General features: G+C 43.6%; 3 protein-coding genes and 2 long non-coding RNA genes across 13 annotated transcripts; 3 read left to right on the plus strand and 2 right to left on the minus strand.

Annotated features, from left to right (window-relative positions):
• The first annotated feature begins 20,381 nt into the window (after positions 1-20,381).
• On the plus strand, positions 20,382-121,404 carry UPF2 (UPF2 regulator of nonsense mediated mRNA decay). 2 transcript variants are annotated; one of them, XM_026016590.2, is made up of 22 exons: positions 20,382-20,527; positions 25,728-26,107; positions 27,905-28,684; positions 37,232-37,392; positions 41,555-41,752; positions 49,380-49,529; positions 51,033-51,136; positions 55,749-55,834; positions 72,060-72,168; positions 79,820-79,933; positions 82,844-82,960; positions 84,538-84,723; positions 86,715-86,918; positions 87,536-87,811; positions 90,592-90,775; positions 96,119-96,258; positions 98,764-98,868; positions 99,169-99,267; positions 102,168-102,335; positions 111,853-111,994; positions 113,147-113,267; positions 120,105-121,404. In XM_026016590.2, exons 2-22 carry the CDS (start codon positions 25,746-25,748, stop codon positions 120,112-120,114), a joined length of 3,816 nt encoding a protein of 1,271 aa, XP_025872375.1. In that variant the 5' UTR covers positions 20,382-20,527; positions 25,728-25,745; the 3' UTR covers positions 120,115-121,404. The 2 variants fall into 2 exon arrangements, with proteins under 2 accessions (XP_025872375.1, XP_072605626.1); XM_072749525.1 differs by lacking the exon at positions 120,105-121,404 and having other exon boundaries at positions 20,400-20,527; positions 113,147-113,271.
• Positions 121,405-125,721: 4,317 nt separating this feature from the next.
• Positions 125,722-159,719, plus strand: LOC112933440 (uncharacterized). Of its 3 annotated transcripts, XR_011999961.1 has the most exons (5): positions 125,722-125,922; positions 133,006-133,186; positions 150,676-150,815; positions 156,481-156,635; positions 159,621-159,719. It is a non-coding gene; the product is annotated as an uncharacterized lncRNA (long non-coding RNA). The 3 variants fall into 3 exon arrangements; XR_011999960.1 differs by lacking the exon at positions 133,006-133,186; XR_011999962.1 differs by lacking the exons at positions 133,006-133,186; positions 150,676-150,815.
• Positions 158,134-199,065, minus strand: PROSER2 (proline and serine rich 2). 6 transcript variants are annotated; one of them, XM_072749528.1, is made up of 5 exons: positions 186,079-186,762; positions 181,761-181,842; positions 176,500-176,718; positions 163,112-163,367; positions 158,134-161,022 (listed from the first exon to the last, which is right to left on the minus strand). In XM_072749528.1, exons 2-5 carry the CDS (start codon positions 181,761-181,763, stop codon positions 160,004-160,006), a joined length of 1,497 nt encoding a protein of 498 aa, XP_072605629.1. In that variant the 5' UTR covers positions 181,764-181,842; positions 186,079-186,762; the 3' UTR covers positions 158,134-160,003. The 6 variants fall into 6 exon arrangements, with proteins under 6 accessions (XP_072605629.1, XP_072605632.1, XP_072605630.1 ...); XM_072749531.1 differs by lacking the exons at positions 181,761-181,842; positions 186,079-186,762 and adding an exon at positions 198,940-199,065; XM_072749529.1 differs by lacking the exons at positions 181,761-181,842; positions 186,079-186,762 and adding an exon at positions 197,963-198,113.
• LOC140597923 (uncharacterized) lies at positions 168,085-189,777 on the plus strand. Its single transcript, XR_011999963.1, has 2 exons — positions 168,085-169,435; positions 189,560-189,777. It is a non-coding gene; the product is annotated as an uncharacterized lncRNA (long non-coding RNA).
• Positions 199,066-243,439: 44,374 nt separating the features above from the next.
• On the minus strand, positions 243,440-266,090 carry ECHDC3 (enoyl-CoA hydratase domain containing 3). The gene is made up of 5 exons (XM_072749532.1): positions 265,761-266,090; positions 261,802-261,923; positions 259,477-259,574; positions 253,840-254,040; positions 243,440-247,615 (listed from the first exon to the last, which is right to left on the minus strand). The coding sequence occupies exons 1-5, from the start codon at positions 265,904-265,906 to the stop codon at positions 247,304-247,306; spliced, it is 879 nt and encodes a 292-aa protein (XP_072605633.1). The 5' UTR covers positions 265,907-266,090; the 3' UTR covers positions 243,440-247,303.
• Positions 266,091-288,358: the final 22,268 nt, after the last annotated feature.

The following is a 288,358-nucleotide window of genomic DNA, read 5'->3' on the forward strand; positions in this document are numbered from 1 at the left end:
GAGGGCCTGGGTAACTCAGCGGTTGAGCATCTGCCTTTGGCTCAGGTCGTGACCCCGGGGTCCTGGAATCGAGTGCCGCGTTCTCCCTCTGCCTGTGTCTCTGCCTCTCTCTGTGTGTCCCTCATGAATTAATAAATAAAATCAAGAAGAAGAAGAAGAAGAAGAAGAAGGAGGAGGAGGAGGAGGAAGAGAAGGAGGAGGAGGAGGGGAGGAGGAAAAAGAAACATTGGGACGGGGGAAACATTGAGGAAGAAAGTAGAAAATAGGAGAGGAGGAGCTCATAAGAAAGGGATAAAATAAAAGTGAAAAGAATTGAGCATGGAAGATATCACGCAGTGTGTAGATAATGAGAGTCTCCGTTGGCCAATCTCCGACAGAACTTTCCAGACTATTTTATTCCACGACTCACCCTTTAACTTTGCCAATGTGGTGGGGAATGGAAGGGGTCTGAATCCTTCCCTATCAGTCATCCATCATGCCAGTCTGCCCCATACTCCTAAGAACATTACACATATGAGCCCAAGAGATCTCTCCACCTCACTTACAGAACCGTTGTGCCCACTGTGCACTTTCCTACGTCCCAAGGATCAGTAAGGTATACAGTGTCTGCCCTTAATCAGTTCCCAGTCCAGTTGCAGACTGAACTCAACACACAGTATAAGAGATACTTGGACAGAGGCAAGTGCAGGTGCCTTGCAATCAGAGAAAATCAGTATCTAGGGGCACCTGGGTGGCTCAGTGGTTGAGCATCCAGCTTTGGCTCAGGTCGTGATCCAGGGTCCTGGGATGGAGTCCTGCATCGGGCTCCCCAAAGGAAGCCTGCTTCTCCCTATGCTTATGTCTTTGCCTCTCTGTCTCTCATGCATAAATAAATAAAATCTTTTTAAAACGAAAAGAAAATCAGCATCTAGTACAAACAGGTATACCCGGGGAGCTTCTACAAGTGGAAAGGACACTAGAACAGAATCTTTAGGGATGAAGCTGGTTATGGTGATTACGATTTTTTTTCTTTATAATTTTAACACAGAAGAGTCCAGAGCATGTTTGAAAGATGGACTACAAAAGTTACAATTTTAGTTACAAAGTACTAAATCAAAAATACAGAAGGGAGAGATAATCCAATAGAAGGAGATCCATGCAGAGGTGGGAGGGGACAGGATCCAAGCACAGAGGTTGCTAGAAAGGAGAAGAGACATGTCTTGCATTGATTCAGGTGGAAAGTAGAGAAGATTGGTCCAAAAGCAATCATAATTATAGATTTAGTGGTGGAATTCTGAGGGAATTTCGCTATGTAATGTATGAGGCTATAATTTCCCCCAAAGAATTATCTGAGAAGATGCTGGGGAGTGGGGAGGTGAGTCAGAGCTTAGAAGGGTGGGGACAGGGCAGCCCGGGTGGCTCAGCAGTTTAGCACTGCCTTCGGTCCAGGGCGTGAAACTGGAGACTGGGGATCGAGTCCCATGTCTGGCTCCCTGCATGGAGCCTGCTTCTCCCTCTGCCTGTGTCTCTGCCTCTCTTGTGCTCTGTGTCTCTCATGAATAAATAAATAAAATTTTCAAAAAAAAAAAAGAAAAAGAAAGTTCTAAGAAGTAATTAAACAAAAGAAAGAAAGAAAGGAAGGAAGAAAGAAAGAAAGGTGGGGACAGTAGGAAACTGTCATTGAGGGAAGTCGTAAATGTGAAAGATTGTCCTAAAGTTTTGGGGACCACCCAGTTGAGGTTGGTGACTGTGAATAAAAAGAGATATCAGTTTCTACTTTTTTGTGATTTTCTTCATTGGTGCTCAGCTGCTTGGTACAGAGAAGATGAGAAGGATGATGATTGGATCCATTTAAGGCTATAATTTACCAGGCAGACATGATAGAAAGGCTGAGAGACAAAGACATTTAAGATACTAGTTAGAGAATGATTGAAATTAAAAACGAACAATAACAACAACAACAACAAAAAAACATGGACTCTTATGCTGGAAAAAAGGCTGGAAATATAAGAATGGACTGATAAAAGAAGGAAAGTGCCAATGAGTTGGCAGTTCCAATGAGATTAGAGAATAGGTAAACTAGGGGTGCCTGAGAATCTGAGCTAGAACAGGTGGTCATAGTAAGAAAATGCAGTGTTTGGAGCAGCTCTTTCCACCACAGGTCCTGTCCCTGTGCCTTAATAAAAAACACCTTTTTGCACTAAAAGAAAGAAAGAAAGAAAGAAAGAAAGAAAGAAAGAAAGAAAGAAAAAGAAAGAAAGAGAAAGAAAGAAAGAAAGAAAGAAAGAAAGAGAAAGAAAGAAAGAGAAAGAAGAAAGAAAGAAAGAAAGAAAGAAAGAAAGAAAGAAAGAAAGAAAGAAAGAAAGAAAGAAAATGGTGTGTTTCATGTGATGATTGTGGAAGTAATGCAAAATTTTTTTTTTTTTAGTTGATAATGATAAGGAAGGTTGCTTGACTAAAGTAGAACAACAGAGAATGTCATCAGAGGTGAGAAGGTCAAATTTTTAGATGAGATGCCATAGGAACATTTATATTACCTTGGAAACGGCAGGAGTTGAAGTAGAGGAAGACTCTTAGTCACGTGTTGAAGGCTCTCGTGAATAAAGAGGAACAACTAGGAAGTTGGCAGATGATGCTGAGGAAGGGAAGGAAGTGTGACATATCCCTAATGCATGGATTCAAATCAGCAGGGAGATGTGCAAAAATATAGGCAGCAGCTGGGAATAAAGATGACACAGATACCATTTCTGGACTGTGGGTACAGTATATCAGAAATAGTTCTCAAATCTGTCCACTCTCCATCATTACCGCCTAGTCCGAACCATCAGCACTTCTCTCCAGGAGGACCACAGTAGCTTGCTAAATGGTCGTCTGGCCTCGGGTCTTTCCTTGCCTTGCCATACTTCTTCCACATTGAGTAAGACTTATTTCCAAAAATTAGCATCTGATTCACAGTGCTAGTATCTGAATGAAAATAAGAGCATTCAATTAAAAAAATACATAGCAGACTGGAAAAAGAACTCTTGTAATCATTACTGTATTACTGATGCTATTTTAAAACTGCAGTTTATAGGGACACCTGGGTGGCTCAGTGGTTGAGCATCTGCCTTCAGTTCAGGGCGTGATCCCGGGGTTCCAATTCCATTTTTTCTATTGATTGGCTATGTGACCTTGGGAGGACACAGCCCCTCTATTTCCTCATGGTCTACATTGTCCTTTAAAGTCAATTCAAGTTCAAAATGTTTTTGATTCTAAAGCCTAATATAAAAAGTGAAAGAATATGTATTGGGCCACTACAGCAGAAGGGGGAAATGCAGGCCTTACTTATTTATACAATGGAATGCTATACAGAAATCAAAAAAGAATGAACTAGATGTGCACATAGAACATAAATTGTTCCAAGAATATAAAATTGAGAGGAAAAAAATGATAGGAATAGTATTCACGCAGACTTTTAAAATATACCAAATTAGGGGCACCTGGATGGCTCTGTGGTTGAGCATCTGCCTTCACCTCAGGTCCTGGGGTCCTGGGATCCAGTCCCGCATCAGGCTCCCCGCAGAGAGCCTGCTTCTCCCTCTGCCTATGTCTCTCTGTCTCTTCAGGTCTCTCTTGAATAAATAAATAAAATCTTTAAAAATAAAATATACCAAATTAATCTATGTGTTTTTAATGAATCTGTATGTATATGGTAAAAGTATAAATATATAGTTAGGTAGGATGCATATCAATTTCAGTAAAGTGTTTGAGAGGGCATGGAAAGGGATAGGACAAGTGGGGAAGGAACTTTTATGATTTACAGTGCTATAACTCTTCTGAAAAGTCTCATACAAATATTGCAAAATGTTACTCTCTGTTAGTATTTCAAAATGTTAGTATTTGCCAAAATGTTAGTATTAGTATAAATCATGGGTGATGCGAACATGGGTATTTGGTTTATGATTCTTTGTATTTTTCACCATTTAAAAATGTTTTTTAAGATTTTATTTATGTATTTGACAGACACAGAGAGAGAGAGCACACAAGCAAGGGGAGCATCAGGCAGAGAGAGGGAGAAGCAGCAGGGAGCCCAATGCCAGGCTTGATCCCAGGACCCAGGGTCATAACCTGAGTCAAAGGGAGACGCTTAACCACTGAGCCACTCAGGTGCCCCTCATTTAAAAATATTTAAAACTTTAAAGACACCTGACTGGTTTAGTTGGTAGAGCATGCAACTCTTGATCTCAGGGTTGTGAGTTTGAGCCCCACCTTGGGTGTAGAGATTTTAAAAATAAAATCTTTAAAATAAAAAAAAATATATTTTTATGTAACTATTGCCCACATTGGGAAAAAAGAAATAAAATATTTTAAATTTTAAACATTTATAAAATATTTTTTAAATTACAACTAAAAATTAGAAAGGTCTGCCCTGATGTCCTTCTTAAAATTGCAACTAACCTCATCACCCCTCATACCTCTGCTCCCCTTTACTCTACCATTCTTATTTTTTCATTATATATATCATTTCCTAACATACCTGTTTATCATTTTTTTGTCTATCTCCCTTAACTAATATGTAAGCTCTGTAAGGACAAAGATCATTATAGATCACTGATGTGTCTTAAGTGCTTAGGAGAGTGCCTGGCATAAAACAGATATCCCAGAAACATTTGTTCAGTGAATGTGTGGATATTCAGAACCTGACTGCCTATGTTGAATTCTGATGCTACCACTTTCCATCTGTGGCCAAGATACTTAAATATTCTAAGTCTTAGTTTTCCTATCCATAAAATGGAAACTGTAATAGTACCTACCTAAAAAGGTTGGTGTAACTACCTGTAAAATGCTTTAGAACAATGCCTGACATAATGTAAATACTCAATATATATTAGCTATTCTTCTTAATATTATTATTAATATTATTATATTGTTATTAGAAGGTCTTAATCATGGTTGTGGCCCTCAGCATGATTCCTGGGATGTGATGATCTTGAGCCTGCATGAGTCCTGATAAGTCTGTGTGTCAGGGTGCAAGACAGTTATCAATGACTGATTATAATAATAGGAATATTCTAGGTATCAACTGTAGGGGTTCAGGGAAAGCTACCCCAAAATATGCCACTCTGGCAGAAGGATCATTTTAAGTTGAGGACAATTGAACAGAAACAAATACAAGAAAGGAAGGATGATTATTAATCACTGGAGACAATTATAGACTCTAATCAGCCCAGAGAAGGCACCAGAGGAATCTATATAACAAACTCACTGAAACCAACCTTATCTTCCATTAGTCCCTCTGTATATTTACCTTCCCACAGTTTGCCCTCCCTGCAAACCTAAGCCCTGTTTCTTCTGTCTCATTTTTTCCCTACAAATTCATTGTTCTTTTGTTTAGATGCTATGTAAGCCCAAGTTCCAACCATTCCTTTAACCACTCATCACTGAATTTCTCCCATGCGTGCATGCAGGCAGTACATGTGCTTATAAATTTTGTTTTTCTCTTGTTAACGTGTCTTTTGTCAGTCTGATTTGCAGGACCCCAGGCTAAAAGTCTAGGAGGACAGAGGGATAAGGTTTTCATTCCTTTACACAGTTTATTTTGTCTTATCAATAGAATGTTAATCAAATATGGGAATGGTGAATTCACCAGGCTAGAAACAGGCCCATTTTATTTTATTTTATTTTACGAGAGAGAGAGAGAGAAAGAGAGAGAGAGAGAGAGAGAGAGAGAGAGAGAGAGAGAATGCATGGGGGAGGAGAAGAAGGCAAGAAAGAGAGAGAATATCAAGCAGGTTCCACGACCAGTGCTGAACCCAATGAAGGGCTCCATGTCACAACCCTGAGATCATGATCTGTGCCAAAATTAAGAGTCAGACACTTAACCAACTAAGCCACCCAGGTGCCCCGGGCCTATTTTATTTTTGAAGAAAGGTCTTTTCTTGGGTTCTTTGTCCTATTATTTGAAGTATTGAGCAATCTAGAACTTATACTTTTGAAGGTAGACTGATTTCTTGCCGTAGCAACTTTTTATTAAAAGGAATTTGCAAATTATCATAATAATGGGACACATACATGCATTATTCTTTTTCTTTTTTTTAAGTTTTATTTATTTATTTTTTATTTATTTATGATAGTCACACACACACAGAGAGAGAGAGAGAGAGGCAGAGAAACAGGCAGAGGGAAAGCAGGCTCCATGCACGGGGAGCCCGACGTGGGATTCGATCCCGGGTCTCCAGGATTGCGCCCTGGGCCAAAGGCAGGCGCCAAACCGCTGCACCACCCAGGGATCCCTACTTTTTTTCATATATAACTCAAAATTCATATTGCCAAAGGTAACTAATTTCATTTTCTTTCCTTACCCCTGCTCACTTTTATTAGAGATGTTAAGAGTAAGGTATACATGACTAACTATTCTGACCCAAGAAAGTGAGGAGCAAAAAGTGAAAAAAAATTTTTAAAGTGAAATTTATTCAAATGAATCCTTTACGCTAAAAAATAACACCTTTTCTCTATTGCTGTTACTTAATCTCATTTCTTCCCTGATTAATAGAAATTCCTTAAAAAGCAACTACTTCTTAATATCTTTTCTTTCCTCTAGCTAATACCAAAGATCATCTTTTTGTTCTCAAGACTTTCCCCTCTACGTTGTGAAATATATCTAACTTATAAAACATACCTATAGGGCAGGCCGGGTGGCTCAGCAGTTTAGCGTGGTCTTCAGCCCAGGGCGTGATCCTGGAGACCCTGGATCGAGTCCCATGTCAGACTCCCTGCATGGAGCCTGCTTCTCCCTCTGCCTGTGTCTCTGCCTCTCTCTCTCTCATGGATAAATAAATAAAATCTTTAAAAAAATAAAACATACTTATATAAGAATGTATATGTAACATATAAAATTAAAAATAATCTTGATTAGGGCACCCAGCTGGCTCAGTTGGTGGAGTATGTGACTCTTGGTCTTAGGTTTGTGAGACTGAGCCCTGTGTTGAGTGTAGAGATCCCTTAAAAATAAAATCTTTAAAAATAATAACGATAATTTTGATTATCACCATTTTAGTTGCCTATTGCTGTATGACAAATTACCCCACAATGTATTAGTTTGAGACAACAAGCATATTATCTCACAGTTTTTATAGGTCAATAATCCAGACAAAGCTTAGCTCAGTACCTGGGGCTCAAGGCCTCTCAGAAAGTTGCAGTTGGACTGCTGGTTGAGATCGTGATCTCATCTGAAGGCTCACCTGTGGGAGAATCAACTTTCATTTCAGCCACGTTGCTGTTGGCAGGATTGAGTTCCTCACTGGCTGTTGGCCAGAAGCCTCCTTCAATTATTTGCTGTGTGGGCCTTTCCAAGGCGTAGTTCACAACATGGCAGCTGGCTGTCCTCAGGGAGAGAGGGAGAGAGAGAAAGCTCCAAGATTTTTGTAAACTAACACTGGTACCAACACACCATCACTTGTGCTTTATTATACTCACTAGAAGTTAGTCACTAAACCTAGCCTATTGTCAAGAGGAGGGGATTACACAAGGGTATGAAGACCAAGATGCTGGCATCCTTGAAGCCATCTTCCACAGCTATCTTAGAGGCCATCTTCCACAGCCTTGTGACCACATAATCATTTTTAGAGATGTATAATTGAAGGGTGCACTCTGCTCATCATTTTGGCCTGTCACCCATGTATTCTCTCATGTAACTCTTCCACTGGATGCCATGACCCTCTGTCTTATTAGTCCTCTATCTCTTCTGTTTCTATCATGAATGTTTTTTTTTCAGTTATTTTCCTTTTCCAATTTCTTCTTTGTTTTGTTTTTAAAGATTTATTTATTTGAGAGAGCAAGCATGCATTAGTGGGGGTAGGGGCAGAAGGAAGAGGAGAGACATTCTCAAGCAGACTCCACACCGAGCATGGAGCCAGATGTGAGGCTCAATCTCACAACCCTGAGATTACAACCTAAGCTGAAGCCAAGAGTTGGTTGCATAACTGACTGTACAATCCAGGCACCCCCTTTTTTCAACTTCTGATTTTCATTTCTATACTCAGTCTTGCAGAAAGTCCATATGTCACCATTGAGACTTCCAGCTCAGCTCTCCAAACTGTGTTCTGTGAAACTGCTGATAGACCCAAGCTGACCTGTTACTCTCCTGAATTCCTGTAACACCTAGAGGTGGTGTCTTCAGTTGAACATTTTTTTTCTTTGCTTATCTCATCGCCCAAAAGATAAAATGTTTGAGTGGGGATATGACTTTTTTAACTGTTTGCTTATATATTCAGTGCTCTGTAAAAGCTGATGGCCTCTAAGAATGAGAAGTCCAATTCTAACATCCTATAACTCGATGACTCCCATCTCCTACCTAACACAGTAGAAGCATGAAATTGTTTTACTTTATTGAAGATCAATCTGGCATATAATCATCTGATGGAAAGTAATAGACATTTACTTACTGAAGTAATGCTTGTTGAGTACCTACTATATGTCAGCATTATGCTGGGTGCTTTGGAATATAGAAGTGAAGAAGTCAGACATAAAGCCTACACTCAGGAGTTTACAATCTCAAATAAGAGTTAAATAATCATAAAAATAATTAATTGTAATTATAAACGAATCATGAAGGATGGGTATAGGATGCTATAAAACCACATAACTGAGAGGAATGTTATCTAGGCTGGAGAGTTATGTAAAGTGAAATCTTGAAAATGAAATAGGAGTTAGGCAAGCAAAAGAGGTATCAAGGATGGATAACTCAAGGGCAATGTCAAGTTCTAACAAGCTCCTTATTCTCTTCTACTGCTTAGTTAAGATTTATATATAATATATAGATTTTTATGTATTTATTGGAGAGAGATAGAGCATGAGTGGGGGGAAGAGCAAAGGGAGAGGGAGAAGCAGAATCCTCACTGAGCAGGGAGCCAGATGCAGGCTTGATCCCAGGACCCTGAGATCATGACCTGAGCTGAAGGCAGCTGCTTAACCAACTGAGCCACCCAGAAGCCCTGGAGGGAATGTATTTTTAAAGCACCCTTCTTAAAAACCATATTCTCTACTTGTACTATGATCCTACTTTAACTTTCCTTCCTCTTACATCATTTCATCAGAGCCATAACAACTATCATGTCAACATGCTGTTTTTAAAAGCTATTTATAAATGTGGCTCCTTCAGAAAATGTCTGCAAGGTAAGTGACTCATCCCTTGTCCCCTTCTTTGCTTTGCTTCAGGAGCAACTGAGTTGATGTTGATGCCATTGACTGAGATGAAGAGTGGAAGGGGAACAAACTTGGCAAAGGGCAAAGTTCACTTGGAACATTTGAGTTTTATCTGTGATACTAAGTAGAACTGTTAGCTAGGCAGTTTGGATGCACCTGTCAGAGTTCAGAAGAAAAGTAGGGACTGGAAAAACGCATTTGATAGTTTTCAATGCACAAATGTTATTGAAAACCTGGGTATGAATGAGAAGGCCTAGCTTTAGAATTTTGAGGACCTCAAAAGCTTAAAGGTTGGTTGAGAAGTTGCCAGCAAAGGAAACAAGATACAGCTAGAGAATTTTGAGGAAACTGGGCTTTTGAAGGGGCATGTCTAGGTTCAAATTCTAGCTTTGCCCATTGTTAACTGTGTGACTGCATAGCTAATATTGGTCACATCTTATGGTGGAACACATCTTACTTTCTATCTGCGAAATGGAGACAATTATGCCTATTTTAGAGAAAGCTAGCATAGGCTCATGGCTAAGTAACTTCATCCTAACTGCCTGACTCCTAATCTTGGCTGTCACTGACCAGCTGGGAATGTGGGCAAGTTCCCTAACGTCTCTATCCCTCATTTTTCCCATTAATAAAATGATTTTTTTTATTCATTCATAACAGACAGAGAGAGAGAGAGAGGCAGAGACACAGGCAGAGAGAGAAGCAGGCTCCATGCAGGAAGCCCGATGTGGGACTTGATCCCGGGACTCCAGGATCATGCCCTGGGCCAAAGGCAGGCGCTAAACCACTGAGCCACCCAGGGATCCCTGCTGAGCCACCCAGGGATCCCCAGAAAATGATCTTAGTAGTACCTATCACACTGGATTATTGTGAGGATTAAATAATTAGTGCATGTAGAATGTTTAGAACAATGCCTGACACACAGTTAAGTAATGTTAGCTGTATCATGGTTGCACTGTTTTAAAATGAAAAAAAAAAAGAATAGTGGTATAGAACTTGAAAAACAGTAAGTACCACAAGATGATAACTGTTACTATTAGCTTACTATCATCATCATCATCACTATTATTTTGAGAGAGAGAGAGTGAACATATGCACTTATTCATGAGAGACACACAGAGAGAGGCAAAGAGAGAAGCAGTCTCCCTGTGGGGAGCCTGATGCAGGACTCAATCCTAGGACCCCGGGACCATGACCTGAGCCAAAGGCAGATGCTCAACCACCGAGCCACCCAGGTGCCCTGGGAGAGAGATTCTTAAGCAGGCTCCATGCCCAGTATGGAGCTGGATGTGAGCTCCATCCCAGAACCCTGGGATCATGATCTGAGCCAAGATCAAGTGGACCCTAACTGACTGAGCCACCTAGGTGCCCCTAGCTTATTGTCATTATTATTAAAATGATATTGAATGTTGGGTATGAAAAATTTATTCCAAATTGTTTAGATGAATCTTTCACAAAGATGGAAGAAAGGGGGCAAAACACAGTAGAATGGCTACTTCTGTAGCGTTTATGGTGAAAACTTAAGAAAGTATAATGCAGACATAATATGTCTTCAGTACAGAATCTTCCCAAAGAAAAATAAATTGGAAATTAAACCCATTCTTTTACCGTACCCTTAGCAGCTGACACAAGAAGTGATGTGATGTCAGACTCTTTGGGTGATAACTTTTTTCCCCAGCTATATTTTTCATTATAACAATATCATCCTGGGTTATGAAGGCAACCACTTTTCACTTGGATTCTTAAACACTTGGAAGCAATGACAAGAGGTGTTGCCAAAATTAAATTAAAATAATGAAGTTAGGGATCAAAATGTATGATCTACTGATTTTTAAAATAAAGCATCTGAGTCACAGGTTACAAGTGACATGCCCTAGTTTCACTGTGTCACATGAACAGTAGCCAGGCTCCAAGACCAGACACCGGGTGATTGATTTCCAGCCTTTCCCCTTCCCTTTGTACTATCATGGGCATAGATTTAGCAACACACAGGTCTGATCTAGGCAGACATTCTTGTTATATTATAACTATTGGCTGGTCTTGTTAGAACTAGATTATAAAATCATATCATTTCTTACCCTATATTCTCTGTAATTGTGTAAAAGAGGATATCTGTTCCATGCATGGAACTCATATATATATAGTGAGGAAAACATCCTAGAACAGTATGAAATATTCCATGAGAGCTTGAACTTTGGAATCAGAAAATCCAGACAAGAAAGGAGATTCTATTTAGTAGCTCTGCCATCCTGGCCACGTTATTTAACTACACTAAACCCTGGCTTCCTCATCTCTAAAAACAAGGAAAATAACCAAATAGGATCATTGGGTGGAGGCACACTAAAAGGCATCTGTTAATTTCTTTCCATTTACCTGCTGAATCACTCAGTGTTAAAAATTTGAGTTAGCTTTAATGCAAATCATGAAAAGGGGTATGGAGGCCTATATTTGGGCTGCTGTTTGTATATTGCTTGTTATCAAAAAATGAAACTCCAGTCTATGATTGTTTCCTCTAAAATATTGTGGGTTTTTTTTCACTCTATTTTAATCCTACCTTCCTGCGTCAGTACCCAGATTTTTCTCCCTCTTCCATGACAGCATTTGTAGAAGAGGAAAAACATTTCCCCTACCCTCTTCTGTCTTGTATCTTAGGTCTGTGAATTAAACTGACAAAAGATAGATTAAAGAGAGAAATGGTATACAACTTTAATGCATGTTTTTAACTTTACATTCAAGGAGGCTATGCAGAAAAGAAACGAAATCACAAAGAAGTATATTCAGAAGCTTACATACCATTTTAACAAAGGGTGATGAATTAAGGAAAAGTGGCTGGCAAGGGGAGTTTGGACTTCTAAGGACAATAAGTTGTGGAAAGTAAATGTATGTGGAAACTAATGGAACATAAGGCTTGCTTTAGTAAGGTTTGTTTGTCCAGACTCATCTTGGTATCAACTTTCCATCTTTATGGTCACAAATCTCTCAGAGAGAGGATCAATGGAAGTCTTCATTGCTTAGAAGTTCATACTTTCAGTCAGATAATGGAATATCTAAGTTTTCTTTGTGCATATGTTAATTCTCAATGGCCTTCAACCCAAAATAATCCATATTACCAATGTGGCATATTTTGCAGTAGAATGTTGTAATCCCCTTCATATTCATTCACTTAATGATCCTTCTATCAAAATATTTTTAAAAAGATTTTATTTATTTATTCATGAGAGACACACAGAGAGAGAGAGAGAGAGAGAGAGAGGGGGGGGGGGGCAGAGACTCAGGCAGAGGGAGAAGCAGGCTCCATGTAGGGAGCCCAATGTGGGACTCAATGCCGGGTCTCCAGGATCACGCCCTGGACCGAAGGTGGTGCTAAACCACTGAACCACCAGGGCTGCCCCTTCTATCATAATATTAATAAGTGTCTTCTATGGCCCCAGGGCACAAAGACTAATAAGGTATAAATTATAGCTTCAAGGAGCTCATAGTTTTAATGAGAAAAGAAATATGAACATATTATTTCAATATAATTCAAGGAATGTTTTGATAGAGATGTTCAGAGGCTGCTATGGGGACCCAGGAAGGGGTAGAGACCTAATTTGATATATGTGGGGTGGTGATGATAAAGAATGGCTTCCCTAGGGAAATAATTCTTGAGCTCCTAGATAGGAAACATTCATGACAGAAAGGGCATTCTAGACAGAAGCAGGAAAGATGGAGTCCAGTCTATGGAGGTTATCTATTTTAACTAGAACTTAAACCTGTGAGGGAAATAGCAGGAAGTGAGACTAGACATATAGGCAAAAGTATGCATTATTAAGGGTTCCCGCTAAAGATCTGAATTTTACCCTGTAAGTCAGTGGTTTGCAAAGTGGGTTGGCACAAAGATGTACGTAAAATGATTTACTTAGGCAAAAATATTGAAACTTCTGTTTTTTTTTTTAAAGATTTTATTTATTTCCTCATGAGAGACACAGAGAGAAGCAGAGACGCAGGCAGAAGGAGAAGCAGGCTCTCCCCCAAGGAGCCTGACGTGGGACTCGAATCCAGATCCCAGGATCACGCCCCGAGCCAAAGGCAGACGCTCAACCACTGAGCCACTCAGGCGTCCCAAAACTTCTGGGTTTTTTAAAAAATTATTTTCTGTCTCGGTGAGTGTACTATATATATGTATACACACACACACACACACACATATATATATATATATATATATATATATATATATATATATAATTTGTATATAAGCAAATATACATGGACTGGGAGGATGACCTCCTCCTCCGCTGATATGATTATATGATCAAGGAACTTTGGGGATGATTGCCATTAAGGGAAGTTAAATGATCTAATACTCTCCAAGGTTGGTAGAGGGCAAGAGTAGAAGCAATTAGGAAGGAGAACTAAGAGGTGGTTGCCAGTAGCATGGGTTTGAGTTCGGTGGGTGTGACCTAAGGCTGTGCAGGTAGGGATATGGATGAAGACCCAGGCCAGATGTTTCCGGAACATATCAATTGCATTTGGATAAGGGATGAGGAGTGAGAACTACCTAACTACTGCAGAGGAAAAACTTTTCCTCTACCCTCTTACGTTCTTCATTTGGAAGTGTGTACACTAAACTAACCAAGGCAGATTAACAGGAGAGAAGGCACAGAAGAGACTTGGGTTTTCAGGGATAAGTGAATGTGGGGGAGTGACTTGGAAATATGTGGGAAACTGATGAGAGATAAGTCCAATCTGTTTATGCAAACCTTCTGGCTGTTGACTCTCTATCACCAGCGATACGTCCCTCTCTTCTTCCTGACATGGGGGTTAGTGGGGGGCAGATGCCCTCACAAAGGGAAATTCATGCACTGCTTTTAGGCAGATAAGGGGAGATCTAGAGAATTCTTCCTACATTTGTTGATTCTCAATTGCCTTCAGCTCAAAATAATCATTATGCTGAAGTGTCACATTTTGGGGTGGCATATCCTGACCTCCTTTAGCACCATTAACTGAAAGAATAAAAATAAACAAAAAAAGTAGACAGAGTTGGAGACCAACATGAAGTTCAATTTTGGACATTTTAAGTTTGAAGTATACATGGAATATTTCATGAAAACCATCCCACAGCAAAGACTTAGAAATATGGAATTAAGATAATTAGATGATATAGGGTTAGCTTTCTCACCACTTATCATTAGTTCCCCCCACCTACCCAAATTTTAAGATTGATTATTCTGTTGGACAAACTGAAGTGAAACCAGAATTAGAAATAATGCTTACAGAGATGCCTGGGTGGCTCAGCGGTTAAGTGGCTGCCTTTGGCTCAGGGTGTGATCCCGGGGTCCTGGGGTTGAATCCCATATTGCACTCCCTGTAGGAAGCCTGCTTCTCCCTCTGCCTGTGTCTCCTCCTCTCTCTGTGTGTCTCTCATGAATAAATAAATAAAATCTGCAAAAAAAAAAAAAATGATGCTTACAGACCTCTGCCTTTTTTGGTTATAATAGCTGAGAAATCTTATCCTTTTTCCCCTTTCCTGCCCCCTGCTCAGTTTTATTGGGGTATAACTTAAAAATAAAATTGTAAAATATTTAACATGTACGTCGTGGTGATTTGATTTTTTTCCTTTTTAATTTTCATTCTAAGTTCATTTCCTTAGCACAGATTTCCAGTGCCTGGAGGGAAAAGTTTCAGGTGCACTGGTGTCACACCAGAGTTAAGGCAATGTTACACCAGAGTTAAGGGCTGTGGAAGCACTATTTACTCAACCTGCAAAGCCTTTTAGAGGATTGTGTTTCCCATTTCTAAAATGATTTAGTAATAGCTAACACTTATAGAACATACACTGTGAACACTGTGCTAAGTTGCTTTTATTTTGATTACCTCGTTTTCTATTCATAAAACCCTAGGGGAAGGTGCTGTTATTAATAAGATTTTTTTAAAGATCTTATTTATTTGTTTTGGGGGAGGGCACTCGAGTTGGGGGAGGGGCAGAGGGACAGAGAGAATCCCAAACTGACTCTATGCCATGTATGGAGCCAACGTGGGGCTCCATCTTGGGACCCAGAGATCACAACCTGAGCCAAAATCAAGAGGTGGTCATTTTAATCGACTGAGCCACCCAGGTGCGCCTATTATCAAGATTTTTACAAATTAAAAGCTGTGATCCAAACTGTTTACAAAATTAGCCCAGAGTGCCCAGGTGGCTCAGTGGGTGAAGCACCTGCCTTCTGCCCAGGTCATGATCTCAGGATGCTGGGATGGAGCCTGTTGGGCTTCCTGCTCAGCAGGATGCCTGTTTCTCCCTCTGCCCTTCCCCCTACTTATGCTCCCTCTTCCTCTCTCTCTCAAATAAATTAAAAAAAAAAAAAAAAAAAAAAAAAAAAAAAGAATTAGCCCAAGCTCCAATTGCTTGGAACTAGAATTTGAATTCACGTAGTCTGACTTCAGAGATGCATGCACCTTGCTTTCCATTGTGGCTTCTAAGCCAGTTCTCTTTTGTCCTCTTTGAAAAGCTCAGCTCCTCTGGACTCACTCCTTCCGTCCATAGTCCTGGTTATTGCAGCTCTCCAGAACCACATTCTGATGTCCTGATCTGTTCCCTTTAATTCACTAAAATTTTTGGCTTTGTTAAGGAGAAAAGCACAGGCTCCAAATGGAGTTACATACGTTACAGGCCCCTTGTCAGCAAACTGAGGCTTAATACCTAACGTAATTGCAGTTTCCATCCCCACAGGAAGGTAACCTTTAACCAGTCAACATGGAATTTCCTGGTCAGCCCTAGAAAATACACTGATGGACCCCTTCCGTTTCCCTCGGGAGGGTGACCTTACCTAAACCAGTGCATTCTTTGCTAATAATTTCCTTTATTCCCCTCTTTGCCTTTAAAAATTGTCCCTTTTCTACAGCTGGATGGAGCTTTTTTCTATTGGCTAGATGAGATGCTGCCCAATTCATGAATCATTTAATAAAGCCAATTAGATCCTCAAATTTACTCAATTGAATTTTTGTTATTAAATGGCTCTTTCGTCACCATTTTCTTGGCAACCTCTGCTCCTGTCAGTCTGTTAACCCCATCCACATTCACACACACACCTTGTTCCCCTTCATTTCCCTCATACCCACCGAGATTCGACAATCCTTTAGGATGATCATCCTCTTGCAAACACACAATCCCTTTACTGTTCACTTTCTCTGCCATCACTCTTATGGGGGAAAAGAAAAGCCACAACCCTGGCTAAAACTGTTCATCTCTTCTGGAGAAATTGGCATATGTGGGCTGCATGGCTTTAAATTCATCATCAGAAACATCAACCAGTCCTTAGTATGCATTTCCTCAGCAGCAGTCCTTAGTATGCATTTCCTTTGCTTTCAGGCTCTTCAAAGCGTCTCTTTCCTATTTTCCCTTTCTCTTCTCAAACCTCCCCCCAATTTTTCCCTCATCCCACTCTTAGCTAATGAACTTGTCGACAATTTCATTGAGAAAATAGGAATGATCAAGGAGGATCTCCAAGTCTACAAGCCTATCTGTCAGTGTACTCATCTTTTTTGTGTTCCCTCTTAATATCTTGCGGAAGTGCCACTGCTTCTATCAAAGGCACTCTTTATCCACCCGCCCCCCAGATTTATTTGTTTACTAGAGAGAGAGGAAGAGAGGGGGTAGGAGGAGAGGGAGATAATCTCAAGCAGACTCAGCGCAAAACCCAACACACCGGCTTGATCTCACAACCCTGAGATCAGGACCTGAGCCGAAACCAAGAGTTGGATGCTTAACTGACTGAGAAACCAGGTTGTCCTTCAAAAGCACTCTTCCTGCTTGTACTTTGGATTCCATTTCCTCACAAGGATTTTGTTCCTTTGTTACCTTTTTCCCCCTCTTTCCTCCATCATTAATATTTCCCTCCCTATTGGATCATTCCTATGAGTATACTTCCTCTAGATCTCTCATTACAAATACAAAAAAATACAAATCTAAAAGAGACAAAACTAGCTTAAATTAGTTAAACTAGACGTCAGCTTCTAAAAGACAGAGGTGGACTTGTTCAAGGTGCAGTACATATTCAGCAGGGCACCAGGGAGTTCATGCCACATAAGCCCTGTTTTTTTTTAAATTAGGGTTTATCTTGCCCTGCGATTGTAATCTCTTTCTCTTGCCTTTGCTTCCTAATGCAAAGCAGCATTGTAACTGGGTTTTAAACAGAAAACAGTATTTTTTTTTTAAATTTTTATTTATTTATGATAGTCACAGAGAGAGAGAGAGGCAGAGACACAGGCAGAGGGAGAAGCAGGCTCCATGCACCGAGAGCCCGATGTGGGACTCGATCCTGGGTCTCCAGGATTGCGCCCTGGGCCAAAGGCAGGCGCGAAACCGCTGCGCCACCCAGGGATCCCCCTTTTTTTTTTTTTAAATTTTTATTTAAGAAAACAGTATTATCTAAATATACATGTCTGTGAGTTTTTTCCTCTTTTCATATGGTATAATTCTGTCAACTGAAACAGGCAAAAAGGAAAAGGCATTTTCTTTAGAATTTTGTCAAATAATGAAGTATCTAGATAAATACTTAAATGCTTAGATATAATGTAGTTACAGAAAATAGTGAAGTTTGATCAGAATGTAAAAACCAATGGCTTCTTCAGAGAAATGTGCTTCTTCCAGTTAGAGATTGCAATATAGTCCCACATTAGCAGGCTTTGGTGGCTTTTGATATCTTACTTTAGAAAGAAAACAATGGGGTGCATTTTCAGTCTGTGAAAAAATCTGGGCATAAAGGCAGTGGGATACATCAGAAAAAGCTTGGGTTTTTGGAGTTAGACTTGTGTGAAAGGAATACTATGCTTACTAGTTTTCTGATATTGAATTAAATTATCTTTCTGTAACTCCGTTTCTATAAGATGGGAATCAGGATACCTACATGACGATTGTGATTATTAATTAAAATAACAAATGTAAAATAAGCAAAAGCTCAATAAGAAGGTTTTTTTTGACCCCTGTATTCACATGATTTCCTTTTAATGCCTCATGAAGGGGGCTCCCGGGTGGCTCAGTGGTTGAGCATCTACCTTCAGCTCAGGTCGTGATCCCAGGGTGCTGGGATCGAGTCCTGCCACCAGCTCCCTGCAGGAAGCCTACTTCTCCCTCTGTTTGTGTCTCTGCCTCTGTGTGTCTCACGAATAAGATCTTTTAAAAAAACAAAACAAAACCTCATGAAAGGCAAAGATCGACTTGAATACGTACATATATTTATTAACAGCATAGAGATCAATTTTCTTAAGGTAGCCAGACAAAATGAGAAAAATAACTTTTTTATTTTTTTTTTTTGTGAGTAAAATAACTTTTGAAAAGAACGGGGTGGCCTTCTCCAGTATGGTGGTTTGGTACAGTTCTCTCGTGATGATTTTGTGTCTGTTTTTATGTAGGCCTCACACCTAGCATGGAGCCCAGCACAGGGCGTGGACTCACAACCCTGAGATCCAGCTCTGAGCGTCAACGAAGAACAGAATGCTTAACAGAGGGCAGCCAGGGTGGCTCAGCGGTTGAGCCCCTGCCTTCAGCCCAGGGCCTGACCCTGGAGGCCTGGGACCGAGTCCCACGTTGGGCTCCATGCATGGAGCTTGCTTCTCCCTCTGCCTGTGTCTCTGCCTCTGTCTCTATGAATAAACAAATAAAATCTTAAAAAAAGAAAAAAAAAGAATGCTTAACCGACTGAGCCACCCAGGTGTTCCTCTGCTAATTGCTTATCAGTGGTACATATTAGCGGTGTTTGCCTTTCTCTCTTGCTAGTCTTTTCACGATTGACCTACCAGTAGTGTTTGGGGGGTGGGGGGGTGGGTAGAAAGCAAAGTACAGGAAACAACACTGAATTTGTGAAGGCGATGTTCAAGCTAATAATAAATGGAAATCAGAACTGCAAATAGAGGCAAATGGGCAAAAGCTGAATACAAGTGAACCTAGACCGGCCTCAAGTATTTGCGGTTGATAGCAGCTCATTTTGTGGGCTCACACGTGGGGCGGGGGGCGCGACACGCGTCACTCCAGCATCAAGTCCAGTTTTGCACCTTTGCCCCTTTGAGTCCTGAACAAAGCCGACCAGCGAGATCACGTTAGCAGCAGATCCAAGCAGTTTTGGTAAGAAAAAAAAAAAAAAAAATTGCAGGCCAGATACACAAACCTCAGCAATTTAAGGAGTGAAGTTGTGTGGAGAAGCTGATGCCCCTTTTGGAAGGTTGACTTTGTTTCGCAAAGCGAAGAAATGACGACTGGGCCAACTTTTTGATTTTGTTTGTTTGTTGTTGTTTTTGTTTTTGTTTTTTAAACGAGTGATCACATTTAATAACTCGGGGAAGTCATTCCATTTCAGTCTCTGAAACTGGCTTGCTAGGACAGAGCGCTTTCCAGGATCCGTCGAGGAAAACCTTTCTCCTTCTGCACCCTGGGTCGTTTTTGACGTCCGACACCTGAAAAAAAAAAAAAAAATGCTTCTGGAAATCCCCCCCCCCCCCCCCGCCCCCCATTCCTCCCCAAACGGGACTTTCGGAAACTCGACGGCACTCTTAAATCTAGACTCATTCCTAACCAACTTCTACTTTCCCCACCAGCCATATTCTTCAACTTCTCGGGTTTCCAACTCCCCAAATCTCCAACCTCACCCCTCGAATTAGTCCAATCAAACTTTCCCTTCTTAGACCTTTCCCTGACGTTCGCTCCAGGAAACTCCCCCGAGAATCACGTGGCCAAACGTGTCCCCAACGGCGCTCCGTAATTCTCCTACCGTTCCACCGCCCTTCCTCACCTCCTGTTAGCTCCGCCCCGCCCCATTCTAGCGTCTCCCCCCCCCCCGCTCCCCTCCCCCCCTCGCCCGAAGTGCCTGCGCCTGCGCATCTCCAATTCAGGCGCTTTCCCTTTCCTGGCGACCAATCCACTTCCTGCCTTCGGGCCTTGGAACGCTCCGCCCCTCCGCCGGGGACCTGGCTGGAGGCGCTGGTTGTGGCTGCCCTGTTCACTGCCTGTCTGGAAATCTCGCTCCTGTCGCCCGGCGGACGATCCGCAGCAAGCCGCTGTGCGTGCGTGGCACTGTCTGGGCGTGTGGTCGCGGTCCGCGCCGCAGAGTGAAGCCTCAGCGCACCGAAACGCCGGAGGAAGGGAGACGCGGCCGGCTTTGGATCCGGCACGTGGCCGGACAGCTTTCCCTTTTCCTCCTCCCTCCGCCCCGCCCCCACTCGCAGCCCGGCCGCGCTGGTGAGTGGCGGGCGGGAGGGCCGGCGGGCGGAGGGAGGAGGGGGAGCTGAGGGAAGGCGGGCCCTCGGCTGCGAGCTAGGTGGGGGGAGGGGAGGGGAGAGCCCGAGCGCTGGAGTTGGTGCTGGGAAACCCGGGGCTAATGTTGACAACAGGCTCGAGGTGAGTCCCGGGGAGCCTCCTTCGCCTCGGCTCCGACCGTCGGGAGGGAGCGGGGCTGGGGGGCACCGGCCTGGACTCCTGCTCCCCGAGGGACCCGAGAGGCGACTCGGCACCTCAGCGCTCCGGGGGCGGCGAGCAGCAGACGGACCGCAGCTCCGGCGGCGTCCTCCTCAGACCCCTCTCCCGGAGGCTCCCGTCACGGCGGGCGCCCCCGGCCCGGGGCAGACGTGAGGGGCGGCCGCGGCGGGCGGGGGGGTGCGGGGTGCGGGGGTGTCCTCCCCGCCCCTCCACGCCCGGGCTGGGCCTCGGGGCTGAAGCCGCTGTGGCGGGGCGGAGGTGTGCAGTCGAGCGAGGGAGCTGCGGGAAGGCTCCCGGGAGCCGGAGGGACGCGACGGCGAGGAGGTGGGGAGGGCGCGCGCGCGTGGGAGGATGTGGAGCCGGGAGCCCAGCCGGGGCGTCTGGGCGTCGGGCGGGTGCGGAGCGTGAGGGGGAGAAGTTGGCGTCGGGGCGACGATGGTCGGCGAAGGTGACCGCGGGGGCCCCCGGGGACGGGGGCGCGAGTGCGGGCCGGGGGGTGCCGCCGGAGCAGGGGGTTGTGGGAGATGCGTGTGCGGGGGAAGGGGCTTGGGGCGGGGGGCGCTGCGCTGGGTCCGCTTGCCCCGAAGTCTCCCACGGGCTGAGGCTCCCTCGCGGTGCCTCGGTCCCCGGCGCTGCCCCTGCTGAGCGCTTGGGCGCGGAGGCCAGGGTCGTCGGGCTGGCGAGCTGGGGCTCCCCGCCGACCCGGACCAGCCGCCCTCCTGCCCCGCCAGGACCCGCGACCGGAGCAGCCCCGGCGCCGCTCACCCTTCTCGTTGACCGTAGTTTTCAGGCGTCTCTGAAAGATACCACAGCTCGTCGAGAGAGAGCCAGTTCTGAACTGTGGTGAAATGTGTAAGGAAACTTTCCGTGGGTCTTTGGTTTTCAACACTTTTTTTTTTCCTTTGGGTAAAGCCAGCGTTGGGGGGTGGGCGGGGGGGGTGTGGAGAGATAATGCCCCGGTGCGGTTCTGCCCTCAGGACGTTTTGAGTGACACAGAACTACAAGGTGAACCGGCATTGTCTTCCTCTGGGGCGTTTTCAGAGCATTTCTGATTGTGATTTCATACAGTCCATATGGTACTTCGGTAAAGGAGTATCTTTGATGAGGGAGACACCCCCCTTTTTCTCTGCATTCTGCCCCCCTCGGTGCGCTCCGCTGGTACCTCCTCGTTTTACCAAGAAAGTAGTTTTACTTTCTTTTGGGCTTTTCACAGTCTCTTCCGAAAACCAGATTATCCAGTCCACCGGCCAGGGCACTATAGGAAGGAAGGTGGTTTTAAAGACGTGGCTTCCTTTTAAGGGACTCAGTAAAGTCATTTGTAAGGGCTTAATGATATTCCGATAAAAAAAAAAAAAAAGATCACTAATGATTTATCTTGGGTTATTGTGAGGCAAGAATCTGTTTGAAACTGTGGTTTTCACTTGAAAAACTTCTTGAAGCCGTTCAGGTGAAATATTTGGTTGTGTATTCAAGCAGGGACTGTCAGAGGGATTCAAAGAAATGTTAGCATTTCACTACTAAATAGTTTCATTGACGGCACATATACATGCATATGGGTCTAAATTAGGTTGTTTGTATATTTTGTTTGGCTTTTAAAATCTTGAGTCAGGGTAGATAGTGGATAAGAGCACTGGACAGTGAGCCTTGACCCAACCAACGATTAAACTGGCGTAATGGGGTGAGTCACCGTTCTGCTGCCATGTCAATGTAAAAATTGAGAATTGGAGTAAAGTCTAGTAGGCCTAATTCTTAAAAAAAAAAAATCTCACCTTCCAAAGAACTTTCCAGTGCTCTGTGTGAAACAATAGACATTAATTGAATCCCCCCCCCCTTTTTTTTTAAAGGATTTTATTTATTCATTCATTAGAGACAGAGAGGCAGAGACACAGGCAGAGGGAGAAGTAGGCTCTTCACAGGGAGCCAGCCCCATGTGGGACTAGATGCCAGGACTCCAGGATCACGCCCTGAGCCAAAGGCAAATGCTCAACCCCTGAGCCACCCAGGCGTCCCTTGAATGCCTTAAAAAAAATTATTTATTCATGAGAGGCAGAGACCCGCAGAGGGAGAAGCAGGCTCCCTGTGGGGAGCCCAACCCCTGGGATCACATCCTGAGCTGAAGGCCCTAGCTCAACCACTGAGCCACCCAGGTGTCCCTGTTGAGTGCTGCCTTGATGCTTCCTTCAATGTTAGTAGTTTAAGAATTCTGTAAGAGTAGCAATTTCTCCATTTTATTGATGAATAGACTCAGAGAAGTTAAGTTGTCCAAGTTCCCACGGCTAGCAGGATGAAGACTTGGGATGCAAACTTAAAAGTCTGAGTTCAAAACCTATGTTGTTTTCACATGTTGCATTGCTAGTCTTTACATGAACCTTTACATTTCTGTCATATTTTTTGTTCACTGAAACTTAGTTCGAAGTGTACTTTGGATATGTTTTTAATACAAGGATGAAGTGATTGAAAGAATATATCCAAAGATTTTAAGGGTTTTATTGGGAATCTGTTTCTTTGTGTTCTAGAGCAGGATCAATTCATGAGTGCCTACTACAGTTTGACACAGTAGGTATTGAAGAAATGAACACTGTACAGAGTCACAAAAGTCTAGGAGGCTCTGTTAAGCTAATACATGATACTTTATGAAATTTGTCAGATTCCAAGTGAATTTATAAATGTTTTCATAGAACTTCTAATACTACCTTCACAAATGAGACATTAACTGTCAAATTTTTTTGCCATTCTTTTTATTTTCTGTAGTTCTTGTATCACTGAAGTGTTGCTTATTGATAAACTTCAGAAAATACCAACTCTCTATATAGAGTATTATGTTTTGCACATAATGACAAATATCCCTAAGAAAGATTGTATTATTATGTTAGAAATAATCTTATCCCCATATGTTTTAACTAGTATATGCCGAAATTTAGAAAAGTAATATAAAAACTGCTTAGCCATTATCAGGGATTCTTTCTATTCAGATACGTAATTCTGTGATTTGTTGTGGTATCTAAGATCAGGTCTTTCACTTCACAGTTTGGTACTCTCAAAGTTCTTATTAACTTTAGGTGAGAGTATGGGTTCCAATTCCAGCTCTGTCACCAGCTGTGGAAGCCTTAGTCAAGTTACTTGGTCAAGTCTCAGTTTACTCATTTATAAAATAGGGAAGATAATACTCATCTCATAAAGATTTTAGTATTAAATGAGATAATGTACGTGAGATGTTTACTGTGAGGCCAGTGAGTGGTGGCTATGAGTATTTTCTTTTAAAAATTTACTTGCTTTAGGGCATGTCTTTTTTCACATTAAGGTGGGTCTTTGAAGCTGACAGATAACATAAATGTTAACACTGCTTTGCCAGCAAATAAGTAGTAGTTATGCTCTTTCATGTTATAATGGTTGCTTAAACAGGATTAACAGCTTTTTTTTCTTGAGTTTTGCCATTGAGGTTAACTGAAGCCTTTGGGTGTTATTGTTAAAATAAATGCATAGAATGTGGACGTGATATAGAATCAGAGTGAAAGAGTAAAAGGGAAAGGAAGAAGTGGTTGGGAGAAGATACGGAATGTTGCTTGTGCCTCCAAAAGTTACTTAAAGTGCTTCTACTGGCCTAGGTTTTCTTTCTTTGATAATTTATTGGAGTGCTGAAATAAATGCATTGTGTGTTTATAGAATAGTTATTTTTGCAAATATTTTGTTTGCTAACCTAGTTTTTACTGCTATAACTTAAAATCTATATTTGAAAATAATTGAGAATAGTGTGTATATCTTTAGCTTTTAATAAAGAAGGAAGTTTAAGTTAATTCTGTATTTCTTACATAGAAGGTATTTTGATTTTCTCATATACGGCTTTCAAATGATTTAGGGCCTAAAACATGAAGTACTGTCCATAAAAGAAATTATATTAGAACACTAGTTCTGAGTAGAGAAATTTATTTCTAGGAAAGAAAAATGCTGAATTTTGCTGGGAAATACAGTTTTTTTGGTTCCACAGTTGATTTCCAGTTAACTGTATAGAGCCTGTACTATAGACCTAATGTTATCCAATAGAACGTCCTGTGATAATTAAAATGTTCTGTATCTGCACTGTCTGATGCGGTTGACACTAGTCATGTGAAATTGAGCACTTGAAATAGGGATAGTGACTGAAGAACGAAATTTCAAACTTTTTAATTAATTTTCCTGTAGCTAAGTAGCTACATGTGGCTAGTGCCGTGGTTTTCAGCTGGTGGTGGTTTTGTCCCCAGGCAACGTTTGGCAATATCTTGAGTGATTTTTGGTTGTCAAAACTGGGGAGATCCTGCTGGCACGTCCTTAGTAGAGAAGGCAGGGATGCTGCTAAACACATAGTGCACAAAATCGTGTCAACATCACTCCCCCAGCAACCCCCCCCCCCCCAAAAAAATTATCTTGCCTGAAATGGTAATAGTGCTGAGGCTGAGAAACCCTGAGCTGGTGGCTACTGTATTGGCAGACATAGACAGAATATACAGATTTTAGAATCATCATTATGTTATAGACTAATTTTGACTAAAACTAATGAAAAGACTAAAGTTTAATTTAATTTGAGATAGCTGAAGCTTTCTGTATTTGAAAGTTTGATAAGGTTAGAACGATGATGTGAAGTTTGTATCTTCTGTGTCTATTTGTAGGAGGCAAGAGCTCATTTTTGTACCAACTTAAATAATTTCTGTTCCAGATTGTAGGAAATAATGTCACCAGCCTCTCCTAATGGATGTGAACTGTTGGGATTAAAACCAATTGAAAATATTCTCAGATACATACTGAAGTGTTTATGATTAAGTGTTGTTTTGTAGTTGATAATGGTTGAATTTGGGCAATGAGTATAGGGAGGTTGGTTATAGTGTGCTCTCTACTTTCATTTGTGTGTTTGAGTATTTCCTTAATAAAAAGTAAAAAAGTACTTAAGGCAAAGCATAACTAACTATGATAGAATGTGGAATGTGACCAAGAAATTATTTTATTGCAGAAATAGTGTTCATTTTACATGCGTTTATTTAATCTTTCACAACATTACATTAATATGTTCTGTTTAAAAAAGTGTCACATTACTAAAAAGTCACTGGATTTACAATACTACAAAGAATACTGACATTCTTTTACTTTACAGATTGTTCTGGGTAACATAATGCCAGCTGAGCGTAAAAAGCCAGCAAGTATGGAAGAAAAAGAAACTTTACTAAACAACAAGGAAAAAGACTGCAGTGAAAGGCGGCCAGTAAGTAGCAGGGAGAAACCAAAAGACGAGATCAAGCTTACTGCCAAGAAGGAGATTATTAAGGTCCCTGAAGATAAAAAGAAGAAACTGGAAGAAGATAAGAGAAAAAAAGAAGACAAGGAACGAAAGAAAAAAGAAGAAGAAAAGGTGAAGGCGGAGGAAGAATTAAAGAAAAAAGAGGAAGAAGAAAAAAAGAAACATGAAGAGGAAGAGAAAAAGAAGCAAGAAGAGCAGGCAAAACGTCAGCAAGAAGAAGAAGCTGCCCAGTTGAAGTAAGAACATTTATTTTATTTGTTGATATGAAGGAATGGGGAGATTGAAATGTTAGGGAAGCAATGGTGATTTGAAATCAGACTGCTGAGGTCCAATTCCAAGAGAGTTGGGAGTATCTTCAGTTACTTGTTCTATTACTTTCAGTGACTAGAGCACCATGCTTTTTAAAAGAATTTATTTATTTATTCATGAGAGATGCAAAGAGAGAGGCAGAGACACAGGCAGAGGGAGAAGCAGGCTCCATGCAGGGAGCCCGACTGGGACTTGATCCCGGGTCTCCAGGATCCGGCCCTAGGCTGAAGGCGGCGTTAAACCACTGAGCCACCCAGGCATCCCTGGTTCCAAATTTTCTTAATTACACTCAACTTTTTTTTTTTTTTTTTTTTTAAGGATTATATTTATCTGACCGAGAGCAGGTGAGCAAGCGAGTGCCCAAGTAGGCAGAGAGGGAGACAGAGGGAGAGGGATAAGCAGGCTTGCTGCTGAGCCAGAGAGCCCAATGTGGGGCTCCATCCCAGGATCCTGGGATTGTGACCTGAGATGAAGGTAGAGTCTTAACTGACTGAGCCACCCAGCCGCCCCAATTACACTTGAATTTTAAGACAAAACTGAGAAAGGTACTTTATTAGAGGTTTGGCTAATGCTGAAGTATGGAAGAGTGGTACTTAACATACCAAAACATTTTTAATGCATTCTTTTATAAACATTACTCTTTATTTTATTATTATTATTTTAAAAGATTTTATTTATTAATGAGAGACACAGAGAGAGAGAGGGAGAGGCAGGCTCCATGCAGGGAGCCTGATGTGGGACTTGATCCCAGGGCTCCAGGATCACACCCTGGGCCAAAGGCAGGTGCTAAACTGCTGAGCCACCCAGGGATCCCCTTATTATTTTTTAATAAACATTATTCTTTAAATAGTGTATTATTTAGTATTTAAAGAATACTTTAAGAGATTAATTTTTAATTTAAATTTTAAAGTATTTAAAGAATACTTTAAAGTATTTTTTGTGGACAGTTCTTTTTCTATATTCCCAGTGCTTTTACCTGTTCTAGGTTTTACACCTTCCTGGGCATATTAATTTATATTTTTCGTATTATACATCATGTGTTTAATTTGTTTATTTTTGCAGCTTTATTGAGGTAGAGTTGACAAAGTATTTTATCTATTTAGTTTACCAGTTGGCAGAATGATTTTTACTCTAGTTATTAAGAATCATCCATTCTGCCACATTTGGTATTTTCAGTGTTCTAGGTTCTCATTATCTTAAGTCAATAAAATGTTTTTAAAAGTTGGAAAAGGTGCCTGACCTGCTCAGTCAGTACAGTGTGCAACTTCTGATCTCAGGATTGTGAGTTCTTTTTTTTTCTTTTTTAAGATTTTATTTATTTATTCATGAGAGACACAGACTTAGGCAGAGGGAGAAGCAGGCTCCTCCAGGGGAGCCCAGTGTGGGATTAGATCCCGGGACTTCAGGACCACGTCCTGAGCCAAAGGCAGATGCTCAACCACTGAACCACCCAGGTATCCCTTAAAAACAAAATCTTAAAGGGATGCCTGGGTGGCTCAGTCTGTTAGGTGTCTGTCTCTTGTTTAGGTCTTAATCTCAGGGCCATGAGTTGAAAAAAAAAAAACTTAAAAGTTAAAAGTAGGTAAAGGGCCTTTTGCATGTTTTGCTTGGTTTGAGATGCTGATGTTTATGATTACGCTTTCATTGTCTTTCACTCTTGAAATTGGTCAGTGATTCTACAAAATATGCAAAGTATTTTATTTACTTATTTGTTTTTTATATAGAGAGAAAGAGGAATCCCTTCAGCTTCATCAGGAAGCCTGGGAACGACATCAGTTAAGGAAGGAACTTCGTAGCAAAAACCAAAATGCTCCAGACAACCGACCAGAGGAAAATTTCTTTAGCCGACTAGACTCAAGTTTGAAGAAAAATACTGCTTTTGTCAAGAAACTAAAAACTATTACCGAACAACAGAGAGACTCCTTGTCCCATGATTTTAATGGCCTGAATTTAAGCAAATACATTGCGGAAGCCGTAGCTTCTATTGTGGAAGCAAAGCTAAAAATATCTGATGTGAACTGTGCTGTGCACTTGTGCTCTCTCTTTCACCAGCGTTATGCCGACTTTGCTCCATCACTTCTTCAGGTTTGGAAAAAACATTTTGAAGCAAGGAAAGAAGAGAAAACCCCTAACATTACCAAGTTAAGAACTGATTTGCGTTTCATTGCAGAGTTGACAATAGTTGGGATTTTCACTGACAAGGAAGGTCTTTCCTTAATCTATGAACAGCTAAAAAATATTATTAATGCTGACCGGGAATCCCATACTCATGTTTCTGTGGTGATTAGTTTTTGTCGACACTGTGGAGATGATATTGCTGGGCTTGTGCCACGGAAAGTGAAGAGTGCTGCAGAGAAGTTTAATTTGAGTTTTCCTCCTAGTGAGATAATTAGTCCAGAGAAACAACAACCTTTCCAGAATCTTTTAAAAGAATACTTTACATCTTTGACCAAACACCTGAAAAGGGACCACAGGGAGCTTCAGAATACTGAGAGACAAAACAGGTGATTTTCAAATATTTCTCAGAATTGAGAATTTATTTTGGAGCTCATACTTAAAAGTTTTTAAAGTCTTCAGGCCACTGAAAGAACATGTGGAAAAGGGCTCATTGCAGGTGATTTCTTAACATTTCCAGGAGAATTTCAAAGTGTACCAGTCTAAGTACTCATATTTAAATGGGAGTCTATGATAGATTTTGTTTCTGAATTTAGAAGAAACCTGGCAAGTATATGGTGATTTTTACTTTGTGGATGTGTTTTGTTCCTATAATTTAAAAACTCCTTAATGTTGAGGGATAAATTTTCTTTTTCTGTCACTTTAACTTACTGCCATTATTTTGGTGTGGTTTGTTGTGTCCTCTCTATAGCAGGTTTGCTTTCATTGTTTTGTATCTTAATTTATTGATGTCACTGTTGATATTCTTAGAAAATGAGTCATTATTAGTGGTATTTAAGATCAGAAATTAAGAAAACTGCAACAAATCAGAGGTGAAAAAAAATTTCTTAAATGCTACCATGTAAAGTGCATTTCCAGGAGTCTCTCTCCTGGGAACAACTGTTTAAAGTTTTAAGGAATAATGTATGCACCTTTACCAGTGGTAATTAGTAAAGGGTACCTGATTGAGGAATAATGTATGCACCTTTACCAGTGGTAATTAGTAAAGGGTACCTGATTGAGGGCCACCTTGTTACAAGATACTACTGTGTAGCCTCTGTTTCTAGGAGGCATCAACAAGCTAGAAGTTGATGTAGTTGGTAAGCATTAGGTCTGCTTTTATGGAGGGTGGATTTGGAGGAGGGCTGAGGGAGTACAGAAAGGATATAGCAATAAAGCAATAGCCTTTGGCCAAGTACCTAGTACCTATTTAAAGTACATGGTTAGGAGTCTGAAATTGCTATTTTCAAGAATTAGTATGGGAGAGTACATTTGTCTATTTTCATAAACCTGCAGGACCTACTGATTTTAAGTAGTTACCACCGGAAGGTGATGAACTTAACTAGAAGTGAAGACTGTAGTAGTGCGGTTAGGTCTGCATCAAGATAGGTGCACCAACTGTTTGACTAAGCCATGGTGGTTGAGGGTCACTCAAAAGGTGAGAGTTTAAGGTGGCAATGGTGTTCCTCAAGGTTTCTTTAAAAATAATTAAAAAAAAAAATCTTTGTTTTGTGCTTTTAAATAGTGAGCACTGTTTAAACTTTGACTAGGCCACTTCAGGGTGTATTTATATATAGTCAGGATGTATTATATATAATAGTCAATAGTGAGTTTAAAAAGAAAAAAAAGAAAGAAAAAAAAAGAAAATAGTGGCCCTCTATTAATTCTTACATCTTTAAGGTTTCTTAATTATGACATACATAGTATTTTGTCATTTTCCTACTCCTTTTCTTTTTCCCTTATGTTCTTCCTGATGCCTCACATTGATTTTGTAAGTATGCTTTGATTACTTTTTAAGGGTTTTGTATGTGTGTTTACTTCTGATTGGCCTCAGGGAAGCTTAGAGGTTAGAGTCTACAGTGATTTAATCCAATCACCTTTCCAGTGTAGGAGTCCTTTTTCTAGATTATCTGACAGATAAAGTATTCTTCCTTTGAAAGCACCATTCCAGTGTTGGGCACACCTACTTACAAGGAATTCAAGCTGAAATTTGATTCCTTTTGATTTACTTTCTTTCTTGTACCAGTGGAATAAAGCTGCTTAAAGTGAGGGTCCATGAACTGTTTACCTACCCACAATGAATTAAGTATAGGAATAGACAAAGCATTTAAGACACCTTTATAGCAGTTTTCCATAGTCTTGGATATTGTTACTTTATTTTATAAAACTGTCTGCAATGATTAGGAAAAAGGAATTCCCTTATTAGTTTGAGAAATACCTTTATTAGTTTGAGAAATAGTTTGAGAAACACTGACATGGGACATGTCTCCTCTTTCATACCCATGATAATATCTCAAATATTTGCGGACTGCCAGGATTTTTCCCTTTCATCTTCTCATGGCTAAATACCTCCTGTTCCTTCAGTTCCATGATTTCCACACGACTATCCTTAGGGCATTCGTTTTGGATGCATTTTTTCCTGCTTGTAACCCCAAATTCCATTACTTTTTCTAGCTGCCTTGTCATTCTTTTGACTGTGGGACTTACATACACTTAATTTCTCAAATGAACTGCTGCCAAACCAGTTCTTCACCTTGAACTAGTGGAAATAATCTTTTAAACCTGAATGCAGACTTACCTCTTCTAACTTTATTTAGATGTTTTTGGCATATTACTATATCCTAATGACAATTTTAAACATTGTTTATGTTATTATCTGCTGTATGTATTGGTATGTACTTACCTGCTGGTCACATTCAGCTTTGATAAGCAGACCTGTTTTTTTAGTCACATTATTCAAGTCACCATGAAAATTTTGAACAGGGTATAGTGTTAAGAGCATGGTTTTGTGGCTTTCCCTAGTAACTCTATTCATTTAAATATGGAACTGTTAACCTGTGGTATTAGAGGAGGTTATTTACCTAGTATAAATTGACCTTAGCATTTAGCAGTCATTTTATCATGGAATACTATCTACTTAGATATAGTAATTTGGAAGGTGGAAAAATCTTAATCACAATATAGAAAATAATTGGGATATAGCTTAATAAATAACTCATGTTTTAGGATAGCTTCAAATTGAGCAGGTTCTATAATGTAGATTTGAATACCTACTGACCAAGAAGACAAGAGGAATGGATTAGTGCAGACTCCCTTGGCCTAGTATTAGTATAGTACAGTGTACTGTTAAAATGACCAATTTCCTAAAGTTTCCCCTTCTAGTCAGAGTTTTGAGGTTATTCTACATCATGGGAACATTCATGGACAATAGTTTTTCCCAGTAAGGTTTCTTCCAGGCATGGTGATGGCTGGAAATCTAAGTGCCGAACTAGGGGCTTTTTAAGACTCATGTAGTTAAATTACTTTAAGACTTTATTTGGTATCTTTAATAATTTTTTAAAAAATACATTCTATTTTCAGTCTATGAATTCCAAATGCTTTTGGTCATTTTAATTAACTTGGGAGATGGCACTATTCATAGAAGTTGTGAAGTCTGTCTATACTCATTAATGTCTATAGTTAAGAATTCTTGCAACCAATTTAAAAAATAGAATAAAATCTCTGGTATTTTCTTAGACACTAATGAATGAGTGAATGAAGACCGTGACTGCGTAAGACCTGTTGAGTCTTAGCTGTTCTTTTCTCATGTTATCTGGGCTGATACTATAGGTATTAGATAGCTAGTTCTGTTTCAAAGCCCCTGGGGAATTTAAAATTATAAGCAAGTAAATAATTATAAGCAAGTGATACAATTGACCCTAGGGTTTGATGAATTCTAATAAATTTGCACTTAAAAGCTTTTTGTACTTCAGAGAATTTTAAAAGTGCATTTTGGTTTAAGTGATTGATCCTGGGGAGTTACAATTAACATTTACACATTTAAAAATATCTAGTAACATCTGCTAGTTTAGAGTTAATAGCTTTACTTGGTAGGTTTTGCTTTTATAACGTTCAGCTCTCTTTATACTTAAAATGCTTTGTACTATGAGATATTACTCATAGAGGTAATATTACCTACTCTATTTTGGCATTTAATAAAGATTGAAGAAGTGATTTAATTTTTATTATGTATAACTTAATTATGTAATAGAATTTGTTTCTTGTAGTAGGGAAATCATGAATTCATATATTAAGTCAGTTATTGTTTGGATAATTTTGAAGCGTCAGTTCCTTCCTAACTGGTAAGAGTGGTGGCAAAAGTTTCTCTTTTTCAGTAGTGGTGAATTACGAAAAGTAAACCTAGTGTTTTTCCTAAGTTTGCTTCATGATTATTGTTTCGAGATTTTGGCTATGTGTTCTAAATCTAAAATGGATTTTCTGTGCTCTTGCCAAGATTTTTTTTTCTTTTTTAATTTGGCTAATACAAGACCAAATAATATTTGGCATTGAAGTTTTTGCCTTTTTTCCAGTGGGCTATGGCATTTTTTTTTTCCCTCATGAAAATACTGTTGTACATTGATGAAGTATATCACTTGTTTGATCTTAATTGATCCTCATAGTACCTCTATCTTGAAAGTGATAGATTTAGGGATTAAAGAGCTTGCCCATTGTGATTTATATAGCAGGTGACAGATCCAGTTCTTATCTCTTCATACTGTATTTTTCACAACATTCATATTAGTCATCTTCTTCTGCATTTAGTACTTGTACTTGATTTTAAAGTGTCTAGTAAACAACTTAGCCACTTAGTGCTTACCGAGTCAGATCCAAACACAAGGACCCAAAAGAATATAAAATAAACACCCCAGTTTGAGAAGGCTTGCCTTTGATACATCGTTTGAGAGACATTATAATTTCAGTATAAGGTACCAAGTGGATAATTTTGAGAGGCAGTATAGTGCAGTAGCTGTGAGCATGGGCTCTGGAGCCAGCTATTTAGGTTCAAATCTCTGATCCATTATTTACTCAGATCTGTAACTCGTGGGAAGTTATCTCACATCTTTGTACTTCAGCTTTCTTTTCTGTAAAATGGAATAACAGTAGTACTCTACCTCTGAGATAAAGGTAAACGATATAGTGAATTCATGTGTAAAAGCATTTAAAGTATCTGGCTCGGGATCCCTGGGAGGCGCAGTGGTTTAGCGCTTGCCTTTGGCTCAGGGCGCGATCCTGGAGACCCGGGATCAAATCCCACGTCCGGCTCCCAGTGCATGGAGCCTGCTTCTGCCTCTGCCTGTGTCTCTGCCTCTCTCTCTCTCTCTCTGTGTGACTATCATAAATAAATAAAAATAAAAATAAAAAGTATCTGACTCATTTTAAGTATTTAGTAAATGTTGGTTATTACTTGTAATATGTTGCCTGCTTAATCCCTCAGAAAGATTTGATAAGAATTTCTCTTGTGTTTTTTTTATGATTTTGAAAATGAGTATGTTAAATTTCTTAAATTTTGATAGCTTATTTAAAAATTTCATCTTTAAAATAATGCAAAACAACAATAAACAATATACAAAATAACAAGCAATAATAACAATTAGAAAAGAAAACAAAAAATATGTCTCTTAATACTAGAATTTTTTGAGGCATTTATGACTTTTCTTATGAGATAGAATACTCAATTCCAGAATGGATTATTTGATATTTTCTGTCAGTTTTAGAATATTGAATTAGTAATATAAAAAACACTAGAAATCAAAGATTGATGTACCTTAGGATTGCTTCTAGATAGTGGTAGCTCAACATTGGATAAAGGAGGTCTGCTACCTTGTATTTTTATTATAATGAGTAAGATTTGGAATTAATTTTGTTTTCATTGCTTACTTTTCATAATTTTTTTTTTTTTTTTTTTTTTTTTTTTTTTTACTTTTCATAATTTTAAAATGATGCCAGTAACTCACTATTTTACAGTGATGTCATGAGAGGGAATGTACTTATTCATAATCATTTAACAATGATACTGATTCAGTGAACTCTAATTATGACAAGGATTGGCAAACTATGGCCTGCAGGTCAGATAGACCCACCACTACTTTTTATAAAGCTTGTGAGCTAAGAATAAGAATGGTCTTAACTTTTTTAGATGATTGGAAAAAAATCAAAAGAGGAATATTTTGTGAAATACTAAAATTATATGAGTTCAAATTTCAGTGTCCATAAATAAAGCTTTATTGGAACATGGTCATGCTCATTTGTTTATGTATTGTCTTGGCTGCTTTTGTATCATAGCAGCATTGAGTAGTTGCAACAAAGAACGTATGGTCTTTAGAGCCTAAAATATTTATATCTGGCCCCTTTGCAGAAATAGTTTGCTAACCTCTAATTTATGACAGTCTCAAAAAGAATGTCTTCTGTTCAACTTTCTGAATGTATGTGTTTCTGAAGAGATTGTAATTTAAAATTATATGTGATAAATCATATTCAGCTTGATTTTGCATAGTGATATATTCCTATGGAATTCTCATAAGATATATATATATTTTTTTCTCATAAGAAATTTGATGAGATATATACCAAATAGGATAGGTACTTTGGTCAAATGTGCTGCTTAATGTTTAGTTCCCTCATACAGGTCTTCTAAAAAAGTTAATCAAACTGAAAATCTTTTTCCAGTGGGCTTCATAAACATAAAAAACTGCCATATATAATATGTTCATTAAAAAATGTTTCATTTTAATTTGATGAATACCTCTGAATGATTCTAGGGATTTTGAATGTTTAGGTACTTAAGATGCATTTATTTCTCTGCTTAAAATCTATAGTCTTACTAGATGCTATGTGTTTAGTCTGATGTTTAGTAAATATATTAAATAAATGGTCAAGGAAAATATGTAGGACTGCATAAGTTTTGTGTATGATAGAACTCTTCCAATGCTATTTCATTGGTATCTAGTCCTGCTTGCTAAGTATTTAGTGTAAGATATGATTAGAAAATAAGTCTACCAAAAATCTAACCTTTTTTCCTGAGGACTGTTCTCACTAGGTCGTAACCTAAGAACGTGTAAGTTAAGCAGTTAGAAAACTTGATCATGGGTTTGAGATTTGGGGGAGAATAAGGAGTTACCTCTGGAGCTTCAGAATTTTAAATTGGTTCCAGGATGACTAGAAAGAAACTGGAATACATACAAAGGGAACTATGATAGAATTAAATCACTTTTAATTGATCACAGGCAAATGTTTGAAAATGGGGTTGATATTGGAAAAAGTGTTCCCTTTTTTTGTTCTGATAAAATGGTAATCACTTTGTTACTACTTATATGTCATAAATCTTTAGTGAATGTTGTATAACCTAAAACTGCATGTATGTTCTTCAGGTGACTAGAATGTCAGAACTTGTTGGAGAAAAAAAGTTCCAGGCTCTGTTATTTTGAGATATTTTCCAATTTATTTTTCAAGTACTGAAATGATTTTGTATCTTAACAGTCAGTAGGTGTTTTCAAATCTCTTAGAACTATTATCACTCTTAACATAATTTGCTATAGAATTCTTAACATAATTTGCTATAGAATAAGTTTTTATTGATTAACAATTTTTCTAAATACATTGCAGAACATTTTAGAATAGCCTACTTATGAGCATAAAGCAATTTATTTAATTTTAGTGTCTTTATCTTCAAAAATGATGTAACTTCTAATTACAAGCTCACTCCTTTAAAGTTATAGTCATTTCTTGAATGAGTTGAGTATTTTTGAATGTTTTGGGTTTAGAATTCATTCATAAAACTTACTGAAAGACTTATTTCCTATAAGATTATTTTGGAATAAATGAAGACAGAAAAAAAACTGTTCTTGTTCACAGAACGATACTATTGTACTTTTAAGTCGTAAGAAAATGAATGGAAATTTCTCATTTTAGATCCCTAATAGGCTGGATTTGAAAAAAAGATTGGATGTAATGAATAGTAACCTACTCATTGATCTACCTTGTGCTTGTAATTGGAGCTGATAATCCTAACATAGAAGATGTTAGCTGGAATGTTACGGCATTTAAACAAAAGCTTATGTGGGTAGGAATGGGGTAAGATAGGAAAGTTTGGAAGTTATTCCAGCTAAGCAGGGATGAATAAGTTTAGGCATGATTTTCACTTTATTTTCTGACTTTTAAGAAGATAACATCATCAAAAAAAAAAAAAAAAAACAACCCCACTTCATTTTCTTCCTTGTTCATAAGAAAACTCAAATGACAAGTAATACAAAACTTTTAAATATTTTGAAAATGACTTAATTTACAACTTACAATTGACTTTTGGTTAGCTATGTTATATTTGCATTAAAGTTTATAGATTTCACATGTTATACTCTGTATATTTAGTTATAAGTAGATGCAAATATAGGCATCTTGACTGTATAGAGAGTAAGGTTTTTACTTCACTAATCATTTTGAAAATTTTCAGAAGTTCTACATTTCTAACTATGGTCACTATTAGTGACCTGTTTGTAGAGTGGAAGACTAGTTGTGTTCTCTGCTCCTGAGATGGCCTGGCCTTGCTTAAGTGTGTTACTCATTGATATTTTTTAAATGGATAAATAACCAGTAATTGTGCAGTAAACTGAGAATTGGCTGTTTGGAAGATGTGGGCTTTTTAAAAAAATACTGATTCAAATCACTGTGAAAGTGTAAGGATACTGATTTCATAACCTGTTGTTTTTGAACAGTAACTTTTTTAGGTATGTTAAACCTTTTTGATGAACTGTGTATCTGAAGGGAGTATGACTTTAAAAAAATACATTAAAATAATTTTTATTTAGTGGCATCGTTATATTTTATATTTCTGCAGGCATAGTTAATCACATTTAATGTTCTTTTAAGAACTGATGTTGAAATTTAATTGCTTAGGTGAATTTGATCATACCAGTTTTAATTTTCAGATACATCTTGAAAATGTGAATAAAAATAAGTTGAAGAAAATTGTGCAAAAAGCTTAGGTGATAAAATAAAAATTTTGTGGAACATTCCCAGTGTAACAATACATGATCACATGTATTTTGATGAGATTATCAGATTATTTCATCATTTATTTATAGGCGTATTCTCCATTCTAAAGGGGAGCTAAGTGAAGATAGACATAAACAGTATGAGGAATTTGCTATGTCCTATCAGAAGCTGCTGGCAAATTCTCAATCCCTAGCAGACCTCTTGGATGAAAATATGCCAGATCTTCCTCAAGACAAACCAACACCAGAAGGTAAGATAACCCTAAAAACATTGTGATTTTTCAATAAACACCATCACTTATCTTTATTTTTATCAGATGTATATTATTGTAAATTTAAGTTTTTAAACATGCCTTTAAAGTTTTTAAAATGAAGTAGTATTAAAACCTAGTAACTTTATAAAGCAACTACTTAAAACGCTCTGATGATTGGAAAAGGCTTTGCACCTAGAGAACAGTAATTAACTCATAGGATCTTATGATGCATTCCCTCGAGTTCTTTTATATTAGATATCTTTGAATTATATCCAATAAGGGCCTCTTTTTTTTTTTTTTTTTTTTTAAAGATTTTATTTGAGAGAGTGAGCAAAAGCATGATTGAGGGAGGAGGAGAGAAATAAGGGAATGGAGAGGGTGGGGGAAAGAATCTAAGAATCTCAAGCGGACTCTGTGCTGAGCAGTGAGCCTTTTGTGGGGATAGATCCCACAACCATGAGATCATGACCTGAGCCGAAACCAAGAGTCAGACACTTAACCAACCGAGCCACCCAGGCACCCCCAACAGGGGCCTGTCTTAAACCGTACTTGAGGTTATGAAAAGGTTCACTTTATTTCTCATAAAATAGATTGGGTCTTTGGGATTCTAATATTTTATTTTATTTATTTATTTTTAAAGATATTATTTATTTATTCATGAGAGGCACACAGAGGCAGAGACACAGGCAGAGGGAGAAGCAGGCTCCATGCAGGGAGCCTGACGTGGGATTCAATCCTGGGTCTCCAGGATCACGCCCTGAGCTAAACCACTCAGCCACCTGGGCTACCCAAGGGATTCTAATATTTTAATATTTATCTTTACTTTGAATCTGTTTTGAATGATACATTATCTTAAATTGTTATTTAGGACTAGAGCTTAACTTGCAGCTTTGTGAGTAAATTTATCATTTTGCGAGATAAATTGTTTTCCGTACTATTTCAAAGACGTTTTAAAGTTCCATTTTGATTGTCCATAAGTTGGTAGGACTCTTAATACATTAATCTGTCACACCAACTATTTTATAAAATAATTATATTTTGTTAGTAGATGTGTTAATGTTATTCAAGCTATCTGACAATCGGTTTACTTAAAAATTTTAAGAGTGAGGTATTTGTAAGGTATTCTTTTATAAGACAAAATATTTTTTATTTTATATCTCAATAAGAAACACCTATTGTGTATAGTGAATGCATTTATTTTATTTATATATAATCATGTATATAACTCCTACCAATTTTATATCTCTTGATCAATGAGCCTCAAACTTTTTGATTTTTTAAAAAGAAGTTCCGCGGGCAGCCCGGATGGCTCAGTGGTTTAGCACCGCCTTCAGCTTTAGGGCATGATCCTGGGGTCTCGGGCTGAAGGTGGCGCTAAACCACTGAGCCACCGGGGCTGTCCTATACTATTCATCTTATGCGGAAATGTAGTTTTTATCTCTAGAAGCTGGTTATATTTTCCATGGTCTCAAACATGCTTAGGTTGTTGAGTATATGAAATGTAGTTAGAATATCTGTTTTAATGTCCTTGTCTACTAATTTTATCATATGTAATTTTTTGCATTGGTTTTAATTGATTGAATGATTGATTTCTACAGCCTCTAGTATTTTTTGTACTTCTTTGGTCATTTCATCATGTTTAATTGAATGACTGCTGGATATTTGTGTGTTCTTAGAAATATCATTGACCTTCATCCTGGGACACAAACTACTTGGAATGTTTCCTTATACTACTGTATTGTAGTTCTTGATTTTTTACCTTCTGAGTGAGGTTGAACATCTTTTAAGTTTATCGGTTGTGTTTTATATATATGTGTGTGTGTCTGTGTTTGTTTCCCGTGACTTTTTTTTTTTGAGATTTTATTTATTTACTCGTGAGAGACACAGAGAGAGAGGGGCAGAGACATAGGCAGAGAAAGAAGCAGGCTGCAGGTTGCCCAATGCAGCACTCGATTCTAAGACCCCAGGGCCATGCCCTGAGCCAAAGGCAGACACTCAACCGCTGAGTCACCCAGGCATCCCTCCCCGTGACATATTGATTTGAATCCTTTACCCCTACCTTTTCTTTAAACCAAACATTTATCTATTTTTAATTGAATTATAAAAGTACTTTGCATGTTAAAGAAATTATTCTTTGTCATATGCATTGCAAAAAGTTTCCTGTGATTACTGCTTTATGACTTTGTAGCATTTTTTTGTTTCTCAGAAGGTGATTTTTTCCCACAACTTATAATGAATATGCAAATACATTTTTGATATATATAAAATATTCATGCATATTATAGAATAGAAAGTAAAAGTTTCCTATCTTATATAATCTGTTTTTTGGGATGTCCATGATTAAGAGTCTGATATAAATCTGTCCAGACTTTTTAATACAAAATATATATGTAAAATACATAATCAGGTATTGATACATAGCTTTATTGTTAATTTATGTAGTATGTTATTTTGTATGACTTTCTCTTTCAGTAACATACATTTGAGAAATTACAGTCAATTCAGGTGGATATGCCTCATTTTTTAGTATTTGATTAATATTACAGAGTGTATGAATGCAGTTTGTCAACCCTTACTGGTAGATACTGAGGTTCTGTCTGATTTGGCTCTGTTAGAAACAGTGCTACAGTGAATATCCCTGTAAATCTTACTTCACATTTTATTTCTTTAGTATAGATTCCTAGAAGGAATCTTGCAGGATCGAAGATTATACTCATTTTAAATATTGATAGATACTGACAGATGACGTCTCCTTAGTGCTGTATGAGAGTGCTTACTTCCCTGTGGTCTTGTAAACATTTGCTGATATTAATCTTTTAAACATAACCTAACGTGTTAAGGTGATAAATGTTAGTTTTATTTAATATTATCCTGATTAGTACTGAAGATTCTTTTCATTTGCTCTTTACCTGTTCAGAGGCTTTATCTAGTTTTCTACTGGGATTTTGGTCTTTGGTTGTAGGGCTTTTTGTATTATGAGTATTAATTTCTTTATACGAGGATTGCCATTATTGCCTTCTAGTTTGCCCTTTGCTTTTGTTTATATTTTTCACTAAACAAAAGTTATAAATTTATCAGTCTTTTCCCTTATAGCATATGGATTTACTGTCCTGTGTTTAAATGTATTTGTTGTAAGGCATTTAAAGGAGTGTATTAGGGAGCCAGTGTTTTGTTGTTTTTGTTCTTGTTTTTTTTTTTTTTTATGAAATGAATCATTTTCTTATGGTTATTTTTAATCTACATGATCATTCTCCTACTTTACAATTCTTGTTAGTAGAGAAGCACAGTAAGAATAAATTCATAAATGATCTCGTGATCGTGAAGTTAGATAATAATTTTGCTGTTCTGAGTTTAAGAATTTATAGTTGTATGTAAAAGGTAGACTGTGTGTATGTGCATATATGTGTGCAAATATATGCATGGTTTTCTGCCTTCTACTGAAATATCTGTATATTTCTTCATCTTTCCTTCCATTCTTTTCTAGTTATTTATCAGTTGACCATTTATAGTAATCTGCCTTGTACCACAGATTATATCAGAAGGAGAGATGCTTCTTAATTAAAAGTTTATGATTTACTTTTGGGGCACATGGCTGGCACAGTTGACAGAACATGTGACTCTTGATCTCAAGGTTTTGAATTCCAGCCCCACATTGGGTGCAGAGATTACCTAAAAAAAAAAAAACTTACTTTTTTTTTTTTTTTTTTGGTTTACTTGTGAAGATAATTATAAGTAGTACGGAGGGTTGGGAGTCATGGAAAAAAATTCTTCATGGGAAATGTGGATGTTTTAGGGATGGCCAGGCTTATGTATTTTTCATATTTTGGTTTTAAGTTTCTTGGGTAGACCTATTATATCAAGTGGGTACTTCATCTCATATTAACTGCTTAAAACATTTAAGAGAAAAAACATCTTTTTCATATGCTGTACTCTAGTCTGTCCTGGTTTAGAGCTTTACTTAAAGCATAAATTATAATTTGATGTTAAAGATGGTTACATGAACAATCCAGAGTGTTTGTTGATTGAAGAAGCTTCTGTTCATTGAAACACTCAAGATTCATCAGTTGTAAAATTGAAAATATAAAATATCTTGTTGATAAGTGATTTTGCATGCTACACCTGAAATGGTTTTAATTCCCTGTGGCTTATTTTATCATAGAGCATGGGCCTGGAATTGATATCTTTACACCTGGTAAACCTGGAGAATATGACTTGGAAGGCGGTATATGGGAAGACGAAGATGCTCGGAATTTTTATGAGAACCTCATTGATCTGAAAGCTTTTGTTCCAGCCATCTTGTTTAAAGATAATGAGAAAAGTTGTCAGAATAAAGATTCCAACAAAGATGATTCCAAAGGTAAATTCTAGACAATAAATTTTTACATTGAGTGCTATAAAAATTAGGTTCAAAATAGTATTTGTAAAATTATTTTTTTAGTTACTAGTTAGTATGAACATCGAGTCTTTAAATGAATGACAGAATGTGGAATGGAGCATGAAAGGCTGATAAACGACATACTTTTAGCAGTGCTAAAATTTTAATGTTAATATGAAATAATTTGAAAATGTCTGTTTATAATGTAATGAATTCATGTGAGATCTTGGTAAGATTTGAATTTCCCCCAGTTGGATCGATAGGGAAAGTGTTAGTTCTGTAGTGTTCTTTATCTTTAAGGCTCTTTCTAGGCCAGATATCCCTAGCTCTTGGTGAGAGAGGGTTGCATTAGAGAAATCAGAAGCTTTGAGATCATTGACAGAGTGGGAAGTCCTGAATGCCAGTCAGCCCATGCTTTCTAAAGGGAATTCTAATTCGGCCAAACTGTAGAGGTGGAGGGGAGATGGGAGAGAATGGTGGCAGGGCTTTGAAGAGATAGCAGATAATTTTTTTTAAATGTACTTTTGTATTCTGATATACTTACTAGGGAACTCCTTTAAAAAAATAATAGCTAGTAATTTGTATTTAGTTATCACTTCATGCCAAACATCATTTTAGCACTTTATAAGTAAAAAAATTAATTCTCATAGTCCCTGTGAGGCAGCTGCTGTGGTCCCTGTTTTCAGATGAGGAAACTGGTACAAAGAGGTTGAGTAACTGTCAGGGTTAAGTAACTTACACAGCTAGCACGAGGTGGACCTGAAATTTCATCCTTGTTAATGAATGACTTGGGCCCTTAATTACCATGTTATATTGCTTTTTGAGTTATGTTAAGATTAGTAATTTATGTACCTGACAGTAAAACTAGAAAGTAATACTCTTAGCTTTTGATGTACAAGTAGTTTTTTTATATAGTTTTTAAACTTTTTTAATAGTTTTTAAAAAAACTATTATCTTATTAAATAATTCATGAGAGACACAAACTGAGAGAGGCAGAGACATAGGCAGAGGGAGAAGAAGGCTCCCCCGCAGGGAGCCTGATGCAGGACTCGATCCCGGATCCCATGATCATGACCTGAGCCAAAGGCAGGCGCCCAACTGCTGAGCCACCGAGGCGTCCCAATGTACAAGTATTTTAACACTTCTAGAATATTCCATCACTCCTGTACCCATTAAGCGATTTCTCTCCATTCCTCCCTTACTTTAGCCCCTGGTAAATACCAGTTTGCATTCTGTCTATGGATTTACCTATTTCTAGTGTTTCATGTAACTGGAATCACACAATGTATGCTCTTTTGTGTCTGCTTTTACATAGCATCATGTTTTGGAGGTACATCGCATTGTGAATTTGTCAGTACTCCATTCCTGTTAATGGTTGAATTAAGTTTCGTTTTGTGTGTATATCACAAATTGTTTTTCCATTTATCCATCAGTGGACTTTTGAGCTATTTCCACATTTTGGCTGCTGTGAATACTGTGAATAGTGCTGCTGTATGTTCTTATCTGAGTCCCTATTTTCAGTTTGTTGAGTATACACCTAGGAATTGCAGGGCTGTGTGGTAATTCCATTTTTTTTTCATTTTTTTTTTTAAATTGAAGTATAGTTGACATACAATATTGTTTTAGTTTCAGGTGTACAACATTATGATTAGATAATTCTGTATGTTGTATGGTGTTCACCACTATAAATGTAGTTACCATCTGTCACCACACAAAGTTATTACAATAACCACTGAATGGGAGAGGATATTTGTAAATGATACATCTGATAAGGAATTAATATCCAAAATATATTTAAAGAACTCCTACAAATTAACACCAAGAAACCAAATAATTGGATTTAAAAATAGAGAGAGAATCTGAATATAGGTTTTTCTGAAAAAGACATATACAGATAACTGGCCAATAGACCATGAAAAGACGCTCCATACCACTACTCACCAAAGAACTGCAAATCAAACCCACAGTGCAATATCACCTCCCACCAGTCAGAAAAGACAAGAAATCACAGGTGTTTGTGAGAATGTGGAGAAAAGAAAACCTTCATCCACTGTTGGTGGAAATGTAAATTGATAGTACAACTATAGGAAACAGTATGGAATTTCCTCAAAAAATTAAAAATGGAAATACCATACAATCCACTAATTCCACTGTTGGGTATTTCCCCAAGGAAAACAAAAACAGTAATTTGAAAGGATATATGCATCTCTATTTTTATTGCAGCACTTTTTACAGTAGCCAAAATGTGGAAGCAAACTAAGTGCCTGTTAATAAATGAATGGATGAAGAGGGTATGGGGTGTGTGTGTGTGTGTGTGTGTGTGTGTGTGTGTATATATATATATATATATATATATATATATATATATATAAATGAAATGTTAGTCATAAGAAAATAAAATCTTGGGTGCCTGGTGGCTCAGTTGGTTAAGCATCTGCCTTTGGCTCAGGTCGAGCCCTGTGTGGGGCTCCTTGCTCAGTAAGGAGTCTGCTTCTCCCTCTGCTGTTGCCTGCCCCCTTCCCCCACTCATGTTTCTCGCTCACTCCCTCTCAAATAAATAAATAAAAGAATAAGACCTTGTAATTTGCTAGAACTTGGATGTTGTTGGATGGACATAGAGAATATTATGCTAATAAGTAAAGTAAGTCTGACAAAGACAAATAGCATATGATTTCACTTATATGTGGAATCTGAAAAACAAAAAAAATCAAAAGAAAAACAAAAAAAAAACAGGAACAGGTTTATTAATACACTCAGCAAACTGGTGGTTTCCCAAGGGAAGGGCTGCAGAGGGATGGAAGAATAAGGTGAAGGAGATTAAGTGATACAGACTTCTATGTTTAACTTTTAGAAGAACTCCCAAACTGTGTTCTACAATGGCTGAGTTATTTTAATATTCCTACCGGCCATGTACTGGGTCCCAGTTTCTCTGCATCCCCACCAGCACATGTTATTATTACATGATTTCCCTTTTCCTTATACCCATTGTAAAGATGGTATTGTGGTTTTCGTGATTTTCCTCATGACTAGTGATGTTGCATAGCTTTTCATGTGGTTGTTGGCCATTTATATATCTTCCCTGGATAAATGTCTTAAGTCCTGTGCCTTTTTTTAACTTAGTTGTCTTATGAGAATTTTTTTTTTTAATGATTTTATTTACTCATGAGAGACACACAGAGAAGCAGAGACATAGGCAGAGAGAGAAGCAGGTTCCATGCAGTGAGCCTGATGCAGGACTCGATCCCAGGACCCTGGGATCACGACTTGAGCCAAAGGCAGACACTCAATCACTGAGCCACCCTGGTGCCCTGTAATGAGAATTTTTAAAATATTCTGGTACTAGACTTATAAGACTTGCAAATATTTTTCCCATTCTAAGGATTATCTTTTCACTTTCTTGATAATGTCCTTTGACTTTTTAATATTAGACTTCATTTTTTGACCTGATTCAGGTTCACAGCAAAATTAAGCCGAGAACACACAGTTACCATGTCCCCTGTCCCCCTACATATGTGCAGCATTCCTCACTGTCAATGTCCCCACCACAGTATGTAGTAACATATCATTATCGCCCAAACACAAAAGTTTTTAACTGAAAAATTTTTTAGAGGATTAGCTTTGTGGGTTTTTTTTGGCATATATAATATATATATTAAATGAAATATGGGGTGGTGCTAGTTAGAATACTAATTAGAAGAATAATAATACAATTTATTTTTATAACATTCTTCAGAATCTAAAGTTAAAATACACTGAATGTGAAAATTAGGCTCTTTTTATGAAAATGGTAGTTGAGGTCATCCTATGGTGGGAACACTTTACAAGTGGCCCTTGTGGTGCCATAAAAATATATAAATTTCTTGGTTAATCTCAAAGATGTTCTTTTTTTAATATATGTATATATGATTTTATTTATTTTGAGAGTGAGCGAGTGGGCACAAACGGGATGGGGGAGGGGCAGGCAGAGGGAAAAGCAGATCCCTCCACTGAGCAAGGAGCCTGAGGGGCTTGATCCCAGGACCCTGGGATCATGATCCAAGCTGAAGGCAGACGCTTAACCCACTGAGCCACCCTAGCACCCCTCAGAGGTGTTCTTATGTTAAGATAAATTTTATTCTGTTTTTATGAAGAGCACTGTTGAAATATTTCAAAAAGTATAAAGAAAACATACATAAAATGCTCATTTTAGTTACCTACTGTTCAGTTTTGTAAGTTAAAAGTTTTCAGAAGGCATCTCCTCATATATACAATTGAAGCCCCAAGTGAGGAGTAGTTTCTAAAGCATTAGTTACCTAAGTATTTCTTCCAATTTTAAGGATTTGAAAAATGTGTATGATTTCTGCCATCGTCTAAGTTTTTCATAGCATACTTTCTGTTAAAGGTTACTCTGTACGTGCTATACATAGAGTAGAAATATGGTGTGGATCAGCTGGGTCTCTGTTTTAGTAATATAAGTGGTCAGTCATAGGAACAGTAATAAGAAAGAAGGGGGATATATATGGTCTTAACCTATAGAAATAAACCCAAGCATGACCAGATCAGATTTGGTGACTGGCTAAACAATTGAACTTATTAAAAGAAAATACCCTTTTGTTTGGTAGAGGTATTCTGTGGATAAAAACTATAGGACAGTTTATATCCGCAGCTGGTTTGAACTTGACATCTTTCTTTGCCTTTCATTCTTACCAGCTTGATAGAAAATTAATCTTCCCAAACTGTATCCCTGACCCCTGAAATCACTAACTTAAATATCGCCTTATACCTCACTTAAATATGTCCTTATACCTCACTTTCTCAGGTCCCCCTTCTGCCTTTTTGAGACTTATTGCTTGGCTCCCTCAATTTTTTTTTCCTTTCCAGTAGACTCCACCTGCCTTCACTTACCTTCTTTTCTTTTTCTTTTTCTTTTCTCTTCTCTTCTCTTCTCTTCTCTTCTCTTCTCTTCTCTTCTCTTCTTTTCTTTTCTAAGATTTTATTTATTTATTCATGAGAGACACAGAGAGAAAGAGAGAGGCAGAGACACAGGCAGAGAGAGAAACAGGCTCCATGCAGGAAGCCTGATGTGGGACTCGATCCCGGGTCTCCAGGATCACGCCCTGGGCTGAAGGCAGGCACTAAACCACTGAGCCACCCGGGCTGCCCACCTTCTTTTCTAGATTGCATGTATATATCTTTAATATTTCTCCTGTGCATTCTTTCTCCTGTCTATCATTCCTAAATCCCTGTCAAGTTCGGCCCTGGACAAATTCAGTCATCCACCATATTGGTTTCTGTATCCACACTGTTTGAGCTCTCCTAGATAGCTTGATAACTTGATAAACTCGTGGTCACCAACCTCAATCAGGTCCTCCACACTGCATGGAAACTTGACAGCATCTCTATCCTCAGCTCACTGTCCCACATTCTATAACACATTTTCATTCTTTCTCCTGTTTTCGTTCTGCTTCCCTCCTTAGCAGAGGGTGATGTGCATTGTAGTATTTCATAGAGAAGATGGAAACCATCAGAACTCCCTCAACGGTGTGCCGCTTCTGATTTATAAATCTGCCTGTCTTAGGGCTTATAGAATGTTTATCCCCTGGGTGATCAGGTGAACTTTTACACCTTCTATTTCAGACCACTCTGTCTTCTGTTCTGAGTCTTGTCTCTCTCTTTCTCTTGTTGCAATCCATTACCATACTTTTTGATCTCTTTGGTATTGAACTCTCTGTCTCTCTCTCCGTCTACTGGATCCTTAATCTCAGTATTCACACATATTCTCATCTTTAAAAAACAAGACAGGTTGGCTGAGTTGTTTGAGTGTCGGCCTTTGGATCCTGGAGTCCCAGGATCGAGTCCCACATCGGGTTTCCTCCATGGAGCCTGCTTCTTCCTCTGCCTATGTCTCTGCTTCTCTCTCTCCCTCTGTCAAACAAAATAAATAAATTAAATAAATAAACAAACAAACATACATTGTGAGTACTCTGAAACCACCCCTTGTCCGCTACTGTCCTGTCTCTCTTTTATTCAGTCCTCTTGAGGGACTGTTCACTTTCTTACTTCCTCATTAGTCTACTTCAGTCTGGCTCCAGCCTCACTTCTACCCTGAAACTGTTTTTGCCAAAATTCCCAATCACCTTCATGTTGCTGAATCTCATGGGCAGTTTCCACTCTCTGTGTCATTTGCTCTCTCAACCCATTCAACAGAGTTTACTATGTCCTTTGTGGAGCATTTCCATTTCATGGCTTCTGTGGCACTAAACCTTCCTGACTGGTCTACAAATGTCCGTGTCTTTCAGGGTCAGATAGAAGAGGAAGGAGCAGTCTGTAGTAATCAAGTCTGATTAATTCAGCCTTTTACATATATCTCAGATTGGTTTTGTCCTTACTGCTACTATTCTGATCTAAGGTACTATCGTTTCTTAGCCTGGATTGCTATGTGATACTTCCTCCCTGGCTCCCCTGGATTTGCTCTTGCTCTTGCTGCCTTCTGTTCATTCTAAAAAGTTAATTTTACTCTCCTATCTTTTAATGGTGTTAAGAGGTTTTCGTCTGGTACAAAGTTGTATCCTTGTTCTTTAGAACAGTAGTTTGGATGTAGTAAGAATTTAAGTGTTAGTTGAATGACAGGGTGAATGAATGAGAAAATTGTCTCCAGTAGAGGCAGCAAAACCAATTCATATTAATTAGAGCTTTGATTCTTCGAAATATGGGATGGCGTCATGTATCAGTAAAACATTCCTGCTTTTGATGCAGAAATTATGAGATTAGAGACTATAAGAGAAGATGAGGCTGAGAAATATAATAGTTTCAGTTGACACCTGAAGTCTGTCACTCTTTTAAGCATAAAGTCTTGAACTCAGGTGTTTTGTTTGTTTTTGTTTTTTTCAATAAAAATTTTCAAGCACAAGAGTAAGGCTAGTACAGTGAACTGGCAGTTACCAATCAGCCAGCAACAATTATCAACATTATGGCAAACTTGTTGAAATTGAATTTAGTTCCTCTTTTCTTTTTTACCTTTTATCTTGAGCCTTATAAGCAACTCCTGGCCATTTTCCTTTGTTTTGATGCATTTTTTTAATTTCCCCTGACATCTAAATTATAAGGATGTTTCCTTAATTAGTCTTTTTACATCTTGTTTTTCCTATCTTTCTAATTTATCTTGTGTATTGTTGGTAAGTCAATTTTTACATCACTTCACATTTAAACGTTATCTCCTGCTCATGACCCAGCAAAGCTCATCCTGTGTAAAAGAGAAAGTCTGAACTTGTCACCATGGAGTTTGAGACCCACCTTAATCTGAGTTCGCGTTATCTAATCAACTTATTTCCCTCTCATCTTTACTACAGACCCTCGTGCTTTGTATGTCTCCATCCGTCCATCCATCCAATCTATCCATTCCTTCAGTTAATAGATGGCATATAAAATCCAAGAAATTATGGTATTTGTTCTCAATATACTACATTTTATAAAATCTGAGCATATTAAATATATCCTCAAGTTTATTGCCAAGTATATGGGTAGATTCTAAGACAAACGATGCAAATTTTCTAAATCCTTATTTATTTTTTGTGGCAGGAGATCAATACAACTTTTAATTCAGAGATACTGTTTCTTTGTTTTCAAATAGAGGCAAAAGAACCTAAGGATAATAAGGAGGTATCAAATCCTGATGATTTGGAACTGGAGTTGGAGAATCTAGAAATTAATGATGATGCCTTGGAATTAGAAGGTGGAGATGAAGCTGAGGATCTCACAAAGAAACTCCTTGATGAGCAAGGTAAGTGCTGTTTGCCAACGATTTAATTTTTGATTAATTTTTTTACACAGAGCTTTTGCTTTATTCTTTAATATTCTGTTTTCCTGTTGTTTCCAGGCCATCACTTTTTTGGAATTTGATTTAGAACTGAAACACATGTCCGTATAATGTGAATACACACTTAAATGATCATCTAAATTCTGAATATCTTAATAGATATTTCTTCTACTTTTTTACTTACTAGTTTGCCCTGAATTTACTTTAATTCTATGGTATAATCTTTACAATCTTAGCATAAAAGTATTTGAAAGTTACTCTAATGGTTGAGAGGTAAAAAGACAACTAGTAGATGGGTTTATCTGTTGTAATTTTATTTGTCTTTATAACTGAGTAATGTTTTGTATTTAATAATTAAAAATGTTAATTATTTCATAAATACTATTGGGTTTTTTATTAGGACTTTTAAAAATTGAAGTACAATTAACATATAGCCTGTTCTGTTAGTGTCAAGTGTACAATATAATATTCAGTGATTCTGTATATTACTCAGTGGTCATGATAAGTTTACTGTTAATCCCTTTTGTCTATATCATCTGCCTCCCGACCTCCCTCCCCTCTGGCAACCACCAATTTATTCTCTGTATTTGAGAGTCTTTTTTGTCTTTTTCCTTTGTTCATTTGTTTCTTAAGTTCCACATATAAATGAAATCCCATGGTATTTGTTTTTCTCTGACTTACTTCACTTAGCATTATACTCTTTAGGTCCATCCGTGTTGTTGCAAATGGCAAGATCTCATTCTTTTTTATGGATGAGTAATATTTTATTTTATATGTATACCACATCTTCCTTATCCATTTATTAGCTAGGAATTTTTTATTAGAAGGATACCTTTTGTCATTATTGCTTATTTCTCTATTGGGTGCATTGTTTCCTACTGCAGATTTTCTTTTCTCCATGTCATGAAGGGCGGGTGGGCATGATTGGAGGCTGCCCTAGGCCCAAATTCTATCAGTTAGTAACATCAAAAGAAAAGAGAGTCTCTCACACTGTCTGTACATAAGTATCATGGAAGGATTTGACTAGTCCTGTGTCATGGTTGCCTATGGCTAAGCAGAAGGTGATGTGCTGTGCTTTGGATGTGTCCTTCCCTATCAGAATTCCATGGGTTGCTTTCAAAGACAAGCGTGATGGGAGTGCTGTTATTTGAAGACATGGGGGAGGGATGCTTTAGCAGATAAAAATAACAAATCCACTATAAAACTACATGCAATTTATGTTTAAGTTTTTGAGACTAACGCGAAAGTTTGCCTTTTTATATTCGATATCTGGAAGACTGTAGTGTCTTTGGAGAGATACCCAGACTTTAGGGTAATAGCTCAAAACAGCCTTCCATTTTTTTCATCAGTAAGAAAAACTCTAGATTATCTATTTCCTATATAACTTAATGTTTCTATTCATGTTTCTCTGTATTGTCTGTATACATTTTCTTAACCTATTTAAAAATTAATTTGTTATTATGTTAGAACAAGAGGATGAAGAAGCCAGCACTGGATCTCATCTCAAGCTCATAGTAGATGCTTTCCTCCAGCAGTTGCCCAACTGTGTCAACCGAGATCTGATAGACAAGGTATAATTGTTATGGTTTAACTTTATACAAGCACATAGACCTTATGGGATAGTTCTAATTAGGAATGTCTGTGGGTTTTGCACTGTTTTAGCCATAGAATGAACATTTCTTCAAGTAAAATCTTACTGGGAATCCAGATAAACAGAAAATTGGAGCCAATTTGTAGATGTTCTCTTTGAATGTGGAAGTGTGTCTAGAATCCTGTTGGCTTGACACTTCTTCCCTTCATGTAGGGACCCCACAGTGTGGAAAATATGGTTTTAGACCAGAAATCCTTGAAGTATGCTTTGTCAATTCCTGGAGTCTTCAGAGGCGCTTTCATGAGGTCTATAAAGTTAAAACTCTTCATACCAATACTAGGGTCCCCGTAGCCCCGCCTTTTCATTGTTTTTGACATTTGCAAAAGCAACTTGTAATTTAGTATGAGTGGGTGCAGTGGTAGCAAACTGTACTCTTAGCCTTTGTATTCTTCACTGCTACGCATTTGCAATTAAAGAGTGCTACTTTCACTTAAGAATCTCCTTGATGATTCTATAAAAGTTTGTGATTTTATTTCATTTCAACCTTTGAATGCACATCCTTTTAATCTGAAAAAATGGGGATTGCATGTAAGGCACTTCTGCTTTCTCAAGGTTGTCTTGAGAAAAACCATTTGTGTGATTGAGTTGCAAGCTGAACTAGTTCCTTTCTTTCATAGAATACCATTTTTACTTGAAAGAAGTGATGGACAAACTTATTTATTCAAACTGGGGTTATTTAGCAGACAGTTTTCCAACATGAACAAGGCGAGCATCTCACTTTAAGGACAGCAACAAAGTATTACCAATGAATGAGTTGAAGTTTTCACCAAAAGTTATAATTTTGGGAAACTTAGGTCTACCACCATAAGCGTGATACCTTCACAATTCTTTTCTGAAGAGATTTTATTGGTGAGACTTTCCTGGTGAAATTGGCAGTGATATTAAATAATATAATTTTAAATATATAATATGTATGTGTTGAAGATCTGCATAGCTCAGTGAACCATTGTTCTAAGTGCATGACAGTGTTTACAGAATTCTTGCTTGGATGTTAAAGATTCACTCAAAAGTGCAAGATAGACCAATGGATTTTAATGTAACATAGCATGAAAAATTGATTTATATGGTTTTGATTCCACATTGCAATTAACCATTAGGAAACTACCACTTGTCAAGTGTATTTCGGTGTATTATCAAAGAATATCTACAATTAGTGGAAAGTATATTAAAATACACCCTCCTTTACCAGCTGGATTTGCTTCATTTACTTCATCCAAAAAACAAAAACATCATAACAGATTGAATGCATAAGTAGATACAAAAATCTAGCTATCTTCTAAAAAAAGTATAACTTTGTCACTAATTTTTTTTTCATTTTGTAAAGTATATAGTTATTTCTTTAAAAAAAAGTAACAATAGGTTTATTGGTATTTTTAAGTGAAGTAATATTTTAAAAGTCTCAGTTTTAATTTCTAACACAGTAAATGATGTTAAATACAACCTATATAAAGTTCTTTCAGGTCCTTAATTTTTGAGAGTATAAAGTAAAGACACCCAAAGTTTGAAAACTGTTGCTTTAAGCCATTTTTTTTTGTCATAATGGTTTGACAGCCTCCTATAGAGAACTATAGAAGTTATGTTGTTCTTTAACTTTGAAAGCTCATTTAGTCCTCCTCCAAATCATTTAGAAGTATTTTAGTAACTTTTCATGTAATCAAGTAGACTTGAAACTCGGTTTCCAAATTGGCTTACTTCTTAAAGTGATTAGGTCAATGAACAGTTTTCAAGAACTTAAGTTTGAAATATGATTGAAGCTTTCCCCTACCAAATTTTCATATTTTCATTTATGTGGCATAAACAGGATGACAGATACCTTGACACTCCTGCTCCACCTCCATACCCCAGTTTGAGTACTCTCATGAAAATTGAAGGTGGGAAGGATCTCATTGGTTTTGTATATAGTCATATTGTTGTGAGTTTGCACTATAAAGTATACTGTAGCGCTCAGCTCAGTATTAAGAGCTATCAGGTTTAGCGCTGCCTTCAGCCCAGGGTGTGATCCTGGAGACCCAGGATTGAGTCCCACTTCAGGCTCCCTGCTTCTCTCTCTGCCTGTGTCTCTGCCTCTCTCTCTGTGTGTCTCTCATGAATGAATAAAATCTTAAAAAAAAAAAAAAAAAAAAAGAGCTATTGCCAGTAATGACTGCACAGTAAATTCTGAGTTAACCGTCTGAGAGTCAGAAGAAAAATAGGAACCACTCTTCTCTGTTGGACTCCAGTGGGTTCCTCTGGGGAGTCAGCGTACTCATGAAAGGAATTTCTTCCATATACATTCACAAAGGTCCAAACAGCTTAAGAAGGAAAAGTACTTGGGAAACAGAAAAATCTAAGAATTCTTTGAATTCAGTAATTATGTAACAATGTAGAGACCAGAGTGAAGATTTCTTTTAGGTAACTTCTGTGAATAATGTCATTTATGGTGGTGTTTATTTTTTTTAATGTGTATTTCTACATACATTTAATGATCATAAACATTTATTTTTATTTAATAAAATAAATGATTGTTGAACTTTCATTGATCTCAAATGTTTTGAAACAAGTTTTCAGAATACCGCTTATTGAGTTGTCAATCAGCAGTTGTTCCTCAGGCAGATACATACCACCAGAGAGACTCCTTTTTTTCCATTTCTTCTCATAGGACAGGACTGGATAAATCTAAGAATTAATATATATATGAAACTTTTTTCTTATTAATTTTCTGAAATTTATTAATTTTTACAGTTTTTCTTTTTATGTTGTCTTTTATTTATTCTATATATTTATTGAACCCCTACTGTGTGTTAGGCATTGACATGCTTTATGGACTCCTAATCTGTGGAGAGTTTTGAACATTGTAGGTTTTTTCCTACCTAACTGTCCTTTGATTATTGTGGTAGGTGAAGTGATATTTCCTTCTCTGTCTTTATAAAATTTATTTAGCTACAGTATGCAAACTATTTACATATTTTAAAGGACAGTGTTCTAAGGTAGTTATTGAAATATATTTATTCATGTTTTGTAATTTATGGTGAAACATAAGCCATTATTGGCCATTTAAAATGTTTCTTTATATTTTCAAAAATGTTGATTTGTTTTTTTTGTGTGTGTGTGTAAGAGAGAGTGAGAGAGAGAGATTTTCCAGTGTTAACCTATTTTCTGAGTACATGACTTTGGGGTTTCTATTTATTAGGTCCAGAATTTTTCAATGTTTCATATGGGTGAATTGCTTAAAGGGCATTTTATTGTACTTTTCTCTTTTCTCTTTTATTACTTAGCTATGATAGATTTAGTGTCATAAAATGTAAGCTTTAGTAACATTTATTATACTCTTTTTACAAACAGAAGAAAAATTTAAATTGATTTTACTCTCTCGACAAATGTTGATGTAAAATTTTGATCTTGGTGAATACTTGCAATGTGAATTAGTGTCCTGGGTTGAATCTAATTAGTGTTCCGTTTCTTTTATCAAAGGTTTAATCAAATGGGAGGTATTTTAGTGCATTCTGTCCATAGTGAAGAGTAGAAGTTCTTAATAGATCTGGGAACTCTGTGGATCTTGTATGTGCATCTAATAGTCAAGAAATTATCAGATTGAGGATTGAGATTAATAATAATTGTTACTCATTACATTACATATGAACCTCTATAGAAGGACAATATTTGAGAGCCTAGCCTCAGAAGTATATTTAAAGGTAGTTTATTCCTTTTTAAAGTATAATTTATTTTTCTTAAAACACATATACTGAAAATCCTTAACATTTAAAAAATATACATGTCTATATTTTAAAAATACCAGTTACTCATATTTTTGCTTTCCAGTGCCTTCCTAGAACACACACCTTTCCCAGCTTTTCTTATGTACTTGTATGTCAGTCATAGTGATGAAGATATTAATATGCACTTCTTTGTTACTGCAGTATAAAATGGATACTGTACTAAATAACAGTTTTGGGTATTTATTACAGTCCTGTGATTTGGTTTCTTAAAGTAATTGTCAAATCTGACTCTTGACACTAAACTAAACCTTTTTAGTCAATGCTGAGGCACTTACTTTTACAGGTTCTTGAGAATAATATATGCCTTTCTCTCATTTCTAGTTTTATCCTTGTTCATTTTTGATTATCCTTACTGACAATAATTTTCTGGGTTCCTGGTAACTATTTTTGCTACTTTCTAATTCTGTCCGAATATTTTTCTGATATTAATGTTGATTTACTTGACGTCAGTAAACTCAAAGGCATTAATTGCTGTTTCATATAATTATTTGGCAGATAATTCATGGTAGCTCTTCAGTCTCTTCCCACTTGGGGTTCTGTTTCTAACACTAGGTTGTAATTAAAAAGTCTGTGAGACGTATTTTTAGATCTAAAAGGAGAAGAATTTAAGTTTTAGTGATCTTTTAGTTTGGCATATGCTCATAATACTAGTGTTCTAAAACCATTTTGAAATGTTTAGGAGCAAGTAGAAGCCCTTTGTAGCATGCATGGTTTTTGCTTTCATTAGTTAAATTAAAATATATTTTTAAGGAAAAAAGTTTGCTTTTTCTCCTTTAGGCAGCAATGGATTTTTGCATGAACATGAATACAAAAGCAAATAGGAAGAAGTTGGTACGGGCACTCTTTATAGTTCCCAGACAAAGGTAGGTACTAAAAGACAAAAAGTAATTTGTTAGTATTTTTACTCTATAGTGATGACTGTAAGATAAATGTCCTTATTTAATATCTCTTTAAAAATATGTATTGTCAACAGACATCATTGTTTTCAGTATATTTTCTAGAACTTGTTGCTCATTGATTTCCGTTCTTTTGTTCATTAGCTCTAGTGGAAATATTTCTTCTGATGCTTACCTATTTTAAGAGAAAATATTTGAGAATAATAGTAACTTTTTTTTTTTTAATTTTTATTTATTTATGATAGTCACACAGAGAGAGAGAGAGAAGCAGAGACACAGGCAGAGGGAGAAGCAGGCTCCATGCACCGGGAGCCCAATGTGGGATTCGATCCCAGGTCTCCAGGATCGCGCCCTGGGCCAAAGGCAGGCGCCAAACCGCTGCGCCACCCAGGGATCCCAGAATAATAGTAACTTAAGAATTCTAATAACTTAATCATTTCTAGAAGCAGTTGGTTTACATTTTTGCCTCTGAGGAGAAAAAAATAACAAAAGGTATATAAATTTTTTGGAGAGTTTTTATTTTGTATAAAGATCAGACTAATTGAGTGTATCATTTTTACAGTTGTATTTAAATGAAAAGTTCTTGTTTTTGTAATTATGATAGTTTAGAATTAAAAGTTACAGTAGTGATTATGTTGCTAGTAATTCAAGAAGCATATTTAGTCGCATAATGCTTTTAGAGAATAGTAATTCTATAAATTACACTAAATTAATGGTCCCTGAAATATGGAGGACCACTCAGACCATTGACCTTAGGAACCTGGAGGAAATGCCTTTCTGTTTATTCAGCAATGGATAATTAAGTAATTTTGGTAACTATTATGATGATTACATACAACATGGCTAATGTAGATACTTTCCCCAGAAGGTAAGGGTTCTGAGCAATTTCACTAAAGATTTCTTAAGCATAGGGACACCTGGGTGGCTTAGTGGTTGAGCGTCTGCCTTTGGCTCAGGGCATGATTCTGGGGTCAGGGATCAGGTCCCACATTGGGCTCCTTGTTGGGAGCCTGCTTCTCCGTCTGCCTATGTCTCTGGCGCGCGCTCTCTCTCTCTCTCACGTGAGTAAATAAATAAAATCTTAAAAAAAGATTTCTTAAGCATAGTTTTGATTAGGTCCATTTGTTGGTAGAAGCCCATGATTTCTTGATATAAGATTTCTCAGTGAAACCAAATCACTACCTTTTTTTCCTTTCATACTGGTTTTTAAATCTGCCAGCGTCATTAATATGAGCATTTGATTTTTCATCTTAGTGGGACAAGAGAGATGGAATGTGTTAATAATAATAATTAAGAGAGAACGTCATTTCATCAAATCTGAGGTGACATCAGTTATGAGGCACATCATTATTTTATGTAAAAGTAAAAAAAATACTGCCAGTTATTTTTAAGTCCTTAATTGTGAGACACATCCCACTTTTATGTATTTGCAGGTGGGAAAAACTAAGCCTGCATTGATGAAAATTCAAATACTGATTTTTTTTCAAGTGAAAAAAGTGCTTCTTTTCTTTACTTATACAATGGAATATTTGTTTTCAGATCTTTTTTAACTCTTTTATTTGAATGAGGAAACATGTATTAACAATTATTTGAACATATACAACAGAATAATCCAAAGTTAGCAAAAATAAAAGGCATTGTTTACAAAAGAAATCATGCAATGATGTTTAAGTAGTTTACTTATAAAAAAGCATTGTGTCTCCCTGTGTACCCATTCTGTCCTACTCTACCCCCGTAAGAAAGTCTTCAAAAACTACATATTAGTCTTTGCTAGTTGTATCCTTTATAACTCCGTTTATCTGCTTAGCTCTGTGAATAGTTGCAAATTAGATGTACTTGGAATCTGTTAGAAATGTAGACTTAAATGTAATAGAAGTGACAATTGATGGTTTGAGAGACAAAGGTAAAGAGACAAGTACTTGAAGTGTATAGCATGCTAGAGCCATGAGGAAGAGACCTATATATAGTCTTATATACCTGAAATATGTAAATATAATCATTTAGGTTTTTTATAATCCACCTGAGTGATCAGCCAAGATTAAATTATGTTCTAAATTTTATTCATTTATTAACTAATTCATTAAGAATCTACTGTATTCTGTGATTAGTGCTAGAGATAACAGTGGTGAACAGGACAGGTTTGGCTCTTGTATTCACACAGCTTACAGTTTGGGAAGAAGAAAGACAAAGACTTCTAAGTGCAGTAACCAGGAAGAATCACAGCGTGCTTTGAAGTACATGGCAAGTGGAACTGATTGATTTAGTTTGGGGAGTCCAGAAAGGCTGCCTGGAAAAAGGGTCATTTAATGTGAGTCTTGAGAAAAGAATTAGGCCAGGCATGACTGGGGAAAGAGAACTGTAGAGAGAACATTCTGGTGGAGGCAGCTGAGTATGTGCAGAGTTAGAGACAGGAAAGGTTTGCAAAAACTGCTTCCTTGGTTTCTCTGGACATTGTCATCTAGCCTAAGCTCCAGGGATGGGGCTCTCTTTACTTTATCTCCAGTACTCAATATTGGACCGGTAGAAGGTGATAAAATTACATCATATTTAATGCATTTTTTTTGTCTAGCCCCCCTTCAACTTCAGTCAAACTTCTAGCCACTCTTCCTCTTACAAAAGCCTGATATGCAATGATTTCTTGAATACTCTTTGCTCTCTCTACTTCCAAGCCTCTGTTTTCTAATGTGTCTGGGATATTCTTTATTTTTCCACTGAAAATCTGTGGCTCACCGTTTAACTCTTAGACTAAGAATCGTCTTCCCTGAACAGCCATCCTCGTTTCCATTATGTACACATGGGTGCTCTTGTAGCACTTTCAAGAGAATTTATTCATACAAAGAATCAGGCACGTAACCCAGTGTGCTGTGTCATCTGTATCCCTACCAAACTGTATAAACTATAGGCTCTTTAAAAGGGAGTTCTGGAGGGGCACCTGGCTGGCTCATTCGGTAGAGCATGTGACTCTTGATCTTGGATTGTGAGTTTGATCCCCACATTAGGTGTAGAGATTACTTAATATAAGAGTTCTGGACCTTAAAAAAAAAAAAGTTCTGGATCTTCTCATTTTGTAAATTTTCAACACCAAGTATAGTTCTGGTAAGTGCTTGATGATACTTGATGAATTAATGTTGATTGTATGCAAATCTAAAATTTCATTTTAAAAAATTAATACATTTATAAGGCTCAAAACCTAGAGGTTTAAAACATTGTGTGCCTGAAAATATCTTTTCTATCATTGTCTCTTTATACCCAATTTCCACTTTTTCTAGTTGGAAACTGTCTTGATTCTTGTATATTCTAAGTTTCTTTTTCATGTACAGGAAAATACAATTATAAATTCTTATATTTCCTGTTTTTTTATACAAGGGTAACTTACTGTACCTGTCATTCTGAATATTACTTTTCTCATTAGTAGCATATCTTGCGGAGCTTTTCATATCAGTATATAAAGATTTCCCTTGTTCTTTTAAAGCTGTAGTGTTTCTGTTTATGGGTGTACTGTATTTAACCATTTTGGACATTCTAGTCTTTACCATTATAGACGGTGCTGTGTTTGTACTTACCTTTTCTTTTTTTCTCCTCTTGAGCATGTCAGCTAATGGTTTACTCATTTTTGTTTTTCCTGCCAAGAACCACCCCCCAAAAAACAGCTTCCAAACTATAATTTATTCTACTGTTTTGCTATTTTTTAAAAAAGATTTTATCTATTTATTCATGAGATACACACAGAGAGAGAGAGAGAGAGAGAGAGAGGCAGAGGCACAGGCAGAGGGAAAAGCAGATTCCATGCAAGGAGTCCGATGCGGGACTCGATCCTGGAACTCCAGGATCACGCCCTGGGCTGAAGGCAGGTGCTAAACCACTGAGCCACCCAGGGATCCCCAGTTTTGCTATTTTGTTTTTTACTCATTATTTTTGGCTTTTGATCTTTACCGTTTTCTTCTCTCTTGGTTTCTCTTATTCATTTTGTTAATTTTTTTTGGCATTTAGCATATTGTCCTCTGAGAATGATCTTAGCTGTATCTTGTAGTTCCAACATTTGGCAATTTCTATTTTTATGTTTTTTAGAAATTCTCCAATTTTAGTTTGTATTTCCTTTTTGTTCCTTAAGGAGGTATCTGAGAGAGTTTTGAAATTTCAGGTAGTGAGACTTTTTGTTTTGTTGTCTGACTTGGTTAATAATTCATATTTTACTGTACTATGAATAGAAAATGGACTTTTCTTTTTGGAATTTTTTGAAATTTTGTTTATGGCCTATTATATAGCAATTTTCATGAACATGTCACAAGCATTTTTTCTTTTTTTAAGATTTATTTATTTGAGAGAGAGCATATTGGGGGGGGGGGAGTCAGGGCAGAGGGAGAGAATCTTGGCTCTTCAGACTCTGTGCTGAGCAAGGAGCCTGAGGCAGGGCATCCCATGACCCATGAGATCATGACCTGAGCTGAAACCCAGGAGTCAGACACTTTACCAACTGAGCCACCTCTCACAAGCGTTTTTGAAAAGATTACATTCTTTCTTTATATGGTGCAGAGTTAAATGTATTGATCAGGGAGATTTACAGTAGTAAGTAACTTTTATTAAGTTCTCCCATTTTCTTGACTTTTTTCTCTACCCAGGGGTTCTGGGCAAAGAGAGGTGAATTAAAGACTACTGTGATGTATGGTGTTTTCCTAATTACTACAATTTCAGCTTTTTGAATATTATTGTTGTATTATTTGGTATGAAGATAAAATGTACACCTCATTGTGGATTGCACCTTTTATCACTATAAAGTGTCATTCTTTGTCTTATTTAATGCTTTTTTGGCCTGAGACTACCTTATCTGGTATTAAGAGTACAGTTTCTAATTTCTTCTACTAGCATGCTTTTCCCTTCTATAGTCACTCTTTCAAAATTGCTTTATTTTAGTTGAGTCTCTTGTATATTCTGGACTAGAGCTTTACTTTGTTATCTGTTCTAAAAATATGTTTCTTATCAAGTTAGGGTATTTATATGTTTGGTAAGACAGATATGATTGGTCCAAGTTCTGTTATATCATTTCTTTTTGGCTTAATTTTTAAAAAGTCTTTCATTATATAATCTGTTTATATTGTTTAATTTTTATACATTTGTGGGTATATGTATTTTTTGATTTGAGGGAGATTTGTATTTTTATTTTAGTAGTTATATTCATAATTATAGGTTCACTTCATGATCATTTATTTATAGATAGCCCTCGTTGTTCCTACCACAAGTGATAAATTAGCTTGTGTTCTCTTCCTTTCTTCTCCTCTCCTCACCCACCTGGTATTGGTCTGTAATGTTGTCTTACTTAACATTTTCCTTTTTCAGCATTAAATGTGCTTATACTTGTGTCATTTGGTTTGTCAGCTTAGGTTGTTTTGTTTTTTTTTTTTTTGTTTTTTTGTCAGCTTAGGTTTAATGTTACTTCACTCGCCACACTATAGACAGGCAAGCAGCAAACTTAACCTGACTTTTCATCTTTTCCATTCACCCTCTTCTTGTTTTTGTCTCTGTGTTGATAGCTCATCCTGATAGGGAATATAATATCTACATCCTAATTTGTCACTCTAACCCCCTCGTTTATTTTATCTTATTAGTTCTACAGTTTAAAATCCTCCATGCCCCCACCAACGCTGTTTCTCTGGTTTCCTCTGTTATCTCTTGGTTTGCTGAAGTTCATCTTCTAATTTTGCAAGAAGAGTTCTTGGGGAAAAAATATCCCTTGAGTTTTTATATTTTATACATTCAGAGTGATGTGTCTGTGGATTTCTTTCTTCTTCTTTTCTTTTCTTTCTTTTCTTTTCTTTCTTTCTTTCTTTCTTTCTTTCTTTCTTTCTTTCTTTCTTTCTTTCTTTCTTTCTTTCTTTCTTTCTTTCTTCTTTCTTTCTTTCTTTCTTTTCAAGATTTTATTTATTTATTCATAAGAGACACAGAGAGGGGTAGAGACAGAGAAGCAGGCTCTATAGAGGGAGCCTGATATGGGACGCGATCCCAGGACCCCGGCGGGATCACGCCCTGAGCCAAAGGCAAATGCTCAATCGCTGAGCCACCCGGGCGTTCCTGTGGATTTGTTTCTTGAAAGACAGCTTAGCTGGTTGTAGGATCCATGGCTCATATCTTTACCCTCAAATACCTTTTAGGTGTTAACCACAGTGTCATCTGGCATTTGCTATTACTGTGGAGAACCTGGAGGCCAGCCTGCCTTTTTCCTCTTTCTCCTCTGTAATTGACTTGGTCATGCAAATGGCTGCCCAAATAATCTTTTTCTAGTAAATCCAATGGCTTTCCTAGGATGAAGATGCCTTGGTGTTGATCATTTTGGGTCATTCTCCATGCCCTTTGAGTTTTCATATTGAATACTTCAGGGAAGTTTTCCCTGACTTTTCATCTTTAAGTATATTTAAATAATTGTTCTGTTCTCTCTCTCTCTCTTTTTTTTTTTAGGTACTTCAGTTATGTATATGTTGAATCTCCTTTGCTTATTTCCAGCTACCATATTCTCACTAATCACTTTTCTCAGTGTCTTTTTTTTTTTTTTTTTTTAAATCCTCTTTTAGTCACAATTCTGCAAAGTCTGTTCTCCCCTGTGCTCTCTTCCTCATTTCTTCTTTTAGGATTCACTTAGTATTTTTAAAATCATGGCAAAAAGTTTGGCCAAAAGTTCATTTATTTTGTGGTAATATTTTTCTGGTAAATTTTGGTATATTTTAAGGAAGTTTTCCTTTTCTTTTCCCTCTTTGTTTCTCTATTTTTCTTATTTATTTTAAGTAATCTGTATTTCCATTGTGGTGCTTAAACTCATGACCCTGAGACCAGAGTGATCTGAGCCAGCCAGGCACCTCCCTCTATTTTTAAAATAAATTGTGGTTAATAATATTACTAAATAGATTTTGAAAATGTGCCCTGTTTGGATTAGTTCTCTATTCACTTTTCACTTGTGATTTCTGCCATCATTTACCCATCGAATCTGGGTTGTTTGGTAGCTCCATTCAAACTTCATGCAACATTTGAGTTTACTCTGAAAAATGAAGTTTTACAGACTTCATCTTATATCATTGCCATAGCTTCCAGGATTGTTGTGGCATGAGAGGACAGTGTGTGAACTCAGCTCATTCCTAGGTACCTTGAACAAAAAGTGAGACATCATTTTCACTCAGCCCAAAGCCTAAGAAGACAATAAGAACATTTGGAAAACGTAGAGAAGGACATGGAGCACTCGGGTAGCACTATTGCCTTTGATTCAGATATACTCCTAGGGATTTGTTTGGGGGTCATTATGATTTTTATTTCTTTAGTAAGTTACTGAAAATAATAAAAGATAATAAGTATGGTGTGGCTGGTAGAGGGCAGTCTTTTCAACAATGAAATTCATAAGTAACATTGAATATTACTCTTTATTGGCATTTCTGTATTTTATATACATTTAATGAAGTAAGTTATAGAAAAATCTCTAATTTATGTGAGAACAGATGTCTCATTTTTCTGCTTTTCTAGTGTAAATAGTACTCTCCTGTCTCTTCTAAAGATTTCAGTGTTTAGCTAAAACATTGCCTTTTTTATGTTTCTGAGGGTACTTGGAAAGTCAAGGCCTCTGTTTACACATCCTTAAAATGGTGTATTAGAGTCTTGACTCAGTTGCTATTTCCTAGTCTGTTGACTGTATATTTTTATTGATTTGGAAAAGCCTTTAATTTTGAATGGGTTTTGTTGTCCTTAACCTCCTGACATCTTTCTACCTTACCTGCAGTATTTGGCTTGTCCTGAGGATTAGAGCTTGGTCTCTAGGGAGGCTGGAGTAAAAAGATAATAGTCAAGTGCCAGTAAGTCTCCTCTCATCCTGTTTCTCATTCCCTTTCTTCTTCTCTTTCCTTTCTTTTCTCATAGACTCACAAACTGTTCTCCATCTTTTATTCATTTTATTCATTCCATCTTAAAGAGATGACTGATCCCCTTCAAGGGGAGTGGGAGGGAGAGGGAACAAAGGTTGGTCTAGAGTGTGCATGCCAGAATATTCTCCTAGGTAGCCAGTTATTCTTTGAGCCTCTGGACTTAGGGACAAGCTGGGGCACTAGGGAAAGAGGCGTGAGGAGATTCTTTACACCTTGTTTTAACTCTTGCTCTTATCTAGCCTCATTGTCTACAGTGCCTCACTAGACCCCTGAGGATCCCTTTGGTAAGGTGCATCTTTCTTTTCATGTGGTATTTTCTCTCCATTACCCTTCCCAAAGGACATGAATTCTTTTGAGTGTCTTTATGGCCAAGATTCCCTCCTTCATCCAGCCCCTCCCGCCTGTGCTGAACAATTAATGTGCTACCAAAGTCAGAATGAATGATTTCATAGTTGTTTGAGTGCCTCTGACTGTGAGGCCCACAGATTTTTAAAAATACAATGGATCCGTGAACAACATGGGGGTTGGGGCACCAACCTTCTGCACAGCCAAAAAGTCACATACAACTTCTTACTCCCCCAGAACGTAAGCCTTACTGATAACATAAACAGTTGATGAACACATAGTTTGTATGTTACATGTGTTATATATTTTTATAATAAAGTAAGGTAGAGAAAAAATGTTATTAGGAAAATCATAAGGAGGAGAAAAATACCAATTACAATATTGTACTCTATTTATCAGGGGAAAAAATCCTTATTTAAGTGGACCTGCACTGCTCAAACTTGTGTTCAAGGATCAACTATATATGTTTCCCCCACCATCCAAAAGTAGAATGTTTATATGAAACCTTTTTTAAGCTGAAATGGTATAAAATAGTAATTACCATTAATTTATATGGAAAAGTCTTTGAATGTGCCCAGACTCCTCCTCCTCCCCAAGAAAAAAGCCTTTCTTAGGCTTTTCTGATACCTTGGGACACATCTTGGCAAAAGAATGCAAAATAAATCTAGGTAAGGCACAGATGCTCTCAGACACACAGTTCAGAGCTATGGTGCTTTGATGCCAAGCTGTTGAGTGTAGCTCTTGGGGATGGAGCTTGGCTGTGCCACTCTTGGTGTGCAGCACCTCTGCAACTGTTTTGCTTCAAAATCAGCACCAAACACTATATTTACTTTCCCCCTTTTCATAAAAGTGAAAAATCTTCTCTGGATTTTTTTCAGTTAGCAAAAACAGGTAAAATACAAGGCTGAAGCAAAAGCAGAGTGATATAACATGAACTTTTGAAAGGCAGGGGATCTTTATATATGTCTGGTTGAGAATTTGGCTGTCTTACCTAGTCTTAAACCTCTGTTTTGGTTTAGGAAGCACTAAACTAGATAACTTTTAAGGTTCTTTATAGATCTTTTCTTTAAAAAAAAAACCAGCTTTATTGAGATGTAATCACATACTATACATTTGCACATTTGAAGTATACAATTCAGTATTCTAAATAAATGCACCCATCACTACAGTCAATTTTTAAAACATTTTTATCCTGCCCACAGATACAGATAACCTTCTTTCTCTTAGCAGTCAGTCCTGTACTTTCTCTGCGTACCCTTTTTCCTGCCCCAAGAAACCACTAACCTGCTTTGAGTTACTATGGGTTTGCCTATTCTGAGTATTTCATATAAATGAAATCATACAATATGTGTTTGTATCCAGCTTCTTTCACTTAGTGTCATGTTTCCAAGGTTCATCTATGTTGTTGCCTGTATTAGAATTTCTTCCTTTTTAAAAGGCCGAATATTCTATTGTGTAGATACACCACATTTTGTTTACCCATTTATTAGTTGATGGATATTTGGATTGTTTCCACTTTTTAGCTACTAGGAAAAATGCTGAACATGACCAGGTTTTTGTGTGGGTATGTTTTCATTCCTTTTGAGTATATATCTAGGAGTGAAATTGCTGTGTCTTATGGTAACTCTAACATTTTCAGTAATTACTAAACTTTTTCACAGTGGCTGTGCTATTTTATATTCCCATTAGCAATGATGAAGGCTCCAGTTTCTCCATATCTTCAAAACACTTGTTACTGTTCCTTTTTTGCTCATAGCTATCTGGTGAGTTGGAAGTGGTATCTCAACTGTGATTTTGATTTGTGTTTTCCTAATGGCTGGTGGTTTTAGGCATCTTTTCATGTCCTTACTTTCTGTGTGTAGGTCTTCTTTGGAGAAATGTCTGTTTAAATCTTTTACCTCCTTTTTAATTATGTTATTACTGAGTTGTAAGAGTTCTTTTATATGTGTGCCCTATCAAATACAACTTGCAAATATTTTCTCCCATTCTGTGAGTTGTCTTTTCACTTTTTTGGTATCACTTGTAGCACAAAAGTTTTAAAACGTGATGTCCAGCTGTACAACTTTTCTCATCTGTACAGTTTTTAAAGGTTTGGTCTAAAAAGGTGTTTTAACTTTATTCTTTCCTCATTAAATAGTTGGTTAAAAAAAATCTTAGAAGCCTGGCACTTTTTTTTAAATAAATTAATTTTTTATTGGTGTTCAATTTACCAACATACAGAATAACACCCAGTGCTCATCCTGTCAAGTGCCCCCCTCAGTGCCCGTCACCCATTCACCCCCACCCCCCGCCCTCCTCCCCTTCTACCACCCTTAGTTTGTTTCCCCGAGTTAGGAGTCTTTTTCTTCTCCCTTCCCTTATATTCCCTTTCACTGTTATTTATATTCCCCAAATGAATGAGAACATACACTGTTTGTCCTTCTCTGATTGACTTACTTCACTCAGCATTATACCCTCCAGTTCATCCACGTTGAAGCAAATGGTGGGTATTTGTCGTTTCTAATGAAGCCTGGCATTTTATCTCAGCTTATTGAAGGGCTCCACAGAAATGAAACCTACTAGACATTGCTTTAAATATTTCACATCATTTTATAGTTAATTTGTAATATAATACTCATAAGTTGAAATTTCATATGAAGGGTTACATCTTAGGTATATGTATGTATCCACCACCAAGATCAAGCTAGAGCTGAGGCCTAGCACTTTAGAAGACCCCCTCACCTAAATTAACTTTGAGCATAAAGTCAGAATCAGGCAAAGTACCTGGGAATCTTAGTTTTTTTGGTGCAGTCAAACTCAGTATTGGTTTTAATGACTTGGAAGCCATATGGTTTGCCAAGTTTTTATAGATGGTTGATCAGAATCTCTAAACAGAAACTGTTGAGTGAATGAAGTGCTTCCCCTGATTGTTAAACAACTTTTCCTCTTTAGTCTTTGAAGTCTTTCAGCATGTTGTACCACTTGATGGTGCTGTTGGACTGGGAGCTGCAACATTGTCACAAAGTCTTTAGAGCATATGATTGTTGATTTCAGAGTATGACTCCAATCTTTTATGTTTCATCTTTTTTTGAATCATTTGCTTCATTGTTTAAATGAAGACATTTTTTTGTATTCTTTTCATTGAGTGGTAGCAGTGTGCTTTCACATTCCTCCTTTTCCTAGGTATTTTTGAACAGTATAGTATAAAATCAGTAGCTTCCAACAGTTAAATTCTTTAGATTTTAGAGGGAGGAAAAAAGCTGGACATTTCTTTTAGAAAGCTGATTGATTATGAGATAAAAATCTTGAAGAATTTCTTTTCTTCCTCTCAGTAACAAAATGTGTTTCTGCATTCTTATTACTTGTAGTTAATGACTGGATGTTTACTAACTTGATCATTAACTGCTATTAAGATACTTAAATGTGTGATTTAAGAGACCTTGAAAATGTAAGCAAGGTTTTATTGTTAAAGGAAAAAAAAATCTTTATTAAATGGTTCATTTACTAGCTGTTGGTAAAAATAATACTCTTTGAGACAAAAATTCAGTTTTCAAAGGGAAGATCTCAGTTTACTTTCTAGTTGACATTCAGAAAAATCTAAAAATACATATCTAGCTAAAATTTTAATACAGAAATTTTCTCTTTAATTCATTAAAATGTTTTATTTTGTGGTTAATACATTTAATGTGATTGGTATAGCATTAGCACTCCATTCCCTTGCTAGAAGGACAGAAAAGACAGAGGGTTAGAAAAAAACAGAAAAGCACACTTAAGCAGGACTAACACTGAAGAACTATATAATTTATTACTTTATTTACAACATAAGGAATTTTATTTTGCAAAGTAATGAACAGTCACAGCTTGAAGATTCAAATAAGGTAGGGTGGCATTTGCTATCAGCTATCCTTTTAATTGTGAAAGGCATAATGGAAAAAGGAATTTTAGAAACCTGTTTGAGAAGGACTTGGTGAGCTTTTTAGAAGTAGAAGATTCTGAAAAAACAGGATATCTAACTTTACTTTCACGTGGCCAATTCCCACAGAGCAAAAACCAGGATTGCTAACTACCTGGAAAGGCATAAAAGAGTTAAGATCTTCTGGGGAATCATTATTATTTTAAAAATCTTTGAAATTAAAAGCACTGAAAGCACTTACCTCAGTTGTCAGGTCACTGACAGGAGCCTGAATGGCTAGCACAGACTGCTTCACTTTAAGAAAGTTAGCCATATCTACCTTTCTTTTGGGACTGGGAAAAAGTTTTGATATAGATTGGGCTGACCTCCTAGAAGAAGAAAAAATGAAATAAAGTATAAGTGCCTTGTCCAGGAAAGGAAGAAAAAGGAAATGATAGGTTAAAATTTTTGGTGTTAAGCGAGTATAATCTCAAATTATAGTGAAAAATACATTGAGAAAGACATCCAAAATTAAGATTAATTTTAAAAACTGGAACTGGTTCTTAAAATCTAAATAGGAAAACATTTAGAAAATACAAAGAAAAAGAACATTTAAAAGTTTAAGAAATGAGCCAGATTATACACTAGAAATATTCTTAAACGCACTTGAAAATCTCAGTGAAACAATTGTTGGGGAAAAATAAACATTTCCAAATTATTTCAAGATAAAATAAAGTAGACCAGTGAACAGTTAATTTCATCTTAAATAGACCAAGACTAGATAGCTTTATTGAGGTCTTTCAATTTTTTATGGAACTAGTGATTTCTCTACTGTCTCGTTTGTTCCAGTGTTGAAAAGCAAACTTGCCATTTCATACTATGAGTTAGGCAGACTCTTAACAAAGAGCAAGGAAGTCTGAAAACTTGACCAATCTCACTTTTGAACATTGATATAAAAATCCTATGTAAAAACTAGCAAATTATGTTTAATGTATATTAAATAAAAATCTAGCAGGATTAGAGGATTGGTTTCAGGATAAAAAAGATATTTTAAATAGGAAACATAAAATAGGAGACTATGATTATCCTATTAATTGCATAAAAATATTTGAGAAGCTAGCATTGATAAAATGTAAAACTTGATGAAATTTAATTTTTTTTTAAATAAAAATCAGATGGAAAAAATCAGATGGTACTTCCTTTTGGTGGTGAAGAATATTTTAGACTAAAAACTAACAATAATAATAAAAAAAAAAAAAACAATAAACCTATGGGTGCCTGAGCGGCTTAGTTGGTTAAGTGTCCAACTCTTCAGCTCAGGATTGTGAATTTAAGCCCTGCATTGGGCTCTGCACTGGACACAGAGCCTACTTAAAAAATAATAATAATTAAAAAAATAAACCTAGTTGTGGGATACAAGTAACATTTATCTATTTAACAGATGTTTGCTGAGCACCTACTCTATTGTTGGCACTGTGTTGAATAATAGCAAACTTGGAGCTTACATTCTAGTGGGGAAGGGTGACAAGATAATAAACACAATAAGTTAAGTAGATTGTATAATATGTAAGAAGGTGATAAATGCTACTTTAAAAAATAGTGCAGAGTAGGGGATTTTGGCGTGGGCTGGGTAGATTTGTGGTTTTAGCTGAGTATTTGAAAGCAGTTTCATTGAGGAGGTGTCAGAAGTAAGACGTGGCTTTTGTGAGGAAATAAGTGTAGATATCTGGAGGAAGAAAAAAGCATCTTCCGGCTGAAAGAAGAGCCAGTGTGGAGCTCTGAGGTGAACGTCTAAGCCATCAGAGGGTTTAACCAAGGCAGCTAAGACTGGAAGCCACAGAAGCACTATTGAGAGAGTTAGAACCTGAGCCTCCTGACTCCGAGCACATTCCTTCCTCTTTGTTGTCTTATGACTTCAGTTTTTGTGTTCATTCAATGTATTCTTCATTTTTCTGATCTGAAATTGTGGCATTTGGGAGTAGTAGAACTTAGGCATAGTTTAAATACATCTATTTGTGTTTGGCCAATGGCTATGAACTGAAACAGAAAAAAGTATTTGTTGTTAAAGTGGGTTTGAAAAACAAATGAAAACATAATATATTCTAACTATAATGTACATTAGTTATATTAAAATACAATATTCTAACCAAAGTTTAAAAACTTAGAAAGTAAACTTGCTGTTAGTGTGAATCTGTTATGCAAGAAAATTGAAGGTTCATTTGTCCCAGGCTTTTTTTATACTAATAGACATGAAGAAAATGACTACATACTTATGAGAGTATCTCACAGGAAAACTTCATTTATGTAATAATCAAGGAGTAATGTGCCCCACATGTGCACATTTTCTTTATAACGGGCTGTTAACCTTCGTTGATAAAACTTTCTAAATAATTTAAAGAAACATTTAATGGAACATTTAACATTAAGTGTCTTGATTTAGATCTTTACATAACGGATTGAACTTTTTATTGTTAGAGTAAACACGGATGTGATGCCTTTAACAAAATTGAGTCACTACTACAAAGCCACTTTTTCCCTGACCTCTCTCAACATCTATTATTTCTGAAATGGTGATTAAAATATCTACCTCAGGGGCACGTGGGTGGCTCAGTGGTTGAGCCATCTGCCTTCGGCTCAGGACATGATCCTGGGGTCTAGGATCGAGTCCCTCACTGGGTCTCCATAGGGGCCTGATTCTCCCCTGCCTATATCTCTGCCTCTCTCTGTGTGTGTCTCATGAATAAATAAATAATTTTTTTTTAATGCCCACCTCATAGAATGGTTATTAGGATTAACATGCTCACTATAGTATATTATTAGGTGCCTAGGACAGAGCCTGGCATGTTAGTAAAATCTAAATGATAATTTTTAAAAGAAATTATAACAAAGAGGAATGCAAAGGTTTTCAGTCTCTTAGGTATGAATTTAAGCACTTTCCTCTACCTTTCAAATTCACCTCCATTCTTCCTTCCTTTGCTATGTTTCTTCCAGGTGAGCCTTAATCTGTCCATGCTGAGAGTTTTCCAGATCTAATCCTAAGCCTTGCATGGTGTGCATTGTTTTCTCTGATGATGAAACCATTTTCCTGTATTATTCTATAGTGATGTATTCAGGGATAACCTGTAGGATTATGTGTTTCTGTTCTCAATGGCTTTAGGCTGCCTAGTTATTTGAGCTCTTGTGTTGAATTTTTATAGTTTTAAGGTTCCTTCATCACTGCGTTCCCCATAACTTGATATGGTCACCGCAGCCGCTTTTGTTAATTCCTCACTGCTTCTTATCTACAATGTCTGCTGAGTGTTGCATCATTGGGTAATCATGTTTTATAAAATAATGGCTATGGCAGGAATGGAAAGTAAATTTTAGCTTGTGTGTTCATTCTGATTAGTAGTGCCGCTCTAGAGTGCTGTGTTAATAAGCAGGATTCTGGAGCAGCATTCAGATTTGATGAGAAAGTGCTCTGATAATAAAAGGGGGGTGGCAGCATGAATAACCACGTATTTGCCGGTTATTGTCTAGAGTAAGAGAAGATAGATACCGTAGGTGAATCTGAGTAGGTTCTATAATGAGTAAGATGCAGAAATTAGTGTGTGGGTTTTGTGATAATATTTTGACTTCTTAGATGCTTTTTTGGTTATTGGTTACCCTTTCACTTTAGACATTAAAGTTTCCAAATAACTTATTTGTGGATAAATGAAGGAAATGGTTTAAAAGGTTTTGCACTATTTAAGTTACCATTGGGTTTGTTTACTTAGTAATTATGTGATTAAAAATTCAGGCCATGTCAAAACTTGGTGTTTTCTGCACTCAGTATATCATGTTATCAAAATTGTATACTCAGTGAAATTACAGATGTGCAGTAAAAGCACTGAATAGAAGATACCAGATTATTGATAAGCTTTTGCAAAGCAAATTAAATTTCCATATACTTCATTATGATGGCAATAAATAGGCACGTCTGTACAATTACTAGTTTTTATCATCATTTAATGTGTGAATATATCTGAGAAAGTTTAAATTTTAAAATGAATTACTTCTGGTATGTCTTTCCTTTTACATATATCACATATAACTTTTGCAGGTTGGATTTGCTACCATTTTATGCAAGATTGGTTGCTACATTGCATCCCTGCATGTCTGATGTAGCAGAGGATCTTTGTTCCATGCTGAGGGGGGATTTCAGATTTCATGTATGTATTTAAGCATTTTTTGTTATATATGTATACACACACATTTATATACTTCTAAGTTGAGTGAGGATTCTTTAAGAATATGATTATTATGTTGATAAGCATATTTTTGAAATTTGATAGTGGTTTAACAGTTCAGAATGTATGGACTTCTGAGTTTTTAAAATGTAAATTTTCTCAACAAAGCTTGAAATTGATGAGTGATATTCCAATTTGGAGATGAGCTGTCGCCACTACTTTGTTTCCTACAGGTTCTACACTTTTTGCTTTTGTAAAGGAAAAACCATTCTCTAAGGACAAGAGAGCCAGCATGTCTCATTTGTGTTCCCAGAAGAAACATAGAATTGGCCATGCAAGTCAGGGCATAGTGCCTGGAGGATGCTCTTTTAGATGTTGGGAGTCTAAATGGGGCATACAAGGTTGCATAATTGAGTTGATCAATGAATGCTGTCTTAGCCCATGTTTTTACTGATTCTTGCCTTAACAATCTTTACCTTGTATAGTGGTAAGTTCTTTAAAGAGTAGCCTGGTAAGTACCAGGGACTGGTTTCCAGACAGCTTCTTTCCCTTTGGAGTCCTAAGAATCTTAACAGACTGCCTGTTAGTGGTTCTCCAAACCCATACCACCCAGTCACCTTGTGCAAGTGGTATAAATACAGAATTGAAAGCAGAAAATGATTGCTTAAAAGTGACTGAAAGTGAATATTGGTAGACTGAAAAGACATGAAATTCAGATGGTTATGTTAGCCGTTGGGAAAATGGTGTCAGTACAACTTAGCTTTATAGCAATTTGCTTGGAATGCAAATAAATGTTTGCTATGCTCAGTATGTACTTTATTGCACTCATTATACACAAATTGGTATTGCTGAGTCCTCAGAACAGAAATAATTTCTAAGATCAGGAATCTCACAATGTAGTTGGGAAGACAAGGCACAAATACAAAAATAAGTGAAATAAACATTTAAACTCTAAATATATACGATATTAGGAGGAATTGCGTGCTTCATTGCCAAGTGAATTGTTCAAGAGTCAAAGCCTTGAGTTCAGAGGAAGGAGAATGTCTCAGTGAGGAGTGGGATGACCTCTAAAGGCTTCTTGCCATAGGAGTTAATTTATATGAGATTTGTGGTTAAGATTTTTCTGGGGCAGTTTTTGGTGAAGTGTGTTTTGGATTTTCATACATAGTATTAGGCAAGGACAAGTTTCTGTGTTTTAAAAGCAGTTTGGAAGCACTGAGCCCAAAAGAGTTAAGTGGTTTTGTTTTTTGTTTTCTTATAAGAATTCCTAAAGGTTTAATAGGGTAATGTGCACCTTGAGCTTTCTGGAAGGGATCAAATATGTAGTCACTCAAAGAACACATTTTGATAAATGCTGCCAGTTTGGGGACTGATGCATCAAGAGTCATGATGTTCTTGTTGATTTATTTAATCCTATCATGCAAAAAAAGTAACTTGTACTGGCAGACAGTATGACTCTGTTATATGAGCTATATGCATATGCCCATCAACCAAATCCAAAAACAACATACAGGTTGCTAGACTAAGCCTAATTAGTGCTTTTGGTGAGAACTTAAGATTATTTTATTCATGTATCTTTTGCCTCGCACCTCTGATAGTTGGGATGGGAGTTGAGGGATTTGGCAGTTTTATTCCTGCTGTAATGCTGTATTACAACTCAAAGATGGAGCAGAATTTTGGGAGAATACTATGGGAACCACTGCTTTCAGGGGAGAGAAAAAAAGATACTTGAGGTCACGGATCACTTCTGCCTCCTCGAGATCTATCTTTCCCTACCCTGACATCTGCAGACTTTGCCAACGCCTTGTTTTTGGTCTGTATGTATGCTTGACACTTTCCCATCCGTAAGTGAAAATAAAATAATAGCCACAAGAAAATGTCTTTCAACCTCATGTCCATCCTCTTTCATTTGCTTCTTGTTTGGGGTTTTTTAGAGGATACTTGTCTCTTCTGCTTCTGACATCTACCCTTTGTCTCACTGTCCTCACCCTGGCAGGGACCACCAGCAGCCTCCTAATTGCTTTATGTTAGTTGAGGTCCTTGCAGATTCTGAACTGCTGGACTGTTGTTTTCTGTCATTCTGTCTCTACCACTTGCTGGCATTGTTAATTTTGGTCAAGTTACTTAAGTGGGAGTTATACTGGTATCTTTTTAAATGGGATTGTTCTTATGGATTAAACTAGGTTATGATAATGTAAGTTCATCACACAGTGCTCAGACGTAGGTATTTTTACAATAATAATTATCCCTTCTCTCCCATCACTCTCATGGTTCTTACTTTTGACTGTTACTCTCAATATCTCTTATCAATAGTTAAATACCTTTTACTTTTTTCCAGCTGAGTTTGTATGTTCGTGTTCCCCACACTTTCTTCCTTTATCCTCCTTTTTGACAGAACACATTTACCTGGGGTCCAGTTGACTTTTATTTCTCAACAGCTTCAAATACATTTCTCTTGTCAGAACCTCTCTTGGTGCTTAGTAAGTTCTCATGTAATTCATATGTCCATTAAATAAACTCATGACTTCTCAGAAAACATTGTTATCCTTCACTGCCTCATATCAACTTCTGTTGCATCTGTAAATTTGAAATATTTTTTCTCTAATCACTAAGAGAAATACTTCTGCTTTTGCCCCTTGGACATTCAGGAGCTAATGTTCACCAAATTCTGTTGGTAATATCTTCTGAAACGCTTCCTCAAATCTAATATCTCCTCTTCATAGCTTGAATTAGGAGAATAGCGTTTTACTCAGGCTTCCCTATCTCTAGAGGCCTACTGTCTAATTCCAACATATTGTCACAATCACACTTGCCCTTTGCTTAAGAACCTCACCTGAGAAAACTAGATAACAAAACTATATGAAATCTCATTTAGTAGTCAAAGAAATTGTAGTTAAAACAACAGAATTTGCTAATTTGACCAACAGAATAGTAGAGATAATAGAAGTGAAAAACCACATGTACTTGAGGTCAGAATTTGGTAGGAAATTGGTAGTATGTTTCAAGATCCGTAGAGGCATTTATACATTGGACAGCTTTCAATAAATAATCCTATATATCCAAAAAAGCTTTATTCACATCATAAATTGTAGGGAAAAAGTGGAAAATAAGCTAAAAGCCCAACAGTGAATTAAGAAAATGGTCACATAATGACAATGCTGAAATGATATAAAGCCATTGAAAGTAACATTTACCAAAAAATTTTCATAACATATAGCAAGTGCTGCTTTTGGTGGAAAAAAAAAAAAAGCAAGCTATAAAATCTTACACAGAATAAATTTACAATTATGTTAAATTGTTTGGAAAGTAAACAGAAAAGAATTACATATTAATATGTTAGCAGCGGCCGTCTTTGGATAGTGGGACAATAAGTATTTTTTCCTTTCTAATTTTCTGTGTTCTCTAGATTTTCAACAGATTTTCAACAGATTTTCCTACTTCTTTAACAGTGAAGGGACAGGGGCACCTGGATGGCTCAGTGGTTGAGTGTCTGCCTTTGGCTCAGGTGGTGATCCTGGGGTCCTGGGATCGAGTCCTGCATTGGGCTCCTTGCAGGGAGCCTGCTTCTCCCTCTGCCTGTGTCTCTACTTCTCTCTATGTCTCTCATGAATAAATAAATAAAATCTTAAAAATCTTAAAAAATAAATAAAATCTTAATAAAAAAAAAAGGGACAGCTTTTATTTAAATATAAGCATACCAGCCTAACTGATTGACATTTTTAAAATTAGTGGTCTTTCAGGGGCACCTGGGTGTCTCAGTCAGTTAAGTGTCTGCCTTTGGCTCAGGTCATGATCCCACCTGGGATCAAGCCCCACATTGGGCTCCCTGCTTAGCGGAGAGCCTGCGTCTCCCTCTACCTCTGCCTGCCACTCCCCGTACTAGTGCTTGCTTTTTCTTTTTCTTTTTCTTTTTCTTTTTCTTTTTCTTTTTCTTTTTCTTTTTCTTTTTCTTTTTCTTTTTCTTTTTCTATTCTCTGTTTCAAATAAATAAAACTTAAAAAAAAGTGGTCTTTTAGCTTTTTAAATCAAGTCTCTGTAATGGTAAAATAAGTTGACCACATATCCCAGTTTGGCATATTTATATATAAATTCTATCTGTTTGCAATTGTATGAAATATTTTATGTAAATTTATTTAAAAAAAGATAAATTGAAAAGTCTGAGATCAAAAACATAAATAGAAGTTCCAAGATTTTTTTCTCACACTCTAGTAGATCAAGAGTCTTACCTACCCTACCCTGGAGATCAGTGGTCCATAGCATAAAATAAATAAACTTTTTGAAGGCAAATTTACTTGTTTATAGACTAGTGCCTTCTTAGTGTCTCGCATATAGTAGATTTTCCAAAAAATTAGAATGATTAAATGAATACAGTTTATGTAGAACAAAGTGAGCAAATTATAGAGGATGAAGTATAATGTCTATTTGAGTGAGTTTGTAATGAAGGACTAGGTTGTGGCCGAGGATCTTCCTAGATAGGCATGAGAAGTCCATACTTTTTATATGTTGATGTATCTGAAGAGTTTTTATTAATGCTTATGAATTTATTCAGTTGATCTCAGTTTCAACTGTCATTAATGAGTTATAAGCAACATTTTTACTAATAAAGATTGATTATATGAGTAAAATTCTATGAGACATTGAATTAGAAATATATAGAAAATTTTACATTGTTAATTCATTTACTTGTGCAGAAGTGTTTTGACATACCTTGTGATCATAAGGAGTCAACAAATGAGACAGGAAAATAAATGAGTGAGGAGTCAGAATAAGTTAGTCTTTTTTATAAGCTACAGCCTTTTATTTATTTTTTTATTTTTAAATTGTTTAAAAAGATTTTATTTACTAAAGAGAGAGAAAGAACAGAGTGAGAAGGAGAAGCAGACCCCTGCTGAACAGGAAATCCAATGCAGGGGCTTGATCCCAGAACCCTGTGATCCTGACCTGAGCTGAAGGCAGATGCTTAACCGACTGAGCCACCCAGGCACCCCAAGTTACAGCGTTTTAAAAAGCCTTCATCTTTTTTCATCTGAAAATGAGGGAGTGAGATAATTGATTTTTCATAATACATTTAAAAATTCTATCATGTTGGTTGTACCTCTTTCAGTAATATTTAAGAATAATTTTGAATGATACACTATATGTTTCATGTTTTGAAAGTTATAATGCTCAGTAATACCTAAAATTGTATGATGTTTCACAGCAGTTATTAAGAACTTATGTATCCAGAATCACCCAAAGAGATTTAAAGACATGTTTGTATATTTCCCAGCCCCACTTCCTCTGAAGATTCAGTTTTAGTGTATTATTTTTGAAATGCTTGCATGTATGTTTTTTGTCTGTGAAAGAAACACATGCTCTGTGTGGGTTATTTAGAAAATATAAAATAAATTAGAAGAGGGAAGCCCCATAATTTCATCACTTTAAAACAAACCTAATAATCTTTTTGTATATTTTCTTTACCTTTTTTCCTCTGTAATTTTTTTTAGAGGGGGAGGGGGGATAAATTCATAGTATATGTGTAATTTTCCATTCTTTATTTCTCACTGAGAAGCATTTTGCAGCCATTTAAGATACCTCTTATACATCTTTTTAAAGGGGTGAGGGTATAGTCTTTTGTTTTGTGAAGTATAGCTATTGTTACTACCACCACTACCTCCATCATCATCACCATCCTTATTTTTATCTTTATTTTACCAACTGAGCCGATGGGTTCACGGAATTTATGTGAATTATCCAAGGTCATATACCTCCATAATGGTGCAGAATGACCACAGGAACTCAGATTTCTGACTATAGATCATTTGCTCTTTTGTATCCCCGCAATACATCTATAAACATTAAGCATTTTCATTTATTTGTTCATTCCACAATAATTTAGTGTCTACATATTAGTGATACATATATGCAAAGATAGATAATAATAGCTAATTTGTTGACCTCTTCCTGATGCTAGGCACTATTGTGCATGCTTTATGTGTATCAGTTGGCTTAAGGCAACAACTTTATGAGGTAGGTTACTTTTATTCCATTTTAAAGATGAGATGAGGCACAGAGTTTAACAACTAGTAAGTAATAGAGTTAGAATTTAAACCCAGCAAGTCTGATCCAATGTCCATACTCTTAATGTATCCTAGGAGTTCATAAAATAAGATAAATCAGTTGAAGAGCTTCTCATATGCAGTACTTAACAAACACTTATTTGTGAAAGGATCTTTATGAAAGCTGTGCTCTTTTCTGAATTGCAAAAACAGTCAAGGAAGGTTAAAGTTCTATAAGTTGAATTTTATGATTTTATTTTTAATCAGTGCAGTTTTATTATGCTTTAATAACTTTATAGTGAGCTTCTAGTTTGCTCTGATGTTTTAAATGAGTAAACATAGTTTTGTTTAAAAATTATCCCTGAAGAGCTAAAAAATTTTAACACTTATCTTTGCTTGCTATAGAAGGTAGGTCCTTAAAAATGAAGATGATGAGTTTAATCTAAGGTGTTAGCTCCCTGAGTATATAGAAGCTTAGTATTTATATAAATGACTGTCATTAATTGTCTAGCTGCTGGTGAGGTTAGGCCCTATTTTAGAACCCAGTATATACTAAGGTAGTAGAATTCTCAAGTCATAGTTAGGAGACTGGGATTTTAGTACTGATCTTTCATCAAGTCATTTGAGAGCTTTGTGTTGTTTTGTTTTAATTATTAAATCAGAATTATAACAGCTATTGTTTCTCAGGATGTTTTTATGTGGAACAAATAAGATTAGGATAGTAATCTGGAAAAGTAGAAAACATTAAACTAGTTCAGGGCACCATGTGGAACAAATGAATAAGATAGGAGAGTATTCTATAAAAGTACATTAAATTAGTTTAAGGCTAATTTAACCACCATGTTATTGTCGTTGTTTACATAAAAGGTTTCTAGACTGTAGGTTGTTTTCTGATGAAAATGTAACCCATTTACATACACCTTGATATAACATGTTTGCATTGTACTGTTGGAATAGGATTTTGTTGTACTGAATATTTCTTGAAGTATGCGCCTAAGTTAGAGGGGTTATATTTGCAAAGGATTTAAAATTTGATATATAATTGTTAACGATGATAAAAAAGAACAATGATTATATTGGATATTTCACTGTAATGAATTTATGACAAAAATCCACAATTTATAAGTGTAATACACAAGCCTTAATAGTTTTGCTTAAGGTGAGCTCTTGGTACTTATTGTTTTTAAAGCACCATTTCCTAAAATTTGTTCCTTATAGTATTAATTTAATGGGATGTTAACTAGTAGTTGCTACTATTACAAAAGGAGGTCTATATTGCTAAATAAATTTGAGATAAATTGAATTAGATTAGGTTAAATAGGCTTCTTTACTTGGGAACCTATTTAAGCCCAATAAAGTGCATTGTTTCCCCCAAATTATTTGACCATGGAACTGTTTGCAAATCATATCCCAGCACTCGTGTTCCACAGAGCATATTTTGCCTTAACTTAAAATAATCTGAATAGCAAGAAATTTAGCTAAATTTATTTAAAATATTTAGAGTGAATGCAGTCTTATTAAAATTACATTTCTTGTCACAGAGATTTCAAAATATTAATTCTCTAAGCTAATGTCTCTTTTCTCTTAATTTGTAGGTACGAAAAAAGGACCAGATCAATATTGAAACAAAGAACAAAACTGTTCGCTTTATTGGAGAATTAACTAAATTTAAGATGTTCACTAAAAATGATACACTACATTGTTTAAAGGTTAGTGCTACATTATTTGGTTTGTTTTTATTTTTTCATGAGAGAGGCAGAGACACAGGCAGAGGGAGAAGCAGGTTCCCTTCAGGAACCCTGATGTGGGACTCGATCCCAGGACTCCAGGATCACCACTTGAGCCAAAGGCAGATGCTCAACCACGGAGCCACCCAGGTGTCCCTTTCAATAGACAAATTTAAAGTTTTAGTTATAAATGCTGGAAAAAATGAAATAAGTAAGGAATATTTGTTTAATCTGAAGGAAGACAAGAAAGGAATAAAAAGGAGCATTAAAGATGAGCAGACTAGAAAACAAATAATATGGTAGGTAGAAACGTAGCTATCACAGCAATTACGTGAAATGTAAAAGGACAAAATACAAGAGCCTGAAGAATATAAGACTTGATATAAACAACATTGTAGGTTGCCTGCAAAAAAGATACCCTTAAGTATGAAGATCAGGAAGGCTAACAAAAAAGTTGGGTGGAATATATCATGAAAGCACTGACTAAGGGATCCCTGCGTGGCTTGTGGTTTAGTGCCTGCCTTAGGCTCAGGGTGTAATCCTGAAGTTCCAGGATCGAGTCCCACATCAGGCTCCCTGCATGGAACCTGCTTCTCCCTCTGCCTGTGTCTCTGCCTCTCTCTCTGTCTTTCAAGAATAAAAATAAAATCTTAAAAAAAAAAAAAAAAAAAAGCATTGACTAAAAGTCACCTGGTCTCAGGGTTCCTGTGTGGCACAGTCGGTTGAGCATCTGGTTCAGCTACAGTGGTGATTGATTTTGGGGTAATGGGATTGAGCCCCATGTTGGGCTCTGTGCTGGGTATGGAGTCTATGTGACATTTTCTCTCCTTCCCCTGCTGCTCCTCCCACTCATGCTCTCTCAGAAATAAAAAAGTCTTTACAAAAAAATTTACCTGTTTTCATTATTGGCAAGCAATTAAGGTACAAAGCATTTATTAGGAATAAAGGACAGTTTGTAATGGTGAAAAGCTAATTTTAACAGGAAAGTATTACCTTCCTGAACTGATATGAATCCAGTAAGGGACCTTCAAAATATATAAAGCAAAAATGAACAAGGAAAGAAGTAAACAAATTCACAATCATAGAGACTTAGAAATACCTTTCAGTAGCTTAAAAGAAGAGGCAGACGAAATCAATACATATATACAGAATTGAACAATACAGTTAACCTGGATCTAATTAACACTATACCCAAGAGCATCAGAATTTAAAATCTCTTTAGATGCAGGTGGATCATCAAAATTCATCAAAAAAATCATAGCAAATTAGGAAAGACAAATTATTCAGATTATGTTTTCTGTCCACAATGGAGTTAAGCTAGAAGTTGGTAAGTAATTATATGTGGTAAAGTTGATGCAGCAGAGATGGAATAACTCTGCATTTGGAACGTATCATGACTAACAATGATATATTTTGTATCAAATTGATTTCCTGGGGATCCCTGGGTAGCTCAGCAGTTTGGCGCCTGCCTTTGGCCCAGGGCGCGATCCTGGAGTCCCGGTATCGAGTCCCGCGTTGGGCTCCCTGCATGGAGCCTGCTTTCCCTCCTCCTGTGTCTCTGCCTCTCTCTCTCTATCTTTCTCTCTATCATAAATAATTTTTAAAAAAATTGATTTCCTTAGGATATTAGGTATATTATACAAAGTGAGACTTCTGGATTCAAAAACATTTGGAAAACTCTGAGTTTAATATATTCAAGTTTCTTATTGCTTGATTTCTTAAGAGTGTTTAAAATATTAATAGTCATTGTAAATATTCAAGGGGTTAAGTTTCCTAAATATACTTGGAGCATCTCAGAAGACAACAGAGTACATTTAGGGAGACTCTGGACAGCATTTTAAGAGGGATTGTGAAAGATTTCCCAATGCTGTAATTGAAGGGAATCATACTATGGAACAATTTAAACATTAGTATATTTCTTTATAGTAATTATCACAAATACATAGGAAGGATATACATTTCTTTGACATAGAAATTCCATTTCTCTATGTTTGTTTTAATGAAATAATCATAAACATGCACGAATTTATCTTTAAGGATGTTTGTCCCACAGTTTAAGTAGCAAGAAATCATAAACAATTTTAATATCCAATGAATAATCCAGTAGTGTAGTTCATGTTATGCAGTAATGATCCCCTTTTAAATCATGCCACAGAAGGACAAATAAGGACACAGCAAAAATCATATTAACTAAAAAACACCAAGTCATTAAATGAGGTTTGTTTGAATCTGTTTTGGTTTAGAAAATATACATAGAGAAAGATTGGGAGGATGAATATTGAAATGCTATGATAATGTGGTCTAACCACATAGGTCAGAACTTTACAAGTAAATGTCATACAAACAAGAAAAACCCATTTAGGAAATGTTAGCTGTGTATGTCACAGATGTTTAAGTACATAGCATCTCATAGTCCTTATAGAAAGGACTTCGATACTGGTGTTCATGTATTTATTTATCTGAAAGAAAAGGAGTTAAGTATATTGAAGTTTTTATTTAAATTTTTGTGGCTGAACACAAAAGATACTCAGCAATGAAGCTTGTTTTTTTGTTTTTGTTTTTAAGATTTTATTTATTTATTCATGAGAGGCAGAGACATAGGCAGAGGGAGAAGCAGGCTCCTTATAGGGAGCCTGATGTGGAACTCCAGGATCATGCCCTGAGCCGAAGGCAGACGCTTAACCGATCTGAAAAGAATCTGAAAAGAAATCTTTTTTCTTTTCAGCCACCCAGGCGTCCCAGCAATGAAGCTTGTTAAGTTAAAGTAGACTAGCTTTTGTTTTTTACACTGATATTTTGAAGTTGTTATACACATTAGATCTGTATTTTCTTTCTTTAATAGGATTGAAGTGTTGTCTTTGTGTTTTCTCATCATCATCATTATTATTACAGATGCTTCTGTCAGACTTTTCCCATCACCATATTGAAATGGCATGTACTCTGCTGGAAACATGTGGAAGATTTCTTTTCAGATCGCCAGAATCACACCTGAGGACCAGCGTACTTTTGGTAAGGGCTTGAAGTTCTTGATTTACTTCAGGGGTTAGAATATTAACCAGTGCCTGTGATCTTGCTCTGCTATAGAGGTAGAAGCATTTCTCCCTAAATTAGAACCACTCATATATATATGTTGTGGCCATTCATATGTTGAGTTGTAAGAATTTTTCTCACTTGGCTGTCAGTGAGTTCACAATATTTTAAAGGAGGATTGAGTTCAATCCCAAATAACTTGATAGATGATGCAAATGAGCAAGTACTGTTAATATTGTTATATTATAGCTTTTTATGGATGTTCTTGAATCTTCAAAAAAGCCATTGTTAATGTGCCATCAGTATATAAATTATAAGCTTAAAAATACAAAATTTAATTTTTAAATTAAAAACTATAAGCTTGAAAAAAATTTTTTTAAAAAGATTTTATTTATTCATAGAAACACAGAGAGAGAATGAGAGGCAGAGACACAGGCAGAGGGAGAAGCAGGCTCCACGCAGAGAGCCTGACGTGGGACTCGATCCAGGGTCTTCAGGATCACGCCCTGGGCTTCAGGCGACGCCAAACTGCTGCGCCACCGGGGCTGCCCAAGCTTGAAAAATTAACTTGGGATGGAAGTTACTACTTAAGCTACTTAAGGAAGTTACTTCTTAAGTTACTTTAGGATGCTGAAACAGTCATCAAGTTTATTAAGCAATTAAGTTATTATGCTTGTCGATAATATCCATGCATTGCCTTGGGAAAATAGGAAGTATAGTGGCAGAGGGAATATTGGTGTTAAAGAGAGCTCAGGTTTAGGAATCCCTGGGCCATATACTGTCATTAGATCAGTGTTGCTGCTACAAAAGTCTTGACTGTGTCATTTGCTTTAGATAACCTACTTTTTGGAATCCATACATAAGCCTGAATAGTCTCTGCCAGTAACATTTAATATGAAGAAACAGTTTTTTTCTAGTAAAAATATTATGGAAGGCCGTCAAGTAGAATTGATTTTCACAATCTGTCTAGGCTTATATCACACTAACCACTTAAAAGTCATTCCAAGTTCAAAGTTTTATTGTAACAAGGAAAAAATTGTTCTTGCTCTTTGGCTCTCAAGGTTAAATGAGACAGTGCATGTAAAAATGTAATAGAGCTAACTTTTAATGTCTTATATTTATTTACAATATTTGAATTCTCTGTTTTGCTGATCTTGGTGGTACGGATGAATATTGGATTGGCTCGGTGGATCTTTCACCTTATATTAAAAGCAGCTAGCTAGCCTTTATCATTGATTGACTGCATCTGTGTTGAATCACTGCCTTTGAGTTGATGTTTATAACCCAAGTTATAAACCTTGGGTGCTTTTAGTTTTCTTGTGTCAGAGTGTAAGGCCTAACACGCTGCAGTCATAGACTAGTTTGTTCTAAAAATACAGTTTTGGTAAAATAGTGTGCTTGCATATTTTTAGGAATACCTAGTGATTGGTTTGTTGTTGTTGTTGTTTTTCCTTTTCTAGTCCTTTATCTTGAAATCTTATCTCTGAAAATAAAAATTTGGTTAGGAATAAACATTTAGAATGAAAGTATTTTGACTTCGACTTTTTTATTTTTAGGAGCAAATGATGAGAAAGAAACAAGCAATGCACCTTGATGCAAGGTATGTTACAATGGTGGAGAATGCATACTACTACTGCAACCCACCTCCAGCTGAAAAAACAGTGAAAAAGAAACGTCCTCCTCTCCAAGAATATGTCCGGAAACTTTTGTACAAGGATCTCTCCAAGGTTACCACTGAGAAGGTAAATCTCATTGAAACCATAAAGTAATAGTCAATTCGAGGTTTGTAGTAGCGCTAAGATACAATATTCAACCACATTAATTCTTTTTCATCGTAATGATGATAGTTTTAAGAGCAGTGCGCGTACTTAGCTTCTAGCCTGTGCACTAAATTGTTTAGGTCAAAACATATGTTTCAGTTTCTCCAGATTAGTTTGTTCATAAATTGCTTCAGTGTTAGGCAAAATACAGATAAGGAATGTAAGCAGCTTGCCTTATTCACATTTTGTAACTGGAGAAGTTGAAGCAGAGCTTCAGCGGTGAAGTTTAGCAGAGTTAAGATTAGATTGCAAATTAAATTGGGATTACTTCTATACAAGTAATCCTAAAATGGAATTCATATGACAATACAGAATATATAAGACATATGTTTTTTTTTCTTTTTATGATTCTTACTCTGAAGTAGTAATTCTTCTAATTTTTATTTTGGTGCTATTTATATTTGAAGTTACTACTTTGTTTCTGATATTTTAAATGATTTGACTTTAAATATTCTGCTTCAGTATAGGTATATGCATTCTAATCTTGAATGGGCTTAAGGAGGTCCATGGCTCCTTTGAAGTTACTACTTTGTTTCTGATATTTTAAATGCTTTGACTTTAAATATTCTGCTTCAGTATAGGTATATGCATTCTATATGCATGCAGTATAGTATATGCATTCTAATCTTGAATGGGCTTAAGGAGGTCCATGGCTCTCTGAAATTTCATAGTTTTGGATCTCTGGGGCTGTTGCGATTTTTCTGGAGGAAGGATCTGTAGTCTTCCTTAGATTCTCAGCAGGGGACACTTTCCAGAAAAGGTTAAGAAGTGCTGACCTGTTTTCTTAATTATTGTAGTTATTAGAAACTTCACTTTTAAGTAAGATACGTTGAACAGAACATTTCATGGATAACTCTAGAAGTTGAAACAACACAGTATAAAACTTTTTTTCTTTTTAGGAAAAAAATGTAAAACATTGACTGCTGGACAGAGAAAACCTGTGGGGAGGAGGAAAGGCATGCAGTAATACATGCAGTCTACATGGGTAGTGAGGAATGATCACACGACTTTGGAAATTGGACTCAACTTTTGAGTCAAAGTCAGAGATAGTAGTTGTTTCAAACAAGCAGTTTGAAAGCTGTTTCGGAATTAGCTAAAAGATTAAAAAATACAGATTGTTATATATTTGAGACAACATTAACATTTCCACTGAAGCTGATTTGAGAACATATTAAGGGCTTGAAAGATGAGTGGTGGCTATAGAGTAGAGATGAGAAGAGTGCTTTGCAATATACCAGTAGTATCCTTTCCCCCCCCAGAATAAAAATGGAAGGAGCTCCATTTTATGTAGAGCTCTACTCACCATCTCGTTACCAGTAGAGTTTTATTTATTTATTTATTTATTTTAAAATTTTGATTATTCATGAGAGACATGGAGAGGCAGAAACAGGCAAAGGGGGAAGCAGGCTCCCTGTGGGAAGCCTGATGTGGAACTTGATCTTAAGACCCTGGGATCATGACCTGAGCCAAAAGCAAAGACTCAACCACTGAGCCACCCAGGTGCCCTGGAAATTTTTGATTTATAAAAAAGTGTCTGAGATTATTTATATTAGTGATATGCAAAAGAAAGTACTATTTTTCATAAACCATATAGGTATTTGTTTTTAGCAACCAGATTTTATGAGTGTATACTATTACAAATTTTAGGAGTGTATACTATTACTATTACTATTGAAGATCTGGAAACTCTAGAAAACTTAGGGGCATTATGAAGAGATATAGGGTAATGTGAATAAGTTTTGCCATAATTAGAAATATCTCGCTTTTATCTCTAAAGTGAAGAAGCTGGTAGAGGATCTCTAAAGTATTTTTCTTTCCAAAAGTTCTTTGACCGCACAATCAAATATATTATTGGATGTATTAGAGTATTATGTACTTATCTTAGTAATTAAAACAAAATTCCCTTCGTGTAGGTTTTGAGACAGATGCGAAAGTTGCCTTGGCAGGACCAAGAAGTGAAAGACTATGTTATTTGTTGTATGATAAACATCTGGAATGTGAAATATAATAGTATTCATTGTGTAGCCAACCTCTTAGCGGGACTGGTGCTCTACCAAGAAGATGTTGGAATCCATGTTGTGGATGGAGTTTTAGAAGATATTCGATTAGGAATGGAGGTAATGAGGACTTCCCTTAAAGTCATCGAATTGGAGTTTGTAGAGAATTCAAACAACTCTTAAATCTGATTATTTAAAAATAATAATTTGGAAACCTTCCTTTCCCCTTATGATGTCAGCTTATTGTTTCTTCAACTTATGTTTTTTTAGTGAACCCTGTTGTTTCAGATTTTGTGGCTTTTTCAGGCTAGTGCTGGAGAGTTTTTTGCTGCTTTTTCTCAAGTTCAGTTAGGCTTATTTTGGAAGAGCATATGAGATTTTTACTATTTCTGGGGCACTAGAATTCAACTTTAGAAATCTATAAATCTCTTAATTAGGTGAATTGGTAATCATTTGATAAGAATTTCTGTAAACCATTTCCTCTTTCTGTTGATTTACCATTTCCCTAATTCATGGGTTACAGAAAAAGTAAGTTATGGAAAGCTGATAGGGAGGTAAAGACAGCCATTTTTTAGGAATAAAGAATACCCAGGAGTGATCACTTTTTTAGAAAAGAAGGAAGAACTCATTTTTTCTGTTTAGTGTTCTTTCAGTAATTGATATTATCAAGTGACGAGAATTTTACCTCAACACATTACTGTTCTTTAATGGAAATCTATGTGTATTTTTTCCTTTAGGTTAATCAACCTAAATTTAATCAGAGACGTATCAGCAGTGCCAAGTTCTTAGGGGAACTTTATAATTATCGAATGGTGGAATCAGCTGTTATTTTTAGAACACTTTATTCTTTTACCTCCTTTGGTGTTAACTCAGATGGCTCTCCAAGTTCACTAGACCCTCCTGAGCACCTTTTCAGAATTAGACTAGTGTGCACTATTTTGGATACTTGTGGCCAGTACTTTGACAGAGGTTCCAGTAAACGAAAACTTGATTGCTTCCTTGTATACTTTCAGGTACGTAAACTCAAATATGCAGTTTGGCATGTTTAATGCATTCCTTGTGTTACAGAAAAATATTAGAGAAGAAATGCAGTAGCATTCATGTATCACATATAAGATGTGTTTGTCATTAGATTTTTTTCTTCCTGTTAAGAATATTCTAGAGATTAAAATATATTATGAATTCTATATAAATATTCAATTTGCACTGTCTGTCACTTTTTTGATTAACAATGATCATTAATTCTGGGTATTATTTTGATATGGTTTATATGTGGTGCAGTAATTTATGGATTGTCGTATTTGGTATGGCAGTTTATGAATTACTTGCAATTTTTATACATCTAATAAACATTTTTAACTCATTTGTATTGTTTGTATATCTAAAATTCTTATTTCTGGGGATCCCTGGGTGGCTCAACGGTTTAGCGCCTGCCTTTGGCCCAGGGCGCGATCCCAAAGTCCCGGGATCGAGTCCCGCGTCGGGCTCCCAGCATGGAGCCTGCTTCTCCCTCTTCCTGTGTCTCTGCCTCGCTCTTTCTCTCTCTCTCTATCATAAATAAATAAAGATTTAAAAAAAATAAATAAAATTCTTATTTCTAAACAATTTAACCTTTTTTTTTTTTTTAGAAATGTCATGTTTTGGAAAATATGTTTTCAAAACAGGAAAAATATTTGTTCATTCATGGTAAATTTTTGGGTTGTACTTTCCCTCTCTAAGTTCAGTTAATTATGTAAACTTACAGTGTAGAGCAAGCATGGTATAAATTAAATTCAGATACATACGGAGACAGTTCTACAACTTTTGTAAGGTTGGTGTTCCACCTTAGTTATCTTATAGGTTGGTTGTTTGGAACCTAATCACTATTTCCCATATAATACAATGTTGTTAAGTACTGATTAGGTTGAATTGCTCACTATCAAATTCTCTAGGTATTACTGAAATAAAGTCCCAAAGTAGCATTCAGTTCTATACTATCATTCCATTCTTTTTTTTTTTTTTTTTTTTTTAAGATTTTACTTATTCAAGAAAGACAGAGAGAGGCAGAGACACACAGGCAGAGAGAAGCAGGCTCATTGCAAAGAGCCTAATGTGTGGGACTAGATCCCGGATCCTGGGATCATACCCTTAGCTGAAGGCAGACTCTCAACCACTGAGCCACCCAGGGCGTCCCTGATCATTCTATTCTATAGAATATCTTGTTAGTGTTTTCTCCATTATTGGTGAAGAAAATAAATTTAAAACTATAACTTTTGAGATATCAAAAATACATCCACATAGTGGTTGATGTTAAGTAGGGTAAATACTCTGGGGGAAGAGCAGTTTGTTAACTTTGTTCTATCACTATACCTGTGCAGCAGAGGACAGCTTGTTACTCCCTGGTTTTTTGAACTGATAAGAAAATGAGGGGAGTTAGGCAAATTTGAGAGTCAGATTGACTGTTGTATGTAAGGACTATCTTAAGTTGGAGACTGTTGAAAACCAAAGTTTTGCTGCAAAATGTTAGCTGTAACTATCAGCATCAAAAGTAAACTCTCCTTCAGAAGCGTGTCCATATTGCATTCACTTTGAAATCCTAGCCTGAGAGAAAAAAGCCACTCAGAAATATCCCGGAGCAGAAAGAGACAAAAATATTTTCCATATTAGTTAACATGCAGCAGGATATTACCTGGGAATTGGGAGCAAGGAGTGAGGGAGGCCTAAGGGGAGGAGGGTGATGTGTTCTCCTAGGTTGGAGAATGGGAAGATCAGACGGAGAGGACCACCTGCAACAGTACTTCTGAACTTTATTGTTATTTTTTTGAGATTTATTTATTCATGGGAGACCGAGAGAGAGAGAGACAGACAGACACAGGCAGAGGGAGAAGCAGACTCCATGCAGGGAGCCTGACGTGGGACTCCATCCCTGGTCTCCAGGATCACACCCTGGGCTGCAGGTGGCGCTAACTGCTGAGCCACCGGGGCTGCCCACTTCTGAACTTTAAAATACATATGCACCACCCAGAGATATTGTTAAAATGCAGATTATAATTCATTTGGTCTTGGATGGGGGGGGGGGCGGGTCTAAGAGTCGGCATTTCTAACCAGCTCAAACAACTTACACTTGGAGTAGCAGGGACCTAGACCAACCTAGAGAAGAGAAAGCATCTGGAAGTATACCCGTTTATATCCAAGCAAATTCTTGGGTTGTGCTTTTTAGTTAAACTTATGAATTACAAAGTAGAAAATAGAATGAAGGAACCAGGCTTGGAAGAGAGAGGGAAGATCTCTAAACAGTACCACATATACAACAGTTGTTCAGTAAATGCTTGTAAGTTCAATAAAATAATTTTTACATTTTCAAAAGCTGTATTTTCAGGTACTTTAATTGACCTGCTTAGAAATCAAAGCAGGTAGCATAGAGAAAATAATAAATAAATATCATAACTATGGGTTTGAATCTGGTTGCTTTTGTTGTTTGGTAAAATAAATATTTAAACCCCATTTAGGGGTTTGGGAGTTGGATTTCTGCCTCTTTTCAGTACCTGGGAATTTATTTGGTATTTTATTTATGACTTTTTTCCTTCCCTTTAAAAAGGATTTTGACAGTTGCTATAAAAAAATTCAAATTACAATCAAATGGCTTAGAAACTGTAAGATTTTATTACCGTTGACCATTAATAAAAATGGTAGGTGTTTTATACAACTTTTTAGCTTAGTTATTATAACTAGGTAACATTACAATATTTTGTTGTTTTAAAATATTTTTATTATTAATTTCTTAGAGCTAAATTTATTTTTCATTTGTTATCAGCGTTATGTTTGGTGGAAGAAAAGTTTGGAGGTTTGGACAAAAGACCATCCATTTCCTATTGACATAGATTACATGATCAGTGATACATTAGAACTGCTTAGACCAAAGATCAAACTTTGTAATTCTCTGGAAGAATCCATCAGGCAGGTACACGACTTGGAACGAGAATTCTTAATAAAACTAGGTAAGCAATTAATTATAGAGGAAAAATGAAAATTATATTTAACAGATTGTTTCTAGAATTTGCCTTATATTGTTATATTTGCTTTCGTATACTTTCTGTTTTCAGTGTTGAGTGTTATATAATAGTGTTAAGTCCTCGGTGGCATACTTCTTGATTTCATTAAATCCCAAATTAGAGGAAAATAGTCACGTAAGACTTGAAGGAAAGGATAGTGATGGAAAAACACCATCCTCTCAGCCTCTCTTAATTTTTTTAGAATTTTCAGTTGCTAATACAAAACACTTTTGATGAAAGCATCTCATATACACAGTATATGTTTTCAACAAGCATTATTTCCTAAGATATTAGTTCAGGCTGGACACCGTAGAGGGAGTATCTGTTAGAAGTTTGGAGCTACCCTGTGGAATTTCAGACCTTATTCTCTGGGAGAGTTGTCTCTCTTTCTAACAACTAGAGAAAATGTGAGAATTATGTGCTGCAGGAGAATTGGTCTGTTTACTTTCATCTTTCTGAGACGTTTCTGGAAGAAGAGTTAGCTCTTGAACAGCTCCCACAGGAGACTATAAGGAGCCAACTAACTTTGTCAATGGAAATAACTGGAATGAGGTACATACCAACCTGGTTTGCTTGCTAATAGTTCTTAACATGTTAGCATGTTTATTATAATTATTTCAAAATAACATGTTTTTAGGCTTTGAAGCTAGTGTTTTGTTTCCTGCTAGCACTTGGTACCCATATGCCTGTCGTTAGGAGATCCTTGAGCTTCACCATTTATGCCAATGGCATAAACTTGCTATGTTACGTATCTAAAGAACTGCTTTTCATAACAAAGGTATTTGTGACTTTTTCCTCTAAAACTATTTTTTTCATATTATATCCAGCATTTTCATAGGATTTCTTTCTCCAAAGGTCCATCCTCCTTTGGAGAATATGTTTACTGTCATCTATTTGAGCAGTAATTTTAAAGGTGCTACTGATTGTGCAGCTATTCACTTTTTTACCATTCCACACAGAAGGACTTAAGTGATTTCTTTCATTCTTTGAACTTTGTCCCAAGTTATCGTTTTTTTTTTCCTTTTCAGATTTCTGATTGTAGAAAATGATCATATCAAGAAGAGTACTAATTTATCTTAATTATTTCCTTTACTTCAAACATTTTTTTATTTTAAATATTTATTTGAGGGATCCCTGGGTGGCGCAGCGGTTTGGCGCCTGCCTTTGGCCCAGGGCGCGATCCTGGAGACCCGGGATCGAATCCCACGTCGGGCTCCCGGTGCATGGAGCCTGCTTCTCCCTCTGCCTGTGTCTCTGCCTCTCTCTCTATCTCTCTGTGACTATCATAAATAAATAAAAATTAAAAAAAAATTTTTTTTAAAATATTTATTTGAGAGAACAGGAGCAGGGGGGAGGGGAAGTGAGGAGAGGGAGCAGCAGACTCCCCACTGAGCAAGGAGCCTGACAGGGGGTTCCATCCCAGGACCCTGACATCATGACCTGAGCCAACGGCAGAGGCTAACCCACTGAATCACCCAGGTGCCCCTACTTCAAATGCTTTGATATACTTAAGTCTTAGCCTTGTTTCCCCAAAACTTTTACAAATGGAACTCTGTGTATGGGTGTCAGGTAACACTAGTTTGACACCTAGTTTGGTAGCGATGAAGAATATAGTACGCTTTATCCTTTATAGACCAAAGGGTTAAATTAAAGGACCTCAGGCTTCTTTTAAGGGATTTGTTCTTGTTTAGAATATGGGAAGGAAAAACAGGCCACCATTTGTGAACCAAGCTCCAAAGATAATGGCAACTAGAATCAATATGCTCCCTGCTTCCAAGTTGTCCCATTTTCCTCTGTTTTAGAGTGTAAATATCAGGAGGAAGATGTACATGAATGAATCTATATTAACTATTTCTTATTGATAAACCATAAGATAACATATTTTGCTTTTGGAATTTTTTGTTTTCAAGCACTTTGTAAATTCATTATTATTTTAACTTGATAACATCCCAGTGCTAACATAATAGTTCATGAGAAAGCACTACAAAGTTCCCTTGTATTTTTAAAGTCATTTTAATTATTAAAAGTAGTACGTAGTACTTGTTTGGGCATATGGGTGGATCAGTTAAATGGCCAACTTGATTTCCTTTCAGGTCATAATCTCAATGTCATGAGGTCAAGCAGGCTCTGCACTCAGTGTGGAGTCCACTTGAGGATTCTTTCCCTGCTCCTCCCTCACTTGTGCACTCTCTCTCTCTCTCTCAAATAAATATATCTTAAAAAAAAAAAGTAGTACTTTTTGATGGCAGAAATTGTGAAAAATACCAAGAAAACAAAAATCACATTCCATATACAAAGATGATCATGTGTTAACATTTTTTGGTATATGTTCTGTTCTTTAAAATTTTTTCGCATGTTTGCAGTTTTAATAGCTGGACTTTTTCTTCCTAATTTCTTAATTGGCCGTATTCCTTTGTATGAATGTGCCATAATTTATTTAATCCTGTTATTTGACACTTAGGTTCTTTCCAGTTTTATGTTACTATAAGTAACATTTTTGTGTGTTAATTTTGTATATCTTGGTTTTCTAAGTATAGACATAGAATTATTGGCCAAGACATCCTCTTTAAATATAAGAACAAAACCAAAATGGTTATAGGCAATATAATTTAATCTGGTTTGGAACTTTTAGATTGTATTGTAGTATAAGGAACAGAAATGAGGGAAACCGGTGAAAAGAAAAGGTACATGAATAAATTATAAAGCCAACAGTGTATTTCACAAATCAGATATAAAATCAGTAGAACAGAATAAAAGGCCTAGAAGCACCTCCAATTAAATAGAAAATAATTTGCTATCTAATAAACTAGGAATCTTAAAAATAGGATAAGGACAATGGATCAGCATTTTGGAGTAAAATTGATACAGAGCCACATCTTCCTAAACTGCAGACGGATTAAAGAGTTAAATACTTTTAAAACTGGATCTCCAAATATTTGGAGAGGTATTAATTTTCCCAAATTCTAAAACAGTAGAAGAAAGCGCTCTCATGGCAACAGATTTGGGTGTTTAAAGTTTATATACAACAGAAAAATAAAGTAAAAATAGTTTCCATGCCAGGTTAGTTTCACTTACACAAAAAGCACAGGCAGATTGGTAATAAAATAGAATGACATAGTTACATACGCGAGTGCAGCTGAGAGTTGGTGTTTTTGTTGAGTACTATCTGATGCTAGAATGACACAGGAAGGTAATGTTAGTCATTACTTTAGTCATTGACAAATCAACACTCGGTTAACCTGTCAAGCCAGGAAACGCACAACCTGTCTAGTAAGTAGAGAAGTATAATTTAATGCAGTCTGAAAGGAAGTATTACAATTATTACTATCTCTGTTTTGAGCAGGAGAACTGAGGCACAAAGCAGCATTTTGTTGTTTCTGTTTTGTATTTTGTTATCCCGGTGTCCTGTGGGTGTACATTTTTACCTCCGTTGTGTATTTTAGATCGACAGTGTCCTGGGGATCAACAGCTGGATAATTATTATACTGTTCAGCAAATGCAAAATATATTTATAAATTGCTTTTGAAAGTAACCTGCAATGCAAATAAAAATGTGTTAGAAATAGTATGTATTTTCCTTACAAATTAGAAGTATGACTATCAAAGCAACTTATACGTTATAGTTCTTCCCACAGTGTGTTTTAAGTGGATAGAAAGAACAAAGGTGTAAGGATATTTCATGTGCACATTGTGATATTTTTGCTGAGAGTGTTTAGACAGTCGTGACTTTAAATTTTTTGTCTTTGATAACCTAAATAACAATCCAATATTCTGCTTCTTGAAGTCCCTATAAATAATAAGTTAATATATAAAATTTACGTGTATATAATCTAGAATATATTTGTATATGAAAACTAATAGGTGATAAGAGAAAATATTTTAAGTTAATGGATTTTCATTCCAAAACACCATCTTTTCTCAGCATTAATTTTCCTTTCTCTCTGAGCATTATCCAACTTTTTAAATTTTTTTTTATTTCCACACTTGAGTGTACCAACTTTAATCACCTTGTACTTTCATATTTTGTTAGTTCTTGGTTAGTTTCTTAGACTTAAGACACTGGAATAATTTTTTTTTTACTCTTATTGATTAGGTTATTCGAACTCTGGGCTTCAGTATTCTTCAGAATGAAAGAGTTAAATCATTACATGATTGCTGAAGTTTCTTTCTGCTCTAATCTAAGAGTCTGAATAAACAAGTATTTACTAAGCATCTACTGTGTGTTTATCAATTGGGCTCTGATAAGTTTTGAATATATAAAATAGTTCTTTGTCTTCAAGGGTTCTTATGATCTGATGTAATATTTGTGAAATCATTAGAGAAAAACATTACATGGTGTATCCTTAAATGTAAGATGCTATGAGCTATTCTCCAAGTGCTTTAGGAGCAAGTAGGAGGAAGAGTGATAGATTCAGGTATTCATTGTGTTTATACAGGAAGTAAAATTTAGACCGAGTTATAGAGAATATATAGGGAGGACTTGAAAGTGCACATTGAGGATATTCTCTATTAAGAATATCAGATGAGCAAGAGTCCAAGATAGTATGCTTTGTGACTGAGAAGAGACCCAGCTATAGAAGGCTGCAGAAGAACAGAGAGCACATCAGATAAGGCACTTGCAAATAGAGTGGCTTGGAATTTATATGTTAATTAAGAAGAATTGATGAGATAGTGAGATATGGATGAATTTGGGAGGTGGAAGCAAATTCCAGCCAGGAAGTTCCCTTAGGAGGAAAATGCTGTTACTGAAGAAAAAAAATGAAGCCCTTTGGTGACACACTTTTGTCTCCTTCCCTTATTAGTCTTCATGTGCAGACACTCAGATTGATAGCCAAATGTGTGTTCTCCATAAAGGCAACATAACATAATTTTATATCTTTGATGTTTGAGAGATTCTGAAACGTCACTTGATAAAAAGTGTGACCAAAGCTGCAGCTTACATGGTTGAGGTTGTATTTTATATGCTGGTATATGTTGTCCGTGTTCTTCTGAAATGGAGATAAACAGAAGCTGAAAGAGAAAAAATACATATATGTTTGTATACACATATAGATGCTGGTTTATATATATGATGAACGTTTACTGCCTTTTTTTTGTTGATTTTTTTTGTTGAAATGAAAGCCTCTAATTTTTATAAAATGTTTTTCAAATAATTTTAAATTGTATTCTTATATTTTAGTCTGAGAAATTGGCTGCTGAATTATCTTACTTAATACATACTTTTGAATTAAGTTGTATAATATTGAAAATTTACCCTTTTTAACGTACTTTTCCATTTTCTCATTTCAAGGCCTAGTTAATGACAAAGATTCCAAAGATTCTATGACAGAAGGAGAAAATCTTGAAGAGGATGAAGAAGAAGAAGAAGGAGGAGCTGAAACTGAAGAACAATCTGGAAATGAGAGTGAAGTAAATGAACCAGAAGAAGAGGTGATGACTTTTATTTATAGCCAATAGGTACATTTGTACAAGAGTATATTGATTATTTAAGCCAAACTTCCTTAATGTATAAAATAAAATCTCCTTAGTTTTTTTTTTTTTTTATAGGAACTGTAACCAGTAGTGTATTTCTGTTAGAAAACCTATGGAATTAAGGTGGTTTTTTTTTTGTTTTTGTTTTTAAGAAAATCATAGTATTGATCAGAGGATCATAGGACATTTTTTTATTAGGACCATTTTTTAAGAGTAGATTTTGCTGCTGCATTATTTAAACAGAATCTAATAAATTAAACATCCTTAGTAAATTCGTCACTGAAAAAGTGACTCGTTTTCCTACAAATTTCTTATCTGAAGATTTGGGATGTATTTCCTCTTTTTCAAAAGTAAATGTCTGTAATTTTGAAAGTTGTATCATTTTTAACCATTGCTTACTTTTCCATTTGCAGTTGTGAATATCCTACATGATTTATGTTTGTTTGCTAAGTATAGAAAAATAACAGTGTTCAATTGATGTTGGCCTGAGCCTCATCCAGAAGGAGAAGTGAAAAGATGTGGTTTAATAAATGAAGTTGGAAGAGTTTGCTTCTCCTCCTACCTAAGACCACTCTTTCCCACAGCTGTTCTCCAAGCATAGGGAGAACATTGTTAGAGAAGATAGGTTGATTAATAAGAGCAGTGTGAGATACTCAACTGCTTGCTTCAGCTGTGAAAGAAAAGGGCTAGAGTTCACTCTTCAGACAAATTGTACTTTGTTTTCATCTTGGTCCTCACCTTGGTCCCTGGCTCCATATGGCCTGTTGAAGTTATTCCTAGCACCTAAATGAGAATATTTCCTCCTGAATATCAGCTATGTAAATTTAAAGATAACTTTAAAGTAAATGTTCTGCTACAATTTAGTATTTTGTAGCATTTACATAATTTAACAGTAAGTACAGATTTATCATTGTAAATGCAAATAATATTTACATTACCATTTCTCATACCACCTACCTCTCATGAGGTAGGTGAGAAAATAAGGCACAGGTAAGTTAATTTGCCCAAAATCTCATAGTAGGAAGTGGTGAGCCAGTATCTGGACTCAGACAGTGTGACTTGTGTGCTGCCCCTTCTGCTTTCCTCAGCCAGCGTTTGTGATCCATTCACTTCCTGATCCTACAGATTATTGTGTAAAATAGGGATTAGGATAGTGGAATTCTTGTTCAGCATTTCAATTTCAACAGTTAATCCATTTTATTTTGCCTGGGTAATATAATAAAGGGTAAGGAGAAAAAAATGCATTTTAGCTTAGTGTAACTTAATTTTTGAATAGGAAGTATTTTTTAAATGTTAAGAAATGATTACTTTGTTCAAGCAAATTTAAGAGCATCTCTTAAGAGCAAATTTGATTTTGAATCATAAACTTATGTTTTAAAAAGTCATTACATTTGAAATAAGTAAATGTATTTCTTACATTCCCAGAATATTTCCACTTCAGAAACAGTAAAAAATCTTCAAATATCTATATAGTGAATTATAAGACACTATTTGGACTGTGGGAATTGTTATGTATACCAAAAGAGTTGTAACATTTAAATAATTCATTTTTCTCTTGAATTATTTCTCATTCACATTATTTCTCTTAACACAATGAAAAGAAGCTGAGTTTAGTGTAGTCTTTTTTTAAACTGAGAGTGAATTGTTTTGTTGAAAGTGGAAGAATAGGCAGATGGGGTACAAACTGTGTGCTTTTTGTGTGTGTGTGTGCCCTTTTGAAAAATCACTCAAGTTCTGTCCAGTCTTCTGTTTGAAAAAGAAATTTGGCTGATAGAAGAAGAGCTGGGGACATTGGCAGGAGAGGATGGAGAGAAGTGGTGAGGGGGATCAGAATGTCTAGTTCCTCTGCTTAATAAGGAATGTGTCTTCGGGCAAGTCACTTAATTTATCCAAGCCTTAGTTTTTTCATGTATAAAAATGAAGACATGAAAGCTTATCCTACCTTCCTCAGAATTCAGTAGAGCAAACAAAATGAAGTATGTGAGAGCACCTTCTAAGCTGAGGTGCTTTATACAATGTAGCACTTTATAAATTTAGTGTCCTTGCTTTCAACTAACCATGTTAAATTTGAACTATTTATTGAGTTTCATTCCAGAGTTAGATGGGTATTAAAGAAATACTATGAGAAATATAGTCTCAAAATAGGGAAGAGAAAAAAAAATAGGGAAGAGAAATAACACAAAAGGTTCAGGAAGCTCATTCCTTGTGTAATTCAAGGAAGAGTCTCTACAAAGGATCTTTGTATTATTAGATCAGTAGAAGATAGTGAATGAGTTTTCAGCTACTGGTGTGCATTAGTTTTCAGTTAAGGCTGCCAGCTGACTTTGCCCTGAGTTGTAGGCAGACTGCTGGAACTTGAGAATAATGAACAATTATACAGAAGTATTTGAATCTTAAGGCATGTAAAATATAGTAACCCTTTTCAAGATGTTTTAATTTTCCACTAATGTTAAATAATTTCAGGAGGGTTCTGATAATGATGATGATGAAGGCGAGGAGGAAGAGGAAGAGAATACTGATTACCTTACAGATTCCAATAAAGAGAACGAAACTGATGAAGAAAATACTGTATGTATGGCTGAAAACTGAGTTTTGAAATCATGCAACATTCTCATTATTATTTTAGTTTTAGTCACTGAAGGTGTGTTTCTTGTGATTATTGAAAGATACTCCTTTGGAAATTCATTTTCAGTTTGTTTTCCTAAGTACTTTACTATATTAATAAGTTTTTTTTTTAGCATAATCATATTACATACTTTGCTTATTCATTCATTGAGTTATGTTGAACCAAGTTATCAGTACAAAAGACTCTGTTTTCCAAAACTTTATAGTTAAGATTTGTCTGGTTTCTTGTTTTGTTTTAATAAGGAGGTAATGATTAAGGGAGGTGGACTTAAGCATGTACCTTGTGTGGAAGATGAGGACTTCATTCAAGCTCTGGATAAAATGATGCTGGAAAATCTTCAGGTACAAATCGGTTACTCTACTCCCTAAGTGTCTTCTCATTATAGAATACTGCAGCATGTTCAGTTCTGGAGACAGGGGTCTCCGCATGTAAACATTTGCCTCTGCAGCAGCTTTTTCCTCATTTATACAGCTTGTAGCTGCCAGTACTTCTTGTATCCCACATCCCCATTTGCACATTTCTTTGAGATACACTGCAGGAAAATAAATAGTAGTAGTAAATATAAGACTTAGAACAGAGTAATTTCACTATACCAGTCTCTGCCTTTTCTCTCTGAAGTCCTATCTGTTTCTAAGACCTTTTTACTTCTAGTTTGTTTAGGATTCAAATTTTGCCAAAGATAAATATTTGGAGAAATTTAATATGCCAAATTCTTAAGTTTGATTTAAAATTTGAACAACTTATTGTAAATATTTAGAGGAATATTGGTCATTCATTTGATGTTTAAAGAAATGTTGTTTAATATATTCTTGACAATACCCTGGATTTTATAAAAAGCTCCATCTTTGCAGTAATTTAGGTTAATTATATTTTTCATTAGTTAGAGGTCATATACCTTGGACTCTTTACTACCACCTTGTATATGGCTGTTGTTAAACCCATTAGTGATTCAAGGAAAGAGCTTTTTTTGGGGAAAGGGAATGAGGGCCCTATGCTGCAGGCTCATTGGAAAATAGGGAGGAAGTAAAAATACTAGATACAGAGACAAAGGACTTTTGAGGAGTTTTACTAGAAAGGGAGGAGAAAGGGGGAGTTAACGAGGTAAAAGAGGAGGGCTATTTTTAGGATGGAAGATATCATAGTCTCTTTTTGAGCTGATGGAGTAGTTCTTTAGGAAAGAAATACTGGATTTTACTTTCATGGATGCTACAGGGCCAGTAGCTATGATAAGGTACAAATTCATGTTTTAGGTATATTAGGCCAATTTGCTGCTTCCTACTTATTTTAAAGTTTCTTCATATATAGAAATATCATGGAAGTCTTAAATTCATGTTACTTAGCATAAGTTATCAAATAAGACATAATCGTACTCCCTTTGGAGAGACAGATAAGCAGTTTATTCCCTTTGTAGGCTATATATATAGCCTACAAAATAACACAGGGTTCATAGCTGTACTATAGCAACAGATCCTATAAGCTAGTGATGCTGAGTGATGCAGCCAGTCAGTGACCCAGGATTTTTTTGTTGATTGAAAAAAATTAGGTAAAATCATGCTGAAACTCACTGATAATCAAAGATAAGCAAATAAAGATGGGCCTTTTTTTCAGATCATCAGATATTAAGATAATAATACCCATTGTGGTTAATATGGATAAACATCTACATTTGGAATATGTAAATTGGCCCAGCCTTTTAAGAAAAATTTAGTATGCCTGTCAAATGGGCACGCTATTTGATCTAAAAATTTACCCTTACTAACTTTCTCTCAAATGCATGAAATTAAATATACTAAGATGTCATACTGTAATAGAAAAAAAAGTCTAGACTGTCAATAGAGGACCAACTATATAAGTGAGGCGAGCTATGTAATTAACCTGTATATACAACTAGAAAGACACCCATGACATAGAATCAAAAAGAAGAAAAACGTGTGTAATATAGAACAGTATACATAGTTGCAGCTTATATTTATATTAGTAGGTAATTTATGAATCAAGTGATCTAACCTGATCCTTTCAGATTTTTTTTTTTTTTTATCCTTTCAGATTTTAAGTAAAAAGTCTTTATAAATCTTATAAACCTTGGAGAACTTCTGGCAAATTCTAATAAATTGGAGCTTAGAAATAAAACTTTACACCTTTATTACCTTTTTATTTGATGTGAAGTCTTTTGAAAATAGGGAGCCTATATCAAAAGACCATTTAAATTGTAGTAAAGCAATTTCAAAACCTTCATGGCCTTTCAGGATTACCTGCTTAGCTTTGAAGAATCATGCTCAGCTCTTTCCTCATTTGTATTCCATCAGCAAATATAGAAAATACATGCAGTTCCTGAAATGCATGATGCTGTTTCATGCCTTTGCTCTTGCACCTGTTCTTCCCCTTCCTAAATTCCCTCCATATCCCCAAATTGCTCTGCTACCATCTACTTACTAGAAATCATATGAAGCCTTAAAGGCATTCTCAAGTCTCCCATTTTTATTCAGTCTTTTATGAAATCTCACATGTACCCACTCCCAACCAGACCTGTATAATCACTCCACCCCCACCCAGGTTATATATATAACTTGGGTAAATTGTGATTAATTTGTTTCTCTCTCTTACTTAAGTTATGAGCTGAGGGTAGAGACTATGTTTTTAGTATTAGTACCCCTAAGCGTAATGCACAGTAAGTCTTCAATAAAGGTTTGGTTAAATAATTGGTTGATAAATCCAGTGTAAATGTTAAAAACTTAATATTAACAAAGCAAACAAATCTGAACATTAATAGATTTCATTCATTCTTAAATATTAATTGAGCACCTGTGGTATGTAAAACACTGCTAAGAATACCCCGGGAAGGGTGTCCAGTGCTGAACCCCACTAGCCTAGTGGAAGATTCTCACAGATGAGCAGACACTTATGACACAGGATAATTATGAAGGAAGATGTGTGGTATAGGTATGCATTTCAGGAGCAAGTGAAGTTAGGAGAACCGACAGCATTGTGTTTGGGCTTGGGAGAGGCTGCAGAGATATAAACAGGAGCCAGTCACATAGGCCTGCCAAGTCATATGTAAAGAGTTGGGAGCGGGGTGGGGTGGGGGACTCCGTTACAGCTACCTTTCAGAAAGATTACTTTGGCTCTAATGATTAGTGTGTTTTAAGAAATATGGCACTGAATGAATTGTTTGCAATTTGTATTTACATATACTGATGTGTACTTTAGAGTATATTTATATTTTTTCATTTCTGTCTTTAAGCAACGAAGTGGTGAATCTGTCAAAGTGCACCAACTTGATGTTGCTATTCCCTTGCATCTCAAAAGCCAGCTGAGGAAAGGGCCCCCACTTGGTGGTGGGGAGGGAGAAACAGAGTCTGCAGACACGATGCCGTTTGTCATGTTAACTAGAAAAGGCAATAAACAACAGGTAAGAGACTGTCCTCTCTACATTCACAATTGATTGTTCGCAGGTTTAAGTAGTAACTGTTTTGTAGGTTCTAAGTTTATCATTTGCCTATAAGTGGAAAGAGTTAGAAATATTTAAAGTATTCAGTGGTAGAAATAATTTTATTTATTATATGTATGGAAGACACACCTGACTTCTGTTGAATGGATACTTTTTAAAGGAAAGGACATTTAAATTTTAAATTCTTATATATTAGAATATATAAATAATTTGACTTTCAGGAGGAAGGTTTCATAAGTAAGCTCAGGGTAGAAATAGAAAAGGAAAGGAAGATGATGACAGATACAGCTCAAGAAAATCTTCATTTGTTAAGATTTCTCTTGAAAATCGTTTTTTGGGGGCACCTGGGTGGCTCAGTTAGTTAAATGTCTGCCTTTGGCTCAAGTTGTAATCCCAGGGTGCTGGGATTGAGCCCCATGTCAGGTTCCCTACTCAGCAGGGAGCCTGCTTCTTCCTCTCCCTCTGCCCTCCTGACCCTACTTGTGCTCGTTTTCTCTCTCAAATAAATACCATATTAAAAAAAAAAGAAAGACAAAGAAAATCATTGTTTTTTGACCTTTGATCCTTTTCCATTCTCCTTATACTGCTTCCCCTATCTTTCCTTATCTTATAGACGCTCCTCAAAATCATTTCCCTGACTGCTAAGTTGTTACTTTAGGGATTTATATACTCATTCATCAAATATTTATTGATTATTGAGCATCTACTACTGCCAAAAATACCAGCTGCTGAGGCTATGGGCATAGATAAGATAAAGTCCTGTCCTTGTGTATCCTTGTGTATCATCCTGCCAAGGGTGATAGACAAATGTCTATTTGCAGAATGCAACGTGCTATGAAGAAAAAAAAAAGCCCAATTCTCAGACACAGCTCTGGGATATATCCCCCATCACCAGTTCTATAAAAGTTTTCCCACATTAACATTATGCCTTCTAGCATTGATGGGATCTTGTGATAATCGGCAACATTTTTTTATTCAGCTTTTAGTGGTATGTAAAATAATGGAGCATCTTAAAATTAAGGGAATGTTAGATTCTATGAAATATGGTGGCTACCACAACTTAGAGACAAGCTGTATTCTTTCAGTTAGTCCTGTAACAGGTAATTTGATGTTCACTGTATGCACCAGGCACTGTCCCAGGTGCAGAATGTACAGCAGTTACCAGAGTCCCTCCTCTGGAGGTGGTGAGGGGAGACTTTTCATTCCAGTGCTGAGAGGCAGACAGTGAAGAAATACATAATGTCGGGCAGCCCGGGTGGCTCAGCGGTTTAGCGCCGCCTTCAACCCAGGGTGTGATCCTAGAGACCTAGGATCGAGTCCCACATCAGGCTCCCTGCATGGAGTGGAACCTGCTTCTCCGTCTGCCTGTGTCTCTGCCTCTCTCTCTCTGTCTCTCAGGAATAAATAAATAAAATCTTAAAAAAAAAAAAAAGAAATACATAATGTCAGGAGACATGGGGAAAATGCTATGAAGGAAAATAAAGTAAAATAGAGGCTAGAGAGAGACTGGGGTGGGGAGAGAGGGGAGTCTGTGTGCTGAAGGTCTACAAGACCTCTAATAAGAGAACATCTGTGATGGAAAGGATAGTTGTTCCTCTCCACTAGTATAGCCACAAAGAGATGACGCCCAAATTAATTTTTATCTTTGCTTTTGTCAGGTAACCTCTCCTATACTCAGAGGTTCAGAGTTGTTCAGGATACCATTATTTTGCTGTATTGCAAGTAAATCTTGAGGTGCAAAACTGTACACCACTTAGAATCCTGACAAGGAGGGCCAGGGAAGGCTTCACATCACATTGTATGTCAGTAGTTAACTTTGGCTTAGTCTTGGTGCACTGCTGTGTCTTTCAGAAGCTGCCTTCATAATTCTTTTCCCGTCATGGCCCCTCCATCCCCGCTGCTGGGGTCATTGCTTTTTTAGGAGAGCTCTGTCCTCATCCACCCTCAGGCCAAGTTTGAGCTCTGGCATTTCCCCCGTACCCCCATCCTCTACTCAGCCCCTAGGAAAATAAGGGGGTGTTTTGACCAAGATCCCACACTTGGTCTTGAACCAAGATCTTTGCAAAACTGCTCTCCTCAGAGCACCTGAAACTGCTAGTTCATCACAGTTCCCAGGATTCTCAAAGCCCAGAGTTTGTTTTCTTTTTTAGGGATTATTTCGTTCTCTGAGCTTCACTTTTCTATTTCATCATTACATTTTAGGTCTGCTTCATTCTCTGTTTTCTTTAAAAGCTCTTAGCTCCTCCCCTGTGCCCCATACCAGATTTTTTTTTTTTTTAAGATTTTATTTATTTATTCATAAGAGACACAGAGAAGCAGAAACATAAGCTGAGGGAGAAGCAGGTTCCCTGTGAGGAGCCTGATGCGGGATTGTGACCTGAGTCAAAAGAGACTCTCAACCACTGAGCCACCCAGGTGTCCCCCCATACCAGATTTTCTGAGCACAAAAGAGAGTTTTTTTCCTTTGTGAAAGGCAGTACATGGCAACTTCAGTTAGATATGTCTGGTTCCCATTTCAGTTCTGCTGAATGTTTGTATCACTGGCAAACATCTTGTGAACCACTTTTCTTTATTTTTATTTATTTGAGAGACAGTATGAGCACAAAAGTTAAATCTGTTTTCTTCATTTGTCCTTCCCTTTCGTGAGGCACATGTGAAAATTCATTTTAACTTTGTCAAGTCATACCCAGTTTGACCTTTTTAGAACATGTAGGCATAAATTAAACCATAGCCTGCCCTGAGAAACTTCTGCACTTTGAAAGGTAAGTTCATTTCAGCAGTCTTAAATTCTAAATTGCATTGATCAAAGTAAAAATATGTGTTCATTTTTTAGAAGGAATATTTTTGGCGTATATATTCTGTATAACCCATATAACTTTATACAAAACGAGGAATGGAAATTCATATTTCTTAAAATATGAAAGTTTAATTTTTAAGGAAACATTTTCATTGAACTTTATTAAAAATATTAAACATGAAATGAGAGCTCAGAGTACTTGGTTATTAAGTACATTTTCAACTCATAAACTTTATTTGGAATTTTGGAAAGTGTTCAGTTTTAGGAACATTATTTGAAGAAACATCACTGGTATTTTGTGGTCTGAAAAAGAAAGTTATTTTGTTCAGATTTTTATTTCTTTATTTAACTTTTGGGTGTTGGCCCTTCTGGTGCAACAGTTTTTCTAGAAATGTGAAATGTTTTGCCTTATAGGAATCTTTAGTTCTTAGGTGAATGATCTCTTTGTGCACCAGATTTGTGCTCAGAAAGAACTTTCTTCTGTAGTTATTAGGAAAATAAAAATTTTTACTAAGGAAATGAGTAGTTGAAAAGAGGATAATGCTATTTATATTTTATTTTTCTAGATTTAAATATTTATGAACTAGAATAATGAATTTAAAAAATATTTTGATCATTAAAACAAGTTTTAATGTAATAGAACTATTATATCATGTTCTAATGAGCTTTTTTGATTGCTTTAAACAAATATACAGTATATTTATTATAGCTTAATATTCGTAAGCAACTCACTTTTTTGCAATAAATATTTATAAGGAATCATTTGTTTTATATATCTTTTAACTGGAGCAATTTATACCTGGGATTGTGAGTGTGCATGTGTGTGTATGTTTCAATTTCAACTACAGTTATGAAGTAGCTTTAAAATACAACCTAGGGCAGCCCCGGTGGCTCAGCAGTTTAGCACCGCCCTCAGTCCAGGGTGTGATCCTGGAGACCTGGGATTGAGTCCCACGTCGGGCTCCCTGCAGGGAGCCTGCCTCTCCCTCTGCCTGTGTCTCTGCCTCTCTCTCTGTGTGTCTCTATGAATAAATAAGTAAAATCTTAAAAAAAAAAAAAATACAACATAAATCAGATCCTGGGTGGCTCAGTGGTTTGGCGCCTGTCTTCGGCCCAGGGTGCTATCCTGGAGACCTGGGATCGAGTCCCACATAGGGCTCCTTGCATGGAGCCTGCTTCTCCCTCTGCCTGTGTCTCTGACTCACTCTCTCTCTCTCTCTCTCTGTCTGTCTCTATCTCTCATGAATAAATAAAATAAAATATTTAGAAAAAAAAATAAAACATAACCTAAAACACCTTCATTGGATGCCTGGATTTTTTTCCATTGTGAAGGGCAGTACATGGCAACTTCAGTTAGATACGTCTTGGTTCCCATTCCAATTTAGCTGCTGAATGTTTGTATCACTGGCAAACATCTTGTGAACCACTTTTCTTATCTTTATTTTTATTTATTTGAGAGACAGTATGAGCACATCTATGACTAGTTTTTCAAATTAGTAATTTCTATTTCTTTAACCTTTAAGCAATTCCACTTCTACGTATCTATACTATATACTTCCGCAAATATATAAAGATATTTATAGGAATGTTTACAGCAGCAGTGGGGATGGCCAGGAATATGGGTAGGTGGGGTAGGGGAAAGATACCTTTGGACTTTATGCATTTTGTATTACTTGAATAAATTATTAAAAAAAAGAATCACAGCTAAATTCTAAGTCATTTTCTGTCCCTAGTACCAAATAGATGCTTTATTTGAGATGATAAGGGTAAAGAGAGGTGAAAATTTGAGTTCCTCAAGGTAAGTTACAGATTCCAATATTAAAATGCTCTTACTTATTCAGCTAGCTGGTTTTCCTGAGAAACTTTACAAACTGGTTTTAAATGTATATACAAACACAGAAAAAGTGACATATTACTGTTTCACAAAATACTCAAGGCAAAGCAGCCCAATAAGAAAGGCAGACATAATTTCTTGATCACCATGAAATCACAAGCTGCAATTCTAAGATGTTTCTGTCACCACATTAACACAAAGAAAAGAGGGTGGGCCGTCCCCCCCCTTACTGGGTTCCTGATAATATTTGAACTGTCCTTCATAATTCAGAACTGATGAGATTAATAATTATGGTACTTATCACACTAATGAAACAGTATAACATTATAAAAGAAATTTCATAATGATTTGATCAAAAATGTGAAAAATATAGGTTTCTATTTATTTATAAGACTGATCTGATACAAGTTTTACAAAGGAAAATGTTCTCGAGTACTTAAAAAGGATTTAAAAGAGATAGTAATAGATACAGAGAGCACAGGACACAAATTTCCTGATGCCACCCTTACCAAGTGCCTTTACTGTAAAGCTGCCAAAACATTTTTTTAAAAAAGTTACAACTTGGGGATCCCTGGGTGGCGCAGCGGTTTGGTGCCTGCCTTTGGCCCAGGGCGCGATCCTGGAGACCCGGGATCAAATCCCACGTTGGGCTCCCGGTGCATGGAGCCTGCTTCTCCCTCTGCCTGTCTCTGGCTCTGTCTCTGCCTGTGTCTCTGGCTCTCTCTCTCCTTCTATCTCTCAAGAATAAATAAATAAATAAAATCTTTTAAATAAAAAAATAAAAAAAATAAAAAAGTTACAACTTTATAGCAAATTAGATGACAAAAAAATTGAAGCCATTCAAACTAGATTTTCTGGAGTAATAATTGTTATAAAGGTGATTTATTTATATATTTTTAAATATTTTATTTATTTACATGAGAGACAGAAAAAGAGAGGCAGAGACACAAGCAGAGAAAGAAGCAGACTCCATGCAGGGAGCCCGATGTGGGACTTGATTCCAAGACTCCAGGATCATGCCTTGGGCCAAAGCCAGTGAGCTACCCGGGCTGCCCTCGGTTGATTTGTTTTTACTGAATATGAACTTAATGCAGTTTGACAGTGTTTTTTTAAGAGCCCTAAAGAGTTGATAAATGACTCTTGAAACCTAACAGGTATTTTGTATTTCACTGAGACAGTACTCCGCATTGCCAGATTTCTTACTTATAGTAAAAATAAAATAATTGTGATAATAGTAACAGCTAAAACATATTGAATTACTAGTGTAAAAAAAAAAAGAATTACTACTATATTTCAGACATTGTTCTTTTATGTGTAATTCTATATTTAAAACTAATGTATATTAATTTATGTAGCTCTGTTTATTGATTTATACTGGTAGGTTAAATTTTATTTAGAATCTTTGTATTAGATATCTGGTAATCAGATTTCATAATTGTATTCTGTAACGGGAAGATTAGAAAATTGCTTTAAGTCATCATTCTAGAAATGATTCTTATAGTTGTGGTCTTTCTAGAATTTGACATCTCTGTCTCTACTGTCAATAATCTGGCCCACTCTGTTTGCAGTGTCTAATTCAGATTTTATCTACCAATAGTTTATGGCACCTGGATTTGAAAAAGCAGGTGCAACAGAATGCTTTCCTCATGAATAGTGCTGAAAATTAAAAATTTCATTTTGAATTAATGTGACCAATCAGTAATTCTCCTTAGGAAGAGTAAATTTATTACTTTTTATTTCTTTTATTTTTCTTTCACATAATTAGGTAACATGTAAAGAGTGGCAGAAAATTCATTTTGACTGAACTTTTCCACTAACTTACTTTTTGTGTGTCTTCCTGATTGTGAAAAATAAAAGTTTATTAGAGAGAATGATGGCCATTTTATTTGAACTTTGTTTCAGTAGTTTTTGTTAGTAAAAATAAGACACAGTTGGGGCAAGTGCCATCTGAGACAGACACATTCCTGATGCAGACTATATTACACAGGCCTCAAAACAATATACAGAAGTAGCGTTTCAGTTTCTACTTGGTGATTGTCAGTCGTATTCTGCTAAGAAAGTAATGTTTTTAATTGGTGATTTTTATTTTGCTGCAGTTTTAGTTTCAGCTGTTATAGTTAACTACTGAGGGTAGCTATTATTCTGAACTTTGTTATTTTGATGCATTATTAATAGGTAATATTTGTGGAGAACCTACTGTGTGCTAGTCACCGTACTGTACACTGTACATATGTCTCAGTCTCACAGCAACCCTAAAAGGTAGTGTTCATATCCTCATTTTATAGCTGAGAGAAAGTACACTCTTAAGTGCTTTGCTAAATTGTAGTAATAATTAGTAGGGCTGAGCTGTGAACCCCATCTGTCTGACCACAAAAATCCATGGTCTTCTTTACAGCAGTGCCTGGCAAGTGTACATTTCATGAAAGCCCTGATTGTAATGTGGAACTGAAAGGAAGTTTGAGGGAGGGGCAGGAAAACACAGAATTTATAATTGTGGGTGAAGGAAAAATGGACCATCATCAAACCATATACAGTAGAATTTAGAAATAACCCACAACTTGCAGTTTCTAAAGGAGATGTAGTTAAGAGGGTGTGGAGGATTTTTCTTTTCTTTAAAGATTTTTATTTACTTATTTGAGAGAGAGCACAGGGTGAGAGTGAGATGGAGAAGCAGACTCCTTACTGAGCAGGGATCCCCATGCGGGGCTTAATCCCAGGACCCCGGGATCAGACCTGAGTCAAAGGCAGATGCTTGACTGAGCCACCCAGGTGCCCCTAGGCGCTTTTTTAAAAAATTGGAATGTAGTTGACCTGAAGGAGTACTTTTTTTTTTTAATTTTTTAAAGAAGATTTTATTTGTCTATTCATGTGAGACACGGAGGCAGAGACATAGGCAGAGGAAGAAGCAGACCCCCTGCAGGGAGCCCGAGATCATGACCTGAGCCGAAGGTAGACGCTCAATAGCTGAGCCATCCAGGCATCCTGAGGAAGTACTTTTTAAAAGGTTATGTTCAGGGTCATAAGAACAAGGAAGGGTAATCCCACTGTTACAGAGAGATTTTGGGTGGGGGGGAACAACTTACTTTTGCTTTTATCAATAAGGAAGATTTCAATCTGGAAAGGTAAGTTTAAGATTGGGTAAAATTAGTGCCAAAAGGGATAATTTATCTACTTTAAATGAGTCCCAGTCTTTAGGCAAAAACAAGTTATATCCTCAAAGACTGAAATAACTTCTATGTGTTATTGTAGAGCAGTTGTCGTTAAACTTCGAAAGTCTTTCAGAATGAGACAGTAGTCAAAAGATTCATAATGGGCAGATAATTTCCTTGTTCAAAGAGCAAGGGAAAAGTACATTCTGGAGACAATACAATCCAGTAAACTTGATGTCAACTTTTAGCATAATTCTAGATTGAATTTTAAAAAATGATTTTAGTCATGAGGAAAATGAAGGTTAAAACCAAAATGAAAATACCACTCTTTACTCACTAGAATGGCTAAAATTATAAAGACTGGCCATACCAAGTGTTGACAAGGGTGTAGAGGAACTGGGACTCTCATTCACTAGTGAGTGTAAAGTGGTGCAACTACTTTGGAAAACAGTTTTGTAGTTTCTTAAAAAGTAAAATACACCACAGGGTGCTGGGCTGGCTCAGTAGAGCATGTGACTCTTGATTTCGGGGCCATGAGTTCAAGCCTCATTGTGAGTATAGAGTTTACTTTAAAAAAATAAAAAAAGTAAAATGCACCAGCCATTCCCAGCTTTTCATTACTAGCATTTTGCATTTAAGAGAATTGGAGACCTATGTCCACACAAACATAAGTTTAGTAACCCAAAAGAGAAACCCCAAGTGAGTAAATAAGCAAATTGTAATGCATTCATACAAGTATATTCTACAATAAAAACGAACAAACTGTTCATGCATACAGCAACATAGATGCATTTCAAAACCATTGTGGGAAGTAAAAGAAGCTGGACAAAATAATGTGTTGTATAATTGAATCTACATAAAATTTTAGGAAGTTCAAACTAATCAGTAGTGACAGAAATGAAGTAAGCAGTTGCTTGGGGGTAGGGCAGGGGAAGAGATGGGTTACAGAGGAACAGAGGAGCCTCTTGAAGCAATGGACATGCTCATTATCTTGATAGCAGTGAGGTTTTCTTGATTGTATGTGTATGTGTTTTTTTCTTTAAAAGATGGTTTTGAGCTCATAAATAGAAAGGGTAGTTGTAAGGAATCTGTACTTGACCAGTAAGAGCACATTAAGTCAGACTCATCTCATTGGGAAGAGTGAGTGAGGTCTGCTAGGCTGGTAGCCAAATGGACTACCTCAAATATATTTTTATTTTGATACAGGAAATAGTTATCTACTGTAATAAAAAATGAAATGCAGTTCGGTTTGTAGATGTTTCACACCCACACTTAAGATTTTTCACCTTAGTGTATCTGGCCTGGTGCATTTAATGTTCTGGGAATTACATTTTAAGAGGACTTACTAAAAAGTGCATCATATTAAAGAGACTACCAAAAGAGGACATTTGAGATAATGTGAAGAATCAGATTGTTCAGTCAGATTCAGATGAATCAGAGACTTACATAGTATTAAGCTTTACTAATCATTTCAAGGATGCAAGCATTCAAAATGGCATAGATCAATCAGAGAGAGGTCTGGGATCTTGACCACAGGTCTCTCTGTCCTTATGTTCTTAGATGATACTGTCCTTATTGACTTACAGGAAAGATATTATTTTTCTAAACTTGTTTAATTCTACTTAGCATTTTATTTGAAATCTTTTTTTCTTTGATTTTCTCAAGCCATTTGTCATTTCCTTGTTATTTTTTTCTCAGTTTAAGATCCTTAATGTACCCATGTCTTCCCAACTTGCTGCAAATCACTGGAACCAGCAACAGGCAGAACAAGAAGAGAGGATGAGAATGAAAAAACTCACACTAGATATCAATGAACGGCAAGAGCAAGAAGATTATCAAGGTATGCAATCATTTATAGGACAGAAGTGGAAAATTTGGATGTCTTTTGGGCTTTTTAAATATAGAATACCAGAGTCCTTACCCTCCCCCTCCTTTTCACAACACCTTTGTAAATATTGAGCCTAAGAAATTGTTTTTATATTCCATTGTTTTCATTTTTCCCACTTACAAAATAATAATGATATAATTTTCATCCTATTTTGCTAACTCCATAATTCAGTTAGATTCTGTGCTGTTACAGCTATGTTTGCAACTGAGATGATAATCATTTTTAATTGTCTCATGTTTCCAGTCATCTGTGAGCAAATTAATTCAATACATATTATTATCTCATTTTGTCTATTTGGGAATCTTGTCTCGAGGACCGCTTCTTCAAATTTGAGGGTGTACTCAGATTAAGATTCTAGTTTTGCGCAGATATACCCTACACTCTTCAATTAACTGTAACCTTATGTATAGAGTCCACTCATAAACCAGCCTCTTGACGTTTCTGTGGCGCCCAGATTTTAGAGCCATTAACATGGTTGTTTATATAGCACTGTACTGACAAACTGCTTTTTGTGCAAGAGACATTGTTAAGTAAATAAACATTAGGTTTTCTTTCTTTGAATCTCTCTTGTAGAGTCTCTTCTGGTTGATATCAACATTTTTAAAAATCAGTAACAGCCAATGGTGTAAGTGCTTACTATGGGCTGGACACTGTCTTACGTATTTTTTTACAAAGCACTTAACCCTCACCACAATTCCAGGAGATAAGTGCTTATTATTACCCCCATTTGGCATTTAGGGAAATGAACCGGAAGTCCTGTAGCTAATAAGTGGCAGATCTGGGATTTGAACCAATATTGTCTGGCTCCAGATGTGTTTGTAGCTATTGAACCAGACTGCTTCTCATACTGTTTTACTGCCTCACAAGACACTTATATAGTGGCCAAATTGACATTGGATATTAAATGCTTCCAGAGCATGTCTCCTCCCTTGATGTACTCTTTCAGAACTTCTTAATCATTGTAGTCTGTGTAATGGTGGTTTTTCTTTAATCGCTTACCTGACAGAACTAAAAGACTTCATCTCCTTAGGGGTTTATTTGCTTCACGGAGGGGAATGCATTTATGAGAGTTAACCACCTTTTCTGTTTTGCTCTTGCTTACAGAAATGCTGCAGTCTCTTGCCCAGCGCCCAGCTCCAGCAAACACCAATCGGGAGCGGCGCCCTCGTTACCAACATCCAAAGGGAGCACCTAATGCGGATCTAATCTTTAAGACTGGTGGGAGGTAGGACCATTTCTCTTTTTTTCTTTTCTTCCTTTAGCTACTTATTTTTCACGAGGTATGAATAAATTAGATAGTTCTGGATTATACTTACTGATAAAGGCCTAATTAGCAAAATAGAAAAGTCTTTGAGTTGTAAGTATTTGAGAAAAAGAAAAAATTTTAAAATAATTACAGTTTTTTAATTTCAGCCCCATTGATTTTGGCTTTCACTCTCTGAGTGGACTTCTTTGGATTCTTTACTTTTCTCTTTTGCATTCACAGAGATGACTAGTTAGAGATGACACTTTTGTGTTAGAACTTTTCAAGTCAGTGTTAATGTTTACCAAAACCCAAAACCTGTATTCTGCACTTTTAAGCCTGGAGGTTGAATTTGTTTTGACGTGTTTTGTTTGTTTGTTTTTAATTATAAAATGTCCTGCTGAGATCCATGCCAGTTCTACTTAAACTTGAGTTGCTTAAAGTGAAACAGTTAAAATTCCATAAGGAATTTCACATAGAAGATGTTTCCCTTTTTTGCAAAAAAAAAAAAAAAAAAAAGATTTTATTTATTTATTCATGAGAGACACAGAGAGGCAGGCAGAGACTTAGGCAGAGGGAGAAGCAGGCTCTCTGCGGGACTCGATCCCGGGACCCTGGGATCATACCCTGGGCCGAAAACAGACTCTCAACCACTGAGCCACTGGGGAGCCCCTAGAGGATGTTTTCTAATAAGACCTACTCATCATCTTTTAAGGGGGAATATTATTTAAAGTTTTTCTGGGGGATGCCTGGGTTGCTCAGTAGTTGAGTGTCTGCCTTTGGCTCAGGGAGTGATCCCAGGATCTGGGATTGAGTCCTGCATCGGGCTCCCTGCGAAGAGCCTGCTTCTCTCTCTCTTTCTCTCTCTCTCTCATGAATAAATAAATAAATATTAAAAAAAAATAATAAAGTTTTTCTGGGATTTGATCTAAAGGACCCGTACCATCAACTCAATTTTCTGTCTTGTGGTCAGGTTATAATCAAAGGTGACATTGGCTTTGCTGCTTTACTGATCTTCAAGATATTAGTGTTTAGGCTAAGGACGTAAAAGAGTCCCAAGGATGTCACTTGCTCTTGGGGGTGGGCAAAGTAGATGTGGAAGGAGTATGCTAAGGGTTGGGAGCAGAATAGTTCATTATTTGTGGACAACAGTGCCGAGAAAGTACAGGAGTCTCTGTCTTGTCCTCACTCTTTGCATGTTCTTTTTTTTTTTTTTCTTTTAAGATTTTATTTATTCATGAGAGACACAGAGAGAGAGAGAGAGGCAGAGACACAGGCAGAGGGAGAAGCCAGCTCCATGCAGGGAGCCCAATGTGGGACTCAATCCGGGACTCCAGGATCACACCCTGGGCTGAAGGCAGGCGCTAAACCACTGAGCCATCCAGGGATCCCCTGTTTATGTGTTCTTGATAACATTTTTCTTTGACCTATATGCTCAGACAACTAATCAAATTACAGGTTAGAACATTGATTTGTCATAGCAGTTAAGGGGTCTACTTTTTAACATCTAGTGAGTATAATGTTTTTAGAAATCCAAGTTAGAACTGAAGTACAAGTTCATCTATTTAGGCATAAGATATTAGGTCATTTTTAATTATTCACACTTCATTAAAGTCCTTTAATAAAACCTTTTATTGCTACTAAAACGTAGAATCTAGGTAGTTTTAACAGGCCATGAAAATTTTATTTTTCTCCTTTTACATTTCTTTACAGAGCATTAAATATGTATCAGTATTCTTGATAATACCCATTTCTCTTCTCATGATAGGTGAACAGAACTATTAGAATATTTTTATCTTGATATTTTCCATCAACTTCGCTTTTCCATGTTAGAGCTTCACATCTCTGAATGGGATTATTTCTATTAATATATAGTACATTTTCCTAATTTTTAAATTTTGGGTAGAATTAAGAATCAGTAACTATGACATTTGATGCCTAATTGATACTTGCAATATCATTTGCCCCCCTGAGCGTTCACTCCTACTGCACTTACCACGGGTTCAGTTCTGCACCATGCCAAATTAAAAAGTACAAAAAAGGACAAAGTATGCACAAGCTTCTAGTCCAATAGGAAAACTAAGTATAGGTATTTGAAAGAGCTAATTCTTTCAAGTCCAAGTCATATATTTATTTGAAAAAGTCATTGAAAATTTATTAAGTACTAGGCAACAAAATTTATTAAGCAACAGGGGAAAAAATATGGGAAAACAGATGTGTAAACTTATATGCTAATAGATGTGTGATAGATGAACACAAAGGTATGGCTTTCTTAGTTTGCTACCAGTTACTCAGTTTTTCAAAATTCTCTTTGTTAATTTCTTGTTTCTTCCCCTCCCTCCAGCCCTATTTAACCAAACTTGGAAGGATTGACCATATTTGCTCTTTATTCCTCACCTCTCACTGCTGTGGCTGACTGCAGTCTCCTGCCTGCCCCCAGCCGCCTCCCAGGGGTCCATTCTGTCTCTTTCAGGCTGCCTCACCAGCACTTAGCATGTGGACCCCTCCTTGACATACTCTCTTCTCTGGACTCATGTGGCTCTCCTGTCTTCTGGTCTTTCTCTTTCTCCTTGACTCCTCCTCCTGTCTCCTGACTCCTTTATGGGCTAGCCTCTGCCTGGAGATGCTGGTGTCCCTCAGGGCCGGTCCTAGCCCCTCCACTCCTACCCCTGCATACTCTCCGTGGGAGGTGTCCTTCCCTCCTGTGACCCAGTTACCTTCCCTTGCTCCAGCTTAGGTCACACATTTTCGTTTCTGACTGTATATCTACCTGTCTTCTAAACAACTACCTAGAAGGTATGTCACCTGCTCCCAGCCTCTGTCCTCCTAGCTTCTCTGGCTCAGCAAGTGGAGGCACTGCCAGGCCAGTTGTTCACACTAGAAAAGTTTGGACTGTTGTCTCCCTCGGTTCCCATATCTAGTTAATTAACAAATCTTGATTCTACTACTGAATGCCTCTCACACTTGCCTATTTATTCTACCTCCACTGCTAGAGGAGGTAGATCAAGCTAGATGAAGCTACCATCACCTCTTGTAGGATTGCTGCTAGCAGCGCCCTGACCTACTTCTCAGTCTCCAATATCAGCAGCCCCTTCCAATTCCTTCTCATTGCTGTACTCACAGGTTCTTTCTAAAATGTACATCTGTTGTCTGGGTAAATGAACTTTTCTGCTTAAAACCAGCGGCTCCTCATGGCTTATAGGATAAAGTCCAAACTCCTAAACTCGGTTACCATGGCCCTACATGAAGGGGGGGTGGTTGGTTGTATTTACCTTATTGGCCTTAACTCTTTCTCTCCCTCTGTTCCCAACCAAGCTGGCCTTTTAATCCTTCTGGTTAATGTTCTCTGTTTGGAACTTTCTCATGCTTTCCTTTGGGGATATCTCCTGCTCTTCTTTCAGATCTTACCTTGATATTCTTCAAATCTGATGTAGGTTGGTGCGTATATGCTGCCCTCATTCACTGTATATTTCTACAGATCTTATCCTGTGTGATCCATCACTTGCTACCATGTCTTTATCTAAACCTCATGAGACTGAAGATTGAGAGCAGAAATAAAGCCTTGTCTTGTTTTTTTATAATTCTTCTGTAGCTCTTGTGCCTAGCACATAGTAAGTGCGCAATTAATATTTGTGGAGTGGACAAAGAAACTTTTAAAAATCTGTATTTAGGGCATCCCTGAGTGGCTCAGCGGTTTAGTGCCTGCCTTTGGCCCAGGACATGATCCTGGAGTCCCGGGATCGAGTCCCACATCAGGCTGCCTGCATGCAGCCTGCTTCTACCTCTGCTTGTGTCTCTGACTCTCTCTCTGTGTGTGTGCCTCTCTCTCTCTCTCTGTGTCTCTCATGAATGAATAAATAAATAAATAAATAAATAAATAAATAAATAAATAAATATCTTTAAAAAAATCTCTATTTAGTCATCTAATAAACTTTTCCCCTAAGCTTTGCTCCCTCTTTCCTTATTTCCTGATTTTGTGCAAGTCCAATTCTTGAGCTATTATCTCTTCCTGTTTTACATTTTTTCTTAAAGCCATAACTCAATAAAAAATGCTAACTTGTCCATCATTCTTAAAAAATGGCTCTCTCTGAGGTATTATTATAATATTTTTAAAGCCAGTGCTCTTATAATACAGATGTGAGTGAACATGGTAGAGGAATAAGGAATCACAGAAACCTAAGTTTTTGACCCATTCAAACACTAAATGTTCTTTGCCTTTTTTTTTTTTTTTTTAAGATTTTATTTATTCATGAGATGCAGAGAGAGAGAGGCAGAGACACAGAGAGGGAGAAGCAGGCTCCCTGCAGGGAGCCCGATGTGGGACTAGATCCTGGGACCCCAGGATCACACCCTGGGCCTAAGGCAGGTGCCAAATCACTGAGCCACCCAGGGATCCCCAACCATTTTTTTAAACATAAGTTTTAAGTGAAGAAATGTCATTTGAAGGAACATAACTGGTGGGGTGAAGTCTCCTGGTGGTTTGGCACCTCTTTTTTATTCTATTTTTAACACTGGGCCAGACCGTAGAAAGATGTGTATCTGGAGCAGTGGTTCATCAGATCCCTTAGGGACAACGTGCTGTGAGGTGAATCCCTAAACAGGAGGAAGGAGAAAACTCGAATCAGGTCTGAGAAACTGTTTTCAACTTGACTCTTAACGTTGACTACTGTTTATTTTTTAAAATTAGTTATTAATATTGTCAATGTTGTATGGCAGATAAGGTGAAAATTCATTTGGACTTTGTTATTAAAGCAGATTTTGTTAGGTTCCTAGACGTTAGTTATAATGATGTAAAATTTTTCTAATCACAAGGAATTCTTAAAATAAGCTGTAAATTAAAGTTGCAGCCATTCTCACTGGGCAGTGATGCCCTAACAGCATAAGCATTTGCTTATAATGAGTTAAAATGGCAATAGGGTTCTAGTAAAATAGTTAACCAATGCAGAAAAGGTTGTTTTCTACTCTACCAGTGTTGAAAATACTGTGAAACTTCACAACTTTGGCAAGTGTTAGTGCTGATATGGTTTCTGTGCTAAAATTCATATGAATTAGACCAGTGCTCCTTAAACTTTAAAATTACATTATATGTGTATATATACTACACATATATTACACATATATTATATGTGTAAATATATATATATATATATTTTAGAGTACATGCCTGGGCTGAGGACAGTGGGAGGGCAGAGGGAGAATGAGTCCTAAGTGGTTCCACATCCAGCATGGAGCCCGATGTGAGGCTTAGTCTCATGGCCCTGAGATCCTGACCTGAGCCTTAATCAAGAGTTGGCCGCTCAATCAACTGAGCCACCCAGGTGCCCCTAAAATACTATATTTTAACCATAGTGACTCATACTAAACTGCTTCTTCTCATTCGTTTCTAACATCTCCCAGGTGATGTCAAAACTGCTGGAACACAGATCACACTCTGAGTATGGTGTTACACTATCAGAATTTTTTTGATCCATCTTGAAAAGATGTGCATTTTTTATTAGGTATTTTCTTTATGTCCCTGTATAAACCTAAATAAATGATATTTTTGTTGTAAATAGTGTCCCTTGTAGAATAGTGCTTAATCCAAAGTGTACATTTAAATTACTTTTTGAGCTCTTAAATTTTTAAATCTCTCAAAATGACTGTTTGCCTATAAAGCAGTCAAATGACATTCTAGCCTGTATTAAGGGATATATATATATATATATATTTTAAAGAATTTTATTTTATTTATGATAGTCACAGAGAGAGAGAGAGAGAGAGAGAGGCAGAGACACAGGCAGAGGGAGGAGAAGCAGGCTCCATGCACCGGGAGCCCGACATGGGATTCGATCCCGGGTCTCCAGGATCGCGCCCTGGGCCAAAGGAAGGCGCCAAACCGCTGCACCACCCAGGGATCCCAAGGGATATATTTGTCTTATGAAAGACTGGACATTTCTTTTCCTGTCATTTATTGTACTTATTTAAAATACTCTATCTTAGACCATTGGTCTTGACTTCAGGAAAAAGACTTTCTTTCTCTCAGGGGATGCTTGTATTATTGAACTTGTTCCGTTCAGTTCCAGTCCTGTTATAGATCTATCCAGCCAAAGATACTTTTCCATATTCGCATCTCATTCTTCGAAATCAGTTTCTCGCTTATGTAAGCTGCTTTTGTGAGTAGTGAACTGTTAGCTAGCACCGCCGGAAGGAAGTAGCACACATTGACTGACAGGCCATGGTGGGCAGGCGTCCACAGGTTTGCCTCCTCCTGAGCACTGTGAAGGAGGGTCTGTTCAGGGTCCCTCCCTCAGCTTCTGCTGCTTGGCCTGTCTTTGCATCTCTTGGCTCTGAAGTACTGTTGATCCTTGCAGCTCCATCATCACCTGGCATTCTCCCTATAAGTGTGTCTCTGTCCACATTTCCCCTCCTTAGGAGGACACAGGCTGGACCAGGGGCCTGGTCTACCTCAGTGTGGCCTTTTCTTAACTAATTGCATCTGCACTGACCCTTCCCAAGTTTGGTCGCATCCTGAGGTGCTGGCATTAGACTTCAGCCTGGGGACTTGGGGGGACACCAACCCTATACTCAGCTTTTTAGAAAGTAATTATAGCAGAGACTCCAGGGCCACCCACCTGCCGGCCATCAGAATTGCTCTTTCTGATGGCCCTCTGCTCCTATTGTTTCTTAGTCCAGTAGGAGTGTATGTGCTCATTAAGAAGCACCGATTTACCTGGGAGGCATTCATAAAACAGTGGTTGGTGGTGTTGAGGGGGCCTTTTCTTACCACAAGCTTGCCCTCAGTACTAGTTCTTTTTAACGTTGCCCTGTTTGTGCCTCCAGGAGACGTTGATCCAGCAGCACGTGTCATTTCATTAGGTCCTGTATCTGATGTTGTGGATAGTGGAGTCCTCCAGCAATTGAATGAGAGCAGTGGACACATCTCAGCATGTCGGTCTAGAGAGTTGCGAATCTAAACCTGGGACAGGCTGGGGCCATGAGGCGGGAACAGCAGCCTCTGCCAACACCGGAACAAGCCGACGCTTCCAGATAAGGCGGAAAGGCCTTTTGTAATGGAAATCACGTGAGGGTTAATCTTCTCTTGAGAATGGCAGTCAAGAAATGAGACGGTTAACTTGACTCCTGAGCAGTTACACCCAGAAGAGCGTCAGTGAGATGACTGAGCCAGAGAAGAGACGGTTGTGATGGTAATGGTATGGGGGAAATGAACTTGAGGTTTAAATTTGATTTGAGTTACAGTGTCTCTGAATTGAACATCCCATGTTGGAAGAAGATACATTTGGGGGCTCCAGGACTACAGTAGAAAAGTATAGAGCAAGCAGTAAAATCTTCTAGTAAAAACTTACATGCAGGACAACAAAATGATGAAAGATAACCAAATACCAGATAATCCACCAGGAAGGCTTTTGTTTAGGAATTTGTTCCAAGAGGAACAAGGGATGAGGGAGAAAATCAGTTTTATCCATCAGAGTCAGTAATACGAAGTTGCCTATTAGGGTAAAAGAAAAATGTGAAGACTTACTATACCAAGAGCATGAGTTCAGATGGCTTAGGGGAGTCTGACACCAGCCCAAGAACAGGGAGATTTGAGCCCATTGTAAGTATCATTGAAAACAAACAGCGTGCGGTCAGCATGTCACAGGAAATGGACGAAGGACAACAAGAAGGGGATCAGAAGATTTTGTTGACCTTCATGGGTTTACAGCCTCTGTCTCTAAACAAAGTATGGAAACAGTAGAGCTTTTATTTTGCGTTTGTTTTTGTTTTTGTTTTGTTTTGTTTGTTTTGTCCCCCCCCCCCCCCAGCCCCACTAAATAGAAATGAGGGTTCTTAGTCTGTTTCTGGCGATCTGTTAATTTATTAGGGTAGTTGTCTTCCGTTGGCTTTCCGGTAGGCATAGTAAATTAAGTTGAAGAGCACCTCCGTATGCTACAACTTGATTACATCTTTTTTTCTAGCTATTTTGCATTTTTTCTTTTACCATGTTTCAGTTTCTGCATGTAGAATTAAATAAGACACAAAACTTGTAAAGTTGTAACATTTCACATGGAAATGCTGCCCGATCTTCACCAGCTTCAGAAATCTGACCTTTGCCGATGCTGCAATAAAGTGTTGTAATTTAGATTTGGCATGGTTGCGTTTTTTATTTGGCTTGGGTTTTGGAAATTCATTAAATGTGTAGATCTGTGTCTTCCAGGGTCACCCCTGTCCTTTCCGACAGTCTCAGAGACCATTCCTGTGTTTGCATGGTTTTCCTGAGTGCCTGGTCAGCTCGCCCGTGGGTTGGTGCAGAGGGAAGCCACAGAGTCGAGTAGAATAAGCATTTTCAGAACGGGCTTAAAGCTGGTTAGGATGGGACAGGTTGACATAGCCTGGCCCAGCGTGAGGCAGTGTTCACAGTCTTACCATGTGTGTGCAGCACGGTTGACAAAAGCTTCTGTGCAACTCAGAAGGGAATCACAAGAACCATTGTTTTCAGTTTCTTTCCAGGTGTTCATTTCAAGGCAGCCTTACACAATCCAAAAGAAATGATTGTAATCACTATTGCTAAAATTTCTAAAAATTCATCTGAGAGTCATCAGATTTGAAAAGAAATAAACTTTGAATTAGAAAAGGAAGTTTCAAAACTCCACTTAATTCCCTTAACCCCATGTTCCCACCCTCATCACTATCTTTATCATTGTTCGATATGCCATTACTTGTGATTCTGTGTTAGGGACAATGGTTTACTTTTTTTTTTTTGTATTCGAAGTTTTAAATTGTTAGAGCCAAGGTTAATTCTAATGTGTATCATGTACAAGCCAGAGAGTATCTGAAAATTAGCTGTGATAATTCACCTTCAATCTTTTATTTAGAAAGAGTAAGGTCATTAGTGGGTGTCAACATGTTTTGGGAACCATCAAGAAAGTGGACCAAACAAGATGGTGTGTAGCATGGGTACTTTATTCAGTTAGATTACTGGAACAAAGGTAGATTACTGGTGACGAAATAGCACCATGGAAGATAGTTTATGTGTTAACCACCAGCAAGCTTACTTATGTTAAAAATAAATAAGGGAAGCCTCCTGACTTCTAGGGAACATTCTGATTCTCATAACTTTGTCACAGTGTTTTAGGCCTCTTTTTCCTCTTATGGCCCATCAAAGATGAGCAGGTGTTAACAGATCAGATACCAGACTTTGATCCTTTGATTCTGTTTGGGAACTAATGAGCCAAAAAGGCTTCTTGGCAGCCCAAAAGTCCCTCTTTAGGTGAGTGCCTGCACTCTGCTGTGGGAGTTGCCCATACCTTGCATTCTCTGACTCTGCATATAGTCACCACAAACATCCCCATGTGAACCTCCAGGCCAGACAGAGGGAAGGAAGGACAATGGTAGTATGCAGTAGCTGGAGGAGGTGAAGAGGAGCAGGACTAGAAACCTAACAATCACGTGAGCAAGACACACACAAAAGATAAGAGAGCATGGTGCAGAGCCGGGCTGGTGGGCTGGTGGTCCTGGAGCGTGTGGAATGTCAGTCCCGGAAGAAACAGTGAACAGATGGTGAATCATCCTGCAGGGTGCGGTGACTTCACACCACTTGATGTAGTGAAGTCAGTCATTGGTGGTAATCAGAATTTTGGTAATCCGCATAAATAATTTTTTTTTTTTTAGGAAGGAAATAGGCCCAAAGTGGTGAGGCCAATAGCAAAGAGAGCCCTCAGATTTCCTAATAACTCCCACTGTAGTGTGTAAAATCTTAATAGCACTTATAATGGAAAACCTAACATTTAAAAAACAGCAAAATCTCTTATAAAAGGCAGAGGTGAAACATCTTGTGTTTCCTTCTAAACTGGTTTAAAAGTTTTACATTTATGGATGACCTTCTAGCTATCCAGAAGCCCAGTGTGCTATGTAGTTGCAAACAGAAGATTTGAATTTGCTTAAACCCATGGGAGACTATAAGAATCCTAAAGTTTGAAACCAACACAGGAGAATTGTTGGACTTTAAAATAACTACATGCATTCTGAATCCACATGTGCTCTCTGCTCCTCCACTCTTTTCTTCCTTACTGTCTTAAGTCTCCTCAGGCTGCCATCATAGAGTGGGCGGCTTAAACAGCATTTCTTCTCACAGTTGTGGAGGTTGGAAGCTCAAGGTCAAAGTGCCACACACTTATCTTCTGGGGAGGCCTCTCTCTCTGGCTGACCTCACAATATCCTCATGTGGCCTTCCCTCTCTGCATTTTCCATGTTCTCTACATCTTTCTCTTGTAAGGATACCACCCCTATCACATTAGGGCCTCATCCTATGACCTCATTTAACCTTAGTTATCTCTTTTAGAGGCCCCTCCCAAATAACAACAGTCACACTGGGGGTTGGTGGTCCAACCTATGAAATTTGGGGGACATGATTCAGTTGATAGCATTCACCATCAACTTGGTTGCTGACATCTGCTGAGTCTTCCGTCTGTAGATATAGAGACTTGATGGTTTGCAACCACATCTGCATACACGCAGCCGGCTGGCCCCAGTTGGCACAGGCTTCTGACCTTGGGCCAATGAGCTGTGGTGGAGGGACGGTTCTGCGACATCGTGGCTGCTCTTGCAGGGACCTTCCGAATTACCTGGGGGAGGGCCAATTCCTACTCTCAGTTTTACAAAATTGGAGTTCTCGGATTTTATTTTATTTTTGGGGGTTCTCAGATTTTAAATGTGAGGTTTCCCACACAGCTCTAAGTTTATTTCTCAAGTTTGATTTTTAAAGAACCCCAAACATTTTATCTGTACAACCTCTCATTAAAGCATCCCTTTTACGTTGTGTGGCTGCATCAAGCTCTCCATTTGGTGCTTGTCCTTAGACTTGTTTTAAATGAAAACAAAATTGAAGTAGGATCCATTTAAAATAAATTTCAAAATACTTAACATGCTATAGTAAAATCACATTTTTGACATTCTCATTTAAATATATTTTTTCTTTAACTTTTGGAAATCAAAGGACATTCAGCCACCTGTTATCTCAATAAATAAGCTTTTTTGGAGGAATAAATAACTTTATTATTCAACTGTTTCCTCAGAAGCAATTCTAATTTTCTAGTTTTTGAGAAAAACATTTCAAATTCTGTAGAGTGTGTACATGTGTGTGCAAATGCTCACGTTTTTAATGTCATTCTGGTTCTATGAACTTTTTGTAATCTAAGAGGTAAACTTGTAATCTAAGAAATGGGTTTAATGTATCCCCCCAACAACTGTGTGTGCCTGTATACACTTACCATTAGGGGATGCTCAGGTCTGGAACATATTTTCAGTAGCAGCCCAAAGGCCAGAAATACCTACTATGTTCAAAGGGGCCAAGGTAACCACTGATCACTCATTTACTAGTTGTATATTGAGCACCATCTCTGACACTTCCTTCCTATGTGACGTTAGGTAGTTATTAACCTCTAGACCTCAGTTTTCTCATCTGTAAAATGGGATAATTTATTAGGGTTGTATGAAGAAATATTGGCATAATGAACATTAGGGTCTTAACACAGCAGCTGTTGGGTAGTAAGTACTCAGTGAAGGTTAACTAGTAGTAGTGATGGTGGTGGTAGGAGTAGTAGTAGTTATAGTACCACCACAGCTTCTATGTGCCAGATGCAGTGTTGCTTAAAAGTTGACTGACACACTCTGCCCTTGAACTCATAAATCCTTCAAGTGTACAGGGAATGAATGTCACGTTCAGAACTGGGTGGCTAAAATCATACACATGACCTCCAACAAATTATAAACTTTATTGCCCATACAAAGATGTGCCCGAAAAGCAGTGGGAAAGCCACCCTTCCAAGTGAATTTGGCCCGGACTAAGTCCTGTCTCCTTGCCCATCTACCCCAAAGAATACCAGCCACTTAAATTCAGTCATAAACCTCTTATTTTCTCACTAATTGTTTTCCTGTCTGTAACTTCCTCAACAGCAGAGAGTCAGTGGTTGACTTGAATATTAAGGAGAACTACATGGTGGTCGTAGTTCATATGACTCCAAAAGTATCGTGGTAGCTTCTGAGTCCTAACATTCCTGAATGAGAATGAGTTGTTGGGTCAGGCCATCCCCAGTGTTTTCCCAAAGCATATCATGGATGGGGGTCAGACTGACAAAATTCCCAGATGCTCTTTGGAAGAGATGGGGGTCCTAGAAACTCCAAAGGCTGGCGACTTCTTCCAGCAGGCAAGGTGGGCCAGGAAAGTACTTCAGAGCCCTATTAGGACTGAGGTGGGATTTTCATTAGGCTTCTTTGAGAGGGCGCTGACAAAGAATGATCAGTGAAGGGGGGCAAAACAAGAAGCAGTTTTGAAATAAAGTGTAGTTCCTTGCTTTAACCAGTTTGACAACCTGCTTGTGTGTGTAGCACAAGGGCATGTGGGGCGTGGCTTTCAAATCAGTGAGCTCAAGTTTACTACAACTTCTGTGTGCACAGGGGCCATTGATGAAGCATTGAGAGGAATTGTAAGGAATGGCCCAAATGCTTCAGAAAGTTATAACCTTGATCAAAGCTGCACTCAGAATGTGTACCCTTCCACGTCAACGCAGGACCAACCACCGCACTTCCCCCTTCCATGACCCCAATGTGGTGAGGGATGCTGGACAGCGCCGGCTGGAATTCTGGTCCTGCCCCTTGTTGGGTAAGTGTCATAACCTAAGCCTCATTTAACTCATTTATTCAGTGAGAAATTATGAATATTCCAGGGTTGTTTTGAAAATTGAAGCATTCAAAAAAAAAAAAGAAAAAATTGAAGCATTTGTTCAACACCCGGTATGTGCTAGGCTGTGGTGACAGGGATGCACAAGGCCAAACAAATCCTGCTTCTATGGCGCTTACATTCTAGGAGAGAGAGACATGTAATCAAAAAAAGGTTAAAAATGTCAGAGAAGCCACAATGGGTGGCTACTGTGGTGTGCCTTCCAGAGTTCCTTGGCTGACGTCCTTGTTCTGGGAGCACTGCTGGCAGGTGGCCTTCAGCGGTTCGCTCCTTATGGGACTGCTGGGCTGCAGACGTTGCCGGATGTGGCCTGGGGCGGCCCACAGGCAGAGACTGGTCAGTGCAGGAGCATGAAGGCCTGACCATCCTTGTTCCTGGTTAGGGCTCTGGGGCCTTTCCAACTGTAGAGCTCCCCACAGGAGTGTTGTTGGGCCTGCATCAGCCCACTTGCCCCTCTACCTATCCGTCCTGCTCATGGAATAAACATTCCATGCTCTAAACTCCTCCTCAGGGCCTGCTTTCTTGAGACTACACTGTAACCCAGCTGCTGTGCTGGTGGAGCCGCTGTGGCCAGTCGTCTTCTTGAGATTGGGTCTGTAGAGAAGGGGTCCTCCCTTCTGCAAAGAGAACTGGCTCAGCCAAGACGCAAATGACAAAGACCAGCCCTTGGAAATGGGGGACACACATGCCACATGAGATTGCAGAAAAAGGAAAGAGTGTGACCTGTTGAGGAACTCAGGGGAAAAGCAGTAGGAGGCAGGGCCCATACTGGAGAGAATTTGTACGCCAGAGTGAGAAATTTGGGTTTCCTTCCAGGTGTGATGGCATTAATTTGATCTGATTTTAATGAGTCACTGCTGAGTGGAGGGCAAGATCATAGGGGAGCTGGAGAGACCCCTGAGGCAGGAGCCCCGAGGAGAGGGTGAGAGGTCATGGGGGTGACGGTGGGGAAAAGGATCAGGTTTCAGACCTATTTCCTGAGGACAGCCAAGAGGGTCAGCTGGTGGATTCCATGGGGAGGGGGCAGAAAGAACCATTACGTCCCCAGCCTGAGCAGTTGATTGGTGGGGTGCTGAGAGAGAGCAAGGCAGGTGTCATTCATGGGGGAAGGGAGTCTCATGGAGGTTCCCGCTTCCCCTTTGCAGAGCTGGGCCCCACACCTAGTTTTCACAGGCTGCCAGTGAAAATGGACACTGCCAAATAAATGGACCTGGTTTCTGGAGACTTCCTAGTCGGCAGGTGGGCAGGCAAAGGTCTTAGCCAGACAGCTGAGATCTCGTTGCCCTGGAAAAGGGAAAGGAGGCACCAGAGGCCTCTTCTCCAGAACTGCTCCACGTGAAACTTGTAGAGCTCAGGCCCTGCCTGTCCTTTGGGCCCCTTGGGCCCCGGGCCTGGGGCTTGATGCCTGAGGGAATGCTCCCTGCAGGGCTGTGCAGACCCGTGAGAACAGGGCTGATTGCAAACTGATCCCTCTCTCTCTGTTCTGTGTGACCTGGATTTTCCTTTCCTTTTAATTTGACTTTTGTTTGTTTGCTTTGCATTGTCTCCGAGCGACTCAGGAGACGTAAGAGGAGGCCAGGCTGGCAGTGTCATTGCACACCTGGATCAGGCCAGAGGTCTCCGTGCTACAGCCTGGACACCCACGAGCTGCGGCACAGAGACCAGTACCTTAGCAGCAAAACCCTGGGCTTCCTAAAGGTTCAGTGCCAGGCAAACCACACCCACCCGGGCACTCCCCCTCCCCTGCCAACTGCAGTAGGAATCAGGAGAAGTTGCCTTCTTATCAGCAGCAGGGCCCCCATGGGAGAAAGACTTCTGCTAACTCAGAGCCTGGTGGGAGAAAGGTGGAAGGTGAGAGAGATCTGGGGCTGGCAGAAATGTTTAGGTTTCTAGTGCCAGCTCTGTGTGACTCTGCCCCTTCCATGGTCAACCAGTGTTTCCGCACAGGCTCCCAGGGCCCTCAGTTCCTGCTGGCTCAGTCTGAAAACAAATATGGAGATTAAATGCATGAAAGGCGGGCAACCCCCCTCATGTTACTGAGGGAGGAAACCTAAAATATTTACAAAATCCCTAATCCCATTTTACTTCTTAAACCCTTTAGCTGGAAATGATTATAAACTCAAGAGAGGTTGCAAAAATAGTACAGAGTCCTACAAACCCTTCATCCAGCTTCCACCAGTGGTGGCATCTTGATGACGATCGTATAGTATCAAACCCAGTAAATTGACATTAGTTCAATACTGTAACTAGACTACAGACTTCGTCCAATTTCCACTAGTTTTTACATACACGTTTGTGTGGGTGGTCCTGTACAATGGGATTCCATATAGGGATTCATGTAACCCTGCCACAATCAAGATAGAGGACTTCCATCATCACAAAGGAATTCATGCACTATCTCTTGTCTCTGGCTAGGTTAGAGTTCCCCAGAGAAACAAAACCAATAGGATATTTATAGACATATATGAGGACATTTATTATAGGAATTGGTTTATGGGGTTATGAAGGTTGGGAAGTCCCACAGTCTGCCTTCTGCAAGCCGGAGAAACAGGACAGCAAGTGGTATAATTCACAGTCTGGGTCTGAAGGCCCAAGAACCACCAGCCCTTGTGTCTGAGGTCAGGAGAAGGTGGATGTCCCAAGTGGAGCAAAGAGAGCAGATTTGCCCTCCCTCCACCTGTTGTTCTATTCAGGCTCCCAACGAATTGGAGGATGCCACTGCCACTGGGTAGGGCAATATTCTTCACTCAGTCAACCGATTCAAACACTATTCTCTTCCAGAAAATCTCTGAGACACAGACTCAGAAATACTGTTTGCCAGTGATCTGGGCATCCCTTAACCCAGACAAGCTGACCCATAAAATCAACCATCACACCAAGAAACTATTAATTTGGCTTCATCTCTATAGTTTTGCCATTTTGAGAATGTTATATAAATTGAATCATACACTGTGATACCCGGGGTGATGCATGTGTTGGAAGTTTATTCTTTCGGATTGCTGGGCAGTATCCTGCTGGATGTACCAAAGTTCGTTTGACCATTTACCCACTGAAGGACATTTAGATTGTTCCCAGTTTGGGGCTATTCTAAATAAAACTGCTACGAATATTTGTGTACAGGTTATTTTTTTTATTGTGGCAAAATAGACACAAAAATTGCCATTTTAACTACCTTTAATTATTACAGTTTAGTGTCCAAGCATTTGTGTGAATGCAAGTTGTTATTTCCCTGAGACAGATGTCCAAGAATGCACTTGCTGGATCCTATGGTATATGAATGTCTGGTTTCATAAGAAACAACTACCAAGCTATTTTCCAGAGTGATGGCACCGGCAGTGTATGAGAGATCCAGTTTCTCCACATTGTTGCCAGGGTTCGGGCTTAACCACTGTTTTATTTTAGCTACCATTATAGGTGTGGAGTTGTATCACCTTGTAGTTCTAATTTGCACTTCCCCCGTGGCTGAGGATGTTAAATATCTTTCTATGTGTCTGTTTGCTAATCATATCTCCTCTTTGGTAAAACGCCTGTTCAGGTCTGTGGCCTTTCTAATTTGATTATAAGCAGGCTTGCGCCAGTGTTTTTGAGTTTTGAGAATTTTTTTTATAGATTCTGGATACAAGGCAGATACATAATATTCAGATATTTTCCCCCAATCTGTATCTTGTCTTTCATTCTTACTAGTGGTTTTTTTTTTATCAGCAAAAGTTTTTAATTTTAATGAGGTTCAACTTACTTTTTTATCCCCATAAATTATTTCATGCCCCAAGTACTCCATTCTTTGCCGAATCCTAGTTCTCAAAGATTTTCTGCCATCCTTCCTTCCTAAAAGCTTTTTGGTTTTACATTTTACATTTTAAGTCTGTGATCCATTTTGAGTTTATCTTGGTGTAAGATGTGAGATTTAGGGCAAGGATTTTTTTTTTTTTTTTTTTTTGCCTAGGATGTTCTGTTACATGCCATTTGTTGAAGAGGCTGTCATTCTTCTATAGGATTGCTTTTGAGTCTTTGTCAGAAAAAAAAAAAAACACAAAAACAAAAACCAACCACAGAACATATTTTGCAGGTCTGGTTTTGGTTTCTTTATTTTGTTCCATTGAGCTCTGTGTCTTGTCCTCTGCAAATACCACACTGTCTTGATTACAGTAGCTCTGTAGTAAGCCTCCATATCAGGTAGAGTGGTTCCTCCCATTTGATTCTTCTTTGTCAAGATTGTTTTAGCTTAGGACACCTCAGTGGCTCAGTGGTTGAGCGTCTGCCTTCTGCTCAGGGTGTGATCCCAGACTCCCAAGATGGAGTCCTACATCGGGCTCCCGGTGGGAAGCCTGCTTCTGCCTCTGCCTGTGTCTCTCCCTCTCTCTGTGTGTGTCTCTCATAAAGAAATAAATAAAATCTTTAAAAAAAAAAGATTGTTTTAGCTCATCTAGATCCTTTGGCTTTCCATATAAATATTAGAATAAGCTTGTGTGTGTCTACAAAATATTTTGCCAAGATTTTGATAAGAATTGCATTATTATTTTTTAGCTATTGTGAATGAATTTATGTTCTGAATTTCATTTTCAGATTGTTCATTGCTCACATCTAGAAATGCAGTCTATTTTTTTTTTTTTTTACATTGGCCTTGTATCTTGTGACATTGACCCTTTAATTAGCTCTAGTGGTTGTTTTGTGGATTCTTTAGGATTTTCATCATAGAGGAGTATGTCATTCCACAAATACAGTTTTCCTTGTTGCTTTCTAATCTGGATATCTTTTATTTCCTTTTCTTACCTGATTGCCCTGGTTAGAATCTCTAGTATGATAGTAGAAATACTGGGAGTGGACATCCTTGCCTTGCTCTTGATCTTAGAAGAAAGCATTCTGTTTTTCATCATGTAGTATAGTGCAGAGAAAACCATATACTGACCAAGAACTAGCCTCTTGGTAAAGGGGGTGGGTGGGTTGGGCAAGGGCCTCCAGAAAGGCTTCCCAAGGAAATGAGTTGGGAGGATGAACTCACCGAGGTCAGGAAGTCTGAGTTTGTCCTGACTTTCCAGTACTGGAGCTGATAGCTGAAGAGGTTGGACTCAGGACTGCTGAAGCTGTTGCTGGCATGGCTGTGCTTCCCCAACAGGGTAGATCTCTCCTTCCCACCAGACCCATGGATAAGACAGCCAAACAGTCTCTAGAGGGTCTTGTGCCACCACAGGGGATGTCTCACTTCCCATCACTCCAGGGTGTAGAGCAGACTTGGGGCTGGGCAGGCAAACTGAGATGCTCCTCACCATTCCAGGGAAGAAAACCAAAAGCCAGCACATGGAACTCTTGTCCCAAGGTGCCCAGGCCAGCTGTCAACAATGGGGAACCCATGGGCCTTCTTCCTGTAGTAGGAAACTGACTTTCATTTATTCCTTCCTCCAATAATCCCTGTACTTACTGAATGCATTTGTCTAGCACCAGCTAGGTGCAAGGCATCTTTTAAGACATGGCGCAGGGTGAAATAGACTAACAGCGTCCTTATTAACCAAACATTTGTAATTTACAACAGAGACATAGAGTCTCAAATACTTACACCTCAGGAACAATGTCAGCTCTGAGACAAGAGAGGCATAAACCAACTGTTGTGGTCCTTCTGAGAAAAGAGTACATGCGTGCGTCTGTGTGTGTGTGTGTGTGTGTGTGTGTGTGTGTAGGTGTAGGGGATGGGTTAGGGTAAGTGGGAGCAAGGGGTTTCCATGAAGGGAGAAGCAGGCCTTAAAAGATGCACAGGATTTTGACAGATAACTGGCAGGAGCTTCAGGGACAGCTTAGAGTAGTGATTATCAAATGCTCGTGTGGGTGTGACTCAGTGGAGATGTTAAAATGCAGACTCTGATTTGGTGGGTCTTGGAGAGGGCTTGAGAGTTCCAACTGATGCTGCAGGTCAGAGGGTGGCTCGAGGAGCCAGGGTGTAGAGAACATCTGCTATTAATTGGCTGGAGATGAGTGGGGGAGAAGGACAGAAGAATTAGACAAATAGGGTCAGATTCTAGCCTGGGGAGTTTAAACTGTATTTGGCAGCTAGCACACAACCTCTGAAGGTATTTGGGTCATGAAGTGAGCCAATCCAGACCTTAGGAAGATTGGCCTGCAAATCACTCAATGGAGACACAGAGCCGGGCAACTAAAGGCAGAGTGATTTTCTATTCATTCATTCCCCAACCCACCCACTCACTCAGCGACCTGTTCACTTACCTACCCACCCATCCATCCACACACCCACCCATTCATCCACACACCCATCCATCCATCCATCTACCCACATACCCATTCATTCATCTACCATCCATCCACCCACCCACCCGTCCATCCATCATCTGTCTGCCATCCACTAACATTTGTTAGGTGCCCATTATGCTCCACACCCTGGGGGAGGATGAAGAAGACCCATTCTTTCTCCCCAGGATCCCAGAGCCTAGTAGGATTGATGAGCCCAGAGTATGTGTGCAGTTTCCATGTGAGCCCAGAAGAAGCAGGTGGGCAAGGAGCTTCCAAAGGAGGGGACCCTTGAGAACTTTCTAAGAGTGGTGGGAGATACTTGGATAAAGAAGAGTCCAATTAGAGGTCGCCGCCTGAGAAAAGTCAGCCACAGCAGTGTGATGCATGTGGGTAGCTGCTGGACATTTCGGTTGACAAGGACTCAAGAAGTATAGTTGGGTCCCTGGTCATAAACAGTAGGGACACACTCAGACACACACACACACACACACACACACACACACACCATCTCTTCTCTCTCCTTTTATTTCTGCTCCCCCATGCCTTCAGCTCCTCACGGGCTCTGGGTCAGGGGCCCTTTGGCAGTGGGGTGGTGTCGGGATAGGGGTGGGCAGTGAAGGATTATCTGTATCTGAAGGAATTCTGCAGAAGCAGACACTCTCCGCCAGAGAGAGCATCAGGAACATATCTCCTGCTCAGAATATTTGGAGAGCCTGGGGGTCACTGGTTTTCCCACCAGGTTTCAGGCCATCTTAATGTCTCTCAAAGGTGAAAGTTGCAGCAGACCTGACCCAGGTCTCACTCCAACCGAAGTCTGCAGCGCGGAAGAGCAGATCCACTTGTCACCCAGGATGACAGAGGGAGAAGAGTTTGTCCGCCTGGGCAGCCATAACCAAGTCCCAGGGACATTTAGTTCTCACAGCTCTGGAGGCTGGAAGTCCAGATCAAGGTATGGGCAGGGCTGGGCCTTGGGAGGCCTCTTGCAGAAGCCACCTTCTCCCTGTGTCTTCCCATGACCTTTCCTCTGTCATTTACGGGAGCAGGGAGAGAGAGAGAATGCATGCTCTCTGATGTGTCTTTTCTTATGAGAACTCTACCCCTACTGGATGAGGGCTCCACCCTTACAATCTCATCTAACCTTAATTAGAAGCCCTCAGAGCACCAGCACCTATCTTCATTTGTTTTTATTTTAAATTCAGTTCATTAACATACAGTGTCTTATTAGTTTTAGAGGTAGAGTTCAGTGATTCATCAGTTGCATCTAACACCCAGTGCTCATCCCATCACGTGTCCTCCTTAATGCCCATCGCCCAGTTACCCCATCCCTCCACCCACCTCCCCTCCAGCAACCCTCAGTTTGTTTCCGAGTTAAGAGTCTCTTATGGTTTGTCTCCCTCTCTGATTTCATCTTATTTTATTTTCCCCTCCCTTCCCCTATGATCCTCTGTTTTGTTTCTTAAATTCCACATATGAGTGAAGTCATATGATAAGTGTCTTTCTCTGATTGACGTCTTTTGCTCAGCATAATACGCTCTAGTTCTATCCACATCACTGCAAACGGTTAGAGCTCTTATCTTCAAATACAGTCCTGTTGAGAGTTAGGGCCTCAACATACAAATTTGTGAAGGGACATAATTCAGTCCATAACAGGGCCTAAGAGACCATTTTGTCCAGCCCCCTTATTCTCCTGATGAGGAAATTGAAGCTCAGAGAGGTTGAGCAGTTTGCCAAAGGTCACACAGTTACCTAGCATCACAACCAGATTGGAGGTCAGGCCTGACATCTCCCAGACTTGTGGCCGTTAGGACAGCGTCTTCCAGCTGATGTGGCTGAGTGTGGCGAGGCCTGCCATAGGCACGCCCCTCACCAGCAATTCTCTGTTTATTTGAGAGAAGAGCAGAGGGGAACAGGCCCACCCCAAACCCTGAAGGGTTTAGTTTAGACCTCAGGAAGACTTTCTGTTTGAAAAAATTGAGTCCCCGCCAAGTGTGTCCAGTGGCAATTACGGGTTGTTGGTTTTTTAAACTTGGAAAATGGCAGAAAGTTGGGCAGAGGGCCGGGGAATGGATTTCATAACTGAAGATCCATCTAGATTTAGGTTTCTACATTAGGTTTCTAATCCAGAAGGCTTGCCAGCAGGAAATAGTCCCTGAAAAAAAATCTCCCTGAGCATACCTTTGGCCCAGCAGCCTGACCTTGGGGGTGAGGGCAGGGAGCAGAGCATGTGCCGGGCTGTTTACCTTGGTTAGGCATTGCAGATAAGCATCCATTTGTGTTTGCAGAGGGGGGCCAAAGTTTGGGTGGGCAAGGTCGGGTCAGAGCAGGCAGGAGAAGCTGTGGGCAGCTGCCACCCAGGGTGGGGACTGGTGTGGGGGCTGGGGGTGGGGAGGGCAGGGTGGCTGCAGCCCAGCTGAGAGGCCTCGGCTCCCCTGCAGGCAATCCTACTCCATCTTCTCCCTGCTCTGCTGGACCTCTGCTGGGACAGCCTTAACTGCTGTGATGTTCCTTCTCTCTCTCTCTCTCTCTCTCTCTCTCCTTCTCTCTCATTCCCTCTCTCTCTTCCCATACCATACCCCTGACAGCAAAATTCTGCCCTGACCCAGGCCCAAAAGACTTTTTTTCTTTTTCTCTTTTTTGAGAAAATGATGTTTTCATTGAAAAATGAATTTCCACCATCCCTTTCAGACCCACAGATGCCATTTTTTAGGAAAAATCCGAGACCTGCCTTGTCGGGTCATGTGAGTGAGCGATTGGCACTCTGAGCAGTGTCACTCCCGATTTGCAGTGGGAGACATGGTCTTTGGAGAGACCACAGGAGAGGGCACAAGAATGAATCAGTCAATTCTTGCTACAGCCTGATTATGACCTGGGCTCAGTGTTTCCTGGCTCAGTGGAATGAAGCCACTGCCCTCGTTCAGAAGACCAGAGAAGAAAGGAAGAGGCCGGAAGGGCATCTCTGGGTGGCTGCCGGCTGCTGAGGTCCCCACCCACCCCCAAGCCTGGGAGGCCACAGATAACATAATGAGCATCCTCTCTTTATAAAGAGATTCCAGAAGACTACAGAACACAGATCCCTTCTCTCGGACGCTGCCTTTGGGTGGGGAGAGAGTCCCGCTCTACGGGACTTCCCATACACTTCCCTACGCTTCCATCCCACCAGGGTGATGGAGGAAACTCGAGGCCGGCTGTTGGCTCTGTTTTTCGTGGCCGCGCCCTCCCTTGGTGGGCGAGCAGAGGTGCATGGGCAAAGGAGGGACGCAGAATGTCCAGAGCCACAGGAGCTGGGTTTTGGTTCAATCCCGATTCCAGATGCTCGGCCCCACAGTCCCTAGAGGCGGCTCTGGGGGGGAGACTGGTGATTTGGGAAATGTGGTCAGTGGGCACATAGCCTTCATTCCACGGTGTTTGGTTTACTAAAGAAATGAGTGTGTTTAAGCCCCGAAGGGCCTGCCGAGGAAGGCCCTGCTTCCTGCTGATGTGGCAGGAACTGTTTCCATTCTTAGTTGACCCGGGGTCAGTGTGGATCCTTCAGGCCCGGGAGCCTGCAAGTGTGGATGTGACACACTTACCCCACCTCCGGATCCTGTCCCGTGTGTGGCTTAGATCTCAGGGCTGCAGGGGTGGAGAGCATAACGGTCTTCCAGTCAGCTCTTGAATGCCCTTGACCAGGGAATGCATCATACCCAGCTGGACAGGATATTTGGACAGTGCCCCTAACCCAGCCGTTTGACTTCAGATGTGTGGATGCAGCCTCGCCAGCCCGTTGTGCTCCCTGGAGCAATGGCATCACACAGGACTATGGGTGGGGTGCAGCGTCTGGCGTCAGACACCTCTTGGGTGCCCAGTCTCTCTGGTCACTTGCTGGCCTGTGACCTTGGACCTTGGTCTCTCTAACCTTCAGCTTCCTCGTCCTTCAGTAGAAATGATAAGGGAAGCTAATTCCATGAGTTCATCATGGGGTGGAGTCACATAAAGCCCTTGGCACCATACGTGGCACAGAAATACGCACTGCCTGTGTGGCCGCTGTGGACCGGGGGTTGTGAGCGCTCCCAGCTGAGGGGGGTTGGGACTGAGTCTGAGGTGTCTGCTGCAGGAGAACAGTGAGCGAGTATTCATTTGGAGTCAAGAGGTTCATAGGGCCTCATCAAATTGAGTCCTGGCCACTTGGCTTTGAAACAGCCTTACCTTGGAGGGGCTTTGTTTGTCCTAAATGACACACTCAACTTAAATATGTGAACTCCATTAGCACACCAGGGCCCAGGGACATAGGTAAGACCCAACCAGTCTGAAGTCATCCTAAACTGAAAGGGCTCCTGGGGCCCAATGACTCCCTGGACAGGCTGCACTAACCCAAACTAACCAGCTCAATCCCCTTCCCAAGACCCCTGAGGAAAAGACACTCTGGCCAGCTGCCCTCTGGGCCCTGCGGGTGGGGTGGGGGATGGGGGAAGCATGATGTCACTTCTGGCCTGGCCTGTAAATCACCTTTGGGTGGGCCTGGCCACACCACACTTGGCCTCCTCCTCCCCAAGGGTGGGGCCCAGGCAGCCCAGGGGCCACGACTGAAAGAGGAGCTGCGCAAGGAGCTGAAAGGATCTCCCGAGGAAGCCGCCCAGCTCGATAATTACAGTGGCCTGAACTTCCAACCTGGTCTCAGCCAGGTTCTGGTCTCCCTGGGGCTTCAGACAGCCCTCTCTTGGCAAAGAGCCTCAGAATGGAATGTTCTGGGACCAGGAGGTGTATCACACATGCTACAAATGCCTGTTCAGTGATGTCAGAGGATGCAAAGAGGTGAAGGCTGACTTTGCTAATCCCAGCTTCCGCCCTTCTCCGCCCCTTTGGCTGTCCCTTCCCCATCGCTGTCCTCTTTCTTCCTCCCACTCCTGACTTGAAACGTCCCTCAGGAAAGGTAGACTTTAGACCATAGCATTTAGACTATAGTGTAAATGACTGGCAGCCCTCTGGCATTTCCCTTTCTCTGTCTTTTTTTTTTTTTTTAAACAGGTTTGACATGGCCCTAGTCTTGGCTTCTGAAACACGAATCTCTGGGGATACCCGATAGACCACGGGTATACAAGACTTACATTCTTTTCCAAACATCCACAAAATATTTTTGAAATTAAGGTCAGACTTTCTGTCGGCATAAACCCATGTTACGCATTCTGAACCTAACACGGAGCTTCAAAGGAATTCACAGGAATGTTCTGTGTTTCTGAGCATGTGTTTACTTAAAGGCTCACAAGTTTTAAGAAAGGCAGACATGACTGAACCAGCTGTAAAACTGCAGAATCACAGGGGGAAACTTTTAATGCAACCTTGGTAGAGAGTACAGGCTGCAAGGACAGCTGAGAACATTAAAAACAAGGAAGGATGCTTGCAGGGGGAGGGGCAGCACCAGGCCCGTCAAACAGGAGCTGGATGGGGAGAGTCTACGAGGAGCAGTGCGGGACCCCATCCTCGTTCTGCACCCACACCCAACAAGCCTTGCATCTTTAGAAGGAAAAAGTTCCTAGCATCTTAGCCAGCTCAAAGTCCAAGTGCAGGGACTGACTTTTGACAGTCACTGCTTCTAGTTCCCAAAGCTTCTATTTGCTCTCTGATGACTTTTGCTCCCGTGGTGGTGTTCTCGGGACATTCAGTATTATAATTAGGAAATGTACTTTGGGAGAATGAGATTAGTGGCATTTATGGCAAGGCAGGTCAAAAAATAAATGCATTGTGTACTTTACTGGTGGCATAATAAAACGGCACAGGCACTCTGGAAAACATGTTGGCGGTTTCTCATGAAACTAAACATGGCTGGGGCGGCTGGGTGGCTCAGTCGGTTAAGCATCTGCCTTGGTCTCAGGTCATGATGCCAGGGTCCTGGGATCGAGCCCCATCAGGCTCCCTGTTCAGTGGGCAGCCTGCTTCTCCCTCTGCCTCTGCCCCTCCCCCTGCCCGTGCTCTTTCTCTGTCTCTCTGTCAAATAAATAAATAAAATCTTAAAAAAAGAGAAAAACCTTTTATAGATGCAAGTCATTTTCACCCTTAATGTCCTACACTGAGTGTAGAAATAGTTTCCTTGTTTATGTGCAAGGAGGAACTGAGGCTCAAGGAGATTAAGGACTGAGTGTGGCTGATGCTCATGGAAGGCTTCCTACAGGCCAGACACCTACCTGTGTTACCCATTTATTACTCACCAATCCCACCACATAGGCACAAGGATCTCCATTTTATTTTATTTTATTTTTTAAAGACTTTATTTATTTGAGAGGGAGAGAGAACACGCGCAGAGGAGGGGCAGAGGGAGAGGGAGAAGCAGACTCCTCGCCCAGCAGGGAGCCTGACATGGGACTCCATCCCAGACCCCGGAATCCAGGGATCATGACCTGAACCAAAGGCAGATGCTTAACCAACTGAGTCATCCAGGCGCCCCAGTCATCTCCATTTTACACATGGGAAGCCGAGACTTAGAGATACCAGGTAACTTACCCATAGTCCCAAGGTAATAAACACTGGAGCCAGGACCAGAGTCTAGAAGTTTTGACTCCAAAGCCTATGTATTTCACCACCATGCTGCACTGCCCTTCAGGTCACCGAGTTGTTAGACACAGGACCCTGGGTTCCCATATCTCTGACCTCTGCTGAAGCCGTCCTGAATGCCCAACGTCTGAGGCCAAATAGCACCTCCCTTGGTACAGGAGGCTGCTCCAGAATGGCTCAGTTGCAAAAGAAATGCAGGGATGCAGCTGCCAGCTATGTGCGCAGCAGGGCACACACTGTGCCTCTGGGACAGGTATCCCTGTGATTGTGGGCACCCGCCTCCGACACTGGTTGCACACGCCGGTGAGGGTCACTTTCACCCTCTCCCTCCATGCCAGCAGGTTGGCTCTGACTCTGGCCCACGGCACAGGCTGCGCTGGAGGCTGGTCGATGAGCTTGAGAACTCACCCTCTGCCACGGGAGGCTTGTTTCTCCTGGGTCACCTCTCCCTGGCCAGATGGAAGGAGGCGAAGTCTTGATGTGCAGGAGGAGGTGCCCAGCAGCTTCCCCCTGAAGACAGAGCAAGAGCCCCGGGCCAAATCCAAAGCAGAAAGCATGTGAACGAGACAAGGGAGAGAGAGAGTGGAATGCTAGCACAGATTCCTGAGAGAGGCGAGGTAGGCACGCTGGTCTAGCCTGGCTCAGGTCCAGTGTGCACTTCTGAGCCGAGGACACTGGGTCCAGCTTCGGCCTAAGAGTGTGAGCGCTGGAGAAAGGGACTCCTCTCTTAGTTCTGAGCCCCTAAAATGCATTACTGTGGGACAGACTTGCTAGCTGATGCCCCAGTAAGCATTGATGACATAGCACTATGTTGCATAGTACTGTTATTATGATATAGTATGTTGTACTAGAGGTGCTAGGTCCTTAGCTTTGCCTTCAGCTGGCTGGGACCATGTGACAAAGTTCTGGCAAATGCCATGTGCATGGAGTGAGGTGTGTGCAGATTCTGGGTCATGTCCCTCAAGGAAGTCGTGTGCCCTTACCTTTTGCTCTGCCACCTTCCTCATGGCTGGAATGCAGACATGATGGCAAGAACCGGAGTAGCGATTTGGGGCCACGAGACGGAAGCACATGTTGAAGATGGCAAAGCAAATAGTTAAAGGGTACTGGATCCTGATAGTTGTGCGCCTGCCATGCTAGCTCTGCCTGCATATTTGAACTTTCACATGACAGGAGTACAGATTTCTGTCTTAAGCCAATATTATTTGGGTCTCAAGCAAGTTGATGTCCTACTAATGCCGCTCAAAGCTCAGATAGGCTCCCCAGGTGCCCTTTGGGTGTGATTGGGTGTGATTGCCTTTTGGGTGTGATTCTCACATATATGAAACATCATGCTGTAAAGGCTCTGCAAGTACCAGACCCCATCTGCGTGGTCTCCAAGGGAGTGAATTTTGGAAGGAGTTTGTCGGAAAACAGAAGAGAAGACCGTTCCTGGCAGCCTCCTTCCCTGCAAGCCTGCGACCACTTCCAGGCAGGCTGACTGGTCAGTGCTTCTGGATAAAGGGAACCAAACCTGGTTCTGTTTCACTCAAACTGAGGCTATTTTTATTATTGTTATTATTATTATTATTTTAGGATTTTATTTATTTATTCATGAGAGACACAGAGAGAGAGAGGCAGAGACACAGGCAGAGGGAGAGGCGGGCTGCCTGCGGGGAGCCCCATGTGGGACTCAATCCCAGGACCCCGGGGTCACGACCTGAGCCAAGGCAGACGCTCCACCACTGAGCCCCCCAGGCCTCCCTTATTGTTATTATTTTTTTAGAGAAGGAGTGAGCGTGAGGTGGGGGGAGGGGCAGAGAGCGAGGGAGAGAGAGAATCTCAAGCTCCACGCACAGTGCAGAGCCTGAGGCGGGGCTCGATCCCACGACCCTGACATCACAACCTGAGCCAAAATCAAGAGTTGGATGTTCAACCGATTGAGCCCCCCTGGCACCCCTCAAACTGAGGTTATTTTGATAAAAACACAGCTGATAGGGGATGAAAAGCCCCAAGGGCAGGGAGCAGGACTGTGTTCTGGTTCTGACCAGGTCGCAGAGTGGCCCGGGACCAGTTTCTTTATATGTAAAGACAGAAATGACAGTGGCTGCTCCTCACAGGGCCTTGTCACCAGGGTCTGTCCTTAGGAACCTGGGAGCATTTTTTCTTTTCAAGTCTATGGCAGGTTGTATGTTTTGAAAGATGACTGCCGTCTTCGATCGGAGGCCTCCAGGAGGTTGGCTTCCGGGGAAAAATGTCCCCTCTGCTGTTGACGCAAGAATTTCTAGCTGGTGCCCCTTGTGGGTCCCTGGGGCCATCCTGCCTGTCACACAGCAGCCATGGGACCTCAGCAATTCTTGTGTTTCGTTTTAAACCTTGAGTGTGGCTGGGCCGGGCTGTCGTGAGGGCCAGCGGGTGTCATGGGGCCCGGCACAGACGAGAGGGTGTTTCCAGGCAGAGATGAGACCGTCTGTTGCCGTCACAGGCCAGGGCCGCGCAGACAGGCTCCCTGGAACAGCCGTGTGTCCCCTGCTGCTAGCCACCGATCACATGGCCTGGCCTTCTACCTCTTACTCTTAGCTTCCGTGAGGGACCCCTCCCCTAAAATAAATGTCCTTGTCTCCCCGAAAATAACTGTCTTTTCACAAGCAAAATCTACCTCTTTCGTGGGGAAGGCTTCTCCTGAATTCCTTCTCCACCTGCCCTCGTATCCCCCGTGGGTACCCCGTGCGCGAATGGGCCACAGAGGCAGCTTCTCTTCTTGAGGGGACCTTATAGATGGAAGGTCCTCGGCCCTCCGCATTTAGCCCTGATGGTCAGTCTACACATAATTCTGTTATTTTTTTTCCTCTTCTGATTTCAGCGCGGAGACCTCCTGCCCAGCAGAGGACCCCGCGGCATCATGCAGGGTCAGGGGGGCAGGGGCAGCCTGCGCTGTTTTACGTCCGACAGAGGCCAGGAGACGAGGCCCATTGCACCTGGTCCCGCTCGGTCTCAACTGTGTCTCCTGGGAAATGGGGCCAATAACTCCCATCCAGTCCCCCAAGACAAGGGGCCCCATGAACGGATCTCCCGAGCTCCCTGCCAGCCCTGGGACCTATAATTTTATGGAAGATTGACTCATCTAGAAGCGGCCTCAAACTTTTGCAGGAAAGTTGCAAGCAACATTGTCCAGATCTGTGTGGGACTGGGTTCCTGACCTGGGGCCCCGCACAGCCCTGGACATTTCAGCATTGTAATTGCACACCCCGGGCGTTCTGCTCCTGAGCACCACACCCCCGTCAGATCAGGGAGTGTGACTGCTCCGTCCCTACCGCCCAGCCACCCAGGTCCCTCCAGATGCCCCCACCGTCCCCAATTTTTTGCCCCTTTGCCAAATGGCTCCAGCAGAGAATCATGCGTCACATCTGGGCGCGAGCTCTCTTCAGCCCCCCACGGTCTGTAACAGTCTTGTGCTGCTTTCACGGCGTCTAGACTCGTGAGCACTGCAGACCCCGTTGGTTCTGGGGTGCCCCTCGGTGCAGGTGTTCCGATGTTCCCCCGCACCTGGATCCGGGCTCTGAACCTCATGGCGGGGGAACAGCACGGACGCCCGGAGACAGCTGCTCCATCACTGACGGAGCATTGGTTCCCTGATCAGGGTCTGTCCGCCCGGTCCCCACATGAAGCCAGTTTTCATTTATGATTATTCGGTATTTTGTGGGGAGGTACTTCGAAACCAGGGAAATAGATCCATTTATGCTCATCAAATAGTTATAGTTAATGAATGTTAAATGCAATTATAACTAATTGATATAATTAATTAACTGGCATATACGTGGACTTGTGGTTTCCTAGTCCATCCAGTGGGTTATGACTCATTATTATTATTATTATCCTTTATCTTGATGCTCAGATTGTCCCCACTGTGGTCAGTGGGAACCCAGTCCCTGTGGCTTCTGTGTCCTTTTGATGTGTCCCCATTGTTTCCTGAGCTCTTCTGGATTCTCTGGCACAAAAATAGGTCTCAGACTGATCTTGCAGTTTCCTGTTCCAACCCCTGGAACTGGCCATTCCTCTGAAAAGCCCCAAGTCTTTTGGGGGGACAGTGGATGGTGACAAAGACTGTCCTTGATCCAACTTTATTCGTGCTGCCCTGAGCTCTTGGCTCTGTGGGGCCCAGCCTGGGCTCCCTCCTGTCTTCGTGGAATCCCCTTTGGGCAAGAACCATGCTAGATCAGTTTCCCTGCCGCCACCTCCAGCCCCCACCAAGCACCCTCGCTCTCTGATCACACTCCTTGTCCCCCATCCTGGACACCTTACAATGCTGGCCTGTGCTCAGCAGGGGTTCTGTGGGGTTGTCCAGCACGAATGCCCCTTACCCTTGACTTCCCTCTTAGAGATTTCCTATCCTCTGCACCCCCCCGACCCTGCTCCTGGGGGGCAACCCCACTTGTCTTGGTTGGGGTTGGATCCCGTCTGATCGTTCTCCCCTATCACAGACCCCCCCGAATCATCCACCATCCTGTCCTTCACGCGTGTCACGAGCCACTTCTCTATCCCAGTGGTCAGGAGTCCACATCCGCGTGTCACGGGTGCCTGTGGTTGTTGCAGGTTGTGAGCAGCCCGTGGGAACATGTGCGTGTGAATATGTGTCTACACACATTACGTTCAGTTTATTTCTACTCCCGTCAATGTAGATGGGAAAGGCTCAGTGTCTCCAATCCCAGTCCAGCACCAGAGGGTTCACAATAGTTTCCTCGGTTCTGTGGCAGTGGCCCCTCCTGCACGGGGACAAGGCTGGCTCCCCTCGCCCTTACCATTTCGACTCCCACTGTGTGTGACTCACCTCCTGTCCCACTGCCCCCTCCTCCGTGAAGATGCCCACCGCCCCCCTGGCCTCCCTGGCTCTGGGCCACCTCCCCTCACCAGCCCTCTCCCCGCCCCACCCTGCACAGCCTGACCTTGCCCTTCCCCACCCCTGTTGCTTAGGGAAGGAGCCGGGAGGAATTGCCCATGAGAGCCTCTGACTGTGGAATCTTCCAGTCCGGGGTGATGGTCTCTGAAGCTTAGGAGCCGAAGACAACCCATGGTGATCCTCACATGCCCTGATCCCTGGGGACAGAGGCTCTCCAGCTCAGGTCATCTGTGCCCCTGTCTGTACCTCTTAAAAAGAAGAGCCGTTTGTGGCATTCAGGAGGGAACAGATCCTTTTTTTTCCATCTGTGTGTTTCCACGGTAGCTTCGGGACACCTGGGTGACCTTAGATGGGTTACATTTTAATGATCCCACCAGCTTCAGAAAATTTTCCACGTCGTCCTCCTGGCTGTGTATGCTTCTGGGAAGCAGGCTGGGTGCCAGCAGCTTCTGGTCTGGATCTGTCCAGGCGCTGCCGGGGCTCCCGGGCTCCTGTGCTTGTCTCAACAGCATGCAGAGAGACTGGCAGGCTATGCTAGGGGGTTTCCCGCAGACCCCATCACAGATTCCCCTTCCGGGGTGCAGAGAGACAGACAAGGTGCCAGGGAGCAGAAGAGACTTCAGGGAGCCCTAGTGTAGATAGCAATAGCCCCAGAGTTTACAGGGCTGGGGCCTATCCACCACGAGGCCCACGAGGCCTAACGTACAGGGATCCTCACTTGTTGGGCCGCGTCCACAGCCTGCACGATGGGTAGTCACAGTTTTGTTTGTTTGTTTGTTTTTCTAATTGTCTTTGTCTTAAAGAAGGACCTTAAATTGTCTAAGTGGTGGAGCCTGCCCCAGATCTAATGCCACGTGGATTGTGACTCCCAGCTCCTGTGTGTCCCAGAGGGGTGGGAAAGGCCCAGTGATGGGACCCTGCCCTGTCCCCCCGGGGGTTGGCAAGTGGCCTTAACGTGGCCGTCAAGAGCAATGCTCCCTGGTTCAAATCTCAGCTGTGGGATTTTGGAAGTCACCTCCTAGGACTGATGTGAGGATAAATACGCTCATTCGTGTATGTGAACTTTATCTCTACCTACCTCTGTGTCATCCGAACACACAGAGGCAGGAAGGGTCCCCAGAATGGCACCTGGATGTGTTACCTATCCATTTAGCTCTTTATAAAACACGACCAAGAAAGGTTCGTGTGTGCATGTCGTGCAGCTTGGAGAGTCCTTAGTCTTCCCCTCATTCTCCAAGGCCAAAGAATGTCCCCTAACTGCTTTATTTTTGGAAGATTTGAAAGACTCATAAAGGTTTCAGGATGTTTAGAATCTGGGATCATGATGCCAGAGAGGGGTCTGACCTCACCCTGACACACAGGCTGCTGCACCCTGGAGACTAAGGACACCTAGCTTGGCTGTGCTGCCACCCGGCTCCCTCCCCCAGAGAAGGGACTGCCCTTCCCTGTCTCTATGAGTGAGAAAATGCGTGGACTGGTAAGGTCGGGAGGGATGAGGCTTTGGGGCATTCAGGAAGGCTGCTGGCCGATGAGATAGATAGGAACCAGCTGTGGGGAAAACCCCCCACAGGAGCCTCAGGATGGGCTTACCTGGGAGGTGCTCCGGCTTTGTCCTGGGAATTTCAAGCTCCCCACAGGAGATGGACCACGTGGGGAATTGTGACCCCACTGGCCACTGTCCTGCCCACCCCTTTCCTTATTGCTGTAAGACCGGGTGCTAGACACTTGACTTTCATGTGCATATCTTTCTTACCCCCTAGCCGGCCGTGGGGGGCTACAGTGAATAACAGCACAGGCTCTGGTTCTGGAACAGGCCGTCCTCCCATGAAGAAACCCTCCCCAGGTCCCAGAGCCTTCCCTCTCTCTCTATCCTGACTTCCCAGAACGTGACTTCCATGGCCAGCTCCAGCATTTCCTTTCCTCCTCCTCCTCCCCGCCCTGCTACCTGCCTTCTCTGCCCACCAGGCCACCGTTCCCCTCGCAGGACCCTGGGGCCCCAGGAGGGCTGCCGCTCTTCACCGAGTGGAGGGTAGCTGTATCATTTTTGCCCCTAACAAAGCACTTCAAATAAAAGGCAACTGTGGGACGATGAGCACAGGCAGAGACTGTCCCGATCAAGGTCAGGCTCGGCTAGGGGGTCACCGAGTTCCAGCTCTAGCTGGTGCTCCCACCAGCCTGCACGGTCCGTCTTACTTCTGGCACAGGTGCGACGCTTGCTTCCCCTCGGCCCAGGCAAAGCTAATGCCTCCTTGCATCCGCCTCCAGTTGCCTCTGAGCTCCGGCTTCTCTGGGTTGGCCCAACTGTTAAGTTTTCAAGGAATTTACAGGCCGGCTGTTACACACAGCCAACATCTTAAAATTAAATGATGTTAACTCACAATTAAATAAGGGCATAAATACCCTAAATTCATTACTTCCTAATTGCATTGTTATTTTCTGTGCTCTTGATATCATGCATGTCCACTCTGTGGTGGAAACATTGCGGACTGGCTTTTACCGCTGCACTTTGCTTTCTTTTCTTTCTTCTTTCTTTCTTTCTTTCTTTCTTTCTTTCTTTCTTTCTTTCTTTCTTTCTTCTTTCTTTCTTTCTTTCTTTCTTTTTTTTTTTAAGATTTTATTTATTTATTCATGAGAGACACACACAGAGAGAGAGGTAGAGACACAGGCAGAGGGAGAAGCAGGCCCCACGCAGGGAGCCCGACACAGGAATCGACCCCGGGACCCCAGGACCACGTGGGGACTCAACCCGGGGACCCCAGGGATCCCCATGCACTTTGCTTCCTGACTCTATTCAGCAACACCAGCTTGGCAGCTGGGACTTGGCCACAGTGAAGTAGTTACACCCCTGAAATGGTGAATGCTGCAAACCAGGGCTTGACCTGTTGGCTGTCTATACTTCAGAAAGTGATGTGAGAAAGAAACGTTAGTAATTCAGATTAAACTCAACAGCATATTTTGTGTCCGCAGCCATTACGTTGTGAATAATACAAAAGACGGAGGGAACATTTCTCAGCATTTGGAAACCTCACTGATTTAGCAAAGAAGTTGCTCATGTCAAAAGAGGTTTTGGTTAAGGGGCACCCAGGTGGGGCAGTCCGTGAAGCATCCGACACCGGGTTTTGGGTCAGGTTGTGATCTCAGGGTTGTAAGACTGAGCCCCGCGTCGGGCTCTACGCTCAGCATGGAGTCGGCTTGGGGTTCTCTCTCCCTCTCCCTCTGATCCTCCTGCTGTACTCTCTCTCTAGGATGGATAATAGGTCCTTTAAAAAAAAAAAAAAAAGGTTTCAGGGACACCTGGGTGGCTCAGCGGTTGAGCATCTGCCTTCGGCTCAGGGCGTGATCCTCGAGTCCAGGGACCGAGTCCCTCATCGGACTCCCTGCATGGAGCCTGCTTCTCCCTCTGCCTATGTCTCTGCCTCTCTCTCATGAATAAATAAATAAAGTCTTTACAAATAAATAAATAATAATATAAGTTTCAGTTTAATAGATATAATTAGTATGAAAGGGAGAGATAGTGTACGAGCAGACCACATATCAGATTTAAGGACAACAAATTTATTGGGGAGAGAGCTGATTGGGATGCAACTCTGCTTATCAACCCATGGTTGAAGGTGGGGGTTTGGCAAAAATCAATGAATGCATTCTACAAGAATCCATTGGCTGTGCATAGTATAGAGTTTTGTGTATTTCAGCAGTTTATAAATTGCATGCTACATATGCTTTATGTCAGGTAAGTTCACGATTAACATGTGTAGGTATATATAGGCACGCGTGACTCTTCTTATGCACACACTGCTGCCCACCCCTTTGCCCAGGCTGGCTCCGGTGCCTCTTGTGCTGCTCCTGTAGTAGACTGTGCAGTCTGCCTCCCTCCCTGAACTTCCTGAGGACAAGGACATCTCTGTAGCTCTAACACTTAATTCCATGGCACACATTAGGTACCCCTCCCCAAACATAATTAAATAATTTCTGGATTTAATAGTTGAGTGAGTGACGGTGATGTGTGCACTCTCCATGTGTTTTTCCCTTCCTGGGGAGGGACTGTGTTCCAGGCCCTCGCATGCTGGGGTATGGCCATGTGATGAGGTCAGCTGGCTATGGTGTGTGTGGTAGGAGTGATGCCAGCCCTTTCAGACAAGACCTTCCAGAAGCTTCTTCCTTCCCTGCCGCAGGGACCCCGGAGGCCAAGTATTCCTGATCGGGTAGTCACATGACAGAGATCCTGACCACGAAGTGACTGAGTAAAAGAAACTTTTATTTTATTCAGCCACTAAGATCATGGGGTTTACTTGTTACCACAGCAGAGGCTAACCTATCCTGACTAATCAAACTAAGGCAGCTGGTGACTGGGCTGCATAGCTTGTTAGTGGCGGGGCCGGGGCCAAGAGCCCATCTTCGTTTTCCCTATACATACTGCCTCCCGGGGATCCCTGGGTGGTGCAGCGGTTTGGTGCCTGCCTTTGGCCCAGGGCGCGATCCTGGAGACCCGGGATCTAATCCCACATCGGGCTCCCGGGCATGGAGCCTGCTTCTCCCTCTGCCTGTGTCTCTGCCTCTCTCTCTCTCTCTCTCTCTCTCTCTCTCTCTCTGTGACTATCATAAATAAATAAATTTAAAAAATGAAAAAAATAAAAAATAAAAAATACATACTGCCTCCCAAATACTTTTTTGGAAGTAGAGAATAAAGTGTGAATCCAGGACGACTCTTGTTCAAAGCCCCATTTCAGAGGATAACTGGTTAGGACCCACTCATGGTGAGCCCGCCTGAGGCTACCAGCCCAGCAAGCACGTCCACCAAACACCCTCCTTCATTAGAGGATCAGCAGGTATGGCCGGTGTGTGGGATTCAGCCTCCCATTAACTGTCATTAGCCTGGCTGATGTTTCACCCACAAGCACCCCTCCCTGGTCCTGTCATTTACCACTTCCCTCTGAGCGTATCTGAACAGGTCTGGGACTTGAAGGGAGAGAGAACCAGTTTTGGAAATGATGCTCTCAGGGCATAGAACTCAAGTCTCAAAGGCAAGCAAAAATAAATAAATAAATAAATAAATAAATAAATAAATAAATAAACGCCTCCCCCCATTCTCAGCTACAGAAGACTTAGCTCAGTCCCACAAACATTTGTGAAGCATGGATTATATGTCAGGTATTAGGCTATACTATAGTGTGGTACGTATAGTACGGGCTTCATACAGCTTAGTGTGCTATGGATAGTTTAGCAGATGTAGTAGCGTGTTAGCAGCATTTATGGTGTACGTATCACATAGTATAGCATTAGCGTAGCGTAGTATTGTGTTTATGGTATAATGACGTGGTATATAGTATGGCATATATTTTTTAAAGATGTAATTTATTTATTCATGAGAGACACGCACACACACAGAGGCAGAGACACAGGCAGAGGGAGAAGAAGGCTCCATGCAGGGAGCCCGACGTGGGACTCAATCCCGGGACTCCAGGATCACGCCCTGGGCCGAAGGCAGCCGCTCAACTGCTTAGCCACCCAGGCGTCTCTATAGTATAGCATATTGTGTATAGCATAGCATAGTATGTATGGTGCGGTGTGTAGAGTGTACATATAGCTCAGTGTGCCACAGTATAGTACGTACAGTACAGTGCGCAGAGTGTGGTGGGGCATTGGTTTAGCACAGTACAGTATGTATGGAGTAATCCGTAGGTTGCATACATAGCAGTAAACTCTGCTCTGTCGTACATGCTGTGCTATGCTCCGCTATGCTATTTACGCAGTACTATACTACGTGGCACGTAGAGCATAGTGCGGTACGTATAGCATTAACAGCAATGTATGGTGCATACAGATAGCATAGCATGTATAATACGTATATTATTACTATAGCATAGCATAGTAGTCTTTTTGTCTTTTTCCCCCTGAAAGTTTGGCACTTTTTGCATTCTTTGACTGCAAACCAGCATTCTGGAACCATCTGTTTGAAGTCACAGAGCCCTGCGTGGTGGGGTGATGTGGGGGGTGAGCTGGTATGTACCCGACCCTACCTATGTGCCACGACACCACCTTCACCTCCCTTGGCCCCCCACACCCTCCTTTGTCAGGCACTCCCTCCCTGGTGTCTGCTTACCCCTCTCCCTAAAGCACTGCTCTTGGCTTTGTGGTTTCTTTCTGTTTTGGCCACGGGGATGTAAGCCCACCAAGTGTCTTATTTTGTGCTCTGTCTCTGTTCTGGGGTCTCCCCAGCGTCTAGAGAGTGTTTGCTGAATGGCAGGGCCTTGCACCCCTGCCTCACACCATATCTCATACCAGGACCAGTGGCTGATGGCCCCTCACAGGTGCCCTCCCCTCCTGACCTCTCTAGTTCCTCTGTGCCTCTGATTTTCATATAGGCTGTGACCTCTGCCTGAGACACTCTACCCATTGACTCTGGCATGCCCTTCCCTGCCCACTGCCCCCCATCCTCTGTCCCCTGGCCCCCATACGTCCCCTGTCACAATACTGTCCTACCTTCTTGCAGTTCCTGTGTTTCTTCTTCTTGGGCTGCCAGCTTGGGAGCATGGGTCTGTGTGTGCCCTGCTCACCTCCCTATCCTTAGCCCCGAGGATAGCACATAGTAGGTGCTCAAATAGTCAAAGGATGAACAGTGGATGCTGATCACAGCCAACCTGTGACCTCTTGGTCCATTCAAGGGAGACCTAGAGATGCAGTGGTGCATGGATATAGGCTTCTTTTCTGGGTGCAGGTGCCCTCCGATCCTCTCCCCGTAGCCATTCTGGGCAGCACCAAAAGAATGGCCCATGTCTACTATTTTTTCTGTCACCCCATACCTCTCTCTCTTCCTCAAATGGGGTTGTCTGCTTCCTCAATTATAAAAATAACATACATTCATTGTAAGACTTCTGAGCTACTTTTGTCTTTCAGTGTTGACACACCTAGTCTATATAGGAGCTATTAATTGAACACCTACTATGTGCAGGTGCTATACCAGGCACTGGGGATGCACATAGTAGAGCAGGGTCCCTACCTTCCAAAATATTACATTCAGCACCTATTATTCATTTTAGGTTACCCTCCCCAGCTGTGCACCCTAGAAGGCGGGGCCTGTTTTCCGTTCGCTAGTCCAGTGCATCAGATTCACGTACATGGAGGCTGTTAAAACCAGACTCCTGGTTCCCACCTCCAGAGTGTCTCATTCAGACTTGAGGTGAGTCTGCTAATTTGCATTTCTAACAAATTTCCTGATGATGTTCGTTCTGCCGGCCTGGGGAACCACACTTTGAGAACCACTGCCCAAGACCACACCACTCTTACAGTTTTCAGAAGCTACGCACATCCATTATCTTGTTCAGTCTCTCAGAATCTCTCACCCGAGTATGATAAGCACACACAGCTGGTGAGGGCCAAGATGGGCTCTTAAGCCCAGGTCTTCCTATGGGAGGCTGCCCCCTCTCTTAGTGGCACTGGGTGGCACCTGCAAAATCCCCACCACCACAGGAGTGCCAAGAAGGTTACGTACGATGAGTCCGGTCAGAGCAAGGGGGCATCAAATCGCAGAGGAAAGCTCCAGAAGGACATTTCTTGGATGGAGGGATGCAAGGTCTAGTACTGTGCTCCGGAAGGAGAACTGGCTTGGGTCACAATGCAGTGAGCAACAGTGACTTGGTGGAAGAGCTAGCTACTGGACCCCTCCACCTAGAATGCAGAGGAAGGCTGAAGTAGTGCCACAAGGGAAGGGAACTGGCCCAGGAGCCCCCTGACCTGAGGCAGGTGTGACTGGGGCCTGGATCACTCCACCTGCTTCCCGGCAGCCTCTCCGGAAGCTCTGGCTGAAGAGCGCCCGCCTCCTTGAAGTCTGCCCTGGCACCTCCCTCAGCCAGAACTGGCTGGGAGTGTGCTGGGTAGGATGGAAAGTCTGAGGGCCGCAGTCTGGCCAGCCCAGCAACTCAAAATAAGCACTTCCTCTTGGGCAGTGAGGCGGCCAAGGGGCTCTGACTGGACAATCCTTCAGTGTTCTCTGGAGCCTTTTGGGCGCTAGTCTGGGCTGGGCACTTCCTCATCTGGGAGGAGGCCCTGGGAGGTGGCGAGAGAGCCCAGCTCTGAGAGGAGCTCTGTGAGTCCAAGGGGAAAGGAAAGGAGACGTGGAAAAGTGTGGACTTGCAAGAGGGAGTCCTCTGATGTTGTGTATCTAAGCAGGAAGCCAGACCTACCCAGCTCTGGAGAAGGAAAATAAACTCTGGAGACCTATATTTAGAAAGTGGCAAAATTCTGTTTCTCAATTGGCAGTGGAGCTTAAGTCTAAAACTCGCTTCCCTGCTGAAATAACCACTGGACTACATGTAGGAATGGGACTGTGGTGAGCGGTGGTATCTGAATGGGACTGTGAGGCTGGTGCCTGCTTATCCTTCATGTTGCTGGACTTGCACAGGCCATTCCAGAAGGCTCTATAGGAATTCTGGCACAGATTTTGTGGTGGTAACGATGATGGAGGTAGAGATGGGGCGAATGATGATGATCAGATAATGGTGATGGTGACAATGATGATGGTGATGGTGATGATGGTGCTGATGGTGATGGTGATGGTAATGGTGGTGATGACGGTGGGAATGATGGTGATGACAATGGTGATGATGGTAATGGTGATGATGGTGGCACTGGTGGTGGTGGTAGGCCAGGCCTACACTTGGCATATGTGATCTCATTCAGTCCTACAACAACCTTAGGAGGTGAGTATGGGTCACCACCCACTTTTTTCAGGTGAAGAAAGTGAGGCTCAGAGAAGTTAAGTCACACAGCCAACAGTCGTAGGGCTGGGATTCAAACTCAGGTCAGGGTAACCACAAAGCCCACTCTATATGAACCCATCACAAAATCTCAGATTTGGAAGGGGTGCCACCGAGTACAGTTCCTGCTACTTTCCTGTCCCAGAGTGCTGGCACAGTCTCTGCTTGCACACCTCTGTGGAGATGGGGCTCACACTCCCATGAACAGTTCTTCCCTCAGCTCAAAGCCCCTAAAGTTCCCCTGTATGGAGCTGAAATCTGTCCTGTGTAATCTCTGTGGCTGCACAGAATTCCCTGTTCTGGAGGCAGGTCTCATCGCCTCTCAAGTCTTTTCTCTCTGCGGTTTCCACTCCCATGGTCCTCTCAGCGGTCTCTGCTCCTCATGAAGCCCTTTGGGTTTCAGTGTGGAGTCTGGAATCGGGCAGAGTGCACTTTGGGCAAAATATACCTTTGAAAGTGGATCTGATTTCTAGAAATAGCAAGTGATCATTTGGAATCATTGTGCACGTGGATGATGCAGCTAAGAGGAAAAAACTGGTTTGAAAGATAAACTTGAATGATTTTGAAATCTGGCCCAAATTAGCACTGAAAGAAGTCATTCCTGGAAGAAATGTACCAAAACACAGCTTAAAACACCAGCAACATTCATTATTAGAGGCAGCGAAGAGCCTTTCAAGGTAAGGAGATGCCCAGTTCTCTGAGAGCTGGTGTGTCCCAGTAAAATGTAGACAAAGCATCAACAATGGCACCTACAGGGCAGCCTGGATGGCTCAGCGGTTTAGCGCCACCTTCGGCCCGGGGCCTGATCCTTGAGACCCCGGATCAAGTCCCGCATTGGGCTCCCTGCGTGGAGCCTGCTTCTTCCTCTGCCTGGGTCTCTGCCTCTCTCTTTCTGCATCTCTCTGTGTGTCTCTCATGAATAAATAAATAAAATATTAGACAAAACAAACAAACAATGGCACCTACAAATGTTGGCAGACGTGTAACAATTTCCAACACGACCAGGGAAGGACCACCAGCTCGTGCTACTGTTGTGTCCTGCGTGAAACATGCCTAGAGATTTAACATGGTGGGATCAAGTCTGGCCCCAGCACCCTCCAGCACAGCTCCCACCCTGAGCTGGGTGGTCTTGGGCAGAGGGCGAGGCTGAGGCCAGGCGTGGGCCTCCACTCTCCCTTGCCCTGCTTGGAGCACTGCTGCTTGGGGCAGCTGGGTCCCAGACTTGCCACCGAAGCCCGGCCGCCTTTCCAGTAGCAACCACAACTTCAGAGGACTGCCAAGGAGCCGATTGGGCAATGTCCCCGGCGAACGTGGCTGTGTGTGCGTGGGAGTCTTGCACACGGGGGTGTTGGAAACCACGACTGGCAATTCCGGATTCCAGAAGCAAGTCCTGAAGGAGGGAGTGGAGGGAGGGGGCCAAAGGACCTGCTTTGAACTGGATCCCCTGAGGCGCAGGTCACATGCAGCGGCAGGTTGAAGCAACCCCAGGGAGGGGAACACAACTCACTTCCCTTTCCTCTTTTCCAGAAGCTCTGTGCGGCCCACTGGAATGATCCTTCCACCAAGCCTGACTGCGGAAATAGCACGGTCCTCACCTGCCTTCCCTGCATTCCCTGAAGACGCCCTGTCCTCAGATCCCTATAAACTGGGGCCTAGCTCTAAGTCAGGGACCAGCCTAGCGAGTGGGGGGCAGACAGGACACTGGAGGAAGGGGCTCCATGGGGACAGGAAGGGCTCTGTGGAGGAGAAATGGGATGGTGGGGGTCGTGACACCAAGGAGGGTCAGCCCTCTCCACACTCGGGGGAGGGGACGGCTGGAAGGCCTGGTGCCGCATGGGCAGCATCCTAGATGGTGCGGGAAGCAGGGAGTTTGCACGCCATGCAACCAGGGTGTAGATGCATTGCCCTCCCCGGGGAGTCCCTTGTGAGGGGGACAGAAGTCTGCATTTTCTCATCTGTAAGAGGTCCTCGTACCCCCACTGGGCAGGCAGTCCTGAGGAAGAGGTGGGAACCTGTGGCACCTCTGGCACCATGGGCCATACGGGAGGGACACAAAGCCTCGCCTGGTGAATCACTGGTATCAAGACTACCCTATGGCTCCCAAATTGGTTCACCTCCCAAGCTTCACGAATTACTAGTTTCAGACAACTGCCTCCCATCACTAACATCTCAGCTGAGCTCATCTGGTCTTGGAGATGCAGCCTGAAGAATAAAGGGCCTTACAAGAAGTTTCACAAACACCTGGCCTGGAGTCGGGGAGAGGCTGCTGGGGGGGCCCCCGGGCTGGGGCTGGAAAACAGGCCCCGGGGAGGTGAGGCTCCTCAGCCAGCACAGCAAGCCTGGCCCCGGAGAGGCACTTCCTGAACTTTCCTGCTCTTTGAAATTGTCTTCACAAGGCAAAGGTTATTTCCCCCAACTTCAAAACGCTCAGACACCAAAGGATGTCTGAGTGACCGGATAAATTCTGTCCTGTTTCACGGACTGGGAAGCTGGGTCCCACAGGAGGACCAGTTGGAAGCAGAAGAGACCTTTATGTCGTTAGCATCCCAGTAACTCCTGAGGAGTTATGTGATTTTTACAACGACCATGGGGACCTGAAGGCATCTTTGGTAACAAGGGCAAGCCTCTTGTGCTGCATGTCCCTGCGCTGAAGGGACACATACCACTCAGCAGTGATCACCGAATGTCCTGGACGGAAACCCACCAGTGGCCTAGAAGCGAGCGTGCATGCACCTGCCAGCGTACACACGTGTGTGCGCACACGGCCCCTTGTCCTCTGGAGCCTCTCTGCCTGACACACAGATTCCTTGTTCGCTCACCCCACCCCTTTAAGTTATTTCCAGGACTTAGGTTATTACCCTTGGCAGCTGTGCCTCACACACAAATCTCGGGAGGCTGGTTTATGAAGTGTGACGTGTTGATCAACGACTAAGTCTCATTAACCTCTGCTTGTGAACGTGCATTCCTACCTCGGGCCCGGGGCCCGACTGGCACAGCCACAGCCTTCACTGCAGGTGTGGGGTGGGGCTGACCCCCGAGTCCTGAACCTAAGCCGCCAGGCTAGCAGCTCCAGCACCCAGAAAGTAGACCCTGAGGCCCTCCACAAAACTAGGGTGGCCTTCCCCTTGGAAATGTTCTCTGAACCTCAGAGACCTGTTCAGCTGGGGAAAGAGCTGGCCTCAAGGACCGTGAAGAAGCAGTGGGAACCAGGGAAACCTATATGGAACTCAGCCGTCGAGGCAGGGAGATTCCTTCTGACTTGGCTTCGCTCTGGATCCTGGCACATCCCCAGAGTGGAAGGGCCCGTGGGGCCCCAAGGCAGAGAGGTCTGGGGACTGCCAAGGAATCCATCCAAGGCAGGAAACAACTCTAGGAGGCGTCCCAGGCTTGGCCAGTCCTAACTTAGGGCCACCAGTGGTTCCCCCACCCAGCTTCGAGAACACATGCTGGCTACTTTGGCTCTCTGGGTCATTTCTGGAAATCACCCTGTTTCTGCACCTTTAGCTCATTGTTGGATAGAAAGTTCATCCGATTCAGATGATAAGGAGAAGCCGGGCTGGCAGGGTGGGTGCGAAGATGGTATGGGGGTGGGGGGAGACAGGCTCTGCGGGTCTCCCGGGGGTCGGTGGCCCCGGGGGCCTCCCTGGAAGGACAACAGCCAGGACAGAGCCAGCCTGCTGGTGATGGCAGGGGGTGGCATTTCTGAAGTCTTATGAATTCGGAATCTGTAGGGAAGAGTTTCATTATCTGTTTTGAAAGAAAGAGACATTTTAGAAGGACTGCGAAGACTGTCACACACAAGGCTGACCGTTTACGCTGAGGGTGGTGGCCTTGGGTCATTATGCCCTCATGCCTGGCCTTCCCTCTTGTGGGCAGGTGGATTTCTCCCCCAGCAGTGCCCTTGGGGAAAACGGAGAGAACCCGGCAGGACAGGGAAGCAGGGCCTGGATGACTGGGACAGTCAGCTAGGGGGCAGGTGGCCACATTCCGGGCCCAGCCCCAGGCCCGCGGCCCTCCTCCGCCAACTCGAGTCCCTGAGTCCCCGTCTTCCCAGGACGCGGCTTACGGCCCTGCCTTCTCCTTTCTCAGGTATCTGAAAGCAGGGCTTGTCCAGCGAGCAGATTAGAAAAGGATATGCCAACTTGTTCCCATACTTGAAAGCCGGAGAAAGCCTCGCCGTGAAAAGAACAAACAGAACCTGTTTGGTGGCTTGTCATTGCGGTGACAACACGAACCTTTCACAGGTGAGCACTGCTCCCCCGCCCCCCCTCCTCCTGGGCGGGCGGGGCCGTGGGGGGAAAAACACAGCCACCGGCTCCCCAGCCCTTAGGGAACTCAAGGGTTTGATGACAAACATTTAAGAACCCAAGGGACAGCCGAGGGAGAAAAGTTTATTAAAACTTGTCCGGGTCATAGAGAAACACTCCTGGAGAAGACAATGCCTCCTTTTGTCACCTCCATCAGGGCGACGGTGCTTCTCGATAAGAGCATATTGTTTTCATATTTATCTTAGTTCTCGCTCTGCGTTCCTCCTGAATAAACATAAAGAGCTGATTTCGGAGATCACATGTGTCAAAAATATCCCCACCAAACCCACTGAAGGGTCAAAGTCCCCGTGGCCAGAGCTGTACGAGTGTCACGAAGAGAACCCCTCTCTGAGTTCTTACAGATAAAAAGGCCAATCCTCAGGATCTGCCGAGGCCTCACGCATCAACCCCATGAAAATGGGGAGCCCACCCACGGGGAGTTAGGGGTGAAGAACCCTGTACCGTCCATGTCCACGTGTGCAGCTCGGGGAAGACACAAGAGCAGGAGGGCTCAGGCCCGGCCCGCCTTGTGCACCTGCACGGACTCAGGATGCCCTGTGTCTTCTCTCCTCTTCCACCACTTAGGGTCTCCTAAGAGGATGACACCAGCTGGGGCGAGAAAAGCAAAGGTCGGCCTTTCTCTCACTTCTGTGCAGATTCGCAAGCGCAGAGGAGCCACAGAGCGGAGCGGGGTTGGAGGAGGGCTCAGAACAGATGTGGTTACTCTGGTCTCTGCGGAGTATTACTGTGTGCAGAGGAGACTCCAGGCTGGGTGCGTGTACCTCTCCTAAAAGCAAAGAATTCTTTTTTCTGGATTTTAAGTATTAAGAAGAAGAGTTTCATAAAAATGGAGAGTGAGGTACAGCTATCACTTTGAAAAGAAAAAAAAAACAACTGGACACTTCAAAAGTCATCTTTTCTTTCTTTTTTTTTTTTTTTAAGATTTATTCATTTATTTATGATAGAGAGAGAGAGAGAGGCAGAGATACAGGAGGAGGGAGAAGCAGGCTCCATGCTGGGAGCCCAACACGGGACTCGATCCCAGGACTCCAGGATCACTCCCTGGGCCAAAGGCAGGCGCCAAACCACTGAGCCACCCAGGGATCCCCGATCTTTTCTTTTCATTACAGTTTTGCTTGGAAATGTGGTCCTTAACCTTGAAGACGACCCCTTGTGAGTGTCCTATCACGTAGTTACCGTGAGGGAGCTAATGCCTCTCTGCAAACTAGATGTTTGCGTTAACATGATACGGACACATACAGGTTACTTCATTAGCAGCTATCGTTGGAACCTCATGCAAAACGCATGGCTTTAATTACTAGGGTTTTGGGCACAAGAAATGGCCAGGGTAATTATGAATAAATAGGAGGGGAGGATAGAACCATTTAAAAGAAAAATAAATGAGCGTTAAGTATAAAATGCAAAAACAAAGCTGTTTGTAACTTAAGATAAATCTCTAAAATTTATTTTTCAAAAACGTCATTATGAGAACAAATATACTAATATAGTGTCTCGTTCACCTTAATCACAACAAAGTCATAGGACAGCATAAAAGAGATAATTCTCGTACGTAAAGGATATTTAAAACGTCAGCCACATCAAGACCCTCTATTCTGAAACACTGTGTACGGCATCTCACTCTGTGGAAAGGTAATACAGCCCTCAAGAACTCTTCAAACAAATGCAACATAAATAGGAGTACAATAAAAACTATTTTAAAAACCTGTAAAATCAAAGCACCTATTTAAATTAAGACCATCGGGAACCTACAGGATTATTTCAGGAGGACTCAGAGACACTAAATACTGTAGTTCTAAGGGGAAAAAAATGACAATCATTTTATGTAACTTACAAGGCGAACTGAATACTATGAAAGAGGTGCTTTGCAGCACATTTAAAAGTTTTAATTTGAATAATACTCAACAGAGGAAACCAATTCTGTGACACTGGCTGAGACATAATAACAAAAGGGCATGACTGTAACTGTGGCCCTTCCCAGTCTATTTTTAGAGGCTTAAGACTCCAGCCTTAAATAGTTTTAATAACGCTCGTGGCTACAAGTCAGCATGTAACCCACAGCCTGGGAGACGACCAGTTCTTTTCATACCGTGTAACCTAGTTTGCTGGGGGTGTTTTTCCCCTTTACAACTAATCCTGAGAGATCCTGCTCACAGAACGTGAGGGATCTCAGGAACGGTTTCTGTTTCCCTCCGTTTGCTAGCTACCCTGGCGCACGCACGGCAAAGACGGGGCGATAAACTGAAATCAGGTTACGATGGGGTGACAAATCCTTAAAAACATGGAGCTACCTTGCTTTTCTGGAAGCCTACTTGGAATATCACTTTCCTTGGGTACAGAGCGACACGGGGGTGAGCAAGAAGCACTTTTGATTGTGGAGATGTGCCCTGAGAGGTACGGATCTCTGTGCCACCGTCACAGCGGGGACAGCTGCACCTGTCGAGAGAGGAAGGGCTTCCATCCTGTAGTGACTTGATAGGGTTGTGAGAAGTCTGTGTATGCGGACTAACAAACGTATGTACGTGTGAGCACACGTTTCTATAAACACGTTATGTACATGTATACACACGGTGCACGCTCACCCACGTATGTCCCAGTGACAAAAGCCCCCTGGAGGCTGACGAGACTTGCTTTCTGAAAATTACCACCTTTTCCAAATCCAACCTTTCCATTCCGCTCCCATAACTCAAAATTACAGTAAATCATACCCTGAAGGTTTCATTTCAGTTTTCAATTAAAACAACCACAACAACCAATGGGCAAACCAAATTATATCCAGAAACAAGGGCACATCCAGGGCTAAACACACCATCGTTGGCCCCTGAAAAACAAACAGGAAAACCGGAGGAGATGCTTTGAGATGTTATGGAAATTGAACGGGCATTTTCTGTTTTATTTTCGCAGGAAAGGAAGAGAAAGATCACTTTCATCGATGACTGCGTGTAAGACCTCCAACCTGGCTCGGGTGTCACGTCCTTGGGATAAAAGTCTAAGATGAGCGACTGAAGCAGTAACAAATCAGACCCAATCCCCCTCCTTCTAAATCCAAGAAAAGGTATGGCATCTAGGGTTGTGGGGGTTAGTCTCTGAGCTCCCGGAAAAAGGGAGACAGGATGTGGGGCCGGACTGTCCTGGCAGGCTCACTGAGCTCAGAGGTGGCAGGCGGCGGGCGGCCCGGACCGCGGAGTCCCGGCACCCGTCATCTGTCATCTGTCGTCCTCCACAGGGTCCACAGCCTGGGCTCCTCCCACGGGCACATCCATTCGAGGCCACCCCCGCCACCCCCGTCACAAGTTCTCCTTCAGAAGGCCAAGCTTCCGCAGGGCCTCGCGGCGGGCCTCCTCCGTGGAGCCACGGCCGGAGAACTGGACGGTGATGCCCTGGGGCCTGAAGCCCACGGCACGGGGCAGCGACCCTGAGCGCTTCCGAGCATCCTGGCTGCAGCCCGGCTGCCGGGGCTCGTAGAAGCTCTTGCTGGCATCCTGGCGTGCCAGTTTGGTGGCAAGCGCCGGGTCTGCACGGAAGGTGACAGTCTTCCCAGTCGAGACCAAGGTGCTGGGCTCACTCCTGAGCACGTCGTGAATGCTCTGGAAGCCGTTGGCCAGGGGAAAGCAGTGCTCCGTCTGCACGCCTCTGGACTGCTGAGCGCCCGGCTGCAAGCCCGCCCGCGTGGACACGGCCTCCTGGGCCGGGCCCACCGGCTTGCTCGGGCCCCGCGGCCCCGGCTCCGGAGAGCTGCTCCTCCCTGGCTCGGCGGGCTCTGCCCCCGTGGCCCCTGGCGACAGGAAGGAGACACCGTTGATGTTGGCCAGGACCCGGGCCTTCCGCTCCTGCACGTTGACGGCCGCTTTGGAGATGGTCTTGTTGAACTCCTTGCCCGCGCTGTTGGTCACGCTGATGTTGCTCGGGAAGCGGTGGATCTTGGGCGCAGGCTGCGCCGCGGGTCTGGGCCACAGGCAGGGGTCCCCGTTCCGAGGGGCCCCCGAAGGCAGTGTCCTCCAGTCCCCAGGCTTGCTCTCCTTGGAGGGGGACGGGGGTGCAAGTGCCTCACTTCCCGCCAGCTTCTCGGACATTTTCTGAGCGATCACCAGCGGGGTGGGGACGGAGCGGGGCAGTTTGGGGTGCTCTGCGGGAGGGGCCAGCAGCTCCTTCCTGGGGGATGTCGTGGCGGTGGCCACAGGCCGGGCGGGTGGCACGGGAGGGGCCTCTGAGGCCGCAGAGCCTGGTGAGGGAGGACCCCCCGCTTCTGGTTTCCTGCATTCCACGACGACATCGGGGGTGTCTTCCTTCGCGACAGGACCAGCCCCTGAAAAGGACACAGAATCCTCATAAGCTACCACCTTAGGAAAAAGTAAATGCACCGCATTTCCTTCTTGCTGAATTCACGAGGCCTCCAAGGGACACAGGGCCAGGGTGAGCAGCAGCACGTCCTGTCACCTACCCTCCCTGGACCAGGAGAACGTCCTGTGTGAGTCTCACCACCACCGGATGAGGAGTCCATTGGTGATGGGGAAGGTTCCAGTCTCAATGCTCAACACACGGTGTGTGTAGGCTGCTGGGGACGTATGGACCAGGAGGGCATAATAACCCAGTGGATATTATTCAGCTCAGTGGTTGAGCATCTGCCTTCGTCTCAGGTTGTGATCCCAGGGTCCTGGGATCGAGTTCCCCATTGGGCTCCCTGCATGGAGCCTGTTTCTCCCTCTGCCGGTGTCTCTGCCTCTCTCTCTGTGTCTCTCATGAATAAATAAATAAAACCTTTAGAGAGAAGAAGGAAGGAAGGAAGGAAGGAAGGAAGGAAGGAAGGAAGGAAGGAAGGAAGGAAGGAAGGAAAAAAGTAAGTTGGAAATGACTTCCAGGTATAATCATTCATCTTACGAAGAAAACGTACAATGTACTTATGTTTTAGCTTTTGGGTTTGAGCTCAGATTTTGAGCAATCTTAGAGCCCTATTTCCATAGCATGACTTTTCAAATTGAGAGTATTTGAAACTCAGCTGGTTCAGGAAAACAGGAAAAGAGTGGACAAGAGTTTGGCTCAGCATCTTCCTTGTAGGTTTGCTTGATTCGGGGAGGCCGCAAAGGAGAGGCCTGCTTTTTGTCTTTTGAATCCTGTGGGAAGAGCAGAGGGAATGGATGAGGGGGGATCATCTTGCTGTTTTTTTGTGTGATTGGAAAAGATACTGGAAAAGAACACGGGCAACGGGATAAGGATGAGGTAGAAACAGAAAGGAGAGTATTTTGGCTCTTACTACAAAATACTGCCATTGTCACAAGCCTCTAGATGTATTTTTTCTCCTTTTTTTTTTTTTTTTTTTTGTGTGTGTGTGTGTGTGTGTGAGAGAGAGAGAGAGAGAGAGAGAGAACGAATGGGAGAAAAAGAGAGAGAGCAAGGCCACATATTCCATCAAATTTCACAGACCGGGGTTCTAGACTCCACATGTGGACCCTCGTTTGCAGCCTTGTCGGCAAAGAAGAGACTGAGCTTCCTGTTGTTATCACACTTTTAGTTCCTGAAGTTAATTTGAACTGCTGATCCTTTAAAAATGCCAGATCATATACTTGTGCCAAGGGAAACACTTCCCGAGAGAAAGCCACCCCGCCCTGCCGTCCCTCGGGTGGTGTTTTCACAGTAGTTGTTTAAGTACCGGCTGGGGCAGGTGGGACAGGAGATTCTGAGGATGGAGATAAGTGAGATGAGGCTTTCAGTTGTGCAGCAGGAGATGGTGCATGGATGTACATGCAAGCAGTGCTGGGCCGCCTGCAATCGGTATCTGTTAAGAACGTAGTAAAGGCTCGAAGGCTGGTGTGTTGAGGCCTACCCAGGGTTGTCTGGCACACTCAGCTGGTCTTTTTTTTTTTTTTTTTTTTTTAAGATTTTATTTATTTATTCATGAGAGACAAAGAAAGAGAGAGAGAGGCAGAGACACAGGCAGAGGGAGAAGCAGGCTCCCTGCGGGGAGCCCAATGTGAGACTTGATCCCAGGACCCCGGGATCATGGCCTAAGCCAAAGGTAGATGCTCAGCCACTGAGCCACCCAGGCATCCCTCTTTCTTTTCTGTTCTTTTCTCTTTTCTTTTCTTTTCTTTTCTTTTCTTTTCTTTTCTTTCTTTTCTTTTCCTTCCTTCCTTCCTTCCTTCCTTCCTTCCTTCCTCTTTCTTTTCTTTCTTTTTTCTTTTCTTTTCTTTTTTTCTTTTCTTTCTTTTTCTTTAATATGTGTAAAGAAAGCACCTACTTGGTTGGACACTCAAGCTGCCAAGAGCATGCCTCTGGCCTGCAAAAACCCAATGGGGCCCAATGGCGTCCATCCCGGCACACACAGGGGAAGGCCACAGTGTCCCCTGAAACACTAATGAACCAAGCCAGAGGCCTGGGGATGTGGCTTCGCTCCTCACCTGCTGTCTCGGTCGCAGCTGGGAGGCACTCAGGTTCCTCGGCCTTGGGGAGTGCTGGCTGCACCAAATCGATGACATCTCCTGGCTCTGAGGTTCCAGAAGCGCTCTCCTCCAGGGTCCCCGGAGAGTGGCAGTGTAGGCCGCTGTCACACTCGACTTGCTCCTCAAAGTCATCTTCCAGGGAATCAATGGTCTCTTCGAAAAACAGGATGACATCCTTTTCCTCATGTGTCAGGTACTTCAGGCTCTCATCATCCTACAGACACAGAAGGGATAAGACAAACAGTAGCCAGTCTGGAGAGAAAAAATAAGACGGAGCTGGGATCTGTGTAGAGCCCGGAGTGGAATCCACGGCCCTTTCAAAGTTCCCGCTGGGGAGAGTCAGCCGTTCAGGTGGCCCCACTGACAAACGTGTGCCTGTGTGTCCCTCCCCATCGAACCTGCAGGAAAAAGAACATGGCCAAGAAGCTACAGCAGATAAAGGGTCTTAGGACCTATTACCAACATCAGTCTTGTGGTTCCTGGTGAGTCAATGACCAAAGAAATCATTCTTCTTCGGACTTCCTTGGAACACTGGTCTCACCTTACTCCTCTCAGACGTCTTCCCACAACATAGCGGGGCACGTCTTTGGTTAAAGAGAGTGGCACCTACGCACACACTTCTGTCCTCTTTCTCTGGAAACCTCACCAAAACAACGAGATTGACTGATTGATTGATTGGTTGACTGAGTCATGAGAGACACAGAGAGAGAGGCAGAGACACAGGCAGGGGGAGAAGCAGGCAGGACTCAATCCCAGAACCCCGATGCAGGACTTGATCCCAGGACCCTGGGATCACGACCTGAGCTGAAGGCAGACACTCAACCCCTGAGCCACCCAGGTGCCCCTATTATTATTTTTTTTAAGGTGCAAATCACAAAGACAAAAATAATAGGCAAGGAGACAGCAGTAACGAAATGTGGGAAGTGAGGAAGCAGCAGGGAGCTGAGTGTCAGCCGGTGACCAACGTGCTGAGTGTCAGGGACTCGGACGCTCAGGCACCGGGGCACAGGGCAGTGCTGGGATGGGGGGCCAGGAGGATGGTGAAAGGAGCAGAATGGGTTCAGCAGGAATGAGGTCACCCTGGCAGCAAACTCGATGTTGTTTCTTAAAGAAGGTACAAGAGGGATGTGAAGCGGAGCTGATCATGAAGGACCGTAATGGAAATAGGATATGAGGCCAAAACGACACCCTCTGCACAGAAGCCTGGAAGTTCTCCCTGGGGTGTCTGAAAGTCCAGGGGCCCAAAGGGGCGGATACCATGGGTTCCCCGACCAAGCAGCTCAGCAAGATCCCCCCACAGGCAGAGGCCACAGTCAACAAACCTGTGAATTTGTTGAATTTCTAATCAGCTTCTCAATGTCCTCTCTTTAAATACGTGCACACGCTGAAGGATCACCAAGCGGCTGAGAAAACCCTTCACCAAGAAAGACAAACCCGAACAAACAGAAAGGAAAAGAAAGCAACTTGCAAAACAAACTCTGCAGAATGATGACAATTTCTTAAAGATTGCTATTAATGTCCCCAGAGAGATGAGGAGATACCGAACCCACCAAGAATGTGATGCTATTTAAAAAAAAAAAGAAAAGAAAAGAAAAAAACAATCCAGAGGACCAAAAACAGCCCTTAGAAATGAACACAAAGGGATCCCTGGGTGGCGCAGCGGTTTGGCGCCTGTCTTTGGCCCGGGGCGCGATCCTGGAGACCCGGGATCGAATCCCACATCGGGCTCCCGGTGCATGGAGCCTGCTTCCTCCTCTGCCTGTGTCTCTGCCTCTCTCTCTCTGTGACTGTCATAAATTTAAAAAAAAAAAAAAAAAAAAAATTTAAAAAAAAAAAAAAAAAAAAAAAAAAAAAAAGAAATGAACACAAGGACAGCAGCACTGAAAAATGAAACCAATGCCCACAAGATAAAGTAGAAAAACGAGTCAAGTAAAACAAACAGACAATTAAAAAAAAAAAAAACAGGGAAGACAAGAAAATTAGAAGATAAGTATGAGAGGGCCAACATCTGACAACAAGAGCTCCAGAAAGATAAATCAGAAAAGCAGAGGGCAAGAAAGTATCAAAATAAATAAAAGAATTCAAGGAAAAGTTCCCTAAACTGAGGGCTTTGAGTTTCCAGATGGGAAGGCACCATGAGAACCGCCTAATGAACCAGGATGCAGCAGCCCCCCATCCAGGCCCATCACCGAAATCTCAGGATGCCAAAGACCCAGACCCTGAAAGCTTCCCAGAGTGAAAATCAGGCCATTCTTTTTCCAAAAGAATATAAAGTGAAAAAAATGCAGATAGAAAAACAGTTGTCTCAATTTGACTTAAATATATGCATACTGGCAGCCCAGGTGGCTCAGCGGTTTAGCGCCGCCTTCGGCTCAGGGCGTGATCCTGGAGACCCGGGATCAAGTCCCATGTCAGGCTCCCTGCATGGAGCCTGCTTCTCCCTCTGCCTGTGTCTCTGCCTCTCTCTCTCTGTCTCTGTCTCTCATGAATAAATAAATAAAATCTTTAAAAAAAAATACACATACTTAACATAACCCCCCCTACAAAATACTTAAAGTATACACAGTAAAATGTTGACAATGGCAGTGAGAGGGAGATGGAGGCAAAAAAAGAAGAAATGGGGGCAGTTAAATTTGTGTCCTCCAGGGCACCTGGGTGGCTCAGTGGTTGAGCGTCTGCCTCGGCTCAGGTCACCATCCCGGGGTCCTGGATAGAGTCCAGCATCGGGGTCCCTGCTCAGTGGGGAGTCTGCTTCTCCCTCTCCCTCTGCCCCTTCCCCACCTTGTGTTCTCTCTCACTTACTCTTGCTCACTTTCTCTCAAATAAACAAAATCTTTAAAGAAAAAAGTCATGTCTTCTAGTGAGTAGGATATGGGAGGAGGGTGTTTTTCAAAATCCTAGGAAACTACTTGACCCTCTATGAGTACAAACTTCAACAAAACAACCAAAAAAGTGGTGGAAGCAACAGGATTAAAGAGCTGACCCCAGCAGAGGGGTGGGGGGGGGGGGGGAGTGGTGACACCTGGGTGGCTCAATCAGTTAAGCATCTGACTCTTGATTTCATGTCAGGTCTTGGTCTCAGGGTTGTGAGTTCAAGTCCCACGTTGGGCTCCACGCTCGGCATAGAGCCTACTTAAAAGATAAAAAATTGTTCACCGAGGTGATGCAGGGAGAATGCTTCTCCCACTGGGATCTGGGCGGTTACACAAATGCCCATCCACCCAAAGCACCGGACTCCCAGGCCCATCGCAGAGCCTGCAGGCTTCAAAAATTCAGAGATGGTTGAAAGCATTCATTTGTTTTTGGTACGATCAACCAAAGAATACATGCAAATTTCTCAACCTCGCCTTGGCTACATTAGTTTAAGCCTGAAGGCAGGAGGACTCAGGGAAAGGTGACCAGTCTGCGGCTGGGTCCGGATATAAACCTACATTTGCTGCATCACAGACATGTGTCTGCTTTGGTAGATGCAGACAAACAGCTCTCCAGAGGGCTCGGCCAGCGCACACTCCCTCCGGCCAGCCTGCTGGCTCTCCCTCTGGGGCAGGCATATGGCAGTGTCTCATTTTGATTTTCTTTTTTCTTTTTTAAAGATTTTATTTATTTATTCATGAGACACACACAGAGAGAGGGAGAGACACAGGCAGAGGGAGAAGAAGGCTCCCTATGGGGAGCCCGATGCAAAACTCCATCCCAGGACTCCGGGATCACACCCTGAGCCAAAGGCAGACGCTCAACCGCTGAGCCACCCAAGTGCTCACTGCTGTAGATTTTTTTAAAAATGATTTTTATCAGATTAAGAAAGTTTTCTTTTATTCCCAGTTTGCTGAGCATGTTGATTTGAAAATAATGAACAGGTTTTGAATTTTGTCAAATCTTTTTATGTGTTACAGTGGTTCTCAGCTGGGGGTGATGTTACCCTTCACAGGGCATTTGGCGATGTCTGGACACACTTCCGGTTGTCGCGACTGGGTGGCTGCCACTGGCATCTCGGGGTTGGAGGCCAGCAGTGATGCTCTACCTCCTACAAGGCACCGGACAACTCCCCACATAAAGAATGACCTGGCTGAGGAGCCTGAGGAGAGATGACCATCTATTTTCCCTCCTTTATTCTGTTAATGAGCTGAACTACAACGATTGGTTTTCAAACGTTAAACCAACTTTGCATTCTCAGAACAAGTCCAGTCTGGTTGTGATGTCGTTGTTTTTAGACATCACTGAATTTGATTTGCTAATATTTTGTTTATAATTTCTATATCCATATTCACAAGACAGATTGGCCTGTAGGTTTCCTCTCTTTGACATCAGGTTTTATTTTTTTAAAGATGTTATTTATTTGAGAGAGAGAGAGAGAGAGAGAGAGAATGAGTGAGGGGGAGGGGCAGGGGCAGAGGGAGAAGCAGACTCCCTGCTGAACAGGGAGCCCAATGTGGGGCTCGATCCCAGGACCCCGAGATCAGGACCTGAGCTGAACACAGGTGCTTAACTTACTGAGCCACCCCGGCGCCCTGAGATCAGGTTTTGTATACCTTTCTTCTTAAAATGTCAACTTTTGAAACAATATGCCCTAAGATTTTAATTTTAGTTCATAGCTTATCTTTTTGCTCCACCTTTCCTGAGATTTTGGGGGTGGGGCGTGGAGGAAAGACTGAGTTTAAGAATACTTTTTCTCCAGCTGCAATTAGAGCACATTCACATTAACCAGAGCTGTGTAATTTTATCAGTCCGCATACCTAGCCATGTACAGTCCCTGAGAACCTCAATACCCCCTCTAAGAACAGGGTCGGTGTGAGCGGCATTAGAAGAGGGGCAGGCGGGATCCCTGGGTGGCGCAGCGGTTTGGCACCTGCCTTTGGCCCAGGGCGCGATCCTGGAGATCCGGGATCGAATCCCATGTCAGGCTCCCAGTGCATGGAGCCTGCTTCTCCCTCTGCCTGTGTCTCTGCCTCTCTCTCTCACTGTGTTCCTATCATAAATAAATAAAAATTAAAAAAAAAAAAAAAAAAGAAGAGGGGCAGGCTAGTGTGAGGGAAAATGAGCACAACGTGTTCATGACTGAGTACTTTCTATTGAGCACCGGACCAAGGGAAAGAGAAATGGGTTTTTTAAAAAGCCAGTATGGTCGTCTACAGGGCATGTGACTGAGGAATTTATACTTTATTCAGAGAATTCCAGGATACAGCCCTACCTAATCTTTCACATTTCGTCTCCTACTACTCTTCCCTTTCTCCTCTATTCCAGGGGTAGTAACTTTTTTCTGTAAGGGGCTGAGGGTAAAAAATTTGTGCTTTGCAGGCTTTACGGTGGCAACTACTCAACTCTACACGTAGTACGAAGGTTATAGACAGTGTGGTCATGAACAAGAAGAGCTTTGTTACAATAAATCTTTATTTACAAAAACAGACGGGGGGCCAGAGTTGGCCTACAGGCCGTGGTTGGCCAACTCTTGCTCTATACTCCAATCACATCAAACCACCTGCCATCTCCTCTGCTGGTTTTCGTGTCAGCAGTGCCCGTCTCTGCGTAGCTCTGTCTTGTCTATCCTTCATGTCACCACACCTCCAGCCTATTCCATAGCATCTACTGAATCAGACATTCAAATATTTAAGCATCCCCTAAGCATCAGGCAATGTAAATATAATTGCATGAATGATGTTCTTGCTGTGTCGTTGACCATCTCATGAGGGCTTTAGATAAGAAAACAGGAAAAAAAAAAGATAAGAAAACAGGTAGTTACTGCAGAGTCTGGAAATGGCTCCAACACGGTGACTGCAGGGTGCTAAGGAAACAGGTGTCAGTCCACACTCTTGGGGGCAGGGGTCTGACCTGGAACATTCTGGCGAGGAAACGATACCTGTCAACAATCTGAGAGAAGTGGATGAGAGTCAAGCACGAAGGGACATGGGGTTAGGTAGTTCTGTGTCTGAGAGATGACGTGGGCTATCGCATGGGAAATATGGAATGTGGGAAGCAATCTGGATGAGACTTCAAGGTCACCTAAACAAGAGCCGGGGTGATGGGAATAGAGAGGAGGAGGCGGGGCTTCAGAGAGATTTAAAACGTCAAATCAGCCCCTCATTTAAAATTCTCTACTACAGTTGTTCATCATCCAGCTTTCCAGCTCTCCAGACTTCACACCTAGGAGCCTCATGCAGCCGATGCGCCTCCCCCTGTCTCCCGGAACCACCCACAGAGCTCACAGGCTGCCTTGTCACTGTGACCAGAATGTCAGCTGCCTCTCCACCACGTCTGGCTGCTTTGTCCCTCTGACAACCAGAACAGGTAAGCTGCATACGAAATCCAGGGACATCATTCGTTTCGTGACTTTCCCAGAGTTTCACGTGGTGGGATCATCTGGAGGGTCACCATGGATGGTGCAGGGCCTTCCTGCCTCGTCTTCTCTCCACACACCTTATTCTTGCCAGGCCATCCTGTCCCCCCATCCATTTGGCATCCATTCTTCCGCCTTCCCAGACCCACCCAGACCCACCCGACCACAGCTCAGTGATTCAACGGGGAAAAAGCTTGCAAATCTAAAAATCATTAGGGCTCTTAGCATAACAAAGGTCCCTGTAGTTAATAATTACAACCGTCACAGATGTTGCTAGGATGACGTGATAACAAGCATAACCAAATAAAATGTTGGGGGAAATAAATGAATGCTCTCTACCCTCTTTCTCCCACTTTGCCCTTCCAACTCAGTGTTTCAGTAGGACCATGCACAAGATTTTTTAATACTCTACTTCGGTCGGGTGCACAGGGAGTAGAATCAAACAGGCAACTGGCCTGTAACAGACTTTCAGCTTAAGACACACGCCAACTTCTCACAGTGAGTGAGGGGCAGAGAGTCTGAACAGGGCATATAACCCTCATGGATCTAATCTAACTTCAAAGCAAGAAATCCCAATGTTTTCATTTGGAAAACGGGCTTCGAAAGGCCAGCTCCTACACAACCATTTTGTGTTCTAGGACAGACTGTAGGACCCACGGGCCGCAAGACACAGCATGCAGATCAATCAGCCCAGCTCTCTCACTGGGGGATGTGAATGCTGGGTTCGGGGGCAATGGAATGATCCCGAGGGTCATACAATGACGCAGTAGAGTGGCCAAGACTAGAACTTGTCTGATCTTGCATCTTGTTTTGTTCTACTTATTTCTGTTTCTTCTTCTTCTTCTTTTTTTTAAGATTTTATTTATTCATGAGAGACACAGAGAAAGAGGCAGAGACACAGGCAGAGGGAGAAGCAGGCTCCGTGCAGGGACTTGATTCCAGGACCCTGGGGTCACGGCCTGAGCTGAAGGCAGATGCTCAATCGCTGAGCCACCCAGCCGTCCCTACTCATTTCTGTTTCTTTTCTTTCTTTCTTTCTTTCTTTCTTTCTTTCTTTCTTTCTTTCTTTCTTTCTTTCTTTCTTTCTTTCTTTCTTTCTTTCTTCTTTCCTTTTTTTAAAAAGATTTTACTTATTTATTCATGAGAGACACACACACAGAGAGAGGCAGAGACACAGGCAGAGGGAGAAGCAGGCTCCATGCAGGGAGCCGGATGTGGGACTTGATCCCTGGTCTCCAGGATCACGCTCTGGGCTGCAGGCGGCACTAAACTGCTGGGCCACTGGGGCTGCCCGTCATTTCTGTTTCTAATGCCATACTTATTCAAGATGAGAGGCCTCAGATTCTTGCATCCCCAATCCATGTGAGGTCTCTCCCTGGAGTTAGAGGCCATGAGACTGGTGCATATCCACACACACCTTCTCTGTGCTTGGCCCAGCCTTGCACGCTGACCTAAGGGGCAGGACCCCCAAAAAAGCTGTGGGCTCCGCAGACTGCCTAATTCCCCAAACCAGAAGCTGCCCTCCACAGGAATGCCTCTGTGCCAAATCTGTGGGGCCAGGAAGTAAGTGAGTCGGGGGAAACAGGGGGTGATCACTAGTAGGTGTGGGGTTTCTTTGGGGCTGGTGGAAATGTTCTAAGTGTGATTGTGATGGTGACTGCACAACTCTACTAAAAACCCCTGATAGGCGTACCTGAAACAGGTGCACTGATATATGAGGGAGGGAAAGAGGGGCAGGGAGAATCTCAAGCAAACTCTCCAAGCTTAACAGAGGGCTTGATCTCACAACCCCAAGACCATGACCTGAGCTGAGCCCAAATCAAGAGTCGATGCTCAACCCACTGAGCCATCCAGTCACCCCTGGATGACAGACTTTTATAATGAATGCTAGCAACAGTTCTAAAGGTCAACAGTCCTAGATATGCCTGTGGGAGTCCAGATTTGGGACAGGTTTTCACGTCAGCAGAAATGCAGAGAGGAAAATGACCTTTGTTTGGCTAAACAAAAAAGTTGAGGAAGCTTAAAATACTCATAGTAAAATAAACTCATAATAGACTTAAAAGTACTGAGTTAATAAATTTATGAAGTTTTTTCTTTTGTTTTTCTTTTTTTTATTCAAATTCATTTATTACTTTAGAGACAGAGAGAGAGAGAGAGAGAGAGAGAGAGAACGCACAAGTGGGGAGAGGTGCAGAGAGAGAAGGAGAATCCCAAGCAGGTTCCACGCTCAGCATGGAGCCCGATGTGGTGCTCAGTCTCAGGACCCTAAGATCATGACCTAAGCGAAAACCAAGAGTGAGATGCTTAATGGACTGGGCCACCCAGGTGCCCCTGAAATTTGGCTTGGCCTGCCTGAGTGGCTCAGTCGGTTGAGCAATCAACTGTTGGTTTTGGTTTGGGTCATGATCTCAGGGTCATGGGATCGAGTCCTGTGTCAGGCTCTAGGTTCAGAGGTCTGCTTGTCCCTCTCCTGTTCCTCCCCACTCCCCTGCTGTGCGCTCTCTTGCAAATAAATAAACAAATAAATAAATATTTTTTAAAAATCAAATAAAGAAATGTGGCTTAACTGCCAACTAAGACAATGTGGCAGCTCCTTGTGAGGGAGAAAAAAGACCTTGTAGAGCTCATCTCTAGTCTAGAACCAAAAAAAAAAAGTCATCACAAGATTACAGTGGCTAAAAATACTCTTGAGATGAACCAAGACCTCTTGGATGCCAGCCTCTGGGGTCGGCAGCCTAGAGTATTTTGCTTTGGCAGAGTGTGATCTGCTGTCCCTGTTTGCTTTGCCCACACACCCAAATGACCTTCCAGGCACCTGAGCATGGCTTTGAGCGTCCCCTCGCCCCGCAGCCAAGGCCGAGCCGGGGCTGGGGGGTGCAGCCCGCCCACGTCAGCCTCTGTGGAGCTCCCTACGTGGCCTCAAGCGCTGTGCCGACCTGGCCAGGCCCCCCAGAGAGACCACAGGGGGCGGCAAGGGCTTCATTGTGGTTCCCACTGGCCGGTCACCGCGGTGACTTTGCACTGGGACTGAAACCTATACTTCTGGCCGGAAAAGAGACACACAAACCAGAGTGGGCCGGGCCATGCGCACCGCTGTGATTATGCATCTAAAGCCGTGGCTTCCAGGGGTCACCACTGCGCTCCCGGCTGCCCTGAACACCCTTCGGCTGGCAGTTTTAGAAAGTTCCATCCTGACACGGATGGAACCGCCTTGCAAGACTGGCATTGAGCACCCCCTACCCCAGGTCCGTCATGAGCAGGTCATGCTGTGCCCAAGCTTCACTCTCACCACCCAGCTGTGGGTTCCTGGAAAGATGAAAACCGTGTTGACCTCTCCCACCAGTTCCTGCACGTAGCAGGTGTTTATTAAAGGTTTATTGAATGGAACTGCCCTAAAAGGCATTTAAGCTTTGGCGTAAGTTTTGGGCTCCGGAGGGTAAGGAGCCAGGATGGGAGGGAAGTTGGGGTCCCCGCTGACCCAGGCGGTTTCTCCTTCCTCTCCGCCAAACTGCTTCCTCTCCTGGAGATCCTCCAGACCCTGCAGTGTCCGATCGCTGCCCAGGAGCCAGACCTCGCCTGACCCAGCCACGCCAGGCCACCCCTGCTCGCCCTGCCCTCCTGCTCCTTGACAAGGGGTGAGGCCAAAAGGCACCCGGAGGCTCCGCGGAAGGAAGGGGGTAATCAGGAGCTGACAATTGCTGTCTGACCGCAGACTTGTTATGTGACTCTGGGGCCACGACGTTTGTTAGCTCAGGGAGGGGGGCGGATGGGCTACTGCAGAGTCAACCTCCGAACACTCGGGATTGAAATCTGGATCGCTAGTTTGGCCCAAGTCAGAAGTAAAGATGAACAGGAGGTACGCCTGGGGAGTCGGGGCACTCCCAAGCCACACTCACAGAAGCCTGTGCCTTACCAAGTCCCTTCAGAGCAGCGGGTGTCAAGAGTTTCCCTCGCTTCCCTCTTCTAGAGGGAGCTCCAGGACACCTGCAGGCTGCAGGCCCAGCTGTGGCAGCGGCACCCAAGCACAGCACCAGGAGGCAGCCCTGGGCATCCTGTGAGATGCGTGCTCCAGATCCCAGCCCGGAGGGGTCACGAATATAGGTGACCCTATGACCTAAGCTTCCTCAGTCCCCTTAAACAGCGACCACTTATGAACATCTCCAGAATCTTCTAGAAGCTTTTATTCTGAATCCGCATCACTGACCGAGGTAGTTAGTTCCAGAACCACTCCACCCACTTTGTAAAGATGTGCTGCCTTGTGTTGCACTGAAACCATCCTTCTTAGGTTGCAAAGGGGAAAAAAAAAGTTCCAAAGGTATCCTCTTACTCAAGATTTCAGGATTTGGCCGTTCTGTTCTCGTTTTAGCTCTGCCTTTCATTAAAAAGTGTTCAGAGGAAAAATTCCTTACAAGAGAAACAAAGTACAGATACAAATACAACCAGCCTCTTCCTGATAAAGACCGCATCCTCTCCCCTCTTAGAACAGCCCTGGTCATCACAGAGACCATGTGGGGGGCTAGAACCACCCTCTTTAAGCTGCTATTTCCATTTTTAGCTTGTGCTGGCTCAAGAGAAACGTTTCCATAGAGTAAAGATCCGTTATACCCCAGGCAACCCTTCAACTAGTGGTTGAAAACTTTCGGATACTCTCATTTAACATCAGGCATTAATGTTTTATCTTGTTTTAAAAATAACCCTTGCTGGGCAGCCCGCTCAGCGGTTTAGTGCCGCCTTTGGCCCAGGGGATGATCCTGGAGACCCGGGATGGAGTCCCACGTTGGGCTCCCTGCATGGAGCCTGCTTCTCTCTCTGCCTGTGTCTCTGCCCCTCCCACCCCCCGTGTCTCTCATGAATAAATAAATAATCTTAAAAAAAATAACCCTTGCTTTGGGGCACCTGGGCTTAGTCGGTGAAGCATCTGCCTTAAGCTCAGGTCATGATCCCAGGGCCGCATCAGGCTCCCTGCTCATGGGGAGCCTGGTTCTCCCTCTGCCTCTCCTCCTCCCACCACTCATGCTCTCTCTCTCTCTCAAAGAAATAGAATCTTTAAAAGAAAATAATAACCGTTGCTTAAAAGAAATGCTTCCCTAAGTCAGAACTAGGTCATCTCTTATTTAAAGAGCCTTCCAAGAGGCACTTCCAACACCAAACAATCAAGAAGCCTAAAAACACTGTCACTGACTATTCTTTTCATGAGGTCGGGGATAACAGGGAAGCAAGTGGCACAACTACTACAGCTGAGTCTCATTCCAAAAAGATGAGTCAGAAAAAGTCCTGTGACTTAGAATAAAAACACACAGAGCCCCTCTCCACATTTAGACTCCCCAAAAGTTCACATGATTTTTAATGGTGTAGCTAGTTCACTGGTGAAAGGGGCCGGCGGCTAAGACAGTGCTTCGTAAAAGTCAAGTGCTGCATGGTTGTTGAGAAAAGTTCAGTTCCTAATTAAAATGCCAAGTTTTCCCAGTCTGCCAGTTTGCTTTAAGGAGAATCCACAATTGTGCGAGGACACAGATGACAGCTAACGTTGGCTCGATGATCTTCCAGAAAGAAAAATGCTTGGAAACGAGCAGAGGTCTAAGTAGAAGATGCTAGAACAGGACTGGGATGTGTCTTCTGAGAAAGAGGTAGCCAAGCGGGGGTACGCGGCAGGATTTTACAGTCGCACGCACACACACATCTTGGAAATACAATTTCACCGTGCACTTTCTGACAGGAGAATCTGCAGTGCCCTTCCCACAATTATGCTCCATTGGGTGCAAGGATGGGTGCTGCTGGGGAACAGGGAGGAGTCGCACACAGGGCAGGACCACTTCAGGACATACCAGGGAGGAAAGACCCATGGAAGACAGGCATCCTGAGTGTTCACTCCAAAGCCAGGTGCCAGGATAGGAAGTGCACGAGATGCACGGGTGTTCTCCCTTTCTGTGTCATTGTTAGGGGCAGAAGGAAAAACTCAGACTACTGATGAGACCGAGATACAAAACAGAGAGCATGGATCCAAGAGGAAGCAACAACCTGATGAAGCAGGATCCCACACAACCTGGAAGCAAAGAGGGCCTTAGCCAAAGAGGCTGGCATTAGTAAGGCCATACTCTGTGCTGGCCAGCTCATCCTTACAGTCATCCTGGGGAAAGAGTTCCTTTTTTTAAAGATTTTATTCAGGCAGCCCGGGTGGCTCAGTGGGTTAGCACCACCTTCAGCCCAGGGTGTGATCCTGGAGGCCCAGGATTGAGTCCCACATCGGGCTCCCTGCATGGAGCCTGCTTCTCCCTCTGCCTATGTCTCTCATGAATAAATAAAAAATAATAAAGATTTTATTCATTTATTTATGAGATACACACAGAGAGAGAGGCAGAGACACAGGCAGAGAGAGAAGCAGGCTCCATACAGGGAGCTCGACATGGGACTTGATCCCAGGACCCCAGGATCATGCCCTGGGCCGAAGGAAGGGACTAAACCGCTGAGCCACTCAGGTGCCCTCCAACTCTTTTTTTAAAAAAAAGATTTAAATAATTTATTTGGAGAGCATGAGTGGGGGGAGGGGCAGAGGGAGAGGGAGAGAGAATCTGAAGCAGACTTTGTGCTGAGCCCAAGGTGGGGCTCGATCTCACAACCCCGAGATCATGATCTGAGCAGAAATCAAGAGTCTGATGCACAAACCAACTGAACCACCCAGGCTCCCCTCTTTTCAGTCCTTTGAGCTGAAAGGTAGCAGGCCCCAGCTGGTGTGTTAGGGCCATGGTGTGTTAGGGCCCCTGAAGGGCATGGTCTCCTTGGGGGGCTCAGCAACTGGGTTACTGGCTGCAGCGTGAGATTCCCTTTGCTGCCCAGTGGAGCGCTCCGCATCTGGGCAGACCTTAAGATGATTCCAAATAAAATGCCACTTTGCAAAGGAAGTGCGCTGAGATGTCAAGCTAGTGAACCCAAGAGGATGTTGTGAGATATTCCTCACTAGGGAGGGACCTGGCGCAAAAATCAGCCGGCCAGAGCATCAGAGAAGACGGTCACTCACCAAAGTCAAACTCCTAGAGCGGGAGCTGCTGCTTCGACTCCCCAGGCTGTCCCCTCTGCTCAGGTCGCTGAGCCCACAGCTGGGGGACACATCCGAGTCCATGTCCGAAGAGTCAGACTGTTGGCGGTTTACAGGCATCCCCACAGACGCCCCGGCCGCTGGCCCGGTCACAGGAGGTGGGGAAGGGGCCAGGGTGCCATTCTCAAGTAGCCACTGCGTCTGGAGAAACCAAGCACAGGGGTTAGAGTCTACACAGTGAATGCCAGGTCCCCTGAAACGAAGGCCTCCGTGTGGGTCAGAGGTCACCTCGATTGGCAGCCTGAGCTGTCAAGACGAAGAGAAGTAGGAGCCCCTAGATCAACCTGTTTGCTCATTTTCATCTCTTCTTTATACCCCTTTCCATCATGGAAATGTGAATCATTTTTTTTAAGATTGATTGATTGATGGATGGATGGATTTATTCATGAGAGACACAGAGAGTGGCAGAGACAGTAGAAGGAGAAGCAGGCTCCCTGCGGGGAGCCCAATGTGGGACTCAACCCCAGGACCCCAGGATCACGACCTGAGTAAAAGGCAGACGCTCAACCACTGGGCCACCCAGGCATCCCAAGGTGAATCATTTTTAGGGAAAAATGGGACATACTAACAGTTACTTTGTTGTTGAAACATGGATAGGATAAAGTTCTTGCTCCCTCCTTTGCCCCGAGGACCTGTACTCTCATGCTCTTTCCCACTCAGATACAGGATTTCCCCAGGCTCTTTATCGATTCTAGTCTCTTCTACCTCAGACACCACAGAATTATGGTTCCTCTTCCAGCTTCGGTGCAATTCAGAGCTGAGTGAGGTGACAAGAGCTAGCAAATTGCGAATGGAAGTCTGGGTGACATCTCTGAGACTCTAGACTCTCTGGGGGCCGTGATGCTCTTGCAATTTCTACATAAGATACGAAGGTACCGTAAGTTAATACTACAAGGAAGTTCATATTTTTACTTTCGGGAATAAAGACAGCGAAATTTCCCCTACCAGCCCCTTGGTTTCACACTCTGACTCTTTTAGCAGGAAATTCAGCTCAGTCTCTGAACAATGGACAATGGAGTTCAACAAAACCTTCTAGAAGACCAAACAAGATTAATAGGGAATAAGGGAATAAGCCTCTTGTGGAGCTTTAGGACCAGTGGAGAGATATGAGCCCACGTCATTCATTCCTAAACTGAAAATACTGCCAGGTGGTCTTATGAGCCCTTGTAAGAATTCTGCGGGGCATGTGAGCTCAGATAACCATGGGCACAAGTGTGTGTGTGTGTGTGTGTGTGTGTGTGTGTGTGTGTGCACGCTTGCATGTGCATCCATTTTTAACAGAAACAAACATATGTGGAGAAAGTCCAATCAATACTGAATACCTCTGGGTGGACTTTGCCATTTAAAACTTCAAAAATTACTGTGAGATCTCCTTAGGGAAATCCTGAAGGTGTGAGAACAGTTTAAAAAGGAAACTATTCCTCGCCTGGCTTCTCTTCATTTTTTGGGTGAATCAGCCCAAGTTAACAAGCAATTTAAGAGCAAGGCTAGGAAATAGAAGATTTTGAGCTTAGATATGCTTTTTGGAAGTTGCCATTATTCTGAATGGTTAAAAAAAAGACTTCAGAAAATGTTAAGTTTTTTTTTTTTTTTTTAAGATTTATTTATTCAAGGGAGAGAGAGAGAGAGAGTGCAAGCAGGGAGGGGGTGGTGGGCAGAGGGAACAGGAGAAGCAGACTCCCTGCTAAGCACGGAGCCTGACGCAGGACTGGATCTCGGGACCCTGAGATCATGCCGTGAGCTGAAATCAAGAGCTGGACGCTTTAACCAACGGAGCCACCCAAGCGCCCCAGAAAACGTTAAAGGCTTTAAAATTTGTTTAATAGGAAGCAAGCCTAAACAATGCACAGACTTTATTTAAACTGTCTTACGTAACCAAAACATGTCACATCCCTGGGACCATGAGTGTCGGGGGCCTGGGTGAGGTGGGTGGGAAATCTAGAAAAGACCCACCGACTCTCATTCCTGAACTAAGTCACCGCTCCCAGGAAAGGATGGAGATGCGGGGCAGTCTTCCCCCAACACAACAGGGGGGTGAGGATGGGGCGGTGAGATGCTGATTAGCCCCACACAAGGCAGGAACTCAGCGGAAGTGCCCTGTCTTTGGGAAGGGCCTGGAATTGTGCAACAGGCCTGTGCTTAGGAACAGCGCTCTGAGGTGTTCACAGTTCGGCTGGAGGGCGCTACCTTCCCAGCACGTTGGAGAACATACCTTTTTTCTTGTGTTACTGCAATTTTAAAAGTTATTCGGACACCGTAAAACTGTAACATTTAGACTTTTACAAATTGCTGTCTTAAAAGAATATGAGGAAGCTGACCAGAATTCTCCAGAAGGCAGAGGTTGCTGGGGAGAAAGTGCAAACCTTGATCTGAAATCCTTCACAGGTTCAAGGTGTCAATCTTCTGTGATCTCTCTCTCTTTTTTAAGAGTTTATTTATTTATTTGAGAAAAAGAGAGCACAAGTGAGGGGCGGGGGCAGAGGCAGAGGGAGAAGCAGGCTCCCTGCTGAGCAGGGGGCCGATGTGGGGCTCCATCCCAGGCCCCCGGGATCATGACCTGAGCTGAAATCAAGAGTCGGACACTTCACCGACTGAGCCACCCAGGCGCCCTCCTCTGTGATCTCCTAAGGCATCTCCCTACTCCTACTTCCCTGGGAACTAAAAATATGGAATCGCATGGTGGTCCCCTGTGGAGAGAGGAGTCTTCTGAAACAGAAGGGAAAGGAAGCGGCCTTCTTTCCTGGTCTGCACTGGGAAGAGAGCAGGGCAGACAGGTTGGACAGGAGGGACTCCCCCACTCCTAGGAGACAGCATGAGCATGGGAGGGAGAGACAATCTCAAGGAGACTTTGTGCGGAGCTCAGAGCTCAAGGTGGGGCTCGATCTCATGACCCTGAGTGGAAATCAAGAGTCCAGTGCACAAACCAACTGAGCCTCCCTGGGGTGTCCCTCCTTTTGTAACCCTTTGAGCTGAAAGGCAGTGGCCCCTTGCTGGGATGGTCATTACTATCCTAAAATATTTAGGATCCTTGTCCAATCACGGGTTCACCCTTTGGGTTAAGAGATTAGCCCCACAGGTGAAGAAGCTGACTTCTTACCCGAGGGCAGAACCAGCCTCGCCGAGAAGTCCCAACAAGCCTGACACCAGGAGCACTCTGCCCACTTTTGAGCCTCTGCCCACTTTTTTTTTTTTTTAACTTTATTTCAAGAGAGAGAGCAAGCAGGGGGAGGGGCAGAGGGAGAGGGAGACGGAGAATCTCAAGCAGGTGCCACAATCAGTGCAGAACCCGATGTGGGGCTCGATCCCAGGACCCTGAGACCATGACCTGAGCTGAAATCAAGAGTCGGACACTTAACTGACTGAGCCATCCAGGCGCCCCCAAGCCGTGCTCACTTTCTGTTTATTTTCTTACCCTTCCTGTGTTTATTTCCTCATCATTTACTAGTAACCTCCTTGTTTGGAAGGGTCTAGTTTATCAGTTGAGCAGAGACAAGGAAGACAAGGCCACAGCTGATCTACAGTCTCAGTAAATCTACACCTGGTGAGCATGGCAGGTGGGAAGGACAGCAGCTATGGGGCTGGAGGGCTCCTGGGGCTGCTGGGGCTGTGGGAGTCAGGCAAGTGACCCCCCCCCCCCAAGTGAGTGCCCTGCAGCCAACAGAGGAAGGCGGCTCCTTTTCTTCGTCTTCCTCGTGCATTCCAGAAAGATCTAGAATGACCCAGACGCATCCAGCACAAAGTGGCCTTTGCCGTCACCCCATGCCACCTCCGTTCCTACCCATCAACACGCTTCACTTTGAGGCCTCGCCTCCTTTCTAGGCCAAGCACATTCTTCAGATATTCACTGTTTTCCTACCTCACCTGGACCAGATTCCAGGTGCCAGGCAACCACCCGTGAGTCAGAGGAACCTGATGTGGACACCGATTCTTAATTCGGTAAGGTATCTGGCCTACTGAACATGTGGATGGGGGTAAAGCCTGAGCAGGTGTATTTCTTAAAGGCACTGCACACAGTTCTGCACACAGCAGGGGCTCCGGCTCAGCGCCTTACAGGGACCACGGGAGCTCAGAGCAAGGGGTGCCAGTCCTCCCGGTGGTGGTCAGAGACTTCACAGACAGTGACAGCGAGGCCAAGCTCCCCTGGGATGTTTGAGATTTCAGGAGACAGTCGGTCAAACCCATGACGATGTGCATCCTGAACAGAAGGAAAAGAATCAGCAAACGCGCGGCCCCACACGCGGCTGCAGGGGTGCTGGGTGCTGAGCACTCAACTTAGCTGGAGCACAGGATGAAAGGAGTGGGAAAGGCGTGGAGGGAAGTGCCAACAGAGGGCAAGGTGACCAGGGTGAAGAGACTGTGCCCCAGCGGAGAGCCGTGGTGGCACGTGCGGCTCACACGGGTAAGTCTGGCACCACTCTGCAGGGTGGACCCGCAGCAGAGCTGGAAGTAATTATAACTGAATACCTTGCATTGCTTATTTTTAAAAAATAACTTGTTGGTTCTTTAAAAAAAAGATTTATTCATAAGAGACAGAGAGAGAGGCAGAGACACAGGCAGAGGGAAGCAGGCTCCCTAAGGGAAGTGTGATGCAGGACTCAATCCCAGGACCCCGGGATCATGCCTGGGCCAAAGGCAGATGCTCAACCCCTGAGCCACCCGGGCTCCCCTCACACACTGTTTACAACAAGCTGGGGCAGGGGTAGCTGAGTGGTTTCCAGGACACGTTCCGTGTGTGGGAAGAGCAAGGGCAAGACCAGAGTTGCATCTGCTTCCACTTGTATAAGGCAAGAAATGAGAAAATACCTAAGTTCGTGCTCCTGTGTGCAGAGTCTCTCTGGAAGGACAGACAGAAATGTGGTCGCAGGGACACCCGGGTGGCTCAGCAGTTGAGTGCCTGCCTTTGGCCCAGAGCATGATCCCAGATTCTGGGGTTCAGGTCCCACGTGGGGCTCCCCGCATGCAGTCTGCTTCTCCCTCTGTGCCTCTGCCTCTGTGTGTCTCTCATGAATAAATAAAATAAATAAAATAAAATAAAATAAAAAATAAAATAAAATAAAATAAAAAAGTACTCGCAGCGGCTACCCGCGGGGAGGGAGAAGGGACAGCCAGGAGGTGAGGGTGGAGACAACACCTGCACGTGCACGAATGATCTTTTCTGTCGTTGGAATGCGGCACATACTCACCATCCAGTCGGGTTCAGGAGACAATCCGAGTAGCTATCCAGCTGTTACCAGTTCACGAGAGACGATAAAGACCTGGAAACTACTGTGGCCGTAAGGTTGGAACAGAAGAATGTGAGAGATGAGAGAGAAAGGACTATGAAATTTTCATGACTAACGGGCAGGGCGGGAGTGTATTTCAAGAACAAAAGAGACAGGACCCTGGCCGCCAAAAGCCACAACTGAGTAAAGGCTAAACATTGCCCAGTGACCTCCCCAGCGAAGGTGACCTTACAAGGAGCCAGCAGTAGACATGACCCAAAGCCCCCACGGTGGGCCAACGCGTGGATGGGAGGAGTGGGGTACCTAGCGAGTCGTTTTGGAAGATGGAGTGTTGAGAGGGTGGGAAGGGTGAAACAGGTGATGGGGATGAAGGAGCACGGGCTTGTGATGAGCACCAGGTTTTGTATGTTGAATCACTAAATTGCACACCTGAAACTAATATGACACTGTTCATTAACTACCTGGAATTAAAATACAAACTTAAGGGATGCCTGGGTGGCTCAGTTAGGGAAGTAGCTGACTTTTGATCTCAGCTCAGGTCTTGATCTAAGGGTCATGAGTTCAAGTTCTGGGCTGGGGCCCACAATAGGCATGAAACCTACTTTAAAAAAAAATGAAATAAAATAAAAACTTAAAAAAAAAGTTGAGGTGTGATGGGAAAGATAAAAAGGCAGTTGCTACAGGTATAACTGGGTTGGAGAAAGGTATTTTGAGTCACTGGTTTTGTTTACCTATATATTTTTTAAAAGATTTTATTTATTTATTCATGAGAGACACACAGAGAGAGGCAGAGGCAGAGGGAGAAGCAGGTTCCCTGTGGGGAGCCTGACGTAGGACTCGATCCCAGGACCCCGGGGCAACCACTGAGCCACCCAGGTGCCCCTTGTTTTGTTTTGTTTTTTTTTTTTTATTTTTATTTTTTTCCCTTGTTTTGATTTTAAGAGTTGGAGAGACCTACTGATTAGCTAAGGGGAAAAGAGAAGTTACAAGCCTCCTGGAGAAACCCTCATTTCCAGAGTCTGCTGGAGGAGACAAGGAAGCCTGCCTGTTCTATTGAGACTATTTCAGATGCTGAATGCTGTATGAAAAATACCTCTATGACTCTCTCTTCCTTGCAGAAGGTAACTGTCTGGTCATAAAAAAATGACCAGGGTAACTTGAAAAAGAACCAAATTGAACTTAAAAAAAATTGTTTTAATAGCAATTTAAAAACTCAAGTGGATGGGGTAAACAGAAGATTTAATATACTGAAGCACTGGATGAATTTAATATTAGGCACAATTTTTAAATAAACTTCACACTGGATGAGGGGAGAACTTCTTTTAACCCAATAAAAAATATCCAATAAAAATTACAGCAAACATCACACTTACTGACAAAATATTACAAACTATTCTCATTACCACCGCTGCTGTCCTCTATAATATATTGTATTTAAGTCCAACCCTACATATAGAGAAGAAAAAAATGCATAAGGATTGAAAAGGAAGAAACAAAACATTAGTATTTATGCATAGTTATGGTCTTTGTAGAAAACTCCAAGAATCTCATAAATTATTAGAATCAACAACTGTTTTTTACAAAGTTGCTGGATATAAATCAATATACAAAAAGTCAATTTCTATTTGTTAGCCACAAACAACTAAACTATAAACAATAACAAAAACTTAAAATTGTATAAAATAAAACAGCATAACATATACCTATGTATATGTATTATATTACTTAGGTTTGCACAAAAAATGCAAATAATAAAAGGTTACTGAAAGTAAGGAACTAAGAGATACCATATTCAGGACTGGAAGAGTCAATATCATTAAGACAAGTTGTTCTCCTAAAATTGAATTGCTCTGAAGCTATAGATGTGGGTTGTCCAATAAACTCTAGCCATATGTGGTTACTTAAATTTAAACTAATTAAAATTAAATTGAAAGATTCAGTTCCTCAGCTGCACTAGCCACATTTTAAGCATTAATTAATGGAAAATTTCCATCATCCTAGTAAGTTCTGTTGGACCATGCAGCCAGTGGAGCAATCAAAATCACAATAGGGTTGTTTTGTGGGAAATCCAACAGGCTGGGTTTTAAACTTATTAGGGGCTTAAAAAAAAGGAGAAAAATGCATTGGGAAGAACAAAGAGCTAAGAACAACCAGCAAAGTCCTAAAGAAGCTGGAGGAACTGGCCTCATCAAGCTTCCAGAGTCATTATAAAGTAATAGTAATTCAGATACACCCATGGAACAGACTAGAAAGCCCAGAAATTGTTTGATACACATGACAAAAATGTTTTCTTAATTTGTACTTTGAGAATTTTTAATTTTAATATAGTTGACTTCATCAGTCTTTTGGTTTATGGATTTTGCAAACTTAGAAAGGCCTTTCCTGGGGCACCTGGATGGCTGAGTCAGTTAAGCATCTGACTGTTGGTCTCAGCTCAGGTCTTGATCTCACGGTCCTGAATTCAAGCCCCACAATGGGCTCCACGCTGAGCATGGAACCTACTTTAAAATTTTTAAAAAGGCCTTTCCTATTCAAAGGATATAAATGAAATACTTCTCATATTTTCTCCTTAGCATTTTTATGGTTTCAGTTTTCATATTTTAATATCTGATCCAACTTGAATGTATCTTTGTGTGAAGTGTGGAAGGATCTATTTCCCCATCCCCAAGCCCAAATAGCTATGCAAAATGGCAGTAACTCAAATACCAAGAACTGAAAAATTCATCTTCTCCACTGTTTTGAAGTACTAAATGTTATCTTCTGCTAATGTTTACGTGGTAGGTTCTATTTCGGAATTTCCTATTCTCCATTGATATTTCTGTCCATTAGGATTCAAAAAAACCACAAATCCTAAGGCGAAAATTGCAAAGAATCTATGTAAAAATGGAAGGCACTCTAGGCCACATTAACAGAAAAAGAGGTAGGTGGGTGGAAAGACATTTTACAGTCTCACAAAAGAAACTGCTAGCTAGAATATACAAAAAAATTCTTGTACACCAACAGGAACAAGACAGGAAACTCATCAGAAAGAAGCACAAACAAGGAATATGATTAAGCAGTTCAATAAGAGGAAACCCAAGTGACTAAGAAGTATGTGAGAGGCATTCAACGTTGCTGGTAAACAAAAGAAGTACAAGCTAGACCTACCACAAGACATTAGCTTATACCTACAGGATTGGCAAAAATTAGACAACTAAAAAATAACAAACGCCAGCAAAAATGTGGGGAAACAGGAACCTTCATGTACCACTCACTGTTGGGAGTGTGAAATTCATACGACCTCTCCATGGAGCAGTCTGGCCGTGCTTAATGCCTTAGTCAGAAGCAATCAATTGGACAGTGGCATGGATAGGTCCTAAAATATTTTGAGTGAAAAATTATAATCAGATTGTTAGCACAATTCCATTTATTTAAATGTAATACACCCACACCACTGTATTTTATATACATATCCAGGAACACATGCCAGTGGCTGGGATGGGAGGGCACAACATGAGTGTCCTAGAGTACACACCTGGTCTGCCTCATTTGCTGGGTGATATTGTTTTTTTTTTTACTTTTTTTTTTTAAGATTTATTTATTTGACAGAGATAGCACATGTGCATAAGCAGGGGGAGCAGCAGGCAGAGGGAGAGGGAGAAGCAGGCTCCCTGCTGAGGAGGGAGCACCGTTCCAGGACTCTGGAATCACGACTTGAGCCAAAGGCAGACACTTAACTGACTGAGCCACCCAGGCGCTCCTGGACAATATCTTCTTGTTTCCTTCGTGTACCTATCTCTTTTGACGGAAGAAACAGAAAAGGTAGATGAGCTGGAGGTTTGTAGATTCATGATTTATCAGGAAAAAAAACAGAAAAGGTAGATGAGCTAGAGGTTTGTAGATTCATGATTTATCAGGAAAAAACAGAAAAGGTAGATGAGCTGGAGGTTTGTAGATTCATGATTTATCAGATCATTCCATCACCTGGGAAATGTCTGCAAGGTCCAGCACCAAAGGAGGTGATGCAGAATCCAGAAGAGTTTGGAATTTATGAGGGAAGAAGAGAAGACCTATGTCATCTAGAAACCCCAGGGCGATGCAGGAGGGAAGCGCTTTCAAAGGAAGGAGAAACCACAAAGATAAACTTTGCCCGGGTCACAATTTAGCCTGAACTTCACCAGGGGACGGCTGACCCAGTTTACTGAAGAATCTAAGCTGGGACAAATAACAGTAAGTTCCCTCACATTCAGTTGTTGGGCTTTGCACCTCCTAGGTGGGGGCGGGGGGGGGGGAATCCTACCTGTCGGGGCTTCGATGCCTTGCAGACAAGCTAAACAAAATCAGGAGGGTGATCCCTGCCTCTGCTCCATCTGCTCATGAATGGAGAAATGACCCAGCGTCACGGAGCGACGTAGAACTAATGTTTGCTTAGCGTGCCTAGGTGACACTTTAAAAAGAGTCGTGCTCCAACTCATTGCCAAGGTAAACTCTTTACGAAAGAAAACACCCAGGCTGGGCCCTAGGATGTGGAACTCCGAGACCTGTTGTTTACAGACCCTCACTCTTTGTCTAGGGTCCCACCATTTGGCAACAGCGCTAAGATTCAGTCAGCAGAAGCACAGCTGGGCTGGGAAAGGGGTAGAAATTATCTGAGAAACACCAGGCTGTGCAGTAGGGTGAGTGTGCACACCTGTGAATAACAGGAGCAGGATCACTCTGCACCTGAGTCCCACTGTTCCATCAGCCCAGTCTCTCCCACTTCCATCCACAGGAGTTCTGTGAAGACTTGTTCCAAAAAGTAGGAAAACAATCCTAGCAAAGGAATTCTCTTTAAAGCTCTATCCTGGGGATGCCTGGATAGCTCAGAGGTTGAGCATCGGCCTTCGGCTCAAGTCGTGATCCCGGAGTCCTGGGATCGAGTCCCGCATTGGGTTCCCTGCATGGAGCCTGCTTCTCCCTCTGTGTCTCTGCCTCTCTCTCTCTCTCTCTCTCTCTGTGTCTCATGAATGAATAAATAAAATCTTAAAGTTATATCCTGAGCAATCCCAATATGACAATTTAACAGCCAAGCCACTTTCAAAGGTAGGGGTTGTAGTAGGGATTTTTTTTTTTTTCTTTTTTGGACCTTCAAGAACATTAAAAATGAAGCCGTTTCACAGTGGGAGTGGTTTCTGAGTCACTACAACTCATTATCATAAATGGGCTTTTTCATATGGTTAAGCAGTGGGTGAAAATAAAGAGAACAGCCATTTTTACCAGAATGTACACACTCCTACATGAAATAAGCAGTGAACACAAAATAGCCTTTGTCGGCCTTAATGCTAGTAGCTCCTGACAACATTCATTCATGTGAACACTAATGCATGTGATAGGCACTCTGTTCTGATTTACTCAAACAAAAAGGCAGGAGTCCTACTTTTATCATTTCTATCTGGGTCTGTGTTAATCCCTATGGTTAGGAGCGCCTGGGTGGCTCAATGGGTTAAGCGCCTGCCTTCAGCTCAGGTCATGATCCTGGGGTCCTGGGTTTGAGCCTCACGTCAGGCTCCCTGCTCAGTGGGGAGTCTGCATCTCCCTCTCCCTCTGCCCCTCCTCCTGCTGTGGTCTCTCTCTATCTCTCTCTCAAATAAATAAAACCTTTTTACAAAATTAAATTAAAAAGTCTATAAAAAATTAATGGGTTCTTTATAACAAGAAATTAACTAGAAGACGAAGCTATGAATGACACCGACTCTTTTCTAAGATTTTATTTTTAAGTAACCTCTCTACCCCCACGGTGGGGCTCACACTCAAATGCAAGATGAAGAGTCACATGTTCACCGACTGAGCCAGGCAGGGGCCCGTTCTATTGTTTTATTAACCCAATCCATAATTGAGAAGGAAACTGAATACTTACATTTTCTTTTCTATTATTCAACTTAATTAGGGCTTTAACAAAATTCTTAGACTAAATGCACCATTTCACTTCTCCCCTAAAGATAATTCACCAGATTAAGTCCATAAAAATGACTTCACAGCGGGTGTCCCAGAACAGGTGATGGTTCTGAGAACGGCTCTGGGTTCCCGTACCCCCTGCACAAGCGGCACAGGGGCTGCACGGACGCACACAGAGATGCCTGTGTGCACTGCGGGTCTGGGGCAGGGTGGGGGGGGGGGGACAGTAGCTGTTGGTCCCACATGTTGTCTTTCAAGTTTTCTACTCTGAAAACTCATGTTAAAAATAAAACAAATATGGGGATCCCTGGGTGGCTCAGTGGTTTGGCGCCGCCTTCGGCCCAGGGCATGATCCGGGAGTCCCGGGATCGAGTCCCACATCGGGCTCCCTACATGGGGCCTACTTCTCCCTCTGTGTCTCTGCCTTTCTCTCTCTCTCTCTCTCTGTCTCTCATGAATAAATAAATAAAATCTATAAATAAATAAATAAGTGGTGCCTGGGTGGCTCAGTTGATTAAGCATCCGACTCTTGGTTTCAGCTCAGGTCCTGATCTTGCGGTTGTGGGATCGAGTCCCACGTCAGAGGTTCTGTGCTCAGTGCGGAGTCTGCTTCAGATTCTCCCTCTCACTCACACACACGTACTCTCTCTTTCAAATAAATAAATAAAAACTTAAAAAAAATAACAAAATGAATACGGAGTCCGACATTCACCAGTGAATCGCAAGGGCAGAAAGAACCTTCTCAAGATCGAGGGTTACTTGTGCTACCACAGGCCTGGGAGAGCTGGCACAGTTTCTGTCTCCCCAATTTTACTGCCAAAGGTCCTCCTATCTGTAAGAACACAGGGCATTAAGGTGTCTCCAGGACCCCGCCTCACCGTATCTCTTCCACCCTGTTTTCCACAATATAAACCCTTTTATCCAGCTTGGTCTGCTTAATACTCTGCGTAATCATGCGCCCGGTGTTGACAGCATCCCCTGTGGCTCTCCTCCAAAGCCTCGCTCAAAAACTCAACCAAACCTCAAATCTTGCTTCCTGATGTTGCTCATCACTGACCTATCCACTCACTCCTTCACCACTGCGGGGTCTATTTCACCACTGGTGGACGACATCCCACAATCTTTGTCACTCTGATGCAAGCCAGTCGCCTCAGGTTTCACTCTGCAAGGAATCATTTATTCTTCAATTAGACTGCAAGCTCCTTGTGGGCAGAGAGCTCTCTCACTCTTTTTTTTTTTTTTTCCAATATAGACACAGGATTTTGGAAAACATTTGTCACAAAACAGAGACGGACTCTTCAGTACTTAACAACATTTAAATTTTAAAACCATCTTATTATTATCTTTTAAATTAGAGTATCCTTCCAATAGACCTTCGATCTAAAAGAAAAGCTTCAACATATATGAGTCCTGTCAAACACACTAATTTCATTGGGGTGACCATCCTTTATCCCCCTATCATAGCCATAGACCAAAGCAGTCAAATTGAGAAGAAATTACTCTCACAAAAAAAAAAAAAAAAAAAAAAAAGAAATTACTCTCACAACCAATATATTTCAATCAAGGGCAAATGGGGCACACAGGGGAAGTCACATTAAATACAGTCATGGAGGAGATGCTTCACTTAGCTTCACAAATTATGATCTATTAAAAAGTCAGCGCCAATAAATACATCAGACGCACCAAACCGGTAATGCTTCCCAATATTAACATGTAATAAATATCAGTGTAAATGCATGCATGTGTACATCTATGGGTGTAATCCATGCCCAAGATTAACTTAAAAAGTAAGCCTCTAACAGACAGCTGAAGTAAAATAAATATGTAGTGACTATTCTTTATTGTAGGCTCTTTCTCAACGTCAAGAAAACAAAAACCTTGGAAAGGCAAGAAAGCTTCCAAAAAACACTCACTCAGCCAACTGGCAAATGACAACTGGACCCCAGCCCTGAAGATCAGAGGAAAGTCCTCTTCTGGTAGGAACTGGTTGGTGCTGGGAGTTTGAAACTTAGTTTTGTTCTGGAATTTTAAAACATTAATGCAGCCAATGGTTTAGCATCCCTTATACATGACTTTTTGTTTTTTTCTCTGATTGGGTTCCCCCCCCCGCCCCTTACCACTGAAATGTCTTCTGTAAGAATTTAGGACCTTAAACTCTAACTGGCACTCAAGGGTATTAAATACAATTACACATTTTAAAGGCTAGTAATTTTACTTCCCCAGAACAATTACCATGCTTTCATTTAGACTTTTTTTTTTCTTTTGAAAAGCTCTTTCTGAACGATGTCAAAAACCAAGATTGTCTCAATTGTGAAGAGTTTCAGTTATTTATAGGAGATGGTAATTTACTTAGGGCTACGAAGCACATGAGAGTAAATGATGCACCCACACATAAGCAAACAAGTTCACAGCAGAGGCCTCACCTAGCGAGGCTGGGCTAACAGGCCCTAAGGAAAGAAGTCTCCTGTTATCCGTTTCCTATCACTGAACAGAAGATGTGGAAATTGGATTTCCCTAAAGTGAAACCTCTCCTGAAAATAACCTTGACTAGATTCCAGGTGAGTTCCTTGTTATAAAATGGAATGACCCCTGCAACACGAGGAAGCAAACAGAAAAGCACTGACAGGAGCAAAATCTAGTTCTATCTGGTGAATTGTATACAAAGATGGACACCTCAAATTTAATTCTTAGCTCATCGAAAAAAAAATTGACATCCTATATGCTTATTGCATATTTCTGGATTTTTGGATTCTTTAGGAAATTAAAAAAAGAAAATCTCCACTTAACTTTTACTTTTGTTAAACAAGCTTATGTGCTTTCTCTGAATTTATTCAGCAAATATTCCCAGAGCGCCCACTGCGTGCTACAATAGTGAGTCAAAATGTCATACTTTTTACTTAGAACTAATAATTATGCCTTATTACTAAATAATATGATTTCTTTCTGAGAAGCTCAAAAGTCTTAGCTGAATGTTTCTTTGATCCTCACAAAGAAAATAAAGGTGAGGTAGAGAGTATGTTCATCTAATATTGGCATTTATAACACCTGGTTAGATTGGAAGTGATCTGATTGACATATCTTACCTCATGTTGAACAGATTTAGATCCAAGTCAGGGGGAGCAAAGCTCACACAAGACATCCTGCTGGTCAACCCACTGTACTGGATCTTTAGCCCCATCTCCCAAGGCCTTTGGGAGCCCTCCTTCTGTGGATGTATATAGAGAGGCTGCCTTCTTCTCCCTAGACTCTTCCTAGACACCTCCTGGCAACACCATTGATAAGGACTTTCATCCTGGAAAAATGGGAATTAGCTAAGAAACACAGTATTTAAAGGCACTGTGTTTTTATGTGAGTTTTCCAGTTTGCTGACTACGTTCTTACAATGGTTGAAAAGGGAAGGGTCTAACAAGCAGCCCACAAGTATTAGATTGAATCATATGAAGTTGCTATTTGTATAGGCCGAAATAGCTGAATATCAGTAATTTTATATGGCTAACCAAATGTTCCTGAAATAGAATTAATAAATAGTCATGGGGACAAAAAATCCTTAAAATGAAATTATGGTTTAAGTATGATTTTACTACATGTTAATACAGAAATGTTTTTTCCTTAGAAGACACCTCTAAAATCACAATAGGAGGGGCGCCTGGGTGGCCCAGTCTGTTAAGCATCCAACTTTTTAAAAAAATACTTTATTTTATTTATTTATGAGAGACACACAGAGAGAGAGGCAGAGACATAGGCAGAGGGAGAAGCGGGCTCCCCAGGGGAAGCCCAATGAGGGACTCGATCCCAGGACCCTGGGATCACGACCTGAGCCAAAGGCAGACACTCAACCCTGAGCCACCCAGGTGCCCCTAGAATAACGCTTTTTAAAACTCTTCTTGCACCATCTCTTTGACATTTGACATTTTCAATGCCATGCCCTTGCTTGCACCATCTTATCTCCTATTTCTATCCTCCCTTCCTCGACCCTGAACATCTTGTTCAATGTCAAGCTACTCCCTGTGTATACAAAAGTCTACTTCACAGTGAAGCCAGAACATAAGACCTGCTGTCATAACCCAACCGACAAGCCTTCCATGGTTAATGCCCCCAGATACAAGGCTAAGCTCCTCAGCGTTCAAACCACAGCCACAATGGTACCACTCTGATTTTCCAGTATCTTGCCCCTGTTGACCCAGCTCCAACGTTACATTCTCCCTTAGATGTTCTGATGTTCTGAAGGAAAAGAATATCTCTGTCTTCTCCTCCCAAAAGAGAGCAATGGGCCTCTGCTATGAACATTTACTCTATCTCCTTCATGAGACCATGAATTTCTCAAAGGCAAGGACCACACCTTATCCATCTCTACATTCCTTTGTACCCACCATGGTAGGAACTTAAATGCTCACTAAAGCTCTTCAAATCCTCTGAATCTTTCCAGAAAAAAACCCAAGTGCACCAGTTTGTTAGGAAGCAATCGACCAAACTCAGCTGGGTAGTCCAGTGCAAAAGAGCACAAGCATCATTTTTCTCCCCACAAGACAGTGTAAACTGTGCAACACAAACTATTTTAAGTACACTCACAGATTTAGGTGTGTAAAAGAAAGCTGGTGTGAATCCTTAATTTGTAATCCTCAGTTTCAAGGTCTGAGTGGCCTGAGAAGTCATTTAGTCCTACTCCAACTTTCACAGACCAGGAAACCAGGTTCTAGAAACACGAAGTGGTGAACCCGATGAAACATGGGGCAGCCTCCCTCACCTCCCAGCTGAGGGCTGCTCTTTTTCCTTATGCCAGGCTCTACTAATCTGTTAATTAAAAAAAAAAAAAAGGTATCTGCAGACATCAAAAAGAGAAGCATATACAGACTGGTATGTTTGTATTCCCAATGACTGGCTCAGTGCAAAAGTGCAATGCAGGTGGCCAATCTACAAATATTGCTGAATGAACAAAGGAACAACCCAGGCCTTTGGAACAATAACTAACATAGGAAGAATATTAAATATTTTAAAGCACTAGTCAGACAATTAGTTTCCTAGGAGGAGCAGCAGAAGCCTGAAAAAGAAAGCAGGGGAAAAACCCCCAAAACAACAGAATGAAGGTTTGAAAAGGAACATCGTATACAAACCAAGCCCTATAAAAATAACTACTCTCACTCCCATGCAGGATTTTGGCAACATACACACTAACACAGAAGAGAATCGAGTCCTTGAATAGATATTTCTCCAAAGAAGCCCTCTCAGTGGCTAACAAGCACTTGAAACGATGTTCAACATGATTAGTCATGGGGGAAACCCTAATCAAAACCACAGTGAGATACCACTTCATGCTCACTAGGATGGCAATTTAAACGCACACACGCATGCGTACAGACAATAACAAGTGTTGGCGGATGTGGAGAAGCTGGAACCCTCTACACATGGCTGGCGAGAATGTAAAATAGTGCAGCTGCTCTGGCAAACAGTCTGGTGATTCCTTGGTGGGTTATATATAGCATTGCTGTGTTACTCAGGAATTCTGCTCTTAGGTACAGACCCCCAAATTTATTTTTTTATTTTTTATGTTTTTTCAAAGATTTTATTTATTTATTCATGAGAGACACACAGAGAGAGGCAGAGACACAGGCAGAGGGAGAAGCAGGCTCCATGCAGGGAGCCCAACGGGGGACTCGATCCTGGGTCTCTAGGATCACTCCCTGGGCCGAAGGCAGGCGCCAAACCGCTGAGCCACCCGGGCCTCCCTAAGACCCCAAAATTTAAAACAAGTGTTCAAACAAAAACCTGTACATGGATGTTCATAGCAGCACTACTCACAACAGCCGAAAGGTAGAAACAACACAAATGTCTATGAACTGATAAATGGGTACGCAAATTGTGGTCTATTGAGGAAATATTATTCAGGGACTTTAAAAAAGGGATTGAGCTGTGGCTCCATCGGGTGAAGCGTCTGCCTTCTGCTCAGGTCATGATCTTAGGGTCCTGGGATCGAACCCCGCATCAGGCTCCCTGCTCAGGGGCGTCTGCACCCCCCTGCCCCCACTTGTGCTCTCTCTCTCTGTCTCAAATAAATAAAGTATTTTAAAACAAATAAATAAAAAGCGATGAAATACTGATGCATGCTATCACATGGATGAATCCTTAAAAAAAAGATTTTATTTATTTGAGAGAAAGAGAGAAAGCACAAATAGCGAGGAGGAGTAGAGGGAGAGGGAGAAGCAGGCCCCCCTTCCCCCACCCCATCTGGGGTCATGACCTGAGCTGAAGGCAGAGGCTCAAGCAACTGGGCCACCCAGGCACCCGCAGATGAATCCTGAGAGCACTGCTAAGTGAAAGAAGCCAGTCACCATACTGTATGATTCAATTTATATGCAATACCCAGAACAGAGAAATCCATAGAAAAAGAAAGCAGATTAGTGGTTGCCAGAGGCTGGAGTAGGAGGCTGGAGTCGAGGAAATGGAGAGTGACTCCTTAATGGGAATGGGGTTTCCCTTCAGGGTGATGAAAAACTTCTGGAACCAGATAGTGGTGATGGTTGCACAACATTGTGAATGTCCTTTTTCCTTTTTTTTTTTTTTTAAACACTTTAAATATGTGCAGTTTACTGAATGTCAATTATACTCCAGTAAAGACTTAAAAGAAAATAAAAGTGATAGGAAAAAAAAAAAAATCAAGCCAAGATCCACAACAGCAACAATGAAAGGACCGCTTCTGGCTATATTAGATCAGGCAAAAGAGATTAAATAGATGAAAGTATGTAATAGTAAAAAGTTCAATTCCTATTAGGCCCTGTGTAGCTACCAACATAAATTTACAAATGCGCACTGTTACGTATTCACTTACAAAGTTTCAATACACAGAGTCTCAGAATATTTTCTAGCTCAAAATACAAGGAGAGAGTGACAAATCCCCCATGATAATGTTATGTTTCCATATACAGATCTTCCTTGATTTATCTCATAGGGTGTCATCCCGATGAATCCATATTAGGTTGAAAACGCATTTCATACACATAACCTATCTAGCCTACCTTAAATGTACCCACAACACTCATATTAGCCTACGGTTGGGCAAAATCCTCTAATCCAGCGGGATGGGTGCAGGATGGGTGTCGGGACGGGTGGTCCCTCGTGGTCGCTGGCGGCCTGGAAGCTGTGGCTCACTGCCCAGCATCGAGAGAGGACTGAACCAGGACAAGATCTAACTTCAAAATCCTCAGGACAGTTTCTACTGAATGCCTATCACTTTCTCGCACCACTGGAAAGTCTACACATCAAGTGGGGGACCATCTGTACCTCTCTCAATTATTGGCCTGTTAAGCAGACACAAAGTTAGTGAAGAGTAATTCAATTAGTAAGGGTCATGGAATGGATATCTGCGGACCTCTACAGGAAAAAAAAAAAAAATTAAAGCCTTCTCTAACACATAGGATGTGAATGTAGTTAATGCCACTGACATCCACTTAAAATGACAACTTTGAAGTTACATATGTTTTGCTCCGATTTAAAAAAAGATTCGAGTCTTCTCACTGCTAGCTCTTTAGAAATATCCAGCCTGAAGATCTGCATTCATAAGGCGCTATCACAGCTCTCTCCAACAAGGTGGAATGTTCTGCTCTCCACATTCCTCTGCCGCCAATCCTGACTGCATGGATTGTAAACCCAGCACCTACTTTCTTAAAATAGGTTTCAATACTGGTGCTGCGAGCCTGGGAGGGGGTGGGGTGGGGGGTGGGGACAAGGGCATTCATTGAGAGGCACAGCCTCCCGCTGGCTCTCCACGGACAGGGGCTACCAGCAGTGATTCCACTCTACTGACCCTGCTGTGCCAGAGCCTCTGTGGACAGAGGCTTCTCTGCAAGGGCCAGCAGAGTCCCTCGAAGATTCAAGAGGGACGGATGAGCTGCGGTGCAGCAGGGCCAGGGCGGCGGACTCATCCTCCCGAGAGCACGCAGGCAGCTACGAAGCCGATGGAAACTGAAATGCAATGCTGCCCTTGAGCAAAGCAAAGAGCTCAAGTTCTGGGATGCTCCTAGGATTCCCTGGCACCTACCCCTGAGTGGCCTCCGTGCCCCTGGCGGCTGTCCCACAATCATGTAGATAAGAGGCACCTGAACTTCTCTTCCAGAGGCTCCCCTGTTCTTAGCTCGGCTCCACCCAAACCTTTCACCTTGCTCCCTTTAGGCTGCAAGGCTCCACTCTACCTCGAGTAGTTAGTTATTTGAGATGATCTTTAGAATCAACACAGGGTGCCAACTACAGACTCCTTAGGTGTCTGAGAACTTTGGAACCGGGGCCAGGTGTGTCTTCAGCTCCCATTGAAAGCTCACTTGATCTGCTTTTAATCAGTTTGGGCCATATGGCTGTTATCTAGATACGTCTGTGTGCCCAAAGATGAACTCAGTACTCGGCATGGTGAAGGTGGGGAGTCTCCAAAACCCCTGCATGAAGTAACCAGCACTCCGTGCCCGCACTAACGTAGGCAAGGGGGGACGTCACGGGGCCTGACACACCCACATCTTCTCAAGAGCAGGTCTCTCATCTTCCCAACCTTCTCAAAATGATTACTAGCCAATGTTGCTCTGATTTTGAGTAACACAGAAAATGTGTTACTTTTAGATGATCAGCATCCAAAATTTTCAAAGAAAAGCTCATTTGAAACGCTGCTACCAAGGAATCTACCCAGTCACTTAAAAGTGCCTATTATTGGCCTGGGCAAGAAAACGCACCAGATTCCATACATACACCGTCAAGTTTGGCAGGAGAGATTTTAGACAACTTCCGTCCTTCCCACCCAATCCCAAGTAAACAGGGCATTTGTTTGTATTTCCACATTGGCCTCATGAAAGAAAATACCTCCTCCACCTAGAAAAACAATCTCTAACATTCAGGCATGGAATTTGAGGGCTAACTTTTTAGTGCATGGGTCCCAAGTATGCTGTGCTAAAGAAAGAAAGAAAGAAAGAAAGAAAGAAAGAAAGAAAGAAAGAAAGAAAGAAGAAAGAAAGAAAGAAGAAAGAAAGAAAGAAAGAAAGAAAGAAAGAAAGAAAGAAAGAAAGAAAGAAACGTGTCTTTAATAGACCTTTCTCCCGTGAGCATCTTTCTCAAGTTTACACTGACACCTGGCTTGGTGTTTCTGTATCTTTCAGAAATACAGATTTAAAGAAAAGAAAAAAAAAAGTTCTCCATTAAAATTGGAACCAGAAGGACTTTTCTCCCTGCAACAGATCTGAACGTTTGTTTTACTCTCTTTGGAAGGGTGGTCGGGAGGGGGAGAGGCACCAAAAAAAATTACTTTCCTTTGCTCACTGCTAAGTTTTGTACTCTATACCAACCATCCTGCCTGGCAAAGAGTTAAGAATTTTCTGAGGTTAGTTCCTGCGGTTTAAAAAAAAAAAAAAAAAAAAAGTGCGATGCTTAAATTTAGACTCCGTAAAACAATACTGGGAAACTTTCAAAGCCTTGGAGAAATACTGGAATTTATCGTATTGCCTTTTGTTAAACTGCATCGCACGGGCCACTGTTTCTTCTCCCTTTTAAATCCCCCCCGGCCCCCGACTCGCTCCCGGCGGGTCCTGGGTCCCACCTGATCCGGCTACCTGCCGTGGTCGGGGGTGGGGCCGAAACTCCAGGGGTCACCTTGCACGGGACGCGAGTGTAACAGGTGGCTTAGGACAGGCCCCCCCCCCCCCCCCCCCCCCGCAGCGCGCGGCGCGGACTCCGGGACCCGAGGGCCGCGGCGGCGACGCGGGCGACGAGTCTCCGCCGACTCCGGGGAGGGGCCGCGCGCCCGGGGAAGGTGTGGGGGGCACGGGGCACCCCGCAAGCCCCTGCGCCCGGAGTCACACACGCACCTCGGACCACCTCTCACCCCGCAGCAGGCCAACCTCCCAGCCAAAAGCGCCGCGGCCCCCCCACGCCCTCCCCGACCTGGGCGCACGCGAACCCCCGAACCCCCTAAGGAGGCGCCGGGCTCCCCGCGGGTGAAGGGAGGTCGCCGGCCGGAGACCGTCCCCGGCGCGGAGCGTCTTGCCTGAGCTCCGGGAGGCCGGGGGCGCGGCGGGGGAGCGAGGGGCGCGCAGCCGGGGCCGCCGCAGGCAGAGGGGCGCCCTCGGGGTCCGCCCGCCCAGCCCGAGCCCGAGCCCGAGCCCGAGCCCGAGCCTCCGTCCGCTGCAGACGCGGGCGCTCACCGACGTGCCAGGCGAGGCCCCGCTGCCAGGGCGCCCGCCCGCCGCTCCGACCCCGTCGGGGACCCGAGGGTCCCTACTCACCCGGAAGGAGCCCCCGCCGCGCCCCGGGGGCCGCAGGTGCCCACGCGCAGTGCGCGACCCGGAGCCCTCGCGCCGCCTGCTGCCCGGGCCGCCCGCGCGCTCATGCCCGCCGCCGCGCTCACCCCGCCCGCCGCGCGCTCACCCCCGCCCGCGCGCTCACCCCGGTCCGCCGCGCGCTCACCCCCGCCCGCCGCGCGCTCACCCCCGCCCGCCGCGCGCTCACCTCGGTCCGCCGCGCGCTCACCCCCCGCCCGCCGCGCGCTCACCCCGGTCCGCCGCGCGCTCACCCCCCGCCCGCCGCGCGCTCACCCCCGCCCGCGCGCTCACCTCGGTCCGCCGCGCGCTCACCTCGGTCCGCCGCGCGCTCACCCCCGCCCGCGCGCCCTCCTCCCCCACTCGCCGCGCTCCCGCTTCTGCGCGCTCACACCCGCCCGCGCGCTCACCTCGGTCCGCCGCGCGCTCACCTCGGTCCGCCGCGCGCTCACCCCCGCCCGCCGCGCGCTCACCCCCGCCCGCGCGCCCTCCTCCCCCACTCGCCGCGCTCCCGCTTCTGCGCGCTCACACCCGCCCGCGCGCTACCCCCCACCCCGGGCTCAGCCCCCTAAAAAGCACAGCGCGTGCCCCGGGCATGTAAAGGGACAGGCCGGGGATCCCCGGGTGGCGCAGGGGTTTTAGCGCCTGCCTTTGGCCCTGGGCGTGATCCTGGAGACCCTGGATCGAGTCCCACGTCGGGCTCCTGGTGCATGGAGCCTGCTTCTCCCTCTGCCTGTGTCTCTCATGAATAACTAAACTAAACTAAAGATAAAGGGACAGGCCCGCCCCGCCGCCGCCTGGCCAGGCCCGCGGGCCGAGCCCCCCGCGCGCGGCGGAGCCCCAGGGTGAGCGTCTGCAGCTCGGCGGGAGGCGGGGCTCGTGCCCCCAGCAGCCCCCGGGGGCCCTCAGCTTTGACGGGTTATTTCATGTCGAGTGATGCGAACCCCGAGGACGGACGGAATTGGCCTCGCAGAAGGCCTTTCACAGGCCCACGACTTCACGGAGCCCGCGGCCCGAGCCCGGGAGCGAAACTCCAGGAGAAAAGCTCCTGCCGCTCCTGCCGCTCCTGCCAGCCGAGCGCCTGCTGGTCGCGCTGGAAATGCCGAGCGGGGTTGTTGGAAGCCGCCGGGCGGAGCGGGAGCGGAGCGGGAGCCGCTGGTAGGGGAGGAGGGAGGAGCCCGCGGTCACGGGGCTTGGGGGGACTCGGCTGGCAGGCATCGCAACGCCTGAACCCCAGCGTGCGTGTGTCTGCGTCCCCCCAACGTGCCATGTGCCGTGTGTCCCCCCAACGTGCATGGGCCGTGTGTCCCCCCAACGTGCATGTGCCGTGTGACCCCCAACGTGCATGTGCGGTGTGTCCCCCCAACGTGCATGGGCGGTGTGTCCCCCCAACGTGCCATGTGCCGTGTGTCCCCAACGTGCATGGGCCGTGTGTCCCCCCAACGTGCATGGGCCGTGTGTCCCCCCAACGTGCATGTGCGGTGTGTCCCCCCAACGTGCCATGTGCCGTGTGTCCCCAACGTGCATGGGCCGTGTGTCCCCCCAACGTGCATGGGCCGTGTGTCCCCCCAACGTGCATGTGCCGTGTGACCCCCAACGTGCATGTGCGGTGTGTCCCCCCAACGTGCCATGTGCCGTGTGTCCCCAACGTGCATGTGCGGTGTGTCCCCCCAACGTGCATGGGCCGTGTGTCCCCCCAACGTGCATGTGCGGTGTGTCCCCCAACGTGCATGGGCCGTGTGTCCCCCCAACGCCATGTGCAGTGTGTCCCCAACGTGCCATGTGCAGTGTGCCCCCAACATGCCATGTGCGGTGTGTCCCCGTTTACAGAAAACTGAGGAAGGAAGTGGTTGGCAGCAGGGAAGGACAGTCATGGGCGGCGCTCCAGGCTGAGCCCCAATACCTTAGTCCTTAGCTCATTTCTTTGTCCTCCCCAGGAAGATATACCTGATGAAAGGAGGGAGACCTCTTTTGCACTAATAACACACTGGCCTCATCCAACTCCCTGCATCTTTAATTAATGTTTACAAAGCACTTTAATCTACCCAACAAGCTAGTTAATTAGGCCAGTATTATTATCCCTCTCTTTCTGAACCAAATCCAGGAAAGAATCAATACTGTCAGTCCTTAATCCTCCATGAATAATGGTCTAAGCTTTCCGCTGTTTATGTTTTTTTTTATTCCCAAATTGTGTCCCATATTGTGTTAAATACTAATGCATTTAGCATGAATGGGCTTACTACAAGTTAAAGAGTATTAAACACCCTTGGGTGAGGGAGGTAAAATAGGCAACCCTTGTCTTTAAGGATTTCAGGTAAAGAAAAAGACATTTTGTCAAGGGCTTCTCAGATTTTTTCTTTCTTTTTATTGTTGCGCTTTTTGCTTGGTTGGGTTTTCATGACGTGTAACATATGTCTGGCTTAATTTTTAAAGTTTACTTAAAATTTCTGAGTCACAAAAAAAAATTTCTGAGTCACACGGTATCTTTTGTGTAAAAGTTAAGTTTTACTCAGTATCTTTTCTGACAGGTGAAGAAGAGGTAAGAAGGAAGAAATGGATGGAAGGAATTAGGAAGGAAGAAGGAGAAAAGAAAAAGGCAAGCAAACAAATGACCCCCAAACACCACCACCAAAAAACAGACAGAGAATGAACCGGGAAGAAAATGAGACAGGTTTCAACCAGGTGTCTCACACCCCAGAGCTCTGTGGGGGTTACAAACAGGTGAACCTTCCTCTGGGCTGGTGCGGATTAGCCAGGGCCCCAGAGTGACAACCCGAATACAGGCTGGCTTCCGGTCCCCACTGCACCCCTGTCTAGGCACCTTCATGCTCACTGAATAACACAAAGGGACTAGAACAATAGGAAGGGAGGTAAGAAAACAAGAAATGGGTTAGAGGGGTGATTTAAAAATAGTTATGCATGAAAGTACTAGATGACGTCAAGGGAGGAAAAAAAAGAACAAAGAAACATCTGGAGGGTCTTTGTATCTACTATTGTTATTCCTTTAAAACCCATGGAATTTACAAAATTTTACTTTATAGTCACTGGGGTTTTTAATAAATGTCTTCTGAGGCTGCTCTTTGTTAAGAAAATCCTGGCGGTACATGACCCCTCAAATATGAGACAAATATTGTTACAAGCTTTGTGTAAATTAAAAACTTTAAACTAAAAAAAATTAAGCTAAACATACGTGTTTGTTTTATAAGAATAATTACCGTAGAACACTGGCTGGAGAAACTGCAGTATCTGCGAGGGCCACTAGAGGAGGCACACAGGAAAGAAGGGGTAGTAATTTTCCTGTTTTCTTTACCAAAACATGATAGCCTTGTAGAGCTGAAAGAGGAGATGTCAAAAGAAAGGATTCTACCTTATGCCTCTTGCACTCAGATGTGCGATTTTGAGCTGCTTATCTTTCTTGAGACGCAGTTCCTCATTTGTACAATGAGGCTACTAACCTCTACCCTGGGAGGCTAAAATAAAATAATATTTATTTATTTATTTATTTACTTGAGAGAGAAAGAGAGGGAGAGGGAGCAGGAGCAGGGGACAAGCAGATTCTCTGAGCAGGGAGCCTGACACAGGGCTTGATTCCAGGACCCTGAGATCATGACCTGAGGTGAAGGCAGACGCTTAACCGACTGAGCCACCCCAGGTGCCCCCCTAAAACAAAATCATTTTAATGTTCATTTGAATAAATGGCAGATGAGAAGAGTTAAGAAAATTGTGAAAATCTAGAAAAATATGATAATTTGTGCTGTTTTTGATTGGAGCATAGTACAAGACCATAATTTATTTTTATTTATTTTTAAAGATTTATTTATTTATTCATGATAGACATAGAGAGAGAGAGGGGCAGAGACACAGGCAGAGGGAGAAGCAGGCTCTATGCAGGGAGCCCGACATGGGACTCAATCCCGGGTCTCCAGGATCACATCCTGGGGCAAAGGCAGGCACTTGAACCGTAAGCCACCCGGGGATCCCCAAGACCATCATAATTTAAAAGTGTCATAATAGAACAGTAACAGATATTGAGTGACATAGGTAATAGAATGGAATCAGTAATCCAGAAAAAGATAGTGTTGACATTGTGTAAACTTTAAGATGTGATGAGAGTCATCTAAAATAAATGAAAAAGGGGCAGATTCTCAATAAATAGGCCTGAGAAAACTAGTAATTTGAAAAAAATACTCAATGTAAAGAAAGCTCTTACCTTTCCTTATATGCTAAAACGAAACTCAGATACATTAAAGAATTTTAGAACTAGGAGAAAACTTAGGCAAATATTTGTGTGACCTCAAGATGAGGGGAGAAAAGAAATGGAAAAATGGTAGATGAAGTGACCATTAGACTAGATTTCATAAAAAATTTAGATCCTGACAACTAAAAATATTGTGAACAAAATTTGCAAAGGAAAGAAAAAACCCTACAGAACTCTGCATAACAAAAAACAACAACAACAACAACAAAAAGAACTCTGCATAACAAATCTGGCAGTTAATCTTATCCTCATTACAAGAATACCCTTAAGGTGATAAGAAACATTAATAACTTAATGGAAAAATTTCCTCAAAAAATGATTAGTAATTAGCTCTCTCCCTGTATGTTATATTTAAAGTGTCTGAACTACCTAGTAATTGAAAGAGTAAAAATTTAAAATAATACAGTATATATATATATATATATATATATATATATATATATATCAGAAATACCAGAAAATATTTTCTAAAATTCTAATATTCAATACTGACAGGAATTCAATGAAATGGGAAATTTTATGTACTATTAGTGGGAGCATAAATTGACATAACTTAACCAGAAAGCAATTTTATAAAAATATTTCCCAGCTTTAAAATTGTTTATACGCTTTGATCCTATAATCTATATCTAAGGAGTCTATAGAAATAGAAACAGGCACAAAGACTTGTGCATAAAGATATATACTGTCTCTTTTTTAGAATGTCAGAAAATTAGAAACGAATAAAGCATCCAAAATTAGAAATAAACTATCTTGCAGCTTTTTGAAATGAGGAATTTTTAGTGTCCACAAGAAAATATCTAAATATATGGTTAAGGGGAGAAAAAGAACATTACAGAATTGTATGTAAATCATTATTTCATGGAAATACATGGAAAATACCTGTATTTCCACATACATGGAAAATGCATATATGTATGGAAAAATTAGAAATCTGTCAAATTGATGGTGGTTCATGTTTCTGACTCTGATTATATGATTTTTTTTTTTTTGGTATTGTGCATGTTCCAAATTTTCTGTTGTGACTCTATATTACTTTTATGCATCAACAAAAACTAGCAAAAATTGTATTTCTATATGAGACAGTAAATGCCAATGTGCGTAGCGTTGAGCCTGGCTTATATCAGTCAGTAAATACTTGAGAGATGACGGGAGGAAAAGAAGGACATTGACACACTTCAAGGATGATTTCCTAGTGAAGTTTGTCTATTTAAAAAAGAAATAATTTTTAAAAAATACTCTTATTTTTTATAATTTATTTTCATAATTATATAACTTTATTATATTAATTACATATTAATGAATATTAATTTTAGAATCTAGATTTATAATACCATTTTATAATTTATAACCATTCTACTTCTGCAGATGAAGAACTTATGACCTGGAGGTTTTTTGGTGACACGTTTAGAGGAAGACTAGGAAAAAGATGTAGTGGGGTGGTTTCATACTTCCTGAAAGCAAGTAGATGATGTCTGTATCTGAGGGCAGTATTTTGAAGGAGAAACGTGTAGAAGGAACAAATATAGAAGAACATAGTAAACGCGTTTTTTGTCTGATTTAATGGTAAGCATTCTGGAAGAGAAGCGAGTCTCCAGGAGATCCCTGGTGGACAAGAGTGCCGAGCAGGCAAGCTTTAGGACCTGCCAGTGGGGGAGGTCCAGACGGGGAACGAGGGTGTATGGCACCCATTCATTCATCCTTCATCCAGAAATTCTTCGCTGGCTCTTCTGTGGCAAGCGCTGCTATGGGGAGGTCGAGGAGTACAATAGTGAACAGCATAGATAGAGCCCCTGCCTGCATGGAATGTACAGTTGGGGGGGGCGGTTGGGGAGACCCAGACAGACTCAGGTGATCAAATGGTTAATCTCGAACAGTCTGTTAATCCACAGATAGAATCTGAGTGATTCTGTAAATTAAAACAATAGTGAGATAAACTACCTTTTCCCACCCGCAGAGATAGGAGGCATTACTGGTGGTGGTGGTGGTGGGACAGCTACTAGGGGAAGGACTTTTCAAGGAGAGTCTTAGGAAGTTTCTGGTGGTAACCCTCGCCCTCTTCCCACAAAACCTTCACTAACTCCCTGCTTCCCCCTGAGTGCTTTTGGTGTCAGGAGATTAGAAGAGGGGCCGACACCTGCCTCAGGTGAGTATCAGGGAAGAGCAGGACCTAGTGGGACTCGGTCCAGTTGGTGTCCCAGACGGAGAAGGTACCACATTCGGAAGGACAGATGAGTACGGTGGGAGGAGTACTGTGTTTGTGTAGTTGGTTACTTTTCCACTACGTTGAATTTTCGTAGACCCATTTCAGTTAAAATATTTCATTATACCAGATGGCTAAGTTTGAGGGCTGACTTTTTAAATACAATTCCACCCTGACCCAAGTTAGAACTTCCTCTTTCATCTGACCCTGAACTTGAAGAGGTTAATTCCCTGAATTGTGAAGGAGCTCAAAGCTCTGTGTTGCAGCCAGAGTGACGATAAAGGACTCACCCAGCAGGATGTGTGACCACTAAGTCGGGGACTGTGAAATCCTGGAGGTCTGGCCGGTAGGTTTATAGATGACAATGATGATGACGATGACGCACCAACTCCATTCCCATCAGGGCCGCCTGGGCATTATCAGCCTCCCAGGCACTAGAGTCCCATTTGCATTTCCAAGTTGCAATATTGGTGGAGGGGAGGATGGGGGGATCCTTACCGGTAATCCTTTGATAAGCTTAAAATAAATATTTTATTTCAATTTCCAGATTGTTAAATAGGATTTAAAAAAAAAAACAAAAACAAAACCTCTTCCTATGGAGAATCACAACAGGAAAAGAAAAGGGAAATCGCACCACACGCTACCATTCACTGTGAGTAATAGAATGTTGTGGGATGTGTTTCCTGTTGTCCTAAAAATTGCTATGGAGGGTTCACAGTACCTGCCACCTCTTACATTCCAAATTCGAGACATCACCAGAAACTAAGCAAGAACTATGTCCTCAGGATTTACTGACAGTCGACAAATCCCAACTGCCCCCCAGCCCCCAACCAACAGCTGCCTCCCCGACTTCCAAACTAAGAAGAGGCCGGAGGGTCCTAAGCTTTGTGGAGGTGCGGTTGGTATTCATAGTGGGAGGCTGTTCTCTGCCCTCTGTCGGGGACGGGAGATGAGGGGAGACCTATTCCTTTTGTATCCACCCGGGGAAATCTCTCTTCTAGTTATCTACAAAATCCCTTTGCCACATGATCACAGAGGTGACTTCCCATCATGTTCATGGGTCCCACGGATACTCAAGGGGAGAGGATTGTATAAGGATGTGATGCCAAGGAGACCTTAGAATTCTGCTTAGCTCAAAGGAGAACAGTTCCTCTAATTCTCACAGCCAAGCATGGGAGAGAATCCTAAGACACTCACTCATGAAGATTGGAGTTCAAGGGGCACCTGGGTGGCTTAGTTGGTTAAGTGCCCAATTCTTGGTTTCAGGTCAGGTCATGAGGTCAAGCCCCCATCTGACTCTGCACTGGGTATGGAGGCTGCTTAAGATTCTCTCTCTCTCTCTCTCTCTCTCTTTCTCTCTCTTTCTCTCTCTCTGCCCCACTCCCAGCTCACGCACATGCTCCAAAGGATTGGAGTTCAGCAAGATGGGGATATGAACTCTTGCTAAGGTATAGACCCTCCATTACCTCCAGGCCACAGGGAGCTGAGTGGGGCAAGGTTATAGCAAGATTCGAGGAGCACGGCACAGTCTCTCTTTCCCACTGAGGTTTGGACAGGCTTGGAAGACTCATGCCAGCTCCCAGGCTGGGATTTCACAGGAGGGGTCCCTATATGGTGGTTTGAAGGCCCAGAATGCAGTGACCTAGGAGACTAGACGGGGCAGTTGGGGCAGCCCCACCCACCCCGGATCTCCAGGTCCCTCAAAGTGTATGGAAAGGGGACCTTTGAGTTTCTGGGGCTCTACCTCAAGGAATGCAGAAATTATCTGAGAGGCAGACACAGGGTAAGCTGCCTGCCAGGGGGCCAGTAAGCCAGGCAATTGAGTTTGAGATGGAAGTTTTTAAATGCCTGGGACTAAATCTTTCAAAAAAAATTTTTTTTTTATTGTGGCAAAATATACATAACATAAAATTTATCATTTCATTTTATTTTTAAATCCATCATTTGAATCCTTTTTAAATGTACAATTTTGTGGCGTTAAGTACATTCACAGTGCTGTACAACCAGCACCACCGTCCATCTCCAGGACTTTTTCGTCTTCCCAAGCTGAAACTTTGTCCCCCACTAAACACGAACTCCCTATTCCACCCTCACCCAGCCTCTGGCAACCACCATTCTTTCTGTCTCTGAACTTGCCTATTCTAGGTACCTCGTATACATGGAATCATATGTTGGTCTTTTTTTTTTTTTTTTAAGATTTTATTTATTTATTCATGAGAGAGACAGAGAGAGAGGCAGAGACACAGGCAGAGGGAGAAGCAGGCTCCATGCAGGGAGCCTGACGTGGGACTCCATCCTGGGTCTCCAGGATCATGCCCTGGGCTGAAGGATGTGCCAAACCGCTGCGCCACCAGGGCTGCCCTACATTTGTCTTTTTTGTCTGGCTTCTTTCACTAGTTTTCAAGTTCAGATGTGTTGTACCCTATATTAGAAATCCCTTCTTTCTTAAGGCTGAATAATATTCCATTGTATGGATACACCACTTTCTGTTTATTTGTCCATCTGTCTGTAGACCCTTGGGTTGCTTCTACCTTTTGGCTATTGTGAATAAGGCCGCAGTGAACATGGGTGCACTAGTATCTGCCCAAGCATCTGCTTCTGCTTCAAATGGTTTTTGGCCTTCACCCAGAAATGGAATTGCTGAATCATATGGTGATTCTACTTTTGACCTTTTGAGCAGCCACCATATTGCTTTCCACAGTGGCTATGCCATCGCACAGCCACGCGCCCGTGAGAATTTCTTCACATCCCCACCAGCCCTACTTGCTTTCTGTTTGTTGTTGTTTGTGATCATTAGAACTGAATCTTAAAAACAAAAATGAGACCGGTTTTATAACCAAACTCTTAGAGAGGTTGTTAAACCCAACCAGTCTTGATCCCTGATGTTCTGCTCGTCAGTTTGAGGTGAGAATTTCACAGAGAACAGCTGGGGGCAGAGACTCACAGCAATAAAACTGAGTCATGCTTATGCCCCAACAAGTTGAGACTCCTGAATAAACCAGTTACAGGGACAAAGAAATAGGTGAAAGAGAATTTTTTCCCCCTTGGCTTTTTCTTAAAATGCTTACTAACATTGAAAATGATTCCCCTAAGAATGTAGCAGGCTACGCAGATATACGGCCTTCATCATTTCACCTCCCATTCCTTTGTAGACCCTTGCTAGTCCCACAACTATTCTGAAGCTGTGTTCTCTTGGTTGCCATCTTGGCTTTCAATCTCTGATAGTTGGGATCGTCCATTAGGTCTAGGTATTTTTTTCCAAAGTTGAGTCTTCAGCAGAGTTCACCTGCTTTCCTTGAGCAAAGACATTCATCAACCTGACCTCACATATTACTTATATGATGAGGACCTGAAAAGCCTCCACCTCTGGGCATTATTCATTCCCCTTAACAAGCTGAACGTCTACACTGGTTTCAGTTGGGAATCTTGTTTTAAACTGTGTGCCGGGCATCTCATTCATTAAATTCCTCCACCACCCATCACCCTACCTTGGTTGTGAAAGGCCCGTCTCCCTCCTTAGAATGCTTGAGCTGGGAGAGAGACTATAGACACACACACAGTTAAATCACTCTGCATGATACAAAAATAGGAGTGATCCACTGGCATCTCAGAAAGGAAATGGGGATCCTAAAGGAGGATATGGCAGGACACCTGGGTGGCTCAGTGGTTGGGTGTTGCCTTTGGTTCAGGGCGTGATCCCAGGATGGAGTCGCACATCAGGCTCCCTGTGGGGGACCTGCTTCTCCCTCTGCCTACGTCTCTGCCTCTCTCTCTGTGTGTCTCTCATGAATAAATAAATAAAATCTTTAAAAAATAAATAAATAAAGGAGGAAATGGAAGTGTCAAGAGAGGTGGGAAGCAGGGAGGGCTAGCTAACAACATGATGGAAGACCAGAGCCTACGGAGAGACACAGACATAGAACATTCTGTGTGTGGGAATGATGGGGCTTTGAGAGAGCGGTGGCTGACCGTGAAGTTTGCAGTGTTTGCTAGTTGTGCACCGTTCCCTCTGCTACTCCCAAACCTCCTAACACCAGTGGTTCTTTGGGAGGATAAAAGAGGTCACAGGCCATGATTTTCAGGAAAGCAAGGAGAAACAAAACAGAGCCAGGTGTAATCGTTTGGAGTCAGAGGACAGCAGAGAAATCAGGTGCAGTGTGGGTGAGAAAGCACAGCCCCGTGCCACTGAAATATGTTAGAGAAGTAGGGGAGGGTGTTCTAGACTCTGCCATTATGACCTACTTAAGTCACTAATCTTGATATTAAGTAAAACAATGACCTTAAGAAGTAGGAGGTCATGGAGATTGGTGGATTATACGATCTTCACAAACAGGATGTGGACCTGTGGTATCAGGTACCTGTTCTTCATAGATGCCAGAGCACGCATGGGGCCAGCTGTGTGTGTCGCTGTAGCTGCCCTCACGTTTTGGCTTCCTTCTTGGGCTCCTAATCTTTTCTCTTAGACCTGGTCTTCTCTCTTAAGCTCTTTAAAAGTCCTGGAGACCCTCTTTCTCACATTCCAGGGGTATAAGTATTAATAGTGCTGTGTATCTTTTTTGTACTTTTTTTTTAATATTTTTTTTCTTTATTTATGATAGTTACACACACACACACACACAGAGAGAGAGAGAGAGAGTCAGAGACACAGGCAGAGGGAGAAGCAGGCTCCATGCACCGGGAGCCTGATGTGGGACTCGATCCCGGGTCTCCAGGATCACGCCCTGGGCCAAAGGCAGGCGCCAAACCACTGCACCACCAGGGATCCCCAGTGCTGTGTATCTTTACATCGCATTTCATAGCTTATAGAACTGATTCACACACATCTAATTCTCATAATAGTCTTAGAAGGTATTATTCTTCCCATTTTACAGGTAAGGAATCTGAGGCTCAAATGGGTTCAATGACTTACTCAAACTCACACATTAATAAGTGTCCCAGTGAAAATTCTGTCTGCTGGACTCTGCTCTTCATTGGAGCTGCCTTCGTGAGTTCTTCCAATAAGGAAGAGCAGTCCTGGTTGATGCATTTTCTCTCTATAAAGCCAGTTGAGGGATTTGTGCTCCTGGCGTCGACAATTTTCAAGGTTTCAAATTAGTATCAGGGAGAAGTATGACTTGCATGAGAGTTTAAGGAATATTAATAAGCATCAGAAATTTGGAAATCAGGGCACTTGGGTGGCTCGGTGTCTTAAGTGTCTGCTTTCCGCTCAGGTCATGATCCCAGGGTCCTGGGATCGAGTCCTACACCAGGCTCCCTGTTCAGCAGGGAGTCTGCTTCTCCCTCTCCATTTGCCCCTTCTCTGCTCATTCTCTCTCTTTCTCCCTCTCTCAAATGAATAAATAAAATCTTAAAAAAAAAGAAATTTAGAAATCTTCCCTTATCAATATTCATCTGAGTGGAGTCAGCTGCGGGACAACAAAAAATAGAAGCCACATTTCCCAGCTAAAGAAAGGGTGAGAACTACATCCACTACGATTTTGATGGAAAGATTCAAGCATTTTCCTTAAGCATTCCATAAAGAATTGCTAAGTGCCAAATACAAAGTACCATTGCATGATTATGAAAAGATTTTTTGCTTCCATATATCAAGTAAATCTGAAGCATGATAATTCTATGAGTAAAGCGAACACATGTAAAGCATCATGTCTTTCCCAGACACGCTAAAGCCCTGCATTCAAGCCAAACCCCAGAAAGTGCAAAGAGCTAATGCTACAGGATTCATGCTACACAGGCCTTATCATCTTGCCATCTTCACCTCTTGCTTCAGTTTTGCTTGGAAGCCCTTAGCCAGACTAGCAGGGGTGACAAAAAAGAGAGTGTGGGCCATGCAGGTGATGAGGAGAGCTGGCCAGGGAACAGAGTTGGCTTCAGTCTCTGGCTCTCCCAGGAAGAATAGATGGACCATCCTTGCAAAACAGTGGGAAAATAACTATTTTTTCTTTTTCTTTCTCTTTTAAAGATTTATTTATTTATTTATTTATTTATGAGAGACACAGACTGAGAAACAGAGGCAGAGACATAGGCAGAGGGAGAAGCAGGCTCGTCTCAGGGAGCCTGATACGGGACTGGATCCCAGACCCTGGGATCAAGACCTGACCCAAAGGCAGGTGCCCAACCGCTGAGCCACCCAGGCATCCCGAGAATAACTATTTTCAGGGGGGAATTAAATATGCCCATTTCCAAGTGATTGTTTGAGGATCTCAGGGCTAATGGGTATACAAGAGTTCTCCTCTCGCTTTTATCTGCCCGCCAGGTGGTCCAGAAGCAGATGATCCTCCTTCTGATGAATGGTCAGAAGGTCATTAGTAGCCTCACACTTTGTCATGACCCCTACATCACTCACCCACCTCATCTCATCTTGTAGGCATTTTCTCATCAAGAAGGATGAGTACAGCACAAGATATTCTGAGAGAGAGACCACATTAACAGAACTGTCATTATAATTGTTCTTTTTATTATTAGTTATTATTGCTAATCTCTTACTGTGCCTAATTTTTTAGTTAACTTATTATCATAGTTATGTATGTATAGGAAAAAACGGAGTATCTGTAGGGTTTGGAACTATCCCTGATTTCAGGCATCCACTTGGGGGGTCTTGGAACATGTTCCCATGAATAAAGGGGCATGGCTGTACAAACAACTCCATAATAGGTTTGAGTGTTGTCTTTCATCAGCTCATTTCCCAAGTTTACTAAAAAGAGCAAAATTAAGTCATTTAATTTTCATTGACTTTCCCTTCCCCTTCCTCTCCTGGGAAGAAGTGCTTATGAGCTCCGAAGAGGAACAGGCCTGGTTAGATTCGTAAATTGAATAGTTTAAGCAATTAAGATCTGACTCTAGAACGAAAGAGGATATACTAGCAAGGAAGGACTCATCTAATTTAATAAGTGGGATGACATGATAAAGAATAAGCCATTCTAACTTCCACCCTGTTAAAAAAAATTGTATTAAAAAATTCCACAGGTTTGAAACATTTCTAAGAGGGCCAAATAATTTTTCATTTCATAAATACATTTACTAAAAGCCTTCTTTAGGGTCACCTGGAGGGGGCTCAGTCCATTAAGCATCTGGACTCTTGGAGCACCTGGGTGGCTCAATGGTTGAGTGTCTGCCTTTGGCTCAGATCCTAATCCCGGGTCCTGGGATTGAGTCCAGCTTTGGGCTCCCCGCAGGGAGCCTGCTTCTCCCTCTGCCTGTGTTTCTCATGAATAAATAAATACAATCTTGAAAAAAAAAAAAACCCACAATATCTGGACTCCTAGTTTTAGCTCAGGTCATGATCTCAGAGTCCTGGGATCAAGCCTCACGTTGGGCTCTGTGCTCAGTGGGGAGTCTCCTTTCTCTGTCTCTCTTTCTCTCCCTCTCTCTTTTTCCCTCTGCCTCTCCCCCAGCTCATGTACTCTTTCTCTCTCTCTCTAATAAATAAGTACATTCTTAAAAAAAAATCCAAAGAATATCCAGGTTACATACAAGAATGCTTCTATTGCTTAAGATGAGCTATTTCTGTAACTCTGGACCTAAAGTGGTTTTCGTGCCTCGGTCTCAAAATGTTTTCCAGACATGAATTCACTAACTGGATGACAGAGAAACTAAAGCTCCAAGAGAACCAGGAGAAAGATATGGCTTCTGATCCCCAATCTGTAGCCTTCTTCAAAAACAAAACAAAACAAAACAAACTTTGCCGATTCAGGGACACGGCCAGACAGGTAGAGTTGCTATAAAAGCAATGTATTACTAAAACAAGGGAGTAAGATGAAATGCTTTGATTTTAGGCAAAATACATTTCAGATGATTAACTGAAAAAAACCCTAGACATTGGATTGGGGCTGGGAGAAAGAATCTTTAAATGTCTTTTAAAAATGGATAGCCTCGGTCCTCTGGGCCAGCAAAGGGATACCTGTAAGGCGGCATGGGCTGGGTATGTTTAAGTAAGTGAAAAAGTATCTAGTAACTGAAACAGGAGGATCGGTGGGTGCCAAGGCAGGGTGACATTTCAGCACCCCAGCCTGTGGGGACCAGCCGGGGCTCCGATCGCTCTCCCCTGTCCCCTGGCTGCGCTGCGGGCCACCTCCAGGCCTCCCGTGGCTCCAGGCCTTGCCGTCCAGAAACCATCCTCCGGGGACAGAGCCTTTTTGGCAGCCGCTTCGAGATTATGAAGCGACGACCCACCTCTCCTCAAAGTCGGAACAGACGAGGCAAGGGGTCGAGGTGGGAAGACCCGGGGTCCCCTGGCTTTCAGAGGGACGGGGCAGCCACCTAGCCCTTTGCCCCGAGCTTTGCTAACTTGGCACTTGCTTCTACTCTTCTCCCAGGGGCCTCAGATGGAATAAGAGGCCCCCGGATGATGGGGTTTTTTTGGTTTTCATGAACGGGATGGGATCAAGAAGCTTGACGTAAAAGAAGTTGGGATCTTGCAATCGTAAGATTGACTCAGTTACTAATTGCTTTGTTACTGGAAAGCCGCGGAAGTGGGTGAGGTGCTAGTGCCCCCGGTCCCACTCACACCCAGGGGCTCAGCAGTTTCCTCAGCTCCTTCAGCCCCAAGTGCCTCTCTCAGACCCTCAGATCTCTCACCCTCTGCGGCCCCAATGCTTTCTCTGCTCTCCTGGTCCCCACTGTATCCTGGCCTGTCATTAAAGACCTCAGCTTGAACCCCGCTTCCTTCGTGGAGATTTCCTGAGTGTCCCCCAAACATCTCTACCTCCTCCTTTCTCCCTCTTTCTCTTTTTATAAAGTGCTTGCGATTCTGCTTGGTGGCGGGGCCCTTTCTGAGCAACGCTCCCCCCTTCCATGGATCTCAGATCTCTCTGCAGCCAGGGCCCTGCATTCATTCATTCCCCTCAGCACATGGGATGAACTCAGTTTGAAACTCAGTTTCAAAAATGAACCTGATTTGAGGGGCACTGGGGTAGCCCAGTGGTTGAGCATCTGCCTTTGGCTCAGGTAGTGATCCCGGGGTCCTGGGATCAAGTCCCGCATCGGGCTCCCTGCAGGGAGCCTGCTTCTTCCTCTGCCTGTGTCTCTCTTTTTTTTTTTTTTAAGATTTTATTTATTTATTCATAGACACACAGAGAGAGGCAGAGACACAGGCAGAGGGAGAGGGAGAAGCAGGCTCCATGCAGGGAGCCCGATGTGGGACTCAATATCAGGTCTCCAGGATCACACCCCAGGCTGCAGGCGGCACCAAACCGCTGCGCCACCAGGGCTGCCCTCTGCCTGTGTCTCTGCCTCTCTCTCTCTGTGTCTCTCACGAATAAATAAAATATTTTTTTAAAAAAAATGAAACTGATTTGGAAGAGATGGAAACCAAGTGGAAGGGAGTAAGCAGAGGCTGGTGGGTCAAGGAGTGGGGGCAGAAGGCTGGAGATCGACATCAGAGGCGGCAGCCCTGCCTGCAGCCTCGGGAAGTCTGCTGGAAACAGGAGGAAAGGACGCAGTGGGAGTCTAGCAGGACATGCTGAATTCTGAGCCATGAGTGCGTATTGCCCCTTAGAAGGGTCCCCAGGAACTTGGGGACTGGGCCCAAGCATCAGCATCTGAGAGCCAATCCTCAGAGAATGCGGCCTGACCAGGCAGGTTTTCTTCGCGCAGCCACATCCCAGGGGCAGGTGCCCCCGAGTCGGGGAGAGGTCACAGTGTCCACAACAGTCACGACCCGGGGACCCGCTTCGGGGTCTGTCTGAGGCCCAGACCCGAGGAGGGAGTCCACTCCGGAGCCATAGGCCCTCTACCTCCAACAGATGAGCCTCTCACCTACTTCTAAGGATTTCTAGAAAAGGACATCTTATTGCTTTCCTTCCTGGTGAAGGTCTCTTTCCTGGGTTAGTTAAGGGTGCGTGGAATCTACCGAGTACTTTCTGGACTCTGGACCTGGCCCAGAGGGGCGGCTTGGGGTGAGATGGTGGTGGGGATGGGAGGCTGTGTCTCAGACGCAGGGCGGCGGCACGGAGCCGAGAACGGGGCCGGGGGACCCAGAGCCGCTGGTCCAGCAGGCCTCGGGGTGATGCCATTGCCCAGGTGCCTCCGCTCTGCGCTCAGCGACTCGTGGCAAACCTGACTCAAGGCCATTCTTTTGGAAAGGTATGCAACCCCGGTGATGAAACCGGAACCAGAGCCTGAGGGATTGCCTCCCTCAGAGATCTGGGCTCATGCTGCCAGCTGGAGAGTTCTGGAAACCCCAGGATACAGGCAGGGGAGGACACAAGGGCCTTTGTTTTTACTTCGCAGGTGGAGCCCGTTCTTCTTTAATTCTGAAATGCTTTCATTTGGAGTCTGCTGCACTGGTTGGCAGCTGTTGGTGGGAGGCAGCTCTCCACCTGGGCCTGCGGCTTCTCAGAAGTCCCTGCGTGCCTGTGACCAAGGAGGCCTGGTCTGCATAGAGTCATCCCCTGGGGCGGTCCAGGGCACCCCACGCAGAACCCTGTTGTAATTCTGAAAAAACAGACAAGTAGAAAAACCCACAAGATGCCTGCACGGTTGGCCTCCAAGTTTAAACACACTGTGTCCTGCCTAATGTTTTCTAGGAGGGCTTCAGATGAGGAAATCCCGCTTCAGATGAAAACTGTTATGATAAATTTGAAATGGATTTGGGGGCAGGTGTTGAGGAAAGGAGTCGAGGCACTTTGAGGGGACTCTTTAAAGTCAGGTATGGGGCGCCTGGGTGACTCTATGGGGTGAGTGTCTGACTTTTGGTTTCAGCTCAGATGGTGATCAGGGTTGTGAGATCGAGCCCCACATCAGGCTCCACGCTCAGCACAGAGTCTGCTTGAGGTTCTCTCTCTCTCTCTCTCTGCCCATTCTCCTGCTCACACACATGCTCTCTCTCTCTCAAATAAATAAATCTTTTAAAAAATAAATAAAGTATCATAGTGGGCTGATTTGTGTTCCCTCAAACTCATGTGTGAAGCCCTAGCCTTCCATATCTCAGAATATGCCTGAATTTGGAGATGGCCTTTCACAGGGTGATTAAGCTAAAATGAGGTCATTAAGGTGGGCCCTAATCCATGTGACGGCTGTCCTCATTAGAAGAGATCAGGACCCAGACACAGAGGGAAGGCCATGTGGAGAGACACAGGGAGAAGGTGGCTGAGGAGAGCTGGATCAGAGAGACCAGCTGCAAGTCTTGATTTCAGACTTGCAGCTTCCAGAACAGTGAGAAAACAAATGTGATTTCAGCTTTCCAGGGTGTGGGACTTTGTTGTGGTCTCTGGGTAGACTCATGCAGGACTGTCCAAGTGTACCTGTCAGGGGTGCAGGAACAAGGCCCCGGAGAGGGAGGCAAGGATGAGAAGCTGAAGGATTGCTCTGGAGGGACAGCTTATGTGGAATGTTCCAGATGAGGGAGAAAGACTCAGAAGGGTGGGGAATGGAGGATAATTGTACCTAAGGCTGGATTAAAGTAAAAGTGACAAACCAGTCTAACTCTGCTCGTGCTATGTGGGCTCCACACATCCTTCTCTTTTTCACAGCCCAGCTTGTTTCTTGCTGCCCAAGGTCTTACTGTGTTCCTCAGGATTATGTACCATTTATTCGGGGACCCCCTGAAGGTAGAACAATAGCTTGTCCCTCCCGCCCCCATGCCAGTAACCTCTACTGGTGGAACCTCCCAATGCTGGTGGAGAATTTAGATTATAGGCGTTTCCTAAGTGGCCCTCAGATTGTATCACTTGGGGAACAGCCTGCTATTTCTACTCTTAATTAAAGCTGCCTTACTGAAGAAGTAAAAGATTTAAATGAAAAAAAAAAAAAAAAAGATTTTGGGCCGTGGGATGCCACACTGAATTTCAAATGGAATAAAATCCCCAAAATGGAATCCCCACATAGAGTCCTGTCTCCTAATTAGTCTCAGATCTTGATTCCTCTCTCTTTCTCTCTCTCTTTTTTAAGAGAGAGAGAAAGAGAATCTTAAGCAGGTTCCACACCCATTGCAGAGCCTGATGTGGAGCTCGATCTCACGATCCTGAGATCATGACCTGAGCCGAAATCTAGAGTTGGACGCTTAACCAGCTGAGCCACCCAGATGCCTCAATTCCTCTCTCTTTTAATTTTTTGTGCGTTAAAACAAAATCAGTAACCCAGCATAATTAAAAGGTGTGCCATGGAGGGGCACACAGAGCTCCAGAAGTGAGTCATTTCATTCGTTTGTGCCCTGATTTCTCCATGTGCGAGCCATGGGCCACGCTACCCCACCGCCTCCTTGCTCAAAATGCCGTCAGGGACATTCGAACCATAATAAATTCAGGGTCTTAGTTAAGTATTAGGTAAATATTTAGCTCCAACATACTTCTTCCTAGAAGTAGGAAGATAGTGACCTGAAGCTGATGTTCCCCCTTTGAAGTTTTGAGTTTGAAAGGGTCTACTTCTTGCTTTTTATGAAAAAAACAAAACCATTCCTTTTGTCATTACGTTGTTACGATTTTTTTTTAATAACAGGTCTGGAACAGGTAGAAATTCGCCAAACCCATGGAAAGAAAGGCTCTCATCTCACTATAATTTTTGGTAATTACAGCTAACAGCAGCTCATTTTGTTGGCTTCATTTGGGAAAACTGAAACTTATCTCTTTATCCTCGTAAGAGTTCTTGTTTTGATAGAATCTCTTCAGAATCCATTAAACATCCTTTTTTCTTCTTAATCTTTGTCCACTGGATATAGGTCATCATAATATTACTGTTGCACTAAGGCATCGTTCAGTCCTGTCAACAATGAGCCTGTCATCAATGTGTGTGTGTGTGTGTGTGTGTGTGTGTGTTTCCCCTTATGGCTAAATGACACTTTTTGGAATCTTGTATCCACTTGGTGCCATTGCCTATTTTTGTCAATCTGTGTACCTCGAATCTCTCCCATTTGCTGTGGGCTGGGAGAGCATGTTAGAATATGTTAGAATAATCTACAACTAGATAAAATTGGCTCTGAACTCCAGGTGTCCGGAGCTCTTTGGTGAATAGCAGTACAGTGGATATTCATGAATGCCATCCCAGCTTGTGTTACTGCCTTTCCAATAGCCCCTGATTTCTAGGGGGGGGATCCATGTATTTCTATCCGGGGCTCCAGGGTTGGAGCCTTTGAGCCCAGCCAAGGCCAGTCAGCACACTGCATTCCCCTAGCTGTGTGCTTGGTCCAGGGGTCCAATCAGAGAGCTCTCAGCATCTCTAGTTTATGATGCCTTGAGAAAAGTACCTACTGTTTCTTGGACATAGAATAAAGCCTATAGTCTAGATCTACCCAAGGTCATCTTGTCACCATTAGGGAGTTAGCTTTAGGATGAGGTTGATAACCAACGAAAGCAGAATGGAAAGACAGACTGAAATAATAACTTTGGTGACATCTTCTAACCACTGGGCTAACCATTGCTTAAAGCTCCCCCTACCTCAGGATGTCTCTATTTTTTTATATGAGACTTTAAATGATAAATCTCCTATTTTCTAAGCCATTTTGAGTTAGCTTTTCTGATATTTATATCAAAGAGAGTCCTAATGGATTCATAATGTGAAAGAATTTTGTACTTGGGTTTAGTATAAAACTATTTTGATATTTCAGAAGATACTGTTGGCATACTTCCTAGTAATATCTGGGTATCCACTTATTCTTTTTTATTAAAGATTTTATTCATTTATTCATGAGAGACACAGAAAGAGAGAGAGGCAGAGACACAGGCAATGGGAGAAGCAGGCTCCAGGCAGGGAGCCTGATGCGGGACTCAATCCTGGGACTCCAGGATCATGCCCTGAGCTGAAGGTGATGCTGAACCGCTAAGCCATCCGGGCTGCCCCGACTTATTCTTTAAATTATACATACACAGGGGCACCTGGATGGCTCAGTCAATTAGATGTCTGACTCTTGATCTTACCTAAGGTCTTGATCTCAGGGTCATGAGTTTGAGTCCTGCATGGGGTTCCATGCTGGGTGTAGAGCCTACTTTTTTTTTTTTTTAATTTAATTTATTTATGATAGGCACACAGTGAGAGAGAGAGAAGCAGAGACATAGGCAGAGGGAGAAGCAGGCTCCATGCACCGGGAGCCCGACGTGGGATTCGATCCCGGGTCTCCAGGATCGCGCCCCGGGCCAAAGGCAAGCGCCAAACCGCTGCGCCACCCAGGGATCCCGGTGTAGAGCCTACTTAAAACAAATGTGCATATGCATTACATGCACTTTTGTATATATGATATTTCACTATAAAAAGAAAATAGTTATTACCATTATACACCCATTTAGGCAGAATAATCAATAACATTCATTCAAAAAATATTTATTGAATGTCTATTATATGCCAGACACATTCTTGGTCCTAGGGATATAGTGGGGAAACAAGACAAAAATTTCCACTCAAAAAAATACATTTTTAAAATTAAAAGATAGATAGTAATGTTAGGTAATGATACGTCCCATGAAAATAAGTAAGGAAGGTTAAGGGAGAGACAAAAATGTGCTGTCATTTTAGGCAGAATGGCCGGAAGGCATCTCTGATGAGATGACATTTGAATAGAAACCTGAAGGAAGGTGAGGAGGTGGGCCTTGCAGGTATTGAGGGATTTGGGAAGAGCACTCCAGATGGGGGAACAGTATGTGCAAAGGTCCTGAGGTAGGAGTGAGCTTAGAGTGCTCTGGGAACAGCATGGAGCCTGGTGGCCTAGAGTGCAGGGGGGAAGGGAGAGAGTATCAGAAAGGCAGCTAGGAACACAGCCTCATGGGCTATAGCAAGGATTGACTAAGTTCAGAGAGAGATGGGATATGTCTGGAGGATTTTGAATAGAGAGTGTTAGGATCTGACTTAGCATTCAAAGGATCACTGTTGCTACGTGGAGACTAGTGTGTAGAGAGTAAAGGTGGACCCAAGGAGGCCAGTTGGGAAGCCTTTGCTTTATTACAGGTGAGACAAACAGTGGCCTGGGCTCTGCTATAGCAGCAGGGTTAGTGAAAGGTTGTCAGACCCCAAGAGGAGAGCCTAGAATTTGTCAGGGAACGTGGATAGGATGTGGCAGGGGAGACAACAAGAGGGATCAAGGGTGCATCCAAGTTTTTCCTGTAGGAACCCTTGGAGGAGGAGCCAGTTTGGGGAGAGAATCCAGAGTTCTGTGTCGGACTCGTCGAATAGTGATGCCTGATGAGACATTCACAAGTGAAGCTCAGGTGGGCGGAGGGGTGTGCAAATGTGTTAGGGAGACTGTTTAGCTCCACCACTGATCATAATCCTATCAGTGACGGGTGGAAAACGAACACCAAATGAAGTGGATGGAAACCTTGTGAACACCGGTGGTCTTCACTACCATCTCCGTGTAGAGGCTCTGAAAGTCCGAAGTGAGCTGCCTAAAATGGGCTGATGCCCTGTACGGGAATCCACAAGTCACGTGACTGGGGGACAGAACACAGGTGCCACGAACCCCCCCCCCCCCCCAAGCACCCCTGCGCGACACTCGCCACCACAACCGGCCGATTCAGACCGCGCTCGTGTGCTGCTTGCTTCGCCAGCCTTCTAAATGGCAAGAGCGCAGCCCTGGAAGAGGAGAACACAGGCCGCTGCTTTTTATTTTCTGCACCCAAAGTCCGTAAGCAGCGTGGATTCAGTCCTTCTGCACCTGATGCCTGCCATTCCCCGGGCCAAGTGACTAAGGGAACCCGTAAGTGCCACTGTAGTGTTGGGAGCAGACAATGACACTGTTACATGGGACTGTGAGAGCCCCTGGCCTGGGGACTTGGTGACCTCTGACCTCCGGCCCTCCAGCGCTGTGCAGGGTGCCCAGCACTAAACACGCGACCAAAGGCCTCCTTGCACCTGCAACCCCCGACTGTGCCTCTTCTATTCTCAGCGTAGGTCCCTATCAGACACATTTATACCTTAGTCCTTGGGCCAGTTCTTTGTAAAGTTATCTGATCGAGATTTCCAAATGAACACCAAACAGAAATGTTCTAGAAGTTCAAACAAAAAAATGCTTGCTTCACTTCGCAGAATTCTTTCTCCATTTTCCGGAAGGAAGAGGGCACAAAGAGGAGGCATGACTGAGCCTCAGGACTTCAGATGATCTCTTGAGTACTCTTTCTGTGGAAGGATGAAAGGCTCCCTTGAGGCAGCCAGCCCAAATACTCCCCTGTAGTTTTGCATTCAAATTAACTAATGAGATAAGCCTCCCATTCCAGTTTTCCTGTCTGGTTTTAATTGCTATTGCAGTCTTACTAATCATTTCCTGCAGTTTTCCCTTCTTTTGCTATGATAAATATTAATGCCTTTAATTTTCCATCCTTCCTTTGGCCTGGGGAGTCTATTAAGAGAGAGGATTTCTTATTGTCTAGTTTGCCTTTCTCAGCGAGGAACAATTTTCATTTTCTGGAGCAGATTTTTCTAGGTTCATTTTTAATTCAGAACTTTACTTTCCTTTTACTTTGTTCTAAAGAGAATGAGAAGCCTACAAACAGCCAGAGTTGCATCCAAGAACTTGAGGCTCTTTGTGGTCTCTTTTTCATTGTTTTCTCTCAAGAGTCCTTCGCCTGGGCTTCTAGGGCTGTGTTGATTTGCTCCCTTTGGCAGCAAACTTGTTTTTTTGTTTTTTGTTTTTTGTTTTTTCAGCCCCTTGCTGATAAAGCTAGAGAAAAACAGGGGAAGGGGGCAGGGGTAGTAGCAGACAAGACCAAAAGGCTACAGAGCCCTGCTGTTCTTTCCTGAAACTCTTGCTATTTTTCATGAGTTAATGCTTCTCAATTTGTTACCTGCCTTTGGCCAATTTCCAGGTCCTAGAAATGGCTGGGTTTCTTGGGGTTTTTGTTTTCCAGTTTTCTATGTGTTCTGTGATGGAGATGGTTTGCTGGACCTTTTCATGCTACCATTGCTGGAAGTCTGGCCTCTGAAAGGCTTTTTAAAAAAAATATTAAATGTGATGGGGCATGAATTTCCCAGTTGTCTGCTGTTTCCACTGCCCCTAAGACCCTCCACTTATTTGCCTCATTGAATTATCTGCCTAGGCCTGAAGGTACTTGAGCTTATGAATGATAGTGTTCAGGGGTGACACCTAGATAATGTCCTGAAAGTGTCATGGAATATGCACATAGTGTTAGTTCTTCCACAAACATCTGCCTTATAAAAAGGCCTGTGTGCTAGATCCTCTGATATAGAAAAGCCTTCAATAGGAGGTCCTTGTTCTCAAGGCTCCTAAAATCCTGGGAGAAATGAGGAGCGTGGACACAAAGAGAGAACTCACGTTGTAACACCTGGTGTACGATACACACAAGAAGCTCCTCTGTAGGCTGGGAAGGACAAAAAGTGATTTCATTTTTCTTTTCTTTTTTTTAAAGATTTAACTTATTTGAGAGAGCAAGCAGAGAGCAACATTTCGTGCATGAGTAGTGCTCCTCACCTCCCCCCCCCCCCATGAAGATGTTGTAACTTTCATTAGGTTTTCAAAACATTTTACTAAAATCAACTCAGAAGACTTCAGGAACCCTACTTAATCATTCTGGAGATTATTGCTCTGGCCAAATCTGGTGACCAATCCTTATCAGACCCGGGAACAAAGAGAAGATCTAGAAATTTAGATTTACAGAACATTTGAACTAAAACCTTCCTTTCTCCCACCTCTTCCTCATTCTACAGATGCAGGAACTGATTTCTTAAGATGGTACATGTTTTGCCAAAGTCTCACAGTGAGGTAGTTGTGGAGGTAGGGCTAGAATCTGAGTCTTTTATTTATTTATTTATTTTTATTTAAAAAAAATTTTTTTTTTGAGTCTGGCTCTTGATTCTCTTGACCATCCACCTCCATCACCAATGGCAAGATGACCTCTAGCACTCCGTAATATTTAGCACCCCAGACTTCCTTCTTCCTTAGGATGCACCAATTTATTCTCTCCAACTGAAGCAATTTCATTCCAAATGCCTAGGTAAAAGTACCTAAGTAATACTTAGTAATTGAAAAGAAACCTTCCGAACCATGTAAAGGGTGTGTATGTCATTAACTTGAGAAATTAACTCTTGGGGCGCCTGGGTGGCTCAGCTGGTTAAGTGTCTGCTTTTGGCTTAGGTCATGATCTTGGGGTCCTGATGGAGCTCTCTGCTCAGAGGGGAGCCTGCTTCTCCCTCTCGCTCTCCCTTTGCCTCTCCCCCAGCCTGTGCTCTCTGCTTGCTCTCTCAAATAAATTAAATCTTTTAAAAAAAGAAAGGAAAAATGAAATCACTTTTTGTCCTTCTCAGCCTACAGAGGAGCTTCTTGTGTGTATCGTACACCAGGTGTTACAACGTGAGTTCTCTCTTTGTGTCCACGCTCCTCATTTCTCCCAGGATTTTAGGAGCCTTGAGAACAAGGACCTCCTATTGAAGGCTTTTCTATATCAGAGGATCTAGCACACAGGCCTTTTTATAAGGCAGATGTTTGTGGAAGAACTAACACTATGTGCATATTCCATGACACTTTCAGGACATTATCTAGGTGTCACCCCTGAACACTATCATTCATAAGCTCAAGTACCTTCAGGCCTAGGCAGATAATTCAATGAGGCAAATAAGTGGAGGGTCTTAGGGGCAGTGGAAACAGCAGACAACTGGGAAATTCATGCCCCATCACATTTAATATTTTTTTTAAAAAGCCTTTCAGAGGCCAGACTTCCAGCAATGGTAGCATGAAAAGGTTCAGCAAACCATCTCCATCACAGAACACACAGAAAACTGGAAAACAAAAACCCCAAGAAACCCAGCCATTTCTAGGACCTGGAAATTGGCCAAAGGCAGGTAACAAATTGAGAAGCATTAACTCATGAAAAATAGCAAGAGTTTCAGGAAAGAACAGCAGGGCTCTGTAGCCTTTTGGTCTTGTCTGCTACTACCCCTGCCCCCTTCCCCTGTTTTTCTCTAGCTTTATCAGCAAGGGGCTGAAAAAAAACAAAAAACAAAAAACAAAAAACAAAAAACAAAAAAACAAGTTTGCTGCCAAAGGGAGCAAATCAATTTTGGGCAGAGGGCAAGAACCTGCAGTGTGGACAGTAACAGAGAACTCAGCAGGAAGCTGATGGGGAAAACTCACAGCTCTGCAGGTGTGAGAATGTGTTCCTGGCTGGGGTAAGCAGCAGGCCAGCCATAAATGTAACAGAAGATCTTGGAATGGAAGAGCATAGAAGGGCAGATGGGCTCTGGAATATCCCTGGCTGCTTGTGGATGCGTGTGTGCCCCAGAGAGCTCAGTAGAAAGGTGGCTTATCACTGGCCAGGCATCAGATGCTGTCCCCAACCCTCACACACATCTGTGTGCAGGGGTGGGAGCTTGACATGCCTATGGTATTTGAGAAAAACCTCTGCCCCAATTCACTGGCCAACTATCAAGCCACACAGGCACAGGGTGACCCCGAGGAGATCAGGTTAAGAAATAAAAAATAAATAAAAATAAAAATAAATAAATAAACCTACACACAGACACCGGTAGCTACACAAATGTGAGGAGGGGAGGTTCTCCCATTCAAGTGCAGACAAGTGTAAAATAAAACCCTCAGGAAAAGAAATCAGAATCCAGAGTCACTAAAATATTACCTAAAATGAATACTACCTGAAACATTAGGTGTTCGCAAAACAAAAACAAAAACAAAAACAAAACAAAACAAAACAAAACAAAAAAAGACAAATGCATAATGACTCATACTCAGAAAAAAAAAAAGGCAACAAATAGAAATGACTCTGAGTGGGCCCAGATGTGGAATTTAGCAGATAAAGGAGTCAAAACAACTCTTTTAACAGGTTCAAGGAGCTAAAGGAAATCATATTTTGAAAATTAAAGGAAAATGTGGCATAATGACTCAATAAATAAGAAGGAGTCTCAACAGAGAAATAAAAACTAGAAAAAGGAACCCCATAGGGACACCTGGGTGGCTCAGTGGTTTAGTGCCTGCCTTCAGCCCAGGGCATGATCCTGGGGTCCTGGGATCGAGTCCCACAGCAGGCTCCCTGCATGGAGCCTGCTTCTCCCTCTGCCTCTCTCTCTCTGTCTCTCATGAATAAATAAAATCTTAAAAAAAAAAAAAGAAAGAAAAGAAAAAGGAATCCCATGGAAATATTGGAATACCAAAAAGTACAATGATTGAAATGAAAAATTCACTGTTGGGGGCTCAGGAACAGAGTTGGGATGGAGAAGAAAGAATCAGTGAACATGAAGATAAATCAGTAGGAATTACACAATCTGGACAACACAAAGTAAAAAGATTGAAGGAAAAAGAGCTTTTAAGATGTGGGAGATGTTGGGTGGAAGACTGAGTCCGTTTTGCTGCTCAGGGCAAAGTCTAAGAACAGGGCCCAGAAGGATGTGGACAGTTTTGGGACGTTGGGCCGGCACGAGTGACAGATGACACCCAAATATATACCCTCCTTCCTTCCACAGAGAACAGTGGCTTCTGTCTACAAGGATGCAGTGACTACCCAGAAGAGACGCCTGACTGAATATCTGTGGAAAGCGTCCAGGCACAGACTCCTGAAGAGCAGTGCTACCCTCCTCCAGGTACCTTCATTGCTCTGGACCAACCAGGCTGGCCCTGAGCAGGAACCATGATCCTGATGGCGTTAGCTATATCATCCCGCTCAGGCCCCCACAACAATATACCTCATAACCGGGTGCCTTAAGCAACAGAAAGTTATTTTCCCACGATTCTGAAAGCTGGAGGTCCAAGATCAAGGTGCTGGCAGGTTTTGTTTCTTCGGCGGGCTTTTTGATTCCTTGGCTTTGGACAGCTGTCTCCTCCCCATTCCTCCCCCTGGTCTTCCCTCTTCACCTGTGTCCTAATCTCCTCTTCGGGTAAGGACACCAGTCATGTTGGATTAGGGCCCATTGTAGGACCTTATTTATTATTATTATTTTTAATCAAATTACCTCTTTAAAGGCCCTGTCTCCACAAACAGTCACATTCCGAGGTCCTGGGAGTTAGGACCCCAACATACGAATTTGAGATGTTGATGTAAACAGAGGGACAGGTGCCACATAAGGTTGTAACTTACTTGGCAAGGTTGGAAGAAGGGAAGAGTGTACAAAGAGTGTTTTGAAGAGGAAAGGAGGATTACAGTTATTTAGTTAGCATTTATTACGTGTGGGCCATGTCCTAGAGGCTCTGCTTAGCCTCACTTGGGCCTCCTTGAACCTCAAATCGCCACCTTCTAAGGAGAGTTCTCTTCACCTTCTTGTGTAGTGTCCTCTTTGATTTTTAAATCTTACTCTGATCGGTGGTGGTTGAGGCTGTTAAAGAAATTAACCTCCAAACGTTCAAACTCATTTAGAAGTTCGGCTCTTCTCTTGAGTTCCTGACCCATGGTTAAAACGTGTATAAGCCTGTCAGCTGAGTCCTAAATTATTTCCCTGAAACGCCATGAAATACCCTGCAGCTTCTCCAAAGGACGGCCTGGTCCCACCTGGATATGATGGAACCGCAGGTTGGCGCGGTCAGTTGTGCAAGGGGGAAGCTCGGGGTTGTGGGTGGGCCAGTGTTGGGGGGTGGGGTGAGGGTGCGAGAGAGCTCTGCGCAGGTTCTGATTCAATGACTAGATTAGGTATCTGCCTTGTAAGTTGAGACTCTGAGCATCTTGTTTTCTTAACCCTTAGTCCTGTGTAAACACACATAGGATATACCTGTAGGACCTGCTACTTGATTTGCGGGGCCTGGTGCAAGATGGAAATGTTCAAAAATGATTAACCAGTGCAGGATGGTGACAGCAGCATGTTAAGTTGAACGTGAGGTCCTTCTGAGTGTGGGACCTGGGGGACTGGCCCCCATCACATGCCCACAAAACCGGCCCTCGGAATGAGGAGGACTTTTCAGTTGACTATTATTTCCCCTCCTAGATTAGATCATTCGTCTTCATTTGGAGAATCGGCATCATTCATTTCTAGTTATCATTAAACCTCTTTCAGCTGGGTTTCTCAGGGACTCCATGCTATCAGGAAAATCTGGCCTTCGGCTCCACGGTTACCCATTAGTTTGCTCGGCCTTGGGGGAGGCAGGGGTGAGGCCTGGAGTCCTGATCACAGCCAACGCCTCTCTGTCTCCTGCTGCTGCCTGGCTCCTCCCCGCTGGGGCCCACAGCTTGTCTAGGAGCAAAGGTGTAACATCGCTGGAATTCTCTCCTCCTGCAGTGGGAAGGGGGAGGAGGAGCCCTGGCCAAGAGTCCCGAGGCTTGCGGGATGCCTGGCGTGTGTTTTCTGGTCATAGTGGCCCTCTGTTCCTTCTCTAGCCAAGACGCCTTGGCTCAGGGGTTCTGAGAGATAGGTCAGGGTGACGGCTGTCGGGCAGTGCAGGTGTCAGCCCTTCCCCGTCCCCGTGGGCACTGCCTCTCTTGTCCTGGTCTCACATGGACCTCCCCATGCTGTTGGCTCAGCTTGCGTGTCCCCTCGTCTTCTCCCGATTCCCTGGTTTGTTGGTTTCTGGTCCATACAGGCAGTGCACGTCTGTACCACCCCTTGGGTCATTTCTTGTAGATATTGGGGTGTTTCATTCCGCCGTACTCAGGCTCCTAAGAGCTACACCAGAAGGTAAGCAGAACTAGCTTCATTCCTGGATGAGGAGTCTACCCCCTAACCCTTTTCAGTGAACCACCAAGATACATATTGATCCAAAGGGTACCCCTTTCTTCTAAAGAGTTAGGTAATATGGGGGGGGGGGTCATAGTACCAGGGATACATGGGGCGTGCACAATGGCAAACCACCACCTCAGGAGAAAATGCTCTGCTCTGTGTAGCCCAGTGGCTGTCTTGGAGTCTCAGAGATGACCTTGACTCTGAGGAGCCCAAAAGGATGGATGGCCCAGTGAGGACCTGAAATCCATAGAGATTCCTGGGCCAGAAGTCCACAGACTGGAGTTCTGGTCCCATGTGGTAGGGAGGATAATGGTCCCCCAAAGATGTCCAATTCCCCAAACCTGTGAATATTACTTCACGTGGCAAAAGGGACTTTGCATGTGTAATAAAGGATTGGCAGATGGGAAGAGATGCCTGGATGATCCAGGTGGGCTCCATGTAATCACAACCGTCTTTATAAGGGGGTGTCCGGAGGGTCAGAGCTGGAGCAGGTGAGATGACGAAGGACGCCGAGGTGAAGAGTTGTGGTTGCTGGCTGGAGTCACAAGCCCAAAATGTGGGTGGCCTCTACGAGGCGGAAAAGGCAGGGAAATAGGTTCTCCCCTAGAGCTTCCAGAAGGAATGCAGTCTTGGTAAGACCTCGATTTTAGTCCAGTGGAACCCATTTTGGACGTCTGGCCTCTAGAACTGTGAGGTAATACATTTAAAGTCGTTTTAAGTCACCGAGGTTATCGTAACTTGTTAACAGCAGAACAAGAAATGAATATATCCTACCTCTGCCACTACAAGCTGCTTGATAATCCCTTTTCCTTGATCTCAAATACTGTACTTTAGGGACAATAGTTTTCAAGCATTTAATAGAAAATTTAAAGGAATGGGATACCTTTATTGATTGAAATCCTGTGTGGAAGGCCAATGTAGTTCAGGTGAGGGGGGAGCTTCTTGGTGAAGTTGGAGACCCACTGGGTGGTGTAGGTGGAATAGCGCTGGGGTTGGGGGTCAGGCTGTTCAGTGCTATCGACTTTCTCTGGTGGGAAGGGTGAGCATTCTGTACACTGGACTGACTGCCAACTTCTGACACACAGACCAAAAGAACTCATTGGAATTGAGTAGATTTAAACTTGCAGTAGGGGCGCCCGGGTGGCTCAGTCGGTTAAGCACCTGCTTTTGGCTCAGGTCATGATCTTGGGGTCCTGGGGTCAAGCCCCGTGTCGGGCTCCCTGCCCCCCTGTTTATGCTTGCTCTTTCACTCAAATAAATAAAATCTTTAAAAACTTACTGTTGAGATGAGCGAGGCTTTCCACATGTATCTTATTTTGGGTGCTGTAATACAACTCAGAACAGAGCTCGTTTTCAAGGCATTTCCATCCAGTCCAAGATCCTCATTTTTTTTTAAAGCCTTATCCCTCTGGGAACCTAAGCAGAGAGATGGTGACCACCCCTTTCTTAGAAATAAGCATTGATGCAACACATCTAGAAAGAACTGCCCTAGGTTTTCACTGTTACTGAAATGGACTTCTGTCCCCACCACCGTGCTCTGTCCTCCGAGTGTCCCTGGGTCAGGTCTTTTTTTTTCCTTAGATGTTTCCTCTTGACTCGCTTCTGTTGCTCTTGAAGGCTAGCCAAGCCAAGCTCTCGTGCGCCTCTCTGTGGCTCTTGGTCTCACGTTGGGGACGGCCTAGGACATCGTGCTCAAGCCATGGAAGGGGGAAGGAGGGAGCAAAGCACTAAAACTCTCTGGGAGGACTCCGAGGGTCACATACACACGGCCTGACTGTGAAATAAAAGCACCATTTAGACAACAAACACGTGGGAGCTCAATGGGTTAGGATCACTACTCCCTTAGTAAAAAGCAACTTTAGGCCTTGACAAAACAAACACCAACCTGGAGGAGGGTTAGTGAGTGTGAACTGGACTGCGCTGCACAGGAAAATCTACTTGGCCGCTTCATGAAGAAATACGTAGAGCAAGATGAAAGGCGATCTGTATTATAGATATTTTTTTTTTTCTTAGCCTTGATATAATGCCTCTTACTCAGCGGAGGCACTTGTTAAACCTGGAAATGCCCGCACGCCTCCAAACACAGAGATTCTGCGTTGGTAGATCTGGGGTGAAACATTCCTGGGGACTCTAAGTGGAAGGTGCCAGGAGGAGACTTTGACAGTGACTGTCATCTGAGCCACCGCGGTGTGGACGGGAGGTGGTCCAGGGATTCGAGTCCACTCTTGGAAAACTCATTAACGAGGACCCGCACGCATACTTCTTTTTATTTCTCTGTACTGCCTTTCCTCTAGGATAGTGTATTAGGTGACCGCATAGTAGCTCTTGAGTAAAAGCAAAAGCACGCGTTGTCCGTGCTGTACAGTGTTATGTCGTGGGGCGGCAGCTCTACACGTTTCACAATCCAATCACGTCACCGGAGTGCTCTCTCTGAAATCAGCTTTCTCTTCTCTCCGCTCATCTAAAATGACTTGAAGGGTCAAATGTTTGCACATCCCCTCTGACACCACTTTGAGAAGTTCAGAGCAGCTGAATTTATGGGGCGCCTGGGTGGCTCAGTGCGTTCGGCGTCTGCCTTCGGCTCAGGTCATGATCCCACATCGGGCTCCCTGCTCAGCGTGGGGTCTGCTTCTCCCTCTCCTTCCTCCCTGCTCGTGCTCTCTTTCACTATCTTCTCTGTCTCTCTCTTTCAAAAAAAAAAAAAAAAAAAGAACAGCTGAATTTCTTCACTACTCTTTTGAATATCATAGGGCATTTTTTTCCATGGGTCTGCTCAGCCCCGGGGCCCCAGGCCTTCACCTTATTCAGACCTCAGAATGCCAGGGCAGGCCCCCCGTCTCCCAGAGCAGCCCGAAGAGACTCTCTCAGCTGCTCCGGATGCCACCGTGACCCAGGCAGGCCTCTCACACCCTGGGAAGAAGCCTTGGTCCCTGCAGGGAAAGCAGACCAGCTCGGCCCTGCTGCCAGCTGTCCTCCGAGCTCCCCTGCCTGGTGTCTGTTTCCTCTGCATCTCCTGGCTCTAGTTCCTTGCACCACTGGCCTGATGGGGGAAGAAAAATAATTGTCCCTCTGTCTCTGGTGTATGTGTGGCTGAGGCCTCTGTAAAAAAAAAAAAAAAAAAAGATTAATGAGACAAACAGGTTTATTAACACGTAGACCTCATGTGTTACGTGGGGGACCCTCGGGGAAAGAAGAGTATCTCTCCTAGGTGAGTTAGAACTCAGGCCCAGATGCCATCCGAATAGTGGAGGGGGAGGAGGAGGTGGGCCTCTTAGGAGAGAGGAAATGACTATCTGGAAGGATGAGGGGATTTAGAAGAACAGATGCGAGTGTGACCGTTGGTGACAAAGTCTGGGTGTGGCTTTGGCTCCTAGAGCCCCTTTGCTGTGATGAGAGCATCTCTTCTGGTGGATGAAACTCCCGGGGAGGGGATCCCTGACCTTGATCCCTGACTCCTCCTGTCAAAGGAGCTGTTCTCAGGCAGATAAGGGGGGCTCAGAGAAGGCGTCTCCCCGCAGATGCTGTTTTGCAAGTGCTTGTGGCTTAAAATAATCAAGAGAGCAAAGCTGCGTATTTGGGGGTAGCATGTCCTACACTCCTGTCCATATTTTGGGCGGCGTATCCTGCGAGCCTTCAGTCTCTACCTCCAAGACTACGCTGTGGGAGCACTTTGGTGCTGGAGGGACAGCCTGGGGCAGGGCCCTGGCGCTTGGTGCCCCTTGCTCTGAGCAGGTGCAGCTCTGCACCAGGACGGGCGCTTGGCTCCATGCGAGGGGCAGCCTGGGCCTCGTGTGTCTCCCTCACCCGCACAGGGCACAGGGTGCACAGCCCAGCCTTGCCTGCCTTCCAGCTGACTCCGCAGCTCCATCTACAGCCTCCCCTATATGCCCACCCTCCTCCGGGGCTCTCACCACCTTCCCGGTGGGAAAGAAATTTCCATTCTTTCCCAAAGATGATGCTTCCTGGGTAGTCCTCTCAAAAAGAGGGCACCTCCTCGTCCCCACCTGCCGTCCAGGGGAGGAACTGGGCTGTATCTCCCATCATCTTCACTGTTGCTTCCAGTGCATTACCTCCTCCTTTAATTTTAATTTTATCCATTTATTTATGAGAGACACAGAGAGAAAGAGGCAGAGACACAGGCAGAGGGAGAAGCAGGCTCCATGCAGGGAGTCCAACATGGGACTCGATCCCGGGACTCCAGGATCACGCCCTGGGCCAGAGGCAGATGCTCAACCGCTGAGCCCCCCGGGTGCTCCCCTACTCCTTCTTTAATGAAAAAAAAATAGCAAAAACCTTTTCTCTGTGACATCTGGTTTTGTTATGTGCTTAAAGCACAGGAAGTTTCGAGAGATGTTGTGCTTCGTGCAAGAACTGTGACTCTCCTGTGGCTCAGGCGGTTGTGTCTGATTCTCGGTCTCACTTTAGGTCATGATCTCAGGGTCATGAGATCGAGCCCAGCATCGGGCTCAGAGCTACGACTGCTTGAGATGCTTTCCCCCTCCCTCCCCCTCCCTCGCTACTCCTGCCCCCTCCCCACTGCGCTTTCTCGCCCTCGAATAAATCTCAAAAAGAAGGAAAGAATTGTAACTCTCCTCTTTGTCAGTATCTTTTGCAAAGCCCTCAATTTAATATAATATGCTTCGCAGCCCAGCCACAGGCGGGCCGTTGTGTAAGCTCCCACTCTGGGGCTGCCTCCCCTGGTCACTGTCCCCCCCTCACCCCCCGCCCACCTGTCCTTGCTCCCCGGGCCTGCAGTACAGACTCCACGTCCACTTCCCTTCCCGCCAGGGCCTGGGTGTCGGTAAAGACAAACCAGCTGTGGGCTGTCCCCACGGTCCTGACCCTTGCCTCCGGCACCCTTTGCATGCACCCCATTCCCACTCACCCCGGGATCTTGGGATCGCCTCCACCTGAGAAAGTCCGGCCAGCCACACCCTGCTCCCCCATCCTGCGGTTTTATCTTTCTGGCTCTCAGGCCTCTCACATTTGGTCTTCGACCTCACAGAAAATGCCAGTGCCCCTGTTGTTCCAATTTCTTGCGACACATTAGCTCCCGCCTAGACTTTCTGCTTTTCGTGCTCAGGCTGAACCCCTGATTGCAGTGACTGTCATACCAGAGCCTCCGGTGACCTTGTGCCAGTCCTGGGGAGCCCCTGCCCGCTCGCACCCCAGCCCTGAGCTAGCCGGCGGCCTGCTTTCACTCCTAGTGCCGGACAGTCCTGGACAAAGCAGACTTGCAGATTCTGTGCACACACTCTAACACTTGCACCCCGTGGCGCAAGGCATGTGAATATACAGATTTGATAAAAGTCTCCGCCACCAACAGATGAAATTACCAGGGGGGGAGGTTTTTGAATTTCCATCAAGGGGCATCCTTGTGTCTCGCTTTCTTTACTCTCTTCCCTGCGTTAAGAATTCTCTCTCATGGGCCTCAATTCCTTTTTGTAATCCTCCCTCTGACTGTGAAGAGCTCTCCCTGCAAAGATGGAAGCTGCTGGTAAAGAGCCTTCTCCTCCTTATGGAGAGCTCATTCATTCATTCTTTCTCTCACTCATTTGTTCATTCCCTAATTAATCACTGGGCACCTACTTTGTGCCTGGCGTGTCCTCATTGGGAGGGATACAGAGGGCAGGAATCTTGTCTGTCTCGTTCATCTCTGTATTTTTTGTAACTTGGAATTCATGTATTTTTTAAAACCAAAAGTTTATTGATATGTTAAAATTTAGTGTATTTTTTCATGTATATAGCAGGCTGTTCGAAATGTTTTTTTTTTTTAAGATTTTATTTTATTTATTCATAGAGAGAGGCAGAGACACAGGCAGAGGGGGAAGCAGGCTCCACGCGGGGAGCCTGACGTGGGACTCGATCCCAGGTCTCCAGGATCACACCCTGGGCTGCAGGCAGTGCTACACTGCTGTGCCACGTGGGCTGCCCTCAAAATGTTTGTTGAGTGAATAGATGAATATCTGAAAAGGATACCACTGACCCCATGATGGATAAGACTTATACTTCTACACTCCACCCCCGGCCCTGGCAGTGAGGTTAGCTTTTGTGTTTCACCAAGACAGGCCCCAGGTCAGTGGGCCCAGTGACACCCTCACCGAAAATGCCAGCACATTAGGGCTGTAGGGTGACTTTAGGGGACTCTGAGCACATTTGTCTTCATGGGCCCCTTTGTCCAAAGGAAAAAAAAAACATATTTTACAGTGGCATTTTTCTGATTTTCAAAGAAATGAACATGAAAACATTTTGGTGAGCCCATGAAAGGATCGTGAGTCCTTGCCTGTGTCCCTCTGAACCCTGACAGAGGCCCGGTCTCTGTGAGTGGAGCCTAAGCTCCGCTCCCACCGCTTGCCAGCTGGGAGGTTTGGGGGCCATCCGGCGGTATCTTCATCTATAAACTGAGGTGGATGAAGGCATCACCATAAGGGGGAAAATCTTTTTTGGTTGGGGTATCTGGAGAGCATCTTCGGGCGGAGCGTGCTGCAGGAGTAATGCATTGCCTCACAAGGTGCAGGGTGAGCTGGAGCTAAAGACAGATGGGGCCCCCGCCCAGAAATTTGGGGGGCGTGGGTCAAGAGCAGAAATGTCAAGGGGAGACTGATGAGGAGGCTTCTCTCCTTCATCTCCGTGGGACCTCTTCAGTGATGTTTCCGTTTCTCTGTAAAGCTTTCTGAGAGTTGAGTCTGTCTCGGGGACCTGGGAGGTGCTGAGTTCTGCTCCCGGGTGGGGCTGGGTCTGGAGCACAAGCAGCGGCCCCACGCATCGGTGCCTGAAGGCTCTCAATGAACAAAGCTGCCAAAGCCCACCGCCTGCCTCGATTGTACCATATGTACCATGATTGGTAAACTGACTATTGATTATCTAGGGCGGTGAGTGGTTCTCAATTGGGAGTGATTCTGTACTTCCTCCTCCTCCTCCACCTCCGGGGCACAGTGGGCAATGCCTGGAGACAATTTTGGTTGTCACAACTGCTGGCGCAAGGGTGCTACTGGCACCTAGTGGGTAGAGGCTGGGGTGCAGCTCAACATCCTGCAGTGCACAGGAGGGACCCTAAGCAGGGAGGAGCTGGCTCAGTGTCCTTAGTTACCAGGCCTGAGAAACCGTGATATAGCGCTGTTCCTCTGAGGGGAGCCCAGCATAAAAAATCAGGAGCAATCTTCACTGCGCACTGTGAGGTCGGCCAACTGTATTAGTATCGAAACAACAACAACAACAACACATAGTCTACTTATGAATTCCTTCCTCTCCACTGCCTGGCCTGAACTAGCATCTAAGTTCACCATATAACCCGCTGAAGAAGTTGTGTTTATTCCCAGGGCCAAGAAGCAAATGCGATTTCTCCACGCACGGTAACCTAACCCGTTAGGCCGCGGGCGGTTCCTTCCAGAGGTGGGCCACCGGCGCCCTCTGCTGCAGAGGCTTGTAACGGCCGCTTCGTGCAGGGAACAAGAAACACTTGATGCCAGTCGTTTTTTTTTTTTTTTTTTTTTGAAAAAAGATTTTGTTTATTCATGAAGGACACAGAGGCAGAGACACAGGCAGAGGGAGAAGCAGGCTTCCCACAGGGAGCCCGACGCAGGACTCGATCCCGGGACCTCCAGGATCATGACCTGGGCCGAAGGGAGATGCTCGACCCCTGGGCCACCAGGAGACCTGATGCCAGTCATCCTAAATAAACTGTGTCTGGACCCACTGACCTGTTATTGAGCTTGTGATTGCCTACAAGGGTGGGGCTTATGTTGGTTTATAGGATCAATTCCTTTCTTATATAGTACCCAAGTGTTCAGACATCATTTTTTTTAAAAGATTTTATTTATTTATTCATGAGAGAGAGAGAGAGAGAGAGAGGGGGGCAGAGACACAGGCAGAGGGAGAAGCAGGCTCCCATGTAGGGAACCCGATATGGGACTTGATCCCGGGTCTCCAGGATCAGGCCCTGGGCTACAGGGGGTGCTAAACCACTGAGCCACCCGGGCTGCCCACACAACGACTTTTTAAAAACTTGTTTTTATTGTTTGTTTTGACTAGTTGTTATATGCTATAGATAAAAAAAAAATCTGTGACCTTTTTTCCTTCTTCTAAATACATCATACCTGTTTTCCATGTTATTATGAGCATATTTTGTTCCTGGGCTGGGGGGGCGGGCATGCAGATACGTCACCTAGATCCCGTTTCTGGGGAAGGCCGTGCTGCCCTGGCTTCTGCCTTTGCCCCCGCCCCCCCCCCCCCCCCCCCCCCCCCGGGATTGCCTCAGCTACAAGAAGTCACCTGAGCCAGGTCTGTATCTTCCCAGCACAGCCCACATCCAGGGCCCAGCAGAGACAGGTGCGAGGGTCCTGCCATTTGGGCCCAGTGGGGAAGAAGTCTGGAGGCTGTTTCTGCTCCAGGGGGTCGGCTGCCCCTGGACTTGTGCCTCTGCCTGGCCCTGCTTGCCCCTTTGGTCTCCTACGGCTGTTCCTCTGAGGGCACCTGCTGAATACGCCCTGCACACGAAATTCCCTCTCATGCTCTGCCTCCCACGCAGCAGATCCTGTGTCCCCGTGACTATTCTAATTTTTTGAATGTGGTGCCATGTGCATGTGTTCAAACAAACACGTGAACGGTACTAAAGGGGCATCGGGTGCAAAAGTAAGTCCCCCTCCCACCCTGACCCCCCGGCACGTGTTCTCCCTAGACGCAAAGACCATTGTCCATTTTGAGGGTATGTTTCCAGGGCTGGGTTGTCCAGCTACCGTGCGTTAATGTGATGGTGAATGATGTGCGTCCACTCGACTGGACCCCAGGATGCCCACGTAGCTGGTTAAACATGAATTCTGGAGTGTGTTTTAGGAAGATGTTAGCTGGGGATCCCTGGGTGGCTCAGCGGTTTGGTGCCTGCCTTCAGCCCAGGGCGTGATCCTGGAGTCCTGGGATCAAGTCACACATCGGGATCTCTGCATGGAGCCTGCTTCTCCCTCTGCCTGTGTCTCTGACTCACTCTCTCTCTTTGTGTGTCTCTCATGAATAAATAAATAAAATCTTTTTTTTTTTTAAAGGAAGATGTTAGCATTTGCATTGGTAGACTGAGTAAAGTGGACTGAGTGGGACTCATCCCATCAGAGGTACAAATGCTGGAGGAAGGGAAGATTCATGCACCCCCTGCCTGCCTGACCTGGGACATCGGTCTTCTCCTGTCCCTAGAGCTCCTGGTTCTCTGGCCTTCAGACGTGGCTCTCAGCCCTTGAACCAGGCCTCTAGCAGTAGCTCTGCAGGCCTTCAGTTCTGCAGAGGGTGGGACCACTCAGGCTCCGTATGTGCATGAGCCAATGCCTCAGAATCAATCTCTTTCTAGAGATCTCAGTCTCTCTGTCCACCCAACGGTCCTATCTGTTCTAGTTCCCCAAGAATCCCTATACAGCTGCATATCACTTAAAGGAAAAAAAACACCCCTTTTTATTTTGAAATAATTCTAGATTTACTGGAGAGTTTCCAGGATAGTGTATCTTCTTCCAGCACCTTCTCTAATGTTACCATCTTATCCCCCTTTTCCACTGCAACTGGGGAATGAACGGTGGTACGTACTGTTACCCCAACTACAGACTGAAGTCAGATCTCACCAGTTCTCGACTCCTGTTCTTTTCCTGGGTGACGTGGGATCTGCATTGCATTGAGCAGATTGCTCTGTGGCTTTATGATACCCCTGCCAGCAGGTGCCTTGAAATCACCACACTGTATTGCACTCAAACTGATTCTGCTTTGGTTTTTGTTTTTTGTTTTGTTTTGTTTTGATGCTAATATAATTAACACCTTGGCTCACAGTTCTTCATAAAGCTTTTTCTCTCTTTCTGGTTCTTTCCTGAGGGTCCAGGGTATGGCCATTTTTAAAGGGTGTTGACTCACGTCACCAACTTCTCTTACCTTTGCACTGCCCTTTGGTCAGCCGTGATGACCTGGACAGGTCCATGCTGTTCCAATTCCCTCCTTCGGGTCTCAGGACAGCTTTCCACAGGTCGGGTATGTCTGATGTCAGACACAGAGCTTTCAGTGGATCTCCTGGACACATCCTTCTGGAGGCTTCTATTTTCCTTCTGTTGGGGCTGGTTCCTCTCCAGGCCTCCTGCCCAGCCGTCGCGCTGGGTTAGTATCTTAGCCTGGGTTTCCCACAGAAAGCACAGCCCAAGCCCCAGGTAGACAAGCAGGTGGTTTACTTTGAAAGGTGATCCCAGGCACTGGAGTGGGGGAGTGAAACAGGAGGGAAGGTAGATGAGGTGCGCTGTTGAGAGATAATAGAAAGCATGTATGCTAGTCTCTGCCCTGGTTCCTGGCGCAGAGCTCCTGAGACTCTTGTAATTTCCTGATAAGAGCATTAAGAGCATCTTTTGTTCTAATATTTGGTCGTAGGCCCTGGTTCCTGACACAGAGCCCCTAAATCCCCTGGAATTTCCTGGATGGTAGCAGTGTCTCTTGTTCTAATGAGACCACTCTGGGGTTCACTTCAAAATAGTCTGGGGCAAAAAAACAAAAACAAAATAGTCTGGAGCAAAAATAATAAAATAAAATAAAATAAAATAAAATAAAATAAAATGAAATAATGAAATAATAAAATAAATAAAATAAAATAAAATAAAATAAAATAAAATAAAATAAAATAAAATAAAAATAGTCTAGGGATGGGAGGAGTGGGGTTTGGGCAGATGCTGTAAGACTGGCCATGATAATTAATGCATTCTCCATTGATAATTATTATAAAGCTGGGAGGTTTTTTTTTTTTTTTGGATTTTATTTATTTGAGAGAGAATAAGTAAGAGAGCAAGAAAGAGCAGGGGTGGAAGGAGGAATAGAGGGAGAGAAAGAAGCAGACTCCCTACTGAGCATGGAGCTCAATACAGGATTCGATCTCAGGACCCCGAGATGACCTGAGCCAAAGGCAGATGCTTCCCCGACTGAGCCACCCAGGCATACCTAAAGCTGGGTATTAATTGTCAAAGCCGAGGACATGGTAGTGGATTACACTTTCTCTCAATTTTTCCATGTGTTTGAAATTGTTCATAATTAAAAGCCTAGGGCAGCCCGGGTGGCTCAGCGGTTTAGCGCCACCTTTAGCCCAGGGCCTGACCCTGGGGACCCTGGATCGAGTCTCACATCGGGCTTCCCGCATGGAGCCTGCTTCTCCCTCTGCCTGTGTCTCTGCCCCTCTCTCTCTCTCTCTCTCTGTCTTTCATGAATAAATTAAAAAAAATTTTTAAAGCCTTTTTTTTTAAAAAAATGTGCCTTTCCAGGTTAAAGGTGGAGGGAGGCATGTGGAGGTTGACCCTTGCTGATACAGGATGGGAACTCCAGATGCCTCCCCGTGCTTTCCTCTACCACCAATGGTGCATCAGGGAAACGGGACACCTTCCTTCCACCCCTGCGACCTCCAGACTTTCCCACGGTGAGAACTTGTTGCCTCTAAGAAGTAAAGTCCTGCAATGACTCTGCCAGCAAGCGCTCCATAATTAATTTTAGAAAGAAACAGAATCAAACCTGAGAAGAAAGGGGCAGCGCGGTGCCAGAGGATGAGCCATCCCACGGGCAAAGCCGGAGGAGGCTTTGGTGGGGTCCGCTGGGCCCTGGGCTGCTGCAGAGAGGGTGGGCTCCCCTGCAACCTCGTGCCCTCCCGGTGACCAGGCCTGAGACTGAGCAAGATCATGGTCAGGAGCATGAGCAGGCCCCTAATGAGAAGCTGTTGCCAGAAAAATTGCTCCAACATTCATCAAAAAGCCAAGAAACGTCAAGGAAGGGACCAGAGAGGCAGCAGCTCATAAATTCTTTCTCCAGGGGCCTCTGGTGGGGGCAGTTTGGGGATAACACACCTGCTCTGCCTTCCTCCTGAACGCTGCTCAGGAAGCCTCCAGATAGCTTAGAGCATTTGTGGGGCTTGTGTGGCTTGGAGGGGAGGTGGACAGGGCGGCCACTCAAGCGCTTGGCCCGAGGATCCTGCTTTTGGAACCGGTCCTGGCGAGGTCTGAGTCTTCTCGGCCACCTAGACCTTATCGAGCGGTGTCACAGTTTGTAAGCTGAGAGCTGAGGTCCCTGCAGGCTTGAAAAGCCGAAGCTTTATGTCAATGATCCTATTTGTGCCCCAGTGAGTCGGAATGGGTTTTTTCCTCCCGAATCCTGTAATCCCCTACTGCCTCTGATGTTCATTTAGCAGCCAGCTCTATTGCTTCGTTGTAACCTGTCTCCTGTGGCTCAATCTTGTTTCTACCTTTTTTTAAAAAAGATTTTATTTATTTATTCATGAGAGATAGAGAGAGAGAGGCAGCGACACAGGCAGAGGGAGAAGCAGATTCTCTGCAGGGAGCCCGATGTGGGACTCGATCCCAGGACCTGAGCTGGAGGCAGACGCTCAACCACTGAGCTCCCCCAGGCGCCCCCTGTTTCCACCTTTCTGTTAAGGGGAGGAGGATGTTCCCTGAAGGCTAATGTCAATCTGTCTGTTGACTTAAGTTTGGTCTTTCCCCCAAAGGCAGACCCCAAGTCAAGGACTTAGGGGGCGGTCGTTTATTTGGAAAGTGATCTCAGGAAGCCCAAGTGAGGCTGTGGGACAGGGGAGGGAAGGGCAGGGATGGAGAAAAGCTGATAGAGTTCACATTAAGGAACCTTTGGCGCTGTGGGTCATGGGGCTCAAGCCTGCTGGGCCCTGGTGAGAAAAGATAGCATCACACCTCAGCATCGTCCCCTCAGACAACCAGGGTGGGGGCATTTATCCATGGACTCGCGTCTGCTGCTGCTCCAGGGGTGTCCCCCGAGGCCTTAACTCCCCGCACTCCCCAGTTGGTCTGTGGAAGGCTGAGCAAGCTCCGGGGTGCCAGAGCTCACCCGGAGAGCCACAGAGAGACGGAAGTGCGGGAGGGGGTGTCTTAGCACTCAAGCTGCTGTAACAAAACACAGACTGGGGGGGGAGGACCCTAAAAACAGAAATTTATTTCCTTACAGTTCTGGAGGTCTGAAGTCAGGGTGTTGGCAGGTTGGGTTTCTCCCATGGTCTCCATCCGTGGCTTGCAGACCGCCGCCTTCCTGCTGGGTCCTCGGATGGCACCTACGCTGTGCATGCACATCGGTGGTGTCTGACTCTTGATTTCAGGCCATGGTCTCAGGGTCCTCAGGTGGACCCCACATCTGGGCTCCATGCTCAGCGGGGAGTCTGCTTGAGATTCTCTCCCTCTCCCTCTGTCCCTACCCCGCCCCCCACCCCCACTCACACACGAATACTGGTGTGCGCTCTTTTTCTGTCTATTGGGTTCCGGTCCCATCCTTATGACCTCCTAAGCCTTACTATCTCTTTAGAGGCCCTTTCTCCCAGTGCAGTCACACTGGGGAGTAAGGCTTCACATATGAATTTTGTGGGAGTGGAATTCAGTCCGTAACGGGGGGTCATGGGGATATGGAGTTACGGGTAGGCCATCCACAATGTTGCGACACGTATGTTAATGTAATCCTCCTACCCACTTAGCAGCTATGTGTTATCACCCCTCTCATAACGACGAAGAAACTCAGGCTCAAAGAAGTTGAATGACTAGCCCCACGTCGCATAGCTAGTGAGAAGGGTGAGCTCAGAGGTCACTCAGCTCTGACTCCTGTCCCGTGATGACTCTTGTATTTGAATTTTAACGTGTTCGTGATTTATCTTGTCTCCTGGACTCAGTTCCTGGAGGGTCGGAATTGTCTTATACTTAAAACAACAACAAAAAATCCATCCCATAGGGCCTAGCATCAGACTTTGCAATTAAGTAGACACTTCATAAATATAGGCATTGGGTGTTTTAAAAATCACCTTTTGGCTGTTTCTTTTGGAAATAGATCCAAGGGTGAGGGGGGTAGAAATCTATACAACTAAAAGGAAGTTAAAACTGTTTTCACGGAAACGTGGAAACCTTTGAGGGACAGGTCACACTGGGGGCCTAACAGGAGGAAGGGCGTGATGGTCCTTGTAGGGTATGGGCCGGGTGAGGGACACAACGAACCAGCCGGGCAACTGTCCGTCCTCCCTCAGGGATGGGGAGAGGTTGCTGATACAGGAACTAAGGAGCCTTGAGGAGATTTCATTGCTAAGAACTAGGCAGGCTGCTATCTGAAGGGACAATTACATGATCAGAGTAGTAACTGTGACGATGGTAACAAACGAGACAATTTGGGCTTAAGGTTCAAATAAGCATATTAACCATTTGGGTAGATTCTATCAAATGCAGATCTATTAGATATCCTCACCCCTTGCCAACCAACCATGTATTTTTTTTAAAGATATTTATTTGTTCATGAGACACAGAGAGAGAGAGAGAGGCAGAGACACAGGTAGAGGGAGAAGCAGGCTCCAGGCAGGGAGCCCGATGTGGGACTCGATCCCAGGACCCGGGGATCATGACCTGAGCTGAAGGCAGATGCCCAACCACTGAGCCACCCAGGCGTCCCTCAACCATGTATTTTATACATCCTCTATGTGTTTTGTCACCAAAAGTGTTAGTGTTTGGAGACCAAAACATGCCTCAGCTCTGCCTTTAAAGAAAGAAGAGAGGCTTTCCAGAATGCCTGGGACTGATTTCATCTAAGTGGAGCAATGTGACTCCTGAAGATTGACCTATATTTACAGAGAGATGCTTACCAGCTTCCCTGGATCTACAAAGAGAACAGTGAATTAACTCATGTTCCTTTTTTTTTTATTTTTAAAGATTTTATTTATCCATTCATGAAAGAGAGAGAGAGAGAAAGAGAGAGGCAGACACAGGCAGAGGGAGAAGCAGGCTCCCTGTAGGGAGCCTGACGCAGAACTCGAATCCAGGACCCCGGGGTCATGACCTGAGCCAAAGGCAGACGCTCAACCACTGAGCCACCCAGGCGCCCCTACTCATGTTCTGCTCAGCAATTTCACTTTCCAAGACTGATTCAGAGAAGGTGAACTGCGAATTTTAAAAAGCCTGTCTGCATCATGGAGCCCGTGCCCTGGCCGCCTACCTGGCCCTAGCAGATCTTACTGAAGGCCTGCTCTGTGCTGAGCCGTGCCTGGCCTCCGAGGATTGACAAGCTGAGGAAGCACTGGCTGCTCCTGCAGGAACTCATACCTTCCTTGGGGGGCGGGGAGGGCAGGACACTAGACTATGAATGAAAAAGAAATAACCTAATGTGCTTCCTGCACACTAGAAGTATCTACAACATGATGCAACACAGCGGTCACCTAACAGCAAGAGTTGGGGCAGGAGGATCACGTGGGCAGCAACCGCAAACCCATGCCCCAGAACTAGACCTGCTGCCTTTCTAAACCCGCTTCCGCTGCGGTGCCTGGGGCTCAGCCTGTTAAGTGTCTGACTCTTGATTTGAGGCCACGGTCTCAGGGTCCTCAGATGGGCCTCACATCTTGGCTCCATGCTCAGCGGGGAGTCTGCTTGAGATTCTCTTCCTCTCCCTCTGTCCCTACCCCGCCCTTCCACCCCCATTTGCACACGGATACTGGTGTACACTCTTTTTCTCTCTCTTTAAAACAAATTAATTAAAAAAAAAAAAAAAGACACTTCCCCTGTACAGGACACATGATACAGAGAGGTCTTTGAAATTCTCAGACTACATTTCCTTAATTAGTCTTAGAAAGTGAAGTCGTAACCAAAGATGCCTCTTCCTAGCTGTGTGATATGGAGCCAGTCACTTAATAACTTCGTATTTTGGTTTCTTGTCTGTATAGGGCATTCAGAAGGCCTACTTCATAGAGATTTTGTGAGGATTAACATATTAATATCTGCAAAACGCTGCAAACAGTGCCTGGTGCAGAACAATCACTACATAAATTTAAATCTTGTTGGATTCTAAGTCACATTCCTCCCTGACTGATGCATTTTTTTTCTTTTTCTAAATTTCTAGAAATTTCTAAAATTGGTAATTATTATCTCTTTTGGTAAGGTAAATAGTGAAAACATAAAAAAGAAAGATTGCTTAAATGCATAAAAAAATACACTTGGGGCACCTGGGTGGCTCAGTGGTTGAGTGTCTGCCTTTGGTTCAGGGCATGATCCCAGGTCCTGGGGTCGAGTCCTGCGTCAGGCTCCCTCCATGAAGCCTGCTTCCCCCTCTGCCTGTGTCTCTGCCTCTCTCTCTCTGTGTCTCTCATGAATAAATAAAATATTTTAAAAAAATACATGCAGGTTGGTTTCAGAGTCTGTGCTTAAACATTCCTGGGCAGGACAGGACGATCCAAAGGAACTATTGCTCTAAAATCACTAAATCAGGATCCACTGGGAGCATAGACCTCGTAACACTGGATTTGCCCACAACCCCTTCCCCCGTGCCCTATCCCTGTGGAACAGCCACCTCCCCTATACCAGGGAGCTGGAGGGGATAGTGGGGCCATGTCAGCCAACAGACCCTGCCTGCAGCTTTCCATGGGCCTCTCTTTGGGACCTGAAAAATACACTCTGGGTTCAGAAATATAAAAGAAAAACCCTGGCAAGACTGAAATTTAATATTTTATTAACTGTAACACGTCAAGGCAATAATGTTGAATTTAACTCCTGAGTACTCGATGATTGCCAAGAAATCATAATCATTAATCACATATTTAAAAATGATTTAAAAAGCCAATCATTGGGCTCCTTTCCCTAAATAGAAGAATTACATTCAGTGTGGAACACGGGTGTATTCTGAGGCTTCACGTGAGATGGAGTGGGGCATCCGGAGGCATGAGCACCCGGGGCCTCTGAAGGCCCTACGATCTGCCCTCGGGGAGGGTGGCACGAGGCTTCTGGAAGAGCTCAAGCCTTCCTGTCCGAGCCAGTAGTGACTGCCGACATCCTCATCGTAAAAGCCGCGCTGGCTCAACTGGATAATACGGATATGGCTGGACAAGGATGGGTCACTTCCACCCCAGTGCAGCGTTCATACATTTTAGAACACAGCAGAGTCACTTGGAAACCTTTGTTTTCTTAATGCATATTTTTGGGCCTCAGAAATCTGAATTTGTGATTCAGTAGCTCTGGTGAGGAGCTCAGGAATCTGCCTTTGAAGATCCAGGTCACCCACGGGCCACACCTGGGAAATGCTACTCTTTATAGTGTAGGGGCTTTTCAGAGGAAGGAGAGGAAAGGGGGTGGGTGGGGAAGGGGGGTGGCTTGCTGGCTGAATAATGCACCTAGACAAAATGAAGGGTAACTGCCAGATTTGAAAGAGATGTGCCCCGGGCCCAGGCTTTCTTGTAGGGGACACCTCCCAAAGGTGCAGACGCGGCCGCAGAAGCTCTGAGTATCTATGATGGATTCCTCGGTCTCAAACGTGCTCAGCTGTTTGCGATGGTTGCTGCTTCTCCAGGTGGAACGCTCACCTTCTCCATTTGTAAAAGAGCTTTTCCTTTGAGCAAAAGCCCTGTTTCAAGTTCCGAGGCAAGTTCCCAAATCCCAGTATTGCAGAGCCTGGAACGTCACCACTAAGGACAAGAAGAGTCCAAGATGCCAAGTAAAAACGGCATCATTTTTACAGACAGAGCAGCTGGGCGGTGAAAGGAATGGCATCACCTGCAACCTGGAAGCAGAAGGCGGCGTCTTGGTGTTCAGGTCCCTGCTTTCCCCCAATCTCCTGCGGTAAGCAAAACCGTGCCACCTTGGCTGTGGCATTTCTTGTTTTAAGATAATTTATTTGAGAGAGACAGAGTGAGAGAGCACGAGGGGGGCAGTGGAGAGGGAGAAGCAGACCCCCCCCCCCCACCATGCTGAGCCCGATGTGGGCCTTGATCCCGGGACTCCAGGATCATGACCTGAGCTGAAGGCACACACTCAACCTACTGAGCCACCCAGGCGCCCAGCAGGAGGAGTTTCTATTTGGTTCCCCTTGAGCACATGCATGGTCTCCCCAGGCGGGAACAGCAAGCTTTTGGGAGGAATATCGTGTGGTGGTCAGGAGCACAGACTGCGGGGGCGTACAGGTCTGAACCCAGATACAGGCTTGATGGCAGCCAGTGCCTTCACTTCTCTGGGTCTCCTACCCAGGGCGGGAGTAAGAGCTAACTCACAGGGCTCCTGGCAGGAATCGGCTCCGTAGATCAGCACTGGGTGGCAACCACCCCAAATTCACTGGTGTAAAGCTAGTAGGGGGGTTGGCATCACTCCATTTGCTTGCATCCTGCAGGGCTCAAGCGTTTGGGATGGCCTCTCATGCAGAGCGAGCAGGAGGGGTCCCTGGTGCACTGTCACCCCGGCACCTGCCTTGCGGGGCTGCAGTCTGCTGGGCAGAGCTCAGTGAAGCTCCCTGCGAAGTAATTGGTACAGAGGGAAAGACAAATATACTAGGCTTTCCAAAAGCAATCATTGTGTGTGATTATCAGAAAAATTTCATTTGGTGTCTCGGTGGAGGGGAGCAGGGATGCAAATGAACCCGGAATTTATATTTGCCTGAAGATGAATTACATGAGGGCGGGGGGGCAGATCTTCCTCCTGGATTGTCTTCTCCACAGCCGAGGATTAAGATTTATAGGTGGTCCCTGAGTGCACCTCTGGCTGGGAAGCTGGCCCAGAGCCCCGAGGATTTCACGGTTTCGGGGTACAATGCATGCTCGCATAGAAACTGGGAAGTAACTTTTGATTCTCATTTGCCACACGTGTGTGTGTGAGAAGGCTTTGTCACTTTCTCACCCTCTGCCCCTCGGCGTGTCATCTGTCCAGTAGGCACTTCCACAGCGGGCCGCTGGGGTGGGAAGGTTCAGCAGGAGCCCCACGGGCAGCAGTGTCCTGGGGCAGACCATGGCAGCCCAGGCAGTCCTTCACAGTCTAGTCTAAACTTCAGCCAGCCTGTTACTAGCTTTGTGGTAAAAACTCCACTCGTGGCCGGCCGTACTCCAATCCGCTGGCCCTCGCTGAGTTCTGTGGCATGGAGCATGTGGTCCATTCCTTCGTCCTAAAAGCTGCCGCAGAGTGGGGAAGTCACTGCCCGGGGCTGGCCTCCCACCAGCCCAGGCTCTCCCACGAGGCGGTGTGGCCAGGGGCAAGTGTGTCCGTGGCTTTTTCAGGCGCACAGAGCCCTCACTCCACCCAGTGTCAGCTGTTTGACCTAGCACAGAAGTGGGCCTCAGCGACTCATCTGTAAGATGGGGACGATGGTAGCACCTGCTCCACTGAGTCTGCTGAGGATGAAATGAGAATGCGCAGAGGGCACCTGGCAGTTGTCTGGTAAATGGTAGCTCTGATGACCTCTGCGCACGATGAGCATCTTAGCACAAGCTCTTCCTTCCAAGAAAACGCTCTTTTAAAAAACAAAAACAAAACAAAGAACCTTTCTAAACTCAGGCCAAGCAAAAAATTGTCAATCTCAACAGAAACCCATGGAAACACCAGGGGACATCAACTGCGGCGTGTGCGAGCCCCCGATGAGGACCACGGGGTAGAGCCACATGCTTTTCTGTTTCAGTCTTGGTACTGACCACATTTATGGCCACATTCTACTCTGAGGGAAGAGAAATTGGCTTTAAGAAACAGTAAGCCCTATGGGAAAGCTCCAGGACGAGGGATTTAGAACGTGTCCTGGGACGTGCTCGACCAGAAGCCAGAGAGGAACAGGTTTTGGCCCTAAATCCACGCGTCTGCTCAGCTGGGGAGCTCAAGTGCCCGGGGCTGGTTTGTACAGCCTGCCCGAGGCTGAGCAGAGCTTGGAAACGGGTCCAGAGCTGGTGGTGTTTCGTGGGCAGAACAGGTGTTCTCTGTCGCTCCCTCAGGTCGGGCCCAGGGTCCCAGTTTCAGGATCTTGGACGGGCCAGGAAGTTCATCACAGGAACAGGCCCCTGGTGTACGCCCATACGTACAGGCACACAAAGAGTTCAATGATTTTTTTCCCCCCTCGAGCAGCTTGCAGTCTGGTTGGGGAAAGATAACATTACCAGTCCCTCTAAATCTTTCATCTTAAAAAAAAAAAAAAAAATCACACCAGATTAGTCCAAGGCCATTTCTATTGAAAAATAGAATTGAGAAGATTTTCAGCGCAGAGAACATCTTGGGGAGATCTGAAACATGTGGCCGCCCCTGGGCACCTCTGGGGACAGTTGAAGGCAGAGCTTGCGTGGTATCCCCACCGCCTCCCAGGTCAGGCGATCCCTCCCTCACGGCCCTTGGAGGAGCGGATGGAGGACCAGGCCTCCCAGCGCAGCTAGCCAGCATTGGATTCTCCAGCTCCCCCTGCCCCCGCGGGATCACGGCTTTTCCGACGGCCCACGTGCATGGAAACCACTAGTTCTGTGAGACACCGGCCGCCCCGAGACAGTCTCGAGGCAGCAGCAGTGTCTGGGCCTCGGAAGCTGGGGTGGCGGCTCACTCGCCCTCCCCTCCTCTGATGAGGCCACTCACTGTGACCAGATGGGCTTTCTCTTCTGGATGAAGGCCTTGATTCCCTCCTGCCCATCCTGCAGGGCCACGTTGTCCACCATGGTCTGGGAGGTGAGGTGGTAGGCCGTCCTAAGGTCCTGGGGCAGCTGCCTGTAGAAGGCGGCCTTGCCCAGAGACACCACACGACGGCTCAAGGAGGCGATCTTGCGTGCGATTCTCATGGTCTCTTCCTCCAGCTGCTCTGCTGGCACCACTTTGCTGAGCAGCCCGTGGAGCAGGGCCTCCTGGGCGGAGATGGGCTCCCCGGTGAAGAGCATTTCCAGGGCAACCTGAGGGAGGAAACGTGTGTCACTGAGGCACACTCCTGTGAGCCCCTGCTCGCCATGCCCCGCCTCTCCCTCCCACCCGGCTCGTTTCCCTATAACCTCAGCCCAGTTCTCTGCTTCCTCAAGTAACGTGCCATCCGTCAGGCCTGCCACACACCCAGACTCCTCCAGGACAGGGTTGGGGCCTTCCAGGAGCAAGGACAGTACAAGTGCCCGGGAAGGGGCCTGAGTCTCCACACTCTCCTGCTCCTTCCCCAGAGCTGATCTCCCAGGCCCCGCCAAGCCAGGAGCTCCCCAGGCATGGGACAGGCGCCGTATCTCATGGGGGTTGGGGGAGCGAAACCGCCACACCAGCGAGCCCCAGGTCTGCCACAGACCAATGCAGCGGCTGCTTTCCAGAAGGAAACGTCCAGATGCCACCACCTGAGCCTGATTGAGAGGGCAGCCTTCCGAAGCCAGACGAGGAGGGGTTGAAAGGAGATGCCTTGCGGGGACCAGACGCAGGGGCCTGGCACGATGTCACTAACCAACGGGTAAGTCACCCAGGATGCCGCCTCCCTCCTACGGCCCCTGTCACCCCGTGTTCCAGGCCTGCAGAACAACAGGTGCAGGTGCCCCACGCTCTGTGCTTTGCTCTATTCCATAGCCTGCGGCAGATGGTGCCTTGATTCTGTAATTCTCCCAAGCCTGGCCTCTCGAGAGTTAAACTCGTGATTTAAAAAGAGGGGTTCTGGGCAGCCCTGGTGGCTCAATGGTTTAGCGCCGCCTTCAGCCCAGGGCCTGATCCTGGAGACCCGGGATCGAGTCCCACGTCGGGCTCCCTGGATGGAGCCTGCTTCTCCCTCTGCCTGTGTCTCTGCCTCTCTCTCTCTGCATCTCTCATGAATAAATAAATAAAATCTTTAAAAAAATAAATAAAAAGAGGGGTTCCTGCTGCGCGTGGAAGACGCAGGCAGGGGGGCACCCTTCTGCGGTTCCTTGGACACGCCAGTCCTGCTGTCACTCATGGTGCTTGAACCGGCTCCGTCCCCAAGCGTCCTCATGACTACAGGTCTCAGCTTCCCTGTCATCCTGTCCACAAGCTCCGCCGTGGCCACTCTGTTCAATCTGCAACACAAACCCTAGCACTGTCCCCCTTTCTGGCTGTACCTTCATCCTTTGTGCTTCTGCCATTTAACACACTGTATATCTATGTATTTTTAAGATTTTACTTGAGTGAGAGAGTGAGAGTGAGCACACGCATGAGCAGGGTGAGTGGCAGAGGGGGAAGCAGACTCCCGGCTGAGTAGGGAGCCCGACACGTGGCTCGATCCCGGGACCCTGGGATCACGACCTGAGCTGAAGGCAGATGCTTAACCAACTGAGCCACCCAGGCGCCACTGAACACGCTATATATTTGGTACATTTCTCTTGTTTACTGTATTATCTCCTTTGCTAAAAGGTAAACTCCACCAAGTCAGAGATTTTTGTTTTTCACTTTGTTTTTGTGCCATCAGCACCAGAGGGGCACCTTGCATCCAACGGGCAGCTTACTGAACTCTTATTGATGAGTCATTTGAGGGAGGGAGGGACGAAAGCAGACGGTGCAGCAGAAGGGATGCTCCCGTTCTCTAGAGGCTTGGGCCAGGTGGTGACAGCTCCGGCCTGGCTCCTCTGCTTGGGCCGCTCAGCCTTGGACCCGGGCTGCCGAGTGCGGGGGAAGTTCAAGGCACGGGACAGGCTGTGCTAAGCGTCCCAGTGACCAGCCCAGCTGGGGTCCCTGCCGAGAGGCTGCCTCACAGCCAGACACGTGGGTCAGTGAGTGCTCAGACAACCGCTGCCACTGTCGCTCCCCAACCTCCAGGTCCCCCCAGCTGAGGCCACACACGTGGCAGAGCAGAGACCAGCCTCCTCACTGGGCCCCATCCGCATTGCAGCTTCCTGAGCTCAACCAATCACGGTTGTTGCTTTGAGCCACTAAGTTATGGGTGGTTCGCTGGGTGGTAACAGATAATGGGACTAGCGTGAGACATAAATTGGGGAGTCCTGAGCATCTAGATCGTGCTACTGGCGAGGCTTCTCAACCTTGGTGCCATTGTGTATTTTGGGCCAGATAATATTTTGCAGTGTGGGATTGTCCAGTGCATTGTAGAATGTTTATCAGCCTCCCTGGTCTCCATCTGCCAGGTGCCAGTACTTCCACGTCCCGCCCCAACAGCGGAGACCATCACCAAAGTCTCCAGACACTGCCGGATGTCTCCTGGAGTCAATACTGCAGTTCTCACACCCACCAGACAGTAGCAGGGCAGGCAGGGTGGCCCACGGGGATTTCTTGGGAGGCACCCGCGTGAATGGAGGAAAAGAAAGGCTGGAAGGTGCAGTGAGCCTGCTTTTTCACCTGGGTCCCCGCTGACTTGTGCTTCTCAGGCAGAGCCAGGGCAGGCCTTGCCCTGGCCCCTTCATGTGGCCCACTGGGTGTCTTCAGTGGGGTCTTACCAGACCTTCATCAGCAGGACCTGGTTTTTAGCCCTGCGTTCAATCAGGGCCTTCAAACCTGCTTTGGACTGAGGATACTATTCCTGGTCAGTAACTAACACGTGGTCTCTGGAGCTGCCCACAGGCATCACGTACTTGCTGCCCCCAAAACAAAGTCATTACATTACCCACACTGGATAATGCTGGGATGTAGTCCATCCCCTAACTTTGCAGAGGGGAAGCTGGGGCCCAGCATTACTTGCCCCTAACTGCCAGTCCACTTGTCCCCATGATGGCACAAGTCCTCAAGCCCAGCCTTCTGACCCTTCTGTATTTTTTTTCCCCTAGGATTTTATTTATTTATTCATAAGAGACAGAGAGAGAGGCAGAGACACAGGCAGAGGGAGAAGCAGGCTCCCTGTGGGGAGCCCAATGTGGGATTCGATCCCAGGACCCCAAGATGATGACCTGAGCCAAAGGCAGATGCTCAACTGACTGAGCCACCCAGGCGCCCCAGTTTTTGAAAGAGAAGAAGTCAAGAGAATAGGTGGCTGGCTGAGTGGCTTCCTTCTTGTGAAAGATGGATGCATCTGACTAGACTGGAGTGGGGAGGAAAGGGTCCCCGGGTATGGATCTCTTGTTGGCTTTGAGGCACCACAGCCCTGAAAGTGCTCTATAGAGCACTGGGGTCTTTGGGGGCCCTCGAGTCACATCTATGACAAGAACCAGCTGGTGGCGGCTCAGCATCTCGGCTAGAGATGCAGGAACAGCTCGGGAAGGAAGGAAGCTCCCCGAGGGGCTAGCCTAGTTGCTGAGAGACACAAGGTAAGGCCCTGATTCACTCCCCCCAGGCCCTCTTGTAAAGTGGGGCGTTGAACTGCATGTTCTCCAAGGTGCCGAGGCCGGTGGCCGTGCAAATCTCATCAAAGTGCAGACTCCGATGTGGTGGGTCCGGGGGGGCCTGGGACCCTACATTTCTCAGGCTCTCTGGTGGCAGCAAGGCTCTAACCCTTTTTCCAGCTTGGAAGTTCCACTCTGTTCTAATTGGCCTGCGAGGAAATCGGATTCCATGGATAAACAAAGTTACCGCGGGCAAAGCGGTGGAAGCAAGCGTCCCCACGACAGAGAGATGACGGGCTGGGAAGGGGGGGTTCGCATCCTTCACAGGCTCCCTCGTGACACCAACTGCTTGAGGCACTGGCCCCCCGTTCCTGAATGAGGCGGGCTGTTTATAGGATGCAGTGAAGGTGCATTATTTAACTTGTGCCCGAGGAGAAAAATGCTTTGCAAATGTGGAGAATTGGGCAGCCCTGGTGGCTCAGAGGTTTAGTGCTGCCTTCGGCCCAGGGCGTGATCCTGGAGACCCAGGATCAAGTCCCACATCGGGCTCCCTGCATGGAGCCTGCTTTTGCCTCTTTCTGTGTCTCATGAATAAATAATATCTTAAAAAATACACACACACACACACAAATGTGAATTGTTCCTGCCCTGCCGGGTGTGGCTTGAACACAAGGGCTGCACCCCATCCTTTCCGCCCCCAGGAGCCGCAGCCCTCCAGCCCTCTGACTCCGGGGACCAGCAGAGGGCACTGGTGGCCCACACACGTGGCTGCGGCCGAGGCCCGGAGGGTAGGGCTGCCCGGCCAGGCGGTTTGCAGACGCACCTGCTTGCTTCCCTGTGGATAAGCATGGGGGTGGGGGATGTGTGCCCACTGCCCCTGGGGCCCAGTGGCCTGCGAGTGGGTGTGTTCATAGGGCTGCAATCAAGCAATGATGCCAGGGAGGGGTATTTGTGGTTAGGATTAGATTTTGAAGAATTCCTTGTTGCCTCCAACAGGGGCCACACAGGTGAACCCTGCAGCTCCTGCAACCTGGCGAAGGCCCTAAGTTCTGACAGACTTTCCTTCCTACTGAATTCCCCTTATTGGTATGGGGATCTCAGATCATCAGTGTTGACCCCAACCCGTGTAACTGCTTCATGCCTCCGTGCAGTAATGAACCCGATGGGCAAGGACATCTATTGACAGCTCTCAACTACTTTCAGACTGCTAAGTAGGACGAAACCCAGAGGATCAGATCACAAGGAGCACAGAGGAGGGAGCTGAGTAGGACAGTATTGGGAGACTCTGCCCTTATTTTCCAGGCAGGCCTGGTCCTTGCCAAAACTGTCTGCGGAGGACAAAAGCTACTTTGGTTCTTGCCACGTCCTGCCCCATCATCGGTCATGCTGGGCAGTTATGCAAGGTGGTTCTGAGCACTGGACTTCACGGAAACCTAAAGCCTCTATTTGTCACATTTTTTTTTTTGCCCTTTTTTCAAAAACAAATTTGAAATTCAACAAATGTGATACAATGTTTACAATTCTAGGACTCAGCTGGAAGACTTGATTGGAATAGTTTGTGTTAAGAAAGAATGGATTCCTATTGTCACAGCAGGGCTGATACAAAGATTTAAATACCTTACTTGTGGAACCTTCCAGAATATCAGGTGTTAAAGAAGATGAACAGCTGCACATAGGGTAACCAGGACAACTGCCTTATACTATGCGAGAGAGATTTTGTTTGCACAATTGTAAGGTAGTTTATTAATGAGCTCTGGCAATTACTTGAAATGCTCCTCAACTTTAGGTACTGGCACAAAGCCTGGGTTTAGGAAGCATTTACTGAATTACCGTATGTACAGTTAAGGTGAACGTGTATCCTGACAGGATAAAACCTCCTTAGTCTGCAAACCCTGGAGCAAGCAATTGTGTCTGACAGCTCACCTTCTGCCCACTGTCAGCCAGTGTGCCTGAGACTCACAGGCCTCTGTCTCCAGACCTTCCTCACAAATACACATTTCTGCAAACACTAACAAGAAGGCGCCAGAAAAGAAAGGAGTGCTTCCCTAAACTTCTTGATCCTGCAGCCGGATTTCCCTTGGGTCTCATTTCTTTTGTGCCTCAGGTACATGGGCAACTGCTAATTTTTGTAGTTGATGCTAAAATGGATAATAAACTCTAGAAAGCAGTTTAGATCCCCTACATGCAATGATACACGGCTTTGTCCCCCTTCCCTTTTTGAAAACACATTTCCAGTTGAGAATGAGGACTTTTTTTCTTCTAGAACAAGGAAACCCCTAGTTTATATTTAAAAGATGTTTAGTAAATATTATTTTATGATGTGATAAGAAGGAAGAAAGTTTGGTGAAGAAATGGACTTCACTGTGGTTGGTGACAACAAAATACCTTTTGTAATATGGCTCCTTCTGGGGCAGATCCTATTAACCAAGCACAGGCTGGTCCTGCTCCTAAAATGTAACCACTGTACACCTGGCGCACTCACTGTATCAGCTCTTTTCAATCCTCTCTGGAACAAGACAGGTTGCTGGCAAACAATAAGCCAGTGACACGAGTGTCCTGGCCTCTTGATATGGGCACAGGTCACCATGCTATTGTATCTCGTGGGGCCACCTGATGGTACAATCAAACTGAGTTTCAACTGTCTTGCCAGTAAGATTACAAGAACGTGTGCCTTTATGAAAACAAAACAAGTAGGAGACCTAACTAGTTGTACTGAGGGAGAGGCAAGAGGGAAATGCGGGGAGTGACAGACAAGCCCATGGTAGAAGCTTCAGAGGAGCAGGCACCTGGCCCTTCCCGCCCCCACACATGAGAAGGGACATGGTGGCACATCCAGCCAACTACACCTCGGGCAGGATGTCCTGATTTGAACAGTGCTTGTAACAAGCAAATTCTGGAACCCGTCATCCCGTGCACAACTGGAGTTCAATTACCTTTCTCGGTACCGCTCTCCCCAAGGCCACCCCAGGCGTGGAGCAGAAGAGCCCGATGTTCACACCCGGAGTGGCAAAAGAGGACTTGTCGCTTGCCACGGCAATGTCACAGCTGGCGACCAGCTGACAGCCGGCGGCGGTGGCCAAGCCGTTCACCATGGCGATGATGGGGACTGGGTGGTTCTGGATCAGCATCATGACCTGGAGGGGCAAGCACACCACTTCGTTTTCATCCAAGAGTGAAAGGCGACATCAACACGTATCATTTATGTGACTTCACCCTTATGCTGCGCATCACTGTATCAGATTCTCGAAAAAAAGGGTGAAAGGAGGCCTAAGGAGAACTGACTGGGCATTAAAGAGCAACTGTGAGCCAAACTGGACTGTTGGGTCTTCCTGAGACCCACGGCAGGAGGGAAGCCTCCGTTACACCGAGGATGTGAAAGCTCGGGGTGGGGAAGTAACTCGCCCAGGTGGCGGGATCCGCAAGCAGAGGCAGAGGGGTATGAACCTGCATCTGGCTGACTGCATAGCCCTGGTTCTTCCAGGCCGGCAGGACCTCTGTGAGGCCACGGTTCCCTGGTCCCCCTGCCTGCTTCCCCAGCAGCCCCACCGAAGCACAGAGCTGCCTGTGATCTCTGGGGGCCTGTGCCTGCTGGGAGTCTGAAACGGGTATTTGGCACTTCCTTGAAAAACTAAGGTGGAAAAGGAGCTGGATGGCCATGAACACTCTCCCAAGTCTATTACAACGGTGGGGGCCACCCTGCTGTCATCAGAATAAATACAATCCCCAAAACAGCTTGAAAGCTCGCTCATGGGATCCCTACCTGCCCCCACCCCATTAAATCTCCAGAACCTTAACTTACTTTTGCAGCTTAGGAAATAACTTGGTTTATTTCTCCATTTTTTCATACCGCTCTAAACAGATTGTGTTGCTATGGTAACTTCTATGTAGAAAGAGTTGAACTTTGCACCCTGGCAGGGAAGGAGGGCAGGTGGCAAGGAACTCCTACATCTGGGCTTGTTTCCCATTGTGGCAACTCCGAAAAACATGGCCTTCATTGATTTGAAGATTTTGCCCAAGGAACTCAGCCTTTTGCATCCATAAATATTTTATATTTGTTGGTCTTATTATAAAATAATTAATTATATATTGAGGGATCCGATATCCTATTCTATAGTAGGGGTTCTGGACTTTCTTTAGGGGAGTCACCTGTGAGAATCTGATAAATGTTCATAATCCTCTCGGAAGAATACACATAAATATATCCACACCCCAAACTGCTCCTGGATTTAGGGGGGTTAAGTACTCTAGGTGAGGGTGAGGTGAGCTAATTCTCAGTGACCTGTAACAGCAAGGAGAAAAACGCTCAGGAACTTCTAACGTCTTGCGCAAAGAAAGATTTTGTTGGCTGAGTGTCATCTGTCACCTAATGAGGTGGTTCCTTATGAAAAGTCATTTGGCCGTGATTAGCATTGAATAGTCTGTGTCTCCCGTGCGCCATCTATGTACAAAGCACTAGGATTCTACATAATGTGGCGAGAAAATACTTAGAGTAGATTCCAACAATATTAAAAATATTCATATGTTTCATCTAGGGATTACTTTTTTTTTTTTAAGATTTATTCACGAGAGACACAGAGAGAAAGAGGCAGAGACACAGACAGAGGGAGAAGCAGGCTGCACGCAGGGAGCCCGACGTGGGACTCGATCCCGGGTCTCCAGGATCACGTCCTGGGCCGAAGGCAGGCGCTAAACCACTGAGCCACCCAGGGATCCCCTCTAGGGATTACTTCTAAAGAATAATCCTGAGATAGGGTAAAAAGCTGTCTGGTCAAAAAATTATTTTATAATAGTGAAAAACTAATAAGTAATGTAAATACATAAAAATAAATTATGAAAAATGGTTATGTAACTAATTGTCCATTTAATGGAATGGTGTGTTCTCACTATGAGATTTTCCACAAGACATATCAGTGTGGTGGTGGTCTGGGCCTCGTGTAGTGGGCTGGGGCCAGGCTTCTGGGGTCTGATGCCCAGTCTGCCGCTTACCCACTGCCTAACCCTCACTCTTCACATCTGGGTATAATAATGGGCATGATAATAGTACCAACCGTATAGGACATGAGAATTATATATATCTAAGGTATTCAAAACATTACCTGGCATGTGGTAAGCATTCAGTGTTATAATCCCGTTATACAATTATACAGTATAATTGAATTTCATCTACGTATGATTATTCAGACAAATAAGTCCATATGGGACAAGATTTGAAAGAAATATACTAAATATTAGCATTCTCTCTGGATGGTATGATGATAGTCTAGTGCCAGCAGTTTATTTTCCTTCCTTCTGTTTTTCCAGATTTTCAGTTTTCCATAATAGGTGCCTATTATTTGTATAACTAAAATGTATTTTAAGTAACCTTTTTTTTTTTTTTTAAGTAGGCTCCACACCCAACATAGAGCTTGCACCCATGATCCTGAGATCAAGAGTCACATGCTCTACTGACTGAGCCAGCCAGGCACCCTAGCACGTATTTTATTTTTAAATATTTTTTAAAAGATTGTTTGTTTGTTTATTTATTTATAGAACAAGCAGGGGGAGAGGGAGAGAGAGTAGCAGACTTCCCACTGAGCAGGGAGCCCGATGCGGGGCTTGATCCTGGGACTCTGGGATCATGACCTGAGCTGAAGGGAGACACTTAACTGACTGAGTCACCCAGGTGTCCCTGGTTTTTGTTTTTGTTTTTTGTTTTTTTTTAAGATTTAAAAAATTTATTTGAGACCTCAGGGAACCCAATGCAGGGTTTGATCCTGGGACTCTGGGATCATGACCTGAGCTGAAGGGAGATGCTTAACTGACTGAGTCACCCAGGTGCCCCTGTTTTTTTTTTTTTTTTTTTTAAGGATTTAAAAAATTTGAGACAGGGAGAATGCATGCGCACACCACTGGGGGTGAGGGAGAGAATCTCCAGCAGACTCCCCACCGAGTGAGGAGCCTTATGTGGTGCTTGACCCCACAACCCTGAGATCATGACCCCAGCAGAAAGCAAGAGTCGGACACCAAACCAACCACGCCACCCCCAAAATGTGTTTTAAATAAAGTTAGAAAGCAATTCAGGAAAGACAAGGGCAAGCTAGATAATAAATCAGCATGGGCAATCAGTCCTTTGGTAGTCAAGAAGTCATTATCCGTCCTAGTTTACCTTCTTGAACTAAATATTTTTCCAGGACTCTGCCTGCTTCAAAACGTGACATAAACCTTAGCCTCACTCAACAGCATAATCGAGAGCTCTGCGAGAGGCCTTGTCCCATGGCCATTTCAGTGGTGGGGGTGAGGAGAAAGAGAAGAGTCTCTTTCTGGACTGGGGTTTCTACCCTCAAACTTCAACAGGACAAAAGAAGAGACACCAAGGATAGGTCTCCAGTGAAATCTGTCAAATCAGCTCCACAAAGGGTTACTCTGGCTCTCCCATAGCCAAGTCTTTCTTCTCATTCTCAATTTACCCTATTCCTGATCTGTAAATAATTAACTAGCAGGTGGTACTCATGGTCTGTAAGGAATCTGCTATAGTTTAGATGCTAAGCCAATTCGTGATTCTCTGTTTTCCTCTCTAAAGTCAAATTTTCTCATGCGTGAATCCAACAGTGAAATATCTAGCTCATTCTGTGCCAGTCTGTCTGTTGATTACATTTGGAAATTGAAATCTTGCACAAGTTAATGATGTTCATTTTTATCCAGGACAATGTGATTTCCTTAGAAAAAGTATTAAGGAAATCAATACACTTTCACTCCTACCTCCCTGTGTTGGGACAAGGTCCTGTTTATGCACTGTCTTTTTCAGGGAGCCTGAGGCATCCATGGGTTGCAAGTTTCCATGAAATCTGGCCTTTATCCTCTGAAGAAGCTCTGGCTCCCCTGTAGCCCTTTTGCTAACCCGTTTAGATCTCGGTTCATGAAGACACCACAGCACAGTGATAAAAGCAGGCCCTTTAGGGAGGATGGAAGGGCTCTAGTGGTTCTCTTTGATAATTTTCTGTTTTAGCCAAACATACTGGATATTTGTAGGAAAAAAACCTTTCAAAGTGCCATGCCACGGCAGATGCAGGAGCAGAATGTTACATAAACATCATTAACGTGAAACAAAAGACCTAAGCCTCAGCTCTTGCTTGCTTCTGCCTCTCCATGAAACCTAAAGTCGATTGCTTTTCTGGCTTGTCCCTCCATGAGATGAGAAAACTATACTTGGATCTCCTTATGGCATTTTAGCAGGGCAAGGGAAAGAAACAGTGATCAGGAGGGTGTCTTAGTCACCTTCCCGTCAGCCTCCCTGGTGCTTCCCTCCCTCTCATCTATGTAGAAGGTATCATTCAATATTGTTGAATCATGAATGGCCAAATAAATGAGCAAGTCAATGAATGAATGAAAAGTTAGGTTTAAGTTTTCAGGTATGAAACTATTTTATGTCTTTTTTTTTTTAAAGATTTATTTATTTATTTGAGAGAGAGAGAGAGCGCACAAGTGGGAGGTGTTGAGGGAGGAGAGAGAGAATCTCAAGCCAACCTCCATGTTCTGCATGGAGCCCGACATGGGGCTCGACCCTGAGATCATGACCTAAGCCGAAACCAAGAGTTGGACAATCAACCGACTGCACCACCGAGGTGGCCCTGAAACTGTTTTATGTCTTGCTTCTCACCTACATTTCCAGTTTGGCAGGAAACCTGTTTTCCTGTCTTTTTCCGAGTGCCTTGCAAGTATTATGCATACAGTAGTGCTCAATAAAGAGTTATGAAATGAGCGATGCATTATAGTTGTATTCTATCTTGGGCAGCCTGGGTGGCTCAGGAGTTGAGTGTCTGCCTTCAGCCCAGGGATCCTGGAGACCCACAATCAAGTCCCACGTCGGGCTCCCTGCAGGGAGCCTGCTTCTCCCTCTGCCTGTGTCCCGGCCTCTTTCTCTGTGTCTCTCATGAATAAATAAATAATTTTTTTAAATAAAATAAAGTTGTATTCTATCTTTAATTTTTGATTATCCAGGGGGTGACTTAGTATATTTGTAATCATCACACACTTTTTGTTCCTCTTCCTCCTCTCTGCTGGTGATGTCTCTCCTTCACATATAGTTAAAGAGCCAGACAGTAAGAAGTAAACATGAAGGGGTTAGTTTTCCCACCTGGAGGTGGTGATTACAAAGGCTGGCTGGGAGAACGGTTTGGAAAGAATCTTTAAGATCATTATTGTTATTCCATTCACAAATATTCTATCGCATTAACAGAGTTGTGTTAGTTTAAAATTTAAAAAAAAATCTATACTAATTTTAGGTTCTTCCCCTCTAAAGATATATGTTCCCACCCTTTACCTCTTAAGACACATCTACCAAGACACACCCCCATAGTCCTGGAGGTGGCAACAATTAGCACCTCTTTTGTGTATAACAAGATCAATCACAAACCATGGTCATTTCTTAAAAATCAAAATCAAATAGAGGCTTGAGTGAAGGATGCACCAATGACCAGTCTGCAGTGACTAGGTGCATAGATAAGACTTTGTCTGTAAATAGGAAGCCTAAATCAGTATTTTACGTAGCTATCATTTTTGGGCTTGCAATGTCGACCCTCATCCTGGCTTACCTCAGAACAGGTCTGAAATACTTCGGCATGATAATCTGGGCTTCGCTCATCTGTCAGTTCCTTTAAATCGTGCCCAGAAGAAAATACAGGTCCTTCAGCTGCAAATGTTTCCAGTTGAGAAAAGAAAAAAGAAATGTAAATGGCTAGAGCCTCAACGTTCACTTATTCATCTACTGGACAGTGAGCAATCGTATTGGTGCTGTGGACACTTAGAGAAAGTTCATGGCTCAATTTTGAGAAGATTTAATTCCATTTAGCTTGAAAAGGGACGGGCAGTATTTTGTTGTGACAAAATAAGGTGAGGCATCTGTTCTCAAAGGTCTTTGGTGGAACCAGCGAGAACATGTAATCCCAACAAGGAGAAGGCTCTGTACTCCGTACAAAGGTACTCTTTGCAGAGTTATCCCTCTGGTTTCACACTTTTGTTTCTGGACGTGGTCTGGCCTGAGTGTGTAAACTCATGTGGGCCCATCGAGTCCACTGTGCCTCCCACAGTGTCCCTGTCCTTTGGTCCACAGATAACAGCCACCCACACAGGCTGGAATCAGGAAGGTCAGAGTATGAAGAGAACCCCTTATTTTTACGAGGGATCTGAGGACGTGCTTTTACTGTTACTGTTGTTATTAACAACAACAACCAGACGTAATTGCACTGATCAGCTGGTAACACTCCCTCTCATTTTCCTTTTGCTGTGGCTGTTGGGACAGACCATATTAATCCCTGTAAACAAGTGAGAAAATCGTGTGGTTCAGAGTTCGCTGCCTTACTGTATCCAGGTTACATCCCATATGGACAATATTTGTTCTATTTCTTTTCCCTTCGCCATATAAAAAGTTGAAAATTTGGGGGCGCCGGGGTGGCTCAGTTGGTTAGGCGTCTGACTCTTGATTTCAGCTCAGGTCACGATCTCGCGTTATGAGATCGAGCCCCACGTCGGGCTCCATGATAAGCATGGCATCTGCTTGAGATTCTAGCTCTCTCTGCCCCTCCCCCTGCTTGTGCTCATGCATGCATGCACGCTTTCTCACAAAAAAAATAAATAAATAAAATGGGGTAGTACCGGTGGCTCAGCAGTTTAGCGCCTGCTTTCAGCCCAGGGTGTGATCCTGGAGTCCCGGGATCGAGTCCCATGTCAGGCTCCCTGCATGGAGCCTGCTTCTCCCTCTGCCTGTGTCTCTGCCTCTCTCTGTGTCTCTCATGAATAAATAAATAAAATCTTTAAAAAAATAATAATAAAATTAAAAAAAAATTTTAAGTTGAAAATTTACATTCAACCACAGACAAGAAGGTAACATTCTGAGTATCTGCCTCCAGAACACCAATTGTTAATTTAAAAAAAAAAAATGTGGGTAGCCCTGGTGGCGTAGCGGTTTAGCGCTGCCTGCAGCCCAAGGTGTGATCCTGGAGACCTGGGATCGAGTCCCATGTCGGGCTCCCTGCATGGAGCCTGCTTCTCCTTCTGCCTGTGTCTCTGCCTCTTTCTCTCTGTGTCTCTATGAATAAAATTTAAAAATAAAAATAAAAAAATTTAAAAAAATGCATCATAGGACATCATCTGTTTTATTTTTGTGGTGGTTTTAAAATGCTGGCACTGTTATTATTTATACCATTGTCATCATCACCAGATGATTTGGTAAAAATTCTTACTGGAAAAAGGGCAAGGAAAGAAATGAGCAAAATATAGCATGCTGTCTGGCACCATTGAAGAAGACCACAGATCTCAGTTGAAAGCTTAGTAAGAACACAAAACACAAACCAACTGGGGGCACCTGGAGGTCTCAGTGGTTGAGCATCTGCCTTCAGCTCAGGGCTTGCTCTGGGGGTTCTGGGATCGAGTGCAGGACTGGGCTCCCCGCAGGGAGCCTGCTTCTCCCTCTGCCTGTGTCTCTGCCTCTCTCTGTGTGTCTCTCATGAATAAATAAATAAATCTTAAAAAAAAAACAAAAACCAACAAACCGATCAAGTGCCCCAACAGCCTGTCCTAGCCAACTAGGTAGTCTACCAGAAGCCTTTGTGATTAAACCCATCTTATCAGGCCCATGAAGAAATCAGTTCTCTGATTCTGCTAAGAAGGCCAGCACAGCCAAGGGTGGCAAGGTTTCATATCTGACACATCCGACAAAAAGAAAAAGACCTATTCTCACTGCACAGTAATCTTATAATTTCCACAGTTAACTACACAGGAGTTTTTCAAAAGGTTCTTGTAAAGGAGTTTCGAAAAACACTTCTCCCGTTAAGTAAGGGAATGCCTCAGCTAACCAAAGAATTTTGGGAACCTTCTTCCAGGTCCTGCAAGAACACTGAGGATGGACATCAGATGAATACCTGAAATGATAATGACTCTGAGATCTTTGCTTTCAGCTTCGTGAAGAAGGTCAGTCTGGAGAGACTTCAGCATTGCTAATGACAGCGCATTCCTCTTCTTGGGATCACTTAGGACAATGTTCCTGGGAAGAACATGTTATAATTACTCGGTTGGGCGCGAGTCAAAATAAGTGAGGACCCTCGTAATTCCTGGGGCCTATTTTTAAAACACCAGAAAAGAGAATTACAGGTGCTCAGAGGCAATTCAGAGGGCCTGCCAACTATCTGGAGCTACAGCTGAGTCAAAACAAGGAGACTATCTGAAAGGTGGGCTGGGTTTCCTCCCTCTTTCCCTGAATTTCTCTTTCTCCATGTTTGCTGTCAATGACTGCCACTTCCCCAGAAAGGGCAGGTGACGGTCCCCAATCACCACACCCGGACTGAGGGGTGGGGAGGTTTGTAAGACAGGGTCATCCAGAGCCAGAGGAAGCTACCACGTTGTGGCTCCTTTCCACTTACTTCTTTCTGCTGCTCTTCAAAAGAATAAGGCTAGGGAAGGAGGTGAGAATGAAAACATGCCCCCAAATCTCCTCCCATGCACCCCACAGAGGAGGCAGTGCAGTTACAGCCACCAATACGTATATGAGTACATATTCCGTTTTTGGTTTTTGTAGTGGCATCTTGAAATTCTGCAGAATAATTCATGCTGAGAACAGGCTGCGTGTGAAGAACAGAGGGACAGAAGCGTAGAGCAAGAGGGCCCTTCTGGACATGTCATCCACAAAGCTGCCGTGCAAAGGCCTCGCTGTTTTAAGGTATCCCACACGCTCATGAAAATAACCGGTATTGTCCCCTGGCTGCCTGTACACAAAAATGTCTTATTTGTGCTAGTATGTGGAATGGGCGGGGAGCCAAACACCAGACTATTGTTCTATAGGTTATCTGCTTCCCCTGGGTCTCCATCTACATGCTTTCAGCCTTTCTCATTCTTCATTTTGAATCTGACATTCCTACTGCTACGTGTTGGCCCAGATCATCCTTAGGTAGCCTTCTGCGCCACTGGTTTCTGGAAAACCACTTTGGTGACTGACTTTATTTCAGCGCTGTAAGAATAACCATTTTCTTTGGAACATCATTCCGGCTTTGCTGCCATCTTCAGGTAGCTGTGACAGTCATCGTTTTGTTTCTCATAAACCTGTTTCCTCCTAAGTGCCAGAATGACTTGTAGCTAGCTGATAGGCTATGAAACCCACATTTTGGAGGTGCGGTAAGAGAAGTGCTGATGAACCTTCCAGAAAGATAACGAGTGTGCTTTCTGTGGCAAACCCAAGAGCTGCCATCCCATCAGTGACATATGCTTAAATTAAATTCTAAGGCCTCAGGCGAAATTGTGTAAAAAGATGCCAGTGCCCAAATGCCCTTGCTGCACGGCGATGTCTGTTCAGATGTGGCCCATTAATCCTCCTTTGGCTCTCGCATTCCACACCCTGACAGTGCTCTAAATTGCGGAGTTCCCTTCTCAACCCAGTGCAGCCAGCCTTCGTTCCCTGCTACTCCACTTCAACTGTCCTCGCCGAGAATCTCCCAACTGCCAGAACCAAATCCAATGGCCATTTGGATCATGCTCTCCTTCTGTCTGCTTGTCCTTCTCTAGTTCTTCAAGGGGCTCCTCACCTTCTGCTCACCCCTAAATGATCCTCATAGCTCCCTACTGTGCTCCACTTGTTCCATACTCTTCCAAGGCAACGTCACCCCAACTCCCAAAGCTGCCCCCCTCTTCTCTTTATCTTAATGCTACCACTCAGTTGCTCAAGCCAGAAATTGAAAGCCATCTTAGACTGCTATTTCTTCCCTGGTCAAGTGGCCATCAAACCTGGCTGGTGATACCTCCTAAAGATCTTACCAGTCTGAAGCCCCTCAATGGCTGTCTTGGGCCAAAACATGGGATGCCTTGCACCTATAGCTACAGCAATGTCACCACTTGAAAGAGGGAAATCACTAAGAGTGAGGTCACCACCAGAGCATGTGATAAAAGGTGCAATGTTCCTGTTTGCAAGGCAAGAGATGGACCCTGGGGATGCCCCCCTGGAGCCCAACACATCATTGTAAACCACCAGAAGGTCCCTGAGATGAGGAACTGTCATGCTCACACACAGAGGAGACGCTCGATAGACACCTGCTGACCAAATTAATGACCCCAAATAGCATTTTGATTTCTCACAGCCAATTCCACTAGTTCATCACTAAATTTTCACCTCATCTTAGTTTTTTTTGCCACCTCTTTTAAATCTCAGTGGCCAGTACACTGAGCTGTATCACAGAGTGGAAACAATTTTGGAGGCAGACCGATCTTCTCCTGCCTCCTGGCTTTCTTTCCTACTGGCTGTGTGGCCTTGAGCCGGCTGCCACGGTTCTGAACTTGTTTCCTCACTGTGGGATGGGGACAATGTCCCCTATCTCGTGGGCTTTGGAAGGGTTAGGGGCAGCGACTGGACAGTGACAGCACAGTACCCAATTCCTGGCTGCTCTTCACTCCATACCAGCATTATTGCTGAGAGGAACAGAGGGATGCCAACTCTTCGAAAAGAGTCGTTCAAGCTCACCTACTTAACGCCTAACATACGACTGATTTAGCAATGGACTTGGAGGTTCCTAGTACTGATTGCGAGCGTTTATGATGGATGGATTCTTCCCATGGTCTCCCTCTCTGATTCATGTTTAGACCCAGAGAACTCAACAAGACCTTCTTTGGTCAACTGGCTGCCAGGCCAGAAGTCAGGGTTCTGACCAGATGGAACCAGATTTGCAGATGCAGAACTACCCTTGAAAATGGGAAGAAGGACCCCTACCTGGGCCCTGCACTTTAGAGGACGCTGCTCTGGCCCTCTTCCAGCTGTGCGCTGCCAGGTGAGCAAGGAGTCCACCTGAATAGTATGATGTGCCCACCTGGAAATCACCACCCCCTTCTACGCCCTGTTGCAGTTACCTGAGACTCTGAAATTCTCTGGCTTTCCAGGGGGCATCTTTAAGCCCATGGGGTGGCCAAGAGCAAATGTTTCTAGGTGGGGAGGGGATAGAGAGAACATAGGCATGCTGGATGGGGTGTCTGCAGACCTGTGTGCTAAGTCCCTGGCAAAGCAGCAGGAAGGAGGGGTGGTGAGGCGAGAAGGGGTGAGCATAGGGTGAGAAGAAAAGAAAAAAGTTGCAGGCCAGTAGCTGGCTCTTCACTGCTTTGGGGGAACTCCTAGGAGCCTCAGGATTATAAATTCAAACATGCTCTTCCAGGTCTTGGGAAGGTACAGTTGGCAGGATAAGAGAAGAAAACATAATAGCTGTTGGTTTGATTTTTAACTTTTAAATACTTAGCATTCTAGGTAGGACTGTCTTTGCACCCTGGCCCTGGCCCGGCAACAACAGGGTGAGGCCCGCATGGGGCTAGGGGTCCTTCAGCCTTTGCTACTTCGTCTTGCAATTCCAGTTTGTGCACTGGGCTTTTTTGTTTGTTTTTTGATTTAAGGGTTTTAGGCTTGTTGAGCCAAAGGGCAGAGCTCAGTACAATGTGTCCTTCATCCTGCACGCTGACCTGCGCCGACTCGGGCACTTCTGGGGGAGGGCCAAGGAGCAGCTCGGCTGAGGACCTGGCCTGGCAACCGGCCCGCATGTGAGAGGCCCAGAGCCCTCCGCGGAGGCCGCGGGGAGGCGCCTGCCCGGCCGCCCAGGCTGAGCGCGCGACGGCTGCTCCGCGGCCTGGGCCTTCGGACGCGTCGCACTCGAGAGCCTCCGTGTCCTGCAGGGGCCGGAATGCGGCAGGCAACCCCGGGCCGCGGGCCGGCTGCGGCCGGGACCGACAAACGGGTCCGCGAGGGGCGGGGAGGGGCCCTGGCCGAGCCCTGGCCGAGCCCCCGCCGGCCTCCGCCCGGGTCCCCCCCCCCCGGGAGCTGCCCCGCTCGGCCCAGGGCGCCCGCGGCCCCGCCGCTGACCTGATGCCGTCCCGCTGCCGCGCGCTGGTGGGTCGCGCCCCGGGCTCCGACCTGCTGCAGACGCCCGCCGACAGCGGCGCCCACCGGCCGCGCCAGCGCCAGCCCGGCCCCCTCGTCGCGAAGGCTCGCAAGCCGGCGGCGGCCATGGCAGCCCGGGACCTGCTCCGGAGGCCCGGCCGCCCCCAGGGCCGCTGCTGCCCGCCGCGCCGCCGCGCCACCGCGCCTGTGGCCCCGGGCCGCCCGCAGAACCGCCCGCAGGACCGCCCGCAGGACCGCCAAGCCCCGCCCGGCCTCGCTCCGTCCGCTCCGGCGTCCCGCAGGCCGGAGCCACGCCCCCGCGCCGCCACGCCCCCGCGCCGCCACGCCCCCGCGCCGCCACGCCCCCGCGCCGCCACGCCCCCGCGCCGCCACGCCCCCGCGCCGCCACGCCCCCGCGCCGCCACGCCCCCGCGCCGCCACGCCCCCGCGCCGCCACGCCCCCGCGCCGCCACGCCCCTTCAGTTCCGCCCTTCCGCCACGCCACGCCCCCCTCGAGCCGCCACGCCCCCTCAGTTCCGCCCCTCCGCCACGCCACGCCCCCTCGAGCCGCCACGCCCCCCCGCCGTCACGCCCCCTCAGTTTCGCCGCCACGCCACGCCCCTCCGCGCCGCACCGCCCCTCCGCCCCGCGCCGCCACGCCCCTCCGCCACGCCCCTCGCGTCGCCACGCCCCTCCGCCCCCGCCACGCCCCTCCGCCACGCCCCCTCGAGCCGCCCCGCCCCCGTGGAGCCGAGGGGTTGGCCTGGGCTGCGGCGCGCAGACCTAACCTGCCGGCAGGCGTGTACCCTGGCAAGGCCAGAGAAAGAGCTCGGGGGAGGCCCGTTCCTTTCGGCACCAACCCCAGGTGGTGGTTTGCCTAAGATTAGGGAAGGGAGTGTAACAGGCGCTGACTGGTTGAGCTATGTCACTGCACCCCAGCCCCAGCAGACCCCTCTGGCCTTGCAGGCCATCACAGGTCACAACCTGGGGTGTATCCCACACAGGCGTTGACTTTTGTTTTTGTTCTTTTTTTTTTTTAAAGGATTTTATTTATTTATTCATGAGAGACACAGAGAGAGGCAGAGACACAGGCAGAGGGAGAAGCAGGCTCCATGCAGGGAGCTCCCGGTGGGCTCGCTCCTGGGGGATCACAACATGAACCAAAGGCAGAGGCTCGACCCCTGAGCCACCCAGGTGCCCAGGCATTGACTTTTGAAGGGCTTTGTGTCCTCTCCTGGAAAACTCTACGCTTATCTCTTGGGTTTTCAAATGCATCTGGGAGGGAAAAGGAGATCTTCTCAGGATCTAAATGGCTGGCACTAGACGGAGACGGAGCATAACCTGTCCCTGAAAGCTTAAGTTGGATGAGAATATCCTCATTGTCGTTTATTAGTTAAATTCTCCAAGTCCAGGGGTCTAAAAACATTTCCTTAAATACTTAATTTTCATTGACTACATGCTCATTTTCAGAGGTAGGTATCCTCTGACAACGTGAGCAACTGCTCACATTGGTCACAGGACATAGACTTCGATCTTCCACTATTTTCTTGTTCCAAGTATTTGAGTCAACAAAGTCATCTTTTCAAAATATGATCAGGCCACTTCTCTGCCTCCTGCTGCAACATCTGGCCCCTGCTCCTTCAGCCTGTCCTATGCTATTGTTCATGCGCCAGGCACACAACAGATCAAAGTCTGGAGATTGGCAGGACACATGGGAGAAACGGGCTCAGCCGTCCAGAATCTTACAGTCTCTAGGGGAGACACCATGCCCAGGACCTTCCACCCCTTCACACCGAGAAGCTTTGCAAGGATCACAATTCTAAAAAGGGCCTATTCAAATAACGCCATTGCGGTTGCACAGTGGCTTCAAATAGTCATGCACTTGGGTTTAATTCTCAGCCTCAATATTCTGAAATACCAACTGAGATCTGCATCAGATCTACACCACCACTCCATCTCCCTGGTCCTTAGGCAGCTGGGGTATTTCTCATTCATCGTCTCAAAGGAAGAGGGGGGTCTGGCAGTACGCAGAGACAAAGGGGAGGCACATTTTGGCTTAGGAGTTGTAAGCATTTGGGGGTTGGAAAGAACACCAGACAGGCGTAATAGAATTGGGAGGGTGGTGCTGCTGAGTAAGAATGAGGCCTCCAGCCTGAGGCCAGATTTGGGTCCCTCCCAAGTTTGGGGGGAAAGGATAGGGCAAGTAGGACTTGTAGGAAAAGCCAGAAGAGGCAACTGTTATGGAATTTAGGAAAAGCTTTGGGCCAAAGCCTCCTGGAGAAGAGGTGGGAATGGTGAGACACCCTAGCTAGGACAGAAGCAGGCTTGCTCTTCTTCTTTGGTAACACCCCATGGGAGTCACAAGACTCCAGGTGACATGGAATGTCTGAGCCAGTGGGCCTGAACACCTCACGGAGCTGCCCGTGGCCCAGTGTGTGATGCTGTGACAACAGATGGGTTCCTGTCCTCGGAGAGGAGCTCAGAAACACCTGACAAAGGTCTGGACACCAGGAGGCCCTGAGTGAGGAATGGAGGATGGCTCAGGATTGATCGCCAAGTTGAAGACAAGGTGGGAATGAGGATGTCTCAAATGGATGCATCACCTGTACCCTTCAGGTTGGCTAGAATATATCCAGGTCAACAAAAATAACAAAAACCAGTCTACGTGGCTCAAATAACAACTCCTTTCTCACACTACAGGTTGATTGAAGATGGGGGAAAGCTCTGTGCTGGGTCAGCACTGTCCTCACCCCAGGAAGTGCTAGAGCAGTGTTTAGGTGGAAAGCTGCCAGTCTCTGTGGCAGATGGGATTAAAAAAAAAAAAAAAAAAAGGAATGAGGAAAAGCTTGAACTGGCATTTAAAGCTTCCTTCTGGAAATGACACTTGCTCTTATGTTTCACTTGCCAAAGCAAGTCACATGGGCACACTTAGCTTGTAGGGAAATACAATCCTCCATGAACTTGGAAGAATGGAGCCAGAATCTTTTCCAGCAATGAATTCCTAATGACTACCATGACCGCCCAGGCACAGAGCCTTGGTTTGGTGTTATAAACTAACTTACATTTATTCAGGGATTGGTGATCAAATTCCAAATTGGCTTTGGTTAAGTTTCTGCCTCCAGGCAGAATGGAGATTTGAAATAGAAATTAAGCTGACATGCAAAATGAACTTAGAATTCTAGAACACTGGGTTTGTGCACTTGGGATTTGTATCTGTTCCGTTAGTCATGTCGAGTCCTGCAGAACAGGCACATCAGGGGCACCTGGGTGGCTCAGTGGTTGAGCATCTGCCTTTGGCTCAGGCCATGATCCTGGGGTCCTGAGATCAAGTCCAGAATTGGGCTCCCTATGGGGAGCCTGCTTCTCCCTCTGCCTGTGTCTCTCATGAATAAATAAATAAAATCATTAAAAAAAAAAAAAAAAGGCAGATCATGCTACCTGAGGCAGCGGGTGATGCAGGATCCAAAAGCCAGATCAGAATGATCACCACCATGAGCCAAAGTCCACCTCTGGGAGACACTGCTCACCTTCTCCCCAAGATTGATTTTGTTGGCAGGGTGGGAAGTTTGGTGGGGAGATGAAGAGACTGCCTGCCGTATCCTCACATAGCAGTTGGAATGCAGGAGAGATCTGGAGTTTAGGGTTTCAAGAAAAAGAAGGAAGTATGAGAACACTCAGGGCCTGGAAGTCACAGAGGAAGATGGAAGTTTCCAGAAACAATGTCCACCACTTCTAGATTTTATTTATTTATTTATTATTTTTAAAAAATATTTATTTATTCATGATAGACATAGAGAGAGAGGCAGAGACACAGGCAGAGGAGAAGCAGGCTCCATGCAGGGAGCCCGACGTGGGACTCGATCCCGGGACTCCAGGATCACACCCTGGGCCAAAGGCAGGTGCCAAACCGCTGAGCCACCCAGGGATCACCTAGATTTTATTTAATAATAGTAACAGTGGCTCTTCAAGACACACACCCCCACCCCCTCGGTGTCAGGGCCTGCGCTTGTCACTCTATGCTCCTCGAAATTCCTAGGCCTGCTCCCTGCTCCGTCTCCCATCTTCTTCCTCCCCTCATCTCTTTCTGAGCCTGCAGCCCCAGCCTGAGCATAGAGATAGACATCGCCCCATCCAGGGGGGACTCAGAGCACCTCCCATCCCTCCCTAAGCAGCGCCAGCCAGCTTCTCCAGGCCTCCTTGCCTCTCATTAACTTGGTAGGGGCAGCCTGTCTTTCTTCTCTCTCCTTCAGTGCCCTTCTAATCTATTTTCCACACGGGCCTTCTCCCTGACACAATTTGATTTCCAGGTTGCTAGCAGGCTTCTCTCCGGCTTTGATTTATGTGCGCCTTCCCTGTGCCACATGTCTTGGCCGTACGTACGGCTGTGTCTTTGCTACCTTCTCACATTTGCTTTAAAGACCCGCAGATGCTTGGAAAACGTTGCAGAAATAATGCAGAAGAAAAGAGAGTTCTAGGGAGCCTGGTTGTCTTGGGCTTGATGTAGGAATGAAGGAAGGTTTAGAGCTCCTCCGGGTGCAGAGAAAGAAAAGTGAAGGGCAGATTTTCTGCAGCTTATGGAGTGGGTTTTTGAACTTCTTCTTTTTATTGATTTCAGGCTCTTCTAAGGCAGGCAGCATAATGACACGGTTCAGAGGTACGATGCGAAAGCGGGGCCGAGTTTCAGTGGAGGTCCCCCTGGCACCGGGCTGATACCACAGGTCTGTCCCCTCCAGCCACCCCCCTCCCCCGCCGATTTTCCCCACATCCATCCCCCACAAACCAGAAATGTGTCTCATGCAGCTGCAGATGCTTTTCAATGCCCCGATTTTATTATTTTATATTTTATTTAAAATCCACCGGCCATTATCCCGATGCCTTTTCCGAGCCTGAAACTTCTTTTCGAAGAATCCATACCTCAAGTGGGGTTGATAACTTAGAAACTAAACGGGGGGAGGAGGAGTGCATGGATGAAATTAAGCTCCTTTTATCCCCCCTTTGCACAAATTCTTGAGTTTGCTCCCATGCCTTGAACCAAAGGAGCTGCGTAACTCCCGAAGAGGGGTCCGGCTGGACGGTTGTGTGTTGCACTGCGTCGGGGCTAGAGGTACCAGCTTGAATGAGCCTGCTAAGTGAAAGGATTCTGATTGATAGGTGCACATTGATAGCACCTTTCTGGAGGCCATGAGGTTATTTGGGAGATGAGTGTTCAATATCGGATCCATTAAATGGTGCTAGAGAAGTTTGGGCCATGTGGCTCATCCCCATTCACGCCCCTTGATGAGAAAGGGACAAGAGGCCACAGAGCAAGCCAGCTTCTGGAAGACAAGTCACAGAGCCACCGCAGGGCAGGGAACCCAGTGGCTGCTGTCTGCTGCACCGCCTGCCTCTTACCACACCCAGCAATAATTATAATCCATGGGCAGCCCCAGGTGGCCCAGCAGTTCAGCACCTCCCCTTCAGCCTGGGGTGTGATCCTGGAGACCCGGGATCGAGTCCCATGTCGGGCTCCCTGCATGGAGCCTACTACTCCCTCTGCCTGTGTCTCTGCCTCTCTCTCTCTCTCTGTGTGCCTCTCATGAATAAATAAAATAAAATCTTAAAAAAAAAATTATAATCCTGCCAAATGGAGAGAAGGTTACGTTATTATTTCAGTATTTTGGGAGGAAAGGAAAAGCCTTGGACATCCTGGCTTCAAGCAGGTTAACCACCAGCCAAGGGGAACATGACGCTGTGTGGAGAGATCTCTTTATTGCCTGAATATTCCAGATAGCCCCAGCAGACAGTTAAGGCAGGAGTGGTGGGGAGAGGGGAGAAGGGGGCGTTTGCTTCACTGTAAGAAGAGGGATGATTTCCACTTGGTTGCTGGGGTGGGGGTAGGGGCGCGGGGGGCAGGTTTAGTTTTTGGTGGTCTCTAGATCACCAGTTTGATGACCTTGAGCACATCACCACAGAGCCCGCTTCCTCATCTGCAAAATGGGGGAAATGATATTTTCATCCTTTCAAAAAATATCCGTTGAGCATGTTGTGTGCTAGGTATTGATCTAGGCACTGAGCTAGCAGCGGACGAATAAATCTCAGTGCTTAAGCCCAGAGGGCTTGAACTCTAGTGCAGGGGAGTGGAAAAGAAACAGACTTGTGAGTAGTGTGTCAGATGGTGGTGAATGCCATGAGGAAGGATAGGGTAGGGTAACGGAGGAGGGAGGGGGCGCTATTTTATTACAGGAGGGTGGGTGGGGGGAGTCAGGGAACCTTTGATAAGATGATGTTGGAGCAGAGGCCAGAAGGGAGGGAGGGAGGGAGTCCTGCAAGTGTCCCATGGGTGGGTGGGTGGGTGGGGGGCAAGCAGAGAGGCTGATGGTGGGGGGCAGGAAGGCTTGTAGGGCAGTAGAGGCAGAAGCAGAGGTGGTGGGCCTGGAGCTGGCCTTTGAATTGGGTGACAGTGAGCCCCTGGCTGTTTCACTCTGAGCAAGGTGGGGGGGGGCACAGGCTGCAAGGAAGTGGCACTAATCCCCCGGAGAGGTGAGGAGGGACAGGGTGCCGCCAGTGGTGGGGAAGGTGAGCAGCAGAGTCTGGATATATTTTGAAGGCAGAGTGGACAGGAGGTGCGGATGGGTCAGCCTGGCTGTGAGGGAAGGAGAGGAGTCAGGGATGCCTGCGGACCTTGCCCCGAGCCGCTTATCTTATGCCAAGAGCGGTTATGAGGATTCTATAATCTGAGAAGTGGCGTCGAACATTGTTGATGGGCCCGGACCCGGAGCCACAAAGGCCGGGTTCAGGTCCTGGCTTCACCCCGGCTTGCCGAGTGACCTGGAGCATTTTACTTAAGGTCTCTGCCTCAGTGCCTGGGCCTGCAAAGTGGTGCTGACAATACCACCTACCAGGTGCCAGGGAGTGAATTAACGTAAAGCGCTAGGAGCGGTGCCAGGCGTGTGGCAAGCTCTGTATAAATATTTGCTGATTTTATGTTAAATGATACATATGTAATGTATTTACGCACATGCGGATGTAATAGGAGCTTGGGAAGTTCAGGACATGGTGTTTTTCTATCACAATGCAATAGAATTTCAAAATAGGTGGCAGTTATTTTAGGTAATTTCCACTGGAGCTGCCTTTGCATTGTCTTTCTCTTGACCCCCAGACCCTCCCCACAGGGGTGCCCTCACATTCCTCCCCAAAGGGTATCGTTCTGTCCCATTCCCCAAGGGAACTTCAGCTTGGTCGGAAGATAGAGAATTACAACCCAGCAGAGCACCCCATTCCTCACCCCTTCCTGGAGGTCACTAGTTGGGTGTCATCCTTGCTCCCGGGTTGGGAGATCCAATTCAGACTCATCCTCTGGCCTCATTCGATCCCACTTCTTCCTTTTATTCCTGCACAGTCTCAAAGCTTTCGCATCTCCATGAATGCCTTTTTTGTTTTATTTTATTATTATTATTATTTTGCCTTTTTTGTTTTAACCTTGCTTTCCCCCTAGGCTGGGGGTTCCCTCTTGGGAGTTTGGGTGGGGTTTTTCCAAACTACAAACAGCCCATCTTCCCTCTCATGCTTCACTCCCATTCCGCACTAGGACAGCTGCAGTGGCTTCCCTGCCTCTAGCCTTTCCGCCTCGAAATCTATACCGAGGCCAGATCACCCTTCTGGGAGCCTTCTCTGCACCCCCATCGACAGCTGCTTTGGCACAGCTGGCCCTGGCAGCTGCAGAAGCCTTACCAGTGGCGTCCCAGGGCTGCCCCTACCCCCTTCTGGTACATTCCTCATACTGTACCAGAGTGATGTTTAGACATGCAAGCGTGGTCAAGTTCTGCTCCCCGCTCTCCATGGCAATGACCCAGGTCATTGCCCTGACTTATAAGGTCAGCACAGGCGAGCGCCATTTCCCTCTGCCCCCTCCTTTGCTGTGACCCTCCACTGACATCAGCCTTTGCCCAGTCTCCTGGGCTCAGCAGACTCCTCACTTCTCCAGGGCCTTTCTACCAATATGGAAGGTTCATTTCCTGAATCCTTACCTGGCAGACAGCAAGTGACCTTCAGATCTCAGTTCTGATGTCACTGTCTCAAGGAGGGGGTCTCTGACCGCTGGTCCCAATAAAGTCCCCAGCCCCTCATTATTCTCCAATAAGGCCTGTTCTTCTTCTTTATCAGCCTTATCATGATCATGAATCAGGTATTTCTTGCATGAATACTTCTTTGTCACCTCTCTGCTATAAGCTCCGTGAGAGCAGAGCCCACGTGTGCTCTTATTACCTCTGTGTACTGGACGCCTTGTGCCTGGCACAGGTAGGCATGCTAATATTTGTTAAATGAGACTGTTGGATAAATCAAAGAATAGATGAGCATCTCTCCTCTGCTCATAAATTTTTCCTGGCTCCCGCTACATCACCCAGAAAAACCTAAGTTTGCTTGATCTAAATTCACATCATTAGCCTTCACAAATCCACACTCCAGTAGCATATAAAGCTCCTTGCTGTTCTTTTCACAGGTCCGGCACACTTCTGCCTTGAGGGCTTTATTTTTACCACTACTTACAATATTTCATGAGTGAATTAATGACTGTCTCTAAATCATACCCAGTCTTCAAGGGCATCAAATGTCACATCTGCCATGAAGCCATCCAGACACCCCCAGCTGGAATGAATTTTTCCTTTTTCTGAGCTTCCAGAGCACTTCCTCTGTGGTCATGAGAGAAATTTGTCACGTTCCACCTCTTTTTTTGAGTTTCTTCCTGTGTGTCTGATTTTCTACTACACCGTGAATTTCTCCAGGGTGAGACCCATGTTCTAATCACCTTTGTATCTGCCCCCACAATGCTTCTGCTGTTGCAGGTGCTCTATCTAAGCGAAGGCAAGAAATTATTATGGATTATTGATTCAAAGGGATGATGATTTTTCTAAGGGAGTTTTTCTAGAAGATAGACATTTTCCTGTAGATAGTTCCCTACAGAGACACATGGGGGTGCCCTAACCAAGCAAAACTATACGGGCTGCTCTAGGTGGATTCATTTCTAAATTATTTTAAAGATGATGAGGCTTCTTTTGAATCTTGTCTCACTGGTTGTATTGATCAGCTGTGGATGACAGGAAGGAAAGGCAAAGGACAATTTAGTGGGCAAAGTAAGATTAGTAAATCAAAACCAGAGACCATGTGTGGTCAGAGGGACAAGGCCAGACGCACCTGCTCTCTCTGAGTGAAGGGTCCTGTGATCACAGACTATGGAGGTCATGGTCCTCCAAATGAAGAAGCTCTGGAGGTTGTGCTGTGGACTGAATTGTGCCCCCTCAAAATTGATATGCTGAAGCCCTAACCCCCCAGCGTGGTGGTATTTGGAGAGGGGACTTTGGGAGATAGTAGGTTTCGATGAGGTCACAGGAGTGAGGCCCAAGGTGGAATTAGTGTCCTTACAAGAGGAAGAGAGACCAGAACTTGGTCTGTGCCGTGCATAACACAGTGAGAAGGTGGCCGTCTGCAGGCCAGGGCGAGGGCCCCCACCACGAACCTGGCCCTCCTGCCTCACCCTGATCTACAAAGCCCAGCCTCCAGATGGTATGAAATAAATCTCTGTGGTTGAAGCCACCCAGTCCGAGTATGTGGTTGGCAGCCCAAGCAGATTACCACATGTCGCATGCAGAAAGGGGCTGCCTTCCATGCTCTGTGCTGTTCCACGGACAGTTTGATATTTTGATTTTAAAAAAAAATGCTGAAACATTTGTCAGGAACAGACAAGTGACTTTCAAGCTCCTATGAGCCTCTGATTTTGTTTTCTTACTATATATGCGGTGGTGCTTTGACAATCTCTCTTACATGTAATAAGAAAGCACCACTCTTCTCTTCTTTCCTAACAGTATGTCAGTGGCCGATCTCTTTTGTTAGTTTGGGCCAGACTTTAACTTCCATTTTTGAATGTCATCATTCCCCCCCTTTTTTTTTTTTTTTTTTAAAGTAGACTCCACACCCAGGAGCCCAGTGTGAAGCTCAAACTCATGACCCAGAGATCAAAACCTGAGCTGAGATCAATAGTTGGATGCCTAACTGACTGAGCCACCCAGGAGCCCCTCTTTTCCATTCTTTTTTTTTTTTTTTTTTTATTCATGAGAGCCACAGAGAGGCAGAGACATAGACTGAGGAAGAAGCTGGCTCCCTGTGGAGAACCCAATGTGGACTCGATCCTAGGATCCTGGGATCACAACCTGAGCCAAAGGCAGCTGCTCAACCGCTGAGCCACCCAGGTGCTGGCTCTCTTTTCCATTCTTAATGTCAGGATGTTATGTTGGAAATGGGTGGTCTGAGCTCCATTACCTTGGCTAAACTGACTTTGCTCCCCACTGTTGGTCTAAATGTGCAAAGCATTAATTATGCAGTTGATCCTTGAACCACACAAGATTGAATTGTGTGGGTCCACTTAAGTGTAGATTTTTTACAGCACAGTACTGTAAATACACTTTTTCTTCCTCATGATTTTCTTTTCTTTTTAAATATTTTTATTTATTCATGAGAGACAAAGAGAGAGAGAGAGAGGCAGAGACACAGGCTGAGGGAGAAGCAGGCTCCATGCAGGGAGCCCGACGTGGGATTCGATCCCAGGTCTCCAGGATCAGGCCCTGGACTGAAGCAGCGCTAAACCACTGAGCCACCAGGGCTGCCCTTCCTCATGATTTTCTTATTACCTTTTTCTTCTAGCTTACTTTATTATGAGAATACAGTATATAATACAGATAGCATACAAAACACGTTCATCTATTGTGTATGCTATTGTTAAGTCTTCTGGTCAACCCTGGGCTATTAGTAGTGAAGTTTTTTGGGGGAATCAAGTTATATGTAGATTTTCGATTGCACGCTGGGCCTGTGCCCTGGACTCCTACATTGTTCTAGGGTCAACTGTAATCAATCCAGGGATGTCCAATTGCACTTCCCTGCTACCTGGGGCACTTTGTTATGCGTGGGTTTACAGATGTCAGAGCATTGTTTTCCTGATTTCTCATCACATTCATCTACTCTAAGACCTTCACATTTTTACATTCACATGTTTATTTATTTGGATAAACTGAATTTGAAAAAGCTGAATACATGCGCAGAATTCAGAGGCATGTAATGAACTCAGGTGCAACTTAAAGTGGTTTACAAGCTGAAATAGAAACTCCTCCTCTCCTGTTCTTCATTCCTCCTCCTCCCTCCCTCCACCCACCCAAGTGCCTCATGCTATTGTGTGCATGTCTCTCTGGGTGTGGGTGTCTGTGCGCAATCATATGTATATATAAATTAAAGACAGGGCTGAGTTTCACATCTGGGTCAACATGATGTGGCCATGAAAACATGTGTCTTCTCCCTCCCCTCCTACTTGGAAGCTGCAGGAATCTCGGAGAAGGCTTTGGAACTTCCACAATCCGTGGAATTCACCAGGCGGAACCAAACCAATTATAACTACATCTCGAGAAGCAGAGAAGTCCCAGTTTATATCTAAGGTACACATATTTTCTACATGTGTATATTCTATAACATAAAACATAAACTTGGAACAGTGGGATGTTTCACCGCTTACTTTTTTCTTTAATAAATGACAAATACTTCCATGACACAGTATTCTCCTACAAATGGCTTAAGGAACATTATGCTACTTTATCATGGAGCTTTGCCATAATTTATGCAACCAATCTGTCTTGACCTACATTTAAATTGTTCCTAATTTTTAAATTTAATTTAATTTTTGTTCCTAAGTTTTTTTTTTTTTAAATTTTTTATTTATTTATGATAGTCACACAGAGAGAGAGAGAGGCAGAGACACAGGCAGAGGGAGAAGCAGGCTCCATGCACCGGGAGCCTGACGTGGGATTCGATCCCGGGTCTCCAGGATCGCGCCCTGGGCCAAAGGCAGGCGCCAAACCACTGCGCCACCCAGGGATCCCTTGTTCCTAAGTTTTTAAAAAGATTTTGTTTTTAAGTAATCTCTACACCCAACATGGTGCTCGAACTCATGACCCTGAGATCAAGAGCTGTGTACTCCACCGCCTGAGCCAGCTGGATGGCCTGTTCCCAATTTTTAGTGTTATTGGTAATACCACAATGAACAACCTTTTGGATATTTTCTCTGCACATCTCTGATACTTCTCTAGGTTGAATTTCTAGAAGCATACTTGTTGGCCTCTGGTATTTGTTGCCAAATTGTCATGCAGAAACATTGTTCCTCTTCTGTCTGGTGTTTGGCTTTTTTTTTTTTTTTTAATTTATGTTTTGGGGGCACCTGGGTGGCTCAGTCAGTTAAGCGTCTGCCCTCGGCTCAGGTCATGATCCCAGAGTCCTGGGATTGAGCCCTACATCTGGCTCCCTGCTCAGCGGGGACTCTGTTTCTCCTTCTTACTCTGCCCCTCCCCCTCCCCCTGCTCATGCTCTCTCTCTATCTCTCTCTCCTACTCAAATAAATAAATAAAATCTTTAAAAAAAGAAAGATAAACTTAAAAAATATTTATTTATTGGGGCATCTGGGTGGCTCAGGGTCCTCAACAAGGAGTCTGCTTCTTCCTCCCCCTGTATCTCTCTTCCCACCACTTATGCTCTCTCAAACCAATAAATTGGATTTTATTTATTTATTTTGGGGGGAGAATGGGAGGGGCAGAGGGGAGGGGAGAGAGAATCCCAAGCAGACTTTTATGTAGCATGGAGCCTGTCAAGGGGCTTGATCCCATTACCCTGAGATCATGACCTGAGCTGAAACCAAGAGTCAGATGCTTAACTGACTGAGCCATCCAGGTGCCTCTCTCTCGTGTATTTTATTTTATTTTATTTTATTTTATTTTATTTTATTTATTCATGAGAGACACAGAGAGAGGCAGAGACATAGGCAGAGGAAGAAGCAGGCTCCATGCAGAGAACCCAATGTTGGACTCCATCCTGGGACTCCAGGATCATGCCCTGAGCCAAAGGCAGACGCTTAACCACTGGGCCATCCAGGTGTCCGTCTCTGGTGTTTTTAAAAGGAGAGAATGTGACCTTGGGTTAGACTTAGAAATCACCTATTGATATAGTTAAATTGGTTCCACAAAGATTAAAATATCTACTGGATGCCTTTACACTGACATGTACATACAACTTTGTAGAATAAAGAGTTTTCCAGGTATCTTATTTTATTTATTTAAAGATTTTATTTATTTATGAGAGACAGAGGCAGAGACATAGGCAGAGGGAGAAGCAGGCTCCCTGTGGGACTCGATCCCTGGACCAAGGATAACGCCCTGAGCCGAAGGCAGATGCTCAACCGCTGAGCCACCCAGGCGTCCCCAGGTTTTCTAGGTATTTTAAAGACTTCCTCTGCATTAATAACAACTAAGAAAATTATGGCTTATTGGGCACACATGATGGGATGGGCAGAGGGTCAACAGGTAAGTCAAGTATCCCTACAACCTTTCTGCATTGTTTAACCATTCCAGATAATTCACAGATTAATTAGCAAAAGCTCCAGAGAAAGAGCCAAATGTTGTAACTTCCAGATTGGATGGTCACCGATTTAAGAAAAAGTGTTTTGAGGGGCACCTGGGTGGCAAAGTTGGTTAAGCATCCAACTCTTGATCTTGGATCGGGTCATGGTATCAAGGTTGTGAGATTAAGCTCTGCATGGAGCTCCACAGTAAGCATGGAGCCTGCTTAAAATTCTCTTTCTCCCTCTCCCTGCTCCTCTTCCTGCTTGCACTCTCTCTCTCTCTCTCAAAAAAAAAAAAAAAAAAAAAAAAAGGAAAAGAAAGAAATACTTTTGAGAAATGCCTGTTTCAGTAATTGGCAGTCTCAGTAATTTGTGCTCCTTTGTGGGGCAGCCTGGGTGGCTCAGTGGTTTAGCATCACCTTCAGCCCAGGGCGTGATCCTGGAGACCGGGGATTGAGTCCCACGTCAGGCTCCCTGCATGGAGCCTGCTTCTCTCTCTGCCTCTCTGTGTGTGTGTGTCTCTCATGAATAAATAAATAAAATCTTTAAAAAAAATTGTGCTCCCTTGTAAACACAAGATATTTGATCTTTTTGCCCAAAGAAACAGCACAGCATCATCTCCCCTCTTCCCAACTCATGGGAAAAGGGTTGCTTTTCTTTTTTTTGTACTGCTTCTTATACATGAAGAAACCACCTCTGACCTCTTTAGTCAAATATACCATCTGGATTATTGTTGTTGTTTTTGTTGCAGAAATGTTGCTCATATCCATCTTTTGCATTCTCTCTCTCTTCCCCTTGCCTCGCTGCTCTGACACCCAGCCATCATCACCTCTTCCACTGCACCATTATCAATGGCTTCCACCATGCTCAGCATCACTTAAAGGGGCATGAATGGGGCCTGGAATCAAGACATTCAGGTTCTGGGAACCTAACCTCAGTTGACTTGTCTCCTCATCTGTCAAATGGGAGAGGTAACTTGATTGAGGTGGCTCAAGAAAAACCAGAGCCAGACAGCAGGTAAAGCAGTAAGACACAGTTCATTCAGGACTATTGCAATAGGGGAAGAGAGACCTTAGTACAGAGCCAGGCTCAATCTGAATACAGTGTGGGCAAGAGGGGGGTTTCTAGCCAAGAGGCAGGGGCAGGCTCAGTGGGTGGAAATTACTGTGAAGAAACATCAGGGGTGAACTGACCTAACAGGATTCTTGCTGAAGCCAGGCCAGGGTGGTCTAACGTCTGGTGGGGCATCCTGGAGGATGAAGGACCTGACCTGATCCTGGGTGGGGGGTGGGGGTAGGAGGTAGGTATGAAGGCTGGGGATTCTCCTTAAACCAAATTAGCAGGATCCTTGGACAATACAGAGACAAACAAACATGGGTGTCAGAAAGCTGAAGCCAGGTGGGAAGGTTAGACTGAGGAGCGAATCTTCGCTAGGATGTTTTCACGTTGTGTCTTGAGAAGCCCTGGGGTTTCTGAGGAGGGCCCCTGGGGCTGTGGATTGACAGGGGGCGGTGCCCAGGGGCCCCATGGATGGCCCCAATCTCACTGTCAACCTAACCCTTCCACTCTTAGCTGTCTGAGGTATTGCTTTCTATCCAAAATGCGTTGGTTTTTTGAAATCAGTAGAACATTTTCTTCAACCTCTGAAGACCATGAAACCACAAAAGGTGTAGAAGATACTTCCAGACACACCATTTTAGGACTCCGAGTAGGCCTCCAGCAAGCTAAAGGCTGGATTTTCATCCTCACAGACGTCCCAGGGAACTCTGCAGGAGGGAGAGAGGCTTTTTATGAATTACAGAAACTACTTCTGCTCAGGCTGCCTTTGGTGAGAAGCACACCCTTCGAGGACAGACCCTTCCTTTAAGCACATTTACGTAGCTGACACTGAAATTCGGTATTGGAGCTTGTCTCTCCTACTTCCCGGTGATAAGTATTCATCCCCACTCCTGACTTTGCATTTTAGGGCATTCATCCTCTGTGGGAGGCCCTGATTATTCATCCATTTCCACAACACATGCTGTAGTATGATTAGTGTCTTTCTGCGGAAGACAAAAAACTAGGACACTCAAAGTAAGGATAAGCAGCTGACCTCAAATAGCCGGCCCTGTGTATCCGAGGGAGGGAATAAGGACCAGGACTTCCTAAAAACGGTTCCCTTCTTGCTAAATGCTACCCTACTGTGAGGAGACTCATTTCTCTTTTCTGATCTCTTGATGGCACCCAGAGCGCTTCGCTCTTTTTATCTTTTTCTGGGAAAGCAGCCAGCACAGTTTGGCTGCTGTGCCCAATAGGGCAGTCTCTGGGCTTGGAAAGGCGGAGCCAGGGTCAAGAGAACACCTTCTCGGGCTCCCAGGAGGGTGATGACACCTGTCCTGTGAGCCAGTCAGTGACGGCTGACACCTTACTGACCCCCCCCCCCCCCGCAACCTCCCCAGAGTCTGCTGCCTTTCCTTCCAAAGGGAGGGACCTCACAGAATAGCCCAGTGACAACCAAGTAGTCAACTGAGTTTCAGATGACATTTAAGATTTATTTATTAATTTTAGGGAGAGAGAGAGAGAGAGCTTGAGAAGGGGGGAAGAGCAGGGGGAGAGGGAGGAACAGACGCCCTGCTGAGCATGGAGCCCAATGTGGGGCTTGATCCCATGACCCTGAAATCATGACCTGAGCTGAAACCAAGAGTCACAAATGTAACCAACTGAGCCACCCTGGTGCCTCAGGTAACCCCTAAACTCATTGTCATAGTTCATGACTTAAAGCCCAGGCTCACTTCATCTACAAGAACTGAGATAAAAAAAAAAAAAAAAAAAAAAAAGAAAGAAAGAAACTGAGATTTTTTTGAAAGGGGAAGGATTTTAGAGTTCCAAAAATCTAACATTGAACACTAGAAGGCAAAGCCCCAAGAACAGCAAAGATTATACCAGGAGGCAGAGCTGCCCAACCCCCTCCAATATGGCAATACTTTATTTGTAGAGTCTAGTTGCAATACCACTGCCACCCATCCAGGGGGACTGACCACCTAAAGGGTGAAGGGATCAACGTCTTACCTCCTTCATTCTGGTTGCTGCCCAATGTCAGGCAGCTCTGCCAAATAAAGAGACACTGGGATGGATCCCATTGGTGCCAGAGTGAGGTTTCCCATAAAAAAGATACAAAAAATAATGTCTAGACAGCAGAAAATAGCCCTCAACAGGGCTTTCCCTAGTGGAACCTGGAGGGGATTGGAAGTACTTTTTTAAAAATTCAAGATAATATCATGATGAGACATGAGGGCACACCCATTGGGATGGCTACTACCAAAAAGCCAGAAAATAACAAGAGCTGGAGAGGACTGGCTATATTGGAAACCCTATGCCTTGCTGGCAGGATTGTAAAAATGGGGCGGCGCACACAGAAAACAATACGGCAGATCCTCAACTGATCACACCCAGAATTATCATGCCATCCAGCAGCTGCACTTCTGGGTATGGATCTGAAAGAGTGGCAAGGAGGGCTTGAAGGGGTATGTGTGCACTCATGTTCACAGCAGCATGATTTACAACAGCCCAAAACAGTAAAACCAAGTGTTCATCAACAGACGAAGGGGCAAACAAAACAGAGTCTACCCACACCGTGGAATATTAGTCAGCCTTAAAAAGGATGCAGACTCTTGACCTCTGCTACAACATGGGTAAATTTTGAGGACATTATGCTCAGTGAAATAAGCCCATCACAAGAAGACAAATACGGCATGAGTCCGTTTACGTGAGGTCATCAAGAGTAGTTAAATGTATAGATACATAGAGGATAGAACAGTGGGTGCCAGCGGCTTGGGGGAGGGGAGGATGGAGAATTGTTGTTTCTTGGGAATAGAGTTTCATTTTTACAAGATGAAAGGTTCTGGGGGTGGACGATGGTGATGGTTTCACAACCATAGGAATGTACTTCAAGCCACTGAACTGTACATTTAAAAATGGTCAGGATGGGGCTCCTGGGTGGCTCAGTGGTTGAGCGCTGTCTTCGGCCCAGGGCGTGATCCTGGAGTCTCAGGATAGAGTCCCGCATCAGGCTCCCAGCATGGAGCCTGCTTCTCCCTCTGCCTGTGTCTCCGCCTCTCTCTCTCTCTATGTCTATCATAAATAAATAAAATCTTTAAAAAAAAAATAAAAATTGTCAGGATGGGGCTCCTGGGTGGCTCAGTGGTTGAAGAGCTGTCTTCGGCCCAGGGCGTGATCCTGGAGCCCTGGGATCGAGTCCCACATTGGGCTCCCTGCATGGATCCTGCTTCTCCCTCTGCCTGTGGCTCCGCCTCTTTGTGTCTCTCATAAATAAAATCTTTTAAAAAATGATCAAGATGGTATTTTTTCAGTTATGTGTATTTCATGACACTTTAAAAGGATTCAGCATGCAAAATTTGAGGAAGGTTTGGAAGGTTCTCAGGCAGAAATGACTTGCGCCTGGATTATTTTGAGAAGCCCAAGGAGGCAGCAAGCCCTGGGGAGAGGTCACCACCGCCAGAGCAAGGGACGTCTCTGCAAGGCCCCGTTTCTCCCCGGCCTACGGCTCTTGACCAGAGGACCTCCATCTGGACAGACGCAAGGGAAGGAAAAGCCCATCATCCGACTGACTCAGAGTGACCGGGAAGCCAGGGGATGCATGTGGGTGGCCTGGAAGTGACTGGATTCGTTGCTGCTATCAAGTCGCAAGGATGTTGTAGGCCAAGGGAACAAACACGGCTGCCCCCGTGGTTGTGGCCACACCACTCACTGCGGGGGGGAAACAGTGGGACGTAGGTCACGGCAAATGGGGCTGCTGCTCGGTGGCCCGGCTCTCCGGCCGCAGCTGTCACTTCCTCTTGGTCACCTGGTTGTTCCCAGACCAACTTCCTCAGCAGAGGGGCCAGGGACTGGGGGCCAAGTAGAATGTGTCACCCACGTGTCAAGAACCCTTTCCCGTTTTATGGGGTTTGAGAGCTGCAGACGTATCTGCCATCGGTCCCGATAGGAGGTTTTAGATTTTGTGAACTAGGTTGCGTGTGTGTGTGTGTGTGTGTGTGTGTGTGTGTGTGTTTGGATGTACTGCTTTCCTCCTTTCATGCTCCTTCGGAAACAGACTATCCTTCCTGTTGTAGCCAGTAGGCCCCAACCATCGCCTACAGGTGAGGCCTCCTATATGTGTTCGTACCTCCCCTGCATTATGGCTGCATTTTTGTCTTGCTTTTCTAGATCAGCTTCTTTTCTAGGGGCTCCTCTCGAGTTTTCCGAGGATCCCAGTGCGTCCCAGAAACCCAGGCAGGCTGAGGCTCACCCTGCCCCTGGGCCTTGGGTGCCTAGGGCCTGCCCCAGAACCCTGAGGTGAGTTTGAGCACTGCGGGACTCTGTGGGAGTACCTCCCGTAGCTTCTGGAACTTCTGTCCAAGGTGGGCACAGACCCCTTCCTGCTCCCCTCCCCGTCCCCCAATTCCATTCAGGTTGTGAATTTGGCAAGGTGCTATTTTTAGGAGAGTATGACACAGAGAGTAACCCCAGGACAGTGACCAGCACAGAGTGGGTACTGAATGGGTATTTGCTGAATAAATGAACTTCGCCCACAGCCTGGAGCCTACACTGTCTGACTCCTGGCCTGTGAGGTTCTGTGAGGTGGGAACCAATGTCCCCTTGAACCAATCCCAACCTTGCAGTCTGGGCCCGACCTCATCCTTGAAGGGACCAATGGGAGGAAGCTGCACCTCCTACCCCCTTCTTGGTCCTTGTTTCCTCACCCCAGGATGGACCTCTTCCAGGGGGACGGACAGTCCGAATGCCACCCCTCACTCGGGGGGCGTGGTCTTGCCCAGCAACTTCCAATAGGACCCAGTGATCCAAACCAGCCCCTTCCAAGTCCTTTGGGCATCAAGGACAACCTGGTGGCTTTCACAGCCTCTCCTCAGGTAGGAGGTGGGCATCTGTAGGAAGAAACAACTCACAGAATACAACAACAACGACACAACAGAATAGCCCACATTCGAAACAAGAGAATAAGCAACAGTTCCTGCAAAGGGTTCTCCAAACCCAGGGAAAGAAAAGGAGCATTTCTCTCAAAGAAGTGCCGCATCTATAGGGTCTTGACGGCCTTCCCTGAAGTGTACACATATTTCTTTAAAAATATCACTTTATTAAGGTATGATTGACACACAAAAAGCTGTCTCTGTTTGTACCTGCCAATGTAAACATTCTTAACGTGTAGAACTCAATGAGTTTAGAGGTAAGTGTACATCCATGAACCCGTCACTACAGTCAATGCCTTCAACATAGCCTCATCTCTAAAAGTTCTCTCCCACCCTCTTGGTGGTTTTTTGTTTGTTTGTTTGTTTTGTTTTTTGGTGATAAGAACATTTAACATAAGAGTTACCCTCATAGCAAGATGTCAAGCGTGCAAAATAATCCTGGTGGCTACTAGTACGCTGCCGTAGGGTAGATCTCCAGGACTTGCCCACCCTGCCTGCCCTGGAACTTCCACCATCCTGTCCTCATTTGCCTCCCCCTCGCCCTGGCAACCAGCACTCCACTTCTGCTTCTGAGCTGGACTATTTTAGTTTCCCCTTGTCAGTGGCATCACACGGGATTTGTCCTTCTGGGTCTGGCTGTTGTCACTTAGCATCTCATTCAGCCTCAAAAGAAGGAAATCCTGCTATTGCCACAGCCCGGCTGCCCCTGTGCACACATTTTTCTACCACTGAGCTGAAAAGTCAGCTTCTCAGTGGACAACAGGCCCCATTCAGGTGACTGCACGGTGTCCCCAGGACAAGGACACACTTATTGGCGCTGCTCACCCCGGGGGACCTAGGGTGGCTTTCCCTAGACAGGAACATCTGCTGGGTAGCCGAAGTCGGGTGGGGTGTCCGTGTCCCTACAGGTCGCCCTGTGACAGCTGAGTCTCTCCTCGCCCCCCGCTGGCTCCTCCCCGCCCACTTTCCCCACCGCAGAGGCACTTTCCTGGTTTTTGTGGGGGTGGGCCCAGCCCAGCCCCATCCTGGATCCTGCTGTTTGTTCTTGGCTGGAGGCCTCCTCCCGCCGTCGCCCGCTGGGCCCCCAGGTCAGGTCCTGTGGCTGCCACGACTGGCGTGGACCTTGACTGTCCACCCCTCCCTGGCCTTCCGTCCACTCTAATGGGACCTGCAGATGGGGTCCTCTGTAGTGATGCCCACCTTGCTCTCAGCAGGTGCATCCTGTCCCGGCTCAGGTGCCAGCGGGTGCTTCTTTCTTCGTTGGATGACACCCATGAGCATTACTTCTCTCTCTCGTCATTGTTTGCTGGTTCCAAGCACCCCCCTTTCTAGACTTTGGAGAAGAAAAAGTTATTCTTCATACATTTTCCCTTCTCCGTGCATTCTTTCCTGCCTCCTTTTTCTTTGAGATCGGACGTACCGTGATTGGCAGAGGACTTGGTTCATCATCTTTGTGTCAAGGGCACTTCTGTCATGGGGTTCGGTAAAGGACCTGGACCGCCTTTTCCTTCTGGCTCCCCTGCTGTCTGGCACTGGCTCAGCCCTGCTCCGATGGGGTGGGAGGGGGGCCCTGGGAGGCCTGACACAAAGGCGGCCCCTCAGGCTCCTTGTGGGTGGTGCCTGGAGCCCAGACATTCCCTCCTTGTTCCCCAGCGCCAGCCGGGCCTTGGTCCTCTCACTTCCCGCCACGCCAGCTCCGCTTATGAAAGGAAGCTCTTTCTGTGGGGCCCACTCAGCTTGCCCTCCACCCTCCTCAGAGGCACTCCTCGGCCCAGGGCCTGGGTGCGGTGCTAAGTCATCACCCCTGCGGTTTGGGATGCAGTTCAAGGGCTGGGAGGAGTGGGAGAAGGGAAGCCCGGGGTTTCTGCTTGCCTTTGGGCTGCTGGGGTTCGCTCCTCGGGTCCCGGAACCCTGGGTTTGGGAGACCCCAGAAGGCTTCACAAGCTTACCAGGCTATAAGGTTGTAACGTCAGAGGAAGGTATCAGTACATACCAGTCAGATGCTGGGATGCAGGCCACTGTTGAAACAACACTTTGCCTCTTTACTTCTCAGGCCCCAATTCCCAAGCTGTTCCTGCCACCTTAAGCCCCAACAGGAATGTTCTCCAACCAAGATCTTTTTTTTAAAAAAGATTTTATTTATTTATTCATCAGACACACACACACACACACACACACACACAGAGGCAGAGACACAGGGAGAAGCAGGATCGTGTCCAAGACACGATGTCCCTAACTTCTTTGAGCCTTGTATTTCTTATCAATAAAGTTAAGGACAGATATGATGGTTCTTAAGAAGCCCATGTGCTCTCTTCTTTCTTTTTTTCTTTTCTTTGGGGGAGAGGGGGGAGAGGGAGACAGAGAGGATAATTTTTCTTTTAAGATTTATTTATTTTTAGAGAGAGGGGAAGAGGGAGAGAATCTCAAGCAGACGCCACACTGAGCATGGAGCCCAATATGGGGCTCAATCTCACAACCCTGAGGTCATGACATGAGCTAAAAATCAAGAGTCAGATGCTTAACCAACTGAGCCACTTAGGTGCCCCTCTCTTCTTTCAAGGGAGAGATTTCCAGGGAGGCATGAAACCTGAATAACTGTCAGGGACAAGAGACTCTGATGGATACTAGGAGGCCAGAGGGCTGCCAGCCCATACCCCCACCTTCCCGTGCAGAGACCCTAGAGCAGAATTCAAGCCAGGATCCTGGAGAACCCTGTGGGTGCTCACTCCCACCCAGGAGACCTTCAGGGGAGCATTTATTTATAGAGTAGCAAGCTTGCTCAGGAGGCCAACAGAGCCCAGTGTTTAAACTCCTGCAGGTGGAGAAAAGAAGATGCCCTACAGCATCAGCCTACAAGTTAAGAACAAATAACAAACGAAACCCATTCTATCTCAGGATCCCTATTTCTCACTTTTTCAAATTTTAATCTTACTGTCTCCTGTCCACTATTTTTGGCTCCTCGGGCCAGATCCTTTTGTTCCATCTCTCCGTGCCCGCCCCAGAAAACAAACCCTGGTTTTCCTGTTGCTCTCAGATTACTTCACTCGAAGAACTTTGTGGGTGATGCTCTCTGTGCTTGGAGGACATGCTATCCCTGGGACTCGGGACCTCAACATATGAATTTTGGGGAGTTACGATTCAACCTGTAATAGCCAGTAAGTCTTAAACTTCATCATACCTACAGCCTACCTGGGGGGTTGTTGAAAATG

The sequence above is a fragment of the Vulpes vulpes genome, chromosome 2 (genome assembly GCF_048418805.1).
Source record: "Vulpes vulpes isolate BD-2025 chromosome 2, VulVul3, whole genome shotgun sequence".
In the NCBI taxonomy this organism is placed as follows: domain Eukaryota; kingdom Metazoa; phylum Chordata; class Mammalia; order Carnivora; family Canidae; genus Vulpes; species Vulpes vulpes.

Coding starts and splice junctions, on each gene's coding strand:
- PROSER2 (XM_072749528.1), bottom strand. Junction 163,368..176,499: donor GCTCTAGGAGTTTGACTTTG/GTGAGTGACCGT, acceptor CTGTGTCTGTAG/GATGATGAGAGCCTGAAGTA. Junction 161,023..163,111: donor AGCTGCGACCGAGACAGCAG/GTGAGGAGCGAA, acceptor TGTCCTTTTCAG/GGGCTGGTCCTGTCGCGAAG.
- ECHDC3 (XM_072749532.1), bottom strand. CDS start 265,906: ATGGCCGCCGCCGGCTTGCGAGCCTTCGCGACGAGGGGGCCGGGCTGG. Junction 254,041..259,476: donor TATTTCAGACCTGTTCTGAG/GTAAGCCAGGAT, acceptor TTGCCCCTCCAG/GTCATGATGCTGATCCAGAA. Junction 247,616..253,839: donor GGAGAGCGGTACCGAGAAAG/GTAATTGAACTC, acceptor TTCCTCCCTCAG/GTTGCCCTGGAAATGCTCTT.
- UPF2 (XM_026016590.2), top strand. CDS start 25,746: ATGCCAGCTGAGCGTAAAAAGCCAGCAAGTATGGAAGAAAAAGAAACT. Junction 26,108..27,904: donor GAAGAAGCTGCCCAGTTGAA/GTAAGAACATTT, acceptor TTTTTTATATAG/AGAGAAAGAGGAATCCCTTC. Junction 84,724..86,714: donor CCAAGGTTACCACTGAGAAG/GTAAATCTCATT, acceptor CCCTTCGTGTAG/GTTTTGAGACAGATGCGAAA.